General features: G+C 42.2%; 11 protein-coding genes across 21 annotated transcripts; 6 read left to right on the top strand and 5 right to left on the bottom strand.

Moving 5' to 3' along the window:
* Window positions 1-1,176: 1,176 nt before the first annotated feature.
* Window positions 1,177-30,019, top strand: plekhh3 (pleckstrin homology, MyTH4 and FERM domain containing H3). 2 transcript variants are annotated; one of them, XM_028411827.1, is made up of 13 exons: window positions 1,177-1,770; window positions 6,694-6,749; window positions 13,321-13,415; window positions 16,320-16,502; window positions 17,676-17,833; window positions 19,419-19,542; window positions 19,990-20,287; window positions 22,672-22,879; window positions 23,719-23,846; window positions 24,415-24,535; window positions 24,950-25,438; window positions 25,562-25,753; window positions 28,143-30,019. In XM_028411827.1, exons 1-13 carry the CDS (start codon window positions 1,636-1,638, stop codon window positions 28,311-28,313), a joined length of 2,358 nt encoding a protein of 785 aa, XP_028267628.1. In that variant the 5' UTR covers window positions 1,177-1,635; the 3' UTR covers window positions 28,314-30,019. The 2 variants fall into 2 exon arrangements, with proteins under 2 accessions (XP_028267628.1, XP_028267629.1); XM_028411828.1 differs by lacking the exons at window positions 1,177-1,770; window positions 6,694-6,749 and adding an exon at window positions 7,639-7,812.
* Window positions 30,020-30,514: 495 nt separating this feature from the next.
* Window positions 30,515-36,495, bottom strand: tubg1 (tubulin, gamma 1). The gene is made up of 11 exons (XM_028411851.1): window positions 36,310-36,495; window positions 35,818-35,930; window positions 35,420-35,587; window positions 35,267-35,335; window positions 34,379-34,458; window positions 34,171-34,297; window positions 33,250-33,336; window positions 32,514-32,663; window positions 32,262-32,414; window positions 32,017-32,178; window positions 30,515-31,512 (listed from the first exon to the last, which is right to left on the bottom strand). Exons 1-11 carry the CDS (start codon window positions 36,356-36,358, stop codon window positions 31,315-31,317), a joined length of 1,356 nt encoding a protein of 451 aa, XP_028267652.1. The 5' UTR covers window positions 36,359-36,495; the 3' UTR covers window positions 30,515-31,314.
* Window positions 36,496-36,935: 440 nt separating this feature from the next.
* On the top strand, window positions 36,936-42,242 carry retreg3 (reticulophagy regulator family member 3). The gene is made up of 10 exons (XM_028412811.1): window positions 36,936-37,023; window positions 37,272-37,538; window positions 38,779-38,885; window positions 39,236-39,266; window positions 39,357-39,483; window positions 39,581-39,665; window positions 40,183-40,320; window positions 40,463-40,542; window positions 40,922-41,054; window positions 41,129-42,242. The coding sequence occupies exons 2-10, from the start codon at window positions 37,300-37,302 to the stop codon at window positions 41,674-41,676; spliced, it is 1,488 nt and encodes a 495-aa protein (XP_028268612.1). The 5' UTR covers window positions 36,936-37,023; window positions 37,272-37,299; the 3' UTR covers window positions 41,677-42,242.
* A 1,582-nt stretch (window positions 42,243-43,824) lies between these two features.
* Window positions 43,825-45,483, top strand: psmc3ip (PSMC3 interacting protein). Its single transcript, XM_028412874.1, has 8 exons — window positions 43,825-43,913; window positions 44,241-44,341; window positions 44,431-44,520; window positions 44,592-44,703; window positions 44,810-44,955; window positions 45,039-45,092; window positions 45,202-45,261; window positions 45,351-45,483. The coding sequence occupies exons 1-8, from the start codon at window positions 43,895-43,897 to the stop codon at window positions 45,405-45,407; spliced, it is 639 nt and encodes a 212-aa protein (XP_028268675.1). The 5' UTR covers window positions 43,825-43,894; the 3' UTR covers window positions 45,408-45,483.
* On the bottom strand, window positions 45,469-50,197 carry mlx (MAX dimerization protein MLX). The gene is made up of 8 exons (XM_028412873.1): window positions 50,136-50,197; window positions 49,178-49,214; window positions 48,904-48,993; window positions 48,391-48,500; window positions 48,220-48,322; window positions 47,873-47,972; window positions 47,343-47,544; window positions 45,469-47,256 (listed from the first exon to the last, which is right to left on the bottom strand). The coding sequence occupies exons 1-8, from the start codon at window positions 50,169-50,171 to the stop codon at window positions 47,200-47,202; spliced, it is 735 nt and encodes a 244-aa protein (XP_028268674.1). The 5' UTR covers window positions 50,172-50,197; the 3' UTR covers window positions 45,469-47,199.
* A 1,262-nt stretch (window positions 50,198-51,459) lies between these two features.
* On the top strand, window positions 51,460-60,343 carry fmnl1a (formin-like 1a). The gene is made up of 25 exons (XM_028411836.1): window positions 51,460-51,645; window positions 53,783-53,866; window positions 54,171-54,257; window positions 54,341-54,414; window positions 54,506-54,589; window positions 54,681-54,824; window positions 55,084-55,192; window positions 55,287-55,363; window positions 55,458-55,551; window positions 55,793-55,867; window positions 55,960-56,070; window positions 56,977-57,126; window positions 57,205-57,306; window positions 57,388-57,976; window positions 58,055-58,179; window positions 58,255-58,457; window positions 58,535-58,769; window positions 58,849-58,917; window positions 58,996-59,076; window positions 59,151-59,280; window positions 59,363-59,526; window positions 59,615-59,716; window positions 59,800-59,895; window positions 59,972-60,086; window positions 60,205-60,343. The coding sequence occupies exons 1-25, from the start codon at window positions 51,460-51,462 to the stop codon at window positions 60,267-60,269; spliced, it is 3,351 nt and encodes a 1,116-aa protein (XP_028267637.1). The 3' UTR covers window positions 60,270-60,343.
* Window positions 60,344-65,578: 5,235 nt separating this feature from the next.
* On the bottom strand, window positions 65,579-131,497 carry srcin1a (SRC kinase signaling inhibitor 1a). Its single transcript, XM_028412180.1, has 23 exons — window positions 131,407-131,497; window positions 97,330-97,359; window positions 96,100-96,455; window positions 91,689-91,715; window positions 85,510-85,705; window positions 84,938-84,949; window positions 84,234-84,529; window positions 82,348-83,171; window positions 82,157-82,258; window positions 81,621-81,748; window positions 80,276-80,296; window positions 79,452-79,612; window positions 77,260-77,435; window positions 76,121-76,251; window positions 75,762-75,909; window positions 74,804-75,107; window positions 74,433-74,694; window positions 74,189-74,328; window positions 73,772-73,924; window positions 73,226-73,312; window positions 71,615-72,505; window positions 69,970-70,101; window positions 65,579-65,669 (listed from the first exon to the last, which is right to left on the bottom strand). Exons 1-23 carry the CDS (start codon window positions 131,495-131,497, stop codon window positions 65,664-65,666), a joined length of 4,674 nt encoding a protein of 1,557 aa, XP_028267981.1. The 3' UTR covers window positions 65,579-65,663.
* A 24,200-nt stretch (window positions 131,498-155,697) lies between these two features.
* On the bottom strand, window positions 155,698-161,494 carry arf2a (ARF GTPase 2a). The gene is made up of 5 exons (XM_028411509.1): window positions 161,367-161,494; window positions 158,540-158,694; window positions 158,331-158,441; window positions 158,111-158,235; window positions 155,698-157,707 (listed from the first exon to the last, which is right to left on the bottom strand). Exons 2-5 carry the CDS (start codon window positions 158,682-158,684, stop codon window positions 157,546-157,548), a joined length of 543 nt encoding a protein of 180 aa, XP_028267310.1. The 5' UTR covers window positions 158,685-158,694; window positions 161,367-161,494; the 3' UTR covers window positions 155,698-157,545.
* A 984-nt stretch (window positions 161,495-162,478) lies between these two features.
* Window positions 162,479-167,795, top strand: wnt9b (wingless-type MMTV integration site family, member 9B). Its single transcript, XM_028412204.1, has 4 exons — window positions 162,479-162,676; window positions 163,169-163,422; window positions 164,658-164,923; window positions 166,246-167,795. The coding sequence occupies exons 1-4, from the start codon at window positions 162,591-162,593 to the stop codon at window positions 166,702-166,704; spliced, it is 1,065 nt and encodes a 354-aa protein (XP_028268005.1). The 5' UTR covers window positions 162,479-162,590; the 3' UTR covers window positions 166,705-167,795.
* Window positions 167,796-175,842: 8,047 nt separating this feature from the next.
* Window positions 175,843-179,208, top strand: gosr2 (golgi SNAP receptor complex member 2). Its single transcript, XM_028411521.1, has 6 exons — window positions 175,843-176,011; window positions 176,260-176,324; window positions 176,754-176,862; window positions 177,405-177,537; window positions 177,660-177,800; window positions 178,232-179,208. Exons 1-6 carry the CDS (start codon window positions 175,983-175,985, stop codon window positions 178,391-178,393), a joined length of 639 nt encoding a protein of 212 aa, XP_028267322.1. The 5' UTR covers window positions 175,843-175,982; the 3' UTR covers window positions 178,394-179,208.
* A 241-nt stretch (window positions 179,209-179,449) lies between these two features.
* Window positions 179,450-203,668, bottom strand: gpatch8 (G patch domain containing 8). Of its 10 annotated transcripts, XM_028411514.1 has the most exons (11): window positions 203,534-203,597; window positions 200,411-200,488; window positions 199,478-199,514; window positions 196,738-196,756; window positions 193,751-193,823; window positions 188,661-188,702; window positions 186,379-186,446; window positions 185,274-185,360; window positions 185,013-185,156; window positions 184,767-184,897; window positions 179,450-184,451 (listed from the first exon to the last, which is right to left on the bottom strand). In XM_028411514.1, exons 7-11 carry the CDS (start codon window positions 186,403-186,405, stop codon window positions 180,596-180,598), a joined length of 4,245 nt encoding a protein of 1,414 aa, XP_028267315.1. In that variant the 5' UTR covers window positions 186,406-186,446; window positions 188,661-188,702; window positions 193,751-193,823; window positions 196,738-196,756; window positions 199,478-199,514; window positions 200,411-200,488; window positions 203,534-203,597; the 3' UTR covers window positions 179,450-180,595. The 10 variants fall into 10 exon arrangements, with proteins under 10 accessions (XP_028267315.1, XP_028267312.1, XP_028267317.1 ...); XM_028411511.1 differs by lacking the exon at window positions 188,661-188,702; XM_028411516.1 differs by lacking the exon at window positions 199,478-199,514 and having other exon boundaries at window positions 203,534-203,577.
* Window positions 203,669-204,296: the final 628 nt, after the last annotated feature.

Here is a 204,296-nt window from a genome sequence, read left to right as displayed (position 1 = left end):
GTGAGGACAAGGGTTAAAAGTATCTGAAGCTACCCATAGTGTATGTGATTGATGGGCGGACCGAAATTAGAGAATCCATCAGTTACGGCTAAGAGCTCTCTCCTCGGTGAGGAATGAGTTAAAGCCGGCTGACTGAGATGTGTGTGTGTGTGTGTGTGTGTGTTGGGTAGCTGTGCACAGAGCAGAGAAGGGGAAATGAAGGGATATTAAGGAAGAAATAAGCATGAGTGCAGTGGGGGCTGGATATGTCACGTGTATGGATTTAGCACCGGTCCTCCTACCTCCTACTTCTGCATCTTTGCAGACTGTTTAGCAAAGTGGAAGAGGAAAGAGTGGGGGAGGAGAGTGTGCAAAAAGTAGCCAAAGAGAGAGAGGAGGGAAACAGAAACACAGTGTGTGAATGATCTGTATCAGTGATAACACTATCAAATCTGATTTGTTCTTCAAATAAAGTTCTTGGTGGACTTTATTTTGATATACAGCACAATAAGCTGCTATACCCTATACTGACGTAAATGTAAAACACACACTCATAGGAATAAAAAAGGGATACTTCCAGAGGTACTTGCTTGAGTATTCTTATTTTATGCTACTTGACAGTAATAGAAAAATATCATATGTGGTGTGAGGTATTTTAGGTCTAACAGCTTCAACACCCCTCGACTCTCCAAACAGGTGACACTTGATATTAAATGATCCAAATACTGATGAGCTTTCATTAAACTAAAGGAGCAGTAAAGTACTATTTGACTTTTTGTCACATGCTTACTAATAAATCTTAATTAATGTCTGGTTTATTTGTTAACAGCCTGTTAAATTAACTGAGAACATTTTTTATGAACACATGGTATTCTAGTAAAAAGTATACAAAGTATCAAAGCAACAAATAATGAATAAAACATTTTTAAAAAATCATTAGAAAATAAAGCAGCTCAGAAAGATGACACTGTATATACCACTCAGACAAAAATCCCCTACTAATCAGACATCATGGTGATTTGGATGATTTGATTTCTGTCATCCTCCCCCCCTGGACATGTGATGCTCTTGTAGGCGTGTCATGCCGGGGAGTGTCTGCCCTCAGCCAATCACGCGTTTGACCTGAGGTCCGTGGGCGTGGCTTCACCTCCCACACTATCCCGTCCCAGCTGCTGCACGCTTTTGTTCAAACTCAGACAGAGTGTTCTGTGCAGAGGTGCGCTCTCACGTCACTCACCAAATGAGTGTAGAAAAAGTAGATATAACCACTGTTACAGTTCTCAGGCGTTATATCAGAGGTGTATAGTTAATCTTCAGTGCCAGGCTGGTGTGTTGATTAGTGGTTCAAAGAGGGACAGTAAGGTGTCGTGATCGAAGCAGCTTGGACTCCTGGAAGAGGTGTTGGGGGGGAGAGAAGGATTTTCTTTGAAGCACTTGCTGGAGAATGACTGCTGCCATGAACAGTATCTAAAAGACAGAAGAGAAGAAGCCTCTATGCTCCCTTCCATCCTCCTCCTGGTTGGACATCTATGGAGAGGGACTTGCTGTATGCGCTCACGCAACTCGTGGAGTTACTACTTGCGGCCCGAGAGGACACCTTGAATGTTAAATTCACCGATCTGGATCGCACAAGACGACACACTTAACCTCATTTGAATGCCTTTGCAAGGAGTTTGCTGGTTTCTGTGCTGCAGGCAGGGCTTCAGTTTGCTCGGACGGGACTATGGGGAGAAAGAGGAGGAAGAGTCTTTTGAATTGCGCAACAAGGAGGACTTGACTCCCAATGGACGGGTAAAAACTCTCCACCTGCACAACAGATCCTTCCTTGATATACATTTAAAATGCTATTACACTCATTAAAACTGCGCCGATTGTGCACAGTCTGGCGTTCGTGTAATTGGAGTTTGTGCAAACACACATGGTTACAGCCACTGATATGAGAATGATTACACTTGAAAAGTAAATATAGATTTGAACTTAAAGGTGTGATAAGAAAGGCAGCCAGTGATTATAACATGAAGTGTTGCACTTTTGAGTACATATGTTAACTGTGGGGATCATAGGACACATAAGAATCTGCCTAGTTTAAGGTCTGCATGGTCTAGGGCAACATTGAGCAATCCACTGTACACACACTCACACATTCTGACGCAAGCTGTAAGCCAGTGTGTTGAACTGATCCTGTGTATTTGGCCTCCATCCGCTCAATTGCAAATAAGACTGTGGCCTTGTCTTCTCTGTAATGTTAGTCATCTGATCAGGCACAGAGAGTTCAGCATTGTCCACCCACTTGTGAGGGGGCATTGTTGCCTTCAATTGAGGTAGGCGCTTTCTGTATCTTTGTGTACAGTGCCTTAGAAAAACCCTTAAATATTTAACTCTCTTTGACCTCAGTGCAAGAAAAGCTGCATGTGTGTGCTGTTTGGTATCATAGGCATATATGTGTGCTTGCACCAAAGTAACACAACCTGCAGCCACTACCTGCATATCCTGCTCTATCTGTCCATTAGCCCTTTGTGTGCTTGCAGCCAACCGGTATAACACTGCAGTGTAGTTTGCATGAAAACGATGGCAACAGATAAGTTTTTACAAGGTTACTGGCTCAACAGAAGTCTTAACGGCAACAGCAACCACCAGATAAGAGCAACATCTGTTGCCCAGAGTTATTTGCAGAGGTGTTGGTGTGTACAATCTGTATCTTGGTCATAATGTACCATCTTGCCAGCCATCTGTGGTCAGAGGAACCCTCAAATGTGCTCCATATCTGCAACCAATGCAGGATCACAGTGACATGTCCCAAAGGGGATGCCTGATGGCCTTTTAAAGGGTGACACAGAGGTCTTTTTTTCCTGCTACGTTCCCAGATCCCTCATTAAAACATCAACTTTGCTCTATGTGCAAGGACTGAGTTCTGATCTTTCTTTGGATTATAAACACAAAGGTAACCAGATAGGATAGAAACACTTTCACTATTGAGACCACACAAATTGTTGTCAGTCACCCAATGTATGACAGTGCCTGAAACCATAAAACAAGTCCACTACTAATGCTGATCCATACAGAACATTGCAGCATGACAGGCTACTGTGTCTTTAGAGCTGCCCCCTACAGTGGATGTTACATGATTAGTCTTGGCTGTATTGATTTATGCTCATAAATATTCATAACTATGGATGGACTTGTCCTGGGTCATAAAGTATTAGTCTGGCTCTATTAATCTGTATGATATATTTCCCTCTGACTGACATTCTGTCTTAATCTATCATGTGGTCATGCTTGTTCAGTTTATCAGATTGCTTCCTAATGGAAAAAAACAGTGTTTAATCAAGTAAACTATGGCAGTAAACCATTATTTAGGGATAATTGAGCCATTTTTTTCTTACAATAAATGGACTCAGGTGTTATGGAGTTGTTGTTTATTGATTGCTTAATGCTTGGAAGCTATTGATCATTGTCTACAAAACCTGTTTTCTCTTCACTGTGTCATTGTTTTGTGCTGGAAATTGTAGGTCTGTGTCAGTAGTTCACACTGAGCCAATAATTAAGACCACAGCTGAACCAAGCTGACTGTTCTTAGCAAAGATAAACTGCTCACAGGGGTCCCTCCCCTCTGAATATACAGATCTAGCTGATACAGTTTGGTGTCAACAGACGGGGGTTGGGTGGGATGGATGGTTGAAGGATGTTCTACAGTGATTCCTAGGAAAAACCCCTCAGGACCACCTCCCAACCTTTACCCAGAATGCTTTATTTTGTCCAGAGATGGCAAGCGTGCATGTGTGTCTTTTGGCTCATAATAATGCTGGAATACTCTTGTCCAGGGAAGACCACACTAACCCACAGATATGGTGGAGTCTCCCTCCGTGGGACATCCAAAATCCTCCTCACCACCATCTCCTGCATTGTTTTGCAACATGCTGGCAGTGCATGCCATGAGGTGCAGCATCCACACTACTGAAGCCATTCTGTTTCTTGCCAGGAGTCTTCTTACTGAGGTTGGAATCATGACTCAGTTCTGAAGAGGACAGGGCCATGTCAGAACATTTTCCCTTCGTGTTTACAGCTGTCATTCAAAGAAACTGCTCTTCCACAGCTGCCCAAATAGTCACACAGTGCTGAATGCTTCCAGTGTTGGGACAGCTAGGCACTAATTTTAGGACAGGACATCCGTCATTCTTTCTTCTTTCCATGTTTCCACTAAAACCTTTATTCATTTTTTATGCAATTTGAAGTTACCATTAAACTACCACCACAGAGTGTGCAGGCCCGGGCAGTTGTAAGTAAGTGTGGACTGGAGCACCGCAGCGCATCCTGTTACTTGGAACAAACACTCACAGAGAGCGGGTCCCATTAACCATCGGTGCTGCCCTCTGCCTTCAGAGGTGTCACGGTACGCTGGTTTATATTTGGTTTCCGTTGCGTCTCTGCCTCACCACCTCCAGGCCACACATCTGGTCTTCAGGCCGACACTGGCTGAGCCCAAGCATTTCCTCCTGGTTACTCAGCCTCCCAGGAGAGCTGGAAGGCAGAAAGAGAGTGAGGGAGCTGACTGGGGGGAGAGCGAGAGCGGAAGTCGGCCACGGAACGAACACATCACGGCATCTTTCCCTCCGTGCTCTGCTCAAGTCTGGAGTGATTCATCTTCTGCCCGTCCAAAGGGAGATCTTTTGCCAGGACTCGCATCGCACGCTATCCTCGTTCCTCATCCAACAGCCCATTAACTCTATTGCACAGCTATTTCTCTGTAAAACAACTCAAAATATTAAGACTTTGCCTACCTGTCCCATTTGTTTATTGATCATCTGACCAGTTTATATTGTGAAATTCTGTCATGGCTGTGATTAGTCTTGTTTTTAGTCGTGACTGTCTGACTTAATTTCTGTCTCTGGGGCTGTTGGCTTGGATAAATCATTTACTGTATGGTTACAGGGAGTGGAAGGGAATTACCATACACACTCTCTTCCATTCATAAGTCTGACACTGTTCAGTTCTTGCCTGTCTGGTTTGACATTTACAGTACCTCCCCTGAGTTACACATTAATGCAATATCATTATCCAAACCGTAATCTTTTCCTCATTTGCCTCACATCATCCACTGGCCTTATAAATATAACGTAGATTTCACACCAGCCTATAAATTTGCAGTTCATGTTGTCTTTGTTATTTTTGAGAAATCTAAAATGAAGCATTGGGCTGTTTTTTTTGCAGGGCAGTGACTATACTTAGGATAGTTTGCCCAGTAGTAAAGTGTGGTGTGTGTGAACTGTGAGGGGCCCAGAGCTGACCTGGATAGTGTTTCAGGTAGGCCAACACCCCCACGAATTGGGCCGGGGCAGCCGCAGGAGCTGGCTCAAGGCTGTGGTTCACAGAGACAACAAGTTAGGCCACGGGGACACACAGTGCTGCTCTGCACACCAGGGAATGTGTCCAAATTGCACACAGGCGAGGTCTGATGTCTGATGGGGTTTTCCAAGGTCAGGTTGAGAATCTAGGGGCAGGAGTTCTGTGAAAGGAAACATCCTCTCCCATCTTTCTGCTGAAAAGGGGAGTCCTGGAATGAACAGTCCATTGTTCAAACCATGAAATTTGATTTTACAAATTTGCCAGTGGCAGCCCTGTTTTAGCCAGTGGAAGCACTAACTCCAATTTTCACGCAAAACTAAAGTCCAACAAAAGGGTATGTGATTTGAAATATGTAGCTTGCATGCAGTTTGGAGATCATTTAGCTAAAAATTAATCACATAACCATAGTTAGCACACCACATAAATTGTGACTGTAAATAAGTGAGCCATCTTTTAAGCTGAGTGTTGGAAGAGTGTGTTTGCAATGTTTTGGTCCACCAGGACTGTAGTTCAGCCAAGATGGGTAGGCTGCATACCCACCTGTCACTCAAAGCAGTTACATCAGGGATGGGCAACTGGCGACCCGCCTCCTCATTCAATTTTGTTTGCTTCGGTCCTTTTGAAGTCCATTTGAGCATGAAACATATGGGAGTTACTGTGCTCTATGTTGGTTCAATAAACGTAACAGTACTGTACTTTAATCCTTAACCCTAAATGGGTGAGAAACAAAACTGTTTTGTTTGTGCCAGGCTGTGAACATGTTTATTTCTGCTGTAAAGTGGGGCATTTTTACATGGAGCTCCATGAGGATTTTGAGACAAGTGGGCATTTGAGGAACTGCAGTTTTTGGCACTTAAGTGTTGGTTTCATTTCCAGTGGTTGCCACTTGATACACATCACATTTATTGGAATTTGTATCCTTCAGCCTTTTACCATCAGTCATTGCATAAAAAAGATAAATGCAGCTGTTCATGTCAAGAGACCAGAGTACGCCTAAACAAGGCTTATTGTTAGACCTAGGTAGAATGACTGATTTGGATGAAAATCATTCTGAGGTGTGATGTTTGGGTTGCATGCAGCTTTAGGACAAAATATTCCTCCGTTCCCATCTCATATATTAAATAAGTCTGTTTTGCATGCCATATTTCACCCTACCAGCTTAGACCTTTCAAATGAAAGCCAAGCATTACAGGAACAGTGCAGCTATGTGCCGAGGCTGCCAGGAGCGACTGCATGCTTTACTGAAACATGGCCACTGAAGGCAAACCACTGAGGAATCAGTCCAACCTGTGGACTAGTTCCCAGGACCGACTTCCGTTTGTGTTGCATTATCATATATTTACCCTTTTTTCTCTCATCTTCTGTTGACAGACTCCAGCTGAGGTGACTGTTTCTCAGCCAACTCGATCAGCCAATGGAACAAATGGGTAAGAAGAGAAATGTTTTTTTTTCCCCCCTCTAAATTTTTAGGAAGTAATAGTTCCTTCTTTTACTTGTATACTTCCCCTGAGCGCTGGGGAATTCTGTATTTAGAGAGAGGCACATGTAAGAACTTGTTTTTTTCACTTCCTCTGCTGTATCTCATTGGGTGCATCCATCAATCTGTATCAATTTTCACTCATTTTGCTGCTCAGCGTTTAGCTTGGCTGTCATTTGGGGCTGCATTTGCCAATATTTCATCAGTCTCCAACCCAGATTGTGACCAATCACACTTGTAACCTCCATAGCCATCCTCCACATCAACAAATCCAATTATTTTGTTAGTTTGAATGCTGCGCACACACTAACAATTACAGTTAGACCAAGCCTGAATTTGTCTTACAAATAATGAAATTCAACTGGTCATGTGGTTTACAAGTGAATGCTAATGACAATGAAAAGAGGTGATTCATGGAGGGCTTGATCCAGACTATTAGTGCATGGCTGTGATCTCAGACAGTGATGTAGCCTGGCTCCGCTGCTCTCTATCTTTGGCATCATGCCCTTATCACCCCCCCACCCCTGTTCCCTCATCCACAATCTCTACTGTACATCTGCCGACTCACAGGGAATGAGTCACAAAGCTCAACTTGTAGGACTGTCTTACACCACAAATGAATAGGCGAGGGTCTGCAATAACTCTTAACAAGAATAGAGCTGCCTCAGGAAGTGGCGGGGTGAGCTGAAACAGGCTTTTTTGCTCTAGTCATACAGAACATGTGGTCTCTTTAGGGAAAGGAGTAAGGACTGAGCAGGGTGACTCAGTCCTATACCTCAACGCCACTCCCAGTAGAGGTGTGTCTCGAGTGTGTGTCACTTGTACTGTGTGCTGGAGGTGGCCTCAGGCAGCATGGCATAATTAACTACTGGTTTTTAAGGGAGTGTGTTAAAAGCCTGGTTGCAATCATCACACTAAGAGGAGAGATTAGAAGGCAAAAATCTTGGTCATTACCTTGCCAATGAGAGGACACACCCAGAAATTCAGCTGCATGGAAGTGAAGCTAGGCCCTGGTAAGTGCACACCTTGTGCCATATTCATTTAAAGAAACAAGTGGGGGGCACCTCTGCTTTACATTGTACTATTGAATACAGACATTAAACTGTTGGGGATGGTGAAGAGCTGAAAGGATTTGTGTTCATCCACCTAAGGGTTAGTACAGTAATGCTCAGCTAATGAACTAATGTGGTTTGGAGTAGAGATAAGCTCGTTACAAACAATGAATACATAGATGTCTGCCTGTGTAGTGGACTGTTGTTTAACTGCATTACATAAACTATATAAATTCCTAGTAATATCTATCATTACATATATCTATCCATCCACTCATCAATATTCTGGACCCGTTTAGTTCTATACCTATATCTTAGGGTCACAGAGGGGCATGAGCCTATCCCAGCTGTCAGCTGTGTGGATGGGAGGTGGGATGTTAGCCTATTACAGGGCTAACATAGAGAGACAGACAACCAGCCACACTCACACCCACAGCCAATTTAGAGTCCCCAGTTGACCTAAAACTGCCTGTCATTGGTGCGTGGGAGGAAGCCAGTGTCACTGTATAGTAATATACAAGAACAAGAAGACAAAAATCATTTTTTTTGCTTGGAAATTACTTAAACAATCCATTAAAAAGTCAAATTTAGTCTGTCAATCATCTAGACAGTTAATAGGATGAATTTGTTGCGTGTTTGCACTGACCTCTGTCAGTAATGTGATGGACAGTTCTCTCCAGTCACGCAATGCCGTCCTCCAGTCAGCTTTCTCCCTCCTGCTGTGCTCACGCTCAAATCTGTCTTACATCATCACTATTTTTTCATCCCCTCTTTCTTCACTCTCAGGTTCCTTCCCATAGCTGGGCCAGGCCAAAGTACAAACTGTACCAAAGGGAGAATGGACACTTGAGTACCTCATCTGTCTTTTCCCTCCATGTGTTTCATGCGCTTTGTCACTAGCTCCATCCTTTTTCCTTCCCTGACAGCTCTTGACAGTCTAAAGCTTGACTTTTTTTTGATGTGGGCTACTAGGCAGTAATGGCTAAAAGAGAACAGTGTTTAGGAATGCATTTCATGTGTCTGAATGTATGAGAGGGTTTGTGTGTGTGTGTGTGTGTGTGTGCATGAACCAAGCAAGTGTTTGCATGAGGAGCTCAGAAGTGGGCCCCTGGTAATTGCCTGTCTGGATGTCTGTCGTCCTGCCTGTCAGCCATCCAACCATCACACACTGGCCCTGTTTACAACGTCAACAAATATCGAAAGTTTTAATTCACCTGCTTTCACAATCAGAATGACTTCATTCAAACTCACTGTATCGTGAAAAGTTTTTTGCTGACAACACACACTTCTTAAGTCAGAAACTCAGACTTCCTGTCACACACCCCTCCTCCTTGGATCTCAAAACATGACTTTTTTTCCCTCCCCCCTCTGCCTGGTCCAGAGTTTCTTGGCAGTGGTCTTGAGTAAACAGTGTATTTTTAGCTGGGAGGTCATATAGGCCCACTCTTAATCACCACATTCCCATTTTCCCACCAGCCCAGCTTTATCCAGAGGCCCATGCAGCCAGCCCATGCACTGAGGGGGAAGGGATATAGACTGGAAAAAGAGAAAGAATCTGTGATTATTTAGTACTGCAGTATGACCAGCTGTATTTGTCTCAGAGCTTGCTATTCATTCTTATGAAATGAAACTATAGCTGTAGTATATGAGGCAATAGAAAGGCATCGCCATCATTTTATCAGACAAATCTCCAAGTAATCCTGTGACACATCAGTGTCTTTTTTACAAATCTGCATGTACCGTACTTTTGGTCATAAGGACCCGCTTTGCATGCTGGGGACCCATTTCCACTGCGGTCATTGAAGCCTAAGAGCAAGGTCGCTACTTTTCCAACTTCAATTACTGTCTCATTATCGTGATTAGACTGAAATCAATTACTCATCGCTCCAGCAGCCACTACCAGACAGACTGTCAGAAACTAATAAACGCACTGTGCTGCTCATTCTACTGAATTCAAGGGTGTCACTGTTACTGCCGCCATGAAAAGTCTGCTGGGAATAAGCTCATTAGCTGTGATGACCTTTTTTTTGACATTTGTAGGAACATCCTCTGTGCTTTCCATTTGAGTCAGTGCATCATGTGTTCACATTACCTCGCACTAAGCCCACTGTTTCTGTATTTTTGAAGTAGAATTAAGACACAAGGAGACATTTCTAATTGTAAAAAGATGCTATACAAATTACATTGAACTGATTAATGTTTTCAGAAAAAAAATATGTGGAGCTGTCAGTGTTGGCAGTCGGCCAAATGGAGATGGGCAATATTGGCATGTCAGATATCGGCAACAAATTCAACATCATACTGAAATAGATTAAGAGCCACCACAAATAATCAGCTGACAGACACAATCATCTGAAATGATTTTAGATACAAGATGTGGACTAAGCATGCAAACTAGCTTGTGCAAACAGCCTGCTCATACTATTTGACTTTGAAATGGTCATTTAAAATGTTTATTTTAAACACACATGTTACTCATCACATAGGTCATATATGTCAAACAGGGAAGAAGGGAAGAGCAGCAACATCATTTATATGAAATTCAGTTTCTGATCATGTTCAGCCCCGCTAAACCTGATCAGGGGATTTTACTGTGAAATTAAAAGTGTAGAGCAAACCCAGAGGACCTTACTGGCTTCAGCCTACTGACTCAACTGTACAGGATGTTAATATGTGTTTTGGATTTATTATAGAATCTGTGTTGTGTGCATGCAGGAAAATGTTTTCCTTCCTCTCACACACCATGTTTCTTCTTTCCTGACTTCATGACCCCCCCCCCCCCCCTTCACTCTAAGGGACAGCCAGCAGGTTTTTATTTGCTGGCCGGAGCTAATCAATGGCTGCCAGCATTTTTTATTTCACTTTTTGGTGATTTCTGAAAAGTGTTTCAGCAGATGATGGTGGTGTGACATTAAAATGAGGTCTCTCCTCTTAAGTACCTGGTATTTAGTTCTTCAGGGAAGGGCAAGCTAAAAAAAAAAAAAGAGAGAACGAGAGGTTCTGTCTGGAGATGTGTGCGGCATCAATTCTTCGTGCTAATCCCCATGTCAAATTGTTTCCTGTGCTCCACAGGAAGTTGCCCGCTGAAGGCCCCACCGTCGCCCCCTCAGTCTCTGCTGGGGCTGCTGGGAATGTGGGGGGCGGTAGCATATGAGGAGGAGGGAAGATGGGGGCAGCAAAGAGTGGAGTTTGGTCTGGGGGTGTAGGGCTGCTGGACAGCTGTGGAGATCCAAAGCACACACATCAGCAGACATTTGCCCTAGATTTTACAACACTTTATGTACCAAGCAGCTTTTACTTGTTAAATCACATATTGCTACTTAGTCTGCTAGTTTTACATTTTTTAGAGATATTGTACCTACACTGATTTAAAAAAAAAAAAGAACTTTAGCAGGAGGTAATGGTTTTACCTGGTTTTCCATCCAGTTCATTTGTTAAATATATAAATATAGTAATAATAATATAGTATAACATCAAGACAGAAGCTTCTTTTTGAACCAGAAAGACATGTTTCTTTTAAATAAAGGACAACAAAGAGTTGCTTGTTATAATAAAATAAACAGCTTGTTGCTATTATAAGACACTCAGCTGATCTCAGCAGTTACAGCATTACACACATCAACCTAGATTTTTTTTTGGCACAAGGAGCTCTGTGTGGTTAAGCCTGGGTAGATCGAGATCAAATAACTACTGGTTATCTTCACTATTGTCAAAAGGTGTAAGCGTGGTTATTTCAGCTGTAAAGGTGTGTATATTGACTTGGAGCATTAAAGGGACTGGCTTGCTTTTGGTGCCAAGTCCTAAGTTGCTGATGCAACTACATCTTATTGCGCTTTGGCCTTGTTCTCAAGCATGGAAGTTGCTGTTTTGCTGTCTTATAAGAGAAAATCTGATTTTTCATGTCCATAAATCTGTAGATATGGTTACCAAGTTAGTGCAATATTACTCCATTCTAAATAAAGATTTAGAAACAATAGCCTGCAGTGATCCCCAGCCTGCTGTGTATGCCAGGTAGTATGTCTATAGATCTAATCCCTGTCTGCGTACATGTCTCCATTACATCGCAGAGGTTATTAACAACCTCTAATAAGAGATGTCCTCACAGTTCTGTGTTTATTTTAATGCTTTTAAGTGGGGTGTGTGGATGCAGGGGCTGACAGAGGTGCCCCGCAGGCTGCTGCCGTAGCAGGCAGCCAGGCTTAGTGATACAGCATGACTGAGTATAATGTGACAGGCTCCTGAGTCGCACTGCTGATTTCTGGTGATGCCCCTGACCAATTTATACACACATAAAGGAAAATTGTCTCGCCATATAGAGTTTCACTGTGTCTGAACTTTAGCTTAAATTAGACACGTCCATCAGTTGGAGTCAGTTACTGTAAATACCCTTCATAAAGAGAGCAAACTGCATGCATAGTAGTCGCTAGTCAAAGAGTCGCAGAGGTTGGCTAGATAAAACGTGATGCGGACAGGATCAGCACACAGAAAGAGAGGAAGTGGCCCCTTAAGTTGTGTAAGCTGAGTCAAAGCAGATAAGGCTATATTCAGATTCATTGATTATTGTTGCCCTCCGTGAGGAGGAACCTTCCGGAATTATCAGATCAATGGTGGCATAAATCAGATGGGGGGATGGTAACTAGAGGCCAATAACCCTGGGAGGGAGGGCTCAGTTCATTTCCTGCGGAGTGATCCCTGGAGGAAGAGGAGGAGGACAGGAAGGAAGCGGGGGTTTTGTCACTTGCACCTCACATGCTAGTTAGACTCAGGAAATAGAGAAAATAAACGAGTGATTAGATAAATAAACAAGGACAGATAAAACCTCCAAACAATCTAATAGACTGGAAATGGACCTTAGCCTGAGATAACAAGCCTGAATGTGTCCTCGGTGCTGATCCTGCACATTGTGTAGACATAGCTGCAGATCTGGGGCAGAAAGGAGCAAATGGAAGAACAGTAATTCATCAGATTTACAGATGTTTTTAATGTTTTTGGTTTTAAGTACCCAAGGCTGTGACCTCTTGAACCTTCTGCCTTTCCTATGACCATCATGAGCTGGCTGGCGGGGAGTCAGACCGGCGTCGCCCTGTCACGTTTATTTTCAGTCGCCTGCTTGGCTTCGCTGGGCCAGTGTGTTAAAAGAGAGACAAGCTGTCCACAGTGGCGTGGTATGCATCGGCGTGTGTTTGCGGGCTTGGGTGCTGCTGTGGAGGGAAAGAGGGGAATACGCTAGAGGACAGATATTCACGGCACTTCTTCCAGGAGAGTATCAAGAGAGGCTTGTAGTTGGCAAAGAATCACATGGTGGGTTGGGCGATAGGGGGTGGGTGGGTGGTGACGGGGTCTCAGCTAACTGTATGTGTATTTGTGTGTGTCTCCGAGCCAATTAGATATCCAATGGGAGGGAGTAGTCAGGGGAAGACTTGAGTTGAGAGGGAAGCTAAGTTATTTACATTCTGCTCCTTCACACAGGCACACTGTGTCAGAATCACCTGATGAGATGAAGAGCCTGATTATTGAGAAGAATAAGATGGGCCTGGAGGAAGAGCCGGAGCTGTTAGTGAAAGGTGAGTCTGATACACACATTACACCCATAATGCTCTGATCTTTGATTTGTGACAGGAATGTTCAACATTCACTTGTATAGTTTGCATTTTTTTGGTTGGACAAAATGAGCCATTTAAAGCTTTTACAGATCAACAATCGATCCATTAATCAATAAACTAATCTGTAAATGATTACTAATCTGCAGCCACCTTTCCTGTAGGGCTGTATACCATATATTTCATTAGCCTAATTGTCTCCTGTCGCAGCTCCATGCTGTGCTGTCGTCTCTCTCTGACCACATGTGGCACACAGCTGCCCCACCACCACAACCGCCACCGCCACGTTTCCCCTCCCTCCTCCCTTCTTGTGTATTCATGTACGGCTAGCCTGATGGCATCAGGATCCCTGCACATCTTGTTGCTTTTGAGGAATGATCTCATGAGATATTTTAGTGCAATGTTTTTTTTTTTCTCGTCGGGGGCCAGTCGGCGATTGTGCCAGCACTTGGATATGTTACGTCCTGTTTGGAATGGCGACAGTCAGATTGCCTAATTCTGACAGCAGTTACCATGCACCCTCAACTAGTGCCCCTCCCCTCTCTCACTGTCCCCACTGTTTTTGCTAGTCAGAAGATTATTTTCCTCCAACGCTACTGTCATTTCAGCTTTAGCACACCCCCCCCCCCCCACCCTCAGACTACATCCACCACAACAACAGGGCACCTCAGGATATTAGATAATCCCTCTCACTGCTCTCTGTGTATGCTGCATGTGTTTAAGAATGCCTCCATTAGTGCCTTTCCTCTCCACATCCTGAGGCTACATGGGGTGAATGTTGCCCCAGTATCTAAAATAGGCCACCAACATTGCAGATATAGAGCAATGATGTGAGGATGAATTGTAAAACCCGTGGAGCGGTGACAGAAAGACATGTTGACATTGGTTTATTGACATACCTTTGTTGATTTACAGTTAAAATTACTCCTCACATGATGCACAGCTTCTCATGCTCCAGTGAACTGCAGCTCAATCCGTCTGATGCAGAAAGAAGGGGTTTAGCTCGGCATATTTTTTTTTAAACAAAAATTCTTTTAAAGTGGCATTTTACTCTTGTCTGGCTTTGGGGTTTCTGAGCTGACCAAAGAGTGAAATAGTGCTAATTATAGTGACCAGAATTGTTTATGCTTAGTACAAACACATTTTGAAGTGTGGTGTACTTAAATTTGTAACGCTCATATTTCACAATAATGGTCAATCAATGGAAACCAAGACCCAGAAAAAAGGGAAACAGGAGGCTCGCAGTAAAAAGCTATAAATGCACAGAGAGAGATTGTTTTCTTAATCTGTGTTTGAGGGGGGGCAGGGCACTGAGGGGTCAGAGGTCACAAATGAAACAAATTAAGGGCCAGCCGTGGCCCCCAGGGGAGACATTAGCAGGCCGCAGAGATGGGATCCAGATGGAGGACCATGGAAGGGATATACAGCGGGTACTTTTTTCATTATTTCTTTATCACTCTGCTCAAAGTTCCCAAAGAGTGTAGCATCTGTGGGGGACGTCCTGCGACAGAGGTGTCAGGCGTCAGGCATGATCTCCTCTCGATGCACCTCACCCAGTCAGGTTGTCTCCATAGCCCCCCTCCTGTCCTTCATCCAGTCTGTCAGCAGCCCAACTTATCTCATGGTTTTTATTTATCCACTTCGCTTTGGGTTTTAATGCTGACCCCGTCTGATGTGGTGTTAAGTACCTCCTGGGTTTTTACTTTGGACTATATTGGGGGGGTTTATGGTGGGTTCAAAACTGCCACTTATAACACATAGAGGCATTCTCAAACAGGGAACATATCCCGAGAGGCTGGGCCTTGGGCCTACCTCCCCCTCCTCCTCGCTCTTTATTTTTATTTTGGAGCAGCAGCGAGGCAGTGGGAGCTTTGTACTGCCTGGGAAAACCACTCTGAGGCAAGGTTAAAAACAGGGAGAGAGGAGGAGTGGGGCAGATGAACGTAAATAGGAAGAGAGTGAGGGAGATGCAGGCCAAATGAGCGCTGGCTGACAGGCGGCATACAGCTTGCTAACCACAGAGGAAGTCGTGATGCTGGCGTGGCGTCATTACTGTTTTCACGGGGATGGAAGCTGAAGGTATATTGCCTAATTGTTCCTTTAAAACCGCTCTCACGAGCCATATGCACTCACACGCACCTCACACATGTCACATTGTATAGCAGCATATAGCCCCACCCAGCCTAATATTGGTCCAGGTGGCTTTCTGCAACTGCTCTCTATCAGCCCTCTGGATGAACTCTGACCCCTCCTACAGGGACCAGTTCTCTCCAGGCAGCATCTGGACACAGCTCTGCCAAACGTGTTCATTTATCTACTCTGAGTTTAAATGCTTGTTGGGAACAATTTGCAGACATAGCTGAGGGGAGAGGTGAAGTTGAAGTCTTTTCCAACCCTCGGAACTTTAGAAACACAACAGGCTTGCATTGTAGAGAGAGACAGGCCTGGCAAGTCCTGCAGGCAAGTCCTGCAGGACTTGCCTGCGAGCGTGTCTGCTTCACTCCTCTCCATTCCAGTGTCTCCTTTTTTCACTCTTGTCAACCTCAAAAGTGGTAATTATGTTGGCTGCATGCTGCCTTTAATGCCTATGCTATTAGCTGGCTGTATTTTTATCCCCTAGTATTTACCCCAACAAGGCAGACGCATACAGACTTTATGGTCAATTACATGCCTTGGGGATTATTCTTAGGGAAGACATGGTGTGGCAGCACGGGTTTAGTAGCTCTATGGCTAGCCCACCTACTGCTTAGACTTTTTTAAAGAGAAATGCTCGCTTGTTGCATCGCTGCTGTGTGTGTTCAAAGGAACTCTACATATGTGATTCTGCATTTATATAAAAATATCCAATTTCCTATATCCTATTACAAGGTTGGCTGTTACGGGAGGTGCGAGGCAACTGGATCAAGCAGCGTCGCTACTGGTTTGTGCTGAGCCAGGACTCCCTTGACTACTACAGTGGGCCAGAAAAAGGCGCCCGCAGACTGGGCACGCTGGTCCTCACCAGCCTCTGCTCTGTCATCTGGCCGGACAAGCAGACGTTCAAGGAAACAGGTGAGCGAGACACATGTGTACACAAGCATACGCAGACAGGGTGATGCAGGGATGACTCATGTCATGTGAACAATGCCCTCAGACCTCTGTTAAACTCTTATGTGGTGTAGTGACTTTCAACTTTTTTTTTTTTAATCACCATATTTCTGGGGTTTTTTTTCTGTAAGTTGTGTCTTGTGGTCCTCTTTCTTTTTCTCATGTATTTCTGAGTAAGACTGGGAAGCCCCAGCTGTGAAGCAGCTTAGTCCAAAAAAGAAGTGGTTAAAGGTTAGTCCAGTAATCAGCAGGGGCATCACAACAAAAGACATAAAGAATCCAAAAGGAAAGTGTTTGCTGTGCGGGAAGGGACACAAGGATGACTTGTCCTTTTTGAGTCTCAAACATTTCGCCCTCTGTCTGCCTGTCCATCAATGGAGGGGATTATGTCCTGCTGACTTCACCAAACCGCTTAAAATGCCCAAACTGTCGTCTAAACCCAAACCCAAACATAGTTCTACTAACTCAATCTGCCAGGGGACTTTTCTGGACAGAAGTGCGCTTTCAGCAGTGGCTTTGTCACAAACTCCATTGGCTGTTTCACTACTGAACACCTTTGTGTTCCTCTTAAGCTACTGAGAAATTTGTCACATAAGAGACACATGAAATCTTTACTTCCTCTGTGTGTTTTCTGGTTGTTACTGTGAAATATTAGTTGCCTTGTTTCTGGCACCACGGACACTCACAGCAGTGCTAATTTAAGGGCAGTGGCATTGTGTTGTAATCTCACATGTAAAAAAACGCTTCATTTTTGGTCTTTACTTCACCAAGAATTTAAACAAAGAGGTATGTGGTGCCAAGTCACGTAGCAGGAAAGCCTGATAACAGCCGTGGGGCTGCCTGGGGTATGTCTAATACTTCCTCTGCACAAGGAGGAAGCTCGCCTTTTTTTCACTTTTAATGCATGTTGTCCAAGAGGAGGCTCGCTGCAGGGTTTAACACTCGTGTCCTAACACATCTGCAGAAGAAGTGTTCTTGTTTGGTTTTGGTGTGGTCTGAGGTTCCTCTGGAGCTGACCTTTGATCCTGAGTGAAACCAAGTGGAGGGCCAGAGAGAAAGAGACACACAGCACCGTGCTGTTTTCTTTCCTATTTACTTCAATTGTCCGATAAGTTTTTTTAAATATATTTTCTTCAGGTTACTGGAGTATTACAGTCTATGGGCGGAAGCACTGCTACAGACTGTACACCAGGCACTTCAATGAGGCTGTGCACTGGGCCTGTGCCATCCAGAAAATCATCGATACCAAAGCGCCGGTGGAAACGCCGACCCAGCTCCTCATTCGGGACATCGAGGTAGGCATACACCCACTGACCTGTGATAAGAGCAACCAAACATAAACAATCATCAAGTTATTCTCCCTCCCCTGCTCTGTTACCATAGAAACCACACGGCCACACTGGGCCAGGAGTCCAAAGTTTACCCCTGCTTGCCTTTCTCTTTCGAATGACCTCATCTTACTGCACAGTAACAGGTTATAATAACAAAACTGAGAAGCGAAATCTCATTCAAAGATAAAAGCACTGAATACTGAGAAATGTGTATTTGACTTCCTTTACATTCACACATGCCGGGGGAGTATGTTTATAACAGACTGCCATATTTTTAGACCAGGGGTTGCTAGAGAACACAGCGTGCCTGAATCTCATTGAGCAGACGGATGACTCGTCTTGCATCAGTCTGGCCCCAGGGGTGAAGAGAGGGGCAGTTCTGGCAGAAGAGGTGGAGGAGGGCATGGCGTGAAGCAGCAGGGCCAGATAAGCAGTCCTTCGTCTAGCCTCCTGTTTAAGTAATCTCCCAACGAGAGTCCCTAATCTCAAAGAAAGTGCTTAATCTGCTTGCCTCCGTCTACTGCTGTCTGCTCTGCCAGGAGGGGCCAAGCTTATATATTTTTTTTATGAACAGAGTGCTCTTCTAAACTTTTTCTCTCTCTCTCTCTCTCTCTCTGTGCACATGTAGTGACACTTTCTCAAATAGGCAAGAGTACATGTGAGATTAGGGGTGCTGCTGTAAAAAAATCAAAGCCAGAATGAACAGAAGCTTTGTGTGAACAGCGCTTATCTTTAAAGTATGGAGTCATGTTCCAGACACAAAGGAGAGGCAGTTACCGCCTTCTGCCAGAAGCCATGTGTGAAAGACTGTAGCCCTAATTTGGAGTTTATTAAAGGTTTGGTCAGGCCGAAGTTCACAGCTCAGCCCTCTAAAAAAGTCATGAACTGTTGCATGTGGCATGGGAAGACTGAAGGTTTAGAGGAATTTCATCTGTGATGTTACGTTGCCCTGTCCATCTGCACATGGTCCACACAGCAGCATCTCATTCCCACAGTTCAGTCGGACAGGGCTGTCACCACTGTGCACCAAACACTTAGGAAGAATGTGTCAACTTTGCCCCACTAAGGAGGGGGGAAAGCTGGCTTGTCTTGTAGCCAGAGAGAGAGAGAGAGAGAGAGAGAGAGACCGGATTGGGGTGAGAGAGGGAGGAAGGGGGGAGTCAGAGAGAGAGAGAGCCAGAGCAGTGGCAATGTTACTAATGAGCAACAGGTGCTAGAGGGCAGTAGCATGGAAGTCATCTGTACCTCTGGAAGGCATCTATCCACAAAGACACAAACACACGCTCGCTAAACTCATTGACACCGCCGAGATAAAATATAACGTGTCAGTCATGCCGGTGCAGTTTGCTGGGTCATCACTTGACCTTCCTGCTGCTTTGAAAGTTGCCAGAGCTGAATCGTGACCCTGGTCAAATTGACCTCAGTCACCCCTGACAGACAAACACATGCACTCAATCACCCGTTTCACTGCCTTCAGGTCGGCTCCATAGTCAGTTTGTTCTGTACTTGTATTTATTTAAGTTATTATCATAATTTCTGTGTGTTATAGGAGAATAAATTCAACCCTGAGGTCGTGGAACACATCTACCGGCACAACCCCATCCTCAAGTACACCCAGGGCCCCTTGTATGCTCCTCTATTGCCCTTCCCCTATGGCAGTCTGGAGCACACATGTAAGTACTTAAGATTATCATCAACAGCTATATGCAGAGTTACAGGTACAAAATGCTCTTTCATATTTCGGTACTTTTTATGGTTAGTTCCTTCAGGCTGGTATCCAGCTCCTGTATCTGTGTACGTTTAGAGACCAATTATTGTTGCTTAGAGAAGAGGAGCAGTGTAATTGCTGCAATTACTATGATGTTAGATGTGCTGTGAGGCAGCGTAAAGCATATTATAATGCAGGTCACTATAACAACCATTATTTGCTTTGCTGTTTAGTTAAAACAAGTTCAAACAGGAGATATTACAAGCAAAACTTCACACATATGATTTGAAAGATTATTATAATTCAATCTACAGTTGCTTCTTTTCACAGTAGTGACAAAAAAAAAACATTTGTAGCTTCTTCTTGCAAAGGAAAATATGAACTAATATTATTTCGCTCCTTTATTCTCTAGACCACAGCGGAAAAGGCTACGGCTCTGTGCGGGAGGAAGCCGTCAGGCTCTTCAACTGCCTGCAGCAGCTGGAGTCAGCACGAGAGCCCGTTCCCATAATCCAGGGAGTGCTGCAGACCTGCCTGGACCTCAGGCCCCTCCGCGATGAGGTCTACTGCCAGCTAGTGAAGCAGACCAGCTACACACCTTCCCCGTACACCGCGGCACATCTCCGTTACTGGCAGCTCCTCACATGCATGAGCTGCACCTTCCTGCCTGGGCCCAACATACTCAAGTACCTACGGTTCCACCTCAAGAGGTGAGATGCACACAAAGTGTAGCAAAAGACATTTTTGGTATTTGTTACAATCACCTGCATCTCTGTAAACAGCACAATCATGACTAGACCTACATTTAACGATGAATGCTCTTTGATTATTAATTGGTTTAAAATGTAAATAAATTGGAGTCATTATGTACAACATGTTTCTATATCCCTACAAGTCTTACCAATCTTAGGGCCGGGGGGGTAGTAGTAGTGAAAGCTCCACATGCTACAGATATTTACCTACTTACATTTTGAAAACCAGTTTTTCCACTTTTGTTGTTCTGCTTATCAACTGTAAAAACCTGAAGGTCAGCAAAATACTTGCTGAATTCTTGCCGCTTGACTGCTTGTCGCAGGTGTGCCTGTCATGGCTTCTTTGTTATGTTGGGGTGTGCAGACTTTTTTGTTGTTTTTATAAAACCTTGGATTTATTTTGAGGGAATTTTCTTTTATTCGTGTTGATTAAAGTGAAATATTACTATCTGATGGAACCGTATGTAACATTCACGTTGCTGAACACACTGAAAAATCGAGCAGGGTCTCACAGGATGGATTTGAAGTATATTAATAAATATGGTTTGAAATTGCAGATTGATTTGGAAAATTAGAATCTAATCGCTCTACACTTTTAACAGCTGTAGGGGCAGCTTTGAAAAGCAGCATTTTCAATATGCTGTGAATGCAGCATTCAGGATGGATTCATGTTCCCTTCAGCACAAATAAATCCTACTGAAGCTGTTGACATCCTCTTTTGTTTGTAATTACATGGGAAAACATGGGATTTTCCTGGTTTTATATGGCTTGTATTTGACCCGCTGGGAAACATGACTTGTTGTAGACAGGTGGAAAACAGTACAGCGTATCCACCCATGTTGACAGCCAGTAGTCGGTAGAAGTAAAGGATTTCGCTCAAGGCAGTCAAAAGTGAACACGGGTTGTGAACAGGTTGAACTGGGAAGGTGAACCGGTAGTTTAGCAGTAGCAGGGAAAAACTTGAGCTCTAGACGTCAGACACGAAGCAGGCGCCAGCATCCCTAACCGCCAGTTTAGATATAGTAGCATGATATGCCTTCACATTGTTAGCGTGCCCCCCCTCAGACAGATTCTGCTTCTGAGGGCTGGATTTACAGGTCTGAATTAGCCCCTCTGTCAAGCATTCTAATCTAAGTTATTAGCAGCGATAATCTCCTGCTCTAGATTTTCTGTCCAGCACCATGCCATCAATCCACTACAGTTTTCTATCTATATTTCTGTACTGGGAATCGCCCTCTAGTTAATGGAACTGTTGCATGCAATGGCAATTCATAATAACGCAGTGGAACTCGCTGGCTGAGTGTTTTGATACGTCTTTGCTGTCGCTCTCACGCACTCTCTCACTCAGTGGATCAGTGCTGAGGCTGCAGCTGGGCAGAGCGAAGAGTGGAGCTGGGCAGTAGGCCCAGAAAGCCCTCCTCCACCTCCCCCTCCTCCCCACACCCATACCCAGTGCCCTGAGAAACCCCCAGGGAATGTCTGCTGTCAGAGAGAATAGGCCAGGAGAAAGAAAGCAGAAGAGAAGGAGGGAGGAGGGGGACCAAGAGACCAGGAAACAAGGCGAAGAGAGGAGAGTATAGGAAGGATCACAGAGACTCAGTGGAACATTCCTAATTATGTTCCAGCAGCACAAATCCCACCCTGTGGCTACATAGTTATGAGATAGCAAGACATCAGTGTGAGTGGGCTCTGTGAGGCCCTCACTCTGTCCTACGTTTTGTGTATTTTGGGCCGAACCCTGAAGTCGAATTGTTACCTTCCTATTTGTCTCTGAAAGTCTGAGTTTATAGCTCGCACCAGGTTGTATTTCACACCTTTCACACTCACAAAGTGTGTGAGACTTCAAGTGTGTTTTCTGCTGCTTTTTGTGCCCAACTTTTAAATAGCACACACACACTTCAGCCACCACTCCTGGACACTCCGCTGGGAGGAAGTAGCAGGTCACTCTGGTTCATAGGAGCGGAAACACCTTTTCCTGTTTCGTGCGTTACCCAAAGTCAAACATGTTTTCTTTGCCATTTTCCTTTTCTTTGAAGGATCGAGTCTTTTTAAGTCCCTAACAGCTAAAGTGAGAACATTTGTCATTCCTCGCCTCATTGACGTTCTACCATTGCCAGTCCAAAGAAAATAAAGAGCTGGGTTGAATTGAATAGATGACGCAAAGTCCATAATCACAGCAGGACACATTACACATTCTGAGTCACTGTTAATATCACGAACATCTCTGTTGGAAGTGAGACGTTTTCATTTTTATTGCAAATATGAGGGGAATTAAATTACTTGCAAAACTCCATTCACACATAAACACCAGTGTCCCTTCATCACATTGTGTCTGTCTTCAGAATCCAGAGCCAAAGTCCTGAGTCGGAGATGGATAACTATGCGTCATTCATCAGTGAGGCTTTGGAGAAGACCAAGTGTCGGGAGTGTGTGCCATCCTGGGAGGAGATCCAGATGCTGATGAGCCGACAGGAGATGCTGTGCACCGTGCACTACCCTGGCCCCGGATCCTGCCAGCTCTACATCAGCTCACACACCACAGCCAATGAGGTTTGGGAGCCTTTGTCTGTCTTCTAGTTTGTGGTATAAATGTTCTCAGTCTTTCATTTTCTCATATGTTTCCTGTTTAAAATGTTATTGTCTATTTTGGCACGTTGTGACACTGCAATTATGAAAATTAAATTTCTGCTTTTTTACTAAGGAGGATTAGGGACTATGTTTTTTTTATTTTTTCAATTCAGAAAAAAAAAATAACTGACTGTCCAATTTAAAAAGAAAAATCTGACTTTAATTGTGACTTACGATTAAATTCAGAGTCAAATTTGAGCAAGGAATTTTTAAATATTTTTTTAAATTCAGAATTGTAGATTGGAAGTCATTGTTTTATATTTTTGTCCTAATCCTCTACAGTCAAATATAAACTCTAATTTCAGACATTCTTCAGAACATATGGGTGGAAAAAAATTTAATCTCAGACTTCTGGGATTACCATCAATATTTTAGATTATTTTAGATTTGCACTGTCAACCCATCTTTGACTTTAAACTAGAATTTCTGATTCTCTGTCCAAATTAAAGAGACTGAAGTGTGATATTTCTAAGACCGAAGTTAGATTTTCTTTGAAGAATCTGTTTTTGCACTGTAGACTTTGAACTCAGAATTCTAACCGAAAGAAACTTTGTATTTGGCCTAACCATCTTTTATTGACCTTAAACTCAGAATATTTGGTTTAATCTCAAATGAAACGGATTGGTACACCTGAAACTCAAATTTAGAAAAAAAAGTGAAAACCCAAATACAGATTTTTAATATATGTCCTAATCCTGTTCCACATAAAGTCTAACAATGTCTGTTTCCATTAGTCTTATTGACCCCCTTGCTTTCTCCAGGTGGTTCGAAGGATGCAGGAGAAACTTGGCCTACAAGAGAGCAAAAACACGTTTGCACTGTATGAGCAGAATGCACTGTGGGAGCAGCCGGTCTCGGGAAGCGTTCTGATTGCAGACATCCTAACCAGGTATGAGTCGTCACCCTCTAAAACACAACAGACCACAGACAGTGCAGGGAAGTCAGACACAATAACACCAATCAGGCAGATCTCCAGCAGAGATCTGGTCACTCGCTAGACAAGTACAGACAGAGCAGTGTGTATTTATCTTCTCCAGCCCAGCTCCTGTGCTGAATGTTACCCTGCATCCTTGATAGCTGGTGTGACCTTGTCTGGTCTCGTTGGTCAAACATGACAACTTGGCTGGGAACGTGGGCTCGTGTCACCATGTCTGTCAGTGAAGCTGGATATGCAAGGTGACGCTGATGTCATTTGATTGTACAAGGCATGAAGCGATAAAGAATCCAGTTGGAATATAAAGGTGTTTTTTTAACAGGCGTAGGCGTCCATGTCCTCACAGTGTTGAGTGACAGGGTAAACATGAACGGTTGCTAAACAACAATATTACACATTGGGGATGCAATATCTGGTAACATATTAACACGAAGGCTTCAGATTCTTGGCGTGCCATTTGTGTATTAGTACGTATCTTTTCCCCCGACCTCGTTTTAACCCTTTCTGTCCATCTTCTGTGCAGCTTCACCACCAAAGAGTCAGAGTCTAAATCCCAGTGGACGCTCTGTTTCAAGCTCTACTGCCTGTTGGATGCTGACAGCATATCAGTGGACAGCATAGAGTATTTCTTCCTCTTTGAGCAGGTAATGGAGCAGAACAGTTCTCAAAGGACAGAGTTTAAAGTGTCTTTGCTATGATTGACCTCTCCACTGCTTGTGGTGACATTGGTTTTATTGTCCTGCTGTGATTAATTCCTCATATTTCATTGGCTCCTTTATGCTTTTACTTAACAATCTGCAATCACAGCCGGTAATCTGTTACCGGCTGTGATTGTAATAAAAGGCTCTGCGTAAAAAGCATGACTAAGAAACCTGGCTGCAGTGAAGAAGGGGGCAAAAGGCAGCCAGAACTGGTTTCATTATAGCATTTTTCCTGAGGACTCCCATAAAAGAGTTATGGGACAAAGTAAAACAGGGTGGGGTAGAAAGGATTGATGACAGCACAGAGGCCATTACTGACAAGCTGTGCCTTCTTTTTTGTTCTCTGTAATGCTGCAGTGCCACGAGATGGTGGTGCGTGGTCAGCTGCCAGCCTGTGAAGAGGACCTGCAGACGTTAGCCGCCCTGAGGCTTCAGTGCCTGATGGGCGACTTCAGCACACACGCCCCCTGCCCGCCTCTGGATGAGCTTTTCCCAGGCCACATGCTCGAAACCCGGGTTCTAATGTCTCTCTCTGCCCCACAAGCCGTGCCCCCCTGTCAGGTGGCGGCTCAGGGCTGCCCCACACCGCAGCGCTTCCCCTCTGGCCTCCTGACGGGGACGCTGTGGAGCCATGCCGCCACGACGGCACACAAGCAGAAGGTAGAGCATGATATGCGCCTGCGGAGCCGACTGAAGGAGGAGGCGGCAGCTGTTATGGGATCCATCTTTGACCGCTGGAAAGGTTTGACCGGCTACAGCTGCAGGGACAGCATGGCCGCCTACCTCACAATTGCACGCCAGTGGTCAGGCTTTGGATGCACTCTGTATGAAGTGGACTTTTATATTGTGAGTATTGTGAGGTTTAGTTTTATTGCAGTTTTTAGAAACATTTGGCCAATCAGGGCTTGGGTCTTGAGGTGAATCCAGGGATAACTGACATATGCTCGCTTTTTTTTTTCCTGCTTGCAGAGTTCAACAGGGAGTTTTTCCCAGAAGCTGTGGCTGGGTGTAGCTGCTACATCCGTGTCTTTGTATAAGCAGGGGGAATCAGAGGCCCTGGAGTCCTTCCCTTATGGCCAGATTTGCTCTTACGGCGTATCTGACAGCAACACTTTCAAGATCACAGCAGGGGATCGGGATCTACTATTCGAAACCACCAAGGTATAGTAAAAAAAAAGCTCTTATTCATTGGGGCTGTACTCAGGATACAGTTTGTTTACACTGACCTTATCACTATACAGTGTTCTACTGCTGTCTACTCATGATACCCCCCTCACTTCTTCTCCCTCTAGCTCTTTGACCCACTTTATAAATACTCATTAATTTGCTCTAAATAGAGAGCACACAACCTGCCCCTGCTCTCCAACTGATTTTAACCACCGAACGTTTGACTTCCTGGCATTAAGTCAGCACGGGGTGAGTTTTATTGCAGTGGTTACACTAAAATATTAGGCAAAACATTTCTCAGAAACATGGATGTTCTTCCAAACAGACATTTTTTTTTTTTTGCCCTCCATCCCTGCCGAGAACAAATCTCTCCTTTCAGTCAGACCAATTCGCTTGCATCTTCCCACACAGAACAAAAAATCTCTCTGTGATCTCTCATGGGGCACAAAAGTGGCTTTTATTTATTTACTGGATAGACAGGCGAATTAAATTACAGCTCAGAACTCAACTGCATTGCTTTGACGTGAGTTTAAGCTATTTAGAAAAAAAAGGAAAAGGATTAATAAGGAGAGAGCAGATTTGCAGCGGGTGATTGTGACTAGGCCTGGATGAGCGCAGCATTAGTGGTGCAGGTGGCGATTGTTAGGCTGTCACACCACTTTTACACCACCATACACCTGCATTTACTTACATTTTTCACATTTTGACATGCTATATATTGGACCACCAACATGGAGGACACCGGAAGTCAGGGATGCCGTCAAGCTGAAGAGGGAGTCCTATCGAGCTGGTTGGCTTGTGGGACTCCCGAAGCAGCTGAAAGGTACCGGCAGGCCAAGTGTGCTGCAGCTGGGGCAGTTGCAGAGGCAAAAACTCTGGGGGTTTGGAGAGGCCATGGAGGAGGACTATCAGTCAGCCTCAAAGAGATTCTTGCAAACCGTTCGTGCCTCAGAAATGGGGAAACAGTACTCCACCAACTGTTTACAGTGGAGGTGGGGAACTGGTGACCTCGACTGGGGATTTTGTTGGATGGTGGAAGGAGTATGAGGATCTCCTCAGTCCCACCAAACACACCTTGCATTATGGAAGCAGGGGCTGACGACTCAGTGGTGGACTCATTTATCACCCAGGCTGAAGTTGCCGAGGTAGTCGAAAAGCTCACCAGCGATGAGATCCGCCCTGGTGGTGCCTTTTTCAAGAAGGGGGACCAGAGGATGTGCTCCAATTATAGGGGGATCACACTCCTCAGCCTCCCTGGGAAAGTCTATGCCAGGGTACTGAAGAGGAGAAGTCGGCCTATAGTCGACCTCGGATTCAGGAAGAACAATGCGGTTTTCGTCCTGGCTGCGGAACACTGGACCAGCTCTACACCCTCCACAGGGTGCTGGAGGGTTCATGGGAGTTCGCCCAACCAGTCCACATTTGTTTTCCCAGTGCATGTTGATCTCCAGCAGGGCTGTCCTTTGTCACTGGTTTGTTCATAATTTTTATGGACAGAATTTCTAGGCACAGCGAGGGGCCGGAGGGGGTCTGGTTTGGGAACCACAAGATTTCATCTCTGCGTTTTGCAGATGATGTTGTCCTGTTGGCTTCCTCAAACCAGGACCTTCAGTGTGCACTGGGACAGTTTGCAGCCGAGTGTGAAGGGGCTGGGATGAGGATCAGCACCTCCAAGTTTAAAGCCATGGTTCTCGACCCGAAAAAGATGGCTCCATGTTTTGAGACATATAAAGTGGTTTACCAGACATGTTATTTTTCAATGTTTTTATGCAGACATGTATAAAAAAGTATAGTATAAACAACCCTTTATATATCTTAATGCATGTTTTAGTACTTATAAAGTGTTTTAAAGATTGAAAAATACCATGTTTTATTATAAACCAAAATCTTAAAGTGTAGGCTTTTTCCAACATTTTGGACAAATAGTGGCTTTTGCATGTGTCTGCATTAAAAAAGTTTAAAAAAAAACATCATATTTTAGTTTGCCCAAAAATTGGAAAAGACATTAGTGTGTACCCTAATCTGAAAGTTTCTAATTTCTGGACATGCTATAGTCATGTCCAGTAATAAATGAGCTTTTTCATGCCGTAACACAAAAGATCAAATAGAAGGCAAATGAACTCCTCAGTGCAACAGCTGCTGCACAAAATATGTCAACGTGATGAAAAATCCACAGACATGTAAGGCTTTTTTTTTTTTTTTTTTTTAAATAAAAAAAGAGGCTTGTATGTTCTCTTGAATCTGCCAAACACCATCACACTCTGCTTATGGAGTATCCAGTTTTTCAAGCAGCTGGGTGACATCATCCTTCTCCACCCTCCTGTGACACTGCCAGACATTGAGACTGCCACCAGTTTGACCTCTCTCTCTCTCTCTGTTACAGCTGACTGAGATCATGCAGCTGATGAATGCGTATTTCAGTGCTATCCATCGCCAACGAGGAAAAGGGGAAGATGCGGACATCACCATCACAGAAAGCACTGAGGTAGCCTTCCATCATCTGTCCTCAACACAAGCACCTATGCTCCTGGAGCTGCCCTCACACCCTGTTTGAGAGGTACCATACCCAGATGACCCCCACCACCCTCCTACACGTGGCCTGCTCCCCCTCCTACGCTATGAGGCCCAGGCCCAGTCCCAGTCCTCAGGACTCTGCTCCTCCTCCGCTGGGAAATGGCACAGCAGCCAAAACAAAGAGAGGGCTGTTTTCACTCCCCATCCATGAAAATAAACCTTCCCTCTGCTTTCCAGCTGAAGGAGCTGGCCAATGAAGGAGGGAGGGGAGGTGGTAAGGTGGTGAGGAAGGCAAGGGGGTTCTGTTTTGCAAGTGAGGCCAGAAACCCACAGAAACCAATGTGGTCGCTGATGAGGTGTCTCACACACACACCCCTACACCCACCCCACCCTGTCACGCAAACCATCTCTGTTTCCCTAAATGGCCATACCCACCCACACCCTCCTTGTCAATGCATCACAAAACTTATAGCAACAATAAGCTGTGGCACTCCTCTCGTGTAGGTATGGAGTGAAAACACTACTCTCCTCCTGAAGTGTGCCATATTTGTTACACCTTTCCTAGAAGGCACTCGTTCCTCTTGCACTGCTGGAATAGTGTTGTGAACATTCAGTGACACACACACACACCCTCTCCTGTCTTTGCCTCTCTGACACTCAGTCTCTCACATGCCCTTACGCTGACATGTTCATCAGAGACAGTCAGTTTTCATAAGGTCCCGGCTGGGCTTGCATTACCTGGAACTGTTGATGCAGTGAGCCATGTGAACTTGGAACTGGAAACAGATGTTGGACTCTGTAGCTAAGTCACTTCGGCTGCCCTGACCACAGAAAGCCTCGTTACCTTTGGGATTATCAGTTGTGTGTCTGTTTGATCAAGAAAACGATTTCCTCGATGACTCATCTAAGATCTGGGTTAATTGAAATCTTTTGGAGTGGCTTCTTCATTTTTTTCCACCAAATGAGTCCTTTGCTGTGCTGCTTGTCCTGGCTGTAATCCTCAACATGAAATCTTTGGTTAACACTTGACTGATTGGATAATTTTGCTCATGTCAGTTACTATCCTAATGCAGCTCTGTTCTGCTGGAAATAACAGGTGCTTCTTTTTTTATTTTCACAATGTGTATATAAAATAGAATAATAGAAGAAACTTAGAACCCCAGTCAGGCTCCATATTTACCACGCAGTTAAACAGAAACTTTTCTCATAAGGCCCTGGATGGTTCCGTAGTATTATTTATGCCATTTTTTTTTTACAGTTTCTTATGTCTTAATTGCAGACCCAGATGTAGTTTGATATATAGGCTTGATTTCACTGATCGGAGCCAATTGAGCTTTGCTCCTGAAAGTAGCTTGTATGTATTGTAAATCCTGTGTAACTCCTTTGTGTTAAGAGTATTCTCCCGAAGCCAAAGTCATGGGTGTAAACACGGACCAAAGATGTTTTTTTAATATGCTTTTACAACAAAAAATGATAGACAGATCCCCAGTTTACAATCTAAGACATTTATTTTAGGAAATGAAGCCTATAGAGTACTGTCTGCTGCAAAGCCCCATGCAATAATTAGCCTCATCACTTACTCAGCATGCTCTCCTAGTTATTAAAAAAAAAAAGTTCACCGTGGAAGGCCTTGACAAGTCATTGCAGTCAGCCCTGTCACCTGCTCAGAAGCAGGTCTTTGCTTTTTCTACTGCAGCTGCAGGCAGCTACAAGCTACATACATACATATAAAAAAAAAAAAAAAAATCAAACTGCGGACAGTTTTGCTTTGTATTAAGCTTGATTGTATGCTGCATGGTACCTTTTTATGTAATGTGTATATAGTTAATTGCACTATTTGTTTTCAACTAACTTGGGAGTGCAATAAAAACTATAAATACTGTATGTAATTAATAAAAAAAAAAAACATTTTATCTTATCGTCTTTGGTATTGTTCAGTGCTTTTCTTGAGCCCAGACTTGTGAAACAGTTTAAGACGATTGTTTTCAACCAGCCATATTGTATGAAAGGCTGAGGTTTGGCGCCAGCAGTGGAGCTCAGATCTACCTCCCCCAAGGTTTTTCTGGTTTAAAAACAATAGCTGGTTGAGCAAGCATTACTAAGTGCCTTTTACGTTCCCCTGTGGTAATGAGCCTTAACTGAGTTAGATGAACAACCGCCACAGGAACGCTCCAGGTGAAGAGGAAAATGGGTGTTTCATCATTTTGTAGATGGGCTGTGTTTGACTAAGGAGAAGCAAAATAATAGAAAAATGTGTTTATTCATCATTTTTTTAAACAGGTCCAACAAGCAGAGCAACATGGAGCAGTATATTCACCACAGAAGACACCAGTAAAACAGCTTTATATATTTACAGGCATAGAAATGAAGTGCTTGTTGTGTTGCATCTCTGAGGACAAATGCTGTTAAAATGTCAATGCGGTTAATATGGGAGGTATTTTAACACCACTTCTGGCTCAGGCCCAACTTCAACTTGACATTCCTGTCGGTCAAGTACACTGGTAACAAATGAGCACTGTGTATCAGCAGCAGACAGATGGTACGGGGTTAGAATTGTCTGGGATTACAAAACCTACATTAACCATCGTGCTATGCATTCTGGCTGTCAGTAGTACACACTTTATTCATGGTAGTCATTCTGTAGGCTGTGGGTGTTCACTGTAAATCAACCGCACACACCCTAAAGTACTGTACTCTGTATAAAAACGGAACAAAACAAGGCAACAGGTTGTTTTTTATATAGATGAAATAGGCTAAAAGGGAGCTTTTCACTATACTCTTTTAGGACTGCTTCATGTTTGTGAATCTCAAGGAAACATTTTAGTTTTTGGTTAATATAAAGAATGTCTGTGTTAACATTAATCCCCCACGTCTCTTTCATTTTGAGACAACTGTATTATTACATGTTATAACAAGCCAAATAAATACATTTTTACAGAAGCGGAAGCATGTGTAGCAAAATTTGTCAAGAACGGGGAAAAAGCTAGCTAGGGGTGTATGGACAGGGTTGTAGCTGATATACAACACACAAAAAAGTCTGTTCATTGTTCCTGTGTGCCCCAAGAAATGTAATCAGGCCGTGTGGCTGCACTGTACTCATCTACCAGCTGCTGAACAACTTCACGAGAGTTGTCCAGCTCATCAAAGTTGTCCTTGAATATGTCCTCTTTGCGGAACTGCTCCAGGAAGGCCTCACGCTTACGCAGTTTGTCATACTGCCTGCACGTCCGCTCAAACAACTGTGGGACAGAGACACAGAGGAACATCAAAACTGACACTCTGAGAGGAAATACGTTTTTGTTCTCATTTTGGCCTTCACAGTTTCTGTTTTGTTTCCTCACCTCAGGCTTACCAGAATAATTAAATCTATGACTTCACTGAAACTTCCTCTAACAATTGTAATTTCCCCTTACTTAAATCTACAACCGAGAATGTGACTATGCAACTATGTAAAGGCTTATTTTACATTGAGTAATGTCATGATATCAAACAGCTGCCTTTCTCCTAACTTCTCAGCTTATTTTTTAAACCAGTAGAGGAAAAAACATGTTAAGTTTTGAGGAAATGTCTAGTTTGGCTGCTTTAGCAGTCTAAAACCTAATTTGTCTGGAATTCCCCTAGAATTGCTGCTGCAAGTGGCGGCAGCTCAACTCTAGTTGTAGGACACACATTCTTAAAAATGAACAGGCAGACTAAGGTCTGGATGAGGATGTAACTGGACAGGCTTTATAATGCGCACTTACTGAGGAGATGCTTGTGTGGTTGGCCATCATCAGGCCACTGACTCTGTGAGCTGAGGGCAGGTATGGGGATCTCCTGGACAAAGCCACCTGGATGCTGGCTGGACCCCAGGGAATGAAGCTGGCAAGCTTGCGCTCTCTGATTCTTTGGAGGCTTTTGTGCACCTACAGTTAAATCAAATGCATTTTAATACACTGCTAACATGTTTAGCAGTTATATGGGTATAAATCCACACCACACAGTGTACCTGCGTGGGATCGACTTCTCCCTGGATGATGTTGAGAATGGCTATGTAGCAGTGGCTAGGCTGCCTCTCTCTTCCTGTGGACACCATCACATTCTTGGGCTGCAGCAGCCTCCTCATCACATCCAGCACTGTGGTTTTTCTAACGCTAGCAACCTGAGACACAGAGAGATGACTTCATATTCAAAGTATTTTTATATACCACTTCATCTATCAGTTCTACTTTATCAGTGTACAAAAGTACACAAAACTCACAGACTGGTCGGTTGTTAATGGTGTGTATCCAGTCATCAGGAAGTGGAGACGGGGTGTGGGGATGAGCGAGGCAATCAGGCCAATAAGGTCGTTGTTCATGTAGCCTGGGTAACGCAGAGTGGTTGTGCTTGCAGACATGATGGTAGAAACCTGTGAGTGTGAAGGTTCAAGTAGTTAGTTTTGTATCATCATACTAATAATATTGAAAATTATAATATTTTAGTATGACCCAAAATTGAAGGTTTTTTTTTTTTTTTTTAATTTAACATTCTCAGTTTAAGAAGATAGGGTAAACCTTTATTGGTCCCCCACAGGACAGGAGAATGTTACAGCTGCAACATTCAAGCCTTACAAACCTTTCAAATGTAAATTACTTAAGTTAAATCAATAAATCCCATGCTTTAGAGAAAATTAAAACACATTAGATTTTTAGTGCCCAGACTAAAAAGGAACAAGTTTAACTTAAGTTCGGCTCCAGTCAAGCAAGGCAACATTCATTGGAAAGTGCAGACACGTGCAACTCAATACTAATAAAGCTGAAATCCAGTCTGACGTGCAACTGCCTTGCAACTGACTCGCCAAACTCGTTTGTGAATCCCATAATTTTTGTAGTGATTACCATGTGTCTTGTACACTCTTTTTCTTTGTTCAAACACAGCCAGGTAGTTTGCAAACTACCGTATAACCAAAACCTGCTGAGTGACAAGCTCAAAAAGGAGACAGAGGTTGTACTTACCAGCTGATTGATCTGGGAGAACGAGGGGTTCTGGATATGCAGCCTGTCTGTGGCGATGCGATTTAGGGCCGTGTTATCCAACACCACCTGATACACAACACACAATCAAAAACACGCACACAGACAGAGGGCCATTATTAGATAAATGCAGAAGAGAATATGCCCTCCAGCACAACAACATAGTAAATGTCAATATACTGTTATGATGTCAAAGAAAGAGTAAGAGGGTCTCCCAGTAATGACACAGTGAAGGAACCTCTTAAGGAGCAGCACAGTGTGCTGTTGTTAAGGAGAGTTGGACATAAAAGACACACTGTACAGTCACAACAGGGGGACCAATTCTTTGGCAGATTCTATTAGCTCTCCGGCTAATTTAATCAACGTGAGGTCCTTATGCAAGACCCTGGAGGAAGTAGGTATTAAAGAGGAAACACCATTAGACTGTTGCAGCATCTCAGACTAATACAATCACCAATTTAAGGGCTAAGATTTAATAAGTTCAATTTGTGAGGTCCTTAATGCTAGCACGGCAGTCTGTCAGCCTAAAGACTAGTTTTCCAACAAAGAGACTGATAGGAAAACACTGGACTATATATTTGTATAAAAGCTTATTGTGTTCTTATTAGCTTAACTATCAAAGTCCAACTGCATCATTTGGTGACACTATCACATCCTCATGTCTTCACAATGACGAAATTGTAACAAGGGGCGATTGATAGTTTTTTTCATACAGTGCTGAGGTGTAACTTAAAATTACACCAGACAGAACTTCTAAAAGCATTCAGAGCTGAACTACATGTGCAGATAGTGGGAGTTATGACTGACTACCATTTGCCATGCTCTTATGCAATGCTCTTATCAACACACAAAATACACATTTCTATGTCATCTTGTAAGGTGTTGACTGTAATGGCTGCTCACCACACAGTCTGCATTCTGAGTGAGCCTCTTCAGTGTGAGCAGTGAGTTGTACGGCTGCACCACCACGTCACTCATCTCATCCTGGTTCGGGAAAACAGAGTACGTCTGAACCAGCTTCTTTGGGTATCTGGAGAATGGGAAAAATAGATCATTCACACATAATGTCAAAAGAAAATTGTATGCAAACAAGTTCTCTGCGTTTATGGACCTGTCATTGAGCCTCTCCAGTAGGTACGATCCCAGCCCTGAGCCCGTACCCCCAGCAATTGAGTGACACAGGACAAATCCCTACAAAGACAAAGGGGTTAGTCATTCCATGCAATTTTAAGCTACGGTGTGTGCTCCATGCTTACTGTAAACTCTACTGCTGCAGAAAGCTAAAATGTGTGTGGGTGAGCAAATACCTTTCTTCCTAGGCAGTTATATAAATGGGAGTGCAGCCCCACCTCACAAATAGGCTCCCTCACCCCCCTAAGACTGCCCTATAATACCTGCCTTCTGCACTCGCCCAGCTATTATCACCAGACATACTACACGCCACACCCTGCCAACATACACATGCCCACGGCAGCTCGGGCCCACCTTCCTATCCAATGCACACATGAGTGCACACACTAAATAATAATGTGGGGTCAAAATGTGAATGAGTTACAGAAATTGCAGCCCTTCGAGGGGAAATGCGAGTGTTATTTTATGGTAGGCTGGCAGCTAAAGAAAGTTCACAAAAAAAGGCTAAGAATAATAGACAGGCAGGGCTGGTACTTTGCTGACGACAGGCTCTGCCACCATTTAACATGTAGTTTCTATGGCATAATTTATTTCTACATGTATTTTTTTAACCACAAATATGCAACAGTCTGCTTGAATGAAAAAAAAATATGTCTGACTAAAATCAAATATTCCATGATACTATGTGGACAATGAATGGATTACTGAATTGGCTATCAAGGCCCAGAGACAGACTATACTGCATGCAATTTTTACACACAATCATATCACTTTACTTTTAAATTAGTTTTTCCAAATTCCTCACAGCCACTGCCTCGGTTACTCTCAGCCCAAGGGATTACTGGTATGTGATAAATGATAAACTTGCCTCCAGACTGTCACTGCCATCTGCCTCACGGTCAATGATGTCAAAGATATCTTCCTGAATTTTTTTGCCCTGAGGGTTAAAAAACAGAGATGAGAGAGATTTAGATGCTTACTCTGTATTTCTTTAACTCTGGGGCTGACAACAGATGATTACCTGTGAATATCCACTGGCCCAGTTGTTCCCAGCACCTCCACCATGCTCAGACAAATAGATGTTCTCTGGGTTGTACAGGTTTGCGTAAGGGGAGTTGAGAATGGAGTGGATCACCCTGGGCTCCAAGTCCAGAAGAACTGCCCGAGGGATGTAGTGCTCATCATCCGCCTGTGGAGTTTATTTGACAGCTAAGGGTTATATGGTGAACACTCACAGTGTTTGTGTCACGGCAGGCAAGTTCTGCCATGGACACATTTTTAGTTTCCACTACAAGCACGCCATCTAGTGGCAGAATAATGTTACTACGTCACATAGTCCTCAAAAGATAAACAGCAAAAATAGGCCTTTTACTAAATCATAAAATAAGATAATAAAATGTGCATTCCCGCTTCAGTTACCTGATAGAAGAACACATCCTTTCTGTCGGTCCCCTCTGTTGCAAACTCCTCAACAATCCCCTCTGGGCTGATGCCATGCTCTGCACACAACTGCTTCCAAAACTCAAACCCAACTGCATAACAGGGAGAGTGCATGTTAGCAAAACACAAAAGTCAACCCGTGACATTATGTAATTACGACAGTTTGTGATAGCCCGTATCTATTAATACAATCTTACAGAACCCAGTTATCACTGCTTGCAGCGCTATCTAAATGACATCACACTGGCAGCTAATGTTAACTTGCGTTAGACCATGATTTCTATATAGAGACGTCATTAGCCAAATTGTTGGCTAGGATACAATGACACGTTGATTATGTGGCATCTAAACGCTAGCTATACTTCATATTAGCACTCGGCTAATATCATTACGTAGCAGAATGCTTGCCCATGTTTGCTAGCTAAACTGGCAAGGGGTTTTACGAATGAGCAGAAGGGTAGCAACACGTACTTTGATTTCCACATTGTCCAAGCTGAAGCGTTATGATTTCCCGTGGCATGTTGCTCCTTATTTAGCTAGCTCTTTAGCTTGCCTGCTAGCTAAATAATAAAAGAAAAAAACAGCTGCCCCTTGCTCAAACTGCTTCACCAATAGCCCGCTCCTTCCCGCTTGGTGCTGATGTGACGCTTCAAGCTGTCTTCTTCTACTGTTTTTTAAACACACTCGAGCGTGCTGCCACCAACTGTATCGGAGTTCGACTGTACCAACTTAAGGGTGAAAGGGGAGGGACATAACTGCAAGCTGAAATGACTGTTCATAGGGGCTGCTTACATTTATTTCATTAAATATAATTATAAATAACCTGATTGCTGTATGAGAAGAATAATAACTAGAAAAGACAATAATCATTATATTCATACAGAAAAAGTGGAAAGCAAAACTGTAACTTCGCTCCCCCGAGATGTTATATTGTTAGATTATTATAGCTTGGGCTATTTAACTCCGTTAAACTTTCTGGGAACGTTTGATAAGTAACAGAATAAGAATCAGAATTCAATAATACAATAATAATAACTGAACAATATTTTCCTATTGCACGTGAACGCACTCTGACGCAGAACTCTTGCGGATTCTGATTGGCCTTCTGACGGCTCAGAAAAACAGGTTACGCCATATTGTCAGATTCCGAAGAGAGCGCAACATTTAAGCAAAAATGACAAAATAGTAAGTGTCAGTTTATTCTTAAACATTTTCATCATAGATTTGATACCATGCTGTCTTCCAGTATAATCAGACGAGTTGTATCAGACGTTCGTACAATGATGTAGCAGGCGTCACTTGCTGCTAGCATAGAAATCCGTTAGCATAGATCTGTTTAGCTGATGTTATGAGTGAAGCGGCTCCGTGGCGCTGTGGTTCCCCTCATCAAGCTGTTTACCTGTTTCCACTTAGCTTAAGCCTTTATTTTACAGGCTTACTTAATCGACGATAGACGCTAAGATGGCGCACACTGGAGTCATGCAAGAGGAGGATTTCAATGCCAAGCAGGGGTCGAGTGTCTGCCTGCGAAGTCGTCCATGCTCCAGCGAGAGAGACAGTCAGGTACGGGTTGTCAAAGCTGCTCTTCAGTCCAGGTTGGGGCCCTACGAGCCTGTCCTGACATATCTACAGTCTGTCCTGGTGTGGGAAAGACCCCTTCAGTGTGTTCTCCTCTACATTCTGGTCAACGTTGTGTTCTGGTAAGTTTGAGCTAATTCTTTTCGTGCATTTTGATGGTGAACTTAGAGCCGCATACATTCAGACAGTTGAACAGTGTGAAACAGTATGACCTATTACACCCTAAAGCGAAAGCCAGCGTGACTGCAAGCAGCTGCTGCTTCTGCACAGTGCAAATGATTCACCTGTCACTTGAAGACAATCCAGATGGCTGAGTGGTGGTACTATTTATAGAGACACTTTACACACCCAACTACCTAACTGTGAAAACAGTATGGTGCCATGAATTATCCACTTTAGTAATTGCATTGTTAAAGCTTGTGTACAGGAAGGCTGTGAGGGTCAAGTCTGTGAATCATAGGCCCATCTACAGTATGTACTGTCATCACAAGACAAATATGTAACTGTATTTATTAAAGGGAAAAGTCTTGACGGAATAGGACTGGAGCAAATTTTGGTTTAATTAGGTGACCTGGATATTGCATGGTAGGAATCAGTGACCTGAGACATGGAGGGGAAAGCCTGGCTGGTCAGTGTGGTTGTGGATCTCAGGCATTCAGCCTTTATTCGATTAGACCACTAGGCTTTTCATGGTGTTTGTTCTGTCTCTGTTTTTTTACGTGTGCTTCAGTACACACTGCAGGGCTGACTAGTTTCTGCCCAGAGAGAAGTGAATGACAATGAAAAGTCACATGAGAGAGGAAATATGGGCAACCTCTGTAATGGTCTGTGAAGGTGTCCCTGTTTTTTTTTTGTTTTATTTTCTCTTTCTGACGCCACAAAAAGAGAAGTGGTGCATAAACCCTTTATCATGTGGTGGTTTCTATTAGATTCTGCTAAACATTGGCACATTTTGGGTGATCTTAGGTTTAATTGTAGCACTACCACAAATACAAGCCTTGTTCTGTCAGCAAATTCTTTCCTAGGTTAATCTCTAACTGCTGATTGGTGGAGTCCTGCAGCATTGTTGTGGTCAACAAATTTTGAAGTCTTGTGATCCAAAAATTGGAGCAGCAATTTAAGAATTGTACTTGTTGAGGCCCTAGGTGGTGAAATCAAGCTGTATTCAAGCCTTTCACAGTTGTACAGTTGTAATAATATCACAGATTAGATCAACAGCATTCAGCTGATGTATTAATGTTAGATGAAGTAAATTCAAATCTGTCAGAAGATTTTGATATATATATATAACTTATTCCTTGTTCCTCTAGGGGATACAGGCATGGGATGTACTGTCTCCTCATGTGGTTTATTTCACTCCAGGTTCTTCGCCCTGACCTCACTGCGCCTGCTGTTCCTGCTGGCTTCTGGCCTGGCTGTGCTTGTCTGTGTTGATACCTGGAGGAATAAGATCTGGCCAGAGATTAGAGGTGCTGCACTTTTATCTCAATGGGGGCTTTTTATACTTAAGAAGCTCTGGCATGCTGTTTTTCCCCCCTTTCTTTCCTGCTTTCTTGTATTAATTACAGTGTAGACCATTCCTCAGTTTCACATCAAATGTACGTGGTATTTCTATTGCCATGATAGATATGTCATCACTTTGTGTTAACATGGAAGAGATAAACTTCTACACTGGTTTTTGAACTTGATTTACATACTGAGTCTACAAAGTCCTAAGGGGACCGAACATATACATAACAAGTTAAACACAGATCAGGCAACTTTTCATTCTGTGCAGTGTACTGTGTGTTAATGTGATAAATGTCCCCTCTCTTCACAGTCAGAAAACTGGATGAGTCAGAAAATGAGAGGTATGTAACGTTTTGTTTATTATACTAAACAAGTATTCTGACAGCATTAACGGTGTAATAATGAATTATAAAAATGCCTTGTTTGTCCAGCTGGGGTCTGGTGCAGCCTGGCATCCTAAGTGTGCCTGAACTATGCCACCACATTGCCGAGGCCTGGGTCAGTGCAGCTGTTCTCACATCCAGTGTGATGCAGTACAAACGACAAAACCCTGGCAAAGTAAGGGCCGCACACACAATTCTTCAAATAAATAACAAAACTATCGACTGTCAGCATAAATACTAACTTGTTTCCTCACATGTGTGTTCTGTAACAGTTTTGCATCCTGACATGTGGAGTGTTCAGCTGTTTAGCTGTGATTGGCCGGTACATTCCCGGTTTGGTGCTCTCCTACTCTGCTTGTGAGTCCCAGCAGTCATAAACCAGTCATACAGTAACTACATGTCCACACCCCTTCACAAGGCCATGTTGGCAGGGAAACTTAGCCTGACTAGTCAGATTAAAAATGCATGGGTGGTGAAACCAGATCTGTGGGGCCTCAGTACCAGGGTCCAGTCAGTGAGGTGATTAAAGCGTGGATGAGGCACACAGGACAGGAGTGAAGGGAGCCAGGCAGAAAGCTAAGGAGGTCAGACAGTGACCAAGCTAATCTCCTAGCCTTTAAACAGTGTAGGCTGCATAGTTTGTCAGGGAGTACTTGTTCAGGGCCTGTGCTCTGACGTCTGAAACAAGCAGCACTCCCTGCTGCTCCCTCTGCTCCTGTCTCTCTGCTGAAGCTAACAAACATGCCTACATATGTGTCCACAGTGAGCACAGATATTTCACAAAGCACAGCTTTTATTCTTTTCATATGTATCACTGAATGTTTCCTTCTTCACTATAATGATTGGTATTGTCCCCCTGCACCCCCCTCTCTAGTGTTAGCAACTCTCCTGGCCCCTTTGGCAGCGTATCACAGGGTTTTTCAGCTCGTGTGTGTGAAGCTGGAGCCGGTCCTGCAGCGGCTGGACTTCAGCATTCATGGATACATGATGTCAAAGCCCATTGATAACCAGTGTAAGTTGTAATTCGTGTTTTTTTCTTTTTCCAAAGATGTTTCAAGTCAGAATTGGAAATTGAATATTACAACCTTCAGTATATTGTAAAGATAACATAAGTCTGTGGCAGTAATCATTTGTTGTCTGTCATTCCACTACAGTCCTGCGAAAGCCAATCCATGGTGCCGCCTCAGGTGAAGCCAGTGACAGTGAGGAAGAGTTGGCTGCTTTCTGCCCAACAGTAAGTCTGTTTAACTTCCAGTCTCTCTGCATTATATTGCTGTTAGCATTGTTGTTAGTGAACATGGCCTACTGTTGTAGTCAGACCTAAGTTTACTTTCACTAACATGAAGATTTATGTAGTGTGCATGATGCATGACGTGTGTACAGAGGCATGTTAAAGCTTGTCTGTGTAAAACACCATGACAGATAAAGCCCTTATTTTGTCTGTGCCAGCTATCGTAACAAGCAAACAAAGTTAGAGACAATAGCACCTCACTGCCACATCCTGTTGAGGCTGAGACCTTAGACCTAGTCATAGGTGAAAGTAAAAGTTAATAGAGTTTGACTATCACCTAAAAAGCCCAGCTTTGAAATATTTCAATGCATTTTTCTCTTAGTTTGACGATGCTGTTGTTGCGAAGGAACTTGCTCTGACCGACTCTGAGCACTCTGATGCTGAGGTGTCCTACACCGAAAATGGAACGTTTAATCTTTCACGTGGCCAGACCCCACTGACAGAGGGCTCTGAAGGTGAGCATGTCCTCTAGGTGTTGTAGTTTTCTGTGTGCTCATCCTCTGACCTTCTAACGCTGTCATTTGGTCAGATCTTGACAGGCACAGTGATGCTGAAGAATCATTCGCCCAAGACCTCCCAGACTTTCCCTCTATAAACCCTGATGCCACGCTGATGGATGACGATGACGACACGAGCATTGGGCTACCTAGTCTGGGTCCATCTGGGCTAGCGAGTCACAGGGCTTCAGTGCTGGATGTGGATGCCCATCTGGACTCCGACCAGGAGGATCTGGATGCAGAACTTTCACTCGGTGGCCTGCCAGCTGCCTCTGATATTACTGGAGACTTGGCTGGAATCATTGCCAGCAACATGATCCAGGCCGCACTGGCTGGGGCAATGCAACCTCGCCCTTCTGCTAGCCAGCGCAGAGAAGGTCCCCCAAATGCAGGGGCCCACCGAAGCTACCGTAAGCAGTCCAGCTCCGAGCTGGACACAGACTTGGATGGGGAGGACTTTGAAATGCTGGATCAGTCTGAACTGAACCAGATGGATCCTATGGGAGGAGGAGGGGGTACTAGAAGGGGAGACAGTCAGGGGTCTAACTTCTTGTCTAGCCTGCTTGGTAAACCACAGTAAGACGTGTGTACTGGTGGGAGTGTGTTAGATGAGCAGAGAGCAGAGTAGAGCTGTGAATGTGTGTGAGAGGTGATCTTAGGTTCCAGCAGCCCTGCTTCTGATTGGCATCAGTTTATCACTGTGAAGTATCTTTCCTCTGTACTTTTCAACCTCAGTCATCCAGAAGACTTTACTTTGTAGGCTGAGCAATAGAAATACAACAAAAACACATTCATACATTTAACACACCAGCATTATTATTGAGCCTCGCTGCAGTCTTGTAACTGTAACTGAGATGTTACAAGGATTCCTGTTAGTGACTTAAAATCAAAACAGTGGCCATTAAATCTTTTCTACATGGAGGACTGACATACAGGGCTATTTAACATGGGACCAAATGTGACATTCCTATTGGTTGAGCTGAGCCAGGTTAGTTTGGTAATAACATTGTGGCACAGCATTTCATTTTAAAGTTAGGATACATCAGTCCATTCACAAACACCACTTCACATTGCTGTTGATGTTAGTGCTCCTGTCCTTAACATGTAGGTGTGAGAGGATGGTTTACTTGATATTGCAGGTTTACAGAGATTTATAAAACACTCCCTAGCAGCCATCCATGAAAAGTAATATCTGGATCTGGATTTCTGTGTGACTTTTCCTTTTCTGCTAACTAACCAATAAAGACACCTTTTTTTACATTATTGTAGGGAGCTTATTTTTGCTAGTCACACGAAAATCTTATCTGACCCAGAGGGAGCAGTTGATCTTATGTTTGCTGTTCATTGTATTTATGAACGTGGCTTCATTTTTTTGTGTGAGAATAAGCTAAGAGTATTTTCATTTTCCGGCCCATTAGTGCAACTCAGTAACATATTGTGTCCATGTTTAAAACCTTGAATGAGCCCTCAGCATTGTGCATTTTTTTCAAACGTTTTTTTTTTTCTTAATATTTTACCATTCTTGTATTTTATGTAGTCAACAATCAAACTTAAGTTTTTTGAGAGAAAACAAATTTGATAGATACTTCTACATTTCATGGCACTTACTGTTTTATTAAGGGGGGGACATGTTTACATCCAAGTTGGATAAAAATTAGCTTTTTTTAATAAAAAAATAAAAATGTTAGCATGTGAAGGTTTAAAGAGGCTGTTCAGCGTGCTGGTCAGTCTGCTCTCTTTTACATAGACAGACTATTTTAAATTAAACTTTATTAATTAAATGAGCCACAGGTGAGATTTATTAAAATGCAAATGTCAAATAGTTTAAAAAAGGCTGGGTTTTTTAAAATAGGAAAAAAAAAAATTGCTTTCTTTTGTTGTTCTTTTGAGAAGAAGATAATAGCTGCATTAGAAATAATAAAACTGCTGGATTTCCGTTCAGGAAGGTGAGGTAGGAGATTTGTGCACTGATGGAAAATTTGCTGAGATGAGAGTAAAGAGGACTGTTTCAGATTGTTACACTTGGTTTGACGACCTCAGTTAATAAGAATGTCGCTCCAGGCTGCTCCGCGAAGAGTCAGTTCCTCAGTGTGAGTGATTTGTAGTCTGATAATTGTATTGTGCTTTAAGTAGTGTATTTTCTTCTCTGTAACTGGTTTTGATATGTTTTGATGTGCAAATCGTATTGAATAAAATGTTTGCAATTAAATGTATCTGATCATGTTTTCTTTGACTTTAAAGACACAAAGCAGCATGTTTGCTGCAGTAGATCTGAACTTCAGAAAATTCATCAAAACAATGTATGTTAAGTTCTATTTAGGATGGATCCTCATATAGACTTTTAAGCATATTGAGCATATTGAACTGACTACCTAAAGCACACGTGTGTCTTGTGGCACGCAATTTAACATACATTTATTTTTCTGCATATGATTATTATTATTTTTAAAACATCGTGGACCATTGCATGCCTGTATCGAGACTAACCACAATGACAGAGCTCTCACTCTGCTCTTTTTTTCGGGATGTCACAGAAAGAAGAACACACAAAACAATCAAACTAACGAGTACCCAAAATTATAAACAAACGATCATTAAAAACATTTTCTCTGAACATATAATTAATATGTTACCGTAAGGTCTTTTTTAATTGAACAGGATATAGCTCAAACGCGAAACCGGAAGAAGGAATTTCAAGTGTTGTGACGCATCTTAAAACGTAAACGATCTTTTTCGTGACGCAAAATTTGCGCGAAACTTCAACCTGGAAAGCTAAAGCGAAAGTGGACTAGTGGAAAATGAGTAAAAAAGATAACGGTAAGTTACAGAAGATCTTTATGTCTTTGGCTGCATTGAGTATCTGACCCGTATCGTGCGACGTCTGACGTTAATTGATAGCTCAAAGGCTTAGCTAACTGTAGCTAGGGACGCCGATTAGCTAACTTTAGCTGAGCTACCTGTCTTTGTATTATATTTTAAATAGGCACACAAAGAATTCGATTACAACGTCTTGAGATAACAAATCAGGACACCATAACATAACATATTTAAACCAACATGGGCGGCTGGTGTCATGTAGCTTTGTTTCAGGTGCATTAAGCATAATGTTTACGTACTAGCTCCTGTGATGTGATTGTCCTGTAGGAGCGTCACTCATCCTTGCCTACCTAAATGAGAAGAATCGACCCTACAGTGCGCAGGATGTCTTCTGTAATTTACAAAAGCAGCATGGTTTGGGGAAAACGGTAAGAGATTTATATAAGATATAATACTATACTTCTGCGGTGTAGCTTATGTTTGTGTGTGTCTCACTAATAATTTACTGTTCTATTAGGCAGTGGTCAAAGCCATGGAGTTGCTGGCTCTAGAGGGCAAGATAAAGGAGAAAACATATGGCAAACAGAAGATCTATTTTGCGGATCAGGTTAATGTCTACCACTACTGTTGACAGGCTCATACACACAGATTGACTTTTGAATCTTTTCTCTCTCATAGGCTCAGTTCAAAGATGTAAATGATGCAGACCTGAAGGCAATGGACTCTCAGATCTCAGAGCTCAGCGCAGAGGTACAATCCCTGAACCAGAGCTGCAGGCAGCTAGATGCAGGTGGAGTTACACTGCTGATCTCTGCAGATTGTTATCATCTATATTCTCAGAGCTAGTGCAGGATTTTGCTGCTTTTGCATGGGACCATTTATTTCTGTGCCAACAGAGCTGAAGGAGCTGAACAGCTCCCTGACAACAGAGGAAATGGTGTCAGAGATCCGGGAGCTGAAGACGGAGTGTTCTGGGCACAGAGCGCGCCTGGAGAAGATAAAGTCAGCCTCAAATCATGTCACACCGGCAGAGAAAGACAAGGTCAGAACAGTTCATATAGAACTGTAAGCTGTCATCTCCCCTATTGTTGTACACTAAGACTATTTTAATACTTTAATTTACAGGTTTATAAAGAGCAAGATCTATATGTGAAAGAGTGGAGAAAGAGGAAGAGATTGGTAATGTATATTTTGACTAAAATACATGAAAGACATGTATTTGAGTGCCATTAGTGTAGAATTGATTTCATACAGACATTACATTTTGGTGGTGCTTTGTTTCTGTCAGGCCTCAGACATGATCAATGCCATCCTGGAGGGTTATCCAAAGAGCAAAAAGGAGTTTCTTGTAAGTGGAAGAATCAAATAAAATGCACATTCCAAAACATTAAGTTCCTATTCTCAGCTTGTGATGTGATGCGTTTTGTCTTTTTACAGGATGAAGCTGGAGTGGAGACTGATGAGGACTGTAAGGTAGTCATTCCAAGCACTTGAACAAGAAAACACTCGTTAGCAACCAGTGTAAGGCTGGGGCTGGATTACCATTTAGATCACATTTATTATTTATGGCCTTTATTTTCAACACTTAATACAACTTTAATGAACGTTGAATTGGGAAAAAAAAATCTTTAATTAAAAGCACATTTATACAAAAACGTCTAACTACGTCTATGAAATATGTTCGTCACCTCAAAGGCAATAACAGGTCCATTTCTCCCTTTTTTTAAAACCATTGACCAATCCTGAGCTAAGAGCTTCATCCTTGGTTGTTCTTGTATGTTTAAGTTCAGCTGTTTGCAATGTATATAGCTTAGATGATTTTTCACAAGCCTCAGGAACTGACAACTGTCAATCATCTGTTGTATTGTTTTATGCCAAGTTATTAAATGTTCTGCTTAAATCCTGGATTTGATATTTTCTTGTGGGAAATTAAACAGGGTAAAAAAAAACATTAAATACATTTCTTTACACATGGATGCTTTACGTTCACCCTGTGTCACCTTTATAAAACCAGAGCGTATGGTTCAGCTGTTGGGTTGTATTTGCTTATGCAGGTGTAACTAACAAAGTGGCCACGAAGTCTCCATGGCTTTGGAAAAGAAAATACAGCACTGTCAATGCAAAGTGTCTGCCACATAGTAAAGAAACTATGGAAACAAAACAGTCGGAGCCAGCACCACAATCAACAATCAACCTCATCATTGAAGAAAATCACCTGTTCTCATTCAGCACAGAGCAGCTGTGTATGCTGCACTTTGGACTGATGGTTTCCGAAGTGGTTGTAAATATATAAAAACAAAAAAAACGTGTTGTTTGGAATGAAGTGATCATGAAAGCCACTGACAGCAGAAGTAAACAGCATTTATAATGGTGACCTTTAAACCACTGAAAGTGGGAGATTTCAAGTGGCTTCGTTTTTAAACTGCAATCTGAAAGGTAAATCCATATCAACACCGCCATACTGCAATATTCATGTATGACTGCCTGTGTTTAAAAAAATCTCTTTAACAAATGTTCATATATACACAATGACTGGAGCTCTGATTTGCTCGTCGTGCATGAAATCTCATGTTTGTTGACTTGTCACAGCTGCGTTTTTGTAAACCTCACGTTTTGTCACGTTTGGTAGTGCATAGTTGGTTATTACCATTCCATGCAGTCACTGTTGCCCAGCTACTTCACACTCAGACTGTTAAAAGTTTGACTCCACAGCACTATGCTCTCTTGCTTTGTGTGTTTTGTGTTAAGTGGGCGTACGACTTTTCCATCCTTGCTATTTTGGCAGACAGAGGGCAGAAACAAACCCACCAATTTACACAATTTGTGAGACCTCTCCTGCTAATGGTTATGACTTCTCTCCAAAAGGGCTGCTCCTGGTACTATAGACAGTGATGACTACTCAATACGTACAGCACTATTTGCCCTGTCTGCTCCAATGACCACATACATTTATGTCACTGGCTTGTGTAGTCTATTCTTTCCATGCATCTCCTAGCAGAGTGCAGTAGGTACAGTCAGATGAGGCTGTATTACACCCATGTGTTTTATGTACAATCAGTGAGTGATAAGCAGGTGATGCTTCTTATATTAAAACTGCTCTTTCCAATTTAACTTTTCGTTTCAGTCTGCCTGCAGTGTGTTACGAGGTAATCCAGTCACTGATGAGATAAAGTGAGTGTAAATACTGTGGTGTGGCTTGAGCCTGATTGAAGCTGTTACTCCATCCTGAGGGGCCAGAGCATGCCCAGAGTCAATTTCTGGGAGCGAGCCAGAGGTTCCCCCTCGATCAATAGAGCTGACCATTGAGCTGCCGGAGCACTCCAACCACAAACTCCCGCAGAGTCTGTGAAAGAACAGGAAGAAGAAGCACAAGACCTGTGATCATCTCAAACTCACACAGCGGTGCTTGTTGTTCTTACTCCACCTTACCTGTGGCTTGCAGTGCTCCTCGATCCAGCTGAAGACGCAGGCCGACAGTTCTTGGAAGCTGTTTACTGAAACAGAGTTGCTGAAAGACTGAAACAAGGAGTCCATGATGCTCTGAAAGATGTTGAACTTGACCTGGTCAGAGACCTGATCCTCTCCCTGCTGAGGGTTGTTCTGGTGAGCCTTCACTATGTGCTCATAGTTCCTAAGAAGAAAGACAATCAAATAAAAACCAACAGGCCTTTTATAAATACTTTAGATGCCTCATACTGGAGGACTAGCTGAGACGGTTGCATTAAAAACCCTAACACAGCACTTAAGGCTTTCAGATGAGGATAATTGCATTTTTACTTTAGATCTGATATTGACTACACAAAACACTGCGTCAGGATTGTTATCAAAGCATTTCCAACTCAACAGTTTTCCCCTGTCCATATTCAGCAGTTCTTTAAAATACATCTTTTCATCTGTGTGGGCTCTTAGTCGGCAAAAAAGCTAGACTGTAGAATATATGAGTATAAAATACATCTCACGTTTTCATGATCTTAAGTGCCATCACTTCTTTCCTTAGGACGGAAACTTCCTCTTCCTGCTTCTTCTTTTCTTTATGAAGAAAATGGATGTAGTCAATTGCTAAAAAATAAAATAAAATAATGCATTAGTCAGGGTTTTTTCAGATTGTTTTGTACATTGTGGAAAATAATGACCATCCTAAGGGTGGTTGCTACTGATGCTTCCTGTTTTCCTTCTTGACATAAAAAGGATAAGTAGACATATCTGCTCTGCATGTGATGTCTGATGTCTTCTTCGTGTATAATGTGAAGAATTAAGCTTGTCACATTGAAACAATTCATTCCAAATGGATGTGAACACGTCTTACTTTTCTGAAGTATTGTGGCCTTGCTGATCTTCTGTGTACCCACTGCAAACTCTGACTGCTGCTGGCAGGTTGGTACAATTGACTGGAGGTCATCATAGCCTTTCTAATGACAGAAAAAAAGACATTAGTACAGAAAATACAAGAATAATTTTAGATGATGTCTAGTCTTACCTTGATAGCATCCCTACGCTTCTGCTCAGCTTGTGTGTGCGCTTGTCTCCGCCGATCCTTATACGACTCTTTGTATGAGGTCTCGTGCCTGTAGTCACTGTCTTCATCATCTGTGAAGGAACGTACCACATTAGAAATTAGACACATTAGGCATTAGGAACGTATTTCCTGATTCTTCTTTATTATACATGTAAAGGTAAAGGAACTCACGAAGAGTGAGCCACAGTTATATTCATTTCTGGAGCACTTATAGTAATTAATTTTGAGAGACTACTGAATGAAGGCGTGTCTGTGTGCTCGTCTCAGTACTGTTTTTGCAGTGTTATTGAATTGGCATCACGTTTTGTGTCATTCTACTTGTATTAGTTCTAACTATTCCTAGTACTGTGACATCTGTATTAAGTTCAACTGTGGACATTATGTTGGAAGTCAAGAGAGATGAGGCACAGTTAGAAAAATGCATGTCAGAATCTAAACACAGCACAAATTGCTCCATAGAATCTCTTTATTTACCTGTATTTGGTACTGAAGAGGCACTTGTTGAGCCGATGCTATTTGCTCTGGACACAACGGTTCCTTTCCTGCCGGTTTCACCAAAGAAACCTAAAGAGCAAGACAACAGCCATCAAACATTATCTGATACACAATAGAAAATTAAGAAGATACACATACATAATCTGAGAGACCAAAAAAGTTGTAACATATCCATAAGGATATCCTACTTAGGATACCCCTGAGCATCGAAGGTTACAACAAAAGACAAGGTGAAAAATGACAGAATACTCACTATGGTCAAAGCCGCTGTCACTGAAAGCACCGTCTGTCTGCCGAGCCATGACCACACAGGAGTAAATGAAAAATTGAGAAAACAGAAGCGGTCAGGCTTTGATAACAAGGGCACAATTGGTCCTGCCCTAAATGTGCTGACAATAGACCGATAGATGGCCAGTCTAAACCCCCACTGCGTATTGCCCTGATTTGTCCAATTCAAGTGTACAGGAGGGTAAAAGCTGCAGCACGTTAAATACTTCAATTACAGGGCTACCGTTTGATGTAGGGCAGCACAACAACAATAACAGTCACTTTAATTTGTACTTCCCAATGCTGGGCCTTTTTCAGAGGGAATAACCTTCAACAGCATGTTAGAAATCAACAAATATAAAAGGATTTTGTTACATTTATAATACTTTATTTCAATGACAACTCAAACAACTAATTATACCATTAAACGTAACGCATATACAAGGATTCCTGGTATATAAACTAAGAAAGATAACATTTAATTTACAACAGAAGCGTTCATTTACATGACCATAGGTGGACAGCTAATTATTACATTGACAGATTTAGTTACTAATATTAATTTCAGTTACTTCTCTCCATAAATTCTCCATAAATCCACTCTTCCTGCCGTGTTCGCGAAGTTAAATATTGTTGAGGATGAAGCTTTACTTTACACACAGATAAATTCATTGTGGGGAACACAAGCTGCTCTTTCAGGAGGCTTTGTTTACTTAACTAGCTTGCCAGCTGGCTAACCGCTGCTTCTTACAACGTTATCAAACGTCAGTAAGCTAACGCTAGCTAGCTAGCTGAGGAGCTATCAAGGCTCTGTTTTCACAAAACGTTCGCAAAGCTTCAACTTTTAGACAACATTGTGCTTATCACCAGTCACTTGCTGCCACACGGCAGACATACGTTTCAGTTTAACGCAAAGACAACTCCCGTAAATGTCAGTTCCTTACTTTCCAGTGGTCCTCCGGAGATGTTGGATCCGTCATTTTGGAATGCTAAAACACTAATAGCAATGTTGCCTTCGCGTGCTTCGCGTAAATACCGACTTCTTCGAAAGGTCGTCAAAACTGACCTCTTTCAAATATATATACATATATATAAAAAATAATAGTACCGAGTTTTGGAATATCCGGTTAATTTGGGAATAGATGATTTGAAAATGTTTGTTCTTGAAAGGAATCATCTCCATCTCCACTACCACCTAAATTGCCCATATAGACCTCATGGACCTACTGAAACAACCTATTGTACAAGTTGTACATGTGTTGGCCTATTATAGATACTTAGTCTCTTTGGAAGTGTCCCCAACGAGCAATTGCATTATACATTTTATAGATGTTACTTTTCTGAGTGTACAGTCGAATATCGAATATTATATAGGAAGTGGTTTAAGAGCAGTCCGTGAATGCAGCACCCCAACATGCTGTATTTGTGTTCAAACACATGGTGGCGCTGTTAAATAACCCCTGTCAAACTGAATTCTAACTGTTACTGAAAAACATAAACAATCCAGAATCACGTGAATTAAAAATACAACAACAAATGTCACCAAAGCCCCAGGTCTGGAATAAAGTGTTAGAGGGGCCCTTTAATGGCAGAGGGGGGAATGTTTGTGTTGCTTGGTTGGTTATTCTAACCCGCTACCTGCTGATCCTTTGCCATATGTGCACTGTACTTTCTTTACTTTGATTCCTGTAGCCTTCTACCTTATCTTACTCATCACCAACCACCTACTGCACGCACGGTGTGCCTAACAGTTACGTTGATCTTCCACCCTGTCCTCCACCCCAGGTTCTGTTGCTGTCATGCACAGGAAGTAACTCTTCTGCTTTTCTGTGCCTCTGCGGTTTCAGTCTGTTTTAGAGTGTCACTCCCCTCTCCTTCCTCTCGCACGAAGACCTCTGTTCTGAACTCACCAGAGTTCTCGGTCAACTAGTTTGGAGACGTAGGTGAGTCTTCGACTTCGAGTCCTGACAGGCTTTAACAGGGGCCTTGTTACATTTTTTTTTTCAAAGGTACATACAGACAGAGAGGTGGATGAGAAGACAAGCATGAGGACAACAACATACTACGTTCCATCACCCACCCTGTCCTCAGGACCGAGGCAGATTTAGTAAACTTGATGTTTCTCCATCTGAAGGCCAAAGACTTGGTTTGATTTAGGCCTTGTTGTTTTGAGTGATTACCTTGTGTCACTGCTGTGGAATACACTGATTTCAAAGGTGAAAGGGTTTGTGTAAAGCTTTCCTCCTGGATTACTTGTGGAGATTAGTGATGGGGAATGCGGCGGCAGGGGGCTTGGAGCAAGAACCGAGTGAGGGCCGAGAGGCCAGGAACTCAGTCGGGGTAGCTCCAACGATGAGTGACCCCACACCAACCTTGCAGAAGAAGCAACCGCCTCCACCCAAACTTCCCATGCCCCCAGAGGAGGAGCTGGAGGAGCGCTTCAATGTGGTGCTGGTGAGTGGTGCACACACCCATACTGCACACGGGGATCTGGCACAGAGTTATGTTGTTGTTGATGGGGTCATGTCATAATGCAGGCACAAAATCACAAGGATTTTTTATTTACTTAGTTATTTATTTATTTATTTTGGGTTTTGTAGTAAAATCTAAAACAACTTTGAACATGTGGGTAGAATAACTTGAATTTCCCTCTGGGATCAATAAAGTATCTCTCTCTCTCTCTCTCTCTCTCTAAACTGAAGCAGCAGTGAATCTGCCTTTGGGTTTGTACATGTGCACATAATTCCTCAAGCTGTAAGTGCAGATGAATAATAAAAACCAACAAGTTTAAAGATTCATCAAAATACTTCCTTCCGTTTGATTTGAAAATGTCAGACTACAAACTGGGTGATTAGTGCACGCATAGGAGACTGCTGCTGGCCCCATGGGGAAGTTGAGCAACACATTTAAATGAGAGCGAGAGAGAGAGAGAGAGAGAGAGAGAGAGAGAGCACAGACCGGAAAGCAACTGTTTCACCATTGTTTCAACAGCCTATGAGGGCAAAAATCACACAAAACAACGATTTAAAACACATTCAAATATAGTGTGTAATGGATTCATCCTTTTCATTTAAAACCTGTTATATCTCACATTGATAACATGTTTCAGAACACAGGAAATTAAAATAATCTTGATTTTAATTCATCTAAAATAAAATAGCAACCAACATCCATCTAACGGTTCCTACAAAATTCTAAAACTTAAAGGACCAGTGTGTGAAAATAATGAGTGCCATCTAGTGGTGAGTACATCAGAACTGTTAAGTTAAATTGTACACAACACACACACACATCATTTTAAGTGACTATAATGTTTTAGAGTATCATCTAAATAAAAGTATAATAATAATCAAACAGAGATGGACTCCTTCACAGCCATAACAGTGTTTATGATAAAGTGGCATGTGAGTTATCTGCCAATCATAACAGAGGTCCACTACATAAAAACACAGAATGACTACTGCCAATGTTTGATTTGTCCATTCTGGGCTACTGTAGATTGAATACATGGCAACACAACATGAAGAGGATCTCCTTCCTGTTTAGATATGTTAGGATATAACATAATAAGGAATTCTATAATTCACCTCTTCCTATACGCTCCCTAAATCCTCCAAAGTGATTCTTTAACTCATAAGTTCTCAAAAAGTACAAAATACAACAACTTGAACCAACATGGCCACTGCCTCCTCGTGCCTACCACATCCTCTCATATGAAAGTATGACCTCACCTCACTTCCTTTTTCTGCAAAGCAATCCCAATAAGCAAGGTGTCATTCTATGGAGAACCCAAATTAACACATCTGCATCAGCAGACTTTTATGTCAACATTTCCCTTTCTGACCTCGGGGATCCTCGCTCTACAGCTGCACTGTGACTTACTTTTTTTGTTCATTATTAGTGTACCACAAAACCCACAGTGGTAGTCCTCCCTTTGCTCGCTATAAGAATGAAACTCCAACAGCTCGAATGCAAATGGCTATTTCCGTTTGTGCCTCTCAAGTGGGTAGATTGACAGGCCACACCCAGTGTAAACAGAACGTTCTTTGTCAAGGATGGCTGTGTGTTGATGTTTGGAGCAGATACACAACCAGAGATAAGCAAATTTATTAAAATATATATATATATTAACACAAAACATATATTTTCAGTTCAGTTTTTGTTCCCTACTTAATCAAACTGTGCCCTTTGACTCGGGGGAAAACCACCAGACCTCATAACCATTTCCATGTAGGCTGATGACAACAACTGAAATTGAATATGCCCTTTTTGGCTGTAATGTAATATGTCATCTGTTGAGTCAACCTACACAGAAATAATGTGGAGGTGATAATAGAGATAGCCATGGTGCTAAAAATCATAATAAATTGCTTTTATTGGTCAAAAAAATGATATTAAAATTGCATGGTACCCCTTGACAACCATCCATAAACCTGTAAACACTGAGTCACCAGGCAGATATCACAGGTCTGTTTTCACTGAAAGTGCATTTGTGGTTTTGAATGTAGTTGCAAGCAGGAAACACATAAAATGACAGCATACACTATCAAACATATCTGTTATAAGAGTCTTTTTGCTCTCTTTCCTTCAGAGCTACATGAATCTGCCTCCAGACAAGCTGAAGCTGCTGAGTCAATATGACAATGAGAAGAAATGGGAATTAGTCTGTGATCAGGTAAGTCAACATATGTCATCAAACTCTTTCACCCCAGAGTTGACGCAAAGTACATAAAGACCCAAAGAGAACAGTGTGCGGTGAAAAAGAGCAGCCTGCAGCGTAGTTTCCGTGGTGGAAAGCAGATAGAGGCGTCGGCATGGAAACGAAGGGTGGTTTGTTTTGTCTTTACCAGAGTAGGGCAAGAATAATCTCAGATGCTGCAGGGTGGTAAGAGTGTATCTTGTCCAGTCATAATTTAGAGCTGCTGCTGCAAATAACTGTCCAACGCAAACCCTGTACCTCTGTGACTCCTCCTCCTTAGGAGCGTTTTCAGGTGAAGAGCCCCCCATCCACTTACCTGAACAAGATTAAGAGCTTCTACCAGGATCAAGGAGGGGTGTCTCGCAGGGTTGGTGCAAAGCATCACTTTTATATCTGATTTACATGCATACACAGTCATGTCTAAACGTTCATCTCTTCTGCTCCTTACAGTTAAAGAAAAGGATCCAAGATGCCACTCAGGTTCTCAAAGATTTGGAGATATCCCTTCGCACCAATCACATTGGGTAAGCACTTAATGTGCATGTGTATTATTGCTCCATAGTGCTACTAGTGGTTAAAATATGCAGTGTGTGTTTTCTTTGTGTCTCTCTGCAGGTGGGCCCAAGAGTTCCTCAATGAGCAGAATAAAGGTCTGGATGTTCTGGTGGAGTACCTTTCTCACGCACAAAGCGACAGCTCGTGAGTACTCACAGGACGCAGGTGTAAAACTCTCATGAAGCTCTTCCAGTGACATGACTCATCATTAAGGATGCATCCCTGCATTTTGCAGCTTTGATGTGGAGACCGTGGAAAACGGCGGCACCCTGACCGACAGAGGAAAGTCAGCGGAAAGATCAATGGAAGATTTGACCAAGAGCTCCAGCAGCTCCCCGTCACATGGTATGACCAGGGCTGCTCGTGCACTGACTATAAGGTGAGACGCTGCAGACATGAAAGGAAGGTACAGCATGTATTAAAAAGGAACTTGCAGTATATACAGCTGCATTTAGTCGATAGTATTGAAATAGAAGCATACACAGCAGAGGTGGTGTGATGGAGGAAGTTATTTTCTTAGAGAGCTCTGTTAAACTGAGCCTTTTCTCTGCATTTGTGGCCTGTTTCTTATCACAACCTTACAACCACATGTACTTCTTATTTTGCACAGCATACATTCACATGTCATTACTTCACAGAATAAGCTCCACTCTAGGGAACAAGATGCATAAGAAGTCCCATTCATCCAGCCAGAGGGATGACATCCATGTGTGCATTATGTGTCTCCGAGCCATCATGAACTACCAGGTACAGTCTTAGTCTAGTAACAGCCTGTCAGTCACAGGATCACACTCCCATCAGCTCTGATTGGAACAGCTGTTTACCTTCCATCTGCTTCCAGTCTGGCTTTAACTTGGTGATGACTCACCCGCGCTGTGTGAACGAGATCACCCTCAGTCTCAACAGCAGGAATCCCAGGTGTGTGTGCAGACAGAGTGTGTGTGTGTGTGTTATCTGTCTGCATCCATATGTCTAACCTCTCCTCCTCCTCCTCCTCCTCCACCACCTATAGAACCAAAGCTCTGGTGTTGGAGTTGCTGGCTGCTGTTTGTCTCGTCAGAGGAGGACACGACATCATTCTCTCTGCTTTTGACAACTTTAAAGAGGTGAAATGAGTTTTTTTTTCCAATAATATTTTCACCACTTTGGCCTCATTTGGCTGTTGTCCCAGACTTCCTCTGTTTCATTACTCATCTTGTGAGTGACACAGTCCCTCCCTCACACGCACTGTGGTCATACTTTTAGCACATCAAGTCATATCAGTCATGTGCATGTTTGTGCAACACTTTGGTCATTTTGTATTTACACTCCCATCAACTAAAAATACACATCTTTACCCATCTTCAGGTGAGCAGAGAAAGGAACCGCTTTGAGAAGCTGATGGAGTACTTCATCAACGACGACAACAACATTGACTTCATGGTAGGACCGCAGATGTATGAGCTGCACCTCTGGATGCAGAGCAGACTGTGGATGTGACATGTGTGTGTGTGTGCGTGTGTATGTGTCTGCAGGTGGCCTGCATGCAGTTCATAAACATCGTGGTGCATTCAGTGGAGAACATGAACTTTCGTGTCCACCTGCAGTACGAGTTCACACACCTTGGATTAGACAAGTATCTAGGGGTGAGTATGCAAAAAAAAAGAAGAGACATGCTGTAAATGTTGTGACATAATTCCATATATTACAGAGCTTTCCTCATTTAATAGAGCTGTAGAGGCATAGTTAGCAATTAGCCCCGATACTGGAAGAGACCAAAAACAGAGTTAAAAGGATAATATAAGCACATGAGATCAAATGACTCAAACCAGCACCCTGAGGACCTGCTGGCAGGTATTTTTTTTTATTTTAGATACTTTAATAATACCAGAGGGAAATTGTTTTAAAGCTGCTGCCAAGCAGTGTCATACAATGACCAGCAAGGCGCGCCACACCAGTGAGTGCACTGGAGGCAGTGCGGGTAAAGTGCCTTGCCCAAGGACACACAACAATGACTTAGGGAGAAGTTGGGATCAAACCACCAACCTTCCAGTTATTGGACAATCCTGCTATACCACTGAGCCACTGCTGCCCAAAACATGTGCACTGTGCACATCTGTATGGTTGTGACAGCCATCCAATCAACTAACAAGAATCTATGACAAGTACCGCCTCCTTTCCAGTCAGACTCCCAGCATGACTTCACATAACATCATGTTGCAACTACCATCAATATATAAGAAATATTGTGAATTTTTAAATTGATTTTTTTTATTTACTAGTAAAAACAGTTATAAATACAGAAAAAACACACAAAAGTTGCACACAAAGTATAAAATACACAAAGTAATGTAAAAGTCCAGCTGTACAGTCTCTGCTATTTATTGAAATTTGTGTCCTGATTTTCACCCCCCAAACCATTATATATTTGCTTTGAAAGTATTAATACATTACAATCTCCATTTAAGTAAAAAAAAATCTTAAAACATGACAATAAATGCACGTGAATCTTGATTTACTCCTATAATATGTCATCACTGTGTGTTTATTAGACTCTGAAGCTCACTGAGAGCGAGAAGCTGCAGGTTCAGATCCAGGCCTACCTGGACAATGTGTTGGATGTCGGAGCCCTGCTGGAGGATGCTGAGAACAGAGGAGGGGTGCTGGACCACGTGGATGAACTGCAGGATCATAACATAAAGGTCAGCCGCAGCCAAGGCTGACACAGGTGAGAGTGTGTGTGCAAAGAGACGGTATCTCACCTGTGTGTTGTGTTGCAGCTGAATGCCCGGCTCCAGGAGATAGAGAACCAGACCTCAGAGAGAATATCTGAGCTGGAGACTCAGCTCATGCAGGCCACCAAGGAGACGGGGCTGCTCAAAGTGAGTCTGACACTGAAGGTGTGATCATGTTTGAGAGAATCTCAGTTTGTGGAGATCATTCATGTTGTTTGTGTTTTACAGGAGAGCCTGCGGGAGTCCTGTTCCCAGGTCAGCACTCTGCAGCAGAGGGAGAGAGAGCGGGAGCTGGACAGAGAGAGGGAGAAGGACCGGGAGCGCCTGAGCACCTCCACCTCTCAGACAGCCTCAGAACTGGAGCAGAAAATCCAGGAGCTGCAGGACAAGGGGCTGGTCCGACTGGGACGCACCGCCTCAGGAGGTCTGGACATTCAGGTTGTGCCAGTCACTGTGGTGGAGTATGTCCAAAGCCCAGCCTCCCCCACACAACCCAGCACATCAAGCCCCCCTGCCTCTGCCTCTGTCACACCTGCTCCACCCGGTGCTGGACCACCTCCTCCTCCTCCTCCTCCTGCTCCACCCGGTGCTGGACCACCACCACCTCCCCCTCCTCCTCCTCTACCTGGTGCTGGACCACCACCACCTCCACCTCCTCCACCCGGCGCTGGACCACCACCACCTCCTCCTCCTCCTCCTCCACCCGGCACTGGACCACCACCTCCTCCTCCTCCACCTGGCGCTGGACCACCACCACCACCTCCACCACCTGGTGGTGGACCACCACCTCCTCCTGGAGCTCCGCCCACCGCACCTGGTAAGGATCTGAAAAGTACTGAAAACTACCGTTACCCTGCAGCATGCGACCACTGGTGATGTTTTTCTGCTTCCTCAGGGGTTAAGAGCAAGAAGCCAATCCAGACCAAGTACAAAATGCCATTGTTAAACTGGCAAGCTTTAAAACCAAACCAGGTGACAGGCACGGTCTTCACCGAGCTGGATGATGAGCAGATCTTAGGGGTAAGAACTCCATAGACACCAAACCCTGACCCTGATCCCTTCGAATACATTTTAACCCTCTTCTCTCTGCATCAGGAGTTGAACATGGAGATGTTTGAGGAACAGTTCAAGACCAGGGCCCAGGGTAACTCCGCTAACCTGTCCAAGATCAAGATGAAGGCAGCACAGAAAGCTCCCAGCAAGACGTCCCTGATTGACGCCAACAAGGCCAAGAACCTGGCAATCACTCTGCGCAAGGGCGGAATGAGCCCAGCGGATATCTGCACCGCCATAGAGACGTAGGTGCTTCTGTCTGTTGCATCCGTCTAAGCCGTCCTCCCCATAAATGCACTAACCCTGACCCTTGTGTGCACAGGTATGACCAGCAGGCTCTGGCCATAGACTTCCTGGAACTGCTTGAACACTTCATCCCATCAGACTTCGAGATGAAGCTGCTGGTGAACTATGAAAAAGACGGGCGTCCGCTGGAGGATCTGACGGACGAGGACAGGTTCATTTTACGCTTTGGGAAGATCCCACGTCTGACCCAGCGGATAAACACTCTCACTTTCATGGGCAACTTCCCTGAGACCGTCAAACGCCTGCAGCCGGTCAGTCCGTCAGAAACATTACACTTGAAGCTGAAAGACATTTATAATGTGCACTGATTTTGTTTCACATCATCCACAGCAACTCAACTCCATCATCGCTGCATCCATGTCCATCAAGTCTTCAACCAAACTGAAAAAGATCTTAGAAGTAAGTGAGACAGGACACACACTTAAGTGATGCAGCTTCTAAATGCCAGATTTTACACATTGACCTGGCTGCTTTTAGATCATCCTCGCCTTTGGTAACTACATGAACAGCAGTAAGAGAGGCGCAGCGTACGGATTCAAACTGCAGAGTCTGGATCTTGTAAGTAGTTTTTTTTGTTAGATAGATTTTTCTCCTTAAGACACCTTTAATCGAGCGTTGATGGCCTCTTTCAGCTGTTGGAGACCAAATCCACAGACCGCTCACAGACACTGCTTCACTTCATCACCAACATCATCTATGACAAATACCCCGACCTGACCAACTTCCACAGTGAGCTGCACTTTGTGGACAAGGCAGCTCTTGGTAAACACACACACACACACACACACACACACACGGGTTACATTAGGGACCGTGTTTACACTTCTTTCCATCTCTTTGCTAGTGTCCCTGGACAGCATCCTTCAAGAAATCCGCTCCCTGGAGCGAGGGATGGAGATGGCCAAGAAGGAGTTCCTGGTGCAGGACGACAGCCCCGTGCTGAAGAAGTTCATCAAAACAAACAGCGAGCACCTGGACTCTCTGATCAAAGACAGCAAGACGGCACAGGTTGGTCAGAGTCACAGACACAGACTCTCTCACTCGCACAATGTTGAGAAACATCCGTCTTCAACATGTTGTTTTTTTTTCCATTCAGGAGGCATACAGCTCTGTGGTGGAGTATTTTGGAGAGAACCCAAAAACCACGCAGCCCTCCATGTTTTTCCCCCTGTTCAACCGCTTCGTAAGGGCCTATAAGGTGAGTGTGTGTGTGGCAGATTTTCTTATGTTTTTATTTCTATCACACTCATTACTTTGTATGATCATTTTAATTAAACACAGACAGCACAGCAAGAGATTGAGCAGAAGAAGAAAATGGAGGCTGAAAGCCATGAGGTGAAAGAGTCGCCTTCTCCAAACAAGGCAGGAGCACAGAAGGTAACTTCTGATCATTCACAGCACATAAGTAAAATCAAACAGAACCGTGAGCTCTTATTTGTGGACCTTCCTTTAGGGGCCTATGATGCCTAAGATGCCACAGATGGACCTGATAGCGGAGCTGAAGAAGCGGCAGGTGAAGTCGCCTGTACGCGAGGGCAAGGACGGCGCCCTGGAGGACATCATCACAGGTAACGATGCTTCCTGCAGGATGCGCTCAAAGCTCCTGTGCTGCACGTTTGATGTTTAAATGCGTGTGAAATTTTAACTTCACGTCAGCACGCTCGCTCTTGCCCTGCTTCTCCACAGATTTGAGGAACTCACCATACAGGCGCACAGATGGTCGCCGGCCAGCACAGCGCCAGGACACTTAAGCCACTTCTGCTTCAGGGTTTTGTTTTACAAATGTTACACACACATACACACACACAAAAGCAGAAAGAACAAGCTTTATCAGGAGCTGTATATACAATATATGTTTTTTCATTGTTTTAGTGTGAATTTGTTGTGTAAATAGAATTCAGTTGAAATATTTTTAACAATAAACAAGAATTTGATTCCAAATCTTAACAAACATATACCTAAGGTGCCTCTGTATGCTAGACATTTGTACAAAATGGGACACAATGTAAAAATGCAGTTGTGTATTTAACAGAACAAAGACAACACAGCAAATGTGGACACTGAGGAATTATAAAAATATGTTCTGATGACAGCGTGTGTGTGAAAAGGCAAAAAGGTTGAGTAAAATCAAAAAGTTGCACGCTTGTGTCAGAATGATGGGAGGGTTTCATCACTCTGTGAAAGACATGTGTGGGAAAGTAGTTCCACTATTTACAAGTAGCGTATCTCAACAATAAAGAAACAAACATTTACTTAATATGAAAAGATTTGGAGAATTCAGAAGCACTAGGGTGCGTTTCAATAGAATCAATAGAAATTTGATTGCATGTTAGAACAATCAATCAAACTTTAAGTTTAAGAGTTTAAGATAGTAAAATGAAAAGAATTCCTGGATTTTGATCTTTAAAAGAACAGTAACATTAAAATGAAATAAATACAATACATATATACATTACAAGAATATGTATATGTCAAAATATAAAAAAAAAACCAAAATAATATTAAATCCAAAATGTAAAAGCCATCCTCATGTAGGTTTTGAGTGTAGTTTTAAATATTTAGAAATGATTGAGCTGCATGTCACGTTGTCACAACATGTCACGTCCTAGAACAGTGGGTCCCCTCATTTCAGAAGCTTGTTAAAAGAAACCTCAGTTCCAACATTGCTTTTGTTGTCTTTGTTGGACTTTAATGCATTTTTTTATTCTGTTTTTACTAAAATCCTTTCATCCTTTGAAACTGCAATATAACACTGTTACAATATAAAATAAACCATTTTAACCACTGTCTTTTTTGTTTTGTCTTGACCGGACCCATGCAGAATCAATCAATCAATCACAGCATGCGATCCATATAAAACAGGCTCAGACGCCACCACTGTACAAGAGAGCTGCACTTTATTGGACACACAATCACAGCAAGTTATGTACAAAAGGAGGCAGGTTCAACTGCCTGCTGTCTTCTCACAGGAAAAACACACACATTTCTCACAGAATATCATGGCATCCACACTGATAAATTAGTATCTCCAAGTATCAGTAGGCTTTTAGTTTTATATATATTGTTATATTATAGATCTATTTTCTGTATTATTTTTCTTCATATATCACACTACTCTACAAATGGGAGAATCACTGTGGTGTCACACCATCGCTGGTGGCTTCTCTGGTTTTTGGGGGTGCATTCTGAATTTCTCTCGTCACATAACGTCACAGTTAAAACTCAACATGCCTGTGTCACAGATACCAAAATAATGTCTCACTTTTCATGAGTGGAAACCTCTAACATAGAACCAAGTCTCTTCTTCTTCTTCTTTCCAGAAAACATGTAGACAACATTTTATTTTATTTTATTTTTTTTTAAATTAACTGCACCGTGCGATTGTTTTCGAGTATACATGCATTGTTTTTGTATATACCTTTTGTACCCATCGTATTAATAAAACATCTTCTTTTTGGACAGAACTCTGCTAGGAATGACTCGGCCTATTTACAAGTCAATTTTTGTTTTTCTACTTCTGATGCCAAGATTTTTGAACATCCACACATTCATGTAAAAATCTCATATACATACTATATAGAATGTAGGTTCATTATAAAAAGAAAAAGGTACAATGGCAAAGGATAAAACTCCACATATATTATCAATCCATCTCGGTGGTTTATAGATTAGCTACTTAACGGAACTCCCACTGAGCATCCACAGCGCTGCTCTTCCCGTCCACATGCAAACATGAATAAATTAAAGCCAAGTAACTCGTGTCAAAGCAGCAAAGGCTATCGTGGGAAGGCCTGTAAACTCACCATCTCCAACATCACTGATACAACCTGAATCACAAATACAGGATGGGTGGGGGGGGGTGCAACAAAAACAAACAAACAACAAAAGAAAACACTCCACATGTACAGAAAATCAAAAGATAGTAGCAAAATAAGCCCCTACACACAGGCACTAGTCCGGCCTCTTGAAGTGACCTTTCACATAAAGAGGCAAAGGACGAGCGATTTCAGGGATTTCATTAAATGATAAAGAAAATCCTAGAATTGAAAAATGAACTTCAGTGTATATTACAGAGGCTAACTGGCATCTATACAGATATTTAAACAAATATAAAAATGTTCTGCATATGAATAAATAATCTCAAGTGTGAAATGTAATATCTCTTTCAATGAATTAAAAAAGAAAACATCTGTACAAAATGGTCACTAATATATAAAACTGAAGAGATGATGACATTTTACAGTATATTATTTAATCTAGGCCTATATATATATCACACTTTTCTTCACAATTAGAATATCATACACGAACATCTGACTTAGATATATTTCTATATGTAGATTTCTTCTATGTTTAGTTTCAAGTTTGCATGAGTGTTTTTCTGATTGCCAGAGGCGTCCGCTGTGAGTGTGTTCCACGGGCCATCTGAGCCTTCGGCCACGCTGGAATCACAGCCCGCTAACACTTATCTTTAAAAGAAGAAGAAGGAAAAAAAAAAAGTCACGCAATTCTGGAAGGGTTTCATGTCAACGCAGCCGAGCGTGCACACCACCGACCTCCCATCCCCCCTCCCCACATACACAACACAACCAAATGCAGCAAATGTATCTTGGCGACTTAGAGTTATGGATTTGAGTGTGGAACAGCATGAGTAAGTGAATTTCTTTCATTTGACTTCACTCAATATGAAACCCAGGGCTTGAACCTGCCTGGCAGAGCTACAGAGTGCCCGGGGGGGTGAGGCTTAATTCGCTGCGCTGTGAGCTTGCAGTTTTACCCACTGTTAGAGCTGGGGGAGTGTTTAGTCAAATGCCACTGCTGGAACCTGACACACACACTTACACACACACACACACTCTCAGGATTTCAAGTGCTGTTCGTCTGCCAGTTCTCACAGCTTCTTCTTCTTCTTCTTTGGGTGTCATTCTGTTCGTCTAATACTGCAACACAAGATGGTTGTGGGGATTTCTGGCAGGTGTTAGAGGCACTGGGAAAAACATGGTTACAGGTCCTTGCAGGCAGACAGACAGGCAGACAGACACAGAGCAGAGCACTGGCTTGGTAAAAACTGTGATATTACTAATTACATATTGCACATTGTTCTCACTATGTCCTCTGATAACCTTTTATTTTAGAGCCAAAGACAAAGCAAAGTGAAGGATCAGCTGCTTAACTGTCAAACCCTTCCTCTCATCTCTTTGGCTCTTTTTTTACCAGCGCTCTCTATGGAGACGGGCCAATTCAAAGCCAGCTTTATTAAACTAGCCTTCAAACACACATCCCCAAATTAATCCCCTCTCCCCTTAAGCTGCCTTTCCTCTTTGACACTAGCCTCCCCTCATTTTATTTTTTGTATGTTTTAATCTCAACGACAAAAAGAATCGATTTCATGCAGTCATTCTGAGAACGACTGGAAAAAACGAGAAAAAAATATATGTAACTGTCTGCTCATTCCCCGGCGGGGCAGCCTTGAGGCAGCACACAAGACAGGCCTTTTAAATAATCATAAGTTCAACCACAGTGGCTGAGAGAGGCCTTCATGCAGAAAGCAGGTATCAGAACCAAAGCATTGATCTCATGTGCTGCTTTTGAAATCTTTGTGCTTGTGCTAAAAATGAATGGAAACTGTGCTTGCTTTAAATTTCAATAGGGTTCATATGGAATATGTGCTGATTCTCTTCATCAGCCTGTAGATGTCTGTGCTGTACAGCTTGACTTTACATGTGCGTTTGAGTCTTTGGGATGTGGATTTGATGCTACTGTGAAAACATCCTGATTGTCATGATTACAAACACATACACAGAAATTCTTTGCATTTTTTTTCCCTTCTGTTTGTGTGCTGCTCCCTGCAGTGTGCTTGCGTCAATAGGCTGCCATTTCCAATTAAAATCTCTTACATTACATTTTGCTTCTAAATATTAAAATGTGATGTGAAATCAAAGCAGGCTGTTAAGATGGTGAAATGTACAGGAAAGCACAGTGTGTACAAACAGAGGGGAAAATATAGCACCAGTTCAGAGTTTAAACACAAAAAAAGCCACAAAAACAGCTCGTTATTAACTGACAGGTGATGCAGGAGAGCAACATTATCCTTGACACACACAGCTACTGGACCCACTTAGTGATTATTGCAGCTCTAATTTTTCTATGTCACAGTCTAGATATTTTAACTATGCCACTAATGACCCATTTGGTGAGGGTATATGAGAGCAGTACTGTCAGTAAATCCAACGGGTGGGAGGGGCTTTCTCTCTCTACGCTGGGGGAGCTGTGGCAGTATGACAGTGTGAATGAAGCGTCCAAAGGAACATGAGTAAAAAAAAAATGTGCTTGTTTTCTCTCCTCGTCATCACTAGGGGTGAGGTCCTCATTCAGACTCACTGCCGTCTTCCTTGCAGCTGCCGAGGCTGTGACTGCAGGGCCTGAGCCCCCCAGAGGAGAAGGTGAAGGAACTCAGAGGGGTGGGTGAGGAGGGAGACAGGGATGGCGTAGGGGTGGTAGGGGGAGAACAGGAGGAAGAAGAGGAGGTAGCTGTGGGAGTAGAAGAAGAGGAATGGCTGCTGTAAAGAGGCAGGGAGGAGGCTCGCTGCTCACGTAGAAGGCGGTGATGACGGAGCGCGGAGGACAGCAGCAAAGCCTCGGCGCTCAGGCCCGAGGAGGACAGGCTCGCCAGGAGGGCCTTCGCTTGGTTTGAGGAGGCTGTCGGGCCGAACACTGCTGCAGGAGAGGCCGCTCGTCCTGGAAAAATGCCAGTTTTGATACCGCAGAGGTATGGCTCAATACTGCCACCGGTGCTGTTGGTCCCCAAGGCCTTCAGGTAGAGCAGGAGACGGATGGGGGTAGAGGAGGTATGTCACAAAAATGAGGTTTTCAGGGGTCAAGGGGGAAATCATGAAAAATTAAAGTCTGAAAATTGGTTGTGGCTGGGTACTGTCCCCTGCAGCACCTTCCTTTACCATAACAGTCAAACGTGCCTGTGCAAGCATGCTTGCACACACCCCTCCCCCCCACACACACACACACACACTCATCCACAATGTGCACAGAACAGGTGAAAGGAGCTGATAAAAGGGGTCAGGTGGATCTCTGTAGTCGGGTAAACAGGACGAAGAGGAGGAGGAGGCTGAAGAGGCTGGACAGGTCGCTCACTGCTGCAGGGTTACGGGTGCAGGGAGGTGCAGGGTAGCACGGGTTTTCACAGGGGTGAGTGACAGGATGGGTGAGGCAGCGCCGCAGGAACAAGTGTCAGAAGAAACATGTAGTGCAGGGGAGGGGAGTGAAAACAGAAGACAAACACAGGAGATCGTTATTCAGGTTGACAGCGGCATGTGTGATGACACAGGCTGCCATCTACACATGACACCACTGATAAGGCAAGGCCAACCATAAACTGTTGACTGCCTTTATTTTGACACTTGTTGTTAATGATTATACACTTATACCAGAGAAGACAAGATATCCAGATGGACACACGGCGTTTTCATCTCTTCATGTAACACAGGAATGAGTCAGTAGATGGCACTGTTTCAACAGTCTGAAATCACAGCATGTCTCTTTTGCTAAGATGAGTGTGTGTTTTATGCACCGATAATACTGAGCCAAACAAACCAGAGCAATGACAGGCTTAGATAAGAGAAATACTACCGCTGTATTCAAAAAAAGCAGCAGGAGTAAAGTTTTTGCTCTAAAAGTTTTACGAGATGTTTGTTTTGGGGATTACAGGGATTAGTTCTGCATCAAAAATAGAACAGGTGCATCAGTCTAGACTGCGCTGCTGGGAGGCTTCCACCTGTTTCAGCTCCTAGGCCTGTGCCGCAGACCGTTCCCTGAGAGCCGGGCTCCTTCTGCTCCAAGAACTCTTCTCAAGCCTGGCCGACACATTTATTCTGCTCTGTGCGTGCGAGAGCGCAGCCTCCCTTCATCTCGCTCTGCACTCGGAACTGTCTGCCAAACGGCAGCCTCCGAGGACAGGCCTTCACTTACCACCCCCACACCATCACCACCAGCTCTTGCCGAGCACCTTCAACTAGCCTGTTTTACCGCCAGAAGAAGTAAGAGGCCAAATGGGAAATGGAAATAGGGTTTTGCAGCGTGAAAGTGATTCACATTGTCATGCCCTTCCTTGATCTGTGCCAAAGCAAACGAGGAGAAATTGTTGCTTTGAACTGTCTGTTGTTATCCAGCGCATTGATTTGAGGGATCCTCATGCCTGTAATGCTCTGAAACCTCTGAGTGAAACCTCAGTGAGCAGACAGCCCGAGCACAACGGCACCATCAGAGGAGCTCTGCTCACCCCAAATTTACACACAGAGAGATAACCTCAGGCTTTCTCGCTCCAATTACAACAACATTATTTATCTGAACACAATAACACACAGAATCTGTAGGCCAACCTGATTTCTACTTCACAATGAAACAAATTTGATCTTGATTACAAAAACAAAATAACTTGAAACTGGCAATGCCAGTGTTCACGTGTTAGCCGACTGCAGCTGGTGCACAGTGATGTCTGGTGCACCAGCTGCCTTTCATATGCACACTGTCATTGTGATGGTAAAGAACGTGCAGAGTTTTTACACCTGTATCAGGAGAGACTACTGATTGCTGTGCTCATTCCTTGGGTTTGCCCCCCATTCAAATGACTGTCTGGAAGAGAAAACACCAAGAGAAGGGTTTAGGGGTCACATTTAAGGAGGTTTAAGACAGGAGACACTTTTACCTTCAGCTGTGGGCCGAGGAGAGAGTTCACCCACGGTGGGCACATCTGATTGTTAGAACAAAGTGCAGATCAGCAGGTTTGAGGTTAAAGCCGAGATATTATGTAGATAAACGAAATAGAAAAATATGTTTTGTTTTTTTGGTGGCTGTAATTGGGATTTCTCTTCAAGGCCTGATGTCAAGAGGTTAAAAAAACACTGGGTGAAATGAACATAGTGTCAGCAAAAGTGCTTAATTAGCTCTTAAAGGCTGTATGCAAATCAGCCAGCCACCTGGATAATTTGATGAGATGAGCTGCAGATAATCAGCGTGTTTTTCCTGCCTAGACCGTGCTCAGCTGTTCCATTACACTGAATTCAAAATGATTTAGTAGACAGATCCAGCTCCACTCCTCTGTAAAGCGCTTTCTAGTTGTGACATTAAAGATGTCGGGAAGCTTCAAGTGAATCAGCTTGAAGAAAAAATACTGAAGTCTCAGTATCACGTTACAACATTTGAATAACTAAAGTAAGTGGACGCATGCCTGTCTTGTTCAGTATAGAATAATAAAAGACAGATGGCTATTGCTTTTAAGTTGAAGGTAGGGTAGGAGATTTCATTCTGAGCACTTTTTGTTAAATTAGTGTAACTTCTCTTTACAATCCGATAGCAACCAATTAGTTCAGCAGTTTCGCATTAAAACTAAAAATATTAATCATCTGTGGAAGCTATAAAACGCTAAAAACATCAGCCAATCCTCCGGGTGGACCCTGCGCGGTGTATTGGCTGGTTGTCGCTCTCTTCCTGCTCTGCGCGCACCAGAGCGGTACGTGCATGATGGCCGAAGTCACAGACCGCAGCTCGTCTTCAGGTAATGCGCGTCCATGTGATTGGGAGGCGTGGCTTCGGGGTGAGCTCCGAGAGAAAGGGGTGTGTGTTTACTTTAGAAATCTGGCTGACTCTCACTGAGTTTTCAAAATCTCCTACCCTACCCTTTAATTTAAAATCTTATTTTGACCAAATAGCAGCTATTACGTACCATGTGAGCTATAAGTAAGCTATTGCTTACAGATAAAGGGTGTGAAAACTGCTCTGTTCTTCTTATTGTCTGACACCTACACTTATAAATGTACAAAGGGACTACTTGACCTCCAAACTACTTGAAGCACCTCACACAGCTTATTCAGTTTTTGTTTTTTTGTTTTTTTGTGTTTAAATCAGGCTGCCTCTTTGTTTCTGTGCTGCAGCCGTCGCCACCCTAAACTGCTTGGCAGAGACTTCCCACGCTGACAATTAGCTTTGAGTGTCCACTGTCCCTCTGAGGATAGCGCTTTCACACATCCAGCATCTTTCCACAATGACTGTTTTGAACAGTTTGTAGACAAAGAGGCTGCCGTGTGCGAGTGTCATACTGAAATAATGGGATTAATTTTGCTTTCATTAGACAAGTGTGGGGAATGAGCGAGACTGACGAAGGGAGGTGAAAAAAGAGAAAGGGGCAGCGTGCACAAATTGCAGAGTACATAAAGCTAAAAGAGGACTGAAAATAGCAGGAAACGTGAAAGTTTAAATGGTGGAAAAGAGAGCTGTCCTCTTCATACTGAATAATCGGTGATTGCCACTGACTCAAGGGGAGATTATTACATGGCACTGCAGAGATACATCCCAATCTTCTCTCAGTCTGTGACGACCAAGCTTGATTTTTTTCTCCCATCTCTGAAATCTCTCACTTTCAGCCTAACAGTCATTTCTCTGCAATCTTTAAGACTGAATTTGTGTCTGAATGCTCTGTCAGATTCAGTAGGTTATGGGGCTTTAGGTGCACTTCACTGCTTCGGTTATTTTTCAAATTACATTGACATTAAGCTTCCCCCCCCCCCATGCAGTGCACAGGCATGGTGCAAAAATCTTCTCCTGGACTGACATGCTTCAACAGTTCAATTTCCTTGCCTCTGGAGGCCATCTAGCATCCTTACGCTCCATTCCTTTACCCTGCTTACACCACTAAAATGTTCTTCTCCTAAGATAAGTTATTATAGTAGGAGACAAATAACTTTTACAACTTTTTAATGGCATCTTCATATTATAATGAGAGATAACATATGCATAAAAACACTGCTACGGTAACTGCACTGCTAATCCTCCAACTTGAATAAAACACGAGAGCAGGCATGGATCCTTTGATCCATCCACACAATCCCATGATAACGAGACTGTCAAAATAATATGACTGCTCTTAAACATTTGAAGATCAAGTTTGAAGGTTTTAAATTGCATTAATCATCACTAACGCCTTTAAGAATTAAGTTGATATTGTAAATATTATGATGATATAGAGTGGAGCATGCTGAGGATATGCAGAAGTTCTGTGGGTGAAAGGTGATGGAAGAGGCCGATTTTGCTTGATGTGGTGTGTATAAGACAGAATAAAGGCTTGCTGTTCTGTTGCTATTTGAAGAACAAGGCCAGATAATTGGCTTGTATATGTGTTCAAAACTTTTAATATGGATCCAAAGAACACCTTGCCCATTTGTCTTGATTCACATCAGGTTTGGATCATTACTTCTATTTGACCTTATTTCAATTGTAATAAATTTGAGGGCATAATAAAAATGCAGTGTCCTTCCATAATGATCCTCATCTGAATTTTATGTATCCACATTCTGTGCAAGCTTCTATAAATCCCTCATCTGCAAAGACACATCCACATCGAGAAGGTTTTGGCCCCGGCAGCACTAACTATATAGTTGATACCTGCTGTTGGGTCTTCAGGAAATCCTCTCTTTTGAAACTTTTAGTCTTGTCCGTGCTGTTCTGCTGCAGGTGCTTCAGCTTGGAGGTGGCTGAGGAGTGAAGAACTTTCCCAACAGTGGAATTATTTCCTCCCTGAGAGGAGAATAAGGAAGAAAAGGACAAGAAACTGTGTGAATTGTCATTTCTCATGTACACTTTGTGCTTCAGACACACATCAGCACCAAACAGAGTTTGATTCCAGCAAGCAAGCCTGTCTCCTGACACCAATGGGGTTTTTAAGATCTAGTATACAACTGAGCTATTTACTTCAGAGGGTTTTACCATCTATCAGTAAAAATGACACCGAACAGAACACAGAAACGCAGCATCAAAACTGACGTTGCGTAGCCCGGCCTCGCTGCAGGATGCACCAGGCAGTGTGCTTAATGATCATTCCCGCTGAGCTACTCTATCGACTGTCTCTAATACGCACAAAAACAAATAGATATTCAGTCACATTTCCACCCAGCTGTGCCTCCTCTGCACACAGAGCTATTAGTTGAAAGAAAAACTAATAAAAGATTAACTGTAGTGGTGTCAAATAGCCAATCTTTCCCTGTTGGTGAAATAAGGCAGAGGCACACTAACCTTCTAAGCACATCCTATTCTTAATGTGAAATTGTGACATGAAATATACAGTGATTTTACTGCCCAATGTGCTAATTAACAACTGAACTCTAATGGAGCTTGTCAGAGTGGATTTCGTGAGTGCGCCTGCAAACATTGGACAGGAACAGGAGGAAGAGCCATGCTGAATTGATGAGCGTGGCTGTACTTGGGAGTGATGAAATAATGTGTGAATACTCTGTAATCCTCAGCTGTGCCCACAGGAATGCTGCCTGGCTCTACATCAGAGGGCTGAAACTCACCATGATAGTGTGACTGTCAAGTGTTGCAGCCCGGCCCTGAGTGAGAGGCTACGATGAGGGCAACAGGGAATACTACACAAGCTGTCAGGACACCTCAGTGAAGTGACAGCTGACACGGGAGCGCTGATAATTACTAATCTTTTGTTGTGTTGCGGTCAGCTGGAGGTGAGTGAATTGGGGCTACTCGCAATATGTGGTAATAGAGTTCAATACATGGTCATCAGACATTAATAAGAAGTGGATTGAAAGTGACGTTTGGCTTTGGTGTAAGAGGTAGGCTTCAATACACAAGCAGGTTAAGATTTCAAGGCAAAACAAAGGTGAGAAGTCAGATTCATTTAACAAAACTGACAAGTAAAGAGAAGAAAGGAGAAGAAAATAGAAATGCTTTGCACTTCTATACATTTATTTTTTTTGCCTGTTCGGCGTAACAAAGGGTGAAATTAGCCAGATTCTCAGACAGAAAACAGACACCAGGGTAGATCAATGAAGAAACAATTAACGACTGAACTCAGCAGGACAGCAGCTACAGCAATAAACACAGAAAAGACAAGTAGGTAAGAAGTCTGCTGTCTGTGCCCCTCTCCATATTTTCGATTTCAAGTAGACAATCTGATTCAATCAGGGAGCAGACATCAGAAGCTAGAAAGTGAAGTCATCCACCGAGAAGAAGAAGTGAAAATAGAGCAAGCCACTTCAAGAGCAGAAAATTGACACAGCAGGTGTGAGCAGTGAACCTGGATTGATGCTGGGCTCAAAGACGATGGTTTGGGTGGGACAGGTGGCTTCCTTGTCTCTGAGGTCAGGCTATCGGTCCTCTGTACAGGTAAAGTTCTGGTGGCTGTTTCAGTGTAGAGTTGCTCTGCTGTCGGATAACCACTGATCTCTATCAGGGTGTTCTCCAGTTCTCGAATAGTCTCCTCCAAGCTGTCCAGCCTCCTGTAGGTGCTGTGTCGGATGTCTTCTCTCATTCCATGAATGGACAGGCTATCCACAGAGGCAGCAGACCCACTGGACTCTAGAGTACTGCTTACTGAACTTTGCTGCATCTCAGTCGTGTGTCGAAGTGTCAGCATGCTATCCCCTGTCTCTATCCCTCTCCGGAGAGCCTCTATCAGAGAGCTCAGCTGGCCTGGGTTAAGGTAGGAGGATTTCATTCTAGGTTTGGAAACTGGTTTGGACATCTTCAGAAGGGAATACAGTCGTCTGTAGGCCTCTCTGACAGTTTTCTCCCCTCTGAAGAGCAGTAGGAGAGGCCGTTCACTCAGCTGAACCTCAGAAACGTCTTTATTCTGAGGTGAGATGTTGAGTGTCTGCACAACCTCTGTTTTTAAGAGCTCCTCTGCCTCAAGGGGAGACACTACCTTCATCTCCAGTTCTGTCAGCAGCAGGGCAACATCCTGTTTAGCCAAACAATACAGCTTCCGCTGAGGAGGGCTTTCAAATCGGTCTGAACACCTTTCCTTTGATATCACAGTCTTGTAGACAGTGGCATTACCACTAGAATCTCGAGATGGACTCTCCTCAACTGGGTCATATGCAAAATCTCTGACAGGATCCTCTGAGGTAGAAGACGCTGGCAAACACTCTGTCAGTATGATGTGGGGGACAGGAGACAAGTGCCTTCCCTACAAATGAAGAAAGCACTTGAGGATTACATTTAAACATACTAATAGCTGCGACACAGTCCCTGGTCAGGCTGTAAGTGAGACTGGATAAAGAAAAAACATGCACAACTTGGGGAAAAAGGAAAGCAACTATAGGAGTAACTAGAGTGACTAGATAAAGTGTGCATACATGGGTAATTACAGTTTCCAGAGAGCTCCCTGTACCTCTTGTGGTGACTGGGTCTCATATACACCACACAGAATCACAGCACTTCAAGAGATTCACACTCTATATATAAGGAATATAAGGAAATAGGTTTGTGTCTGAGTGCAACAACCATTTGCAAAGAACAGTTTTAGAGAGGGTAATGGACTTGCACTGACTGAAGCAAACGTGTAATTGCAGACAAAATTAGCTATCTGCTTGTGAAGAGAGCTGGGCATCTATGCCAAGGACAAAACACTTTTCTTATGTATTAGTGAAGATCAATCCACACAAAAAAGAGAGTAAAGACATCTTAAAGGTATCGTACTTTCTAAATGTTTACATCGTAACTGCATGCACTGCATGCATAGAAAGAACAAACAGAGAAAAGTAATTCTGCAGTACTAAAGTGAGACCTGAGGAGTGCATGTGTGAAGGCTTCTGCTTTCTGTGTGTGGTAGCGGTGTTAAGAAGTACAGAGACAAAGGCTTAAAAGGGCAGCAATCCACATTGCTCAGGCTCAGCCAGAGTGTTACCTCGGTGCCTGAGGCCTCAGGAGACCACAGGTCCAGACTGCATGGACTAATAGGCAAAGAAAGTCTGACAGGCGCTCTCTCAAACAGCTGGGGAGGGAAATGGGAGGTTCAAAAAACTGTCATTAATTATAATGTTAATAAAAAAAAACAGGCACTGAATAATCAAAAGCAGTTACTCTTGACTCTTTGTTTCATCAAAATTCAGGCAGGCCATCTCAAACACAGCCCAAGCAGCTATCAGTCTCCATCTGTCCGGCTGCGATCTGTGAGCCCTGCGTGATGATGTGTGTGACTGAGCAGTATGTGATCTTTGGGCTCTCCCAGTGCCAGGGGCAGGAGGGTGGGACATATGGCACCTGCTGCTTGAACATGTGGTAATGATGCTGAGCATAGCTGCACACACACACACACATTGTGTTTATGTGTGTAAGGAACAGCTAGCAGCAGTTTTTGAATGCAACATACATAATAAAAAGATCATACTTTTTCCCCTTGTTTGAAGATCAGTCAATTTAGGATATGATGCAGTACCCGTGTTTAATTTACCTCCAGTTCGGCAGCAATTTTCTCCTCCTCTCCGTCCTCCTTGTCCCCAGAGGCCAATGTAGGAGGTGTAGATGCGGGGCGGGGGTTTTCAGACACAGTCCTCCTCAGTTTTACATGTGGTTTCTGGCCTTCAGTCTCTTCAGATTCAGATTTCTACATTAAAAAGGGATATAAATGTCTGTAGCTTCAACATTTTATCAACAAGCACAGAACACTTTGATTTATCTGAAATATTCCTTTTATTTACAAATGAAGGTATTATTGATTATTATCAATTACTGATTATATTGTATCTATACAGGAGAGAGTATAAATTAATTTGTGGGTTTGAAGGGATTAAAAGGTCTCTATGTGTCAGTTACAGAATTGTTAGTGGTAATATAATGCAGTGGTGCTGAAGAAAGAGTGCATTGCTACCTTTATGCTTTTTCCAGGAATTAGAGGCTCTCCACTGCGAGTGGTAACCCCTGGAGAGGAAGGGAAGCTGCGTCTAGGTGGTGGAGGTGGAGGAGACTTGGAAGGTTTCTCTGTGCGATACCGAGGTACTGTGAGCTCATCTAGAAAAAGAAAGTATCACACCTTTAGAAGACATTCATGCTTAATACAATTTATTCAACAGAGAAAGGTTATTAAAATGCAAATTGATAGTTCTCCCTCTTACCTGAGCCACGCCTGGATCCTCCCTCCTTTCCAGAAAGCTTGTGCTGGGGCTTGCTGGCGCGGTGCTCTGGGGTTGCGGTCCCGCTCTGGGTAGTCTGGAGGGATGGGGTGTTAGAGGAAGGTTTCATCTGCTTGGCAGCAAAGTCAAGGTCTGGAATGGCCTTCATTAGCTCAGCCTGGGTCTCCTCCAGCAGCCTGTTGATGTCTTGGGCACTGTACTGTGTTAGACTTGCCCGCTTCTCCTCCCAGTCCCGCTCTGCTGCCTGTCATGTAAAGAAATAAATCCAATCACTTCATGAACAACCACAGTGTGTGCCTTACTGGTGTAACTGATGCTTGAAACAAAAACAACAATCGAAATAAAACACCTACCAGTCGGACTTCCACAGACAGCGCTTTGTCTGCAGCAGTACGACGCTCCAGCTCCTCAAGAGCTTTGCCCTTGTGGGGAACGGGAGGATGATTGTCCTTGTGTGGGCCAGAGGGGTTACTGTGTCCACGGCTGATGCTGGAGTGGGGGCTCCAGTTGGACAGGCTGTTGCCTCCCCCAAGATCATTGATGGTGAGTGGTGGGCTGGTTGGGATGTCGAAGTCTGAAAGCTTCCGCAAGTCCTCGTTGTGCTTTAATGGACTGGAGAAGTCCTCCTGCCTCTTCCAAACCCCCTCGTGTGCTTGTCTGTTAAGACATTGAAGATGCATGCAACACATTTCTTGAACTGTCTAACAAAGAAGAAAACCAACTGTCGGGCTTTTTTATTAGTATGATTAATTAAATCAGAGAAAGGTGCTTTTTGGACACAAGGCCGATTAGCAGACAGACTGACTGCTGAAGGGCAAATTTAAGTCCACACTCATAAAATTAAAAAGCCATTATGCATGTGACTGAAAAGAGCCTTTATTAGAATGTCACCAAATCGCAGTTAATCGCTATAATACTAGCAGCTTGAGCTCATGCACAAGGACTTCTTCTATCTTCATATTACATCAGCTCTGTATCTACAGTTTCCACAGTTTGTTTGGAAAAAAAAACCCAATACATTTTTAATGATGGGAATCTCTGATCTGGATCAACAGCAATATCTAATCTATTTTCCTTGGTCCAAGGTCTGTCTTTACACTTTATGAAAATCTATAATGCTGTGCTGACACAAACAAAGGGAAGTGAAAACATAATGTCTTTGGCAGAAGTACAAATAGAAAACCCTTGCTCCCATTGATTTAATTCACATCAGCTAATGTTGGACATATTTCACTGTAAGTGTCAAAAGATAGAATTTACTGGACAAATCACTAGTATTTATAAGATTATTTACAAATTCCTGGTTCATACTTGCGCATCAGGGCAAGGGTGTCAGTTATGGTCTTGCAGCGTTTTAATAGGGCATCGAGTCTGTGTGGCTCTTCTTTGAGGAATTTGACAGCCTCCACCTCCACCCGGAGCACCACCCGCATCTTACTCTGCAGTCCCGGGAACTGATCTGAAACAGAGGAGTAACATATGAAGCCCGTCATGCTCCTCTAAACACATTAGTTTGAAAAAAAAAGACTTCAATCTGAGGCTGGTTGAAATGCTGCAGCCTGGCAGCGGGTGACTAAAAGATCATCACTGCTTGGTGAGTAATTAGGGCGTTAAAAACAATCTGCAGATTAAGAAGCTGTGTTTTCAGTTTTTTTGCCAGAATGACTCACTTTTCAGGTCCGTGAGTGTCTCTCCCAGCTTTCTCAGAACATTGGTCTTCTCCTCCAGCTCCTGCACTGTCACCAGCTTGTGGTTGACAGACGACTCCTTCTGGATCTCCTCCACTGACTTCTCCAGGTCGCTGAGATGGAACAGACAGAAGGCTGAACACCAGGGATTCCTCCTCCTATGCTTAAAATTTTTCTGAATATTTATCTCAGAATTATATTAGTCAAGTTTCAGTAAAACCTCTGCCAATAAGCTGTCTGTCAATCAAATGGCAGCTAGATCGACAGATCTGGACAGCTGAACTGGAGGAGGGTGGAATGGTTTTTACAAGTGTTATGTTTCCAAAAGCAGAGAATCAATGTAGACATGTTAAGTTCTAAAGTTCTATTTTCAACAAAAGTGTATGATGAAATGATGACTAGCATCACAACTAGAAATGCTGTTGGCACAAGCAAGGAATGACTGTAACTCCTGCACGCAGCTTTTCTTATACAGCAGAAAGTAACACCTGATGTAATATTGCATCATCATTTACACCCATCAACCTTATCTGATGCAATCTGTAAGAAATATTGCTGGATGACAATTATCATTTTAGGGGGTGATGCACTTGTCTTTGAGCGCCACTGTAATTAACCAAAAATAATAGATGGTTGCTACTAGCCTGGCAGAATAACAGACGTCGATTAGCAGAGATCAGCTAACAGTTCAACCAATTATATCCTGGAATACAAACACCGCTCTGAGTGCCACTCACTGAGGGATCCAGGAATTATTAGCACCGTGAACAGTTCCACATATGTAACTGAAGCCAGTTATCTGATTATTAAATCTTGAGGTAGGCTCTCGTTCTGCACTCAGTTTAATTAGCTGCTGGACAGCTTCACACCTCAGATCTTAATAAGCATCTTGCTGTGTGCCGGGCTTAATTACAATTACAATTTTATCCTGTCACTGCTGTGAGTCATCTACTTGCAGATATAGAGGATAGATGTAAACTTTGACGGTACCATGAAACTCGTATTAAAACACACCTTATCCAAAATCCAAAGCTCACTGAGTTTGAAGAAGAATGGCAGATGCATATATTATTTTATGACAAAATACATATACATAGTAGAAGTTTTATATTGGTACTGACTGCAGCTGCTGGATGATGAGCTCTTCCTCATTGAGGTACTTGAGCCTCTCCTCCTCCACCAGGAGGCGCTGTCTTTGCAGAGGATCCTCTTGTTTCCTCAAGGCATCGGCCACACGCATGCTCAACTCTGCTTCTGTCCGTTTCAGCAGCGTTCGCACCGAATCCTGGTTCTCTAGCTGCTCACACACAGACACACATTACAGAAATGCATACAAGCACAGTAAACATATATTTGGAAATGAATTGTATCAATATTTGCCTTTGGAGAATTGCTTGCTATGATCTGTACAGCAACAGAATTTAGTGATTCATTCAGTTCTTCCCCGTCCTTGGAGGGCATGCTCTTCTTTCACTCTATAACCTCCTTTGTCTTGTTATGTGATGCAAACATTTTGCACTATCCTTCGTTGTTTCGGCCTTCATACTGTGGTCAACAACTGTAAAGCCCGGCTAGATGCGGCAAGTACTGTGACTGACTCTGTGGTGTCTGCCTGTGCATATGATAATTCTCCAAACACAGAAAGCTGGGAAGCCCTGAGGAACAAGAGGGATGCCAATGACAGCAGCACTGAGTGCATATTTGGCACACTTGCAGTGCTATGAAAGGAATTTTCTACAGGACTGCTGCATGTAATACAACTCCCTGAGATGAAATCACCTGGTGTAAGCTAGAAAAATGAATAATTGATAAGCCTTATGTTCCAGGAAGTGAAGCAAGACAACAATATTACAGACATTTATAATTACCCAGTGTTCCCCGTTAAACTGCTGACAGCAGAGATGCAAATGCAGGGAGCCAAAAGCTAGGAGTACAATAACTATTGGAAACAAGTCTAGCTGCATCCATATTTTGGCAATGCTGTGCTCTCTTTTGCTCAGTGTCTGTCTCTCCTTCACCTCCCGCCCTGTAAAATTCATGAGGTACATACAAAATTTAAGCCATCGCCATGGGCAGCAATATAGGCCCAGGTGCAGAGGTCACACTCGGACACACAGACAGCTAAACAGCAAACTCTCCTCTCTGGATACAGCACAGCCTCGCCTGTTTGTCTCTCCAGAGGCCCTTGAGACTGCTGTCTTGGAACAAATAAAAGCACTGCATGTGCTTTTTTCTCTCTTTTCCCGTGCAGGAAACTTCACTCATTTACCTCATCAACTCCTCCTGATTCCTCCTACAGTAACCATGGTACCTCTAGAACGGATCTCCACATATTTATTCCCTTTTAACTCCTCCCTGTGGTGTGTTGTTGAATTGTGCATTCATTGTGATGACCTGTATTACTGTAAAATAGCACAAGATAGGTTTTTACCTTTTTATTTCCTTATTAATCCTCAAAAGACACAATGCCCTCAATGTGTCATGCAGTGCAGCCATGTGAACCAGCAGGTGGTATTTGCTATAGGTGCTGTATTGATGTGAAGATCAAATACACATCAAAGCCTGTGTTCCAGCATACTGTACATGCATGTTGAAATACTGGAGTGCTCGATAAAGCTGCATGTAGTAAAAGTTTGTGGGAGACATTCAGCTGCAGACCTGTGCAAAAGCATGAAATGGTCTCAAAATCTACAATCTACCTTCTACAGATAAAGCTGCAGGCTAATCATGATTGATGCTGCTTAATTTCAGTTCATCTTAACCCAGAGACAATGTCCTGATTTCTTACTACTTCTTCAGTATAAACTTATTAACAAGGCTATGTATTATGCAGCGTCTTTAGAGCATCGGCCCAGGAAAGACTTGTTGCCCTCTTGTGCTCAATTTTTTAAATGTACATTTTCAATGTTCCAAATACCACAGATAAAATTATGCCTGGCACTGGGTGACAACATCAGTTTTACCTTCTTTCTTTTGAATCTTTGAAATTGGGATGGCAAATGTCTGGCCTACATCAGAAAGAATTTTAGAAAACCAAGCAGCATAGGTCCTAACCTAATCCAGAGATCATGATGCAAAGGAAGTTGACATCTTGGACCTCCAGATAGTGGCCCACAGCAGCAATGGCTTCCTTATCACTGCCAAAATGGCCAACACATTATTCATCTTGCTGCCATAGGATGCTAAATTAGGCAACTTGTGCAGCAGTTCAGATTCCTGGATGAATCTCCAGTCTCTCAGGTCTAAAAGTGTGCATTCAGTGTAGTGTGTAGCTGCATGGGCCCATGTTGCGCTCATAAACTCTGTCACATACCTGTGTCTTGCGTAGCTGGGTAAGCTGTTTGCGCAGGTCAGTGGCGTTCTGCTGCAGGCCGTGCAGATGGAGCTGCATCTGCAAGCGGCTGACGTTGTTCAGCTGGATTGTATTAGAAGGTGGGGGCGGCATCAGAGCTAGAGGCGCCGAAGGTGTATGAGCTGCCAATCACAGAGCAGGACACGGAGGTCACCAGGATGTCAGTCAGGAAACAAATTGGTTAGTTTGTTAGGCTGTGCTCCGGTGAGATTTGTAGCCAGACAGCATGATACATAGTACGAACAATAATATACAGACACGTACACCTGCTCGGCAAAAAGTAATGAACACGTACAGAAAATCTGGACACACACACTGGATACAGTGTGTGAATGAAAAATACACCACATTCAGAAAACTCTAATTGCCCACTGAGCATGAACTCAGAGCTCATGCTATTAGAAACCCACAGAAAAGTGCAATTAGTCTGTTCAGCAGTGACACACAGGGTAACCATGCTCTTATCTTAACAGGCCTTTGTGAGTATGGTCACTGACCTGCCAGATATTTGACCACACAGTCATACACACTCACAAAGGAGTGTCCAAATGTTTGACAAAACAAACCTTGGAGCTTCCAAAGGAAAAACCACGCAGATATTAATAAAAGTAGTAACAGAGACAGGGTGAGAGGGAGAGAGTCAGCTCTCTAGGAAACCAACCAGGAGGAGAACGTGAGAAGAGACATTGCCAGCTACCCAGCAACAGTACAAACCCATACAAGGGGCAGAGAGGTGGCTGATAGGAGAAGTATAAAAGGGTGATAGAGAAGGAGATGACAACTACCTTTCTGCTTCAGTCGTCCAGCTGGAATATAGAAAGAGTGAACCAGTTATCAAGAAATTAATGAGAGTGAGAGACAAAGTGGGAGAGGAAAGTTCAAAGTTCTAGAATGATGATGCTGGGAAACATTTTTATTTCCTACAGCATACACACTGACTGTGGCGAAGGCTTTTTGTTTGGTAGTGTACCAATTTGGGAGGAAGCTGCAATGATTGCTGTACCACTGCACTGGCCTTGTCAAGGTGTGACTGCAGAAAAGTCTTGGGACAAGTGAACGTACAGGGGAGAGGAAAAAGGATAGAAAGAATGAATCCTGTAGACTGTTGGTATTATAAAAAATCCAGAGATCCACAGAGAAAATGTAAAAAGTACAGACATTTTTTTCAAATAAATATTCCTATTTCTTCAAAGCTGTCTGTCTTACTACCTCACCCATTCGGTTATGTTTACAATTTTCTGTTTACTTAACACCTTTCAACAGATCCAAGGCTGTTAGAGGGTACAGTATATTTTGCTGTTTTTGTCAGAGCTATGCCAGCATTTCCCACCTGTTTCCTGTGTTTGTGCTTATATAGCAATGATAAATGCTTACACTTCACATTGGGCAAATAGGGATTAAATTATTGTTTATTTCCTGACTGACCAGGACAATACCCAACTAGCTTTTTGAGGCATTGGAGCACTCCTTTAAAGCTTCATTTGCTGTTTATAAGTTTTATTTTTGCTGGAAAATGATGGATGAAGTGATAAAATTCAAAAGGGAAAAGCAGAAGAAAGAGAGTGGTCTGGTTAAAACAAACCTTTGAGTGTTTTTGTTTGCAGTGTGGTTCATCTGGGTCTCTGTGTCTAGGCATTTATCTAGAGCTCGGCAACCAATGCTTACAATAAAAATACCTATTATATTGTAACCATGGTTACAGGCATGTGTGTCAAAAATAAATTGTCTTGCATAACACTATTTCAATTAATTAGATTATTAGCCAACTATTAGTAGTAGCTGTAATTAACCTAGGCTCACTCACTTCTTCCTCGTCCTCAAATGTTTTATGGTGCATTTTTGACACTCTCTGAACTGAGAGTGTATCACGATGACACCCTGCATTGTCTGAACCTGCTAGACTGAAATACAGGTGTGAAAGCTCAGCCACTCAGCAGCTTCCTAAAACTCACACGTTCTCCTCATATTGTGAGTTTGAAAAAAAAATGTTAAATCACAGCTGCTTTTTTTGGATTCTGGTGCACTGTTACTAGAAAAATGAAACTGTAAGAGTATAACAGAGATCAACAAGGGAACAGCAGTGTTAGTAACGGTTCAGTTCACGGGTCATAATTACGCTGCTGTACTCACTTCCAGTGGCGGAGCCGTCACTGTTGGTTTCGGTCTTCTCGCTGGAAGAGAAAGGTAATGGCCGTGAAAACTCCGTCCCTTGGTCCGGAGGGCAGCCCGCCATCATGCAGAGACGCAGCAGGCCGCATCTGAGGATCAACGGCCACAGGGCAAGGCAATTACAGTGCTAACGCTAACAGCACCACTACTGGACTCAATCATAATAATTATATTAACTTCTTGTTAATGAGCCACTGTTGTACATGAGGTTAAAGTGGCATGATTACAATCGTCAATGTGAGGAACTCAAAACCTGAAAAGCGATCTTACACATCTGTGTATCAGTGCATAGATCAATAGTGCTGTGCCCTGCAGCTAATGGTTAGTGCTTTGTACTTGTGCTGTACTCACACAAGGTAATGTAGCACTGCTATGGAGCTGATAATGGCTCTGTTAATAGCTTGCTGCTACTTCTGTCGATAATGCTGCCTATGTGTCTAATCTGAAGCTGTATCTGTGACTTTTAGAGGTTAATAGGGTATAATGGAGAGCCTTACGTGCTGTCACTGTCTGGTGCTCTGGTCAGCACACTTTGGACTAGGCCTGTCAGGCTAGCTATCTGCTTCTCCATGGCCTCCATACGCTCCAGGCGATGATCCCTGGTCAAATAAACATCAAGGGCGTAAGAAAACACTTAAATCCGCACATATATAGTGATGAATTAATAATCAGACAGACTCATGCTGACCTGCTGTGGTCTGAGTCTTGGCCAGATAACGAGGAACCAAAACCAGGTGTGGCCCTGCTTCCTTCCCCTGGTCCAGCTGTTAGACACAGTGGCTCTGAACCGGAGCTGGGCCTCGACTTTGGGCTCTCTACAAACACAGACGAGGAGGCAGAGTCCTTACGGAAAGTCTGCCTGACAGGTGAGGCCCTGCTAGGTGAGCCGGAAAAGGAGTCCCTGTCCCTCAGCTGCATGTCAGGAATTTTCTGTGGCGACGAAGGTGGCATGCGAAAACCCATGCCCAGGGTAGCTGAGGAGTATGTGTCAGAGTACAAGGAACTTCCAGGCTTGTAGAGAGAGTCCTCCAGGTCCCCTTGAAGAGCAGCAGCTGAGTAAGTGCTGAGGGAGCGCACAGAGCCCCGGCGGTAGAGGCCAGTGGAAACAGGAAAACTAAAGGGGTCTCCAATGGCAGCTAATGACTGGGTGGAGGCAATGCTGAGGCGACCCTCATGCATCAAGCTATAGGGATCTGCATACAGAGCCTCATTCTTCATCAGCGCCATATTTTTCGCAGAAACCTCTTCATCGGGTTTTACATCCCGACGCTCAAGGATGGCACTAGGTGACGGAGACAGGCCTGCATTGGCACCGTGGCCAGCTGTGGGATGGTGGGGATGTCTGGGCTGCTCATGGTGGGGGTGGGACCCGGCAAAGGATGGAGGACGTCCACTGCTGTAGGAAAGGCGTGATCGTGATGGAGAGCCAGAGGAGGCTGAAGCCGTAGAGGAGGGAAGGGTGTTGAGGCGTCGTGTCGGGGAGGAGTCACGAGAAGAAAACACCATTTCCCTCTGGAATGAACACACAAGGAGTATCGTTACCATGGAGACCCACAGATGACTGTGCATTGTTTCTTAGACAGGGAGGCTAGCACATTATCTGTGTTCATCATTGTCAATTTAGCTTGTTTTCCTCTACCTGCCTTTTGATTTTTCTGTCTCATACTGTGAATTTACTCCTGTTGTGATCATTTTTGAAGCTTTGAAATGCCAAACTCTGCTTTTGACTGTCACAAACCTCTTTTGTTAACATATAAACCTATATGGACACAGCTAAAACAGGTTTGAGCTTAAATATTTTATTACTCCACAAGGGAGCACCACACTCACAACATGAACAGGAGCAAATGAATGGCAAAACGCTTGTTAAGATTCTGCCTGCGTTCAGTCTCCAACAGCTTTGGAGAAGAAACCGTGGTGCATCTCAAACTTAATCATGTCTGTATTTCCTGGTATCAAATGAAGCTTGAGGGTGTATTAAAATGGAGATGTGCTCCTGCAGTGTATGGGAGCTGGTCAGCCAACTTCCTTCTCTGTTTCTGCTTCTTTTGTACAATGTAATCATACACACACACACACATATATATATACACAGGCATAATCACTGTCTGTTTGCATGCTTAATAGCAGTTGTGTTTTCAGTACTGTGTGAATAATGCAGATGGTAAGCAGGGTTTTGTACAAAATAATTAAAAAAAAAGATTTCCCTCAGGCTTCCTTGATCTTTACTGAAGCAGAAATAGCTTCCAATGTTCAAATATGTTCATTTCACAGAGGAACATTGTTCTCCAGTGTCTGCACAGCAACAGATGGCCTACTTGAAGATAAGAAAATACATTTCCACAAGGAATACCTGTTAAATTACTAACCCAAATACACCGCAAAGCCTGTCAGTTACCAATAAAAAAAAAAACACCTTGCTGAAGAAACACACCGCTCACTCTTTTTATGTTGAGGCACATGTTGTACTGTAGCTGTTCTGACTAATGGCACGGTTGTCAAACATAAAACTATTTTTTTTTCCTGAAATAACATATTTTGCTTTTTTAACCTCCCATCCTCCCCTCTGCTTACCCTCAGGTCTCCATTTGCCAGGTGTGCAGCAGCAGGATAGGAGGCATAGATGGGCTCTTTGCGGTAAATCTTGATGATGCTGCGGTCTTGAATGTCCCGCACGTCCTCTAGCTCATAGAAGACGTTACGAGCCTCGTCCTTGATCAAGATGGCCGTGTTGGGAGACTTCAGCATGCCCGCTGTCAACTTCTGAGGGAACATGTGCACGATAAGAGCATGCAGCGTGTCCAGGCTGCTCAGCTCATGGGTGATGTGAACTCGGCGTGTCTCATCTCCATACTGCAGGAACAGGACGCCTAAAAGACAGTGACCAGAAGAGGAGGGTGAGTCATAAGCTGATGGTAATTGATCAGTTTTCAGAAATTCCGTGTTTTGCATGAGTGTCAATTACGAGCAGAATGTTCTGCCACTAGATCTGGATAATGACTTTTATCAACATGAATAATCTGACTGACTGAGAGACGAATCTGAAATCGAGAGTTGGATTGTGGGAGCTGGGTGAGAATTCACAGCTAAGGTGCAAAGATGCATGCGGAGGCTGAATTTCTACTTTCACTTTTTCAAATGAAACTTTTACCCCCTATCAATTATTAAATGTGAGTAAAGCGTAAGAACTCAAAAATACCCTCACTACATAGAAAACGTTGAACAGGTTCTGCAACCCTTGATTTTATAGATAAAAATGTGTTTGACGTCTGACTAACCTGAAAATTCATCTTCATACACCATGGGACAAACAAAAAGAACAAAGCAAAGACAAATCAATTAAAAGTCAGGAAAAATAAGTGGGATACTGCAGACAACTTGGGGAGAGAAGAAAATAAAGAGAGGTTAGTGTAGACAGGGGAGATCTTCCCGAACATGCCGTCATTTGTTACCGCTCTTGTTTTACACACTTTCTTCTAATTTCACTGTACCGGTGTTTATTCCTTGGGCCAGCCTCTCACTATTGCTCACTCTAAAGGCTATTTTGTTGTAAATTTGTCCTCATCGTTGCCGTTTACATACGCATGTGCAGTCAAATAAACCTTTAGTGCATAGTCATAATAGGAAAGTATTGTGTCTACACTGGAAATCATTTGGATTATAGAAAGTTGTGTCTCAGGACTTATACATTCCACTTCTATTGTATCCAGCACTGCAATTACACTACACCAACACTTCCTCTCATTTACTGCATCACCAAGTACATAAAGTAAAGAGACAGCCGGGAATCTGCCTTGAATTCAACAAGCATGTTGTGACAGAGTCTGCCAGAAGTACTTCGAATCTTAACCTGGAGATCGCAGCTTATTCTGGCTGGCAGAGCGGGACAGCGGCAGGCTCTGGCGAAATCGGTTCATCCGGTTAAACCCAAGGGGGATGTCGGCTTCCGACATGGTCTCCAGGGATTCAGCGGAGGCGAAGGAGAGCTTGGCAGCCTGGTCGGCGAGACCAGACTGGGTAGACTGGGAATGGCGTGGACTGCGGCTCTGTAAGAAAAGAGCAAACACAATCGTTTACTGAGGCAGAACGGATCGGACAGAGCCAGTGGAGTAAGACCAACCGGAAAAGAAGACACACAATGAGACACCAACACAATGAACCACCTAACAAGATTATCGAGACCTTGACAATGGTTGAGCTACCAGCCATTCAATAAGAATTACTAGCGTCACACTATCTGACATCAATTGAATGGTGCAGCAGCAAAACGTAATGCAGCTGTTTTGAAATGGCACAGCACTCCAGGGCATCAACCTTTATGAATCACCTGTGGTTAGTAAGGAGCAGAATTAAGCTGGTGCACCAGCTTAGCATAAGTTATGTCATGTTTGCTCAACTTTGCACACCTCCCACACATCTTCATGAAAACTCCTGTCCCTGTGCAGCTCCTAACTTTAAATGAGCGCTTGTGGGATGGGAGGAGAAGCTCATGCAAATCCTGGGTTGTCACTGTGGGTTTATCCTCCTGGCCTATACCCATGCGTCTCTCGCTGAAAGACTGTTAACGCAGCTGGGGCTGAGCTCACTGAACTGACTCCCTGATCCCCCACCACTGTAGCGTCTCTTTCAGCTCAGAGGCTTCTGTAATGAGCTCCCAGAATGCTGTCTGCTGATTGTTTGGATGGTAGAAGCAGACACATTCTTAGACACAATATAGTAGCTGTGCCTGTCTCCTTCTTGCACCATGAACAGTTCCCCCCCCCCCTTCTAAGGATTTTCTGTTTCTGTGCCTGAGTCAAGCTGCATAGATTGTGGCTTTCATTAATGTGGTATTTAATTAATGGGAAACTAACAGAAGCAACGCAGAGGGCCATCTCTGTGCTCATTGACTCTCAACAGTGCACTGTTTGGATTCATTCATAAAGACACTGCACAGACCACAAATATGCACACATTTATTGTTTTGTTAATTGACAATAAGCAAGGAAAGCGCACAGGAAATTAGGGACTCGGTGAGCGATTACTTTGGCTATAGATTTTTTTCACATAACCAACTTAATCAACTGTTTAATCAATAATAATTCATCACAATTTTCTAGGGACCCAACATCTTGAAAAAGCATTTGGATTTTGCCTTAGCTTTAACTTCAGAGCTGTTAACATGGCTGTAGATAAATGTGTAAATCACTTGTGCATCCTGCTATCTTATTTATACTTTGACATATTAAACATTTAGCAATCTATTAATAAATAAGTTTGCAGTGGTGCACTAAACATCTAGTAAACAGGGACTAAACCCCATGCTACAACAACTTGTAATCTGCCTATTTAATGTACTGCTACAGTGTGCAATGACATGTATGTTTACACAGCAAGTCACAAGACCCCAGCAGGCCCCGAAATCTGAACAATTGTTTTTGTAATGTAACATACGCTCCTTTTGTCACCACATACATAATTCAGTCTCACACCCACACACTCACACACACACTGAATGAGAGTGGTGGTGTCCAGTGATAGTGGTGGCAGACAGCATGCAGAGAAATTGTGAAGCTGACAGATAACCCCCACCATGTTTTCTAATAGGGTCATTTATCTAAGCTGTGGCTACACTGAACAACACAGCAAACGGCATCACAGAGAAGGGGCACGTACAGCAGTGTGTCACATTCTGGCCAGACCAATTTACAGTGGGATATAAGGGAGGAAATTCAATGTGAACATACAGTGCCTAGCAAGGTAGTACAGCATTTCATTTGATTGTATTCTAGTAATAGATCATTTTAAATTGAATTCAAATCAGTAAGAATTGCCTTAGATGTTGTTTATATTTTTAGTTTTAGGTAGGAAAATTCATGAAAGGAGATTTTTTGAGTGAAGTGACTTCTTGGGAATTACTGGAAGCTTGTACACATGTTTTTTCTTATCCGAGGTCATGCACAGAGATTCATATTACTAAATATAAAGCAACAGCTTAGCTTACTGGGGAAAAACCATGTGAGCTAGGGTAACAATGTCTTGGCTCTTAACAGTTGCCAGGCAACCAGAACAGACTAGTTACTTGTCTTCACAAAGAAATAGTCCCAACACATGACCCACTCCGAAACAGCTAATTGTCTTTTATACACTTGGATTTTGAGCTATGTGCAGTAGTAAAGGCAGCAATATATAGATCTGCAAACAAAGATGAGTTAAAAACAAGAGGATAAAGCATTGAGCAGCACAATCACTAAGCTAAATATTGTATTCCAAACATTCAGATACCCGTTATATATATATTTTAAACAAACAACGCTAAATAAATATATCTCAGTGCAGGTGTGCCTCAGCAGTCCAGTCTCTCTAGATCTGGTAAACACACATTTTTTTGTACTTTTTGTAAATATGATTTATAGCTTTAGGAAACTAATTTTAGCAAAAAAAAACCAACAAAAACAATGAAAATACTGTGTACAAAGTGTTTGCATACTGACTCATCTTCCAGTGTTTTGACAGAGCCAGGCTAGCTAGTTCCCCCCGATCATTATGCTAAGGTAATGAGTGGCTTCATATGTACAGTACATTTGTATTCATCAGGGATTATTAAATCTTCTTTTCTAACTTTTGGTAAGAAAGCAAATAAGCATACTTTCCAACACTTTCTAAAACTTTATGAGATCTTCTAAACACCAATAAAAAGGCAGCTTACAAAATCCAGGTATTTATCCAACTTGGAATAAAACCTGCAACAAAACTAGAACACAGCTATACTACTCAGAAAAAGTAACACAGTGGAACTGATTTGGCAAAGAAACTCAGTTTCAGTTTTCTATGAAAAGGGAAAAGGGAACAGAGAGAATGATGCTGCATGACTGAACTCACTTCTCACAATATCTGCACTCACATTTCAAATTCTGATCTGCTCGAATAGGAATAAATACACATAGGAAAGGCAATGGCATTGTTCGCTTCTCTCTACAACTGGCTACAATGTGCCGCTGAACAAGACAATGAAATCCCCGTGTGTGTGAGTGTGTGTAAGCTCATCAAAGCTGTTGTAGGATATTGTCTCAGTCAGCTTGTCTTGTTACAACAGTATTCAAACACTGACTTTCATATTGGTGGTTTATGTGATATGAAAACTGAAATTATCGCTGCAGTGTAAATTATATATGTGAAAACACCATCTGGTCATGCATCTGGTCCTGTTAGACATGCCAGTGTTAGACATGATGCGTGTTCACAGCCTTTGAGAAAATAGTTCTGCCCCCTTATTTTCTCCCACACCCCCCCCCCCCCAAACTCCTCTTTCAGAGCAACTTTTTCAACAGCACTCAATTAGAGCTGAGAACTCTATACTGTTATGAGGGCATGGCGGAAGAGGCAAACAAGTAGGGAACAGCATGATCTTACATGGAACAGGAGTGAATAGAGTGGAAAGCAGGACAAGGCAGTCTGACAACAGACCTAAGGCTACAAACTGCATTAAACTCAACGTAACCTCCCACCATGTCTTTTCTTGTTTGGTGTGCTCGTAGACATGAGCAAGACTGCTTTCACACACTGAAAGGCACACACACACACACACACGCTCACACACACGCACACACTGGCCTGTCTGGTAAATGTCTTTTATTTTTTAAGAAATTAGATCTCAGTGTCGTCTTGATCCATAAGCACATTTTTAAACCTTGTAAACAGCCGACATAGTTTTAGCTTCTCTTCAGTGATATGACTACTTACAATCATAGTCACCCATGAGAGACATGATAACACATGTTTAGTTCCACTTTGCTGCAGAACATAATACATCATCCTTGTGAGACACCATGCTTTTTTTGACCTCCTAGTCATAATGTATTTACATGATTATGCCTTTCCTCCCTTGTCAACAAGGTATTTTTGAATGTACACCATCATTCCACTCTAAGCCTTTCACCCCTGATCTTTTTTCAGTCAATGTTAGGTCAACAAAACTACAACCTCAGGTACAGTACATATAAAATGCTCAGTGAGAAAACATGTCTGAACTACAGCAGTGAAAGCACACTGCTAATTTTAGACCCAGAGGCTGGATTGTCACATGACGGTTGCTGCTAGGCACATCTTTCTAATCTTTTCTCTGAGCACATGTAATTCTTTTATTTGGTGATATGACATTCAGCTGGTCTAGAGCTATACAGAAATGTCAAGCACAGCTTGATGTGTGGTTTCAGGGTTTTACTTGAGAGACAGGTGTTAAATGGTTTCATTTACAAACCTCACACCCTGTCCACTTCTCTGTCATTTAATCCTCCAGTGTATTTTGTTTCTCTTCCCAAAAATACCATCCTTTTCTCCCTAAAATGCTTTACTGTATCTTTCTTCCAGTTATCTGTGATTCACTCTCTATCCCCTGTCACTCATTTGTCCTCTTACCCCACTTCCAGAGTTGAGTCCTCCTGCTTCATGATAATAAATAATAGTAAAATGTCTTTCTCAGTGACCAAAGCCCCTTGTGCAGTCTGCATTTGAACATTCTTCATGTTTTCTGTCTGCCCACAGCCTGGCCCATCACCACGAGGACACCAAAAAAATTCCCGCAGCTCTAATGTTTACAAAATGGAGAGAAAACAGCTCCCTAAATTGATCAATCTTTCATCCGTTTGTTCTCCTCCACCATTATTTCTCTCATCTTTTGCAACTCTCCAGCCAATCTCGTGGACACCCAATCCAAACACCCAGAGAGTGCTTTCTCTTTAGAATACAAGGAGTCATCAATGCATGGAACAAATTGCTTCGCAAAATTGCTCTGAATTGTAAGTCGAGGTAATCTGTTTGCATAGAAGAAGCAGGGGGAAAATGGCACTTTCCGCCAGAGGAGAGATGATGACTTAGATTGCTGGTCGGGATTAGTTTTTCTGACAGATAAGAAACATTAGCATGTGAGAATTACATCTCAGACAGCTTACTTTTCAGAGACATTTAAATTTTTGTGCATGTCAAGCAGTCGTAGTCTGTCATCAGTCATCAGTGAGATTTAGAAGCTATAATTAACACATGATAATACAATAAAATCCTTTCTTTACATACACACCATTCAGGTGAAAGAATGAGTGGGGGCCAATCCTGATAGTAGCTCCATTTACTGATGGTGTGTATTTTCAGTATGCATGAGACTCCATAGAGAGCTTAGATTAGACCTGGTGGGATGCGGGAGTAAGACGTGACTTTCAGAGGCTTCGGTGTGAAATGCAGAAAATTCAGCAGGTTGAGGTGTAAACATAAAAAGTGTCAACAACTGTCTGTGTGTTGAAAGCGAATATGTTTAGTTCTGATGCCGCTTGGATTGTTTGGTTTATTCTGCATTTCATCACTGCAACACAATGCCGTGTGAAAGATATATAATCTAGGAGACAACACATGTGCATTAATACATTTAACATACCCTGCCACAATAAGACATAAAGCCAACAATTGAAGATCTTTGCACATACATAAGCTAATAAATAGACGAAGTTAAATCAAGTGATTTATATTTTTAATATGCCTGTCTGTTGGCCTCCTCTGGTGTATACAACCTATGTCTTTCCTGAATAAACGTGTGGATGAAACACTTATTCCTGGCCCACGGCTGGGCAGATGAATGTGTTTCAAGCATCTGGGCTACAGTTAACTCAAAGCATTATTTCAGTAATACCTCAGCGGCACGTCTAAAAAAACGTCTTCTTAATGTCTCAGTCAGAAATACGTCAGCAGGGTCACATTAATGCCAGCTGACGGAGGTATCATAAATCCTGAGAGAATCGTCTTCAGCAGATTAAATGGAGCTGGTGAGTTTAAGCTTTCTCTCCCACTCTGACACACACACACACACACACACACTGTCCAGAGAGTCAGGTGAGGGATGCCAAGTGAGCTGGGTGTTGCAGAAGTCAAAGAACCACAAAGGTATATGGGCCAGTGATGCCTGAGGCATCAGATGTGATTCCACAGCATGCGTCTGAATACACACACAACTGACAGGAAGAATGACAAACACACAGGGACACTTAGACAAGCAGCACTGACCTTAAAGCTCCAGTAGTTGGGCTGTTGCTGTGGAGAAGGAGAAAAGAGGTAGGGGAGGGAGCCAGAAAGAGAAAAGTTAGATAGAATAACACATGCATCCTTTCCAAAAAGCATCACCTGTGTTACATGCTCCTTGTCTGACTATGCTGACTAATTCGACACCTTATTAATATTGCTGAAAGCTTCATCTGTCCAAACCCCAGGCTTTACGTTTGATCGGTGTTCACACAGGTGCTGTTTGTGTTTCACAGGCGTCAGGTTACAGTGTACCTGAAAACAAGATTGCACTGTTGGCTGTAACTAGGGAAGGAGGAAGAAATGAAAAGAATGAAATCGAATCAAGCAGCAGCCCACTCTTTTGTTGAGATGTTGGCCTCTCTCCCAGACTTCTACACCATGGGCAAAGCAACCATTCCTCCTTGCTCTTACTTCCACTCTAGAACCACTTGCCTTCATCAGAAGCTGTTTATTTCACCAGTTCATGCTGTGTCTCTCATCTGCCCATCTACCCTTCCTGCTGCCTTGCCATGTAAGAAAAAGGTGCTTGCATGTTGGCAGAAGCCTCAGGAAATGAGCCTTCAATAAAGCCATAATTACCCCACAGTCAAAACCAGGCCAAGCCACTGATGCCTCAAAATTACATGGAAAATTAAAAAAAAAAAAGATTGTGCAGACTTCATGAATTTTAATTCTAATCCAAACTCTTATTCTAGTTCTTATTCTTATCTGCAGGCAATTTTCAGTCCATTCAGCCTGCCTGTAGAAGCCACATTACTCTCCTGGTGCAGGAGAGGAAAAAAAGTGACAGGCAAGTTTTGATTTATGATAGTTGGTGGTTTTTCATTATCTGCCTTCCATTTTAATACTGTCACAACAAAAGCCTAGATTATTTTCTGTAAACACACGCATGAGTGGCAGCATTCTAAGTTATTTCGACCTTATTGTAATCTAAGCTTTCACTTAAAGTTCCATCATCACACAGTAATGCTTTGCTTTGACAGTTGATGCTCTTTTCTCTTCATATTTGTATGTACTGAAGGAAACTTTGTGCATGGCCTTGATACTGAATAAAGCCTTATAATTAATTCAAACACATAATGTGTCTGGCTAAGAGGACATCAAACTGTCATCAGGCTATATCTGGCACAAAACATCACAATGTAATACTGCACGCGAAGTAAAAATCCATCATTCTTTTCAAGGTTTTATACTAAAAATGTGTGCTTTTTACCGTTTTGCACAGAGTTAGAAAACTTTACCTGTGTAACTAATATATACAGTATTTATTCAAATATAAAAAAAACGTCAAATTTCTACTAGCAAAAAGAGAAATGTCAAAACAGGTGTAATTTTTTGTGTTTTAAGTGACTGTTCTTCAATATTCAGTGGGCAGTATTCATGTTTTTGTCTAGTGGTGAGCAACTGTATGTCTCCTTTGTAGGCTGTAGTATAGGAGAATAATAAACAATACGTAACAGGACACTCCAAAGGCTGCTTTACACCAAATTAGCCAATTGCCTGAACAGTTGAAACTGGATGTGCAGTACAAGTACTGGCTCTGTTGTACTCATACAGCTGCTACCATAATAACTACACACACAGTCTTGACTGTTCAATCTTATTGTAGAATTACAATGCTACTATCTGTAATAATAATAGAGGATGGACAGTTTGGCTGATGTGACAGGAGACGATGTCCTCTGCATAATATTTAATGTTTATGTGTATATATATACATATGCAAGTGTGCTTAGTGTGCTTATGCGCACTGGCATTGAGACAAGTGGGACACAATATATGAGGCATAATTCTCAACCCACGCTTCCATTTCTCCATCGCTTAGAAATTCATACTATGTCAAAGCCGTTGTTATTAAGTAGACTCACTTGATGTGATGCTAAGGAGACGTTGTTCTGTTTTTTTAAATGTCTTATATCATTGCTGTCCAGTGGAAAGTATTAGTCTGGCTTATTAAATACTGATAAAATGAGGAAAAGGCTTTGAAATTCTTCAGAATGTGCACTTTTTAGTAGAAACATAGTCACGATACCATAAGTAAAGGGGGTCACTTTTTGTATGTGAAGTCTTTGCTTGAATGGCCTTGTCTACCTGGTCGTGCGTCAGTCATTTATTCAGTGTAGCTAGTAAGCACCGTCCTTGACAATCTGTCGAACTGACAGCAGCTTAGGGGCACCATTGGTGCGTCATAAATAATTGCTGTTCACTTGTTCAGACAACATTAATGATTTTATTTTTCTCCACAAAGCTAAATGACTCTGAGGGCTGGCTTTAATGGTGCAGAAGTGATTTGTGGTCTTTTGTGTGTGGGTCTCTGCCAATGTTTGTTGCTTTAATGAGACTTACTCACAGTTCCTAGGTAAACACTCATTCTTTTAAACTGTTGCACTGCTGACAGCTGCAGATATTCTCAAACTGGACTTTGAGTCGCATGGATTGCTGCACTGCGAGGGTGTGAGAGCGGACTTAAGAGGGCTTGTGTCTGCATGTACTGTATGCCATTTCCCCCTAACAGTTCTCTATCATCACTACAATGAACGGCAATGTCCACATGCAGAAATTACATCCAGCACCTTATTCTGTACTGCCAGTCTCTATTATAACAACTCATTCAGACATAATCTCCAATGACAAATTGGAGACAAAGTGAAGCTCTGCTACTTAGCCTGGATGTACATCTTGTCATTTTTAACTTCCTTTTTTGAATAAACAGCTCTAGGTAGACAGATACACAGTATGCCAGTTACACTTGGAGCTGGAGTGCGTTCATGACTGCTAAGACGTCCATTTATATATTTTTACACAGGTACTCACTGGAGTTAGCCACAGAGCTCCAACAGAAGGACGTAGCCTCACAGAGTGGAGCGCTGGATTACCTGACCTGCATGTAAAGCAGGCTGCACTCACTCCACCCCTCCTCCACCTCTGTCTCTTTCTCATGTCGTCATCCTCTCTACACACCCCCCCCCTCCTCATCTCAACCATTCTTACTCTTTCCACTGATCAACCCTCCTCCAGTCCAGTTAGGTGTATTAACATCACAGCAGCCTCTGTCTCTATTTCAAATGAATACATGCTCAAACAGATGAATAAAAGCCTCTATGCACCGCGTGTCCATGTAGCCTTCACCTAGTCTGCTGTGCATATGTCACCACACTGTCACCACAACAACCACAACAAACACAACAGGCGTGGAATCTAATCCCAGCTGGCACATCTTTACCTTCCCACGCACACACACATACACACACACCTCTCTACAACAGTTTCTAGCCTCCATCTTCCATCTCACCTGCAGTGCACCTGTGCCTGTCCACCACTCCAGTCATCACAGGCTGTCCATCAGGTGCAGTGAATCCTCATCGCGCTTTTGCCGGTCTCTCCCTCCCTCTGTTTCTCTTACCCACCTTCCTCTCCCTCTCTCCCCTTCTCTCCCTTTTTGTGTCTCGCTCTACAGTTGCACATGCGGCGGAAACTCTTTATTTAATTCATTACAACACCAGCCGATTAACTCCTTCGCAGATGGGTGCTCGGGTCCTGCTGGTGCTGGCTAATTGAGCAGCGGGCTGCTTGACTGGCTGCTGCGCTTCTCTCCAGCTCCTCCTCCCCCCCTCCCTTCTTTCTTGCTGTCCATGCGCTGCACAGCCATAAGATGACAAGGATTCCTGGGCTTTGCTGCGTCCTCTCCCCCTGTGCAGTTCAAATGCCCTGTCACTTCTGTTCTCTCCACTCTCCTGACTGTTAATTCAATTTTTATTTATCCACGCATTATTTCTCTGTCCCTTTTGTCGTCATCATTGTACAATTCCTTCTTTTTTTTTTGCAACCTGACCTTTGCAATGCGATATCCCTACTTGCCATACATGGGAGAGGTTGCCACGGCAACCATGGACTCCACCTGTCGTTCACACACCCTCTCTCTTGCTCATGCACTCACTCTCTCTCCCTTTCATTCTCTCCCCTGATGTGCTTTTCTGTCACATCATTACACTAAATTTTCCCCTTCTAAATGCAGCAGCAGGGCTCACACAGAATGTGCGCTTGTGTACAGTGGAGTATGTATAAGATATAGAAAACAGCAACAGTGGTGTTGAGGTTGAATCCAGCACTTTTTTTTATCCATTTTATTACTACTGTGACAAGCCATACCCTTCCGTATAAAGGTCTGCCAGCAGATGAAAAAAAAAAGCTTTAATGATGCAGTATAGTAACACAGAGACCACCTGACAGCGATCTCTCGTATTTTCAAATGTTTTTTATGAGCATAATGTGAGTCACTGTGCTGCGTTTACTCTAACTGCAACTAACACATTTGACTGTTTGATGGGACTTTGTGCGTCCCATATTTCTCATTTTCTGTGAATATATTTCTTAATAAATGTGCATAAATTACCTGTTCTCGTGCAGACCGCTCTGATGAACCCCTCATGCTGGCATGGGAGGGTGAGGGCGATGGTGGATTGTGGTGGGGGCTGTGGTGTGAGTGCTGGAGTTGCTGCTGCTGCTGCTGCTGCTGGTACTTGCTCTTCAGGTGGTCCATAAAGGCATCCCTCTTGCGTTCCATGTCAGCCTTGTGCAGGTTGGTCAGGGCCTCCAGGCTCTGGGCGGCACTGACAGTGTGGCGGTGCTCCGACGTGTGCACAAGGCCCACATTGGAGAAGCGTCGGCCGCTGTTCCCCAGCGTCCTGTACTCCCGTGGATACTCCAGGTCATCTGAGGAGATCATGTGACTGCCACCACGCTCGGGATCTGAGGGACGGAGGACAGAGTAGGGAAAGGGAAGAACGAAGGAAGGAATAAAGGAAGGGAGAGAGTGTAGAAAGTGTGCAAGAAAGAGGTGAATCACCACCCACACGAGCATGCAGAAAGATTTCAGGGTGAAGTCGTACATACAAACAGCAGGCACACATAGGTGGGAACAAATGAAGCAGAGAGAAGGAGAGTGGAAAAAATAAAGCAGAGGGGACAGGAGAGAGAGAGAGAGAGGGAGAGAGAGAAAGAAATGGGATGGGATGTTAGACTATTTGCCACCAGGACGGAGCGGTTCCTTGCAGAATTATTGATTTCAAGTTCTGAAGGGAAGAAAAATGAGAAAAGTAAAATGCTTCTGCAATAGATCAAAGGGAGAGGCTCAAGCTGAATTTGTTTTGCTGGATATTCCACTGTGATATACCTGCTTGTCATCTTAAGTGGCTTTCATTGTTTTCTTGGGAAAACAGGGCGAAACAAAACTCTAAAAATTGAGGTGATTGAAAGTCAAGTGGGAACATGGAGTAACACTTCTTTCATTTCTGCCAGTGTTCTTCCTCACCAACTCCTGTCTGTCTGAGCTTTCCCTCCGTCCCTCGACACCCCCTCTGACACTCTCTGCATATTCCCACTGTCTTGGCTGAAAGTTACTGATCCTGCTGTCCATTTTAGAGAAGGCACATCACTGTGACAGACCTTGCCCTTTTATCAGCGCTCTAAACTGGCAGACAACACAGCCCGAGGTAGAAGGCACACAGGAAGACAAAGAGACAGCCAGAAAGAGACAGTATGGTTACACACGCACACACACACGAAAAAAAAAAGTGACTGAAATAATGAATGAATTTAAGGTGCCATTCGCCCGGTGAATTACCTTGCTTAGGAAAACAGGCCCCGGCGTTGGCTAGAAGAGAAACATGCCAAGGGTTAATTTGTGTTTGTGCACAGATATGCAAGCAAACACACCAGGACACTGTCACATGACCATCAGAAAAGAGCTATCGAGCTAACGATAGCACTTTCTCTGAATTACAATCAGTTAATGCATTATATATGCATTATAATGTATTCATAAGGCTGGACATATGGGCAAATGGTTTGCTATGAATGTTAAGTGTCTCCCAATACGGTGAATGACTATCATTATGCATTTTTACACAGAAATAGTTGATTCTCACACTGAATTACAGTTAAACTCAATATATGAAGTTCAGACTTTAAGTAGGTGATAAAAGTATAAAAACGTGCTACCATCTGTACATTAAAGACTCATCAGCAGCATTAGGAGAAGCTGAGCCAGTGAAAAGCAGAGGGAGGATCCTCAGGGCAGAAGCAACAAATGGACTGTTAATGAATGCAGAAACACAAAGGAAGCTGGCCAGATGGAGGCTGCAGCGTTCTCCAAGGGATAGACCTTAACACATAGGTATTCTGTTTGGGCAGAAGGTCTGTGATTGTTCTGAAGCAGCTGCAATCAAACTGCAGGCCTGTTTGTGAACCAGTTTCTCACTTACACCCAGCGCACACTTAAGTGAGATCGGCCTTTTCAACACCCTGCCCTTACACTCCCCACATTATGAAGTGCTGATAAACTGAACAGAGGTGAAATGAACTGACCTTCCAGCTAATGGCATTAGCATTGAGCTTTCCACAGCACACGAAGGCCGCTGGCCATATTCATCAGACCCCCTCTCAGCCTCCCAGATCTCCGGTTTACACTTCATTAGGCTGGAGCTTATTGTGCATCAACTAACAAGGACCTGACTCAAGGGCCCCATTACAATAGCTGGCAAAGCTGAGCCTATAGCATGGCTTATTATTGTGACTGAGAACCCACAATGACAGTGAAAAGCTGAGTAGGCTATGCTGCCTATAAACAAACATAAAGCTACAAGCGAACTGGGCAATATGGGCACAAAAAATAAATCTTGTCTATGTCAAAGAAGTTGATATGACAAACCTTAATGTTCCAAACGCTGCCAAACTGAGTGAACGTTATGTTTTTGTCTATTTGTTGGTTGGAATTCAACCCAAAAACTTTCCAAACTGCAACATGTAAACATATTTTGCAAAGCAGCACTAAAGCCCTCATCTCAGTGGAAGAAAAAGTTGTGTGGGCAGCAGAGAAAGAAAAGAAAATGGAAACAGGTTATTCATCTGTACTTTCGTCATTCACAGCCAATATATTTCCACATAAGCTGGCAGACAATAACCCTGACAACCAAAACAATCTGTGAAAACCCACGCAATGGCAGCATCATTTAAACATACATAAAAGAGCGCTGATGGGGTGGGTTTCTGGTGAATATTTTATCACATGAAAGCAATGTCTGTGTCTGGGTCTGCAGTGGGCAGAATTGCAGGAATCAGGAAAAGGTGCAACATGTTGGTTAGCTAAATAATACAAAGAGTTGAATGACAATGGGAGCCTGCACTTAGAACTGATAAGATCTGTGAGCCCAGCCAGTGAAGCCTGGGCTGCATTGCAAAGATAGAGGGCACAGTCAAGAACATTAACCTGCCTAAATAAAAAGAGCCTGCTGCAGTGGCACTGAGAGATAAGACAAGACAACAGGGGAGGAGAAATTAGCTTCCCATCGAAAAAGACACTATGAAGAAAAAAAGAATAACACATATAGACTGATTAAGTCAGTCCAACTCCATTTGATCTTTCTCTGTGAAGGTTGGTTGACAAATTGATGATTCACATAAAAAAGACATTACATCGTTGTTGTTCATTGTCCTCTATGTTTTTGCTTTCTAATTTCTTAGTGTCTTCACTGAGTCACATTCTCAACTTTTCACTTTTTGAGTTTCCACCGCCTTCAGTGGGTTATTTTTATACGTAGGGAATTTCAGTTTGTGACATGAGGTATTTGCCAACCCACCCACAACAACTATCAAGAGAGACACAGACATAATAATATTATTCAGTATCACTGCTGCCAAAACCTGCATGGACCACATGCACTTCCAAAGGGAAAATGTGTTTTTCTTTTCTTTTTTTTGTATATACATATATATAACCACCCGCTGAACTGTGTTTTCAACTTTAAGAAAGTTGCTACTCCTCATCTATGGTATGGAGAATCAGGAAAAGTGGTTTGGATGTGCTTTGATGGATTTGGAGGAGGCAGGCGGTGCAGCTTTATATTTTGAGGATGTTAAACAAGTGGGTCAAGAGGGAGTGGAGGGTGTATGAGAGGCTTTAAGTCTCACAAAATGATAAGAAAGCTTCAGGCTGCAAACAAACAGTGCTCTGGCTTCTTTAATAGCTAAATCTAATTTCACAGGTACTTCAAATATTTTAAGGTTACACCGACTGCCATGTACACAGCTGCAGTTTGTGGCAACTAAATAACACAAATATTCGGGACATAAATCGCTGCATAAAAAGGCACATAGTTTGAAAAATACCACTGTAACTGCTGTTAAATTCCTCATAAATTCATGCAGAAATTTTGCATTGAATTGAATAATAGGCAGCTTATTTTTTCCATTAATCATTATGGTCTGCAAAGTGACATCAAATCTCAAATATAAACATCTAGCAATTAATCTAGCAAACAACTAACTGATAAATTGAGTAGTTAAATTAAGCTCTAATGTCCATATGAACCAGTAAATATTTAGTATTGTATTCCCACCAGACATGAATGCTGTCCACCCCAGCACTCCTGGCACACACAAGGTCTTCTCTGTAACATTTAAACAGGGTTGACATTGCACTGGCATACAATAGGGAATAGAAGCCCCAATATAAATACATAAGCAAAGAGCTATTAAAACTGGAGAAAAAAACAAAAAACCTAGAAAAACTCCCTGCACTTCAGGTGAAAGCAATTAATGTACCATTCTGTCAAACAAACAGTGTATTAATAAAAGTGCTGACAAGAAAGACAATCTTTCATAAGCATGGAATGTCTGTTTATATTTAATTTTTTTGTGATCTGTGTCTTAGAGCTTATTTATGTGTGGCTTGTCTGATCTTATATATATTCTCAATAAATACCTTTGCATATCATACAGTTTGTCTGTTCCAACACTGTTTAGGACATATGTTTTGATATTGATTCTTTAATTAGTCATGAGGTCACCTGATTGTGTATTATTGTTTCATAGTCAATGAGATTATGTTTCAAAGCTGTATGCTTTACTTTTTGTGGAATTTAGGAATGAATCCTTCTAATTAGCATCGTTATCATTCTCTGTTGATGTTAAATACAGGCTACTTGTTTAAGTTTCCTTTATAGGACATTGTCCTCCCCAGAAGCTCTGTTGTTATGCAGATGGCTGGGATGGCAAGGCCAGCTCTTCCCTCTGATACACAGCCTAATTTACTGCTAGCATGGCAAGGCTCCTTGTGGGATGCCGGCTGTGACAGCACAGGGCAGATAGACGGGCTGAATATTAAACTGGAGGAGAACAAGGGGAAACTGAGCAAAAGTAGGTGAAAACAGCAAACTGCAAATCCGGCACGTCTATTAGGGCTACAGGCAAAAGGAAATAAGCCAAGCCTAAAGCTGTTGGCAATTGTAACTTCCTACGCTCCAGTGGGAACAGTTAAAACAAATAACTAGGAGAGGGGAATGTCAAGATTAAATATAACCTTGTAAAAACCACTAATCAAGCCGAAAAACCCTGCAGGATACAACTCAAGAAGGGGCTGCTGCTCCACAAGTATTAGGAAGACAGCTGTAAGTGGTATCATCAGTGGCCATACAAAGATTTCAAGATCTCAATATACAAATCTTGAGAAGTTAACACTCTGAAACCAGGTTGTTGACTCCAGACCATTGTCTCAATTCTGGAAGGGGTCTATGGTGTCCTGTGTATGTTGTTGTATCATGGGCCCGACAAAGACCTTAACGTATCCTATCCAGAAGTGTTACCTTTGGCTGAAATAAACTGTGAATGAACTACACAAATGATGCTCTGGAAGAGCCTTCTCAGGATGCCTAAACATCTTCAAATTCCAGCCCTTCCAGTGAGCCTGCTACTATCATTTTCCTGCCATATAATTACTAATCTTCTAAAATGAACAAGAGAATCTAGCCTTGCCGACTCTAAGCTCTCATACACCTTGAAATTTACTCCAACGGATAAATTAAGGCAGACATTTGGATTTCATTGAATATGACTTTGAGGAGGAACTTTAGCTGCAATCTCTCTTATCTTCACACTTAAAGTGATGAAGCTCCAGGTAGAAAAAAAAAACATAACCCAGCAGGCATGTGCACTTTACTGTTCTCTCTCCATTAAAGTAATCTCTGAACGCTTAGAGGCACTACTGGGTGAGAAGAGAAGAGTTAAAAGGGATGAAATTGACAGCTGGGCAGCAGGAGCAAGCCATCAGGAAAAGGTCAGCCTGTGTGTCTGTTCTGCTGGACGTAATAACAGGCCAAGATGATCATAAGCCTTCAGGTAGCTTTACGTAAAACTGACACAGTCAACTGCAATCTGTGGCACCGCACAGTGACGGGAACGCCCTGTTGATCATTAAAACACATACAATAAAAAGTGACGCACCGATCTTTTCACCTATTGCTCTGCATTTTTATTTGTCTCTATGTCCCACCCACAATCCCTGCCACCTCCTTTACTTTGTTTCCCAGGGCAACACTTGGGAATACTGTGCAGGCAGCCAAGTTAAAATCGCAGCAGTAATGCGGATCCAGCAAAGCACCTGTTAACACACAAAGGCACACACACTTAGACAATTAGAGCGTGCTATGGCTCTGCTGAAACATCTCCAGGGCCGTAGCTGTAGCTGAAAAACGTGTGTGTGTGTACTCAGCTGAAGGATAAATGCATGCGACTGTGACAGAGACAGGCAGAAAACGAAGAGAGGCAAGTGGAGGTAGCAAGCATAATGCACCTCTTTGTTTCACTTGTCATCCTGGTAAAAGCAGCCTGTCTTTTTCTGGGATAATAGTCCAGCAGCAGGTGAGAGGAAAGCCTCTTAATTACAGCCCATTGTTGAACCAGGTCAGTCAGCATCCTATTGCCACTGGATGTGAAGAAGATACTGCAACCACACCTCATTATGCCAGTGTTGCTCAAACTGAGGTCGCTGTTAACTTCGATGGGGCCAGGTAGAAATGACAGAGTTGAGAGAAGACACTGCAAATAGTAAACCAGATGTTTGTGGACTGTGGGGAGATGTTTTAAACAGGTATATGTCCTCCAAAAAAGGCTTGTGGATTTCACTACAGGACACAGCACTGCTTATAGTCACGGGTATCGGCTAACCAGAACATGAAACTCACTTCACACTGACAGGATCAAACAGTCACAGCAAGTGACATGATTACTAGTATGAGTGGAACTAGAGAAAACTGCCGGTTACTGCTGTAACAACCCTGTCTATCACTTCTGGACAGGATGACTGCTGCCTGTTGTTTCACAAGTGAAGAAATTCCACACAAACGGCACATTTTGTTCATGTTTTCACTTAGTTTTGTTCCAATTACAACTTTGTGTGCTTTTATGAATCATTTAGACCCAAAAAGACTGGATAACAAACAGGATGTTCCACTTTCAACTAGGGTTAAATATCCTAAAATATCATCAGTAACAGCTGCAGCATTGTAAGTGCAAAATGATCAACCTGGGACTAAACGCAATAAGAGATGGAAGGATAGTTGGGAACAATTATAACGAGTATAAAATGCACTACTGCAACTATACCAAATCTAATGCTAGCCACCTAATCTAACAGAAATTACATACAACAATACTTTACACATTTTAGTCAGTCATACTTGGCAGTGTTTTTACTCAATGCTCTAGAAATGAGAGTCAGCTAAAAATGCAGACTAAAGTTAGAAAAACAGGCAGTATGAATGGCAGAGGTGCCTGCGCCATAATCTCCACCTGTAACTGCCTTACAGGTTAATGTACTAAGCTGGGTCCAGTTTTAATCAACCACACACATTCATACATGTATTGTATAGCCTCGCACAAACTGGAAGTGGAAGGTTCAGATACCTTGTTAAATTATGCAGTAGACACTATAAATGACCATTGATTATTATTATTGCTGATCTTATTCCTTTATTAATCCCTGCTAGAAATGCCTCTTCCTGCCTGATTCTCCCCATATACAGGTCAGAGTACAGTGTCAGTAACAGAGCAGTATGTGGTGTGTTCATTGTGTGTGTGTCATTGCAGTAACCACAGTAGACCTTCTGTATGCAGAGCCTAACTGTAGAACTGTGCATTTAAGGATTAGATGCTGCATTTACTTATCTCTACCTTATTTCACCATCTGCTAACAGACATCCCTCCAAAATATTCACACAAAAACTAACAATATATTACCACAAAGAAAGCCAGGAAATGCATAAATACCTGTAAATACTTTCTCACTATAAAAATGGTGACCACTATACTTTGAAGTTAGTTTCAATTGATACAGCAGACCAGCAACATGTGGTGCACCACTGAGCGAAGTGATGAAAGCAGCAGCAGAACAAATCCTGTGAAGTTGGGGAACAGCCTCACCTGTGGTACGATCCAACTGGCTTTTCATGTTTTGACAACCAACAACTGCACTGCATGTTTAAATATTAAATACAGGTTGGTAAATAAAATAAGGAGACTTATAGTGCCCTGTTTGAATATTTGAAAATATTATTTCTGACCAGAAAACACCAAAGAATGAGCAATTTATTATATTGGAATAATTCATGTAGATGGGATAACAGTTAATGTGCTTGCAGAGAAAAGGGTCAAAGGCAGGCCAAGGATGGAAACACCAGACTTTCCTGAGGGGCTGAACGTGACTGTTTATAATGCAAACAGGCTAGCTCTGGATGAGGCAGGTGGAAGGAAACACTGATCCAATCAGAAGCTGTCAGCTATCCCTTCATCCAGCATAGCATAATAAATATAAATAGTAGAGGTCATTGGAAATAAAGGAACTCCTGTGGCAGATGCCAAGGCCTCCATTCTAAATTGCTTAGGTCTAATAGGTCATTATCTGTCTCATAGGCTCCATTTTATTAACAGCAGAGCACAAGAATAACGGCACACAAAGCCAGCCAGACATCCAGAGGCATGCCAATGCATAAATTGCAAACTAAAATGTGACTGATGGGGTACGATTTGAGTGTTTTAAGCAGCAAAGAAAATCAGAGGATATAAAAGGAAGATTTAAGAAGCCTTCACTATCAGAGCTGATACACAGAGTGTCTACATATTCATTAGAAAGCAGGGGTATTGTATGAAAAAAACCTAGAGGACAAAAAGAGTTTGCCTTCTTGAGTTATCTAAAAACGGCTTTTTTAACCACAAAATGTCTGTCCCTTTGTCCTAAATGTAAAATGTAGACTACTATATGCCATAAAGAGTTTAAACAGTTGCCAAACATCACCCAACAAATCAACTTCATATGGGAGCCCCACCTGCATCTCATATCAAAGTCTGTTTACAGGAGTGAGAAGCATCAAGAAACACAGAGGAGGAGCAGCAAGGTTACTAGCATGTACCACATCTCTGCATGGGGTACAACCAGATAGCTTAGAGACCAAGCTGTTACCAGTGCATGTGTGTTCTGCATCAGTTTTGATTTCAATCATAAAACACAATAAAGGAGAGCCAGATTCTCTGAGGCAAGTGAAATTAAATACAGCTTGTTTGTAGTCTCTAAAGGCCACCCACTACCTCAGCCAAGATGGATGAACAGTCATGAAAACATACTGTGTTTATATGAAGCATTGTCTTGTCTTTTCTGCAGTTTCCTATTATTTCTTGTAATAATACTAATACTAATTCGCAAATAACATCTTTATTTCCTTCACCAATGACGTCGGTGGCCTTCCTTGCTTCTTATACCGTCAATATAAACAAAGTCTTAAGTCTACTATCCATTTCACGTAGCTTTAAGTAAGCAAAGGATTTTTTTTCTTTGACTGTACTGAGAGGAAGTTCATAAAGTTTGCTCTGGACAGATTCAAACACTTTTGTTTCTCTCCTCCAGAGGCTTGCCTGCTGACAGTATCAGCCTTATTGCAAAACATCCTTCTGCAGGCATGTCAACACAGTGTAGGAAACCAGAAGTGTCAAACTGAATGTAAGAGAGTGAGAGATTGAAATGCTCTTTAAAGAAGCTGCAGGAAACATCTTTCAAGTTCTAAAATGCTCCCGTGGGGAGACGAGCGGTGAAATAATACAGAAAGAAATGCTTGGATACAGCATGTAAATATGAAAGAGTTTTCTTTCTTACTTCTCACTGCTGCAGTGATCAGACAGGATGGATAATAGATGAAACACATTAAGGATCAAGCGCTGTAAAAAAGAGACATTAAACATGACACAGACAAAACAATTTATGTTCTACGTTTGAGCTAAAATAACTCATGCAATCACAGCTGAACTGTGACTTTGTCATATCTGTGAGGCAAAACAATACTGACAGTGATCTCAGAGGCAGACTGCCAACACTATAGACCTTAGTCAATTTTGACAATAATAAATTATTTATCAAATTGATTCTATCAAATAAACTCCTATTAAATTACATTTCACTGGCAAAGAGACAAACCACAGAAACAAGATGGAAAGGTGATGCAAATTATGCAAAATAGCATACTGGTTTTTGTTTTTGTTAACAAGATTATTATTACTCTAAGATCATTTCAGTGAAAGCCAAAACCTGCTTTGTGCTACAGTGCCTAATGCTCATGTAATTTACACTAAATCTTGTCATCACTGTTGGTTGAATGAAGGGCTCTCAGTTGCTGCTGCTGAAACTGGTGGTGGTGGTGGTGGTGGAGCTCTGGCAAGGTTACTTCTTTTATAAAGCAGGATTACTGAGCTGGCTCTGACATGCAGTTTGTCGTTATACCACTCCCAGCAGACCTGCTGCCAAGCAGTAGTATTAGCACGCTGCCATTCTCATTCCAGACATAGCCAACAGGCTGACCTAACGAGCAATCTCCCACAGGAACACATCTGTTGTCAGATTAGTTAAGCTCTGGTCATGGGTTATCAATCAAAGTGGTGAATTACATTACATACTGAAATTTATTCATCACTTACACTAGCTGATTAAATGATTTACCAGAACAGATGCAGGCAGGAGCGATGGAGAGGTGCCCAAAAACAAGGGGGAATGTTAGACAGAATCTATTCACCTCCACGAGTCAAACACAAGCAAATGTGAAAGTGAGAAAAATTAGATTAGAGTTCATCTGGTGCAGAGACAAAAGCATGCCTGGCACAATATTTGGCTGCATATCACTCAGCAGTAGTATCATTTGCAAACCTCTTTGTGCTTGATTTGATACTAAATATAAACACTACATCTGATATCAGCTTTTTAAAAAAAAGTCTGTCGTATGGTAGTCACAGATGACCCATTTTGTAGCAGTACACAACACAAAGGGGCTAAATGCCCTGTGTAGCACTATTTGAGATGCAGGAAACAAGGCCAAAGATGAAACAACAGGTGGCCTAACAGCCTCAGAACACGCTCAATGCAACACATTACATTTCCACCTCCCCTTTTGGCAGTCATCCTCATCAGTGCAATGTTTTTGGCTCTGAGACAGAAGGTGGGTTCGTGTGATTAGTGTTTCATGCTTTCTACCTGTAGGGGTGTACATGAATAGTCACAGAAGTGCTGATTTTCTTCAATCACAAGAATAACAGGAGTAATTTTCTTCCTTGACTGGAATGATCCTGACAGTTTAATTGGAATGCTACTGCCAGTATATTTTTTTTAATAAGAGAGGCAGGAGGCAAAAAAAAAAATTACCGCCAAGAAACTGAAAAGAAATAAAAAGGATCAATCAAAACAACCAGTCATTAGCTGAGATGAATGTGACAGTGGCTGTCACTGCAGATGGGTTGCCTTGGCAACAGATCAGCTGTTGCACAAAACTGTCTGTGGTTAGCTAGCCCCCACTCATACATGTGCACATATTTGTCTGACAAGCATACAGTTAAAGGTTGCACAAGCATTATGGTGAGAGACACAGCCAGTGACAGATGTGGCACGAGCAGGGCAGCGGAGATTACAAGTTGTCAAGACAACATGGCACACAGATCTGTGTTGTGATGCTGATCATCATGTGTCATAGTACAAATAGCTCAGCATCAAGTGGATGCAGAGAAGAAAAATGGAAAATCAGAGGAGGCAGGAGGTGGATTTTTCCGACAGCTGCATTGCTATTGGAAAATGGCTTTTACTGTAGGAGGCTGTGATGTAAACAGAAAATTAAACTCTCCTCTTTCATCTTCAAATTCTGTTTTCAACTCATTTCCTTTTGCAGGCCAGAAAATACACACAGTGTCACAAATACAAAGACGTGCGTGTTTGAAGTAATGTAAGAAACTGTGAAAAAGATCAGAGAAGATTTCCCATTTCTAGCATTTCAGCCTGTTTAGAATAGGTTCTGTTTTGATTCCAGTATGAGGTGGAGGATGAACGGCACACAGCAGTCCCTAGTGGGGTGTTAGAGTAATTGCTTGTTTCACCAGTCCCTAGAGGATAGCACAAAGTGGGCTGCAGAGGAGCTTGACTCAACCCTGCAAAACAACAGCTCCACATCCTCCCCGTCATCCTCTGCTGCCTGCCTGTTTGCATCCATCACAAAAGACAGAGCGGCAAAATGCCACAACCTGACACTCCAAGCACACCAAACACGCCGGCCTCTGAAGAGTCAGAAGTTGCTCCATGCCTTCTGAAACAGACCAATTTAGTGGACTGCTTGAGGGAGAAAATAAGATTTCACTTGATTATATTTAGGCATATTCGTATGAATATTCATTTTTTTATATTGCTGAATTAATGAAACTGAATGAAAGGCTCTTTTGTTTAGCTTTTACCTGCAGAGGGACATAAGTCAAGTTCAAGTGCTTTATTTTTTCATAGAAAAGCTTCAAAAGGCTCAGCTCGATTTCAAGTCAAGTACTTCAAGTGTTTTGTTGCTCCAAGGTTCCACAGCGGCTTACTTAAAGGACATCTAAAAGACATTTCATGCAATAAATAATTTCATCTTTTTCTTCTGTTCGACTTACTATGGTAATGGCCTTCTGCATACTGCACCATTATTGTCACTCTGTCACTGTTTTTGGAACATTGTAGGATTGAGTTACCTTGACCATACCTGACTTAAACAAATAGGTTCCATTTGTGCTTTTTGCTTATTCATCTTGTCGGTGTATCACTGAATGGCTGTCCTATGCATCACATTAGTCCACTAGACACAGATAATGGCCATGCAGTAATGTATGCTGCATCCTGTGTGTGTTTCTCCATTCATCACACGTCCATTGATCTTTGTGCGCATTTATCAGGAGTATTGGCTCATTCTCTAGCTGTTTAAATCCACAAATGATTCTTCTACATCCTTCCATATCTCTTTCCTCCCCTATCTCTTGTCTCCACTGGTGCCGTATGTGTTTCAAGCATCTCATTTGGGTCGGTGTGAAAAAGGATGAAGGGGCGGGACAGCACGATGGATGCGTGGGGTTCTGTTGTGATGTACTGTAGGTGAGCAAGGAAGCGCAGCCAGTTGGCACGAAAGAGGAGGAGGAGATGACGAGTTAGACGTTAACAAGCTGTCACAGCCAACACAACACAGCGCCCACTGCAACAACAAAAACAGCAAAGACAACCCCCTGACAGGCCTGGTGTTATAAACAACAACCAAACAGGCATACAACTCTGTTCCACCCACAGAGAAGAGGTACAAACAACAGGTCAGGCATGGACCAGTTCAATGAAAAATGAATCTGTTGGGATGAAATAGAATCCTGTTGGTGTTTCCAAAAGAAATCTTTTTCCCTGTAAAATTTGCTAAATTAGAGAAAAAGAGCTGATATTCTCCTCTCATATCACTCCCAAATAGCTTACAGCAGCAGAACAAGGATTATTGCTGCCAACACCTCACCTGGAGCAGCCAAAGAGAGGACTTCAAACATAAGTCTTTACTTTTTTTAACTTTGCTTAACCTTGCTATCTTTTTCAGAAATAACAAATTTAGTGTATTTAATGTTACAAACTGCTCCTCGAAGCAGCTTCAGCAGTTTTAACTGTTTAGTGGGAAATACAGATTTATATGTGGGTGAGGACCTCAATGGATGGATCTGTGTGAAACCCACATGACTAAAGCTGTAACACTGGGTTACCTGAGTTTGTTTTTAACTGTCTGTCTGGGCTCTACTCTGTCTAAAGACTGTCTAACCACTTATAGCTTATAGACAAATCTGTCAGGCTCTAGTTTTACCACAAACTTTCATTTTTTACATTGGTACCGTAGATTAAACTTTACAATAAGACAGATTTAATGTTCTTAATAATGCAATGATGTGATTACTAATATACTATTGAAACGGTGTGACCCAGAATCTTCCTCACAGCATACTTTGTTGTATTTTTACAGTCACATACCATGCTGCATGATGGGATCAATAGCTGCAGGGCTTTGACGCAAATGTGCTAAAAATTCAAAGTCTCCAAAACTCTAGAGCACCAAGTAACATTTAGTCAAGTTAAAGTGGCATTTATGATAAGTCCTAAGGGCAATCTGAATGTTCTCCTTCAATCTTCAGGCCTCATGCTGCCAATCACACCCACGGGAAAGCTGCCTCTCTGGACAGGAACATGCATAGACCGGCTATCGTGTCCTTCAAGCTAAAGTGAGGCTCCTGTGGGGATGAGCTCTATAAATGAGAATACAGCAGCATATACCATAAATAAAGACATCAAGAAATGTCTCTAGTGATTGTTCCTCCCCTTTCCTTTTGCCACCTGCTGGCTGAATGAAGCTTGAATCTGACAATTGTTAAATGTTCTGCCCTAAAGCCTCAGAACACTTGGCAGAGAAGCCCATGGCTAATCCAGTAAGCACTGGCAGTGACTCACAACTAGGTGAGAGACAGAGACAAAGGCAGCTACAGATAGTCAGAGCAGCAAAGTATAGGGGTGGATGAAACTTAAGAGAGCCATAGATGAAAATGGGAATATAGAGGCTGGCAGTAGGAGGACACTGAAGAGGAGAGAAATTCACGGTTTTAGGTAAGCATTGAAAACCAGGTGAAAAGTAGTGGAAGAGTGGACAGAAGTGGGCCAGAGTGAGGTGTGGTTAGAAACAGCATGAACGACAGAAAAAAAAATTAAGGAAGTAAGAGGCAGGGACTGGGGCTGGATGAGAGATGGGCAAAGAGGGAGCAGAGAGGAGAAGCCGGGGTGGGTAAGGTGTCCTCCAAATCCATTTGTCACCCAGAGACTCATTAGTGTTTGTGAGTGGGCGTCTGGTTATAAATAGGCTTGGGAGCGTGTGTTTGACAGGAGGGAGTCTAGGATTTGACGGTAAGGCATTAATCTCACCAGAGAACCCCCGGAAGACGGACAGAGAGACAAACAGACGGATCTCCCAAAAGAAGGTGCACTGTTTTATCAGTAAGCAACTCCCATCAGAAGTCTGTCCCAACCCAGCCTATTACTTTCGCTTGTCTGTACAGCATTTCATCTGATCTAATTTTAGCACTAAACGTTTTAGGTTGTTTGTTTGAGGGGAATCAAGTAGAGATATCTTTGTTGAAACAATTACGTGTAATTTTTATTCCACTCAGTATCATACCTCACCAAACAGTGTTTGTTACTGATCTGTGGCATGCATTTATTGTTTTGCTGAGGGAAAGTGGTGTTTGCTCCACGGGGGCCACACTGCACTGTAGCTACAAAACTAAAGTAAGATCAACACAGTGGAAACAGTATTCAGCACATATCAGCTGAATGAACTACCAACATCTGAAAACAATTGTTGTTACACTTATAAGTTGATAGATTTGGTCTTTTAAATCTGATGACGATTAAAACTCACAAGTCTGTGCATTGTGTTTTACAAAAAAGTGAAAGCACCCCAATAATCTTATTAGTGACAGATTTATTTTTGTGTGCACAGCCGACTCATCGTTGCCCACAAGTTACCCTATTGCATGTGTGAGCGAGTGGGAGTTGCTGCGCATGTGAATTCTTTCTAATTCAGGCAACAAAGTCATCCTTGTGTGCTTGCAAGCAACAGAGATAAGCTTGTGCACCTGACTGTAGTTCTGGAAGCAGAAACTGGGGCAAAATTTCGTTGACTGTTTTGGTTTAGTGTGAACAAGCAAAGGTGTCATAATGAGGGCATCCTCGGTGTGAATGAGGCTTGTGAGTTAGTGTATATATTACTTGTTACATTTTTGGCAGATGTCTGAAAGAGGGCCGTGGACTTATAAGTGGAAAAGTGAATAACGAAGTGTCAGAGTTGATTGAATTTTTTATATGGGGAAACTAGCGTCACTGCAGTTCCTTTAACATAAGTTATTGCCGACTACATTTTGTTCAGCAAGAGGATGTAGTTACATAATCGGCTTTTATGATTTTGGAAGAATCAATACAATCACTAGAGATAAAATGCTAAAATCATACTATAACATGACTTTAGCATCATCACCACTTAGCACCCTTCCACCTAGTGTGACCAGTTTCATGATAAGTCTGATGTCCAAGGCAATGTCGTGGTGTCATTTAACCACTTTTTAACAAAGCCTTATATATATATAAAGTACACTTGTGCATCTAAGCCCAGTGAGTATTTAGAAAATCCATTCATTAAGGAGCATGAGAAATCATTATTTTGCAATCACTACAAAAATGCACCGTAATTTGTTTATGATGTAGAAACCAGTTCACTTTTAACTGTAGTTTTTCAAAAGCTGTCTTACCATCCTTGCTTCTTTTTGACCATCTTTTCCCCTTTTATCCATCTTCTGACTGCAGAGCTCTTCATGCTTCACTAGGCTGTTTTGAGATATTTCCTGTTCCTGCTTAAAAGCTTGTCAGTCACTCACGGCATGTTCTTCTTTGTCTCTCTTACATGCATCTGTTCCCTACAGTCCTGACAAATGCAACGCTGCCTTTAATTAAGAGGATAAAAAAAATCAACTGCTCTCATCTTCAGCTGACATCTGGTTATACTCTTGGTTCCAACCTGCATATACTCTCTCCCTCTGGCTAGTTGGAGATGATGTACAAATGCTCCATTTTCTCTGTAGATGGCGCCTCTAGCTACAGCATTCTCCTCGTGTAACCCCACCTTGCCACCACCTCCTGCCACATACAGACTATTTCATGCTCCACAAATCCAGCCTTCTGGATCCTGAGCACTGATTTTCAGGGAAAAAACACAATGTCCTTATCACTTGCAGTGTAGCAGGGCCAAAGGTACTGAGGTTAGCAGGGGTTAGACATAAAGTTGTGAGTCAGGGAAGTGAATGACAGTGGCTCAAATCCATGGCTCAATCCCAATCTGAAGCCATGTGCAAACAGCTGACCACAAACAAAACAATGGCACTACTTTAGACTCAAAATAAACAATTTACACTAAAACCTGAATATCTTGCAGAACAATACGTCCTAAAGGGCATTTGGACACAAACACAACTCCAACTAATGATAATTGCCTGGTTAGTGTTTTTTAGTGATTTTTTTTATAACTTACACATGCCATGGTTCAGGGGTGACTGTGTTGTTCGGTTCAGGACATGCGCATCAAGTAATGCAGGGAGGCATTTTTTTCCACTGGCACGAACAAAAGTGTTGCCAACTTAATGACTTTCTTGTAAAAAGGTGACTTTCCAAGTCTTTTTTTGCCAAAAGCTGACAATTAAAACACTGGAATCAGTACCATTAGCTTGCGTAGCTAAGCTTAGCTTAGCTTAGTCAATATAGTTCAGCAGTGACAGCAGTTTAAATGACAGCCATCCTGTCTGGCCTCTGTAATGCCAGTTTTAACCCTGTTGCTGTTGTTCATTGTTTTATACAGGGTCGAGTGTAACTTGATCAGATCCAGCATGTCATCCAGTCATTCTACAAGTGAAAATTTGTCAAATGGTGTGTGGATGTGTCTTGACCTGTGTGTGCACACATGTATTGACTTGACCTTCTAATATAATGGTAGGGGAAACACTGGATTTTCAATTTTTGATTCTTAAATATGGTAAATGTTGGATAATTAGGCTATATATTTTATGCTGATCTATAGTATTTCCAGAGTGTTAAAAGTAGGAAAAACCTCAACAACGTAAACCCAACTGAACCGAAAACTGTGGATTTTGTGAACCATTCCACCCACAGTAAGGACATAAAAACAGTAGAAAGGTGACACATAGAAGTGTTTTTCGAAGTTTTTAGACAGTGTAAGATAAGCAAGCAAGCAAAAGTTTGAAGAAATGTTGGTGTGCTCTATAGAGATTTACATAGTTTCAGTCAAGCTTCTTAACCTGGATTCAAGTCCCACTGTCTCAAAGTGATCTTTATGTCTCCTTTCCTGTTTCAACAACACATTTGTTCTTTGCCAGTGAACCATTGTTCGATTATCATTCAGACTGGACAGTGTTTATATGTGATGTGATGCATTCATTTGAAAGAATATCCTATCACAACATTTTGAGGAGCTAAAACATTTTTCCCCCAAAAAATTGGTATAGCTTATAGATTCTAAATATAACCCAACACTTTTGGAGAGAAACATCCCCACAGAGTGCTAATGCCAGAGGTCGACTGTTCATGTCGTGTTGACGTGACTGCAGAGGGGAAAATATATCAAAGGGAAAAATCACTCCGAGAGCAAGTTAGGTCTCTCAGAAACACTGCCACAGCCCTTCATCATCTCCTCTATTCTGTCTCTTCACAACCAATTTTACCCTTACATATTTCTTCTCCTCTCTATGGTACTGACAAACTGTAATCTTGACTTTAAAGTGCTGTCTCAACTGAGAAAAACAAGGCCAAGCAAAGCCATGTCTTTTAGAGTGAATCTTTAGTAATGTGCTATTATTTGGTGCCGTATCCGTGCAATCTAGGAACATACAGAAATATTAGCAAAGTAACAATATCCATCACATGGCACACATGTATCTGCTCCACACACGTAAGAAACCTCAGCACACAGACATTTCTGCTGCCCACTTTTGATCTCCCACACCTATTCTCTAGCTGTCTCAAATCCTTTAAAGTCATTTTATGAAGATGACAGAGTGTAGGTGTTTTTCCCCACAGAGGTGGAGGAAGAAAAGTTATTCAAGCAGTTTGAACTGAAATCTCTGAAGCTGTTGCCTTGCTCCCAAATGTGTGTGTGTCTATATTAGTGGGGTGTGACTGTCAACCATGCATCCTCTTGGCACTGATCCTAAAAGCACACAAGCACACACACTGACACACATTAACTCACTATTCAGTGATGAGATCGAACTGAGGGCATGATGAATAAATAATGGTTTAACTCTGGGGGTTCACTCCACTAATTAATGGGGAAAAAAAGGGTCTTCTAAAGAAGCAACAATTCCAGAGAGCAAGAGAAGGCCAAGTAGTAAATCAAGGATTACTGCACAGGCTTCACACACCAACGCATGCACACATACACCCTACATACACACATGTGCACGTCCTAATTTGTGATTCAGGTTGCTGTGAAGAAGGCAATAAGCGGAGGAAAGGTGCTGGCCTCTATTGACTAAAACCCCCTGGGCTAATGAGAGCTCCAACATACAAGCACACACACAAAATATAGCCATATTACGCACCCATTAACGTTATATCAGTGCCTGAGTGAAGACGATGTGTTAGCATCTCACCTCTTCGACTAAAGATACCATGCAGGAATATTTAGAGAAAAACTGCAGCCACTTGTCAGCGTCTTTGTTGCTATGTGCACATTTGTGGTCACCCGACAATACACACTCACACAGCCTGTCAGTGAGGTCATTAGAGGCGTATAATTATGAAGAATAACCAGTCTAGCTGGCCCAGCTGTCCTGCTAACATTCTCCAACCAAGGTTCTCAGATCACATCATCACTAAATTGGAACAGACAGCAGAGAGGCAGGGAAATTAAAATGAGGGATAGTTGGAATAGGGAGTGGCACTACTGACTGAGTGAAGGCTTTTATTTCGGCATGGTGGCATCTCCATGGAAACAGACATGTTCAATATATAAGCGATAGAAGAAGCCCACAAAAGCAGTAAATCAGTTCTCAGAAGTTCTTCCAAAAATGCAAATAGGAATCAGTTTGGCATCATAAAAAGCAACAATAGAAATCCTGACGAAGTAAACCTGACTGGCTACAAATGACTTAAAAACTCCCAAAGGATGTACGGGAAGCAACAGCAGAGTTTGTGAAGAAGCTTGTCACGATTGAGGCGACAGCGGCAGCAACAGCTTGAGTCCTGGAGGAGCCACCGAGCTCCACAGCCTTTGAACATACAGGAGGCAGGCAGAGGCAGACAGCAGAGCTACGTGACTCTCATGACAACAACCACAATCACAAAGATACACAACACACTGTCACACACATATACACACGCAGTCCCTTAATGCTGCAAGTTATCAGGTTTAAATACCACAATCTAATCCAAGTTAAAAGGATGTTAAAAAAACAAAGTAAGAAAAACAAATGGGATGGGACACACAAACAGTAAGGGGACCACTTCAAGTGCCCACCTGAGTGTTTCCCAGCATTCTCCATTTGCGCTCCTTTTAGCCCTCTGTCCCTCACTGTCTTGTCTAAGTCATTCCATCCCCTCCACCCATCTCCCCATTCTTCCACTGCTGTTACAACCTCACTGAGATGCTGGCTTAGGCGGAATATTGTGTAAAAGAAAACTCAAAAAGAGGAAAGGCAGGGAGGGACAAAAGGATTCTGAGAGAGGAGGAGTATGGGAAGACACACAGGGAATGAGAGACATACACACAAAAAGCACGAGGGTGAGAGAGAGAGAGAGAAGAGAGGCTGCCAGTTCTGAACATTGTCTCTTTTCTCTCTGTCTGATTGTGTGTCCCTGGCTGTCTGTCTTGCTGGCTGCTCTCTCTCCACCTCTCTCTCTCTCTCTCTCTCTCCATCTTCCTCATTATGTCCATCTGAGTGGTCATGCCAAGCTAGTGGGGCAGGAGGAGAAAACATGGCTCACTCTGGCCCTTTAACACCTTGCAGACTGGCCACTTCATTCTGGCCACTGACGGCCAACCTGTGTACACTGGTTATCTGCTGAAGGCCATGGATTGAGCAGAAATATGTGTGAGTTGTGTGTACGTAAGACTGTCCTGTCAGCCAGCCAGAGCCCCAGATTACCGTCGCTCCACTGGCACGTCCCACTTCATCCTTCTCCTCTGTCACCCCAGCAACACCTCCGCTCCCTGCCTGCTTTTCTCATCCTCCCCTCCTCCCCTATTCACCTCCATCTGCCTCCACTTTTTCCCTCCCAACCTCCTTCCTTATCTTTCTCTCAACGCAACCTGAGAAAGAGTCTTTAGATTTAATTTCATCTATCTCTGAAATCTATACTAGCAGAGCTAAAGCTGCACAGCTTGCTGAACTAGTAGAGAGTATCAATCTCTGCATCTTGATCTGCTCTAATGGTGTATATACACACATGGCCCCAAGGTGCTTCTTTGCTTAGTTAAAGACAGCCAATCATAGGGTGGGGGAAACCAGAGGAGCAGTGCACTAATTAACACCAGTGGGCCTGGGCTTACTGTAGGTCCATGTCAAAGCTCAAAAATTACACTGACCAACAACCATGGTAAAAATCAGAGGGAAAGTCTGTCTGCTGTCTGCTCCTTAGAGATAGTGGAGAAGTTTAATTAACATGTTAGATCCAGTCCAGATCTGAGAAGACTTCATAAAGAAGGAGGAAACGCTAAAGGCAGCCCACCACAAGGTGAAGACCCCCAGTAGAAAGCATGACACGGAACAAATCTGTGCAGTTGAGAAAGAATCTGCTTTGAGAGTGTAGATGTTTCTTATACTTTGTTCTGAGTTTCTTTTAGGTCACTGTTGTCTCAGTAGTATCAGATTTCATATTTCAGACATTTTTGCTATTGAAAATGGAAGTTCAAAATACAAACAAATGTGTGCACAATACACATGTTGATGGTTTATATTCATCAAAATAAAAAAATAAACATCTAGTGATTAAATGGATTGCATCCCATGAGACTAAAAAAGGTGAATAAAAGTATTTAACTCATAAAATTTCTCTACACATGTGAAAATATACACTGTGTGACATCCAAATCTACAAGTTAGTCAACTTATTACACATCTCAATTGATTGTTATTCCAAAATAAACCATTTGAAATAATAAATATTCTGTATAAAGCAATAAAAGTATGGAACACTTGCTGTAGTTAATGGGCAGAATAAAGATAAATTTTATGATCTTATATTCTGCACCTAAACCATCAAAGTAGACAAAAAAGAAATTGCACACAACACTGAAGCTACAACCATCACACAGCCACACATCTTGAAATTACCATATCTGGGTCAACCGCAATGTACTTTTACCACTTCATTAAGAAATAAATGTCATAAGAGTGTGTGGGATGATGAGATGAAGTCCCACCCACCGCCGCCATCACTCTGGAATTCAAAGGACGACACCCACAGACAGCTTACCATATGCAAAGCTACACCCGCTGAGTAACGCAAGGTTAACAATGGCCACATAGGGCTCAACAACTGCTGAGCATGCAGCTTTGCTCCCTGCAGAGTTCACACTCAAAGGCACATGCAGACCCACACATACATTTAACTATTTAATGGCATATCAGTTTTTCACTTGCACTGTATTTGTCTGGAATATTAGTGCACATGCGCTCTCTGTGTCTGTGTGGATAAGTGACAGTAAAAAAGTGTTGTTAAGCTAGCGTAGTCAACTAATGCCTTGCAAGGACAAGTAAATAACAAGCAACAAAGCAACGGATCCTTTACCTTTGAAAAACAACCCTCTACCCACCAAGCAATTTAGCACTTACAAATACATACAGATGAGATATTAATGGCTTACTGCGTCCTCTTTGACCTTTTAATTATTCTGATTTGTGTACAGAGCAGGCGTGCCGTAATTGCATTAGCATCTCTGCAGGTTTACTTAATGTTCCAGTAGAGAGGGAATGGTGATTTAGCAAACAGATAGGGGAACACTCCCTTCTTTTTGTGTACACCAAATCATCCGCGGTGAGTGTGTGTGGCTCTGTCTATGCGTGAGTGTGTGGCGTGTGTGTGGCATTAAATCATTTGAGATTTATTAGCTCAGTTATCGCTAGTCAAACCCTCTGACGTGCAATTATGCTCTATCAGCAAATAAATGATTTGGTCATTACAGGCCATAATTGGTTATGGAACAAAGGGCACGATATATTGTCCATCTCATTTCTGCTGCTTAACATCCAGTCCTGCTCTTTGCAGCTTGTGTTACCGGAGAAGTCTACTTGCCCCTTGTTTGCCCCCGCTTCCTATTCCCCACTTCCTCTTCTGTTTTCTCTGAGCATTTCCCTGAGGAGGACCTTCTTTCCCTTTATCTTTCCAGCGAAGCATCTGGAAAACAGGCTCTGTCTCCACCTCTCCATCACATTCAATCACCCTGATGCTTACTCAGTTCTCCACCCTTTCCACCTCCTATTTTTCCTACCCCGTCCCACCCGCCAACTTTCTCTCCAGGCTCACTACATTTCAGCTCTTAACCAAAGCAATCCTTATCACTCTATCCAATTGTTTTCTATCCCCACCAGCTTGCTTTTGCTTGGCAACTTTTCCTTTTTCATTTACTCTCTGCCTCATTCTTTTTTCCCCGGATGCTGCTGTACCATCTGTAATGTATGAGCAAAATTAGTGCTAAACCTTTATTATACATTAGGTAGGAACACTTGAGGTTCACTGATTCATACCAGTTGTTAGTGGGGATTTGATAAGAAAAGGTGGAAAGCTAAACCACAGCTCACTTAACAATCCAGGGGCTTTTTTTTTTTAAACACAATTTGTACCAAAACACTGTTCCAGGCTGCCTCTCAACTGTCTCTCAATGCGTTTTTCATCCAGTTGTTGTGTATATCAAGAATTTCACAAAATAATATTTTTAATGAATGTATGTAAAATTCATAGCATTCATAACAAACTACATGGTACTGTACACAAAAGCATAAAATGTCAATAAATATACAGAAGTGCTAAAAAACGTCTTGACAATACCAGTACTTGGGTTTTGTGTATCAGTCAACTGCTCTTACCAATCCAATACCGTTTCCTTGCAGGTATCACAAATAATTGTTAAACTTATTGGTGTGACAAGCATGGAATACCTCCATACAGCTGACTGTTCGGTTCACTCTATAAGTCTACCACATGTACTGCTGACACAGTACAGTATATATATATATATATAAAAACAGCACACCTTAATGGGTGCTACCAACTACTTAGGTTATATTTTTTCTCTAAGTTCACAAGTAATAACTCTACTTTAAAGTCCACCCAAAATATTGAATGCATAGCTACCAAAAGCTCCAGTTGAAAGTCTCCTCCCATTGTGCACAAACTAAAGCCTTTCAACTGTTTGTGTCCTCCTAAGCTCAACAGTTCCTATTATTAAATGTTTGGGCAAACCACAATGTGACAGCTTCTTATATCCAGACATGGGGGCCAGAGTGAAAGTGATGCCTATTAGCATACTTGTTGAAGGAGGGAAAGAGGAGTCATCAATATCTATGTTGTGTAGCTATAGGCAGAGCAGGAGAAGATCCACTTGCTGTCTACAATTGCTCCCACACTGCAGCTAATTATGGCATCTTCAACTGAGGCATCCGGAAATGAGACAGAGGGGGTGAGAGAGAGAGAGTGAGAGACTGTAATGACAGTAAAACAAAAAAAAAACAAGTCTGACCTTTTGGACCACGTCTTATTTTGACACAGCACGTAAACAATCTGTCCCACACAGAGATAGAAAGAGTTTGTGGAAGAGGGATGACGCTGGTATCTCTGTGAGGAAGAAGCACCTGTCTCATTATACCTCAGGTTGGCCACACACGACATCTCTACCCCGCAGGGCCTGAGCCTCAACACAGATAAGAGAAAGTCCAGGAAAAAACGTTGAGACGATAAGAACTGGAAAACGCAGACACTGACAAAATGGAAAAAGAGTTCGACAGAGGTGCAAGGAGAAAGAGAGTTAAGAAAGACTAGAGAGAGTGAGAGAGAGTGAGAGGGAAAAAGAGAGAGGGAGAGAGAGGAAGGATGGATGGATGAATTTGCTGACTAAATGGCTGCGAGCTAATCATGACGCTAACAGTAACGGATAGGCAGAGCGGTCCAGATTGCCTCATTTAAGGACACTTGAGTATCGTTTAGGTAATGTCTCTGATGCATTTGCAATTAGTCACAGAGACAGTACTCTGGCACATGGCAAAAGACGTTCTCCTGTGCAAACAAACAGTCTTCCATCTTTGTACTCTACCATTCTGTGCAGCAGTAGTCAAAACACCTGACCTTACAGGTCTGTGATGTGAGCAGTGTAGAAATACTGTAGCTCAGTTTATCTCTGGCTGAGCTGACACGGAGTGAAGGCAGTGCACAAAATCTGAAGAAACTCTAAATGTGTTTCCTGAGTTTTGCCCTCCTTTGATCCTCAGCTGGAGGCTGTACATCAGTGACCCTGAACAACCTTCACTAACATTTTCACACATACACCCAAATATCTACCACACAAGACACCGTTAATATTGCCTTAGGGATGGGCCTTGCTACAAGCCAAGCACTTCTCTATGTCAGGACTCACTTCTTTTGTTTCTGCTCTCCGATCCTTACAATAATTTGGTCCCGCTTATATATATATATATATATATATATATATATATATATATAAATATATATATACATACTAATCTTTTTTCGATTTCTTCTTATCCTTGACTGCATCTGGGTTTCGTATCTACACTCCTGCCCTTAATACCTCTCAGAGGTGTTCTTGACTGTACTCTGGACCACACTGCAATAATCCAATGTTATTAGGGAGCTATAACTCACTTTTATGTGATCAGGAACCCCACAGCCTGGACTGCTGTGCCTCCTGACAAATGACCCAAGTCAGACCACGCATCAGTGTGTCAGCCAAAGTGAGAGGCAGAGATGAAACAAGCTTTTGCAACCTTTTGTATTTGTGCTGTTTTTTTTTTCCCTGGGATGTCACTGAATGTGTGTCAGACTGTGTTCATCAACATGTAGCTGACTTCATCAGTGAAGAGTTGGCGCTGTTGGGTAACATTAACATTAGATGTGATCAGTCCGTGTGGAATCTAAAACACAGCAGAGCCATGTTGGGATGTTAGCTTTTTAAAAATGCTACAATGTAAGACCATGAGAGATTCACAGCACTGTCTGTTTAATCTGCTCTCTCAGAGGGAAATTCCCATCAACTTTTCTTTTCATTTATCTTAGAGCTTCTGCAATGGCACACAGCGAGGCAAATAAAGGACGACGTTCAAATTTTTCCCATCTTTGTAGACTCTTAAAACAAACAAAAGCTAGAAGCTTTTAGTCTTCAAAGCTAAATATGCTGATACCATTTATAAATGACAAAAGCGTAGTATTTGATCCAGGAAGCATCAGTGAATCCATACAACAAAAGAGGGCAGGCTAGGACTCTCCTTTTTCTTTCAGTTTGTCATTTCAAAAGGAAGCTGCAGCTTGGCAGCACAGAAAAAGTTTGAAAAAGTCGTCTTTGAATGAAGTTAGAAATTTCTGTGTCTCCACATGACCATAGTTTGTTTTGGGTTCCCTTTTGCATACTGAAAAAAATGAGGCCCTCTTGCAAAGTTATAACATTTAATAGAAAGCGAAAAAGAGAAAAACATTAGAAAACGCAGCTGGTGATTATGCACCAGACTCTCTATAAGTAAGTGAAAAACAAACTGTTAAAGAGTGTCTTTTTTACTGCCAATGTAAATTGTAATATAAACACTATTAAAATCTTGGATTTAATTTTTTAAATATCTAAACAAAATAAAGTCAAGACTATGTCAAATTAAAAAAACATGAAAGGCTTAAAAATGTTACATTTGCTTCCAAATATAGACAGGGCTCTATATTAATCATGTTGGTGTACAACGTCAGCAGTTCTGCGAGGTTGCCCTCTCAAGGTCTATCCATCAATCCTCCGTCCCTGATGACCGCCCAGTCCTACGACCAGAACGAGGGCAGTCTTCATCCTTCAAAATCTCTAAAGCCTAGAATAGAATGGTTTCCCAGATAAAGCTGTCATTGTGTTTACTGCAGAATTTAATTATCATGGTTTGTCACAAATCCTGCACAAAATCCTGAAGATGAGTTCAAGTTTATTAATCATATAGATTTTATTGCACAAGGACTTAAAGCACACATCAATGAAACAAAAATGGAACACACTGTCCTGTGAAGTTCTAAGCAGCTTTCTAATAACCGTTAGAATGCAGAGTGGACAAATTGCCATTCAGCGCTTTAGAACACAAAGAGTCAGTCAGGTCTGAAGGAGATCTAAAGGGAGGTGGGGCTGAGCCTTTCAACAGGAAGCTGGACAGGACTGTGTGACATATCGATCGCATATTGGCTACGCAGTACTGCACTTGGGCTCCATCACTGTCGTGGCAACAACTCTGTCACCCCCTCTTTTCAGCTGTTAATTTGTGGCGCTCTGGATGTTAACATTCTGCCCTATGCTCCGGCAGCCATCACATTCAAAAGACGACCACTACATCATACTGCTGCTATGACGACAGGAATTTTAACTGCACACAGTAGGGGGGAAATTAGAGGAACTAAAATCCACACTAACACTTTTGTGCATCACTGAGTGCGTGTGTGTGTGTGTGCGTGTGTGTGTAACATGGCTTACTCTAGCCTCTCCATAGTGCTTGTCTGAAATCTTTGTGTTACCCTCTATCCACCTTCCCTGTTCTGTCTTTACTAAAAGACATTCATCACTTCTTTAGCCAGCACCCTGATAGTGATGTGCTGCATCGTATTAAGCATAGTAATAATATTTCCAGAGTGGCGAATTATGAGCGTCTCTTATTTAAGAGGCTTTACAGCTTCAGCAAGCCTTTTTTGACTGCTCAGCCTTATCAGAACAAATCCAGGCGTCCTTGAAAGAAAAAAAAACAAGGTTTTGCTGACAATAAGACATTCAGATGAGGTTTTTCCAACATTCAACTGTTATGGTGGTTTTACAATGTAAAAGAGAAGTTTATGCTCACTCTTTGTTCACAAAGAGTTTGAAACTGTGTGCAGAGACAGACACTAATGAATCCGCTAATTGGCTGCAGTTACAGACATCAGTATCAAACTGTAAGTTAAAATATCAGCAGTAATGAGCTGCTGAGTCTCACGATACCTTCTGTATAAATGCACAACATTTGAGTGAGGATTGCTGTTATTACAAGGGATTAGATAATAAAAGGACAAAATGTCTAGTAGTGGTGAAACAGACAAAACACAGAGGACGTTAAAACTGAACCACCACTTGTGTTCTTTATATGAAAGCATTTCTAATCCTATTTTGTCTATGAGGGTGGAAATGTTTGTTTTATGGAGGGTAGTGGAGGTTTTATGCTCTGCTTTCTCTGCTCAATAGGGCAGCCCGGGGTCTTCTGGGGGCCCTTGATGAAATTTAATTTGCGCTCTTCACTCCTGGCTCTGTCTCAACCAGCGACAATAGTGCTTCTACAAAGCATGAGTTGGTAAAACGAAAATTACAAATACAAATTTGCCCACTGTTGTATTTTTAAATTAATTTAATCTCATATGCTTAATTCACCTTATGGAAACCCCACCCTCTTTAGGTACCGTTGCTACGCCTGCCTCAGCATAGGCCAATATGTCAACAATGCTAGTGACAGATATGAGAATCAATAATTCAGTTCAATCTATAATTTAATAAAAGACTGTCAACACTACAGCTGTGAGTATATTGCACATGTGGTACAACTGAGGTGAAGACAGATTGAAGCGAAAACTCTATCTGCCAAGTTGTCCTAAATCTTACTGACTTCAGGTGTGTTGCATAAGAAAATTCATCTTATCAAGCTAAAAATAAAGTGCATGAACTTTAATCATTTTCTGAAGTAGGAACAGGTGTCTAACAGCCTTAGATTGAAACAGTCAACCTATTAGGTTTATTGCAAATTATTGCCTAAACAAGTTTGTGCAGATATCTTATAGATTTAAATACAAAAGAAAGCATTTTAGGATTTAAAAAAATAATAAACCCAATCAAACAGTATTTACACGGACTCTATGACTCATGTAGAAAAATGTGACCAACATACCTAAACTAGGTATAGACTAAAAGTCAACTTGTCAGTGCTCTCTGGTGGACAAAATGTTCCATAGAATTTCTGAAATACCTTACCTGTGTGAACCACCACTATAATCCTCAAAATTGTAATATAAGCCAATATTAACAAGGTCTTGTTCAATCTAGCGAATAGAAATTAGCACGCCCTGCCCTTGCAGCTGCTTGTTTTAAGGACCGTGGCATCAACACCATTAACACAGCAGCTCTGACTGGTACAGTATATGCAGTCGGAGCATGTGTGTGTGCGCATGTGTGAGAGGACTGACAGGTCAAGGTCTGCTGGTACAGAAAGCCATGACTGTGGGTGGAGAGCCTTTCTCCTGAGCTGGTGGCTGGCTGCAAGCACAGCCATCTGGGAAAGAATCTGCACAGTCTCACTACAGAAGACTGCAGTTTGCAATTAAAAACTAGAACAAAGTCTACTTTCTACTAGTTTTCGTACTACTGTACAGTTAGAAAAATATGTCAAATACAAAGCTTCACTCACAAAATAGTTTGCCATGGCACACTATAAGAAAGAGAGAAACATATACAGCAATCCAACTGGACTGCTTTTGAAAGTTGATGGTACTGCATGACTCATCAGATTGTCGTCCAAATTCCACACCCTATTTGGTCAAACATTTCTCATGAATAATCACCACATTTGGTCAATAACTGCATCCCTCAGATACTTTACATGCTTGCATTTATGCTGGATTGCCCAAACAGAACATATGGATGTTTTGCCTGATGATGTCTGTAGACTTTTACCCAGACATCTGGTAGATGAAGATCATAGTTTGAGGTTACAACACGGCACACACCCAGCAACACATGATTAAAAACTCAGACCACATGCACACAGAATAGTTGCTTCCAATGACTGGAAATGCAGGTATTGAAAAAAAAATTTAAACCCCTGCTGATTTTGTAAGTTTGCCCACTAACATAGAAATGATCAGTCTATCATTTTAATGGTAGGTTTATTTACACAGTGAGAGACAGAACAGAAAATCCAAAAATGCATTTCAAAACAGTAGAAAATAAGTATTTGATCCCTTTGCAAAACATGCTTTAGTAAAACCTCACAGAGGTCAGATGTTTCTTGTAGTTGGCCACAAGGTTTGCATACATCTCAGGGAATTTTGTCCCATTCCTCTTTGCAGATCCTCTGCAAGTCATTAATGTTTTTCGGCTGATGTTTGGCAACTGAAACCTTCAACTCCCTCCACAGACTTTCTATGGAATTAAGGTCTGTAGACTGACTAGGCCACTCCAAGACCTTAATATGTTTCTTCTTGATCAATCCTTTGTTGCCTTGGCCATGTGTTTTGGATGATTTTCTGGCTCCCAGATGTCTTTTACACAGGTAAGGAGCTGAGAGGACAGCTGCTTACCGGGTCAAATCTTGCAGATTGATAAATTTTAAATGTATTTAAATGCATTTTTCTGGATTTTTTTGTTATTGTTCTGTCTCTCACTGTTCAAATAAACATACAATTATAATAATAGACTGATCATTTCTTTGTGAGTGGGTAAACTTTAAAATCAGTTCAAATAATTTTACCCAAATTGTAATAACTTTGTGGTGACAGAGTATACCATAGACTTTCAATGCAACATTAAAAGTATAGCAAAGTAAACTGATGTTTCTTGACTCACTCAGTTCTATTTGCAAAGGGATACACACATTGATCCATACAAGCACACATCAAAGATGGGTTTTCTCTTTCTTTTCAGATATGGTGGGTCCCTGGGGGATTTTTAGAGGCACCTTCTTAGTTATAAATAAGTTCATGTATATCAATCCATGATCTTTTTCATACATTATACTTATCGTATTTATGTTCATTTTCAAAAAAAGACACTTGAATGTGGCTCAGAAACCAGTATTTCTTAAGAGCAAAGCAAACCAAGGAAAACTCCCCGGTTAACAGGTGGGTGTGGAACAAGTAATCCAGGCCTCTGTCAGGGGAGATGTGTGGATTTACTACTTTAAGCCTGACAGATCCAGGAGAAAGTCTGTGCCTTTACATAAAACCCTGCTTGGAGTCATAGTATAGCCCTGGAATTGAGGTAATCATTTGCACTCCTTAAGCCTAACCATAGTCCAAAGTCAGTTTAAGAGGAGGAACTCTCTCATTTGCTCATTCAAACAGACACAAGAGCTGTCATTTATTCGGCATGACAAACCAAAGACCAATAAAATGAATTCACAGAAGACATGAAGTACAGGGGTTTAAGATGACAATAAGATTTCAGATGTAGCACATAAGGCCATGCTATATTGTGAACATATATTAGATACATCTGAATTCTGTATGGAAAAATACTCAGACTTGTATTTTGAAGGATGCATTACACATTTTGCAGGTATGTGAAAAGTATTATTTAAGCCTGAAAAAGAGTACAATGATGGAGGTTATTGCTGGAAGAATCACGTGTACGGTACTTTATAATTACTAGGAGCGAAGAGGTGGTACGTTGTGTGAGTCCTTGCTACATTTGATTTAGACCAACCACACATAATATTGGAGTCTCCATATGAGGTTGCAAAAAGGTCATATTTGTATACCCTGCTGTTTCCATGGCGCTTCAATGTAAACAAATCCATGTCAGCTTTCAAGGATCGTCGTCCTTCAGCCACCTAGCACGTCCGCAAACCAGATTCAATGGGCTCCATTCAAATGCTGCTATCTATCCTGGTTAATCCCTCAGTCAGATTTCTCATCTGTCTCAATAAACCTACTGGTCTCCGTGGGATTCTGCTGAACTCTGATAGGCTCCTTCACCTGACTGAATATCAAAGAGGAGATGTGATTCCCAGGTTGGCCAAGAGAAGCTATTGCCATGGAGCTAACATGTGGTAAGAAATTCTTGGATGTGATTAAAGCATCCTCACTAATAAAGCTCAGCAACCATGTGTTTGCGATTCTTCATGTGGAACTGCATAGCAGGTATAATCAACTCTCAGTTCTTCAGGTCAGATGAAAGTCTTGCCATTTGCGTTGTTTGTCTCTTCCAACTGACTACACATCAGTGTCACTAGCAGAACAAATTGGGAACCATGCAGAGTGTGCTGAGTGTTAATAATGTCTGAGAGACGGAAATGGAGGCAGGGGTAAAAAGACAAGACATTTAACATGGTTGAACGGATATGGCGAAAAATCAAGGAGGAATTTGTAAAGGAAGGGTTTGTGCGTAAAAATAAGAAGATAAAGATGTGAACAGCGAAGGGAAGACATGAGAGAAATATAAAGGCAAGGCTATGTCTGTGTGACCCCTGTCATCTGGTGACAGTCTAGTAATAGAGTGGGGTTTGTGCCCTCGTCACCTCAACGTTCAGATGATGGCAATGCGTGTAGTAAAGGGTATTACAGTGAGAATTGGACAAATGAGAGCCTGCACTTACAAAGACTTAAGAAGAACTGATTCTAACAGTCCAGCAAAAAAAGAAAACCATCGCCTTACAGAATTCCTTGGCTAAGTCCTGTGATCTTATGTGTGCACATGTCTGCAGCAGCTCATCTGCTTTCAGGGATGATGCCGGAGTGTGAATGTGTCAAAAGGATACAGGACCTGACACCCTTGCAAGGAACATTCAATCTTGTCGCCCTGCCAGAGGGAGTCCAGCAGTAAAGTGCTCTATCCTTTTCCTCTCAATCAACCCCTCCCCTCCACACTCACAGCCCTTCCCAGCTCTTGGCCTTTCCCTTTTGTGTGTGTATGTGGTGATAATGGCAGGCTGTCAGTCACGCAAAGTCTGACCCAGATTTACTCTGTGGGAAGAAGGGGAAAGCAGGATGATCGGAAAACTCAGTCCACCCATGGGACTGATCCTCCCTAGTCAGAACTGCTCCCCTCCCAGTTTAGATTGAAGCAAGTAGCAAAAACGTGAGCACAGACAAGCCAGCATCTTCTACTACTGCATCAAAAAGGTTGCCTGGAGTCAGAAACCTCATTAGGCCAAGGAACCAGTGGCGGGGTGCCAACTTATTCATGGACAGCTCCATGAAATAAAGGTCATTGAGACTTAGTTAACTGGCTTACTGGTATGTGCCAGGCAAAAACCACTAAGCTTTGTAGTCCACAGCCAAATGTAAATCAAGATAAAAAAAAAAAAAAACGCCTGTGCCAATCAGAGAGATTCCTCCTGTGGCCCTGCCCACACCTTGCTGCATGGATACGGTTACCAAGGAAGGCAAGAAGGAGCTGAGAGAGAGAGAGAAGAGAAAAGAGCAAGAGAGACTGTCTGCCATAAAAAACAGAAACTGGAGTAAAGGGAGAATATTTTTTAGTGGTTTTGCTTTGTCGACAGTGGGTAAAATGATTGTAACTTGTGGCAAAGCATGGCGAGAGGTGTTATCTAGTGGCTATTATAGCACATAAAATTCCTCTGTCTTGACTAATCTAACCTGGATGTTAGATTAGGTTGCACTTAGGGTAGAGTATTACATTTAAATATCTTGCTTAAATATGTGGAAGTTTTATGTCACCTATTTATAGGATTATAGGATTTATAGGATATAGGATTGTACTGATACACCATTAAAAAGAGAGAGCTGAAACCCCCACCTCTGCTTTGGGTAAACTATAGTATGAAGTACACTCCATACTATAGTTTAGGAAATTTAAAAAAATTAAAGGTTGGCTCAAAATGTTAGGTAATCCATAATACCTACAGGAGAAAACATCTTTGAGCATTTAATTTCTGGCTTGATATTCATATTATGATTATGAGTTTACATTGTTTTTTCTTTTTCATTTTATTCTATCCATGTACTGCGGCAGCGGCACATAAAATACCAACCACAGTAAGCATTCACCTTGCAGAGCAACATTTATTTAAAAGCCTGTGTAAAATGCCATTTTCTCTTCCGTCTTCTTCCCTCTTTCCTTTACAATTTGTCCTTTAAACAGAGCAATAATTGATTTTTACAATAGAGGGCCTAAACGGCAGCAGAATTATTCTGTGTAGAGGGAGGTCTTTCTCTCCCAGTAAGAATGTCATGGATGTTCAGCTATCCTCTTTTTCTCTCTCTCTCTCTCTTTCTCCGTGTCCTTCATATGTCCTTGCGTGACAGTGCAACTGCGTGCTTCACTGTTTCTGTGGGAGGTATCTCTGGGATCCCAGTGTGTGGGAGAGGACTTCTGCCTGGCTCCCCATCTATCTGTCGCTTATCTCAATCATGCACACTCCTGCCATCCTTCCCACTGTCTTCCAATCTCTCTGTTGCATGCAGCAAAATATCACTCTTTCATTTAGCCCTGCTTCACTTTGTCTTTCCAAACAAAGAAACGTTTCTCAGTCTGTCACCATGATAATGACCGATTGAGGGGATTGAAGCATGTGTTCATTTTTCAAAAATCTTTTTGAAAATCACTATGAAAGCGCTGCCATCACGGTGACAGACAGGCTGCTAATGCAAGAACTCCACTCTCAGGTTATACCCTCTCACGTCAACTTTTACAGGAACATTAATTACTACAAAATAAATCATTTAGAAACATCAAAAGTGCCAGATAAAATTCCTCCACTCAAATCACCAATGCAGATTATTCTGATTAATAATTGTCACAATCATCCTTTAACAAAATAAGCAGGGCTGTTAAGTACACACAAACACATGTACGTACTGCATACACTCGCATTTTCTTGCTCGCAACTCATAGCTGCAGAGAATTTCTCCTGATTGAGAGTGTTACAGTGCCAGAACTAATTAACAGCATTTGATTGTCTTGCTGCAGAGGTGGAAGTCATTACCATAATGTTTCCTATGCAGAATATATCGCTTTAAAAATTCGAGCAGATGCTCACCATGTGGATATACTGTGGGTAAGCCTAATTCCCATCTATGTTCAATCACAACACTGAATTCTACTGAAAAAAACATGACATCAATACTTGTGCTAGGAAGGCATTGGCATAGTCTCCCTCCTAGTACCCACAGGTTTAATATTTATCATTCAACTATTGCCTTATACCATTATTTTTATACCAATCTTTGCTTCAGTCAGTGATTTTCTATTTCCAACTCTTTTGAACATTCTGAATGGAGCAGGCTAATTAGCCTCCCTGCCTGCATTATACATGGCTTTAGAAGAGAGGGAGGCAGACGGAGACTTTAAAAAGTGAAGGAAGGAAAACAAGAAGTTGTACATTCTTTTTCATTCCTGTAACGCTGATCAATCATAATCAATCTTTATTTATTTTATTTTTTTACATGGCATCTTCACTCCCTTCACCCCTACGTAAATCACAAAACTATTCTTGAGGACATCGAGAGAGCTCCACAGCTCACACAGAAACCTGCTTAAAGAATAAGACACAAACACACACAAACACCTAGTAATGGCAGAGACACAGAGGACAATGAAGACTATGAATACAAGAGCAAAGAGAATCCAAAAGCAAAACCTGTTTTATTCTTCTGTGTGAAATGTTCTCTCAGGCGCCACTTGGCAGACAAAGTAGGTCTAAATGATTTATGAGAAACAACAAAGCTTGCCAGTTGTTTGTTTTAGATAAATGCTACACAAAGCAAAAACTAACAAACCTGATGATGGCAAACAAAGAAAAATGAAAGTTTTTGGCCCAATAAAAAAAATGCACCTAGTTTCTCCTGAGCTCCACATTGCCATTTTAGGAGCAGCACAGAGTTCAGACCTGCAGGCTGTCCAAACATTGCTGCAGAGAGAGGTTTTCTATAACAGTGCGATTGATTTTGAAAAAAGTATACTTTTCAAAAGAAGTGCTCGGAGCTGAATTTTAGGTAGGATGGATCCCTGTTCCTGAGCCTGCTTACCTGTTTCAGCAGGATCCCTGTGCCCCAGCACCAACACCTGGCCAACTGCCCGCCCATCAGATACGAACACCTGGTAGTCCTCACCAAACATCCCCTCCCCCTAGACGGTCAGTAGACACCCTCTATCCACAACTTCACTTAGCTCAGCACAGCAAAAACTGAGTGATGCGTCACAGTATTACACTGTACTTTAATGTAATCTACTGTACTCAAACTGTACAACATCATTTCCCTCCCACAGTAACATTACGCCTCAATGATTATGTTTTTAAGAGATACCGAGTATGGAGGCCTAAATTCGGTGGCTGACTGATAACGCAGTGAACATACACAATAGGCTCTAACATCACCTCTTGCTCTTGTTCTCCTACTCAGACGCACACACACATGCGCACTACTATACATTCTTTCAACATCTGTGCTCTTCAGCAGCAGCATGCTTATTCACAGGATTGGAGACGAGCGCTCGGGGCTGCAAAGGCACTTCCCTTTCCCTTTCCTCTTCGCTCTCTCTCTCCTTGATCTCCCCCTATCCATCTCTCCCTTTTCTCTGTCTGAAAGGTTCCTGTGAAAGGCCCAAGATGAAAGGCTGCTCTCAATGGGAGCGTGATTGCAGAGACAGTGCTGGCGGCCCAAGGTGCAACCAGAATTGCTCGCTCAAGAACCATTGCTTAAAGTTGGTGCGTGTAAATCTGATTAACATTCATTTCTAAGTTTTTTATAGCCACAAAGGACACACACACAATTAGATCAACACCAGTAACACGGTGTAAAATATACTGCTTAACCTGCTGCTTTCTGTGATGTAATGAGATTAGTTTCAGCCTGCAAACACTTTTTTTTTGTAAAAATGTACTGCTTTTTCTAATCTGCTTATCTAATACCAAACGGCCTGAGGACTGGCACAGAGAGCAGCTAGAAGACACAAACCTATGTGGCAGCAAGTTTAGTCCTTGGAAAGCACAGACACACAGACAATAGTCACTAGACTGATGAATCTACTAGAGAATGTGAAAATAAGCTGAATAGAGAAATCTATATCCATGCCCCTCTGTGTTGAATGGTAATGTTCTTGAGAATTCAAAACCAAATAATCAATGTGAAGGGTGCAGTTTGGCCTGCAGCTATTAACAATTCAAACACTACTCAGGATACGATATTGCACACGACAGACTTAAGCACAGATAACATGCAAATCACTCAAAGGAATTCACTGGGAATATTCATTTCACTTTATGTTGTCTTATCTAACGTAAGACATTAGTGAAAACTATATCATAATACACAAGTGGTTTTCTTTCTCACGCTGACTATGCTTTTGCATCAATTTTAAAGACAAAAACAGAAATGTAAAGAAAAGATGTAATTATACCCTGTCAAGCCACACAGAAATACAGAGAGTCTGTCTTGGTTATAATAATAGCACACACTTGTCTGTTCTATAATAAGTGAGGCTGCAGATCGATAATGCAGAGTGATGTTGCTGTAACGCAACCTCTTCCAGCATCAGGATAAATATAAAATATCTTCCACAGATCTTTCAGTAAAAGTGATTAAAATCAATCAGATGAGACTGACATAAATTGGCCAGCATGCTAGCTTTAACAAACACATTTCTGTAATGAGACATGAGTCGTAGGGGGCAGGTCATAAATTAGATTTCCAGTGTGACAAGAGAGGGTGCTGAAACATCCCAGGCGCTCTGATGTTACACTACAAACACACATACAAAATGGCTTAAAAAAAACCTGAGAAAACCTGAAAAACAATTACCCCCTTTTACTCCCAAATATAATATGCAAACACACAGACATCACCCCAAAGCTGCGCCTCTCTCACCTCTCCATCACAAAATTGCCTCTTTTTTTATCTTCAGTCCAATTAAAGTGATTATGCGTCAGAAAGAGAAGAGTAATATGATGATTATGATAATGAGTTTTTGTGGATGGGGCCCAGGTGTAAAGATAGACCCAAAGGCCTCTCTATCCCAAGCAGACCCAGGAATCTACAACCATACAGGCCAAAGAGGTGAGGGATGAAAAGATGACCCTTAACCTCCCTGAGATGGTAATGCACACTTGATGTAAAAATGAGACGCAGGTGTCACAGCCCAAAATCTCTTACTTGCTGGTATTTAAACAGAAGCTGTGGGGACATCTTCCATTTAAAGTGGTCAGCTGGGTTTGCATTCATCATGCTGGTTGACTAGTGTGATGTTAATTCAAGCAAAGGTAACAGGATGTTAACAGTGTGTTAAAAAGAAATCACACAAGCATGAAAATCCACTGCTTTGTCTGAGCAGCACAAAAGCCCCTCCATATAGATCTAAATCAGTCTTTGACAGTCTAAACATTTTAAAATTACATCACAGACACCATTACCATCTCATCACAAAAATAAATTTAGCATTCTGGTCTCCTATTTCTTGTGTTTTTGTTGTATATTATTGTTTAAACAGTTGTGAGATGCAACTCTCCTTTCTTTGTCAAGTATGAAAGTCTGATAAACCAACAAAATGAGGGATTATTATCAACAATATTTGTTTATATTCCTTGTGCACCAGAGAATGTGGTGTTTCCTTAAACTGGCTTACAGCTCTAAGTAGCTCTAAAATATAAGTCAAGAGTTGACAACCAATTTTATACTCCATTAGTCCACAGTCTAACTTTCAAACTGTTTAATACAAATGGATTCCCATCACTCTTAAATCAATCACAGGAATATATTCTCCACAATTTGAAAGACTCTGCTGAGAATTAGGGGCTGTACTTGTGGAAAGTCACACTGGTCCTGTGGGTTCCAGTGAGGTCAGTATTCAGAGGTCAGTCTGTCAACTGGGCAGCATGAAAAGATGGGACATTTTTATGATACATGGACAAGCTGGCCCAGAATAAGGATGCCAAAAAGGAACAAAGGTCCACAACAAAGCCCTGTGTGTCACTGAACTCCTGCGTCAAACACCCACCAAGAGAGCAGAGGAAAAAAAAAAAATCAATACTGACTCATGCAGCATCAGGTACATTTGACCGTGAAGATGAAACAAGAAAAAAAAAGAGGAGGGGAAGAAGAGGGCGATGAGACACATTCTGAAGGCCAGCACAGCTCCTTATTGTTATTAGACATTCCCTATCCTGCCTCTGCTGCACAATGCTGATGTTTTTTTTTCCCTGTGACCTTCTCAGATAGATCCTGTTGTACTGTTTCTCATCTGTTGTAGAGCATTTGCAGAAACAATTAATCTTTTTCAGTCTGATCTCAATATTGCTTTCAGCCATGTGTGCATTGTGCAAGTGCCACGCAAAGTTCTAAAGGTTAAATTAAGCCTGGAACAGGAAACTGAGCAGTTGATGCATCAAGATGGATTTTTTTTTTTATGAAGTCTAGAAACAGGGAGATGTGCAGGTGACCAGCATCCCCTGAGCACTCAGTGACACCTAAAGGGCACAGCTTGGCATCTCCAAGACATCTGCACATGTCTCATTAGTATTCAGCTATGAATCATTCAAAGGCTGGCTGTCATTATCACAAACAGCAGAAGCGGGGACACACTCACTCTCTCTCGCACACTTGGGGGCACATACAAAAAAATACACACACACTATTAGAAGTGCTTAAAATTATGCATGAATATAAAGGAAGGTGTCCCAGTATGTATTTGTATATGCTGAAATGACTTAAGGGAATAAAGTAATGCTTTCAGCACAACATGCCAATCAACAGTTACTGCTTACTGTATATATCATTAGAAATTGAAACCTGTACTTAAGACGTACATTTATTTACATTCATTAGACTGGAACCAGACCATATTGGACATTTTTGTTGTTGCTTAACCTTCTGAAGATAAACAAATCAATTAAATACTAATTTTTGCAGCTCAAGCGGCAGCATTTGAATACTCTAAATGACATGCCGATTATCTACAGTCTATGTAAACAATATCGCAAGGGAGTGCAATAAAGAAACATGCAAATCAAATCACACACAAAAAAACTCATTGTTTGCCTGCACACGGTGAGGCCTCTCTCCAACAAAAGCCTATTTGCATGCTGTGCAACAACAGTTTGTGGTTAACAGGCTTACACTCTAAACCAGAACAGACTACTAATGCAGGAAGGATCAACTTCAAATAAAGCTACTCCTCTCCATCTCTCTGCCTCTCTCTCTCTGTGCTTGTGAGTCAGTCAGAGTGCACATGCTCAGAGAAGACGAAAAAAAAAAAACTACAAAAGCATTTTGTGTCCTGGACAGTTCATCACCATATTTGACATCGATTTTCTATACGTTTGCATTAAAACAAGCGCTGTACTGTAACAACCAACAGGACAGTCAATGATAACCAAGTGAGCTATGACGGCTTTGTCAATTTTTGGCTCAAGCTCGGAGTCACTGTTTATTAATGTGTGCTGAGGGCTCTATTTACTTCAAACCAGTACAGTGAACAGTACTTCAGCAAATGTTCCTGTTTGCATTATATGTGAGTGTAGCTGTTGTTTACACTAAATACACATATGTGCACTTTGTGTGCAGATGTCAACATAATCATCTTTTCTCCAAGCAACGATTCAAACTTCCGGCCCCCGGTTGAAACATCACAGGAGAGAAAGATACAAAGTAAGCAGTATGCAGTGTCATTTAAACAATAACTGGGGAGGACACTAAGCAATCAGGGAAAGTCCAGTGACTTGGCATTTTCCACAACTGAGAAACAGAATGTCATTTAATGAAACTACTAAAAAAAACTACCCCCTCAAAGAGTGCACTATGTATTAATAATTCTATGATGGCATGAATATTTGAAGCATGGTTTCAGGGTGAGTGTCGGCAAAACTTGTAAAAGCAGGAATGAGCGACTCAATGTACAAATACGATAGAAGACTGAATGACAGGCAATAACCCAGCTGTGTAAACCATCTCCAGAGCATCTGTTTAGTGGTGGGAGGGAGTGGGCGGGGCTGGATGAGCTCTGCTGCTAAGCCTCCAGCTTCTCTCTTAGACTGCACTCATTGGTACAGTACTCCTGCTGCCTATCTAGAAGGTGGAGCTGAAACTTTGCCGTAATTGTCTCTTGGCAGCTGGGCATACCAAGACAAGGAAGCTGAAATACTGCACGTATAGCCAAATCCAAGGGCCAAGCCAAGCATGAGCACATTTTCCAAAACCAAAAGGAGCAGCCGGAAGGAGCCACACTGTTGCCAACCTCTGCAGTGGATGATATAACGAAGCAGAAGAAAATTAGCAGTGACCAAAAACATGCAAGCAAATGGACAAATACACACATGATGGGGTAAACATACACCTGTGTGCCTAAACCGAGGTCAGAGCTGCTGCATTTTTCAAACACCAAATGGAAGATCAGTTGTTTGGTGTGTGTCTCTGTGTTACAGCATGCATGCACAATCAGGCTAATATGAGAAAAGAGGTAAGTGGGGTCATTAAAGGTCTGGACACATTTATCACTACAAGCAGCAATAACATGAATTTACAATGTTGGAAGGAATGTTTTTCAGAACCAACTGAAGCAAACACAAGAAAATGTTCTGGATGGCTGCAGAGTCAAGGGTGGGTAAGGTAGATTAGATGTAAGCTTACAAGACTAAAGACCGAAACACACAGGTGTCATTATGATGATCCCAACGCACTGGACTATACAGTTACCTTTACGGCATCAAGCACGTAAGCTGCATTTAACCTCAGAGCTTCACATCTCATAATCATGTTACCACTTGCCAGCAGTCAGCTGCATCTCCACAGCCTCAACAACCGGCTCCATGAGCCTCTTGTTTCCTAGTAACTGGGGGTTAGGAAATGTAGGGCTTGGCAAACAGAGGAGCTCTAATCGTCAAGTATCTGACAGTTGGCTGCATTCATGCGCGGATCTGTAAACAGTTACATATGTATGAGTTTATATATGAGTTTTAGACATGTTAGCAGCATGACTAGAGATGACAATGCCTGTCAGTGGCTGCACCGGCATTCTGAAAGATTTCTAACCAGTCAAAAGGACTAAATGTCTGTTGTAAAATCTCAACATCTATTTGATGGATTGGGACCACATTTGCTACAGACATTTACAGTTTAACAGGATTAATCAAATGACTCTTATGATTTACCTTCTTCTCTCAGGATCATCATCTTATAAATGTGTGTTCACTACTGACAAACCTAACTCCCGTCAGCCTAAACTATGCGATGCATTAGGTGTCAATTTAGAATTGTTAGATGGTAATCCTGACAGAGATTAGCATCAACATGTTAACATGGGTGATGTAGGCATGTCAGGGATGCGATCAGGTTGGCAGCTGGTTCAAAGAGTTGCAGTTCGGTCTGACAGCTGCTGGCATCCCTGTAGGTGCTGTTCATGCATTAATGTCAGCAGCAACATGAGAATATACTTATCATATTTGAAAAAAACTCCAAGTTTAAATAAAAGAATGAACAACCTTGAAAAGAATTATTATAAAAATTCTCTCTGTTCATAGCACAAGGCCTGTGAAAAAAAAAAGTGTAAATTAAAGAACAGAAAACACCCCAACAATGACTGAACACACCTCCCAACTAAATTTGTTGCAACAAAAATAAAGCACAACAATGCTACAGCTATTTTAGTCATAGTGATATTAGACAGCCTCCGCAGTAAATATGCCACATAGCAGCTTTCAAAGAATAGTGCGATAATAAGCCTGCTGCTTGTAAACACAGAGGCTGAAAGAGGTAACTTCTCAAAAATACAACACCCAAAGAGTCAGTAAATAATTAATAACCTGAATGACAGGAAATTATATGCCAAAATATTTAAAACCAGCTTGTTGTGCTACTAAACAAACTAATAAAACAGCACCTAGAAAACTGAACAAGTTCTAAAATAGTACATTTTCGTAGAAACAAACTGAAATATGCCGTCAACTAGAACAATGTTGATTCAATATTTTTGCCAAATTAATAACATTTCACTATGATAATGAAAGCATAATCTGGCATTTCCTTTAAGACATATCTGCTGCTGTAAATTACTTGTGTGTCAACATAATTTCTAATATAAAGAAGGAACATTACAATATGTTGCTCATAGGTTGCTGGCCAAGCTCTGGCTTTGGCGGTGATTACCTCTGTGAGCACACCTCCTGTTATTGAACAAGGTCAAACACTAGAAAGCAACTCCTTGCTGCTTAAATTATCACCCATAAGCGAGTCACCACTACCACCAACATAAACTGAGCTATACACCACCCCAGATAAACACACTTGCCTTCAGTGCAGCCATTTCCTTCCTCATACTACACCTCAGAAAACACCTTCTCTGCTGCTTAGACTAAGAGACGCTCAGAGCAGTGCACATGTCTACTGCCTGTCTTCTGTTTCTGTAGGCTATGTATCAGAATCTTGGATTCCCATTAGTATTTCTAACTGAGGAGATGGATGCCACCCAGATAATCAATAAAGCAATGGGCAAAGCAGAGAGATACAGGTCTACGTTAGGACAAACAGATCTGACCTTTTCATACTTGCTACTCTAACAGTTTACGGCAGTGGGGGTTGGCCTCACCCAGGAGTTTCACATGCAATGTTTGTGACTGGTGAGCCCAGTTACAGAAAATCCATTTCTAAGCTTGGCTGGACTCCTGGATAATGCAAGTCCATATCCACTTCTCAGGTGTTTACAACTCATTACATGTATATTAGTGGGTGATAACGTGGGAATTGGTTTCCTTGTGAGAAGGGTAGCTCCTAGTGGGGAAAATGAGGAAGGAAATGAAGTGATCTATAAAGCTGCAGCAGAGCATAGCCTTTTTTTTTTTTTTTTTTTTTTTTTTTTTTTTAATAAATGCAGACGCACAAAGGAATGCAGCACAGAACACAAACAAACTGAAATTACAGGGTGATTCAAGAGTTTGAGATTTTATGCAACAGACAGTAAATATGATTCAAATGTAGCCGGAGTCGGACTGAATCTAAATTGTAGCCAAGCCCCAAGGCAATGCCACATTTGATGCCTCAATTCACAAACTGACACTAAATCTCTTGTTAAAGTTTGATAAATCAACCTTTAGTCTAAAGAATGACAGAGGGAGTCGGTGAATGAGTCTATTGAGACCAGGACCAGAATGAGATGAGGGATATTTTGATCCAGGCAAAAGGAGAAGAAGGTTAATCTGCTCAGAATCATCAGCTGGTACTCCCTGCTTTGTATTCCTGCCTGATCATCATCGGAATGAAAATCAGAAGTGACAGGAAAACGTAGGAGGAAACGGTCTGACTGAGAGAATAAAGTATTACAGCTTCTTCTAGCACCTCACTAACACCACCATCTTCTTTTCCTCTCTCACTTTCTTCTTATCTCTCTTTCTTGGGGGAAAAATTTCGAGTATGACTGTTTCTCCTCTTTCAGGCTTCTCATCCTTTACAGTTCAGCACACTTTGTGAAGTAACACAGATGCCAAAAATGAGTCTTTAGCCCAGAGGTATCTGAGGTGTGAGCTAAATCAGGCTCTCCTTATACACTCAGGAGCTAACGAGAGAATAAGCTCCAGTCACCCTGCATCCTTTTAAACATTCACCTGCTCGTAAATGTTTAATAATAACCACAAAAAATATGTCCATGTAACAAAACACAACCCTGTGGGAAGTAGAACGGTGCAACATGATCTTCATCTCCTATGTTTAGACTACTGCTGTCCCATGCAGGGGGAGGAAGCAGATGTATTTGAATCTGATACTATGTGCCCCATTTCCACTGAATATTAAAACAGAGTATGTGTGCTGCTATTTCAGGTACAACAAAACACCAGGTGAGGCTCATGTGCATTTCAGACCGAACAGGATGTTTTAGGGGTTTTAGGGGTGGCTCAACTTATTTTATCATCTTGTTTTTGTTTGTTTTTGCAGATTTATAACCTGTAGTATTTAAAAACTCTGAGAGTGACAACAATAAACTGAATAGCATTTTATTACATGTACAAATGATGGCAGATCTGGTGTACTGGATGGCATTAACTTGCAGCGCTGTCCTTAATAACATGTCCAGGGAGTGTTTAAGGAAATCTAAATGTTGCCATGAGTGTGTGTAAGAAGACAATAAAGGCACCTGTTAAAAGTGGTTCTCCTCTGACAGGAGATGTATCATTACGCAAACTTCCATTGACTAATGATGATTATTACATGTCAAGTACAAAAAATTACAGCAAACACTTTTAAGCAAAGGTTTGACAATTTGGAAATATGTGTATTCAGTATCTTGGTAAAAGCTCAATGAGAAGATCAAAGTAAAATGATTTCCATATCCAGTAGGCATTTAGCATCACTTAGAAAACAGCCTGGGTCCCTGCAGTGTTGTTTAACATTTAAAATTCTGCATCAATTAAACATTTTTGTATAGACTCATGACTTTTAGAAGTGATAGCTGCTGCTCATATTTAAATGCATTAAAGTTGCGGTCAATTGTTCTTGCAGTATTAACGAGTTGGTTTTGAGCAAATCAATAGCAAATAAATAAATACTCCACACATTCACCACTGGAAGCTGATATAAGGACTTTATAGCAGCTTATCTGCCCACAAACTTGTAAAAAATCCTGTACCATTGTTTCTGAAAACAACCATAAGTCATATGGGCTTCAACCTTGCTTCTAGTCGTAATGCTAAGCTAAGCTGGTCAGCTGCAGCTTTCATATTCATGACAAACATCAAGCTGTCAGCTGCCAAAAATATAATTAATAGACTAACTAGATTCCTGCCGTGTGTACAGCTGTACTGTCTAAGCCAAGGGGTTGGATTCCATGATGTTTAAAGCTAAATGCAATACGAAATGTACAGGCACACACAAACACTCACATGCACAGGCAGGTTTTATATGTTGACATCTTCATTCAGTAAAAGCACCCTGATGAGTAAGATGTCACTACCATCCTATAAATACTGACACTGTCAATCATGTGTGTACAGATTGCCAGAGGCTGGGTGGAGAGTGGAGGGGGAGCAGAAAGTATGCAGTCTCACACACTGGGGTAGACTGTGTTTCGGCATGGTATCTGCCTGTTAACCAGTTAATTAGAGAAGTTGTATCTCTCCTAATTTCTGCAGTAAAGTTTTTCAAAAAAGGGCAAAAAGTGACAAGTTCTAAAATAAAAGGTCTGCCTTCTGCCAACTAAATTTGAATATTTACCTCATTATCTCTAAGGTTTTCACACATGCTGCATTCAGTCACAACAGCAGAAACACATGCTACTTTAAAATACTGTTGAGAAGTACTATAATTACTGGTTGGGTAAATTTTAAAGTCAACAAATATGGTTAAATAGCCAACAAATGGAAAAGCGAAATTTTGCATTCTTAATAGGCCAGGATGTGGTGTTCTCGTTATCTCGTAACATTGCAAATGTGTTTTCCCCTCCTTTTCTCCTGATGCAGCACAAAGGAGCTCTGGAAAACAGTCTGCAGCAAGCTACTTTTGATTTAGGGCTCACATTGTTATGTCTCACTACAGAATCACCTTAATATACGACAAGTTGTTTTTATGACTCACAGGCTGGAGTTTTCCAAAGTGCATTAGGGCACTAAGACCTTCCCACTGTGGACCAACTACAGGTCTGTGAGCAGGAAGAATCCTGAGGATAATGAAGTAAATATTGGCCTCTTGGACCCATAGTAATAGCGTAGTCTCTTCAGGATTGTGTTGTACAAGCTGCTATGGAGGAATTTTACTGCTTTGTTTAAAATTATAACAAACTAGCTGCAGCCACATTAGCATTTAGAGGAAAATCTGAGTGGGAGTTATACCATTCAACTTGATTAGTGTACACACTTTACCAGCTGACAAGAGTTGATACCCCAACGGTTGTAAGACAATTACAGAACTGTATTAGTGTTAACATTTGTACAGTGTTTTAAAGCTGTATATAAATTCTGCCAGGATATACTGTTCTAATACCGCTTTGTAAGTACTCCCTTTCAGTCTCTTCAACATGTAACACAGTGCAAAGAGGAAGCCAGACACAAAGTCAAACATAAAGAGAAGAAAACACATTTTTGTAGTGTTCCCAATATACTTTGCCTTGGCTTTGGAAAGCTGGCATATTGGATAAAACTCAAACAGAAAATAGAGTTAAATGTATGTATTCCTCTGCCATTGCTTGCAGATACTTCACTGCTTTAAATGGTAGAATCAACGTGTTTTGATTATTTTATCCTCCTTCATTCCTAATACTGTTGTCTAAAAATCTAAAAAAAAAAATTGTTTTCTTCTCTTTATGTTTGACTTTGTGTCTTTTCATTTCAAAGCAGCCGCATCTCTACAGTGTCACTGTCACATAATGTAACCTCTCGGTGAGTGATCCACAAAACTGAGCCCAAGTATAGCAACCTGTCAACCTGCAGTGTACTTTTGTTTTATGGTTGAGACTTGGTATTAAAATAATGGGTTGACTACAATGAAAAGATTTTTTATTACATTAGAATTTAAAATTCCAAACAACTTCTACCAATTATAAACACGATACACATTGTGTAATGTGTAATTTTCAGCTACAACAATCTTGAATGGTGCTAACAACCAATGTCTTGCTATGGTTGGGGCTTTCGATCAGAACAAATGATAAGTATAAAAAAATGAAATGTTGCTTGAAAACAAATAATCCCTTAGTCATTTCATTGGGATGCAGCAGTTCGGAAACCCATTCCAATTTCTCAACTTAGTGTGTCTGCCAACGCAGAGCTGATGCCAGTGCCGTTTCTCTCTCAACAAATGTAAAAATCAGTATTCCTCACTAAATGGAAGTCACAGGAATCTTTTTTGCCAAGACAAACATTAGGATAGGGATTGCAGCAGCACTTAAACCTCAATCTGCAGCCAAACACTGAATCAATGTGCCTGATCAGAAGCAAGAAATTTAATGGAAATGACAAAGAAAGACATGCAGCATATTGACTGGGCATGAACAAAATCCAGGGCGTGTGTTTTGTTCAGTTCAGGACATGCGCTTCAAGTAATACAGGGAGGCATTTTTTGCCCCACTGGCACAGAGACAAGTGTTGCCCGCTCTGGCGACTCTCTTGCTAAATCTGGAGACTTTCCAAATCTTTTTTTTGTCAAAAGCGACTAGCAACAAATCTGGTGACTTTTGGAGACCGATGTGAAAACAAGAATCGTTCTGCAGTTACTGTCCTCAACGAGCAGCGGGTGCGACCGTGAGCTCCTCCCAGACCCCACCAAGCACTCACAGTGCTTCATGCAGCAGTCTAAGCTGCAGTCAGACCAGAGAGGAGACCCTCACCACTCTGCGTCCAATCATGCACAAAGCTGCTACTGGTCCCATCATGGCTTACAGAGCGGGATGTAAACACCACATTTCAATAGTAAAATTAAAAAAAAACAACAACAACCACAAAAAAAGAATAGGAGACTTTTAATTAGGCAAATTATGTAATGACGTAATTTAGTGGGACAGCCATTAGCTACTTTTCTTACTGAGGGGTTGGCAACACTGGAGCATCTCTCTAAAGCCCTAACACAAGCAGTGACAGAATGGAAACTTCAGAGGGGCAACAGCAGCAAAACAACAGATTCTTAAATGTGGTAAATGTTGGATAATTAGGCTATATATTTTATGCTGATCTATGGTAATTCCAAAGTGTTAAAAAAAGAAAAACCTAAACAATGTAAACCAATGGATTTTGTTCCACGCCTAATATTCATGCATGTGGAATTTGCCATATTTTTAGACAAATAACTAGGTAACCATTAACAGGATACCACAGGCAGAGTAGACTGTTTAGTAGGAATAAATGGTCTGCTCAAATTCTCCATGAAAAGGTCAAAACTAAATAGATTTCACAACACAAAAAATTACATTGATGGCTCACATTTTTCAATCCATTACTACACAGAGATATCAAACTCTCCACATAGTTGTGGCATGGAAACAAGGACCTTTGATAAATGCATGTAATATTTAAACCCCTGAATCATTAATGACCTTGAGAGCTTACTACTGTGCTTACCACTGCAGCTGTGAGAGACTCATCACATAGGCCACAAAGCTTTGGAGGAAGAGCAACCCATTTGCAAAGATTCTGATCTTTGATTTGATTTGACAAGAATGAGAGACCAGAGAAAATCTTCTAAATGAGATGTGAAGGCTTTTTTTTATGTAAAAGTCAATTGTTCACAGAAGAATTGCATTCCTGTTGAAGTCTGCTTGAATCACTAGTCTCACACAATTACCAAATGTTGCATGTATATCATCATCATCTCTCAGACACCAAGTACACATTTAAATGCATACACGTGGGTGCACATATGTGAGCTCAATCCTTGGTGCATTTACAAATCACTGTGTTGAGGACACAGCGTTATACAACCCTACAGTAAACAGCTTTAACAGACATGTGCAGGATTTTTCTCATCAAACACAACTCATTAAGTGCCCAGCCCCCTTTTAAGAACGAGAGGTTGTGCCCTAGAATATGTGGAGCCTGGTTATCCTGTTAATATTTTGTTTAGCTGATTTACTAACATCAAGACAACTCTGGTATTGCTATTCCCAGCAGGGTCAATTACTTCAGAAATGCCCTCAAAACATGCAGCTCCTCTGCCATGAAACATTGCATCATCATTAGCCAATCACAAGGCAGCACTGGTGGAGCTTTGTGTGGCAGAGACCTAGGGAATAAGCAGGTGCATAAGTACAAATAGGGACTCTACACACACTGTTATATGCAGTGGTTGATAAACATTTCTACAAAAGGGCTTATATTATATGTGGGCTGCAGTTAATAGACTTTAACAAAGGATATAATGTTCATCAGAGGTTGTGTCCTTGCATGCTAGATAAATATCTGGCAGGTGCAGGAAGACATGACCCGGTACAGTCTACCTGTCTTTGCTTTCAGGATTCAAATGAAAAAGATAAACAGAGCAGCACACCAGTTGCTTTTAATACAAATGTCTTTTCTATATTTTCTGTCTGCTTATAGTTTGGTATGGTGATGCAAATATGAATGTATCAAAGTACAGACCAATCTCAGACTGAAACTGACAAACACATTTTCAGCTTTATCCTCCTACTTCCACACCTACAGTATACATCTGGCTGCACTGGCAGCAACAAAATCCTCTGTATTTTCCTCTATATATGTTGTCACATATCAGAGAAAATAAAGCAAGCTGCACCTTGGGTCTTAGTTCAAATGTACAGAATTTATTTCCAATAAAGCACATGTGAGATGTCCTCATCTGTGTCTCTGCCTGTACACTCCTTTTATACGCTATGATATAATTTCAGCATTTCAGTCACTGCAGGCCCCTCCTACACACCATCCTTTGCCCGACTAGAGAGGATCCGCAGACAGACAGGCATGTGTGACATAAACCTCGGCTGAACATACAAGGTGTAACATAAAGCTACAAGGATCTGCAGTCTCTCACACAGTGGCAACATAACGATAAGCGATTAGTTCTCTAGCAGGCTAATACTGAGCTTAACATCCCGGTCTGCCTAATCTATTCGTTATGATTTAACCTTGCAGTGTGAACTGGATAAACTCTGTAATGGGCTTATAAAGAAGCTTCTATTTGTAGAAATAGCAGGTGAAGTTAAAGTATGACCACCACATGTAAATGCCACACTTCTTCACTGGCCAGCTTGGCAGGGCTAAGCCTGATCTGGCAAACTGCTGCATCGCTGGTGGCTTTAAAGCAATTAGATATGTCTTCGGCACATTACTTTTAATTAGTACTTTGAATTGCCACCAACTGTATAATGGTAATAAATGCTGCCGGTATATACAGTATACAAAATCATTTGGTTTTAGCATCTTCTATGTTCTGCTCAAACATCAGCTGCTTTTAGATAAAAGACAACCATGGGTTTTTATTCAGGCTAATCTATGTCAGTCCTTCTAAGATAGACACTGACTGCAGACAGAACTCCAAGGGCAAGCTTTACAGTGATAAAGCAAAAAAATCCAACACACACACAGACCTCTGGCCAGAGCAAAATGTCTGATGCCACTGCAGCTTGTCTCAGCCTTCACCCAAACTTGAAACAGATTTCCTCTGTGAGACAGAATGCCTGACAAAAGAATTCAAATATCAGCCTGTAGAAATGAAACCTTTCAAAAGGTCATCTACAAAATAGCAGCCAAAAACTGACCAGACAAGCTGAGGGCATCAATATTCTACATCAAGCATAGCTGACAAGCAAAAAGTTCGTCTACAACTCCATTTCTGAGTTATCAATGACACAGTAATGACCTCATTTAAACACTCAGCACTGTTTAATAGAATTATGTTGGAAATGGCCTCAGCAAAAACCTCTGCATCGCAACTTACCTGTCCATCTACGAGCAAACCCTTTTTTGGTCTTCTGTTCCTTTGAACCTCTCATTTTTTCCCTGTCCTTCATATTCTCTGCCTCTTGTCTGCTTCCCTTCTCCACACTAGGTTACCAGACTGTCCCTTGGTGAGAGGCAAGCAAGGGATGAAGAGGAGGGGAGGAAGAAAAGGTGATGGGAGAGTGAGGAGTTAGAGAGGGAAAATTGATGTGGATGAATTCCCTGAGCTGTGTGGCACTGCCCTTCACTCTGAAAAGTGAGAATTTATCCTTTTCCCCTCTTCTCTTTTCTTTATTTCTTTGCATCTTAAATGTAGATACTTGACTTGTTAGAGAGCCTTTCCATCCCAGGAGTGTTTCACCATACCTTATGTATATTCTTCTCTACTCCTTCATACTTCAAACCCTACAATCTTTCAACTCTTCCCCTATGATATATCTTCATTTTTACCATTTCTTATTCTTAAAACACAGGAACACAGACACATCCACCGCACTCTCACCAGTAATCGAAGACTTTAACTACATTTTTAATCTGTAAAACTTGCTTCTTAGCCCAAGAAGAAGGAAATTTTACATTCTAAAAAGATAAAATGGATTGAAAAAAGAAGAGGGCTCAAAGTCAACAGAAAGAGCATCACATTAAGGAGTTGACCCACCCGTTCATCCGTTTACAATACCATCCCCCATTCATTAGAGGCAGACCTGCCATGTCCCCTCAGTATAGTAACATTGCAGCCACATTTATTTATTTGTCATAATTATCTTTGTCTTATTGCCTTTCACACTCATGCCTTAGAGTCTTCACTTCTATTAGGATGTCAATGTATTTGACAGCAGCTGCAACCAACACATACACAATCACACTTTGTGCTCAACCACACACAGAAATCTCTCACTAGTAACCTCCCTGTCTCTCTCTCTCTCACACACACAAAAACACACACACACCCCAGCACCACCTGCTTCCCTGATGGTACTTCTGCTCTATACCAGCCCCCCTCCCATTTCTTGCTGCTCCCACACATGGTGCCTCCAGCCAGTGTTTCTAGCATCCTCACTGAACATCTCTCTGAGCCAATCTCTCCAGGTACCACACTCTTAACCCTCTACCTATTAACTGATGCTACCTTACAGCATCACTCTCCACAAGCAGTGCCGCTCACCACGAGCCCTCAGCCCAACCCCCCATCTCCTGCTCTGTGAGGAGGAGTGTGACAGGAGGACAGCCAGCTGGTTGACTAGCACAACACGTAGAATCACAAAAAATACCTGCTATACAAGTATGCATAAAGATAGGGTTGACATGCCTTGGGATGGTGCATTGCCCATGCTGCGACACGGACCGCTGCAGCTGAAAGTGATCGCGTTTCCTGTTTCCCCCTCCTCTTTTTTTCCTCTCTCCTCCCTCCTCCTGTTCCTCGCTTTCTGTTCTTCACAAAGCGCACGGTCTCTCCTTCCTTGTGCCGGTTCCCACACTCCTATTTGCTCCTCGCCTTCTACCGTCCTCCTTCCCTTTGTCTCACTCGCTTTCTCTTCCCTCTGCTGGAACCTCCTTTGCGAGATGGCTATGGTCCAGCAGCAGTGCTCCTGACAGCAATGTGTGTGTCAGTGCAAGCACGTGTGTGTGTGAGTGAGGGAGAGGCTGGGTGGGAGAGAGAGAGAGAGCGAGAAACAGAGGAGAGAGATGGGCGTACTCTTCAGTGCATGCCGGTGCAGGGATGCTCAGCACACAGCTAAGAATGAAGCACAAATTTTGCCCATGATAAATTCACACTCTCTCACTTGCTCTCTCCATGCCTTATTTCCTTCCCATTACACATTATACTCTCTCTCCCCTCTTAAAGACACAGGCGGCAAGCTGCATTGCTGCATGCCTAAGGCATATCTCATGATATGGTAATAAAGGGGAGTCCAGGGACGTGGGTCCTGTATGGTGCCATGCTGAGCTAGCATGAGGGGGGTGGGTGGATAAATGCTTGAAGCATCTATTGCACAAGGAATGAGCGTAGGATCGGGGAGGGTGGTGCTGGTGAGGCGAGATAGAATGAGGGAAAGTGGAAGGCAGAGACGAGAGTGATGCTTGAAATATCCCCTCGTGACAACAGCAGCTAATGATGAAGCTGTGTCGGCCCAGAGGCGAGGCTGAAGTGGATTGGCATGGCAACCAGGGAGCTCGGTGGCAGGTGAGGGTGACGAGTAGGACGCCACAGGAGGGCAACCTCTGCATCACTGTGGCCTGTGGCTCTGCCCTGCTGGATGTTTGTTTGCAAGCATAAATTATTACTCCTTTGAATCTATCACCTTTATTCACCACAAACAGAGTCTAGAATGTTTATATCAGCTACATAATTATGAGTGCCCTTGAAAAAGAACATGATGCTGGCGAAGAACAAGGGAAAAGAATGAGCCACAAGTATCTAAAAGGAGAACAGATGGAGTTAAATCAAGGAGAAATAATAGTTGAGGGAGCTTCAGAATACTTCTGTCAAACAGAGTGAGGCTATTCTTTGCCATAGAAGCTAATGGGTGCAGATGAATTAAGGAGTTAAGTGGGGGGAAAAGAGAGAAGGACAGAAAGGAAAATGCGAGGAGATGGAGAGATAAAAGAGGATGGAGAGCCTCTTCATGATGAAAGTAATGAATAATAGATGATCAGGCTGCTTATGACTTACACAGTACACTGGAATGTCCATCATGTCCAGCTGGTTTGCAGGTTCAGAAAAGGGATACATCAGTCCGTCAGGTGTGGCCTGTTCAGTGGAGTCAGGAACAAGCTGACAAATCCCTGGAACAGCACATTTTTTTAAATTAGGATGAAGGAAGTGTTCAAGACAGGCAATGGGGCAGTAACACTGTACATAGAAACATAGAAATCTCAGCATAACCATCATTTATTCCCATTTTTTTGTTCTTTGTCAATAAAAAAAATGCACAGATGTATTGTACGAATAAAACTGTTAGGTTGTTATGGAGCTGTTGCACCATGTGCTTGTCATTTTAGCGAATTTAACCCTGACACATTTTTGAACTGTGCCATGAATTACCCATATGGTGTTAACATAATGTTGCAAATACAGTAAATTAGAATTTGGAGTAAAGATGAAAAGAAATGTTTAGCTTTGAGTAAAATTTGCTCAGTGAACTACATCTTCTCATCTTTACAGAACAAGGGCGAGCTATTGAAAGAGGTGAAAATCAAAACAGAGCTACAGCTCTCAACATGCTATCAGCACCCATTACTGACTATTATACATTATTTTACATTCTTGTTCCTTGAATAGTTTTACAACAAACTCAGATAGGATAAAAAATAATTTATCTCGTATTTTAATCACTTTTTTCTTTGGTCAAATTTTGTTCTAAAGTAAAGAAGGTGTTATAGTATAATACTCAAAAATATATACAGCTTTCATAAAATCTTGGACCTAGAAATCAGGCTATGAATATTTAAATTTAGGATAAACAGAAAAGTATATGTGAAGACATGAACAGGAGAGATAAATATACCGTTGCATATCAAATCCACAGTGCTGCTAGGAATATTCAGGAGGTGCTGTATGCCCGTACCAAGCCGACTACCCATTTTATATTTCACATCCAAAATTCACAAAATACACACACTTGCTGGAATTTTAGCCTAAAAACAAGTAGCCTCACAGGGACTTTAACCCAATGGTGAACTCAGGTGATTATGGTCAACCTGCCTTCAAAACTGCAACAAGGTTTCACTCGACACAGAGCTGCCATTATTTACATCCCAGCAGGAGCTTTATCAACAGTCCATTTCATGTGATGTACAATGTGTTGACAAAACCTTACACCAAGCATGTGCACTTGACAGGGAATATATACGTCAACTTTAAATTTTATTACTCTTTATAAAGCACTGCTGTGTTGCTATATTTCATGTAGTTGTGTACAATTTGCAAACATAGAGCTGCTGCAGCATAGGTCTCAGCCCAAAGATGATGCAGCTGATAAATGAAGCTGAATCCTGTCATCTGTATCATTTATGAGGTGACTTAGCACATTCCTGTCTGATGCATTCTTTAAGAAAAAGAAAACACACAGGAGTGCTGGTGTTTTGCCTCGGGTCTTGTATATTTGACTGAGCAGGAAGCTGCTCATTGCAGAGGCACAAGTTGCTGAGTAAGTAGTTTTGAGGAGATGATGAGCACACTGCTGCCATTTTCTAATAAAACGACATCTACCGCTTTATTGTTGGAGCTGACTATGTTGCAAAATGAATTATTAGGTGCAAAAAAAATGATGTGTGAATTTTAGAACTTTTGAATTTATGTTCTTGAAAGATTTTTTTCTTGTCCCAAAGGAGTTAAAAGGAACCCAGTTTGTCCTGGTTGTCCTCTTTCCTTCTCTCCATCTCAGCTGTGCGAGCTCATCGACCCAGAAACCCTTCAGCCCATTCTGTGGCACAATAGATCTGCCCTCGCTTCAGTGGAAACTGGCCATCTGAGGTTATTAGAGGGAGGCTGGGGAGAAGTGACTTGGAGGCAGGCAGACAGGACAACCTTGGCATGGAAGGGGGCAGAGGTGTTTTAACTACATATGAAAAAACAAAAAGGTAACTGTCACAACAGATCAATCACACAAAAACTTCATGTGAGCATATGTGCACTAATGCGTGCAGATGCATATGCCGCATTGTAACATTCAAGCCAACACTGAGCTGGAAAAATAGTCTCAGTCTAAAAATAACAGGTAGAAGGGAGGGAAGAGGCATCCTCAATGATGAACATCATTCCTCTTCATTTGCCGTCAGGCTTCAATAAACAAGTTTAACCACTTAAAACTCTGCACAAGTCTAGCAGCACCACTGCTACCATTACACTTATGTAACTTCTCTTTATGGAAAACAACATTATACTAGAGAGACAGTCACACAAATAGTTAACAAAATCTGCCAGAAACTGCATTAGGGCTATTATGTGGAATACACTGGGCAGGTAGTGCCCATTACCCTGAGAGGCACCTCAAACCAACAGGGGAGCAAATTATCACATACAGCAATGTTGCCCTGAGCACCCCCTGCCCATATATGTTGATAAACAGTAAACAAACCACCTGAGATACACTAACACCAGCCATGCAGCAGACAGTTACTGAATTAGACTGAACTCTGTGCAAGATAACAGACACTTCTAGAGCAAAGTTTACGCAAGAAAAACCTTTTAAGGAAAATAAAAACACTCACAAGCCTATTAGTTATAAAAGAGTGACACACATAATATAAATTTAAAAATTCAAGTATATTATATTTAAGACTTAAATGACACAAACAAAGAAAAGTGGTTGTTCAGCATGCCATTTTATAGGCTGGTGTTTGTTTTGAATGGCTCATTGTTTAGTTTTTGAAACAGCCAAACCTTATACACATTAGAAACCTTTAGCATCCCTCTACTTTATTTAAAATGTGAATTTTGGCTTGCTGTTGTAACCAAACCATTGACAGTAAAAAACTATGGACAGAGCTTCCGTGACGTCACCCGTTTGTTTCTGAAGAGCCGTTTTGAGGCTCGGTGGGAGGTTCCGGGACGTGATGACCGCCGCCATGTTGGCAGCGTCACGTCCGCCAAAACTCCAAATATGAACAAAGAGGGGGAGCACGAGCGGGGTATTATGCGTAATTTTAAGTCCGAATACAATTGAAATGAGTGAGTTGTAAAAAAAAATTCACCCTCCCCCCTACAATTGACACTAGAAGGGAAGCTATCATCTGAGACCAGAGTGGTTTTTTTGTACCAGGCTGTAAACATGTTAATTTCTGCTGTGAAGTCGGCCCATTTATCATGGGAGTCTACGGGAAGTCTACTTTTGGAGCCAGTCCCCAGCAGTGAATTACAAGTCTTGACACTTCCGCATGGGCTTCAAGTTTGAGGCCCGAAGGTTGCTGCTTGAACCAAACACATTTAGCTTCATAGCTAAGGTTAGCTATCTTAGCTAAGACACGTCATATGTGAGTACAAATAGCAAACACTTACCTAAAACTATTCTTTGGCTTAAAGGGGTGTTGGGGCTCACGGCTAAAACGAAGAGGATTCGTGGAACTAGAAGTGAGAATGTAAAAACTCATAAAGCCCACATTTTCTCTACAAAATGTTCCTGAATGAAGGGCTAGCATAAGCGGCTAATTAGCGCGCCTCACATGAACAGGTGCGTTGGATATACGTCACAGCGTGTACCGGAAGTTAGCTCAGGCGTGGATACTGCAGTTCTCACAAAGTGTTGGTTATCACTGCAATACATTTGTTCGTTTGAAAGTTATACATCTGTACTTTTACTAAAGAATTAAATTGTGTCTTCTTTTTGTCGATTTTATCAAAGGCTTCTTGAGCCTTCTGCATATTAAAACAATGAAAATAAAGTATGGACTCCATCATGTCTATTTTAAAAAGGCTTGATTCATATTACATTATCTCCTACGTTCTTGCTCTGAACTCAAATGTTCTTGGCCTCATTTTTAACCCACTGCCAATCAAGTGGACGAACCACTGTGTTTCCATGGCGATGTGAAAGGCTATAGATGTCTAGTCTTTTAGAAAGGTGCAGTCAGTGGTGAACTCGGTGTTTCTTTGGCGTGCATGTGTGTGGGTGGGTTGGGTGAGTGGGTGGATGGTCAGGATTTAAAATAACAGCCCAGCCACAGGCGCACTGCTGAGCACCTTCTGTGACTTGTGCACGCCAGCAAGAGCGCAGGGACCATTAATGTTACACAAACATGCATCCATATAGGGGAAATGATATAAGATATTTACCTACAGTATGAAAGGACGTATGTGGCCAAAGATAGAATGCAACAACGTTTTTAAACCTGAAAACAGATATGTACTTTTCCTGCCCTTTACAGTTCATTTCCACTGATTGATCCTCCTCATTGAAGCAGCTGATCGATAAAAAATAATGGTGCAGTGCCTCTCTCCCGTGGGATGGAGGTCAGAAGTATACACAGTGCAATGTTAGTGTGCTTGATTGCACATAAACCACTGCGAAATGTACTCAGTGTCCTACCCCAGAGAAACACGCTGATACACTGACTGTGATTTATTGTGATTGATGATTATGGGAAGAGTGGTTTAAACTTCAACAATAAGATCATGTGATGTAGTGCTGTGTGTATATGTAAATAAATAATTTGAATGTAACTAAAATTGCTAAATGTACTTAAATGAAATAATGATTTCTTAGGAGGAGGAGGAATGTCAGCACATCTCATGTTTGCGTGACCAAAGGGTTAATTTGCTGTGAAACTATAGGGTGTGATGTCACACATCAAGGTGAGATGGTCCACAGAGACTACCTGCTAAAGGTCAAGTGCATCGTAGCGTGTGTGTGTGTGTGAAGAGCGTGACTGCAGATATCTTATTAAAAATAAATGTGTCTTTATTTGATAGTTGGAGCGACAAATGTGGTGAGGAGATGCTAATCACTTTAGCCACAATCACAAAAGCAGGATAGTTTAAACAAAATAAAGCAAAAATATGACCAGATGAGATCAGCATGTATTCTGTAATTCCAGTTTAAAGGGCACCAGCAGCTAACGCAAGGTGAGACATGACGTCTCCACTAGGATGTGATCACAGCCTGCCTCTCAGTTCAATTAAAGAGGCTTAGCAAATGAAATACCATCTTCATCCCTCTGCACCCACTGTGTGCACGCTCTAAGCCAAATGAAAACCCGCATCACGGTCCACGTCTGGTCCCCTGCTCTACCCTTTTCCATGTCTGCTCAGTTGCTCTCTATAAATACATAAGGTGCTGTTTCCAAGGTAACAACTCTATGGAGAATTGGCCACCTGAATTTCAGATGGAGCGGAAAAGGAGGGTGAACAGTGGTCTGCTGGCTAGCTGACTGTCGGGAATATACCCTCATCTTCACTTTTTATGTCGGTCCCTGCAGTGAACATTGATCATCATTAACCCGCAGTGCACCATCCTGCAAGCTATGCCTTAGGGCCCATGACAGTTATGTTTAAAGGGATTTCCATTAGAGTCAGGATATGTGTGTGTGTTGTCTGATCTGCAGCTAGCAGACAGTCACACATTATTATTGTTTTCCAACTCATTAGTTTGTCATCATTTTCCTGGAAACAAGAACCTTTAAAATGTAATGTAATGACAGGAGTTCAACATCTGTCTTATAGTTTCCATAAGCCATCATTAACATAGCAGCACATTAGCATACTAACATCACCTAAATACTTTTTTAATTGTCTTGGAGATCTTATTGGAAGGAATTATATTGAGTTTCATGTCATGAGTGTGCCCCCCAGTGGTAATAGTAAAGAACTGCAAGACTACATGGCGGTTAGAGACTGTTTTACCACCAAAACAAGCAATATCAACACAAAAATGTAGAGCTCAGCTCAGCAGTGTACACAATATAATTGCTAAGAATAACAACAGTAATGGTGGTCATTGCAGTAAAGTGCATGTGCTGTTGTAAAAGAAGGAATTTGATCTCAGCTGGATTCAGGTTCTGAAGCAATAAAAAAAACAACACTAAAATAACAAGAGGGGATCCCAAGTGCTGCGGTGTGGTTCAAACCACTGGATAATCTTATTTCGGTTAAAAGTTGTTTTCTGTCAGACAAAGCCGTACAGCACACAGGCTCCAGGCTGCTAGGGGGCCCTGAGGGTTGATTCTACTCCACAGCAACTGCAGCAGCTGCAATGAGCCACCAGTGAGTGATAAGCAATGACATCTCAGTAGGAAACCTCCCTAAAGGCAGCACACTGTACTCTGTGTGTCATTTTTAATCTTTGTGCTGTGTTCTTAACTAATTAATGCCTGATGTGTAGTCTTTTTAGACACTATCTGCAGTAACCATCAGCTGTCCTTTAATTAGTATATTATTTTTTATGTTACGTCAAAGAAAGCAGCTGCTAAGTTTCCCGGTAAATGGATTTCTGTAAATGTTTTATAACCTGTATATTGCCTCTCATCGATGTATAATAGATCTCTTTATTATAGTGCATTTATCAGATGTTACATGATGAGTTTTAAAAAAAAGCATAAAAAGAAATACATATGCACATCCCATGTCATTTGAACAGAACTGAAAATTAAAGCATCACATCAGAACAAGGCTAGGTGGATGAAATCAAGTAACAATCCATTTTCTACAGGGTCTTAAATATACATTTGTATTTCTTGTTTCTCAGATTATGTAAAACATAAGGATGAAGGTAAGATTAGTCAATCATCAGTTACACACAAAACATCTTAACCAAATGTCCAGTTGTAGGAAAATAAAAACGGGAACATGAATGTTCCTTTTGAGGTCAGTGTGATAGTATAACCTTAGAGTATTCTTCACTCAGTAAAGGCGGTGAGCTGTTTAACATCGGTTTATTCATACTGGGTGTGAAGAGTTTGGGAAACTACACTGTTACTGGCTGAACTGGTGCAACATTCTTCCATGCTGGTGAAGAGCGTTTATTGTGTGTGTGTGTGTGGGTTCACTGCAATGGCTGAGAGACAAACTGTTGTCTTTGCGCGGGCTTGTGTTGTGCAAGCTGATGAGGTCGTGCATAATTTGATGTAGATAACACCATTAAAGCCTGAAGAATTGAGGAAGCATTTACAGAGCTGATTGATACACTTCCCATTTAACCGGTCCGTGTATCACAGCGCTAATGCGCTAGTCAAGAGTGTGTGTCTGGGGGAAAAAAACAGGCAACACAACACAAAAGCTAATAGGCAAAATCCAAAAAGGAGCTCAACACAAAAGCCCTTTCCTGAAGCAAACCCATTGGTCCCAAGAGCATTTCACTCAGAAAAAGGTCAGCACACCTGGTGCGTCAGCTCATACAGAAGTAAACCAGGTCATGCGTGGATTAAAACAGAAAACAGACCATAAACTAAAGAACTACATACAAAAGAAAAACAGCCAGAGTGGGAGCAACATAAGGCCTTGTTGTTCCAGTGGACTGGGTGTAAGCTCAAACACACATAAGCCCCTCGAGGATAAACACAACGTTGCAATATCTACATAACCTCCAATAATGTAAACATGCGCTGCAACATTTATTGCCTTTTTCTAGATCCAGTCATAAAGGATCTTTCAGTTCTTTATATATATATATAAAAAAAAACAAAAGACCTCATGAAGACTGACTCCAAGCTGAAAGGTATACCTTTCAGAGCTAAAAAAAAATGAATACATTTCTATAAACAAGAAAATCTATCTACAGAGAAACTGAAAACAACTACATTCTGACTTTTAACAGGACCTGCAGTACATCAACATTGCTTTTTTGTATGTTTACATATGCTTTTTGTTAAAATGTTCAAATATGAGCTGCTCCAGGATGCAAGATGTCATTTCATTTTAGCTAATGTGACAAGTTACATTGTGGTATGCCGTGCATCTTTGCAGGGTGAATGAAAGGCTGTAATGTAGGTAACAGATGTAAAACTGAATTATTGGTACCTTTTGGTTTTTTCTCTTTACAAACATTCTTGACAGCGTTGTTCTTTGCTTTGTGAGAACCAGTGCCTTTGGATGTGCTGACACTGGAGGAATGAGGTGATTTGAGAGCAAACTGTGTTCCAAGGCACAGCAGGGCTGCTCCCACATGGCTCACACACATGCATACATTCATTCATCCAAAAATACTCATCCAAACACACCCATACAGTACACAGATGTGGGGGGGGGGCACTGGCTGAAAAGTCAAATGCTTCAGAGGAAATGGAGAAACTGAGAAAGGAAAGAGAGAGAGAGAGAGAGAGAGACCTGGACCAGTGCAGACTCCCAAAACAATACAGACAGAGCTAAAAGACAGGATCATTTTGCATTCTTTAGCTGGCTTGAAAGCCAGTCCAGACCCTCATAGAGACCGTCTCCGCTAGTGGCGCATGTGGCTTGGATATACCAGTTACGATGACGCAGGGAGTGTAGGGTCAGCTTGTCTGTGATCTCAGCTGCATTCATGGCATTGGGAAGGTCCTGAAAGAGCAAAAATACTTTTATTGATTAACAAGAAGATTACACACAAAAAAAATCCCTGTTACAATCTGCACCAAATGGTTTGAGGGCTGTTTTGTTAATCCTGGATAAGTCATCTTAAAGAGCACTTCAAACATAAAGGCACACTGAGCAGAGCTGGAACCACGATCAGCATTCATATGACCAGCAGAGTGCTGAACATGTGACTGCAGCTGTGCTCAAGTGTGTTAGGACCCCTGCAAGCACACAGTGGGACTATAGATTCATCAAGTCGTACTTTATCTTCCCGCATTGTTATTTGTGTTGTGTTAGCCTGCAGCCTGTTCTAGAACATTGCTCAGTGCTCACATCACAGAAGACAGAATTCCTACAACTTGATTGAAGGACAATGACACAAATGTACCTGTTTGTTAGCAAACACAAGCAGCACGGCATCCCTCAGCTCGTCTTCGGCCAGCATTCTCATCAGCTCCTCTTTTGCTTCGCCCACTCGCTCTCTGTCATTGCTGTCCACTACAAATATTAGGCCTGAATAAGGAAAAGAGAGGAGTGTTTATAATAATGCCTGAAAGGTCCAGCGCTAACGCTTGCGTGACAAAGTGAAATATCATGAATTCTCTCACCTTGTGTGTTTTGGAAATAATGCCTCCAGAGTGGCCTGATCTTGTCCTGACCACCAACATCCCACACTGTGAAACTGATGTTCTTGAATTCTACCGTCTCAACATTAAAACCTGTGGATGAAAAGAGTTAACAGAAAATGTTCTTCCCATAGATATACAAGTGGTCATCTATGAAACTCTTGACACACTTGGTACAGGAGAAGACTCACCAATTGTAGGGATTGTGGTAACAATTTCTCCAAGTTTGAGTTTGTATAAGATGGTAGTCTTTCCAGCAGCATCCAGTCCTACCATTAGGATTCTCATCTCTTTCTTGCCAAACAATCCTTTGAACAAACTAGCAAAGTTACCCATCTTGGCTCACCTGCAAGGGGATACAATATGTAGCTGTCAGACAACTGGCAAACAATGACAAATTGTTACAGATTCAACAACCACAGTTTTGTCTGACTGTAACAGACAGAAACCCCATTATCAACGTGTGCATTTTAATGACTGCATAAAAAAGGCTTCTGTCATTTACCAAACTTCCTCCTAACCCCATATGCTGTACAAGCAGTGCCACAGCCAAGCTAACAATGACTGAAGTGCTGAGATAAAAAGGAACAAATACAGAGAGCACACTCATTGATCTGCAGGTGCCACGTGCCAATGTTATATGACCAAATAGAACAATTACGCCCTTCTCTCATAGGACGGAGAGATTCTACACATGAGTAGTCAGGGGAAAAAAACAGACATGTAAAAAAAGCAGGTTGTAAAGCTGGGATAAATGACACATATAAACCCATCAAATGGACACACATTGCAAGGTTACATCACTGTCAGTCTTAAGACGTCCAACCTGAACTAGCAGGTAAAGCCACGTATGCCAAGTATGAGCCCAGGTTTATGCAGTCTAAAGGCATGTAATCAGACATCTTACTGTGCCCAACAAACAACTACCGTACTGTAAAGTATAAAACAACACTTGACAGATTTGAAAACCTAAATTCACGCAGTGTTTGGCATTTTGCTTGAATTCCCAATGTTCTTATTTTTGCCGGGCAACTATCTGATCCTACAAAGATTTCAAAGATTTTACAACAAAGTCATGCTTCAGCTTGTTTTACTCTGTGTGTTAAACTGTATGTGCAAAGTAAAGACAAAAAGCATGCTTTGGCATATGGTGCAAACAAAATCTGAGACACTGATAACTGAAGTAATTAGAATTATGTCTGTGCAGTCAGATGTTTGGGACAAATGACAACGAATGAAAAACTCATTTTGTGCGTTAGTCATTAGTGTGAACACTGTCATGAAATATTGCAAAACAACTTCACAGATACAACATGTACTTGTGACTAGCAGTTGAGGTTGATCATATGGCAGGGACAGTGCAAACTTAACAGACACCAATTCACCAGTGTTACAAGAAGAGTTCCTCAAACTAAGCATGAAATGGGGGTTGGTAGTAACAACACCAGTAAGTTAATCTGAAAAGCCCAAACAAGGTACAAGATTTTGCTGCATTGTAGACGGCACAAATAGGAAATCTCATAATCTGAATCCATCTCAGACAGTTCGAAGAGGAGGAATGCAAATACAAAGTCTCTATGCTGCCTTGTAAAACACTCTACCGATTGTACCGCAAAATGTGTTTGAATGGAAATGACTCATTGGACAGCAAGGTTTGGAATATGCAGAGCAACCAATGGTTTAACTCCAAGCAATTGTGTGTGATAATCTACAGCCCTACACTATAACACTGTCAATAATGAATCAGCTGATTAAAGCCAGATACAATAGGCACACAGCAAACAGCCTATCTCCATTGAAAACAAAAACAAAACAAAGCACAATAATTAAACAAAGGGTGCCCTGGGGTTTATTACACACCAGGGTTTAACAAAATAATGGAAGTGGATAGACACTGCTATGTAGCTCATCAAAGAGTACAGAAATGAGATTACTAAAACCTTATTACACACTAACAACAATGGTCACTCATCGTATCTCTGACAATAAGGAAATGCTGGTAAATAGTTGGAAAGCTCTTTCTGTAAACAGGATTGACAAGTTCATGTTACTGCAAAGAAGACACTGATGTGGTTACAGGTTTTAGAGAATGTAAGACAAATACAAATAAAAAGTCTGATTTTCTCCTCTGTAAAACTGTGTTATTAAATTAAGTATTTTTAGTATAGATGACTACAGCTTTGTGACAGCATTTTGCCACCTGTGGATTAGACGGAGCTTGCGCCTCCCATGTTGTCAGATCTATCCATCTGTCCAAATGAGTTGGGTGACTGTCTGTGAATAACTACAAAGATGGCTGCCGCCGGTTACCTGGATACGAGCTTGGGGAAAGGATTTCAGTCCCTCTATTATTAAAGGGATTGTTTTCAGGCGGATGGAAGAGTCTTCTGGCATTTCTGGATATATCATGAAAATTACCTCGCCTTTAAACGTTCTCTTATTAATCAATAAATCGCCGATTAATTATTTTGAGTAAACTGATGAGGTAATCTCTGATGCAAATCAAACGCGTGTTTATACAGGACGAAGCGAGGCAAGTGCTTCGATGCAGATATAAATAATACAATAGTTTGGGCAAAGTAAAATGACACACTATACTATATTTCACACATCAGAAATAATTCCACTAGGCTCAGCAGGCTAAGCTGCCTAGTGTTAACGACAAGTGACAGCTCTTAATGCTAGCTAGCAACCTACAAGTGTTTTAAGAATTTACGTCAGAATTACGTTCGAAATGGCTATACAAATTTCTCTGTGCAGAGACACAACAGTGATTACCACTGCCGTGGAATATAAAACAAAAAACGAAGCTTTTATACAGCCACAAAATGTCAAGAAACCGACATAGTCGTGCTAAAGTTGAACTGCTAGGGAAACACCTAACGAACTTTGAAGTATCCGGCTTCAAGCTTTCCAAAATAACAGCAACATTAGAGATGCTAACAGGCTCTTGGTCTTAAGCTCTATTTACACGAAAACATCTTTATTGAGCGCAGATTTGTAAGTTTCCATTTTTACCTTTACTATCGCTTTTCGATCCTTCTTCACTGGTCCAGTTCAACAACAAAATGGCGTTTTCCGGCGTCGTCGTCTTCTTCTTCTTCTTCTTCTTCGTCATCATACTCCTCCGCTTCTTGTTCTTCTTCTTCTCCGGAATATTTATGAGCGCTGCAAACATCGAAATGTCAGATTTGCGCCACCAAATGGCACGGAGTGCGGATAGAAAACTTCTAATGCAGGGTCAGTTTAATCTGTTAATAGCAAAGAATTAAATTAATAAAATAAAATAATTTGTAATAAATTTGTATGGTATTTGAATCTAATATTGACAAATATAACATCAGATTTAGAAAACAGTGAGCGATTTAGGCATGAAACTGAAAGTTTAGAGGTTATAGTAGAACGATATCAGTAGTATCAATATCAGGACTTATGAAAGATGGATGTTACACACTTGTCTGTAAAAGAAGAAATGAACTTGTCTAGCTTTATAAATGACTTTTAAGTCACGGTTAAGGTATCAACATCAGGCAACATTTACAAGAATACCTATATTAATGAATACAACTGTCAGTTCACAGCCTTGTCTTAACTCTCATGGTTGCTTTTGGACAGACTGTTTGTTTGTATCTATTCAAACCTCTCTCCACTAGATGGAGCTCCATCCATGGTTGCTATTTCTCTCTTTCTCTGGATGGAGTTGGAAGAGGTTGGAGCAAACTTTGATCTGATGAACAGGCAATAGGGATCATGAAGCACCTGCACCTCCTATTGTTTCTTTTAGCCGTTGTTGTTTTTTTTACAGGATTGATGAGTTTATAGAAACCTGTGACAGAATTGTTTTAATGCATTTTCATAAAAAGAGTTCGTTTGATTTCGTGCGTAATGATGGATGGAGGCGAGAATGACTATGTGCCACTCAGGTGCGTCGATGGTTTACATCACTGCAGATAATAAGCCCAGTGGTTTCGCAGCTCAGTCCACCTGGGTGGCGTTACAGTGGGAGGGAACATACAGTAACAATATTGTGAGAATCCAATGAGGGTGCGGCATGATGATGCTTCCTCCCCCCCACTGAAACAGCCCTGCCTCCATGCGGAGAGCGGACCACTGGGCCTTGGGCACCGGATTGAAAGTCTGTGTGCATTGTGGGGGCCCCCTTAGAGAGAAGCGCCGACAAGACGGCAAGGACTTTCTCCTTTGAAGAATAAGCGAGATGAAGAACTGCGCCAACCCGGCACCATGCGCTCCAGGCTCCCAAGGACTGCCTGCCTACTGCGAATCATTGCGCTCTGCATCCTTCTCTCGCACACTGCAGCTTACTTTGGGTCTGTCAACTAACTGTTAACTTTTGACAATTATTTTAGTTTATTGCATTTGTTGTGTTTTTTTGTTTGTTTTTTTTTTTGCATAGAAGCAATACTAACCACAGCTTTATAAACTTTACCCAAATTACGCACGCGTAATTGCGCTAATCCTAACTAAACAAAATCTGATTGTGCAGTAAAACCACAACATTTTTGTTAATAGGTTGTTGTAATTATAATACAAGGCGCGTATAACAATTTGTATTTCAGTGTTAATTGCAACGAAGTTTGCTCCAACTATTTCTGCATGCATTGAAAAAAAATGTACTAATTTTTGTTGACTAAGAAAAAAGTGCAATCACAGAAAGACACAAATTTGTCATTTTAAAATTTTTACGCAAATAATAATGGCAGTGAGAGAATATTTGAAAGTAGTAAATATTTCATAATTGCATTTATTATTATTACTTTGTCCGAGATTTACCGTTTCTAATTATGTTATTTTGTTCCCAGGCTGACAGGTCGGGAACCCTTGGTGTTTTTACCAGGTCCGTTTTCCAATGAAGCCCCAACAGGAAAGGCCCACCTGAAGCAGTGCGAGCAGATGACTCTGACCAGGCGGCAGAAGAGACTGTGCCGCAGGGAGCCCGGTTTGGCCGAGACACTTCGGGAGTCGGTGCGCCTCAGCCTCCTGGAGTGTCGGTATCAGTTCCGGAACGAGCGCTGGAACTGCAGCCTGGATGGCCGGGGGAGCCTTCTGAAAAGAGGTACGCAGTGCATTCAGTTTTTAAATTTCAAAAACAGATTAAGTTTTGTTAATTTGGTCCTATTATGTTGGTTTTTGCTCAGTGGGCATATCTATAGACCTTAACTTTATTCTTTATTATACAGTATTTTTTAGAGTGACATGGTGGGTAACAGTTTTTTTCCCCCATCAAGTATCTATTCTCATTCAAACTAGGAGGATCCTTCAGGGCTCTGATGTTTGTGGCAACATTAGTTAATCTGGATAAACATCAAGTAATCTGGAAAGAGAGAGAGAGAGGGACGAGGAAGCTGAACAATTCAAAAAGTTTATAAGCAAAACATGAGAACATCACAACTTTACTAAACCTTTCTGATATTTTCCAAGTCCTGCTGATCCTACCCACTGTCATTTCTTTTGGAAGACAGTATGGAATACATAAATATATACATATATTATATTGTTAGTAGTGCCTCATTGCTCAGTGATATTACAACACAGACATAAGTTTAAAGTTCAGTTTTTATTGACGATAAAGCAGCTGCATTTAAAGTTGTAAGTGTGTACTTGTAGCAAACCCTTGGTTGTCCCCACTTTAATATTTACTGCATGTCTTTATATAACCATCGATTAGCTCCTCTTGGATCACCATATTGCACATACAGCCCAAAACTCCTGCCGGTCTGTGAACACAAAATGCTCTGGGATCTCCCGGGCTTGATGCATATGGACGTTTAAGCGTGTGGGAGAACATGAACAGGTCAGCACAGAGGTAATTAGGGTGTAGAAAGCCAAGAAATGTGGTGCGGTGTAGAGTGCCTGAGCCATGTGGTTATTTTTATCTCGGGGAAAGTGCCCATTCCCAGAGGAAAAGGGTGGTGTGATTACCCACTTTCATCTGGGAAAATCCTTTCTAGTCAAAATAATAATTAATTGGATCAAAATATACCCTGCTGATGGCTCTGGGTGAAGCAAATAACAGTGCACGAGCAAAAGGAAAGGTCAGGAGAGGAGTTACGACACAAGAAAAGTCGTGGAATCGCTGAGGTTGTTGTAAAGTATGACAACATAGTAACCCCTTTGTAAACATGTTGGCTTTAAGGCTTAATCACTGGCACAAAACGACAGTTAGAAGATTGTAAATGATGTTTAAATCCCTTAAGCTATATGCGCTCCACACACATGCTTCTGATCCCACAAATAGCTCTTCATTTATACATGTAGAAATGACTTGAACTGGATTTCTTTTTATCCCAGCATTCAAAGAGACCGCCTTCCTGCTGGCGGTGTCCTCTGCAGCGCTGACCCATGCACTCGCCAAAGCGTGCAGCTCGGGCCGGATGGAGAGGTGCACGTGCGACGACTCCCCTGGGATCCAGCATCGGGAAGCGTGGCAGTGGGGGGTCTGCGGAGACAACCTGAAATACAGCACCAAGTTCCTGAAGAAGTTCTTGGGCCAGAAGAGGGTCAGCAAAGACCTGAGGGCGCAGATCGATGCCCACAACATCAACGTTGGAGTCCGGGTGAGTGCTACATCAAATCCATACCCCACTTTTATCCTTTATGATGAAGTTCCCAACCCCAAGGCAACAACAAAAAACACATCTACCTAAGCCACACTTTGCTCAATTAGCTGGGCGGCAATTTTACATGACGATTACACCCCTGGCACACTCCTGAGGATCACATGTTTCAGAGCTGTAATCCTCGCCTGTATATTTTTCAAGGTGCCAGCCAGACAAACGCCCCCACTCCCCTTACTTATTTGCTGCCATCGGCAGGCCGGCGTGGATAACACAGAGGCAGTGGGCGAGGCAGCGAAGCTCAGGAGACAAGATGGCTCTGGGATGGTTGGAGCCAGGTGTTCTCAGGCATGATAAAGCTTGCTGTGCGGGCCAACAGAAAATTAAAGGTCTCATGTCGGAGAGAGAGAGCGATTATAACCGTGGCCTCTTTTTAATATACGAGCAAGCATTTTTTTCCACTTACTGGATCACTGTGCTCTTCATAAATCCAGCTAATGTTCATAACCACCACTGTGTAGCTCTGAAACAGCAGGCCCCTGGAGCTCACACCTAAAAAACAGGAAGAACACTATCTTATCTCATCTTTGCTGAGTTAAATGTTTTCCTCAGTTTACACCAAATGAACATGAAGTGCTAGGTATCCCCTCATCTCACGGTTAATGGGGCTCTGAAGCCCGCCCGAGGGGGGGGTTCATACCTGCAAAGGGAGGAATAGAGTAGAACTTTTCAAGCCACAGCTCCCCTCTGGCTCTGTATCTGTATGACCTGTCTCTGGCCCCTGCCAAGACAGCAGCCTGAGGGACTGCGCTCTCATCACTGACCATCAAGCTCAGTGAACTATTAACCTAAAATGCCATCGCAGGCCGCCACTTTATTTTTCTGGCACTTCTCACACAGAAATTCTTATCGATGTTTTCCATGAGCAGGCATGTACTAAAAAATAGGGCGGAGAGATTCCACTGTCTGTGCTGTTTGTCACCTCTGCCTCGGGCTTCAGGCAGACAGAGCTAGTTTCAACACATTGAGGAGCCAACAAAAAAAAAGAAAAAGAAAAAAAAAAGCAAGAGCTGTCCAAGTGAGAAATGTGAGGTGAATGAAATACGACATGCTCAATCCATTATGTCAAAATTTTTGACTGAGGTGAGCTAAAGGCACATATCCACAGACCACCACCCCTAAACCCCCATTTACACACCCTGCAGGAAACTGTCTCCCTCTGTCCAGATAGACCTCCCAGATAAGAGGCCAGGTAATGAATCAAACTGAAGGAGCTGACATTTCTCCCTTTTTTTTAACCCCCTCCCCTCCTCCTGTCTCAGGCGGTGAAGAGCGGACTGAAAACCACCTGCAAGTGTCACGGTGTCTCCGGCTCCTGCGCAGTACGGACTTGCTGGAAGCAGCTGTCACCCTTCCACGACACCGGGCGGCTGCTGAAGTACAGATACGACACAGCCGTGCGGGTTCTGAGCGTCACCAACGCGGCCACTGGTGAAACCGAGCTCGCCAGCCCCCGGCGCTACGGCCAGAGCCTCCGTACCACTGACCTGGTCTACCTGGAGGACTCCCCAAGCTTCTGCAGGCCCTCCCGCTACTCCCCTGGCACGGGCGGCCGGTCGTGCGTTAAAGACACTAGCTGTCAGAGCCTGTGCTGCGGACGGGGTTACAACACCGCCATGCGCCTCACCAGCCTCTCCTGCCACTGCCAGGTGCGCTGGTGTTGCCACGTGGAGTGTCAGACATGTGTGAGAGAGGAGGAGGTGTACACCTGCAAAATATGATCACCTCCATTCTGAATTGCATGTTATTTAAGGAGGGATCAATGTAACGTAATAATGATGGCTATCTAATCATCACTGACTGCAACAGCTTACTGTAGGTGAGGATGTTTTTGCCCTGCTTCTCTCTCACTGGATGCACTGAAATCCTCTTCTGGCAAGGAGGGAGACAAGCTCTTATAATAAACATGTACTGGACTGGAAGGATGCCGCCAGCAGTACGAAGCAAGAGACTTTGTTGTATTGTATGTAATCGCCCCCCCCCCACACCCCATCCATTTGACTATTTATTGTACCAGCCTTTTTGTCTGTTGTACTGCTGCTTCATACTTTTAACTCTTGTGTTGCCAATGAGGCCGAAATGGCCTTAAAAGGAATCTACCTGTCTGCGTCTGTGTCTGCTGTGTTGTGTTGTCTGCTGAAAGCACTTACATATAACACAATGTATAGTTAATAGAATCACTGGACGTGTAAAGGTGGTCACTACCACTCAAATACATTGTAACTACATACAGTGACGAGGCTTATCGTGTAAAGAAAAGAAGCTGGGTTTCAGTTGCTCTTATGGAAATGTCTATGGAAATCTCTACTAATGTGCGCTCCACACAACAACAAAGGGAAATACCTGAGCTAATAGCCAGGGGAAACACTGTCTTAATTTGTGAGCATGCTATTTCTCGGCTTTCTATTTTTAAAAGAAGTGCACACGTTTAAGTTTTAAAATTGCCCGACTGAACTGCTCTTCAAAGACTGAATTCCACCACATCTTTTTTGCCTTTGAAGAAGGCCAATCATGCTCCTTATTTTCCTAAATTGCTAATCAAACTAAATGTTTACCCCCCCCCACTCCCCCCTTTTCCTCCCCTCTCTTCTGTATGTCCATATGTGCAGGTCAAAAGTGCACACCGAAGCCAAAAGTTTGATTTTTTTTTTTATTGGCCAGTTTCTCTCTATATAATGATTACAATATAACTCATATCAGCGCTCCAGGCGTCTGACAATGTGGAATCATTTTCTACCTCACTTCATTTTTTTGGCAAATATCAGCAAGATTTATGAGCTATGCAGAGTTATCCTCTGTAGATACATGTCTTTCCCTCTGCATTTGTTTTAAATATCATATTTTAGATGTTTGTACAGTTCTTTTGAAGTTGGTTTTATGGTTTTATATATATAAAACCCCATATTTCAAAAGTTTTTTTTAATCTTTACATTCTTATTTAAATGAATAAATGGATGTAACATTTGTGAGATCAGTGTTTTGTTGTTGTCGTGCCATCACACACATGCACACACGCCTGAGGGAAGCAGAGTGCGATGCACCTGCCTGCAACTCAGCGCCCGTGCATCTACCCAGCATTAAAAAAAAACAAAAAAAAAAAACACTTCCTCCCGATGCCGCCCTGCCCTCCTTTTCATCTGAAAACACTGCGGTCGACCTTCATCACCCTTAACCACCCGGTTTTAAAGAGGCGATGGGTGGGTGGGCATGCTTACAGGTGTTGTGCCTCTGGCCAGCACACCAACCGCGATGACAATCATAATGATGACAAAGGTGATGAGTCAGAGGAGTGCCGTCTCACTGGGCGTTTGACCCCCAAATCACCATTAGAATGTTACAAACGGCCGATGATGAGAGCAGTTTAAGCTCTATTATACGTGAATCATAACAATCCGCTTATATGCAAGGCATCGGCGAACCTACAGCACACAGAGGGCCATTGTATGAGGTATTTATAGTGTGCGTTCTGCTGCTTTTGATGTTGCTCTCTAATTACTGTGATTACACATTATTATTCCTTATTAGAACATCAACTTCAGACCCCAAGTATTGCAAGAAAATTACTCTCTTACTTTAAAAATCTCATTTTATGATGCACAGAAGAGTATGGTTAGAACAAATGATAGCTTGATGTGATGAGATGAGATGAGATGAGATGCTACACCTGGGATGGGTGTAAGAACCCAAAATATTGATAAATATACTGTACACCTACATATTCAGCCATATTTGTGCTCATATAAGGGCTGAGAAAAGTCTCCAACAGAAGCTGACATTTCAGAGACACACTGGTTCTACTGGACAGCAACAATATGTTATAATACAACAGCAGTACCATATTACCTGTGCACGTACTTTATGCTACAAAGCTAATTTCCCCCTCTCAGACAACAAAGCTGAGAATGTGGCAGCATGCATCAGTGTCTTCCTGAGGTCAAACAAGTTCATATGGTCAGACTACTGACTCACATACTGACATATTAACCCGTGATATTATAATATTGCAGATCAATATTTAACTTTATTCAGCATGAATGCTGTATATTAAAAAAAAAGCAACATTCTTCTCTGCAGAGCTGAGGGATCAGGAGCGAGACAGAGGAGTGTGTCACGGCCAGCGAGGCGGACTGGGCTTGAGATATTGAGGGACATAAAGGAAAAAGATGAGGATGGAGGGATGAGATGGGATAGTTTGTGGCCCCAGGAGGCCTATCCCCTGCTGCTGCTGTTGTTGTTTTATAATGAACTCCTAAAGCCTTCATTTCCCTCACTACTCTGTGTGGAGGGGGCATGGCGGTGGGGGCTGCTGAGTCCACAGCCGGATTCGCACGCACAAGCCCCGAGGATGGCTGCTTTGAGCAGGGTGGTGGTTTTGGTGGTGGTGGTGGTGGTAGGGGGGTTGGACCAAGCAGGGGTGCAGCGTGCAAGCTCCTGTGTTGTGTATGAAACAGTCCTGACATGAGACAGGTGAGGGCAGAAGGGGTTTTTTTTTGCATATGTGTGTGTGTGAGCATACCTGCCGTGCGCACACCTGTGGTCACTTCAGTGGGAGTGATATGTTTGTGTTTGTAGTGAGGTTTTTTTTTTCCTGTGCGGGTGTGAGCTACAGTCAGGCCTGCTCTATATGCTGGAAGCTCTACTCTGTCACCCTGAGACACTAAATGACATAGATAATGTAGGATGGTAACACTATCTTTTGTGTCTGCACTTGCTTGGTTCAGGTAAAGGTTACTATGACGATAGATGAAGATGAATTGGCAAACCAGAGCAGGGTCTGTTTTTGTTTTTTTTGAGATATGTATTAAATTTGTGTTGCTTAGCAAAAAAGATATTATCCATAGCAACTTACATAGCTTTCAGGTTTATACATCACTCATTTGTGTAAGAACAGTAGATGTTAACTCAAGCGTCGAAGCCTTTTGCTCAAGGACACAAAGCGCAGTCTTGTCCTGTAATCGGAACCTCTGAGCCTCAGGTCAAACATCTAAACTTCCACCTCCAAAGAGAAGATAGCATCAGCGCTGGGCCTAATCCCCACACCCTAACATCGCACAGGGGAAAATTAAATGATGAAGAGGAGAGAAATGGATTAGGTGAAGAAAAAGAGGGAAGACAGAGAGCGAGTCGTGAATACGGCATGGGGTAGGAATTTGGAATGCGAAATGACTAATGCAATTGCTCAACCCACAACAAGAACATGCACTGCCTAGAGCTATGACAAGGCTGAGTGCATACCTCTATGGGGGGGCCGCGCTGTTGGGATGGTGGCTGAGTTTCTCTGCTGTGGGTGACAAGAAGCGTGCGTGTATACACGTGTGACGGTCAATTGAGCGGGCAGCAGGGTTGAATTGATGGATTTTTAACCTGCAGATGGAACAGAAAAGGAATCCTTTAGCAGTATGCATGATAAAGGAAGGTAGTTGAATATATTTCACAAAGTTAAAGGATAAAGACAAATAAAGCTACATAAAGCAGCATTGCGGGCCCTCGCACACCTTGCGATCCGCCGGGCCATCGCTGTCCCCTCTCCTCTGCTCTCATCACCCATGCTGTCTTCTCTTATGCTCTCCTTTCCTCTCATTTCCAGAGACTTACAACGAACACATGTTTACAAGAGAAATTTCCTGTCGCCAGTAGATGGCGCTATGCCCGTATCATCCTATTAGCATATATATCTGTTTAGACTCAGGTCCATAGCAGTACTGTAAGAGTTTGTCCACATTGCATGAAGTATGTTGGTGGTACTGCAGAAAATACAGCGAGTTTCTTTTTTATGGCGAATGGTCAACTTTGAGGCCACACGCCCACCACACCGTAGCACTTTTGAAAGACTTTTGGAATGCATCTATTCCCTATGGTGTCCTGAGTGGACACAGTGAGTTTCAGCTCGATTGGATGAAGTATGCGAGCATGAAAAGTTTTGTAGCAGCGTCACAAATAGGCAAAAAATGGCCACAAAAGTCAAAATGGCGCACTTCCTGTTGGGTTTGGAGGGGGGGGGGGGTCCAAGAGACTTTTTTGTGTGACTTGGGGTGATGCATATGTGTGCCAATTTTAATGATCCTACTGCTGAACAGGCCAGGGGGGCAGGAAGAAAAACCTATGATAACGCAACATTTTGTGTAGCCAGTAGGTGGCGCTCTGTCAAAACCTCAATATTGTTGTATAGATGTGTTTAGGGTCAGACTCTGATCAATCATGTTACATTTGGTACAGATCGGACAGTAAACACAGAAGTTATAGCGACTTCCTGTTTCCTGTGAAATCACCAAACTTTGAGGCCATGCCCCCACCACACCGTAAGACTTTTGTCAGAGTTTTGGAATTGGATGAAGTATGTAAGGTGTGAAAAGTTTTGTAGCAGGGTCAGAAATCGCCAAAAATAGACGCAAACTTCAAAATGGCGGCCTTCCTGTTGGGTTTGGAGAGGGGGTCCAAGAGACTTTTTTGTGCGTCTAATTTTTGTGCTATACATATGCATGGCAATTTTCATGATCCTGTGTCAAACCGGCAAGAGGGGCTACGCGTTAGGGGGCGCTATAGAGCCATTTTCCCATGTCCTTTCAAAAGTCAGCAAATTTCAAAATCTTTCAGCCGAATTAATTTTTCTACCAAGTTTGGTGAGTTTTGAATGTTTAAAGTGTTGTGTTTAAACAGCATACTTGTATGAAGCCAAGATGGCGAACACTGAAAGCAAGCTGCAGAGATGATGTACTTCCTGTTTATCGGATGCATCTCTCTTGTTGCCTAGCAACCTAGGATGAATGTTAGCATTGAGCTAAGTGCTAATATGCCAACATATTATTTAGGCATGTTAGTATTTAGTTCAAAGGCCAGCTGTGGCAAAGTATAGCCTCACAAATCCTTACACTGTCACACTAGACTCATTTTATGCACTAAATGAACATTAAAAAAATAAAAACAAAAGGCAGAAATAGCTATAAATGCTTGAGGATGTGGAAAACTGCTAATCACAACACAAAGCTGTTAGAGCAGTGCCCTGACGCAGTGGTGCTTGTGAACTTGTTTCACACAGCAAAGATACATGCACATGTTTACTAGATTCCTCCTGAATGGTTTGCTGTGAACCCCCCCAATGCTAACCCCTTTCCCATTGGGAAACGCCTGGGGGAGGCTGTTCCCATGCCGCTCCACAGAAGCACCTGCATCACTAACAGTAGGGTTTACATGGCCACTGCTGCTGATAGGACATGATAAGACTTTGTGCAATCACATAACAGACTGACCCCCTCTTAATATATGGTACTCCTCTTCCTTTTCTCGCTCACAAACACATTCTGCTGCAAAAATGCACACAAACTCTCTGACCTCCATCACAAGAAAAACACAACTTTCCCACATCAACAATGCCCAGGAAAGAAAAACACAAAGATAAAGGCCAGAGCTGTGTGTTCTCTACACCAGCAACATCTCTGAAAAATACGTCTGGTATGTTGTCTGTGATTATTTGTAATATCTACAGCAATTACGCCATCCGTTGACTGTTCTGCTGTGAGCGTATTAAAAATGAAACCATCGCTGTCATTAAAGGATTCAGACACACAATAACGTGCCATCAAAGTCTGCTGACTTTTGAGCTGCATAAACCGCACGCTCCAGCCAAACTGACACCTACGACTTAATCACGAATGTGTGGTTTTAGAGTGAGTGCATGACTGTGGGTAGAAAGCTGTCAGGTTAGGGGAAGCCCAGCGCAACGCTCTGTGCCATGGCTGTTTGTGTTCCCTGCTGAGCCGTCATCCAGCCACAGGGGTGGACAGCATCTCTCAACCTTTAGACTTCTGGGTGTCACAGGTGGTATGGCCACAGGGTGGTGTGTGTGTGTGTGTGTGGGTCTGACAGCTGTATGATTACTGTTTGCAAGAAACAAAGATAGTCATCCTGAACTGCTGATCCTGGAACTAATAATGAATGTTGATACAATGTTATAAAAAATACATGAGCTGCAAGCTGTAACTACAGATTATGAGACCCACTTTTTGTGTAACCTTTGTGCCACTTAGTGGTTGTTTACATCATTTTGTGGTCATTTTGCATCTCTTTGTAGCTGCGTTTCATCTCACTGCAGCTATGCTCAGCCATTGTAACCACCAGTCTCCTTTTAACACTGTTAAAAGGCGACGGTCAAACAGATCTCAGTGGAGAGGCTGTGTGGCAAACCCTGGACCCCTTTTCCCACCAAAAGCCACTGAGAAGCTGGGAGCTTATGAGTTTCTCCTGTCATCTCTGACAGGCCCTCATTTGCTTTCATTCAGCATCTCATCACAGCTTCAAAGACAAGTGGCTCATCTCCCTCAGGGGGGGAGCGAGAAGATCAGTGTGCCTTCAAAAAATGACTGGTATCCAAAAATTGTTGACCCAAGGCAATTTTACTCCTCATAATTGGCTTCTTCCCTCAGTGTGTCTGTCTTGGGCAATCATTGTAGAGTTATGATGTATTATACTGCCTGGAAAACATTATTAAGTACACTGTGCACAAGTGATTCAATAACATATCATTTTCTCTTGATGAACAAAACAGTGTTATTGAGGAGAAGGGGGGGGGGGTGCAGTCTGTGAGTACACTGAGCGCTTTCTTCCTCCACTCAGCAATAAGTCTGCAGCCATCTTGTCTAACCAACATGAGGGAGACCTTAGATCCGGTACTAAGGTTTGTCTTGTTCCAGCTAGGACCCCCAAAGAGTCTGGCGCCTCAAACGGCAGAAAATCCAGTGACAACACAGCCACATATAAAGAGTATAGGCTTCACTTGAATCTCATTCTAACACGCATCTCTTCTTAAAATCTTAGCTCCAAACAAGATATTTCTTCATAACAATACTCATTAAAGATATGTAAGATGGTGTAGTGACACCTGTGGCCACTAAGTGAATTGTAGTCCTAGTCCCTAGGACCCATTCCAGCTGCACACTATTTTGCAGTATTAGGTAGTTTGCGAGCTAAAAAAAAAACGCACTGCAACGTCACTAAAGCTCTAATATGCACTAAAAATCTATTTTATTTATATTTATTTTGGAAATATTAGAAACCTATGGGATCTACATGAGCCATAATATGTAACCCGTTTTCTTAAAATTAAGGGCTATAGAGCCCTAAGTTTACACAATAAGCATGCATTAAGTTTTGACCGTGATTATTTGTGCATCAAACTAGGTGTAAGCACATGACATATCTCGGTCAGCGTGATCGAGCTCCACACCTGGAGTCTGGATTCCAGTTTGTGCCCGTGGTGCTCAGGTGTGGAGGGAAACCAGTAAGCTCATCTCATCCTTTCCTCAGGGCTGAAACATAAAGGACAGACGGAGAGAACCCCACGACCCTGAGAGAGAGAGAGAGAGAGAGGGGTGTTATGCGACTCGTGTAGTGCTCGGGAAAAGTTTGGGGGCTGCTTATTCCCCTCTCACTCTCTCTCTCTCTCTGCTCCCTCTCTACTATTAGCAACAGGTTAAAGCTGCGCACATCCAACCGCTGCCCCGCGGATATGTTATGACAACCGAAAACGGTGAACAGCAAGAGCAAGAAGTGGCATGAACAGATCTCAAAGTTTTTGACATGTGGGGGGTGGGGGTGAAAAGGACCTCTGTTGAGAAGTGTCTAGCCTGAAGATACAACCATCAACTCTGTGTACCATCAGGCAGTCACAGGAAACTGTCTGGGCCTACTTTTGACTTGCTGTGCTGCTGGATGAGGAAAACAAACACAGCTATCACTGGCAAACAGGAGCCCGTAACAGCTCACGCCACCAATTACAAGGATGAGTTTGCTTTGCTTGCTCCTGGACTCCCTGATACTAATCTGCAGACTCCGCAGTGATGGAGGTCCGGGTTAAAGTGATTGAGATGTGGTTTTGTTAAGGTGCCAGGCAAGCGCCTCGAGGTGATTTTCCTAACATTAAATCACTATTGTGAAATTTTCACAGCTTGTTCTGGGAAATCCAATTATGCCACTTTCACACAGTACTCTGTGACAGATTCACAAACATCTCCCCTCCCTGACATCCCCTCTACCATAATCTGTGACTTGTAATCTCACCTCATGATGTAAAGTTTGATATTAGTTTAGGTGTCTGTGACTGCAGGCAAGAGGGAAGCTTCTGGATGGACAAACAGGAATAGTCTGACACCTATCTGTGGAAAAACAGAGGATAGCCTAATTAGAGCCAGTCAGGGAGAGCTGACATTTGCTAGCCTCAGGACATGTTTCTCAGAGTCTTTCCTGTCACATGTCTACATGTCAACAGATTATGCTATATGCTCTCAGAGTTTGTCTCAGTTGGGCACAAAGGATCTCTGTCAGCCATTACGTTTAAAAGAATATCAAATGCAATGGAAAATGTAGCCTACAGCCTGGGTTTAAATTTGAGAAGTGAATAACCTGAAGGAAAGTGTCCTCATAAAGTGTTTTGAGCTAGTATTCGGTGTATGCACGACATTCACTGGTATCCTGTATTACCTTACTGATATATCACGACATTTAGGATTACAAGAATCATTCATAACACGTAATAAAAACGGCATTTGTGCTAGGTTCCTTACCAGTTTGTCTGCAACTGAGCGGCGCCGACACTAGGTGGTGTTTCATGAACATTGTGTATAATAACTGACAGCCGCTTTGACAAAACAATGAAAGAAGTTAATTACTTATTTTTATTAATTACTTATTTAGTACTTTCTTCGTCTCACAGAACGGCAGAGAAATAGCTTTAACCAAGGGAAAATGCAAGAACACGAGTGGAGTTAGAGCTTCAGTGTCCAAAAACCGGGGCGGAGTGAGCACTCTTCGTTCTTCTATCCCTCTCTTTGTGGTGAAACCGCGCCACTTCCGCTTTCCTTCTTCCGTACACAAACTCTCTGCTGATGACGTGTTCACTCCTTTACCGTTAGCTAGCCAGCTAACTTAGCCACCTGTCAGAATAAAGGTGTTACAATAAAGTATTATAAAGTAAAGGAAGGAAAGGCGTTTCATTACATCACGGAAAATGGACACGCTTTATCACCAGACAAACAAGTGAGTGCACATTTCTTCTGTGGAATCCGTAGAGACTCTATTAGCTAATTTTGCTAACGAGTGTACACGTAAATCAGCTAATTGCCTGGCTTTTGACTTTTAACCGTGACTATTATCAACATGCTGTGATTATTAGTAATGAAGGTAATCCAGCAGGCGTTATTAAATGTGAAAAAATGCTTTTAAATGACTGTATTCTTTTTTCGTTCCGGTTCATGTTCATTTACATCATATTTTTTCTGGATTAGGCAAATCCAAGAGGTCCAGTCTCTAATGGGTAATCTCGAGAGAACAGACCGTCAATCAGTACACTGTGAGTACTCTCTTTCAGCTCTTTTACGGCTTTGTATATAGGTCAGTGATGATGACACCATCTCTAGTCTTATTTTCTTTTGAATGGCTTTCTAAGTGCTCATTGTTATGGCTGCTTGTTACTATTTAGGATATAATGACAGAAGGGGGGTTGTTTTGTGTGCACGGTGGCTGCCGGATCAGCTCTCGGCCCGGCTGGTGCCAGGGCAGGAAACAGCAGGGTGGGTGCAGTGACAGAAGCTGGGAGGGTCTTCTTACAGATGATAGTGGGAGCCGGGCAGTCCTCCTCCCCCCACGTCCCCTTCACAAATTATGTCATCAACTTGAATTTTAACACAGGGGAGGATGTAAGCCTATACAGTTACTAATGAGTGAGGATCACTGCACTTTTGATTGCCACCCAAACAATACTTCTTCTCTCAACCTACAGTACTGGAGAATGAACTGCAGGCCAGAATCGACCAGATCTTCAATCATTTAGAACGCCTTGAAATCCTAGCCAGCAAGGAACCACTGAACCGCCGCCAGAACGCCAAATTGTGAGTTTGGAATGGCTCAATTGATGGTGACCATAAAGCCCCAGAACTGGCATGGGGGAACGATTTCTCATAAAGATACAGTGAGGGTGCAGAAGATGAGACAGGCCCCTGTACTGCCCTGTGGCGACGTGGCTCTATGAAAACATTTGCTCAGAAGCTCTGTCATCACCAGCATTCCTGCTGTGTCGGGCAAAGATTCATTTCTGAGCTGGGTAAACAGGCCTTAGGGTACGCAGTACGCCCCATCCCACAGCAGTCCTGTAATCTCAGGGGGTCTCAAGTGGGGCCAGAGTGAAAGCCAAGGAGAGGGGAGAGATACTTCACTCCAACCATGTGAGATTAGAGGACTAAAGAAATGTTCTCATCATTGTTTAGAACAACTTGGAGTACTTAGCATTATATGTAAGTAACGGCTTAAAAATAAAGCACAAAAGATATGTGCCCGGTGAGCAAGTGCGCCCAGAGCCCACTGGTAAAAATAGGTCTGTTAAAAAAAGAGAATGTTTTATGAATAAACATTTGTATCCTTTTGTTTCTCTCAGACGAGTGGACCAGCTAAAGTATGATGTTCAACACCTCCGGAGTGCCCTGCAGAATTTTCAGCACCGACGGTACACCAAAGAGGCACAAGAGAGGGAGAGGGAGGAACTCATGAGCCGCACTTTCACTACCAATGTGAGCCAAATGCACAGTACAAAAACAAAAAAACAGGGTGCAAAGTACTCTGGGAAATAGTGACTAAGTTCAGTTTGTGGTGTGAAACCTCTAAAAATCGATTGGTTGTGTTGTTTTTGTAGGATGCAGATACCTCCATCCCTATAGATGAAACCCTTCAGTTGAACACCAACTTGCACAACGCACACAGAGGCATGGATGACCTCCTGGGCAGTGGCAGTGGCATCCTGAATGGCCTGAGAGATCAGAGATCTACACTCAAGGTAAATTCACATGACTGAGATCCACGAAAATGATTCTGTATCTGTAGTTGAGCACAAGACACTTGTATAAACACACACAGTAAGAAAGCTGATTAAATTGTAGTCCCTGACACAGTTTCTGGTGTCTACATTGATCACAATAGCCTTATTGTTAGTGTGCATTTGCTCAGCTAGAGGGTGAGTACTTGTTTCCAGGGAGGAGATGGGCTTCCTGGTTTTGCTCCAGGGCTCCTCTTATCAGGGTGTGTCCGTCGATCAGTGCTCACAGCCTTGTTGTCTAGCCATGAGAAACCTCTGACGGAGCGGCGCGTCAGGTTGGGAGTTGGCAATCAACAATCAGATGAATTAGAGCAGATAATTACAGCGTGGTCATGTAATGCAAACTCGATCATTACAGTTGACACAAGTATGGCTGTTTTGTCTCTGCACAGGGGACCCATAAGAAGATGCTAGATGTGGCCAACATGCTGGGTCTGTCCAACACAGTGATGAGATTCATAGAAAGACGAGCCACCCAAGATAAGTTCATCATGATCGGAGGCATGCTGTTGACCTGCGTCTTCATGTTCCTGGTAATCAGATACCTGGGCTGACCCCCCTCCCCCCCATCCATCCACCTGTTTGATCAGTCGTGGACATTTCTGCAGCACATCATCCCTCATGATATGAATTTTTAACATTAAAGTAATTTTTTAATAAATGGTGCCATTATATTTTCTTTATTTTTTCCAAATGGATCCCCACTGTTTTATTTTAGGCACTTGGTAAGGTTGAATTACGAACAGTATTGTACCCCACCCGAAGCTCTCAGATACCTTTCTGATGATCAAACTGCTTTTCATACATTGATGTTTGTCAAAACCACTCTTTTAAAACTGTAAATCACTTTCCTGACTGTTCCTTTAAAAATATTACAAATTAATATTTATACATCCTCCAATGAAAAGCAATGTGTTTTGTTCCTTACGCTGTCATACTGCTTATGTATCATTACACTGCAATCTCAGAATATCTACAGGAGAATCTGTTTTATTTATCGTGATGTATTCTCAGTTACCAGTTTATAGTAAACATCTAACATATTACAACAAAATGTGGTGGACACAATAATAGGAACTTGGCAGTCTAATGCAGTGATGATAATGTTGATCAGAACGTCTCTGGACTGTTGTGTTGGGCTATTACTGGTATATTCAGATGTACCAAATAAAACTGCTAACTGGACATGTTTAGCCAAGGTAAACAGATCATCAGGTTGGCAACAATGGTTTACAAAAAACAGTGGAAGCAGCAATACATTTTTCTACATGATTTCTCTTATGGATTAACTGTATGTGCGCTTGAGTCTAGTCTCACTATGTGAGTGATTTAATTCTCTTCAACAGAATAAAGTATAATTTCCTTTGTACGTCTTTATCTGGTGGGTCTGGAAGTGTGCACTGACAAAGAGCTACATTCCCCATTTAATAAGTACATCCACAATAATCTTGTGGATGTACAGGTCTGTTCAAGGCAATCAAGAGTGCCACCTACTGTTTGCTACAGACATCTGCAAGCTAGCGTTTGTAAAAATATAACTAAGAACTTAGAAGTATGTTAATTATTCTAGTGCATCATTTCATTAATTCAATATATTATGGAAATAGACATGTGAACTCAAGATTTTATTTGCAGAAACAGAGTTAAGATTTAAAAAATACAGAGTTGCTACTTTTTGACAGATCACCGATTGCTTGTCCTCCCAACCTGTCTCCGCTGGGATGACTAATAAACAACCTTGATAAACTACTTAATGTGTCCATCTTCTATTTATCTTCAGCTGTACCCCCCTCCCAATAGCAGTCTCAACCATCTAGAATGTTAATAGGTTAATCTACAGCAGATTTATTTACAAAAATTACACAAAAGCCAAACACAGCCCTCTTTTTGAAGAGCATTTTGGAAAATAATTTAAAAACAGAAAAATACAATTATTGCAGTATACTACAATCTTATTGTTACATGATGCAAAAGCACCATTTGATGTACAGATTTCAGTGCAATTTATTCAGATGTACCCTCAGCGCAGGGGACATGAGCTTTGCCTCAGAGTATTAAAGATGTTAAACCCCTCGTATCACATTTCCTCTCCTTCAGAGGGCTTCAGAATGTGATGTCATACTGATTTAGACACCATAGATTCATATGGTTGTCAGTGGTGGGTTTTTTTTTTCACATTACACACTGATATATGTACAAGTTACTGCATTACAAATTACTTTTTAGACCAAGAAACCAAAGTAGTCAGGAGAACATAAATAGTCGTAATTATGAAAGGTTAGATAACACAGTTGAAGCTGTTTGTCTATAAAACAAAAACCACCTCTTCTCTCCTTCTGATCATGATCCAGCTTGTGTCTCTTTGGCTGCCAAAATGAGCAGAACTCTATCAATAATATTTTTACATGAAAAAACAGAAACTGGTTTCACAGACTTCTCAGGCTGGTAATAGTACTCCCAGTTGGAAAATAGGCCAAAGTATCTTTAAATCTACACCCTGTCCAAAACAACCCGAGAAAACAAAAACCCTTACAGAAACCTTTTGAAAATGTTAGTGTTAATGCTGAATCCGACAGACTGCAGCACATTGTGGCTAAAACTTGCAGCACTGTGTAGTCCAGTAAAATGGTCGTTTCTAATCAACCAGTTTTCTTTCTCACTGCCTTCAGGACTTTGACACTGAAATACAGCTCAAGTGAAGTCATTCTTCCAGTGGCTGGGGTGGTATAAACATGCTGATTTACTTCCATTGTTACTCATGAGCCATGGTTAGGTGGGTGCTGGAGCTCCTGCCCTGAGAATATTGGGTGAAGGAGTGGGTGGAGCTGTAAAGCTGCTGCTGCAGCAGCTTGAGAGGGACGGGGTGTGAAGAGTGTGGGGTAGAGAGCTGTGTGTGGAACATGGTGGAGGGCTAATGGGGTGTGGTGAAGTGCAGATGCAGGGATAATATGTATGGGCTGACCAGAGAGGAAGGCTGTCGGATGGGCAGGAATCAGCCCAGCATGTCCCAGTGAGTGTCCCAGAGAATGGCCCAGTGAGGGGCCCAAAGGAGACAAAGAGATGGGGGTAAGGTGGTGCTGGGGAATGTGATGTACTTGGGCCAACTGTGCATGTGCAGGGTGTGGGTGATGGGGATGCGCCGGGTGGATGCCAATTGCTGCAGCAGTTGCTGCATGGTGCTGCAGGATGGCATGCTGCACTGTGGTGATTGACGTGCCAGAAGCTACTGACACAGTTGGCTGCTGAATGTGGATCTGCTGCAGGGCTGGTGGAGGTGGAGCTGGGGCCAAGTTGACGGCTGCAGCAGCAGCGGCTGCAGCTGCAGCAGCTGAGGGGAAGGTCTTCACCTGCTTGGCCAAAAGCTGCTGCTGAATGTGCTGCTGGGCGGCCTGTTGGAGCTTGCTGTACTTCTCCATCTCCTCTGGTGTGAAAGTAATGGGCTGACTCTCCAAAGGAGCAAGTCCATCATCCTCTGCCTCCATACCATCCTCCTCCAAGGTGGGTGGTGCGTAAGCAGAGTAGGCATGCATCGGTGCCTGCTGCTGCATTTCACTCATGAGGGGCTCCATCATGGGGTTCTGGGAAGGATCCTGTCCTGATTCTGTCTGGTACTGAGGCATCATCATAGAAGGGTCCTGTTCAAACAATGGCTGAGGTTCTTGGTTCACCTGGTCTTCTGTGTTGGGGTGCTGTGTCTCCTCCTGCACCACTGCGGTCTGTGGAGCTTCTTCAACCTTCTGGGCAGGTGGAGCTGGAGGTGGTGGTGGAGGAGGGAACTCTCTTATTGGCTCAACCAGGATATCCTCTACCTCAGCTACAGAACCCTTCCCTGACCCTGATTTCTCTCCCTCGTCAGGTCTGGTTAGGGGAATTATTGGTTTCTTCCCAGCTTGCAGCTTACCAAAAAGAGGCAGCATGGCTTTACTTCCCAGGGTTGGAGGTAGTTTGGGACCAAAATATCCTTGCGGTGGGTCTTTTATTTTAATCCCAGACTTTGTTCCTGTGGCAGAATCATCCGAACTTTTCTTAGACTGAACCTTCTCCAGCAGTTGGCGTGCGGTAAGCATGTTTTTCTGTTCCCCTGCATCTCGGGATCCTCCTGGCCTTGGAAGCAGAGAGCTGGATGAATGGGTGCTGCGGTTAAGGCCTCGTGATGAAGATGAACGTGGAGATTGGGAGCGGTAGATGCGAGATCGATTGAAGTCTCTGCGATGTATGTCACTGTCGCCTCGACTTCTGGCACCTCCTCGTCTGTGAGGGGAGCCTTTGTTTGAGCTGGAAGAGCGGCTGGCAGAGCTGTAGCTACGGCTGTAGCTGCGCCTCCATGATCTTGCACTTGTACTGCGGCTCCAGCTGCTGGAGCTCCTTGAACTGCTCCGATGATGCCGTCGATGCCGCTTCCTGCGACTGTAGCTGCGTGAACGTGAGCGAGAGTCTTCTGAGGAGGAAGAGGAGTATTGATGTCTTCTTGATCGTCTACGACTTCGGCTGCCCCTCCGCTCATAGTCAGAGTCTGATGAACGTTTGGAGTGCCTTCGCCTGCGACCTTCCGTACTGTAGTCACTGTAGCTGTCAGAGTAGCTGCGGCTACGGTGGCTATAGGCGCTGCTGCCTGCTGAGGAGCGCTCAGAGCTGCTGGAGTAAGAGCGACTACGTGAATTCTGGCCACGATGGCGCCTCCGACTGCTGCCCCGTCTGTCCCCACGTCTTGATGAACGGCTGCAGGAACGCCCCGATTCTTCACTACGGTGACGTCGCTGTTCCCGAGGGCTTGACCTGTGATGACGTGAGCGCTGGGTATTAGAACCACCTTCTTCCTCACTCTCACTGCTGGGTGGTCTACCAGGACCAGGAGTCTTTTGAGCAGATGTGGAGCAGGAGGCACTTTGAGATGCAGTGGATTCAGTCTTTTGTCTCTTGGTGCTACTGTGCTCCTCTGTGGAGTTGGCCTTGTCAGTACCTTTTCCGGTTCCTCCTTCCTCTGCTCCAGACTTGCAAGGCACTTCCTTAGCGGCACGTTTCCTCTTCCCCGATTCTGCTCCTGTGTTTCCAGTGGCTCCTCCCCCTCCAGGCTGAACAGAGGAGGCAGCTGCTTTATCTTCTGGCTTTGGTTTAACCTTCTCCTTTTCATCACCTGCTGCCTCCTCCTGATCTGCAGCCTTGTTCTTGCTTTTCTTGCGTTTGTGTTTTTTCTTCTTTTTGGGCTTTTCTTGTGTCGCCTCAGTCTCACCCTCTGCATCTTCTGCTGCTCCCTTTTCCTTTCCTTTGCGTTTCAAGTGCTTCGCAGACTTTTTGTGCTTTTTCTTCTTCTTCTTTTTCTTTGCACTACTGCTGTTAGTCGTAGTTTTTTGCTCATCAGTTTGTGTTTGGCCAGGGTCTGCCATCATAACTGGCTTGTCTTTGTCAGTGCTGGAGGCAGGTTTAGTGACCATATCTACATCAGTTGAAGCAGCTCCCTCCTGTCCCTTGTCATCAATGTCTTCGCCAGGCTTTGGAGACTTTGCTGCTTTCCCACCACGCACTCCTTTGTTACGGGACAGCTTGAAGTCAAAATAGAGAGGATTACAGCTGTAAGACAGGGAAGGCTGAGCTTTTGTAAATTCAAGGAGTTCAGAGGGCCACTGCAGGGTGGTGCTCTCATCTTTGCTCAGGACTATAAAGAAGGGACCAGTGGGGATTTTAGGACCAGTGTTTGAATCCACAGCATCTTGTGTGTTCTCTGCTCCTTGAGGGGGTGAAACTGGTGCAGTGGGAGCTGTGTCTATTGCACATGAGGGTGCATCCTCCTCTGTCGTTACTTTAGGTGATGAAGGAGCTGGCTCAGGGTCAGTGGTTAACATGAGATTACCCTGTTCGTTTTCTGTCTTGCACTCTGCCATATTGGACTCTGTCTGTTCAGGACTTTCTTCGGTCTTTTTCTCCTCCTGTACCTCTTCTTCGTCTTCTTCTTCTTCTTCTTCTTCTTTGCTCTGACACTGTTCAGTGGCCTTCATGAACAACAAAAACTGGAAGTGAGGCTTTACCCGACAATGAGCTGGAGGCACATAGTGGTAGTACTGAGGCTCCTGTCCAGTGTATCCTTCCTCTTTTTTCATCATCATCTTCAGTTTGTTGAGAGTGGAGGCTAGGGAGCCTCCGTCATCAGGCTGCTGTACCTCTTCTGTCCCTGTTATAATGCCTCCTTCTCCTCCTTCACCTACTACAGAAGCTGCCTTTGGACTATCTGTGCTGCAGCCGGATGTCTCCTCTTGTCCTCCAGTCTTTTCTCCCTCCTGACTCTCCTCTTCCTCCATAGCCTCCTCACCATGATCAGCAAACACAGCAGCGGCTGTCTCCAACTTTACCGGGGTTTTCTTGGCAAAGGAGAAAGACACACTGACTTTGGATGCACAACTGGGTGTTGGGGATGAGGAGGAGCGCTTCCCCAAGGAAAAGCTAAAGGTTGGGCCAGGCTTTGGGGAGGCTTGGTCACTTTTATCTGTTAGTGATGCTTCCAGGATGCTGTCTGTCACTACTGGGGTTTCAGGTATCAGGTTTTCAGGACCTTCTTCAACTTTCTCTCCATCCACAGCCACTGTGGTCGTTTTGAACATAGGTCCACTTCCAGGAGTACTGAAACACAAAAATATGACATCAGTGAAAAGAGGGGAAAATGTCTTCCCCTGAAGGAATGAAAAAACTGAAGGAATGCCAGATGTAACTGCATTGGGAGGACAACTGCATGTTGTGGCCCAGTTTTAATTTAGACTTTAGTAATATCAGAAGAAAAAAATAAACCAGTCAAGGAATTTAGAACAGATAAAATATTACACTTTGTGCTGTGCTCTGATGATCCATCAGAGCACAGCAGTCTATAAACAGTGGCATCAATACATGTACAGTATGCAAAATGTCCAGCAGGTGGCAGTCCAGGAAACAAATTCTTACCGGTCTTGCTGTTTTCTCTGCTCAGCCAGCTCATGCAATCGACGCAACATCTTTTCTTGCTTCTTTCCATCTTTCCGGGAACGAGAAGAGACATTACGAGCAAACTCTCTCTGCTTCAGCTCTTTAAGTCTCTGCATTACATTAACACAGACAGGGAGAAGCAAACCATGTCAGGATCTAATTAATTTCCTAATTTAAGTCAGCAGATCTTCATTTAGAGTACAAGTGTTTATAATGACCAGTTACCTGCTTGTGAGCGTGGTCATAAGAGTTTATGTGGTTGTCAAACTCCTGGTGTTTGGTGTACTGTTTGTCACAAAGCTCACAGTAGAAATTAGCTCTCAGGTCTTCCAGAGCCTTTGCGATGGCTTTCTCCTTTTCCATCTGGTCCTATTTAGGTGGGAAATAAAAAGACAGTGATAAATGATGGCTTACTCTAGTACATGTAATCTATTAATATATTACCAATAATAAACACAATCACAATGACAGAAAGTAGAGCCTAACCTTGTATTTTTGTCGCAGTTCTTCTGTATCCTCTTTCTCCACTTCGAGTGCTCTCCTCTTCTCTGTGGCGTCCTCAGCATAGTCAAGCTGAAAGGACAACCAGCAGAAGTTGGAGCACATTCAGAAGCTACAGAATACTCCTCAATCTACTGCATAAGTCAAAATATATTTAATGCCGCATGTAGCTGTTCAACAGATAAATCTTTTTTAAGGTAGGTAAAAGATGTTCAGGAAGAATTATGAAGGGTGAATCTAACTGACAGGGGAAATTGAAATTTCAAAAATACCACTGAAACTGGCATAAGATTGCAAGCATCTGCATCCTTAGTGATGTATTCACCGAACCCAAATACATTATCTTTATACACGTAATTACTTTTATTTCTTTTAATCAAACAAAAGATTAGATACTTATGTTGGTTATGAGGGATAGCTTAATACCTGCATTATCCACCTCTAAGGCGGTTGTTACATGCATGGATTTTGCCATTTGCACAGGATCTATATCAGGCCTAAAAACGTTTTTAACTACATATTTGACTATGTACCAATAATGTTACAGGTGGAGTGCAAACTAAGGAAATATCTTACCCAGCTCTGGCGACGTCTAGTGATACAATCAGTGTTGTGTATGCAAAAGTGGTGTCAATGTGAATATAAAGGCGAGTATATCTCTGGCATGCGATAACAGACCTATCCCATAGTATGAATCTTTCCACGCTCAAGAATTTGCAAGGAAAAGTACTTTCATGGCACCTGCCACTTCTGTTCATGCACCATGATTGATAACCTCAGAGTATGTTACTGCTCCAGAGTGAAATGATGCAGAGCAGTAACCTAAGTACAGCTGTAACTTGGTTCATAGCACAGTGTATAGCGCTCTAAAGGTCATGTGATATTTGACCATGTAAAAGGATTTTATGTTCACAATGATTTTTCCAGAGGGTGTCTATGTGTCAGCAGTGAGCAAATGGAGACAGATTTTTTTTTTTAATATGCCAACTTCTCTAGCCAAATGGCCCACAGCATTGTGACTGATTTGTAGTTTGTTCAAGTCATGCAGTGACAATGAATTACGTACAAGGGGATGACATAAGCAGCTTACCTCCATCTCCATCCGTCCCATCCCCATGACATCATATTTAAGGATAATGGGCACAGGGTCGGTGCGTCCTGAGGGAAAAGAGACAGAGAGAGGACTAGGTGAGTTTTTGACGCCAGGACAAAGGACCAACTCGAAGACAGCCTGCTTTTAGAGCATAGGGTGCTGGGGTTAGAGAATTTTGCCTTGAAGTGCAAAGAGACCAGAAAGCTACAGTGAACCAAACACCAGCCATTCTCACAGCTTACTGCAGCCACCAATTTAGCCCTTCTGTTACAGCTGACCTGGCTGCTGATCGGCATTTTGAATGAGCCAAATTAGCTGCACCTATTGTATTCTGGTAGATTAAAGGAAGACAAGGGCATCAGGACTGGCCGATATAATGTGTTAATAGAAATAAGATTATCAGCCATCTGTTTCCCATCTTTTCACTAGAGATGTGCTACCAACTACCCCTCCTCCATCCATTCACTGCTGCAGTCCTGTTAAACCAGAATGCCAAGTTTATCAAGGACGCTACAGCTCAGGGGACCGTATGTGGTGTTTGTGCATGGTGTGTGCGTGTGTGTCTGAGATGAGCTGCAATAGGACTGCGCAGCTGCTGCTGAGTACCACTGCGACATCATCCATAGGGGGAACAAAGCCTTCCAATAATATCTAAGGCCCACAGCATCACCTCCTGCTGAACTGTTTGCAGGCAGTCTGACCCTTAAAAGACCCCTTTCACTCCCCTAAGGTCCAAATCCGTTTCCTTGTCCTAGGCCCCCTTCCTTTTCATGACTGGAGCTGAAAGATTATTTCCCCTGGTCTATTTGAGCTATGTTATGTAAGCTGTGAAAAGAGCTTGATGAGAAGGAAATTAACTGTAGAAAAATAAACAAACCAAAGACAACCAAAAAACAGAATGAAACATTAAAGATATAAAATATGTAATAAAAAAAAAATCAAAACTACTTTGGAGATTGACACAGAGTTGCTTAATCCACTCATAATCAGCCAAACAAAGCAGAGAGAGAAAGAGTAAAATTAAAAAAAGGACACAAGCACTGAACTACAGCAGAGTGACGTCACAGGCCAGGTATCGCCATGGTGACAGTGCAAGGGATGGGGGATACTTACCTGGCAAAACATGGGTATGAGTAGGAAGAGGAGAAGGAAGGGGAGGACAGACAGACAGATAGATAGACAGGGGAATCTCAAAACAAAAGGCATAAAAAGAATTTGGTCTAGTCTGCTGCTCCTGATGCCAGCCAGATACAATAATCAGTCTTACTGATAGTGATTATCAATTTAGTTTGGTTTCAGTTTTTTTCCTGTCAAGTTTTTTTTTTTCACAAATCCATTTTCTGTGTATACCATTGGGCAAATGGAAATTCTACAGCAGTAGGCTTGCAAATGTTTTATTGTGTTATTTTTAACCATTTGGACAATATATAATCTTATCTAAGGCTTATGGCTTTGGTTAAAAAAATCATTATTTGCTCTAAATTGAAAGGCCCAGCTGCATCCTGGTGCATTCTTACCTTCCTACATAGAGGAAGCTAAGAATTTTACCTAGCATGTATTAGTATGTCATTTCCTCATCATAGCCCAATGACATATTCATTCAAAAATCATAGATGTATGGGTAGTGTAACATAATGGCCTGTCTGGACTCCCAGTCCCACTGCAGTGTCTGTCATTTGGGCATGCTTTTAACAGGGCACCTAACTCTAATTGCATAATGCAGAGGCCTTGTTTAACTGAGGAACTAAGAGGAAAGGACTGATTGTGTGACGCAAAAAGATGACAAGACTACCAATAAGTCTACTGAGAGTAGACATGTGGCTTTGCACTCTTTGTCTTACGGCAGCAGAATATTTTGGGTCTGTTAGCCAGCCACTGCAGTGGTCTGTCTGAATAAAGTCACAAGCTAGGCCCAGAATTAAGAATTAATGAACAATTATAGTCATCCCAAACTATCACCAATCTGGAAACACTGTGACAATACTTCCACATTACCCATTCCAGTGGAAAAGAAAGGGACCAGACAAAAAAAACAATGTGCATCTAAATCACGGGGTGTGAATCACAAGGTTTTAAAAAAAACTGAAAACAAACAAAATGACAATGTTCTAAGAGTAATACATATGCATGGTAATATACAAGCAGCAGAATGAGGACTAATACAGAGAGAATTGAAAGCCTATGTAGCATTGGTGCTCTGATGAGAGGAAAACAAAATAAATGGGAGAAATTAAAACAAACAAAAAAACATTTCAATTGGGGGATAAAATAACATTTACCACTAAGTTTACCATCAGCACAACATGGGCAGGATCAAATCGCTGTAAAAAAGAAACACCAATTGGTTAAGCAGGAAGATTGAGGCACATAGAGAAGGGAGGGTGGGGTTGGGAGTGAGGTTGTGGGGTTTGGGGGGGTTCAATACCAGAGGGGCTTCCGTGTGTCACCCCATCCCACCCCCCCCCTCATCCCTTCATTCAAGGCTAGATGCTTACAGGGACTTCCTCTCACCGCTCTCTCCCAACTACTTGTCCCAGTCCCCAGGCCCCTAGCCTGGCAGCATCTCACTTTCTCAACCAGAATACGCCCCAAGAAAACAGACTACCACCCTTTAACAAAAAAGCTTTTCCACAACAGGAACCAGGGACTGAACATGTAGCTTTGGCTGCATCTTTTATTTTTCACACTACCCCTCTTCCAAAATGGGTCAGTGGGAGTTCTGGGAGCTAGACTTATTTTCACGAGGTGGGTGGTAGGGGCTCCTAAGTCTGCTAACTACTCCGTTCCATCTGTTGCCCTTTTGAAACATTGACATTTGATCTTTCTCAGCTCATAAAAAGCAATGAAGAGGCAAAGACATATTTGCCCTATGAGGTCTCCTAAAGTTTAAGTTATGGGAAACTACAGGTTACAGGTCAACAAGTTCCTGCAGTGGAAAAGTTAAAAAGTTATATTAACAAATGCACCCATATCAATAAAGTTCCAGCAAGACTACTTGTGGAGGAGCTGTATGTGGTGAGGGAATTATCAAAAAACTTCTGATAATGTATCTGCTCTGAAAAAGGACTTATTGTCTAACAAAGGCCATTTTTTAAAGGTCTAGTCTGAGATGATAGCTGCCTCCAGGGATGACCACCATTTTCCCCCTCTGAGCTTTTTGCCTCGCTTGTCAGCCCAGTTAGCAAATCTCCCTGAGATTCTTTCATTTCCTCGCTAGCCTACAGCCAGCAAGCTCATTTTGGGATGTGCTTAACCCCAGAACAAGTGAACACATGACACACATAAAATGCACCTGAGGAAGAGCCAGCAAGGCTTTGAGCAGTGCTTAGAGTGGGCTCTGCATTGCTAGGGAACAGCAATTTTTACAACATAAAAAGTATGATTAAAAATGTGAACAGTGCACCCATCTGTAGTGCTGCATCTCTTTCTCTTTCTTTGTAAAATTATAAGTCCAGTGTGCTACCTCCAACACTGCTTAAAGCCCCAGGTGAATGACAGTTTGAGGCAGGCAGGAGTGCACCTCTGGGACAAACATGCTGTGCAGAAGGGGCAAAGAAACAGGGGGAGGATGGGAGCCTGTAACCATGGGGACAGAGACACTTGGGATGTAGAAGGGTGAAGAGTTTTTCCCTGTAAGTTGAGTCTATGGCCCGGTCAGTAGCAGGCACACGCACACGCTCACACACACACCTCAGTCCCACATAATGACACCACACATACAAACAAATTTCACAGGTTTGGAGGTAGAAACAGGCAAACAAGCAGAGGGGAGAAAACTTGTCTACTCTGCAAGCCATTCATAGTCTGCGCCGTGGTTACAGCCAATCAGATTTCCCAACAGCAGCCATGGAAATTTAAAGAGGGAAAAAAAAAAATTCTAAAACAGGTGGAGATAATGATTCTAAGGAAGTAATGGAATCATGGCTTCCTAAATCTACCTTGATTTCAAATAGATCTTTGTTCTTTGGTCAAATTAAGGCATTTTACTCTTTAGCAGATTGAAATAAAGGTTTAGTGATTATGAAGCAAAGAGGAAGAAGCTGACAGAGGCCATTAGCCTATGATACACTGTAAGAGGGGTGTTATACTGAGGTCAACTGCAGAGTGGGAGAAAAAAAAAAAACACACCCACACACGCACGCACACATACTGACATACAGAGGGGTTCCAACAAACCTTACCTAAAAAGGGGCAAAAGGGACAAAAGAAGAATAAGAACAAAGTCAATACAGTGAAAAACTTAAAAAGGGGACACAGTGCTTTTCAAATTTCAACAACCGTCTCTTCTGGCAAGGAGGACAGGAAAGGAGAGGAAGATTATAAATGATTATCCAGCAGACTTCAATGAGATGCAAAGGTGCAGTTGTGTTGTGAGCCTTCTTCTAAGTGCATTTGCAAATTTGAGCAGAGACAGTGGGCTTCAAGACTGGGCCCTTAATACCTACACAACAACTGGACACACTTTGCCGCAGTCTCATCTGCCCACAAAACAGGATGCTTACGTAACCACATGAGTGGTGCCAGCGGCAAACACAAGAGCACAGTCAGCCCCTGCAACTTGTTCTCTCCTCCACACATAGCACACATCCTTATCACATCAAATAAGACTGCTATTCATCTGTTCAAGGCCAGATAGAAATAAACAACGATGGATGTTGAATGCTAAGCTCTGAAATTTCTGCTGTGATGTTAGCCTCCATGCACTTGACAGTTTGCCCAGAGTGACGCAGATTCCTGGTCTAGTCATGTCCCTGGCCATAGTTGGGAGGAATACCTATGAGACCACATCAAGCCATATATGAGCATGAAAGAGAGGTGCTAGGGGAACAACAACAGCTCAACAACCACTCATCAGATAGGAGTGTCTGTGGAGGATCACCATTCAATATTTTAAGTCTTAAGGTTTGACCACACATGGAGCAACAGAGCTAGCAGAGTACAACTACAGTGTTTTACCTGTGTGCCTGTAAGACTTTACAAAGAAAAATAAGCCAGATAACTCTGCCAATAGGAGGGGAAATAATTCATAGTATTTTGCCCGTTCTGGTCAGCAAACCACAACATTAAAGGTAGGGTAGGAGATTTCATTCTGATGCACTTTTTGTTAAATTAGTGTAACTTCTCTTTACAATCCGATAGAAACCAATTAGTTCGGCAGTTTCGCTTTAAAACGAAGAATATGAATCATCTGTGGAAGTTATAAAACGCTAAAAACATCAGCCAATCCTGCGAGGCGCCCCTGCGCGTATAGTTGGCTGGTTGTCACTCTCTTCTTGCTCTGCGCACACCAGAGAGGTACGTGCATGATGGCCGAAGTCACAGACTGGTTGGGAGGCATGGCTTTGGGGTGAGCTCGGAGAGAAAGGGGCGTATTTACTTTCAAAATCTGGCTGACTCTCACGGAGTTTTCAAAATCTCCTACCCTACCTTTAAGTATATGATTAATATAATTATTGTCTGGTAAAGTAATTACACTGTGCTGTTATTCAGTAGGTGCTTGGAGACAAAGCCTGGAAAGTGTCAAACACACAGTCTAGGACATATTTTCTGCTACTGTTGCCTGACAACAGCACATATTTGAATCCAACACTTAAAACCATTAAAAAAGGACAATGACATGATGGCAGTAATTTCCATAATCTAACTAGGCAGTTAAGAGCATTAGTCTGTCAGGAAACTTCGTTACTTTATTGGTGCCCCTATATGTTCATGTGCAATGTTATGTGTCTACAGCGTGGGTGTGTACTGCAGAAAGCGTGGTGTTTCTCATTATAATGCTGATATTGACAACAGATGTTACTGCTGGGTTCACAGGGAGCAATGCACTTGAGCAAGCATCACAACTGAACAACAAAAACAGATGAGTAAGTCAGATGTGACTAAGAGGGAATGGATCCAGCAAATAGAGAAGGAAAAGGTGGAGGAGGAGGTAGACAAGACTAAATGCCAGAAATTATGCAAGAAAACAAGTTCCATTCTTAACAGACTGCAAGACTCATTGCCATTGCAATGATGACATCACTTGTAGAGAATGCTATACATCATCCTGTTTTGGGCATCAGTTAGGAAAGATGGGCGAGGCTATGAAAGAGACTTAAGGAAAGTCAGAAAGTTGAAGTTAACTGATGAAATGTGGGAAGCCAGTGAGGAAACAGGACTGGACTCAGTGGAAACATGCCAAGGCTCTGCACCACTGCCTCTGAGCCAATGAGCCTATGAGCACAGCAGGGTTGAGCTAATGAGGTGTGAACGTCAGCCAAGACCAACCCACACACTCAGCTATGTTCAGCCTTCTACTTCTAAGAGCAAAGTCAATATCAAAGAGGCCATTCAATTACAGAGAAAAGTAAACCTCTCTAATGTAGCCTTTAGACTAAAGCTTTCAACATCTTACAGAATTAATTCTGTGTGGAGAGGTTACAGAGCATTTCGACTCTATGCTCAAAACACACCAATACGAAACTAAAAGTGTGAAAGTTGGACCAAAAACAAAACAAAGAGACTCAAAGCCAACCTTGTGTCGAACTGGAAGTATGATTAAAGCACCAGAAGGACAAGGTATTATGCTGTCAGAGACACGCAAACCATGTTTATGTTACAGCATGTGATTGTCCATATCTGGCTGGTTACTAGTACTGCAAGCAAGAATTAAGGCAGGTTTAACTTTTCGACTGTATGTGACACTGTATTGAACTACACTGAAACTAAATGTAGTATGGCAAAGCTAAGATCAGTATGAATGCAGCATTAGATGGACACTTTAGGTCTAACAAAACCTTAAAGTACAACCTGAATCTGTCTTGCAAATCCCAGAAAAATCCCAAAAAGCCCAGGAAAAAAATGTCAGGTACTTGGAGAGCTTTGCACTCCAAGAGAGTCAAAGTCAGCCATGTGCTTCCACAAAAGAAAATAAATGACCATGTCACACCAACATCCATCTTAAAAAAACATGCCCTAGAGGCAATAAACAAACCAACCCACCAACAAACTGCATGTTCAGTACCAGTTTTACGCTGAGCAGCTGTAAATATTAAAAGGGAACGTCAACTTTAATCCATCTCCCAGCCCTAGGGTCCCTTTCCTAGGTCTTTATCTTTTACAAGGCCTCTTTCAAGTTAGAGGTCACAGCACTACGAGAGCAACAAAAACAACTGGAATGGAATTTGTTTAGAAAAAATACACCATTTTTACCAAGTTACAGACACACAGGCAGAGGTCAGAGATAGGTTGTGAAGAGAAAAGAAAATCTGCTAGTACCAAAAAATAAACAAATAAATAAAAATGTGAGTGGAAAGGATCTGAAAGAAGGCAGTGGCCCAGTACCACCAGCATACATTGAACACAGGTGTACAGAGGAGTGTGTCCTTACCCTGCATGGTTTTGCCAAGGCCTTGTCCCAACTTCCAGCCATGTTTCTGTAGCAGCCGGTGCCCAATGTTATCCTAGCAGAGAGAACAGAGGAGAAAAAACCAAAATATTCCAATAATAAGAGGAGCTTTACCCCGTGGGCACGGGTGAAAAAAAAACAGACAAACAAAATAAAATAAAAACACTCAGATCACGCTATCATCATCAGCACAACCACCACCACCATCACCATCGTCATTATCTCATCACCTACAGCGTGTAACAATCAGTGTCTTCCAGCACAAGGAGTGGTAAGGGCGGGGGAGGGGAGGGGAGAAAAGGGTGGGAGGCTGACAGGAAGGGTAAGATTTCCACTATGATGAATACATGAGGCCAAATGTAGCCTGTAAACTAGGATATCCTCCTACAGTAGGAGGGCAGTTTAAACCTTTTCAGGCAAAGAAATTGGGCATAAGGATTTCTGATTTTTTTTGGATGATAAAGATAGCACATCAAGTCACATCCACTAACTGAAAAGTTAAAGAGGAGGAGGAGGAGGCAGGAGAGGGCAATATATGTATCACACGCATACATATATGAACCACTACAGAGCAAGATCTTAGTACACAAAGAAAGTGACACAGAACAGGTATGGAAATCTAGCATTAACAAAACGAAGACCAGAACTCCAAGCTTGCTGTGATTCTGTAACCATGACAAGGGGAGCACCATGAAACATATGCAGCTGTCACAAAATACTATATAGCAAGAGGAAGAGACAGAAGTGGAGCTAGTGGGCCTTGGATTACCATTACAAGGCCCAGGGTGGACAGATATGCACGTGTGAGGGGGATATGTGGGTGTGCAGGTGAAGAGAGGGACACGGTGTGTGCATGTAGCCCCACCTGATATCCTAAAAATAACTGTTGTGCATGTTTTTGAAAATCTCAGGATCACTGCTCCATCATCAGTTGTCTGGTCCCGATCATGTTCACATTTTTGGTCAATCTCCCAATAATTGAAGCTTCTACGCTTCTATTTTCATAGCTATCATTAGTATATAGAAACTAGAAAACATACTTTCCAGAACAGATGGCCTTGGTGTATAGTTAGTTTTATAAGTTCAACAAAAACACACTTTCAATGTGGATCGTGAAAAATGTGCAGAATATTAGGCCATCTCATTAAAAGAAGTCATTTTCTGCTTTTCTTTAATACAAATGATTTCTATGATAACAAAAACAATGTGGACAAAATCAGGCAATTGATAATGAACCAAAGAAGCTAGAGAGAAGTGCAAGAACATACACAACAGAAACTCCTAGCACACCATGGGGCCAAATGTGCATGTTGGAGACCATTATTTCACTAGTATGGGTCAGCAAGAAAACAAAAACATTAAGTGAAATGCAAGACCGTCCCACCACTACACACTACAGTACATCCTCAAGCACAAATAAACAGGAAACAATGAGATTTCTTAATAAGCAGTGTTGTTCTGTTGTGATTATAACTATTCCAGGCTTGTCTAACATTCACCAGAGTGCTGCATTCTACCAAAAAACATACAAACCAAACAAAAAAGGATATTTATAATCACAAAGAGATTGACATCAACTTTCACAAACAGAAAGTGAAGGGGGGTTGGAACAAAACAGAAAAAACAGCATGCAGCTTTTTGTTAAAGCATTTTAACAAAAAGAGTCGTCGGTGTTAGTAGCGCACTGTGAATGGTACACATACAGAGGTGTGGGGCGGGCTGGGAGGTGGAGGGCGGGTTAACAAAACTCCAACTGTGTTAGTCTTAGGTGGATCAGGCACAGAGAGGAAGGTGATGGCTCAACGGGGCTCAGTTAGTTCTCTTTAATAAAAAGAGTTCAGGACAAATGGGGCAGAACAGAGCAGGCTGAGCCATGATAAAGGTGAATGTCAAGGGTGGTGGAGGTGAGGCTGGGCTTGTATGGGTTAGTGCATGTGAAGGGGGGGGCGGTAGTCTCACACACACAGCACACACACTGCATCTCCGCCCATTAAGTGACAACAGGGGTTTATTTTGCTTCATTTTATATCGCAGCTGGTATTTCAGAGCAAACTGTTGCCTTACTTTGCTTCTTTGTGTGGAAGAATAAAGGTATCTGATAGTAAAAGCAAAATGGCACTTCACCACCATGACTAGAATTAATATAGCCAAATTAGTAGGCTGACATTTGCCTCAAATACTAAAGGGAGGGGTCAACTTCCTGTTTCTGTTAAGAGTTGTTTGTTTGAGCTGAGGGATGAGATAAGAGAGATATTTGTGCTGCACCTCACATGTTGGGAGCACATCTGGAGACAGCCTGTTTGAATCAAGTTTACATGCATGTGTCCCGCACATCTGTGTATGACTTGTTTCTGGACATATAAGATCACTGAATTTGACTCTCAATGGTTAAACATGCTTCACTGTGTAAGGAAATACTGCAGAATCTGCTGCAGTGAAGGCCACTCCTGCCACTGACATTGTGTCTGCTTCTGTCCTTTACTGCAGTATGGTGCAACACTCCACATGAGCAGTTATTGATTTGGAGGATTAGTTGATCCACGAGGCTTGAAGGAAGGGGAAAAATATTATGCACACTAATCACAGGACTGAGAAATACTCTGGCTGAGCCTGTATGTAACCAAGGTCAGCAACATCAGAACAAGGACTAAAGAAAGATATCTGCATATGCCCTACCTACAACTAAACCATGTTTCCTCTTGCACATTTGTAGGAGTTTCATTTGATTTAAAAATGAAATAAAATACAGGAAGGGGGCAGGTTAGATGAGGCAACAGTTGCAACTGCTGACACTAATAAAGGGATTTGTCCAAAATGGGCTCAGCAAAGGTTAGAGGGCGGAGATGAGGCGCAGACTGAGTGCTGAACAACAGATGAGTGCACCAAAAGAATAGACAGACAGACGGATGAAAGCAACGACGGCGAGTCCAACAGCAGTGCAAGTGGAGTGAAGGCATTTCCATACGAACCTGGCTTTAAAATACTGGGCTGTCAAAAAAACAGTCACACGTGACACAACGTAAGAAACCGGCCAAACGCTTTCAACTGCAATTCTGCTAGCTTCTCTAGTTCTTAAAAAATACAAATCTCTTTCTGCTTTTAAACAAACATAATACTGTATACAAACAGAAAAGGTAGGCATTTCAATAAATCCACCAACTGACTGTTAATACAGGAGAAAGAAAAAAAATACAAAGTGTTAACCAAACAAAAGAGAACTACTAGAGGGGGTATTTATAAGTGTGCAATGTGCTGTCACTGGCACAGTACATGGCAAAAGATGTGTGTAAAGGAAGTGATATGCAGGGGACCCCATCAAGAGACCTCAGAGTATTTAGTCTTACTGATTGACTCTATGCAGTGATTTTCATGGTACTAGAAGTGTATGTTTCTGTTTAAATATAAACCAAAACCCATATTAATTTGAGAGAGACCATTTATGGATGTGTCTTGGTGGCTATCCGGGCAGTGATCTATGCTTTCTGGTCAGTCTTAAGTGACTGCAAGATGAATGGAGCTACAAATATACAAATATGATATTGTTCCCATTGAAAGGAAGTAAGTGCAGATGTGTCAGATTCAGCGTGAAGGATTTAAAGGTTTCATTAGGTAAATGATGATGAAAATCACAGAATGGCAGAGTCTGATTAATTAATAAAAAATAACTAAACACAACAATTAAAAAAAATACTTACCTCGTAAACTGAAGCCCCAGTTCAAGGACTAGAAATTTAAAGTGTAGTTAAGTGAAAAGGTCACACTGTTTATCTGTGTTTTTTAGTTTTCTAATCTCTTACTCCTTTCCCATTTTAAAAACATTACTTGGGCGGTCATGTACCCATCAATCTTTCTGCTCTTCAGTTTAAAACTAGTGTTAAATGTAAAAAAATGAGTCCTGTTAAATGACTCTTCCTTGTACTCTGTCGTCAGTTATGAGGTGGCAGAACTACGGTAAGTTAAGACACAAACAGCTGTCACAGATGGCTGCTTACTTCAATACACCTGACAGACTAATACATAAAAAGCTCCATTAATTTTGACACTGTGGTCAAGATAAGTAATAATGACTACCAGCAGCCTGACTACTGTATATGTGTGTTTCTTTGATTCCCAGTGTGTATATGTGATTTCTGTGGCTCTGAGGCTGCCCGCTGCATATCGCTCTGATACTGGGTCAGATAAGGGGAGAAGGGAGGGTGGTAGGTTTGAGGGACTGGGAGGGGCAAAAGACATGGGAAGAATGAGTCTGGGAGAAAAAAACTGTAGTGATTAAGACAAAGTGTTGAGAGGAAATAGTACTGAATACTACCAAGTTAAAACATGCAATGCAGAAAGAGTGTTAAGAGAAAATAGCAAAGACCAAAAAGGGGGTAAAGACAGGAAGAGAAAAAAGATCCCAATAAAGTACCACAGACCTCTAGCTGCCTATAGATCACACACAATAAGTGGCAGGGGAGGGGCTCCGAGAAGCTGGGCCAAAGCATTTACTGACAGTTCCAAGATAACACCAGTGGACAACTGCCACAAATTATACCGCCTTGGAGGTTTGCACTAAGGCGGTACATACAGACTTGCTTTAACATCTCAATTTCATTTAAAAATTAAGTTACTATGAGGCATTAAATGTGGTTTATACAATGCTGATATATATATATATATATGTTTTTAAACCTGAAGACATTTTATTATGAAATGATAGCTTAAGCGTGGAGGATAGTGTACCATTCCATTTCTAAAACGATGTTAAATTTCATCATTGGTGACAGTTGACAGCACCCAGCACCCCTGGTGGACCATTTTTCCCACAAATGTGTTAAGACCTGTGTGATGCTGCGGCACGGCCCTCAGTGCCCCTCCACAGATAATAGCGCAGGAGCTTAAGAACCACTCAAGCCAGGTGAGCAGGCCACTTCTCTCCCTTACGTTTCTCCCTCACCACAACCACACACTGTAGGTAGGCAATGTTTTGAGCATTTGTTATAACATATATAACACCTGTAAGAATAAAGTTCACCAGGTATTAAGGCTAAAAATACAATAACAAGAAATAATCTTTGGTTATTTTTTCAAATTAGCAAACTTCTTTTTTCTGCAGCTTATAAACTTAACAAGCTTGGTAGCCAACAGCTATTTACAAATGAAAACAGCTAACATTGTAATAATAGAGCATATATATTTTCATTATTTTTATTTTCTAAGCCATTATGCTTGTTGTTCATAGGATTATGCAGGTTCACCATTATATTTTGCTTTCTGTCCAGGTGCTTATCCTGTCTTACTGGTTCTCACAGCAAATTCACAGTGTTAAGGAGAGGTGACCTGACAATGTGAAGGGAAGAGGAGTTTGGGCCTGCTAACCACAGTGCTTTAGAGATGGAAGGTGGGGATGGAGAAAGTGGGAAAGACAGAAAGAAAAGAGCTGCCTGCGCTATTATCGATGTGCCTCTTCAGCGAAAAATGCAGTCCCAGTTGCACAAGCACCATGCCAGCACAGAATGACAGAGGGTACTGTACACCGAATCACTGTGTAGTAGGGAGGGAGCAAGAGAGAAACGGAGGTAGGGAGAGAGAGAATAGATGTAAAGTATGACAGTGGTGAAAAAGAGACAGAAAGAGAAAGAAAGAGAGAGAGAGAGAGAGAGAGAGTCAAAGAAGCGTTACAAGGTCCCTAAAGATAGGAGTAAGAAAGCAGAGCGTGCAAATACAAACCGGGTCATTGCTGCTTAGCTAATAGGGGGCCAATTCGCTGCAGGAGAGAAATGTCGAACACCCCAAGTTGTGTACAATAAGATAACTGTCCTATAGACACAAACACTATACACTAACACACAAATTCTAAAGCTACATAGACACACACTCACTCAAACACAAATGTAACCGTTCACACCATCTAATGTGCGCTCACTTGTTTGCTAAATGGGGTGGAATAAGCACTGCCTACTTTTTATAAACAGATACATCTGAGCCCCAAGCAAAATTTTTTTAGTTATACTAACTATAACTACTAGTTATATAATTTGATATACTGCTGTAAACTCTACCTAGTGCATTTTAAAATCCATATCTGTTCTACCAAATACATTCAGTTAGTTTGTACTCATGAAGAACTAATTTGTGCAAACTCAATGTTTTTCATCAAAAAGTAGGTGAATAAATAGATCATCATTGGATTATATAAATGACATAATTGTACCAAGTATGGATTTTTTTCATTAGAATTAGTTTAAAACTGATGAAAAGCCACAGCTACTAATGACAGTGCTTTATCCACTCCATGCTTTCAGAGTCATCTCTCATTATGCTGACTAGCAATGACTAATGGCAGACTGATACAAACGTTGTTTATCTGTAAGCTCTATATAGAACAGGAAGATCTAGCATAATACATCATCATTTTAACTGTCACACAGGAAATGGAGTAGGCAGAGGACATGGGAAGTGGGAGGGACTTAAAGGGATATTAATGGACATGAGACAAGTGATTCTACAGGTTAGGTGGCAGGTGTGTTCAAGAAAACACTGGATGCAGCTACACAGACAGTATGAATGGAGTATATAGGTGCGGTTCTTATTGCTCCCTGGACCAATCATATTCACTCTCACAGCTGGTCCAATGGTGCGGGATGATGGATGCAGCCTTACCGATTCGATGGGCTTATCCAGCGATGCCTGCTCCAGCTCCACCTGACCGTCTTCATACTGGTCAAAGTGATTCCCACCCTAACGGACACACAGTGAAAAGCTCATTTTAAAAGACACATTTTCATTTTCAAGGTATGAAAACAAATATTAGAGAGGTGTTGTAATATTCACAATTTTTGTCAGGCTTATATGATAGTAAATGCAACATTTTGGGGTATGAGAAGGCATCTGTAGAATTAAACTGGAGTTTTTTGGTTTTTTTTTTTACAATGTTCTGACATTTTAGAGGGAACAACTAACCTTTGAAAATGTCTGTATTTGATAGACGACACCAACATTATTTTTCAAGTCTGTTTTTCCAAAAATAACAAGACAGCACTGTGCAAGCATTGTGTAACTTTTTATATTTATTCTATCAGTGACAGTCAAAAAAGACATCCTCGGGATATTGTCTGAAGCTTTTTATACACAAACCTAGCACATATATTTAAGTCTGTGCCCTGGGTCACACACAGAGTGAGTAATAGCTTCACTGTCCCAACCAAAGAAGTGAGTTTACAGAGCTGTTACTGCTCTGAGACAGATGGTTTCCTCTCATCAGCAGTAGAGGAGAGACGAAGGTCATGTTTGTGAGTCAATTTTCTCCTGGCCTTCACAAGAGCAAAAAGCAGATTCCAAAAATATTCCATGAGATTTAAATTATTTACTAGACAGTTACAGCTAGTATGAGGATCAGTGTGGACAGGTAATACTGACAAACCATGCTACATTCACAAATTTAATTTCACCTTATCATGTGAACTTGCAGAGCTAAAATACATTTACTTGGCCCTTTTATCATTGCAGGATTCTACAGTAGAACTGAACATATTGCACAGCTTACAAAATCATATATTCATTTTGTAGGTCTATAAAAAAACATGGCTAACACAGTAGCACCATGGAAAGGGGCTTTACCCACATTCTCTAGGGAATCTGGTTTTGCAAAGATAAGCAGTTGTTCACTTCAGCCCACAATAATGAGGTGATCTGATGCCACACTGGCAGTCATTTATTTAGTTGAAACAGGATCCTGCATCAGCATGATGAGTGAAGCTCAGGATTATGAGAAGGAGAGATGCTGGGGAAAAGCAGAGGATTTATTTATGAACAAATCGATGGCTCCCTGCTCTTCTTTCCTCCCCTCTCCTTCTGACAGTTTAGTTCAGACCACTTAATGTGCCATCAGCAGCACTGCCTCTACCCACTACAATGACTACTTATTTTCACTGTTGCTATCATCCTCAGCACACTGACTAACACACAAACACCACTGCAACGCTGCCTAGAAATGATGTTTTCTCTAATGTGCATTAATGGAGTAAACAACCATTTATGCAACGTCCTTTAATAACTCAGAGCTTCTGCTGGCCATCTCTGTAGGTGCTCATATATTGCTTTGTACTTCTCCAACCCAAGACTAATCACATATGTCCTTAAACCCCAACACCACTCTACATCAATAAAACAGGCAGAGCCGCTAGTCTGGTTTCACTACAAATATATTAGGTGGTCCATCTGTGGGTGTTTCTGCACTGTGTTGCTTGGCAGCAAGCTTTAATCCATGGAGTCTGAAAGAAACTTTCTGAATACTGAGCACATGAATGCCTGCACAGCAGATCTCACATACAGAGCTCCACTGTGCTGAGCTGAAGCTACTCTCAACAGACTCATTCAGACCACACAGCAATCCACCTACAAAACAGCAGAAAACTTCCCCAGCAAAGGCAGAGGGGAAAACAAGACATTTTAAAGACTATTACTTTACACACATACTTTTAAGTTGTATTTTTCCAAACCCTTTTTCATCCAACTACCTCACAATACTAGTAACTGTTGGTGGTGTGACCAGTAACAACTGTTGTTAAAGTGGGAAGTTCACATGAATTGAAAACCTGTTCGGTGACTTTTTGGTACTAATAGGAAGCATGAGTGATGCTGGGTGACGCAGGCAGAGTATAATGTCGACTGGTCAGCAGAAACTACCTCTGATTAAAATGTGAGCATGCTACTGTCTGTACAAAGCTGCCATCTAACAAATTAGAAACTAGTTTGTTTTTTTAAGACTAGTAAGTAATACTGTGTTTGGCGTTTTTACTGGGTGCGGCCCTAGATCACAAGATAGTCAAGGCAAAGACAAACAACTCAAAACAGGTTGTGAAATTTAGGAACTCAGCTCTAGCACGAAAGTGAACAACATCCAGTGTCAAGTAAATAATGATGTTAATGGGAAAGCTGTTAATGCAATTTCCCCATTGTGGGACAAATAAAGGGTTTCTTAAAGAGTGGTAGATTTCTAATGATCTCATTCTGAACTCATCAATGTTGGAATTTCTTGCTTTCTAGGAAAAATGATTAAAAACAAAATCAAGGTGAAGGAAAACATCCTGCTAACACCAAAACACAACACAATTCCCATTCACACAAAAAGACAGCAATATAGAAAAAACTCATATTACTCATATTGCTATTCAGTTGTTGTAATGTAATTTACAGTGCACATTATGTCATCCGTGTGTTTACAAGTAAATATTAGCAAGGTTTTTAGAATATTTTCACACAACTTGCTGACACACTGCTACAATATGGACGTGCTAACTAGCTGCTGTGACTGCATTATAGCTGTCAAATGATACAGCCATTTCTGGCTGCAGCCAAAATGTGCGTACATGCTAGCTATTTGCTAGCTTGCTAACATCGCTAGCATATGTCGATAAATAACCAAATACCCAAGGTCACTAACAAGCTAACTGGACTGTAGTCAAGCTTTCGCTTCTGAAAGGTTAACAACGCTAAGCTGGCAGGAATGGGTTGACACTGCAGATGATAACCCATGACAGAAGTCAAATATAGCAAGCGGCAAAACACACTGAGACGCAGGGGAAGTTAATATCAACAGCCGCAGAGCGCTAGCCGTGTTCACTAGCGTTAGCTAAGCTAGCTTGCAGTGTTAGCAAGCGACATATAAATCCGAAATGCACGTTCCTCTTTGTAAATTGCCAAAGTTGACCGTGCCATTTACGTCTACAGTGTTATCCATAAACATCTCGACATGCATATGACCACTGGTTTAACATGCATTACCTGGAAATCACGATCTTCGTTGAACCTAGAAAATCTGTCGGCCATTTTCTGAACACAGCAGCAGCTTCTCTGCCTCGCTCCGTCTGTGTCCGTCCCGACAGCAGCGCGCTGTTCTCAGGATGTGCGCTTCACAAACGATGCAGACTGCGCTGAATCCACATTTCAGTACCAATATCCACCAACACATCACACTGATACACACGGGAATTTATAGAAATCACATTACTAGCCTCATGTTGATACCCGCAACTATTATTTCTCAGACATAATTTAGCATTATTTCACTTTTTACAAGGATAATTTAATAATGAATTATTAAGGAGAATCAGTGAACTACACTGGGGCCCCAGACTCACACGTTCTTCTTCTTCTTCTTCTTCTTCTTCTTCTTGTTTTTTATTTTATAAATAGCCTTTATATCACATTGGCTGATAATATTATTGCATTAAATCAATTTATTATTACGCTAATTATAGTACTATTTATGTTAATGTACAATTGTACACAACAACATTTCTGAGATACACTACACAGCTACTACATGTAGGTCATTGAACAAAAGTACTTATAAGTGTTTAACAATTCTGCAATTAGCTACTTTAAAAAAATTGGTGTAAATATAGTGTGGAAATATTTCCTTGCTAAATGCACAGAGCTGATTGTATTCTTTTTTTTCTCTAAATAACTAGTTGTGAGTTTGTCGTTCATCAGCCAATCCTACTCCAGCTTTTCTCAAGGGAAGTACACCTACACTTATAGGCAG

The sequence above is a fragment of the Parambassis ranga genome, chromosome 8, assembly GCF_900634625.1.
Source record: "Parambassis ranga chromosome 8, fParRan2.1, whole genome shotgun sequence".
Lineage (NCBI taxonomy): Eukaryota > Metazoa > Chordata > Actinopteri > Ambassidae > Parambassis > Parambassis ranga.
The sequence above is the reverse complement of the archived record's forward strand: the minus strand, read 5'-3'. Positions and strand labels throughout refer to the sequence as shown.

Coding starts and splice junctions, on each gene's coding strand:
- gosr2 (XM_028411521.1), top strand. CDS start 175,983: ATGGACACGCTTTATCACCAGACAAACAA. Junction 177,538..177,659: donor GCCGCACTTTCACTACCAAT/GTGAGCCAAATG, acceptor TTGTTTTTGTAG/GATGCAGATACCTCCATCCC. Junction 177,801..178,231: donor ATCAGAGATCTACACTCAAG/GTAAATTCACAT, acceptor GTCTCTGCACAG/GGGACCCATAAGAAGATGCT.
- wnt9b (XM_028412204.1), top strand. CDS start 162,591: ATGCGCTCCAGGCTCCCAAGGACTGCCTGCCTACTGCGAATCATTGCG. Junction 162,677..163,168: donor CACACTGCAGCTTACTTTGG/GTCTGTCAACTA, acceptor TTTTGTTCCCAG/GCTGACAGGTCGGGAACCCT. Junction 164,924..166,245: donor ACATCAACGTTGGAGTCCGG/GTGAGTGCTACA, acceptor CTCCTGTCTCAG/GCGGTGAAGAGCGGACTGAA.
- arf2a (XM_028411509.1), bottom strand. CDS start 158,684: ATGGGTAACTTTGCTAGTTTGTTCAAAGGATTGTTTGGCAAGAAAGAG. Junction 158,442..158,539: donor TACCACAATCCCTACAATTG/GTGAGTCTTCTC, acceptor TTTCATCCACAG/GTTTTAATGTTGAGACGGTA. Junction 158,236..158,330: donor TTATTTCCAAAACACACAAG/GTGAGAGAATTC, acceptor TTCCTTATTCAG/GCCTAATATTTGTAGTGGAC.
- plekhh3 (XM_028411827.1), top strand. CDS start 1,636: ATGCCTTTGCAAGGAGTTTGCTGGTTTCTGTGCTGCAGGCAGGGCTTC. Junction 22,880..23,718: donor CACACACCACAGCCAATGAG/GTTTGGGAGCCT, acceptor TGCTTTCTCCAG/GTGGTTCGAAGGATGCAGGA. Junction 23,847..24,414: donor ATTGCAGACATCCTAACCAG/GTATGAGTCGTC, acceptor TCTTCTGTGCAG/CTTCACCACCAAAGAGTCAG.
- gpatch8 (XM_028411510.1), bottom strand. CDS start 203,578: ATGGCCGACAGATTTTCTAGGTTCAACGAAGATCGTGATTTCCAG. Junction 185,157..185,273: donor AACTGCGACAAAAATACAAG/GTTAGGCTCTAC, acceptor CCACCTAAATAG/GACCAGATGGAAAAGGAGAA. Junction 184,452..184,766: donor CAGAGAAAACAGCAAGACCG/GTAAGAATTTGT, acceptor TTTGTGTTTCAG/TACTCCTGGAAGTGGACCTA.
- srcin1a (XM_028412180.1), bottom strand. CDS start 131,497: ATGTTTGGTGAGGACTACCAGGTGTTCGTATCTGATGGGCGGGCAGTT. Junction 79,613..80,275: donor TGGACGACTGAAGCAGAAAG/GTAGTTGTCATC, acceptor TGTGATTGGCAG/CTCATACACCTTCGGCGCCT. Junction 77,436..79,451: donor CCCAGCTACGCAAGACACAG/GTATGTGACAGA, acceptor GTGTGTGAGCAG/CTAGAGAACCAGGATTCGGT.
- fmnl1a (XM_028411836.1), top strand. CDS start 51,460: ATGGGGAATGCGGCGGCAGGGGGCTTGGAGCAAGAACCGAGTGAGGGC. Junction 55,193..55,286: donor GAGCCATCATGAACTACCAG/GTACAGTCTTAG, acceptor ATCTGCTTCCAG/TCTGGCTTTAACTTGGTGAT. Junction 55,552..55,792: donor CTTTTGACAACTTTAAAGAG/GTGAAATGAGTT, acceptor ACCCATCTTCAG/GTGAGCAGAGAAAGGAACCG.
- retreg3 (XM_028412811.1), top strand. CDS start 37,300: ATGGCGCACACTGGAGTCATGCAAGAGGAGGATTTCAATGCCAAGCAG. Junction 38,886..39,235: donor GATCTGGCCAGAGATTAGAG/GTGCTGCACTTT, acceptor CTCTCTTCACAG/TCAGAAAACTGGATGAGTCA. Junction 40,321..40,462: donor AAAGCCCATTGATAACCAGT/GTAAGTTGTAAT, acceptor ATTCCACTACAG/TCCTGCGAAAGCCAATCCAT.
- psmc3ip (XM_028412874.1), top strand. Junction 44,704..44,809: donor CTGCAGGCAGCTAGATGCAG/GTGGAGTTACAC, acceptor CTGTGCCAACAG/AGCTGAAGGAGCTGAACAGC. Junction 45,093..45,201: donor GGAGAAAGAGGAAGAGATTG/GTAATGTATATT, acceptor TGTTTCTGTCAG/GCCTCAGACATGATCAATGC.
- tubg1 (XM_028411851.1), bottom strand. CDS start 36,358: ATGCCACGGGAAATCATAACGCTTCAGCTTGGACAATGTGGAAATCAA. Junction 35,931..36,309: donor TGGACAATGTGGAAATCAAA/GTACGTGTTGCT, acceptor CCTGTTATGCAG/TTGGGTTTGAGTTTTGGAAG. Junction 32,664..33,249: donor TCTCCCAGATCAATCAGCTG/GTAAGTACAACC, acceptor TCACACTCACAG/GTTTCTACCATCATGTCTGC.
- mlx (XM_028412873.1), bottom strand. CDS start 50,171: ATGACGGATCCAACATCTCCGGAGGACCACTGGAAA. Junction 48,323..48,390: donor AGCGTAGGGATGCTATCAAG/GTAAGACTAGAC, acceptor TTCTGTCATTAG/AAAGGCTATGATGACCTCCA. Junction 47,545..47,872: donor GCACTTAAGATCATGAAAAC/GTGAGATGTATT, acceptor CTTTCTTCTTAG/GAACTATGAGCACATAGTGA.